Raw genomic sequence first — 249,293 nt, 5'->3', positions numbered from 1 at the left:
CCTGACAAAGTGCGTTCCAGGGTCCTGAGGGAATTGGCTGATGGAGTTGCCAAGCCACTCTCCATCATATTTGAAAAGTCATGGCAGTCAGGCAAAGTCCCCGGTGACTGCAGGAAGGGAAACATCACACCCATTTTAAAAAAGGGTAAAAAGGAGGACCCTGTGAACTAGCAACCAGTCAGCCTCTCCTCTATGCCTGATAAGATCATGGAGCAAATTCTTCTGGAAGACATCAAATATATGGAAGGCATGGAGGTGATGACAGCCAACATAGCTTTGCCAAGGGCAAATTGTGCCTGAATAATCTAGTGACCTACAATGGCATGGCTGCATCAGTGGACAAAGGAAGAGCTATGGATGTCATCTACCTGGACTTCTGTAAGGCCTTTAATACAGTCCCTCACAACATTTTTGCTGTTAAATTGGAGAAATATGTGTGTGATGGGTGGACTGTTAGATGGATAAGGAATTACCTGAATGTCCATGTACAAGTTACAGTCAATTGCTCAGTGTCTGAGTGGAAACCAGTAATGAGTGGTGTCCCTCAAAGGTCCATACTGGGACCAATAATATTTATATCTTCATCAGTGACATAGACAGTGGGACTGAGTGCACCCTCAGCAAGTTTGCAGTTGACACCAAGCTGAGTGGGGCAGTTGATTCACTAGAGGGAAGAGATGCCTTCCAGAGGGGCCTTGACACACTTGAGGAGTGAGCCCATGTGAACCTCATGAAGTTCCACAAGGCCAAGTGCAAGGTCAAGGTGACCCCCAGTATCAGACTGAGCCATGAATGGACTGAGAGCAGCCCTGTGGAGTAGGACTTGGGGGTACTGGTAGGTGAAAAACTGGACATGAGCCAGCAACAAGCGCTTGCAGCACAGAAAACCAACTGTATCCTGGGTTGCATCAAGAGAAGTGTGGCCAGCAGATCAAGGGAGGTGATTCTCTCCACTCTCGTAAAACCCCACCTGGAGTTCTGCATTCAACTGTAGGAACCCCAGTACAAGAAACACATGGGCCTGTTGGAGCGGGTCCAGAGGAGGGCCAAGAAAATGGTCAGAGTCTTGAGCACCTCCCTTATGAGGACAGGCTGAGAGAGTTGGGGCTGTTCAGCCTGGAGAAGAGAAGGCTCTGGGGAGACCTTATTTTGGCCTTTTATTACTTAAAGGGGGCTTATAAGAAAGATGTATAGAGATTTTTTACCAGGGCCTGCACAAGGCTGTGGATATGGGGGTGACACAAGCTGGTACAGGGGTTGATGCATGATCTGCATCCTGCTTCCTTCAGGGTGCTAGGAAGGTGGAGGAAGTTGAGGGCATGAGTTGACAGGCACTGGAGTCCTCAGATGGAGAAGGAGGTAAACTGTCTATGAAGGAGGAAGAGTGCTGCCTTTTATTTCACTTGATTTTCCCAGGTTGACCTTTGTGAATCCATTCATATCCATTGACTTGGACTGATAAACATGTTATTGTATCAGCTCAGAAACTTGCTGCCCTGACTCTGGGCAGGAATAAAATGCTAAATGGTGATTTATCCTTGCTCTGGAGAAACTTGCTGGCTCCTGACAAGGTAAAAGACAGCGCAGTTCTTCTTAGTCACCAGAGTGATTACTAGTCTGAGCCAGCCACTGGGACTTTCACGGTCTTGATTTTCAGTGAGGACATCTGGGATCCCAGTCTTGCAGGGAAGCGGAGGGGTGGACAGCATGATGTGAACCCGTGCAGTGTTGATCCAGCAGCAGGAGGAGGACTTTAATTTGTCCTGTTAAACACAGTGGCATATTTGCAGTTTGTGACATTATTCAACTAGTATTTGATCTTTAACCTCAGCCAGTCCTGTGTTTGTGGATATACATAGTTCCTTTAAAAGAGAGTTCACAGCATGAGGTGGTTGGAGAAGAACCACCTCACTAAATGCATGGATGTATGATTTTTAGATATAGGTTAAGTATGAATCCTGCCACTCACAACTGGAGATGACAACGCTGCAGGGACTCTACTTTTTATGAATTTGAAGCTTGAACAGAGCTTCCTCCCTGGTTTGTTTTTTTGAGGCTTCTCCGGGTTACTAGTGATAACAAAAGCGAGGAAAGACCCCATTTAAAATATAATCTTTTGTCCTCTTTTTTATGACGATATTCCCAGGACCTCCACCAGAATCTGGCATTTTTTACAATTTACATTAATTGTCCCAGCTCTTGTTGTGAGTGGACTGAGTGGGCAATAAGCATGGTAAGTGTTCAACAGCTGTTTGTTCTGCAGGTTCAGGAGTCAGTAGAGTGTAAGGACACAAAGCAAATATGATGAAGTTCAGCCCCTGAAGAAGCTTTTGTATTATGTGACAACATTTTCCAGTGAGAAGTAATTGTGAGTACCTGGCATTAGTATTCATATTCTGACAGGAGTGCCATTGGTCTGTCAGCTTATGGGTACAAACCACAGTGCTAACACAAATTATTAAAGGGGTGTTTCTGACCAAAGGGCTCACAATCTCATAGGAAGTGATACAGACCACTGAGAGAAAAATCTTTTCAGTTCCCATTGACACTGATAGGAGTCCTATTTGACAACATAAATGTGTCAAATTCAAGCAGAAAATCTCATGGTGATAATTCAGGCTGTACTCCACTGTGCACAGAGAAGCTTGTTAGCAGAGAAGGCTCTTTGCACTAGATTCAGCAGGGGAACTTAAAATGTTTTTATTTTCTGACCTGTTTTGAGGAGCTCACAGCTTCCAAGAGAGGCACACTGGAAAGCACACTGAGCTGCATCTGGGGGAGCCCAGAAGTCCCATGGTACTCGGTCCCGTGCGCTCACCGCAGCACCCACCCACTGCAGGACATCCTGCGGTCCCGTTTCAGTACCTGTGGGCAGAATTGATGTGAGCTGGCATTTTGACAAATGAGCTGCCCAGATTAGGTTGTGGGAGAAGTGGAGGACAGTGGAAATCCCTTCCTTCTTGGAGCCCTGTGTTAAATTAAACTTGAGCCAGCTGCCACTCTTTTCAAATACAGCACCAGACATGGTCTCTTCTTCTAGAGCAATGACCCCGATGGTGATGGCAATACCCTTCATGCAATGACTCTCTGCTCTGAGTACAACTTGCATATATTACAGCATGCAGTCGCAGTATAAGATGCATAAGCCACCCTCAGACAGGTTCCTGAGTGAGCACAGGACTCCCCTCCCCCTGACGAAAGCCCTAGACCTGCAGAGATGCATCTGTTGTCTCTTTCCCTCTGAAGAAATCTTGCTCCCTGCCTCCGAGGTTTGCATATCATGTGCTGGAGAAAACTTCCACAGCCAACCAAAGCAATCTAGATATAAACTGTGGGTGAAATGTCATGTGCCTCTCCTACTTCTTAGTGTGGACCTACTGAACTTAATAGCTCTTGAAGAAGCACAGATGCACAGGGTACAACCTGAGCTCTGACATTTTAATTTATGAGCCAGCTTAGTTTGACATATCTTGAGTTCTGGAAATGCATCAGCAACCTGAATTTTTCAGAAGGCTCTTAGAATAAAGATAACCTTAATATTTGTTTTATTCTGTCATTTATGCTGTCTGATGGGATCAAGTTTAGTTTTGAGGTACCCCTTTGCTGGCAGACTTTCTAACCTATGGCAATCCTTTAACTTAAAGGTGCCACAAAGCTCAGCTTTTACTTAAGTGCACAGCTAAGTAGTGACACTTATAAATAGAGAAAATGTTCTAAGCTAATCTATTTTCAAGAGCCATTTTAATCTGAAAATTGACTATTAAAATACCACCTTCTTATTCATCATGTCTGCACTTGGTATGTGTTCAATCTTGTCTGCTGTCATATGACTGCAATTTAACTGCCTTTTACTCCCACTTACCTGAAAGACTCAGCAGAGGGGAGAGCATCTGCAATGGATCCTGAAGTAGAACAGCTCACAGGCTTCCAAGGAGTTTCACCTGTGCAAGGGGACTGAAGACAGCTCTCCTCTGAAAGAGTGACTAATGAGTTATTGGAGAAACATGTGTTGTATATATGTAACCAAAGAGCTGATTGTATGCACGCTCTTTGTAACTGGCAATGACACACAACTGCATGGTCTTGCTTCACTTTAGATTCCACCATTGAAGGTGTCTAGTAAGTGAAGTGGTCTTACTAGAAGTATGGTTAGCTACAGAGTTGTTCCAGAAGTAACAGAGTGCAGAGGAAGATGACAGCTTAGGCTGCTATATTTTTCAGTCAAAATTGATTCAAATCAAATCAAACCCAAAAAAGATCAAAACTAAAATAGGGCTGTGCCTTGAAAGGTGTTCCATATTCCGTCAGAGCAGAGCCACTCTGGTAGAATATATTTGAATTTTTACTGTGACTGCAAAAACTGACGTTTCCCAGCACTTGAGGTCAGTAATGAAACTTATGCCTCTTGCTGGTTTTACACTCTATGAATTTTTAGAGAAGGAACAATTTCACACAAACTTTCTGGAAAAAAAAGTCTGTCTTGCAGCTGAACTCAATGTTAATGTTAATTTCAAACAGAAAGCTTTCGTTTCAGAAAGAAGTGTGCCTTTGAATACTGAAAGATAGAAGGGGACCTGGAACATGACCTTAATTACAGAGAACATGCCATAATTATAGGCTTTGGTTTGTTCCTTGATAGTAAAAAATTTAACAAGCGTAGTCCTAGACACTGTATGATGTGTGAGTGGTCATTCATACATATCAGCTAATTTGCCCCAGTAAAAAAACTAAATTCCATAGGCTTAACTGCCATTAGTACGTCTTTTTATCTTTTAATTAAGGAACTAATGGCTGTGGGTAGTGAAACAACAAAATACCTTTGAAGATCTGGGCCTTAGGGTCTTTGTTACAATCTAACCTTTGTTCCCATGCAAGACGAATGAGTCAATGGTTCCAACAAAATCTTATCACTGATGGTGTCACACAAATATCAAATATGATTTGGAAAAATTGAGTCTTTTCTCCAAGAGTTGCATGACATGATTTACTGTACAGTGTGAGTCATCTTCTATCCTAAAATAAAACCCCACCCAAATATAAGTGTCAATTCTTCAGTCTGGCCAAAGAATTTTGAAGAATGTAATTCACAGATGTGTCTTTAACTTCAGTGTAAAGAAAGCCATTCTCAGTTTAAGCCAAATTCCCTAAACCTTCCAAATCCTGAAAAGTGTTGTGAGTTTTAACTGTCTCTGTTTAGCAGAAACCAGAGGATGGGAAAATGTATAGCATTCAGACGTTACTTGGCACTTACCCATGGCAGTTAACTTTTTAATTAAAAGGTAAAAAGACATAATAATTATCAGTTAAAATTTTTCAATCTCTGTACAGACAAAGGAATTAGTGTGGTTAAAAAGATCCACAACAATTATAACTTGCAGTATGGAGAGGAGTTTAAAGTTTACTCCTTCCCTTATTTTACTTCAGTGACTTTGGGAAAATGAAGATTAAAGGTAAATTCTCCATGCTCAGCATCTCTTTCTGTGCCCTTAGGATTAAACAAACAAACAAAGGAGAAATAAAATTATTTCCCCCTAAAATTCTCAGTGGCATCTTATAGAAATAAAGAATTTCTTTCCAGTACAAGCTGAGAGCATTAGATGCTGTATATATATATGTATATATGTATGCTACATATGTCAAGGTGAAATAAGACTTCTAGGAGAGTCTCACCGGCTCTTGACCATTGCAGAAGGGTCAGGGGTCAGGCAGCCTTTTCCCCTTTGTGTACTCCCTAAATCTTTATTCTGCTCAGAGAAAGGATCTAGAAGGCTCACAGCTTCAAAAGGGCTGAAGTGCACTACAAAGGTAACATCACTGCCAGTATTAACCTCTGCATGAAACTCAGAGATCACAGTCCTCTCCGACTCCAGCTGCAGAAAGCTGGTTTGACCAAAAATGAAGGGTAGTGCTACAAGACACCTTCCACTGTGCACCACCCGGTACTGCTGCTGCAACTGCTGGAGCTGCTGGATTTTAATTTTCTTGGTCTCTATAACAGCATAAAGCTGAAGTTTAGAAATGTTTCTGTCCTGTTTGCTTTTCATCTTCAGACAGCAGAGACTTCAAAACAACCTCTGATCTTGGTGTTGTAGCACTCCCAAGTTTTGCCAGACATTTTACAGAAAAAAAGAGAAAGTCAAGATATTCAAACCCTTTCTTTCCACTTACCCTAGAAACCTTTTTAGTGCTGTATTGATGGTAATTACACATAATGTATTCCCGTAAAAGGAAGTTAAAGCTGCCAGGTCAAGTGATCCATAATTAGCAGCTGCCAAAATGGGGATGCATACTTAATCTCTGCTCTTCTCTCACGCAAACACATGCTGAGGTTCTTCACTTTCTCAGAGGACAGGACCCTGCCTCTGCTGTGCAGGGTGGACCAGGTTAGGGCACAGATCAAGACCAAGCAGTTCGCTGGAGAGGTAAAACCCTATCAGTGTTAGGACTCACACACAGGAACGTCAGAAAAAGGAGGATTTATCTCTATTGCTAAATATCTTCTTTAAAATATATTTATGGATTGATATGTGAAGCTTTGGAGTTCTCAACCTCAGCTTCTGGGGCCTTTTGACCCTTACATACTTGTTTTTTAAATGGAACTACTTAGAATTAATATTACATATAATGTTGGCTGGACGTAGGAAGCACGATATGGACTTGATACTTCACGAGGTACCTTCTAGGCCTGTTTCCTACATTTAGTTTATCCATAAAATGAGCTCTCTTCCACTTATCAAGGTGAAGATATTTATGTAACGTTCAGAAATTGAGCTAGTCAAGGAGAATCTAACATCAGCACTTTTTAATTTCTGAGCCGTGAAACGCAACAACAGACTGAGACAGACTGTGCTGGCTTCTAGAAATACCCATTTCGTAATGGGCATGTTCAGAGACCCAAAACCAGGCACTTTAACACAGCCCATTCTGTGCCACTGAGTTAAATCTCTCCTTTTAGTAACGGTTAGTTTGCTGAGAGGAGTGTGAGGCATGGTAAGGAAAAGAGACAAAGTAGGCAAGAAAAGAACAGCTATGTGTGTTCAGCATCTAAAGACCTAAGATGATGAATAGGTATAGCTAATTTGGCTGAATCTTTTTAAATTAAATTATTTGCATTTTTTATGTTAGGAAGTTATAAAATGGAGATGAAAATAAAAGCAACTCCCAGCTGACCCATGGGAATGGATGACCCCTCCCTTTTAACAGAAAGAAACATTTTGTTCTGTTTCCTCCATTTTTCTTCTACAATGTCTGTGTTACCAATAATAACACCTCAATTAGCTATTTCCTATGGGCTAATGGTGACATTTCAGTTTAATGGTTGATGACTTTTCTGAGGGCCCTGTCCACCTTCTATCCTTGCTAGAAAGCACTCTCTCTCTGACCCAGTATCTGTCATTGAGGTGTTATTAAGTAAAGATTCTTGTAAAGGTCAACATAACTCTAAAATAGATTCATGAACGCAAAAGAGATGTGGTTCTCTGTCCTGACTCACTGCAGCACCATTTTATCCAGCACAGAGTTTTCCTTGGTGGTGTTTCCAAAGCACCATCAGAAGGTGAGCTTGGAAGTGCTGGGCCCTTGGGGATCTCGCTGCAGACCATGAAAGGACAAGTTTCCCCTTCGGGAATTTCAGGACAGCCCTGACCACCCTGATTTGTGTCTTGGCATCTCTCTCTCTCCCCACTCCCTCTCCTTTAACTTTCTAGTTAGATGAGGGAAAGGAAAGCACCCAAAGCTATTTTTTAGCCATGGTGTATATATGGCCTAAGGGCTGGCACAGAAACCCTTCTCCTAAAGGGTAAAAGCCTTCTGTGGATGGCAATGGGGGAGAGTGAGAACAAGGCCAAGCCGTGGGATCCCCAACAGGCTATGTGTCTGGCAATGTGAAGCTTCTACAATTTTTTTCTTCTTATCTTCCCTCTTTAAAATGCAAGCTAGGTCACATGTAGCTTGTTTAACAGTTGCTGTTGCACAGAAATTAAAAATAGCTGCATCGCGTTACTTACGACTAGAAAAAAAGCTCAGTTAGATTTAATGCATTCTTGTGTAGTTGGTTTGTCCCTGTGCGGCTCTAGTGCAATGAAGCATAGAGAGGTCTAGCATTTACCCTAGTACTCTATGATTTGACCGAAACAAAAGTCCAATATGTACTCCCTCAAATGATCAGAAAGAAAATAATTTTGAGTCAATTAGCAGCAGTTCAGGCACTACAGTGGACTTGGCAGCATGACAGAGCACTGAGTATGGCCCTAATGGACTAACTAGCTCTGCTTTCAGATGCAAAATTCAGTAGTAGTCCTGGATTTACATTTTTTCAACATTTTGTTTTTATGAATAATAAGTAGGTTCATTTACATAAATTACTCGAAGGAGTTTGTGAAGGTCAGTGGAATCTAATCCCAGGTTCTCTTAAATATTTAGTTTATCATCTCTTTGTATTTAAAGTTTCAGAAGCTGAAACTTTAATGATGTTATGCAACGGTAAACAGATGAGTTCACCTGATATTGAGGAAGGGAAGGGTATTAAATAACATACCTCTTATCCAGAAAAGGCCCAAATCTTGCTAGCTTCTTTTATAGAGGACATTGCAATTTTGTTGAGCATTTATCTACCTTGTTTCATGTTTTCAACAGATTCACAGAATCAAAGAAAAATTTAGCTCAAAAGGGATGTCTGGAGGTTGCCAAGTTCCCCAGCTCAGTGCAGGGCCAGCATTGGTGAGATCCTTATGTTGCCCCAAGAACAGCTATGAAATACAGCCCACATAAGGAAACGTAGTGCAACCGTTTGATATAAATTTCTGGACACCATGTGCAAGGGGTTCTGACCTAGAGCCTATAAATGTTTTGTTTGTGTGTGTGTATTATCTTTGTCAATAATGCATTGTTATGTCACCAGGTGGAGTGGAATTAGTTATGTAAAAATATTTTTATGTGAATATGAGATGAGTAAAGAGGGCTTCCGTGTGTACAACTGTAGTTCCTACCTCTACCACATTTTCTGTATTTGCAGGAATACTCAGCAGTCCTAATACACACCATCAGGGTTCCTGATGCCATGTGGTCACAAGTTGTTCCTTGGGTGGAGAACCGACCTATGTGGCTGCTTGGTTGTGGAGTTATATCAGAACATGGCTGTGCCAGTCTCCCTTTGTACGTGCCTCTTAGTGGTGCATCTCTAGAGACCACAGCACTTCTTGGGCTTTGAGGTATGCCCAGGTTTTCTGGGAGACAGAAAACCTTCAAATCCAGGGCTTGAGGGCAAGGGATGCCTAGTGTTGGACCTCCCTTACCCTGGTGTGGGAGGAAAACCCTGCCAGTCTTGCAGTAGCTTGTACAGGTGACTCAGGATCTTTAATGAATTCTGAAGCTTTACTTCCTAATGGGATTTTCAGTTGTTGTTTGGTCTTGAGAGCATAATTTGATGGGGCACTGATCAGGGCAAGGACTGAAATGTAGGTGAAAGCATATTGTATACATATCCTCAAGCTCTTGGGCGATACTCATTAAGCAGAATGGTTAATTACACTCTCAGTGCTGCATCTGTAAACAGTTTGCTACTTACCTGCTTAGACCACATTTAAATTCAGTATTAAAAAGCAGTGACAAGATACTATTGCTAACATATGCGCCATATATCAGCAATATATGGGGTTCAGTGGGAAAAGGCAATTATGATTAGCATAAAACTGGGAAACAAGTAATGCATGATTTGACTCTCGGGAGAGCTGTTAGCAGAATAGTCCAGTATCTTGTCTCAGTCACTCCAAAGGATCTTCAATGTAGTGTCTTTAAACAAAATTGTTTCAAATGAATGAGGTTTGGTTTACAACAGCAGAGAAGACATGAGAGTCAGCTTTTTTCTGCTTTCTGCTGCTGAAATGTACCTTTCCCTCCCTGTTTATTTTCTCCTTCCTCCCTCACTGCTGTAAAAGAGGGGGAACTATTTTGGACTGTGACTGAGAGGATTGCCAGAATATGTTTCTTGCTAGCTTCAACTAGTATCATGAAAAAAGATATGCAAGCCCATAAACATCCTAACTCAAGTCCATTTCCATATTAGATGTTTATTCTCCTTGTTCCATTATTTACATTTCTAATTTAAAGGAGGATATGACTGATGCCTAGAGAACAAAGTAACCATTATGTCCTTTGAAATTTTTGTGTTATAAATTATCTTGGCCATAAAATACATTAAAAAATGTACCTGGCTATTGCTCTGTGCACTGAAATGCCAATTCTAACCCAGGGGAAGGAATCATTAATTGGGTAATGAAATTGAAAGCGTGATAATAGATTTATTACTTAAATTGTTGATTATGCCAATTGACCTTTTAGTTAGATCTTTAAGCCTTCACACAGTTCTCTTGCTCCTTGACAGGAACAAACTAACAACCCTGTGCTAGCAATTATATTCATTTGACAAGTGTGTTTGCAAAGCAGAAAACACAGCAAAGGGACGAAACCGAGTTCAGTGAACTCTTACCTATGAGGTCTCCAGTATAACATCAACCCAGGCAGTGTGAGCTGAATGCTCTGCACTGTGCTGCTGCAGTAGCAAAACCAATATAGTTGCAGCCTACCACTTACATATAAATAGCTGCAATTACAGGATTTTAGTTGATGTTTTGAATTAACTTGGTCAATGACCCACGAGTGTGTCTGAAGGCAGCGCTTCCCTGGAAGATAAACACACAGAAAATGAAAGATGCGTGCACTGTCACTCACTTGCCCACTGTGAACTTTTATCATTAAGCAGCTACAAAGGGCACAAAGGACATAGGTGTCTGCTAGGCAAATCTTACCCAGTGGCAAAATTAACAAATAGAAGCAAAGGAGTGACAAGTAATGTAACATTGGTAACCATAGCTCGTGTCTCTTCTTACAGTTTCCATTTCAGAGCACCACCAATGACTTCATAATCATTTGACATTAATTGTATCCACCTCTGCCCTATCAAAAGGGATTAGCAGTTGAAATTAAGGAAACCAAGGCTTTGTAACTTATTACCTATGAAGCTGCTGAGTGCAGCAATATAGCAAGAGAAGAAAGAAAACCTCCCTGGTTTGGTGGATGATCTTCCCAATAAGCATTAGAAAGTCTTCATTAATTATTTCTCATTGTGTTCATTGCAACAATTGAATCGCATCTGCAATGCAGGGCAAAATTTGTCAGCAGTCTGCCACTGAGGGCAAAGGGATACAGATTTCTTTCCTTATTATTTCTGCAGTGCCATGCGGCTGTTCGCAGAGCTTCACAGCCAGCTGAAGGGTCAAGGCACCTGCTCTGAGGCACTCGGGTTCCTGATTAAACAAGTAAAGCTATGAAAGGTCACAACAAACTGAGGGCAAAGGGGGAGAAAAGAAGCATCTGCAAAGAAGGGGAAAAAGAAAACTTTTCTGGAGGGAAATAAAGCATTATTTGCAGTAATGCAGTTTGGGTATGCATAATTCAGAGGTGACTTTGTCGCAGCTACTCAGCAGGAAAGCAGTTACTCTGAAAAGTTTCGGACAGAGAAGTAATTTTCTTTAGGCATCTGCTTAGGGGCACTACCATGGTGTGACAGGAGTGAGTGGCCCTGGCCTTCCTATACAGATATGCACATGTTGCTCACTGAACACAGATTAATAAAGAGAAATGGCTTGCCTCCCTCTTCCCTGTGTGACTACTTGGTAGACTATTCATGCTCCCACATCATATAGCAAAGTGACTGGCTGCCTGGCTTCCCTGTTTGGGTAAAGGATGCTCCCACCTGTGTCCTGGGAGTGATGCAGGGCAGCAGCAGTGCTGTGGTCATTACAAAAAGAGCCCCTGTGGCAGGAGCACCCGAGAGCAATGCTGTGCCTCACTGCCTCGTGGCAGGATTGCACTTAAAACTGGAAGTAAGTCTGTTCCTGAATGGGTGGAAGGGGGCTCCTTGTTCTAATGTGCAACCAGTGGGAAACTACAGAAGATGTACTAGCTGCTTAGTTTGTGCTGTCTGTAAAAACAACTTTTAAATCTGCCCCCAAAATGATCTTTCTTACAGCCTGAGGAATCCCTCCAGCTGTTTACCAGGAGACTGAGAACTTCTACATGGCTCAGAAAGGGCCCAGCAGCAGCACACCATGTCAGGAGCAGCAGCATGGGGCTGCTCCACCAGTCAGGGGATGGGTACACACAGCAAGGGGCACAACCCCACGGGACACAGGGAAAAAGAGCAGAGCAGCTCCGGTGACAGTCACCAGGTCAGCCAAAAGCCCGGGTGACCGCAGAGGTCGGTAGTGGCAGGCAGGTTCAAGGTCCACCCAGCAAGCTAAGCCGGGGCAGGGCCAGTGAGGTGCAAGGGCTGGGCAGCGTGCCTGCCCACTGGGTGGGTGCCTGAGCTCCCAAGCCAGGAGCACAGGGTGCACCAGCAGAGGCCTTGGGTGAGGCTTCTCACTGCTCTTTCTCACAGCTTAGCTGTTTGCACAGAACTGTCATGGAAGGTTACACAGCATCACCATGTTAGAGCAGACCTCAAACACAGGCAGCTAAACCCTTAGATGTTGGGGGTGGAAAAGGCTGCAGAGGAGGATTACAGAGAAAGACGGCTACAGAGGCTGTTGGCATACTCAGGGCCCTGACAGGCTTCTTATGAATGCTATCAAAACTGCACATGAAAGCTAAGTCATTTAATTAGATCTCCCAAGACCTCAGCTACCAGGTATCAGCTCAGAGCAGTGCAAATTTATGTGTGCTACCACAGCCTCCTCCTCCTTTACCTTGTACTGTCCAGTCGTTGCAACTCCCAATGTTCCATCCTCTTTAGTACATGCACCTTGTAAACACATTTGATACACACAGCTAATCTTTATATGCTGGAAAAAAAATGTAAAATATGGAAGCCTTAGAAGGAATATGTTTATTTGTAACTCTGGACAGTCCTACCAAATAAGAAAGGTCTTTTAATTATAAAATGGACTTACCCCACTGAAATCAGAAAAGACTTTTCATGAACAAAGGGAACAAAATCTTGACGTGTGATTTAATGCAAAGTTACAACATTTCCTCAAATTTGTTTGCACAATACAATACAGAATGTCACAATTCTTTTCGGGATCTTAAGGTGAAAGGTAATCAATAACTAGGTCTTTTATGTTCATATTGCTGATCTTTCAGTAGATTATACTCAGGTGATGTGACTTCACCAAAGCACTATGGCATTGTGCCACAGGAGCATGGTGCCATACAAAACCCTTGCCTCATGCTTTAAAGCATTGCACAATTCATCTATAGCCCCAGTGTGACAGAATCCGTGATGTAACCATCATATATAATTTATAGGGAAAAAAGCGTTAATTTTATTTTAACCTGTTTTGCAGTTACAGCCATTCTTCAGAGTATATTGCTCCGTTCCACTCGGGGAGCGGGACACTGCCCTGTCACCAGGTGTGAGGACTCCTGGTGATCAGCAGTCCCATCCTTGTCACCCTTCTGTGTTTGTCCCCTGCCCTGGCAATGGATAAAGGGAGTAGGGGAAAGTAACTGCTCCTCTGTCAGCTCAGATGCCTCCCCAGTGAATTTTGATGGCTCAGCATAGACACTGCATCTCTCTTTGTCCTCTTTGAGTTGTTCATTTCGCAAATGGAGATTATGAAGCAGCGATCAAATTTAAAGTCTGTTCTGAGCTCAGGCTGAGGTACTGCCTCCTCACAGGCAGCATCAGAGGGCTTGGCTCATAATGTAGATCTTAATGAGGATGTCTTTAGAGGATCAGGGAGCAGCCTTGCAAATTTCCAAGACGCAGATCTCCACAAAAATGGCTGCTAAATTTGCTTGTATTTTAACAGAACAGTCTCTGTTTTGCATGGTTTGAGTGTGTCTAACTGCTCTTTACCAAAAAATAACACAATCCAGAATACATAAGGCTAATTTTCAAACAGGACTTGCTGATCCACCACTCTTCCGGTGTGGACCAGCAATCATCATGAAGATTACCGGCTTCTGCATAGGTGCTGCAACATGCAAGAGAAGTGCTGAGACAAACCTAAAGGGCACAGTGTTCATTTTAACAAATTGTATGGCTTGTAGTAAAACCAAGTAAATGTATTGCCTCATCAAGGGAGACTCACTGCCTGTCCTTTGGAAGGACAGTTAGGGTAACATCTTAATGAAACTCTCTGTGTCTGAAGAGTGGTACGGAACAGTCCCAGCATCAGTCCTACCATCTCATAGCACCTTGTGAATCCTTACTCCACTGGGAAAGAAAAACACAGTCTGTCACCATCTCTGAATGTCTTTCAGCCATGGCGCAGGAGGTCTGACCCATGAGTCTCCCTTTGTCCTTTCACAGTAAATCTAAAATGGGTGGTAGCAACACTGGTGTTTGCAGCAGAGAGACCCAGGGTGCATGAACATATGGTCCAAGTGAGCGGAGCTGAAACCGCAGCATCAGTATCTTTCCCATTATCATTGGGACTGAGGGGATCAGTAGTACAGATGAGCCAATCCAAGGTCAGAGCAGCCCCTGGGCTTTTTGTGAAGGGAAGCTAATGAGTTGGAGGCCAAGCTGAGATGGATCTGGTCGGCTTCTCTAATAAAAACATCTCAGTATTTTTTTCCCTGGATTTTGGCATTCTTTCCCCAAAACAGAGTGTTTTGCTGTAACATGTTTTTTTTAAAAAAAGCACTTAGTGTAAGCCTCATTTGAGGGAGTGATCATACCACAGTAGAAAATAAACAATATAAATAACGTCTGTGTGACGTGAGTTCTGCTATGGGAGCTAATGCCGAGTAACACTGGAAGCTCCCAGACATTAATTCTCTTAGCTGAAAAGGAATAGCCTATTGCAGTATTCCTCTGAGCCAGCAAATATCCATTTTCATTTAAATAACTATCTGTGGTAACCTAGCACAAATAATTCATGATTTCTAGGATAACGTAAAGGAGTTGTTACCAACCTGCACCTTCCAAAGAATAGAGAGCAGGGTGAGGAACAGGTAAGAGAAAACTGAATTCCCCAGGGCAGAAGGGCAGGAACTTCATTCCGAGCTACAGAATGCAGCAATGCAGAGCATTCCTACCAAATCCCGCCTTCACAACAGCACAGTTCACTCTTCCACTGGCTGAGCAGGTTTGGTGCAGACGTGTTAGTGTAGACCTGTGTAGACCAAGTGAGACTTGGCTTCTCTTTCTTTCTCCAGTTTTTCCCAACAGCAGTTCAGGAAGGTCAGCTGAGATTTGCAACATCCTCCTGAAGCCCCGGCGGGCAAGATGATGGAAATACACGACCATCTGTGCGTGTGCATAGGCTGGACAGAGATTGCAGGTAGAGGTAGTAGTATGTTTTATTGGATCAGCTGGTATTGCTGGAAATATTGGGAGAACTTTCAGGTATGCAAGCCCTTATTCAGGCCTGAAATAGAAGCAGCATTTTCAGAGCTAAATACAAGCTGAGAACAAATGCTCAGATGTTAATTAGGTACGTATCAATTAGGCCTTTTTTTAAAGAAAAGATATTTGGTAGCTGTGGAGAAGAAAGGATGGTAAAGAGGGAGGAAAGTGAGAGACAGAAAGTTAAAGTTAAATGAAGCTGCTTGTCACCTAGGGGGAAGAAGAGACAGGTAGTTTATAGCCTGGGGAACGAGAGTCGATCGTGGTGAGTAGGAGGAGAGTCTAATCATAAAAGTCACATCTACTGAGAGCGTGCTCCTCCATATCAAGCAGCTTTATGAATTTCAATTCTCATCCTCATCTTTAGAAGGAGCTTTTGGAGGCTGTTGTGAAAAAGAGTATTAAGATGCCAAAGGTGTTTTGGAAGAAATGTTCCCCTGTTGGCAGCTAGGGTGTTTTTTTTATTATAGCTTGACCATACGAGACCATATTCATGCATACTGATTGCTTCATTTTAATTACACAGTTACCATGAGGCCACTGGATTAATTTTATTGTATTTCTGGGAATGTGGGTGTGGGATTTAGAGAAATTCAGGGAGGGAGAGTTGGGGGTAGGCCCCATTTTAGACAGGTAAGATCTATTTGAGTGAAGAGGAAAGGTCGTGAGTTATCTGCAACACTTTGAGGGGACCATCCTCTGGTCTTCCAGGAGCTTCTGCTGAGGAAGCTTGTAGGAAGCCATGTCCTTCCTGCCTCATGCAGGATCTTTTTGAGGAAAGAGATGATGAAGACAGTAACGGAAGAGTTCCCATCTCTGTTGCTGGGAGGCCCAAATACTTGATAACACTGTATGTTAGGTTAGCAGCACCACATATTATATATTCTACCAAATAAATATTGAAAATAGAGGTTCTATTAAATCAAATCAGTAAGAAACTAAATGTTTAGTCAATATTGTGAGCAATATTCAGAAAAAGTTCATCTGTTGATTCTGCTAAGCCCACACAAACCTGAGGTGCTTTTTTATTGTAAAAAGAAACCTCTACATGAAACCAGTGTTATTTTTAAGTGGCTTTGTATTAAAGGTAGCTCGAATTTTTCTGTGAAATATAAAACTGGTGAGACAACCTTAGGAAACCTTACTGTAGAATGAAATACTGTTTATCTCCAATGCATTTTTCCCCACATATATATGTATGGAATTCAAATCAGAACATCTTGTAAGGAAATGTGGAAGGATTTTATACTATCAAACTGTGCACAGTCTGTGAGTAGTAAAAAACTAGATACTTCTAGATTACTAAAATGTCCCTCAAGTCATAATTATAAATCAATATGCATGTGTACAAAAGATTGGTGTCTCCCTAAAGTGCCTGAAATTCAATATTTTTAGTCTACTCTGTCTTCTGAAAGTGCCTGCATATTTTATATTCCCTGTGTGCTAAAAATTGTCTCTGTATTTTATGTATTGTTGTTTGTGGAGCTCCATTTGCAAACATAAGTAACAGCTAGTACTGGAGGTGATATACAGGCTGTATAACATGCCTGAAGACAACAAATCTGAAAGCATACAAATGCCCCTAACTATAAATTTCAAGGACACCGTAAGAATTTTTAACCTTGGGCTAATGCTGTTAAGAGTATACCACAGCTGTGTGGGATGCATTCTTGTAGCTGGCAGCAAGGAAAGTAGCTCCAGACTCTGGTTAATGTGCCCGTTTCCATGGTTGTGGTACCTGTTTGTGTGAGAAACCCTCGTTTGTTCGAGTCAGTGGGATGTGCAGTCAGTGGGGTGTAATTGCTATTGCTGCTGTGTGTTGTCTGCTGGCAATCATCTGCTGGCAAGGGGTCTCCGAGGTAAGCATGGCACGCTGGAGCACTTTCCACGCCCCGATGTCTGACCACCACAGCTGGGAGCTGTCAGCAGGGAAGGGGTCTCCCACACGGTTCCCAGATGAGGGCTCCTCACATCAGCTCACTCATTCAACAGCAGTGCCGGGGGGAGCTTTTGCCCAGCCACAGCCTGAAACCCAATGTGGGAAGCACTGCTGGTGTCCTCTGAAGAGCCTCAAGCACCAGGTAGCACAGCGTGGAAATCTTGGTGGGGACTCCCCAACATGGAAGGCACCGTATTGCTGACACAGGAGTCCACCTTTTGGCTCAGAGCATATGTCCTCTTGCCCATGGCCTCAACACAACAATGTTTTTTTCATTAATGTGGAAGGATATAGATTAATTGGAGAAAGGTTTTCTTCAGTTCTAAATTGGCTGCTTTAATATGATACTAAATAATATAGAAGCTAAGCTTGAAATCAGGGGCTTTGAGATAAACAACACAGTATAGTTTGATTCCTTTCCAAAATACATTGTGATGAATCAACATTTTCAGCTGGGAAACTGCTGCCTCCATGGAGTTTTCATATTTATATTTCAGGGTTACTTTTCTGACAACCAGAAGGCTTGCTAACCATGCACGTGCACAGAAAGCCAAAGGTCCATAGTTTTTATCCCCAAGTCACAGGCTGGTGTTACCCTGAGCCTCTTTCTCTCATGCAATGGACATTCCTCTAATAAAGTGGATTTTTGTTTGTGTTTAGGCTGCATTAAACTGCAGTACTAACTAGGAGATGCCAGCAATAGTAATAATTGTATCAGAATAAGGTAGATGTTTCTCTCAGTGCATGGTTATTTCAAGGAAAAAACATAGATACTCCATATGTAAATTGCTTATATTTTCTCTGTATAACACTATAGCTATTTACATACCATGTTGTTGGTACAACTGAATTTTAAAGCTCCTCCTTAACCAAAAAAGACAGAAAGAGTGTAGATGGTCAGAATTGGAAACAGCTTTGTATACAATTGCACATGGCAGACCGTGAATTGGTCTCAGCACTTTTTCTCACAGACGACTGAAAATGCGACTAGCAGTGCAAAATCTGTCACAATTTAATGAGATGCCAAATGCTAAACATGCAAAATAACTTCTTTTTCCTGAGATCAGGTTTCAGATTTCTTATTTTTGTTGTGCAGATTATCACTGAAATTATTTCTATATAGTGGCTTCTTTCGGCACTGAAGGAGCACCTGCATTGGTTCATACAAAAGATTAACATGCAAAACACTGAATAATTCAGAATGCTTTGAGTGGGTAGAAAGACGAGTACACTGAAAATAACATGTTTTTCTGAAAGAAGTTTGCCTTTTTGTAAAAAACTAATAAGCTTGAACTTTTTGTTATGAAATACAAAATTTCAGACAAAACATTTCGGCTAGAAATCATAATTTTTAGATTGGGAAGGCACATACAGGGTCCATGTGCCAGATCTGCTCTACTGACAAGGTTGCCTAGCTAAAGTGCATTTGCCATGGTCATTATCAACTCTATCCCTGATGAAACAACAGGGTTCAGCATGAATACCAGCAACCACCGTTTGCTGTGACCCAAGTCATTTGGCTGTCAAACTCGGCCCACAAGTAGAACAGAGACATAAAGCATTCAGGCAACAACTCAAAAGTCAGGAATTTCAAATCCACACTTTTCAGCTTAAGATTTTTGCATTTCAATCAAAATAGGATTTTTTTTTTGGCACATGGGTGATTGTATTTTATTTAAAACTGAAACATTGGATTTAAGACAAATAACTTCAAGAGAAGAATGTATTGAAATGAAACAAATTCATTTCTGATCCACAGAGAATTTTGTTAGAAATTTTGAAACAGCGCTCATGAAAACTTCCCTTGATTTTATTACAGAACAGAAATTGAAAAATGTTGTTGATCTATAAGCTCAAGATGATCAGTTGTCCATAAAGTACATTTAAAAAGCAGTAGACATTGTATTAACCAGTATTGTTATTAACCAGTTCTTCTGAACTAATAAATCTCTTGCAGCTCCAGTCCTTGATCTTGCTGTGGATAACTTAACATTTCTGTCTGATAGGAGTTTTGCTGATTTCCTTGGGACCCAAAGCACAGATTATTGTTCTTGTAGAGTCCCATCAAACTCATTGTCTCTGAAGTTAAGGCTGTCATTTATGTCTATTATTTTGCTGAGGTATCATATGCTACATTATAAAGGTTGCAATTTTATTTCATTACATGAGAAAAAAAGAAAAATAATTTATAGCTTAAACTGAGAGAACTGGTGTTAACCTTGCTCTGTTGCAGGAAGACATCCAAATGTGTAAAATGTGACTGATTGATAGAGAAGTACATCCTAAACAAGTGTCACATTTCTAATTTTCTTTGGGCTGATCGGATAATCAGTACGTCTTTGAGGTTGCACCTATGGGAGAGTAAAAGCAGTTATAGAACTAAAAAAAATCCTAGAAAAGCAGTCTGCAAGAGTCCTCAGGGGGCTACCTGCCAAACCCTCACCCCAAAGCAGTATACCAAAATGAAATCTATTGTCAGCAACTCACGCAAAATCTAAATACAAAGGAAAGGTTGAACAGCAGAACAAAACATGCCACACACTGATGGCGGTTCTGGGAATTTATTAACTGGTCTTATGCTATCTGAGAATTTCTTGTGGACTCTGCGATCTGTATTCTTTTAAGCAAAACATGCTGTTGGTCATTTCTCCTCTGGTTCTCTTAAAGAAACTACCTGTGAAGCTGTAAGAAAAACTTAACTTCTGACATTGCTTTCCAAATACATTAGAAATTGCAGCAATAAGCATGCCAGTATTTCATGTATCTGCAAGACCGCTCTCAGCATCTCAGTGTTTATTCAAGACAGGTTTTTTTTAAAGTTCCCATGACTGGCAGGATTCCACTTCCACTGACAGCAGCCTGTTTTCAAACTGACCCCAGTGGGATCATTGCAGGGCAAATGCTCAGCAGTTTTGAAAACCCTATCCTCATTTGAAACCAGTGCAGTGAATTTCCAGTCCTAATTACTTATGTGCTTTTACAAAATATCATTGCAGAGGAAAAGACAAATTCATTCTCAAATGCATCCAAGAAACATACACTTTGGATATATAAATGTAGTAGTGAGACCTCACATAGATAATTACAAAGTAGCTCTAAGGAATGAAAATTTCTTCCAAAGTTATAAACATGTATCTTCACATAGCTTCCTAAATGAAACACTACAGTCCAATGGTTTGCTGCGGCCAGCCCCAGTGTTGGTTTTATCTACCTCCAAGTAGATGCTGGCTGCTGTTCCTTGCAACTTCCCCACCTGGTCTCAAACCCTTGGAAATTAATGGAAATTTCACTGTTCTTCCCAGCTGGTTCCTAACTATTGACTGATCTTCTTGTGGTTTGTTTCTGGAGCATTAATCTTGTTCAGTCTGTATTGCCTTGGTATTCTTCCAGTATTAAACATCTTAAATAATGCATTTGGTACATATACATTATTGAATAAGCCATAGAGGAAAACATTAGATAACAAATGTGGACAACATGTCTCTGGTATTTAATGAGTCCCAGCACCTCAAAGAAAACCATGGGATAAATATAACTATCCTAGAAACATTTCATAAGACAGCTGCCTTCTGTTTTAAACACAGCTCTCTCTCTTCCCCCCTCTCCCCATCCCTTTTTGTTGCTAGAACATACTGCTGTTTTCTAAATTTACCCTTCTTTACTGTTTATTTCTGCAGAGAGGAGAGGTGCTCTGGGAAGTAACAGGATTGCCTGTCTGCTCAAGAGACCTTTTCCAAGGTCTCTCTGCGGCACTTAATTTCTTGCTGTTCAGCCCAAAGACCTTACTGGTGCTCAACAGAGACATCACTCATTCATTTCCAGAGCATATCAGAAGTTTCCTCTGGTCTGTGCTACCCTGGGGATTAATATATGATGAGATCTGGTCCATTTAGGGCAAAACAGTTATTTGGCATTTCCTGATCATTCAATTACAGGTCTGTTATGGCAGGCTTTCTCACTAGGACAGAGGTTTTGAGAAGCTCTCTATTACTGCTGCCCCCCAAAATAACAAATTTACAAGTAGAATGGAAAAAAAACAACTGAAAAACGCTGAAGGCAAGCGTTATGGAAAGCAAGTATTCCCAGATGCTGTGGACTGTCCTTTGAGTATAAAGTATACTGAACTAGTTGGCGTACTGAGTAACCAAAAAGTTTCAGAGGGGGTCTTCATTGAACACTGTCTCCAAAACTTCCTGAAATAGGTCATTATTTGCATCCCATGTTTAGCAAAATACTGGGGTGGGAATATTTCCCAGAACTTGTTGCACAAAAATACTGTATTGCACCCAGATTTACTAAGGAAAAAGTACATTAATCAGCAAGTTCATCAAGTAATGTTGCCAAAAGACACAGTGTTTATGGCCAGTAGTAGGTAATACTACAGGAGATTTTGGTTTGCATGTGATTTTGAACAGGAGGGAGCCAGAGGACTTGCACCAGCTGGATCTAGACTGTCCTATTCTTCCTTGACAGCACTGGGGAAAATGCAACCCAAGCATGCCTCTTCTGCTTTCAAAATCTCATCTGCAAGAATGAGCCATTCAGCCCCTGCCTTGTCATGCCATTTCTCCTCGCCACCAAAGGAGGAACGGAGGAGCAAGTTTGCCTCTGGGGCGGGGACTGGGCCCATGACGGTTCACCTCTGCCCTGCTGCATCTTTCATAGTTATTTGCTTTATAGCAAATGTCCTGGGTTACTTATATTTTATTCTTGCTGTGGTCTGATATCAATTAATGAATAGTTTCATGAATTTCAGTCAACTCATGCTGTGTACTGGCCCATTTTCTGTCGAGCTTTCTCTGAAGTAGCATAGCCTCACTGAGGCTGCAGTTCACTGGATATAACTTCACTGAGATGGAGGCTGCTGGCTGCTGATCAGTGACCTAAAACTCATTTTCTGATGCTCTAGAAGATCTCATACAATGCATTAGAAATACAAAATGCAGAGGAGCAGGACCACAACAACCATTTTGTATTTAGACCCTGATATGCTACAGCTGCTAGAGCCTCTGCTTGGTTTTGATTTCAAAGTTGTTTCTTTTAATTCAGTGCTCTACTAGTCTTGTCAGCCCTAGTCTAAGAAAAAATGGTTTCATTATTCATTACATCCTGCACATTGAAGGGAAAAAAGACAGCTCTAGTGGTTCACTGCACAGCCCAACATTACAGGAGAGAGTTTCTAAGGTGGTCCCTTCTATCAGTAAGGATGCAATATCATCAGCATTTCTTTCACATAGTTTTAAATCTCTTTGTACTGTCAGCTTGACATCTGGTTAACCATGGATATTTGACAGTCCCATGTTTCAAAGCCTGCTTGTTGACTTATCACCTGCCCTGGATGCCTTTTTATAGAGATTACTGTAAAGGGACTATTATACTGGGAAAAGCTTTGCATAGTTTGTTGATTTGGTTGGGGAAACAGATGCCCAAATCTTTCCAGCTCTTCCAGCTCTTCAGCAAGACAAAAAGAGAGATAGCAATACATGGATGAATCAGAAGGTAAAATTAGTATGTGTATCAGCTGATTTCAGGGTTGAATCCTTCAGTGATGTTTTGAATACTGATCTTCAGTCAATGAAAGAAGGACTTCTGCTATTACAACCATGTTGTAGTCATTTCTGCAACCCATATGACATCAGTGATATGAATGATGAACACACATCTGGCATTATGAAACAGGGCTCTGATCTTTAAATTGATTTGACAGATGGCAGCTCCTCAAACACTGACGCTGTGGAAATGTGTGATAAACTGAAGGCTTTGCCTGCTATTAGCCAGCCAAAAAAAATCCAAGTCTAACTGCATTAGAACAAATTGCTGAAATTAATGTGGTAGGAGTACTTCCAAATGTGTCTGCATGTGTCTGCACATTTGGCTGTTAGAACAAAAAATCAGGGAGGCACAGCTTTCTGTTTCTGAAGGTTATTTTCCCCCCTGCTCTCAGTTTTTAATTCTCATTCCAAATTCACTTAATTTACAGGAAAACACCCACCCAAGAGTTCCGGATACCCTCAGAATAATCCAGATACACTATTGCTTCAAATAGCAAACCAGTTCCATGCTGTCAACTTTTCATACACTCAAGCACATTTCCCTGTCCATCAACAGACAGGGACAGTCTGGAAATTCCTTCTCATTTCTTCATGGGCTAATCCCACCCACATAACTTCACTCCTCCCCTTCTTCCACAGACACTTGGAAAAATTATACTATAAACTACACCTGCCTTTTCTATGTCTGTATCATCAATATTTATTACTCTCTTAATCAAGATATGCTGACCAATGAATAACGTAACATGACATACTCTATAGCACATTTCATCAGTAGGGGTAAAATTATATTAGTTTATATTTCTATTTTATTGACCTTTTAATTTGATTTTGATAGCTTAATTTTTCTTTTCAAACAATCCTCAGAGTCAGAGCAGTTATATACAGTGGAATAAATGGACCTACAATTCATCATTCATTTCCTTCCCAGTATAAAACCACAACCACAACTAAATAATATTTCCAGTTTATAGAGTGTCATTTGGAGTAGTTAAGAAGAAAAATAGATCCTTCCCCATTAACGAAGCCATGACTCACCCTGGATTGGAGAGGAGGAGTGTGCTGTGGTGGCAAGTGCAAGTCTCCTGTAGCTGTGATAAAGTCAGCTGAATTACACCAGGGATGAATCTGGCCCACTATAAATGAGCACACACTCCCTCTTATGACATCTTCGTCTGATTTATCAGAGATATTTATGGCACATTAAATGGACTAATTATGAGGCTTCTGTAGGAGACTGTCCAGTCCTACAAGATGCTGAGTCCTTAGAGCTCCTTTTGTACCAGAAGGACTTGGAAAACAGCGGTTCCTTGGAGGTGGCACTCAGGACCTGGCAGACCTGGCCCTATGGCTCTTGTTCAGGCTAAACCGTCTGTGAGACTGCCCCAAAATCTGCTAGAGCCAAGGTAAGGGATCGCCCTCATTGCACGTGGGTTTTGGACGGAGCTCTGTGCAATGGGTCAGGGTCTGAGAAATGGCCCCTCAGATGGGACCTTGGTCCCTAACACCCATTTGGCCTGCAGCTCAGCCCTGGGACTAGGAGCAAGGATCACTCTCCTCCCATCGCTGACAGTAACAAAATATGCAATTAAACAGAAGCCTGCAACTCTACTCTCCATTTGACCTTTTCTTGGCTAATGTAATCAGAATGAAGACCTTCCAGCACCCCTGACTGATGGTCCTGGCCTCCTCTTTCAGTGACTAGTAATTTTTTCCTCAGCTCAATAATTTAGTTCGATATTAATAATTTTTGAAATGTCTCACACACCTTTTTTTTCTCCCTTCTTCTTCACTGAGGTATTACTTTTCCCTAAGATGATTTGCCAAATCTTTTGTTCATGTTGTGAATTGATCAGTGCAATTGCTGGGCAACATTTATCTTCTGTGAACATTTTGCATTAGTTCCTGATTCAAAGAATCTGAATGGCCAATAGCTGACCTAAGTGATTTTCTGTTGTCACCTTTTACAATGAGACTCACCAGGTATTTCAGGCTTTGTACCTGGTTGGGTCCATGGGCAAGGACTTCTGAGGAAACAAAACTTATGATACAAAATCTCCCTTAATCTTTCAAATTATTTAAAATTGTAACTTTCTGCATATGCAACACAAGGGATCAAATTTGAAGCTGACACCCTCAGAGACACAGTGAGACTGCCTAATGCCTCTAACCTGTGCTGAAACTTCTCCTGGGAGTAGGAGGAATGGGCTGTGCAGCAGCCTCTGTCCAATCAAAATGCTAACTTGAAAAACCTTCCTTCACTGTGATTGCTCGGCTTTTCATCTTGTCCCCACATCCATGAGCTTCTTTTGATTTGAAAACTCTCTGTTCAAACTTTGCCCACATGGAGCTATTTTCTGGCCTGTTGCTGTGGTTAACCCTGATCCCATAAGGTGACAAGGAAGCCAACCACAGAAATCTTAACCTCGTTCACCTTGCAGAGGTGGAGAGACAAGGCTTTAGGTCTTCAGTGTCTGTGACTCTTTCCATCAGTACATGGGCTCCTTGTTCCTTCCCCACCCTGCTCCTGAGGGAGGACTTGCGTTCTTTGCTTCTTCTTATTGACCTCCATAGAAGCACTGCAAGGACGTTTGCTCATTTTTCTTGATTATCCAAGGAGAGAGAGGCAATTTGCTGGAGTCCACCCCTTTATGACCTCCTTCACTACGGTAAAAATTCTCTGGATAGCTTCTCTTCCTCCTGTTTTTTTACCCACTATTTCTCATTAAAAAGGCAAGAAGAATAAAGATGAAAAACCTTTGGGAATGTTTCCAGTATCCAGGCAGGGAAAGACAACTGAGAAACACAACTTCCTGTGCTTAGAAAATGCAGTGGCAAGAAATTGTTTGATTCAGCACTAATCAGCAAACAGTTAAATGGTTTGCCATCTGATTTCTCCAACTTGACAAGAAATATATTATAACAAAAGAGCACCACAATATTTATTATGGAATACATTGGCAACAGTGGTGATTGAACTTTACTAGAATGCATCCAGTAACACTTTTTGTCAGAAAACCTCTATTATGCAGTTAACAGGGAAGGTTATGAATGTAAAATAAAACCACTTTTTTTGTCTGGGAAATGTTTTACTATGTTTGTATATAATGTCATAAATTCACATCACGGACTGCAAATCCACAATTTAAAGTAAACCTTCATCAACTGCTGCATATACAAGATGGGGCCATCACAATATACTGAGAAGCTCTGTTCAAACTGAGAGATAGTTTATCTTCACAAGCCATTTTTAGATTGCTGAATATTCCTCCAACATATGGAAAACAGTTATAAATAATTTTCACCTCTAGATTATCTCTTCATATTTTTCAAAAATGTATGTGCAGTTACTGATGCAGCTAGAAGCCACCATAACAGACCCGTATCAAATATTGTCCAGGGAAAACTGGTTTAACAGAAATGGTTCAACTTTATGCTGCGTGCCTGTGATGGATTTTTAATGTTTCCCTAGCCACTGGGTTGCAAGGGACCTCCTAGGCCATCTAATCTAGCTTTTGACATGGAGGGCTGCACCTACATTCATGTTCCAGCTTGAATCAGGAGCATGAACCCAATGCTCGTGAACCCAGACTCCTGATGGTCCCCACTCACAACCCTATTGTTCTCACTGTGAAGCTGTCTGAGAGCACCCAAACTGGATACCTTTCTGATGACACCAAATGGCTTAATGCCTCACCAGTGCACAATCAGTGCACACCAACCATCAACGAGCACCCAGTCATTGGGAAATGGCTACAGCTAACTGCAGTTATCGCCTCCCCTGAAATGTGTATAGGGTGGATACAGGGTCCTCAACACAAGCTCTTTTGCTTCTCAGAGCAGACTGTAATGCACCACATGCCTTGTCCATGTAAAGATAGCCAGTGCCTTATAATCCTGTTCATAAGCGTATCAAACACTGTCTGAAACTGTTGCTCAGGGTTATAGATCCACACTGAACCCTCAGCTGTTTTAAACATGCTTTTCAGTTTTGATTTAATAGTATTTTGTTTGACAAGTAATTAATGTCAAACATAATCACTACCAGCCACATATACATCACTATCATTGCTATTATTTTTACTGTTATTATTTTGATCATTATTTTAATCATTGAGTACTTCTAAATTTCATTGTGTGCCAGAAGAACTAGACACACTCTGCTACGATTTATATGCAATGTCATCCCAAGACAGATTTCTGCATTGCACATGTTGAAACACTCTTCAAAAATAAGTGAGTTATCACTGTGTTGAGGAGTGAACTCAGTACCACATCACTGCCACTTTCCAAAGCGAATATTGGCAAAAACTGTTATGGAGGCGCTAAATGTATTTTACAAATATATGGCATAAATTAAGATCCACATTGCTGTTGTGCTAGAAGCTGAGAGAGCCCAGCACCGCCCTTCAGAATGGAGGTAGCTGAGAACAGAACAAGTAGAATAAACACTGAGCTCTACTTCTTTATGTGTTAGCCACTTGGAAAGGGGGCAAAGCTCTAGGGTGGACTGGGTGTTAGTTGCATGCTTTCCCTTCCATCATTTACTGCTGAGGTACTAAATGTCTCTAAGATCAGTGTAAAGTTCCTGACTGAAGCAATTTCTGAAATGTGGAAGTGTAATTGGAAAATACAATCAAGAAATGATCCAGAGAAAATGCACATTTATTTATTGTATCTGCACTGGATTTTGTTTGCAAAGAAACCTCAAACCTCACCTTCAACAGTGCCTCCATCTTATATTCACATCTCCTCCAGTCTGGCAACTGGGGAGAACAATAAAAACATTGCAGACCTCCACTTTGGCAAAGGCACCTACATAACAGCTCTCCAGAATTATCACATGCTCAGAGCAAAGCAAACCTCCACATTATATGGTTTAATGTATAATATACACAGAGGCGAATCCTCAAAAGCCAAGCCAGAGTTACTCTGGCTGGCAAGGCTGAAAGAATTAATTAATGGTAATAAGTGGGCTTGTGGAGAGAGAGGAGGAAACTTTTTAATCCTGGGAATGATGAAAAGACAATTGGCTTTACCTACGGGAAGTCTGTCCCAGACAGGGCTACCCATCATGCTGGCCAGCAGAAAGGCCTAGCTGACATTTGGAGCAGGAAAGATATGAAAAGCAGTGGAAAGGGAAGAGCAGACGCTGACTGAACACCTGTCAGAGTTCAAGGAGCGTCTTGATGATGCTCTTAGTCATATGGTTTAGTTTAAGTAGTCCTGCGAGGAGCAGGGAGTTGGACTCAGTGATCCTTACGGGGCCCTTCCAACTTGAGATATTCTACAATTCTCTCAGGGGAAGTCTGTGACTTCATAACTTTATCCTGGGAGGTGGGGAGGAAGATGTAGCAGGGTGCTGAGGGGAACAGATGTGACAAATGATTTATTAGACATTTCTTCCAAATATGAGTGGTGGTTGTTTCTCCCTCACCTCCCATCAAATCCCTCCCCCCCCCATCAATCTAAATCCGAGGCTAACACCTAGGGCACTTATCCTTACAAATCAAACATTCAGAAATGCTGAAGGGACATTCCACTTACACAGTTGCAGGTGTAATTTACTTATAAATGTCTACCTCCACCCAAAATCTGCTTTTGGATCTAGTATGATACACACTGTGTGAAAAAAAAGAGGTCAAGAAATTAGCATTACAGTTACCTTTGGTACAGAACTGGTATGTAAATCTGCAGCAGAGACAGTGAACTTTGAAGACATCGGGGGAAGAGAGGCAATTCCTGCAACAAGAATATACGAGATTACTGATATTCAGCATCCACTATGGCATGAACCACAAGCCATTCAGGAATAAAGCTAAATATGGTTTAATATTGTGAGCCAAACTCTAGCTAACTTGTTGGGCTAACATAGCAAGGTTTTTGTAGTGAAGGGGATCTTGTCTGTGAGAAGACACCAGGAGCTGCCCCCACGTCAGACAGAGCCAGTTCCAGCTGGCTCCAAGAGAGTCCTGCTGCCGGCCAAATGTGAGCCCATCAGCAGCACTGGTGGCACCTCTGTGATAATGTATTTAAGAAAGGGTAAAAAACACTGCAACAAGAACTGGGAAAGAGGAGTGAGAAAACGTGACAAAGAGCCCTGCAGACACCATGGTCAGTGAAGAAGGAAGGTGAGGACGTGCTCCAAGTGCCAGGGAAGAGATTCCCCCACAGCCCATGGAGACTTGGTGATGCAGGTTGTCACCCTGCAGCCCATGGAGGACCACAGCAGAGCACATACCCACCTGCAGCCCATGGAGGACCCCATGCCACAGCAGGTGGATGTGCCCTGAGGGAAGCTACAGCCTGTGGAGAGCTCACACTCAAGCAGGCTCCTGACAGGAGCTGTGGCCCTATGGAGAGGAGCCCATGCAGGAGCAGATTTTCTGGCAGGAACTGTGGCCCCATAGGGGGCCCACGTTGGAGCACTCCATTCCTGAAGGACTGTACCATGGAAGGGACCCAAGCTGGAGCAGTTCTTGAAGAACTGCAGCCTGTGGGAAGGACCCACATTGGAGAAGTTCATGAAGGACTGCATCATGTGGGAAGAACCCATGCCGAATCAGGGAAAGAGTGTGAGGAGGAGCAAACAGCAGAGACAATGTGTTATGGACTGACCACAACACCCATTCCCCATCCCCCCGTGCTGCTTGGAGGAGGTAGATGAGCTAGGAAGGAAGTTGAGCCTTGGAAGAAGTGGGGGTGGGGGAGGTAGTTTTAGTTTTCTTTTTCTTTCTCACGATCCTACTCTGTTATTAATTGGCAATGAATTACATTAATATTCCCCAAGTGGAGTCTGCTTTGCCTGTGACAGTAATTGGTGAGTGATCTCCCCCTCCTTGTCTTGACTCACGAGCTTTTCTATCTTATTTTCTTCCCCTGCCCTGTTGAGAAGGGGGAGTGATAGAGTGACTTGGTGAGCACTTGGTGACCAGCCAGGGTCAACCCAGCACACTAATGAATATGAAAGGAGCCTATCTAGGACCCAGTAGAATCAATTTGTCCAGGTTTACTTAGTTTTCCTTTTATTTTTATAACAGCTACATTTTACAATACCATATGCTCTTGAAATCTTTTCACTGCACTTATTTCTTCACAATTTATTTGTTAGAGAGAAAAGGATGTATGCCTGGATTATAGACTCTGCACAATAATTTTATGTCATTAAGTGTTTGATTAAATGTTTTTATAATAATGTGGTTATAAATGCAAGTGGTGGGTAATGATTTGGTAGAGATTTACATTTGCTTTTGAAGAGTCTTTGTACTTAAGGACTAGAATTTATAATGCCTTAGTCATTTATCAGTAAAATCATAGTTCACTAACTGCCTTTTTTTCTTTCCTCCTTTCTTTTTTTTTTTTTCTGTTTTTTGGTGGTGGTGGTGATTTTTTTTTTGCTTTTATAGACCAACTGCAAAATATTGTCTAAATTGACTATTGTATGGGAATCCAACACTCCCACCGCTGGCCCCAGAAAATATTTGGAAGAACAAAGGCATTTAAAAAAACAAACCCAGGACTAAAACTAAATTCAGCTGCAAAGAACTTTGATGTTTTCTCCATAGTTTTGAAGAACCATACTCTAGAAAATCAAAAATATTCTGAAGAGGTTCAGGCCAAACACAAGTCCTTCACGAAGTATTGTGAAATCTTGTAATGTAGTTGCTTGACATGTTATCCAAAATGCCTATGTTGAGAAGCAGTTTGACAGTATGTGATTCACCAGCTTAGACTCACTTGGGATTTGTTCTGTGTTCCACAGTTCCTCTGGAATGTATCCCTGGTTTTCACTACCATGCCTTTGCCTGTTTTCCAAATTGCCATCTTTTTTCTTCTCAGTTGAAACTTTTCTAGAAACAAAAAGGCCTGTCATTAGAACTTCATTATGACATGAGAACTCTTGGGTAGTAGGCTACAGAGAAAAAAATATATCTCTTATTTCTGAAAAAATAGCTGAAAAACACATCTGGGCCTTCCAAGTAATTAGCTAGTACAAATCTTATCCCATATAAGTATTACCTGTGAAATTCTGTTCAGAAAGTTTCTATCAGTTGCATTATCAGAATGTAGGAAAACAGTGAGCAATCTTCAAAGAGTGAAGACTCTGTATCAGATCATAGCTTCTGTAGTAAATTAATTTTGACCTCTAATTCTGAATTACAGGATAATCAATGGCCCAATAATGGCACACCAGCTATTTTTGTAGCACACATCATTTTTGTGATTTGAGTTCCCCCAGTTGCAAAAACAAAGCATGTTATCTCACATCACCACAGTTAGCTTCCAAGTGATTCATCTGTACCCTCCAAAGTTAATCTTTCACTTTTAAATTTACTTTACAAGTGAGCATAGCCACAGTGAAGTTGACAGAACTTCCTTGGTTAAAGTTACACTTCTCTGAATTTGCAGAACGGTGACCTGCATAGCTGCACAGAGAGAAAGAAGTGCCTTTTTACTCAAAACTCTTATGCTGGAAGAGATGTTCTATTCATCTATTCCTGCCATGGACTGCTCCCTGGGATAGTCCCAGATCCATCTTTGCCTAGGTTTATGGTGTGGCAAGCACAAATTGATGGCAGGACTATGACAACCCAGGGATTTGTAGGGGAAGGCGAAAATATTATCAGTTAACAATATTTGTGGAAACTGCTGCATTTGCTTTCTTTATGTGTAGTAGGAATTACTTTACAGACCCATAGAGCTTCAGATGAGGATTAATGGCTTTAAATTGCAACAGGGGAGGTTTAGACTGGACATTAGGAAAAAATTTTTCACAGAAAGAGTGGCCAGACAGTGGAATAGGCTGCCCAGGGAGGTGGTGGAGTCACCATCCCTGGATGTGTTTAAGGGTCGTTTGGATGAGATGTTGGGGGATATGGTGTAGGGGAGAACTTTGTAGAGTAGAGCTGATGGTTGGACTCGATGATCCCAAGGGTCTTTTCCAACCTGAGTGATTCTGTGATACCGATACACACATAAATCTGACAAGTCAGCTATGACTACATGGCATTTTTTAGGAGATAAAGATGTTAGATACCACTAAGAAAACTGTCATCATTGTTAGAAGTCAAGAGCAATTGTTTAGGAATACCATCTCCACATGTTACATAATACTGTACTGTCTATTTTATCTGATCCTTAGATCTCAGCAAACTCAGTGTAGTAGCCAAATCAAAAGCAGTTACAAAAAAGTGTGGGAGGTACAGAAAGATAGCCAGCCAAGTTAAAAATAAATGTGGAAAGTAAAACAATATATCTTTGGTCTCACCACTTCTTCGCTACTACACAGCTTCCAAAATCTGGACAATTATCATTCCTTTTACTGCAGGTAGGTTCCCCCCAAGAGAAAAGCTACTGAACCTACAAAATCTGTAAGTAAATAACTCCTGTGATTTCAGTGTCATTGTTTACAGAAGCTAAAACTTTGCAGAACTGTCAACACTGGGTTTCTAAGTCCAAGCTGAGCCATTAGGGCCTGGACTCATCACGGTGCTTAAGTATTTGCTTGAGCATTTGCTCAACTTTCAAAGAGTAAGCAACGTTTATGAAGTCGGTACGACTCATGTTTGAAGTTAATGGGAAAATAGGAACTTTACTGTACCAAGATCTAAAAACACACATCCTGTCACAGAATCATCTAGGTTGGAAAGGACCTTGAAGATCATCTAGTCCAACCGTTAACCTAGCACTGACAGATCCCAACTACACCATATCCCTAAGCACTATGTCGACTCTACTCTTAAACACCTCCAGGGATGGGGACTCCACCACTGCCCTGGGCAGCCCATTCCAACGCCTAACAACCCGTTCTGTAAAGAAATGCTTCCTAATATCTAGTCTAAACCTTCCCTGGCACAGCTTGAGGCCATTACCTCTTGTCCTATCGCTTATTACTTGGTTAAAGAGACTCATCCCCAGCTCTCTGCAACCTCCTTTCAGGCAGCTGTAGAGGGTGATGAGGTCTCCCCTCAGTCTCCTCTTCTCCAGACTAAACAACCCCAGTTCCCTCAGCCGCTCCTCGTACGACATGTGCTCCAGACCCTTCACCAGCTTCGTTGCCCTTCTCTGGACACGCTCGAGTAATTCAATGTCCTTTTTGTAGTGAGGGGCCCAAAACTGAACACAGTCATCGAGGTGCGGCCTCACCGGTGCCGAGTACAGGGGTAAGATCACTTCCCTGTCCCTGCTGGCCACGCTATTTCTGATACAAGCCAGGATGCCATTGGCCTTCTTGGCCACCTGGGCACACTGCTGGCTCATGTTCAGCCGGCTGTCAATCAACACCCCCAGGTCCCTCTCTGACTGGCAGCTCTCCAGCCACTCCTCCCCAAGCCTGTAGCGCTGCTGGGGGTTGTTGTGGCCGAAGTGCAGCACCCTGTCATGAAGACAGAATTTATTTGCCCAGACCAGATTCAAAGACATAGTGGGAATGTGATGTTATGCCCTATTCCAGACCTGTTCATGTTGTCTGAAAGAACGCACTTGTGCAGGCCTGCATCGGCGAGGTAGGGTCCTGGGAAGGACACAGACCCGGCCATATCAGTCCCCACTGCTGGGCAGATGCTTCCCTGCACGTTCAATTGATTTTGCCTTAGCAGGGTTGGCCCTTGCAGAAGGCTTTTGGCAGAACCAAGTCAGAATCCAAGCAAGAAGGCTTTGTAGGACTTTATTCATAGTAGAATCGATATGCAAGTTGTACCTGCTTTTGGCCTCCCATTCCCTGCTGATTTAGTCCTGCCCTATTTGTATGGCTGCACTCGGTAAAATGATCAATTTAGCATCACTAAGAAATCACGTGGATGTTTACTGGTATAGCATGGCATAATTGGTATCATTTCCTCAGGAGAAAATAGTGTTTACCTAATTTTCTTATTTTGTTTCATATCAATAAAATGTTCTATAAATGGAAATCTGTCATAAACAGGTCTTCACAAAATTTCCCAAGAGGCTGTTCATGAACCTAGGTATCACTGAAGTGTGAGGCAACTTGGTGTAACATTTTGTAAACTCAGTAAGAGATGGGGAGATAAAAGCCCCACAAGCATAGGCAGAGTATGAATTTACAATGCTCCCTAGAAGCTCAGAAAAAATAACTGCAAATAACCCCACTGACGCTGCTGTCAGAGCCACACTGGCGCCGACAAATAGCATCTTAATGCTGATAACCATCAGCTCATGATTTCTAAGCTTGTCCAACTCCATGCAATAATTTACCAACAGCTTTGTACTCAAGTGCCTCTGATAATCACTCGATTAAGTGCTGACACTCATCATCGGGGCAGCTTTATTTATTTAGTTACCTTTTCTCAGTCTAACGCTAACGAACCTTAAAGGAGCCGGGGAGGCGGTCTAACGTGCCTGCCAATCTATCCCGATTAGCTGGCGGTACAGCTTCTCCCCGACAGGTCCGGGGGTGCCCGTCCCCCCACGTCCCCCGCCCCGCCGGCGCGGCAGCCCCGGCACCGCTGCCGGGCTCGCAGTGACCTCCTGTGGCGGAACGGTGCAGGCAGCCGGCCCGGCGAGGCAGCGCTCCCCCACCTTCCCCGGGGCACCTGGGGCTACAGCCAACTTTTAAGGATTTGCTTTGCCCAGCAGTTTCACTAGGAGTGTCTTTATAGCTTGTAATTCTGTGCTTGCTGAATCAGAGAGGTCACGTTTGCAGGGTTTCGATTCTTTTCACCCGGTTTGGTGTGGGAACAGCGTTCACAACCTGCTGTGAGCTGTGGCCCTCGCTTTTCACCCCTGAGGTCAGTCCCGTTCCCTGCATACTGCTCCCCATTCCCCTGCTGTGCCTACAGAAATGGGCAAGGTCACCCAGCAGGGCAGCACCCAAGCGTCATGGGCGTGCGGGGCAGTGGGGCATGGAAAAGGGCACAAGCCCCTCACCATCCTGCAGCAGCCCAGAAGAGTTCAGTTAAAAGGAAACATTGTCCAACCTCATCCAGCTTACCTTATTTCATTTTGATATGTAGATCCTGAGAAAGAAGAAAAAAAGAAGTGTTTAAAATGCAGAAAACTAAAATGTGACCTACTACAGAGCTCCTCTTAGAGCGTGCGCTGTGTTCCAGCTACCACAGGGGCATCTCTCCTCCCTGTTTACAAACTTGTGCAACATCCCTGTAGGACAGCTTACAGAGAAATTGGAAATTAGGCACACAGCACTGAAGGTATGCTCCAATGAAGAACCTCAGCATAGGAACTAAAAATCGTTGAAAGTTAACATACTTCTGAAAAACACAGCCCCTCTGTAGTTAATGTGAATGGCTGACACTGATAACTTTGGAACCAATCTGTAAGAGAAACAGCAAGGTGAAGGTAAGGAGCATCTTAACCAGGTCATGGTTAAGAGCAGGATCTGTCTGCTCACGCTTCTGCTTACAGGTCTTTGCACAGCACCAGTGCTGGCACAACTAGGAGATCCATATCTAATTGAAGATACTTTTTAATGTATAGCCCAATTGTGAAGGTCCACTTACCTTTCTTCTTTAGGCAGCAGCAGCGTACAACCACCACAACAATAATGATCAAAAGAATAATGCCAACAAATGAAAGCACAACTGCAAGTACAATAACCCACGTGCTTCTGCTGTCTTCACTGTAATCATTTTCTGTTAAATTAAATGGAGAAACATTGTACTATCAGAGTCTCAAAGCATCCTTTTCAGAAGTTTTACATTTTCTGTGACAAGCTATTAACTGCTTGTTGATTATTTAAACAGGAGTTTGTGTTTTCCAAATGACGGACTGTGTATTTACAGATAGTACCGAAGAATTGAAAATGTTTCCAAATGCAAATTATTTACTGCAATTATGACTTTTCCCACTGCTACTTCTCTTCTGAAAACCACAGGGTTTCAATCTTCCAACCTAAACTTTATTTTGTAGATGAGATAGGCCTCCCAGCATCCTTTGAAGACATCTGGGGTTGGGGAGAGTGGTTAAGACTCAATTTAGATGTCTATACTGCAGATATTAAGCATCTTGCCTAGCTGCTCTTGTCAGTGGAGAGAAAATAGGTATTTTGGGTTACAATTCATTTGGCTAAATGTGTATGTGTTGGATAAGATGAACAGCTCTGAAGAAGTGTCCATTTCTCCCCACAAACCACAGCAATAGTCTTAGGTGACCAGTACAGATGGAGATCTCTAGCCTGTAGATACAGTTTTCTGATTAATTCCATCCCCGAATTTCTCCCACTGATTTCAGCAGGTGTTTGATTTTGGGACATACTTGGCAGGGCATCTGTTACCCACTTAAAGAGCAGCAAAGAGCAAAACCTCTAGAGCATAGCACCATTTGGGAATATGCAGCTACTAACACATCTTCTCTACCAGCATTCTCACAACATTAACTTATTACTTTCTCTTTGCTGTAATCTACAGAGTTAAATTAGGTGATTTAAAGATAATTCTGTGTCTTGCTGAAATCGGTTGCTATGACCAGTCTTCCTACAGAGCTCCCACATGCACAGAATTTTAAAAATACCTCATATTTCTCATGCAGCTGGATGCACAAGGAAGATGTCAGTTCTGACTGTCACATCATCCCGCCCTTCGGTTCTGACCAAATATTTCAGAAGCACCTCTAATTTGGCTACCCTTTGAAAAGCAGCCCCAAAATAATTTTGACAGTTGTTTAGAAACGAGCTTCTGATCCAAATTACAAGTGCGAGACACATCCAAACTTGACAAAACCCATTCTGTTGCATGGGGTTTATGATTGCCATTTCCTCATTAGAGGTCCCAGTCAACACCTGCATGGCCACATTTAGCTGACAGCCTCTGGAAAAGGTACCACAGCAATGTAGGTGACTGGTAGATGCAGTGTCAGGGCTATCCCCCTGATGTATGAACCAGAGTACCTGCTGGTTTACCTATGGCAGGGAATAAAGTAAATTTTCTGTTTACAAATTTGTCTGGACATATGTTTGGGGTTTGGAGGCTTCAGACTGCAGAGATACAGGACCAGAGCCCCTGTTCAGAGTCTACGCTCTCCAAAGCTCATTATGATCAAGAAATTTGTTCGTCTTCTCTAATCCTAATGTTCAATCAGCATATTTTAAATTTTTTCTGACTATTAGAGAAAACAAGCACACAGTGACCTGCAAACTAGTAGTTAATTCTGTAGGCTGTAATCAGTTGTTATTACAATTGATGATAAACTTGTTCATAATATTTTTATCTAGAAGTACTGCAAAAATATCTATATTTTATCATATTTTGTTCCATAAAGCATGCCACAGGGATTTCAAGATGCCTAAAATATGAAAGACAGCTATTTAGCTACAGGGCAAAGCTTAACTTTAGTGTGAAGGGAGGACCTAAACACACCTGCACTGGCCCATGCCTCCAGGCTGGTTGCCACACCAAGGTATTTCACTCCCTGTCAGGTTCAGGTTACCTGCCAAAAGAGTATCTACAGAGCTGAATTGAGAAGGACAGGACACAACACAAACACTCCCAGCACTTCATCATTGGAGGTTACAGAAAGGTTACAGAAAGAAACTGGAGCTGGGACCAGCAGATATGAACACAGGAGCAGCCAGCTCAACATGCAAGTAGAGGTGCAAGAGAGGGGCACTAAGGCTTGAGAGAATCAAACTCCTTTTAGCCCCATTAGTAAATCCACATCAAGTTACATGAGGTGCTTAGCATGGACAAAGCCACTTCCTCATTCTACAGGGCCCATCCTCTGCTGCTATCCCGACCTCTGGCTCCTCCCAAAGCTGCCCAAAAACTCTACTTGGGCTAAGTATCTGCAGAAAAGGGGATCTTCCCTGGCACATGCTGGTGACCAAGGAGAAATGAGAGACTGGGAAAAGCTGCACAGCACTGCTTGGATACTTTGGAGCTTTCTGGCTAACTTAAAAAGCAAAGGAAGATCAGGCTCATGGCAGATTCCCTATCTTCATCTTCTGCAGGTCCACATGAAGTCAACACTGAAGCCAAAGAGAGCTTGGGCCCAGCTAAGGGACTCTGCCATGGACCCCATTTCCCAATAACAGCTCTGTGAATGCATCTGCTGGGATAACTCCCTAGGAGTTTCCAAATTTGGGGCTCAGCCAAACACCACTGTGCATGAGGTAACTCTGGAGGAGGAGTGACTGACATAAAAATGCATCACCTTGTATGGAAAGGTCTGAGATTAAGACTGATCTAGAGGTGCACTAAGGTAGGACAATTCAATGGTGGCTGGCTGAAGATGACTCAGGTTTTTGGTTGCAGTTCTTGTGAATGGATGGGTATTGCTTGTGAGGAACATGAAGGAATTTGATTCCCCAAGCTTTTAAGTGAAGGCTGAAATTGATATTGCAGTCGTTTTGGGAAGAACTCCTTACATGTTTGAAGTTAGTCCTATTCTTTCCTGACAACAGAGAGCTAAGGCTGAGTCTATATATGAAAAGTCAGACAAGCTCTGAGGTTTCAAGTGTGATACATACATTATATATCTTCCTCTGTCACAATGCCATGTCTTTATTTCATTCTAATAATTTAAAGACTTGATATTCTCATATCCTGACAAATTTTAAGTGTCTGCTGCTGCACAATGATTTCTCTGAAGAGAATGAATGATGGTCCTATACAATCATTAATTATACACTAATTGTGCTTCATGACATCTGTTTTTCTCCTCTTCTGATTTACAATGAGTAGCTATAGAAACTGAGGGTGGATACCTCAGTACTTCATAAATGAGTAGGCAGGGGAATTTATTAATTTCCTTGGGATAGTTCTGGTTTGCTTAGTCAGTAATTAGGATCAATGTGACTACAAAAAAGTCAATTAAGAATGGTGAAATGACCTTTTTCAACTGCATTACAAAGCAAGTACTTCTGAAAAAGGCTTGTTAATAATGACTCATACTTAAAATAAAAGGCAGTGTTACTCAACCTCCTCAGTTGTTTATGTCAAACTTCTATGCCAAACCCCTCATCAATCCACTGTAAGAATGTCTTTGTATGTGCCATGTTCACCCATTACAGAAGAAGAATCAGTTCATCAAGAGAAGCTGTCAACATGATTATAGAAGTTCACAATGTTCACCACATTGTAGAAAGAAACATAGATTCCAGGCTCTACTCTGTACAGAAGACATCTGGGGATGCATAGATCCACTGCAAAAAACTCCATATAATCTATGTGTTTCCTGTACCACAGGATAAGGCTAATAAAAGAGATGTCACTGTAGAGTGGACTGTGTCACCATAGGAGACAGCATACCTATAACCAGTAACCCTGAGACGCTTGGCTAGTCCCAACAAAGAAGTGCTCCTAAGGACAGTTTTGTATTGTCTCCCTCCTCTGCATTAAACACTGCTAACCCAAAGGGAGAAGCTTCCTCTTACTTCTTCTTATTGTGTTATGGCTTGGAAAAAAAACAAACACATTTTTCATGGGATTTTGTTAGAGTTTGAGGCAAACCTGTAGCGTTAGTCCCACTTGCTTTGTTCCACACTGGCAGCACAGATCAGATAAAAATCACCTTTTTCATAGGATGAACCTCCTAGTACTGTGAATGTGTTAAATTATGAAATTTAATTTCCACAGGATGTCGGTGAGGCCAAAGATCAGCAGCATTACAGAAAATGCTGACAACCTTAGCAAAAACAGTTAGGGTTATCAAAGGTCTTGCTAACTGTTCTTGAGAGATTTGCCCAACACCCATGCTTGGATTAAAGCCACCTGGAATTTCCTTAAATAAAAGGCAATAAAAAGCAACCAAATTCACCATCCAAAGAATTCCACATCTGTTGCTGCAGGACATTTCTAACCTTCCTCTAGGATGCGAAAGAGACCATCCCAGGAAGAGAAAGCAGGCCCAATGGCTCTTTGATCTAAGAATACTTTGAGGTAAGGCCCAGGAATATGCAGCTTCTCTTGATGACCCGATTCTTGTTCTGTAATGGGTAAATATACCACGTACACAGGCTTTCTTGTAGCAGATTGGTGATAGATATATGGTATAGAAGTTCCTACATATAAATGCTACCATCTGCAATTAGGTGCCAGCCTCACTGCAGCCCTGGGGACGCTACCACCATACTACAACAGCTCCATCGCATCTGGTCACTGCTCATATGGAGAGCTTTCTATTTGCACCTGAAGTGCTAGTACAGAATCTATTCTGGGTTGTGTGCAGAAACTGGGAGTAAAATCTAGGGGTTTTTTCCAAGTCAGTGGTAAAACTGGTATTGAATATTATGGAGAGCATTTCACCTGAGGGTTTGTCTTTGAGTAAATGAGGTCTAACAAATTATGTTAATATAGCAGGCATGGCCTAATCAAGGATATTTAAGATCTGAATTCATTAGATGTTTACTTGGTCAAGGAGCAAAGGCCAGTTTTCTTCGCAGTGAATTCACAGTAGGAGTCAGTGGTAGATGTACTGCTTCATTTGTCTTGCACAGTCCTAAATTGGACTTTGTGGTTCATTAGACTTGTACCAGTCCTCTCACAGATGTGAATTTAACCCTACCTATGTATCAGATTGTGACTACTGGGTCTTATTTCTATCACCTTTGCACATCTCATAGTATTTCATTTTCAAATAAAAGACTTTTCAAAATAAAACAAAAAGCATACTTCTGAGTATAGGCAAAGTACAACAAGCATTCACTTACCTATAGTAGAGGTGACAAAAATAACAGTTACAGTTGCATTCTGAGGGTTAGGGAGTGCTTCTATGTCAGCTAAACAAGTCAAAATCTCAGTGTCCATCGGAGTCAAAGTTAGGATGCTCAGTGCATTGTGCAGGCCATTAGATCCTTGACTTTGCTGGGTAACATACCTCGACTTATCAATGACAGAGTCATTTGTCATCCACGTAATGTCTGGAGATGGAGCCCATCCTAAGGCTTCACAAACAATTTCAATTGTTTTGTTCTCTTTTACTGTTAAGGTGCTATTTTTGATGAATAAAGATCCATTAACTGTAGGAGGGAAAAGATGTTTTGTTCCTTCAGAATATTTGGCTGCATTGCTTTCCTGCTGATAGTTTTAAGTCTTATCTTGCTACCCAGAAATAGCTATGCCTTGAGATACGAAGTGAAAAACAATCATTATTAACACAGATACACCATATGCATGATATAAACATGCAGATATTGCAACTTCGTGGACACATTGTCCAGTATGTCTAAAGCACAAGCCTCATCTTTCAGTAACTTTCCAATAAAAAGCAGGAAATTATACTTTTTAGCTATCCTGATATATTTCCAGCTGAAGGACAACATAACGAAATAACAATGTTTCTCTCTAAGTTTTAAGTATGTTCGGATTTTATCAGGAAAGGTTTATGGGTAGATGATGAGATATTCTCATGGCATGAAGCACATCTTTGACAAATGGATAGCGTCTGGTGGTTAGATTTTGCTTTATTGGCTGCCCACTGTCACTACTGATGCTTCAGAGAGGAGGAAGAGGTCTCAAATGCAGGTGCTTGACACATAGGAACTTTGTTCCTTGGAAATGGTAGCTTGCAGCAGAATCACATGAAGAGTATCACCTTGTGTCTCAAGGGCTTTACTTCTACATGCCATTAAATCAAACTCAAATAAGCTGGATACAGACTGATTCCTGAGTCAGAAAGCAGGAGGGACATCTGCCCTAAAGACAGCAGAAGGTTCAAGTACAAAGATGTGCGTAGGGGTAATCTATACTATTTCTAGCCAAAAAGATAGTTTTTGACTGACTGCTGGTGAATCTGATATAGCCTTTAGGTGCTTTAATAAAATCCAGTAAAGAATAAGAGATGTAACAGGAAAAAACAAGGGCAGCTATAACCTTTGTCAATGGTACTCTGAATGTGACTTTAAAACCTGCTTTGACAGTCAAATTAAGACAAGGAGGACAGGAGGCAAAGAATGGTAAATGAGAGCATGTACTCCTTCACAGGGATAATTTGAGCAATTCATCAGAGGATTCCTTTAAGTGCAGCATAATAAAATAGCTTTCTATTGGTGGCTATACGCACCTTGAACAGAAAGAAACGCAAAGCTGTTCTCACTAGGTTGCTGGGTGCTGCATTCAATTTTTCCAGAGTCACTCAGCTGGGTGTTGCGGATGATCAGCTCTGAGGTAAACCCAATGCTACTGGTATAATTTTGAGAGGTGAAGCGGTCTGATGTTTCAACAGCTCCTTGAGAATTGATGACAGTGAGGACAGGATTTCCATTGGACAGCCAAATGAGAATTACCCATCCTACCGACACAGTACAATTAAACCGGACTTCTGAACCAGCAAGGACTGTTGCATTAGTAGGGCCATTTATAATAGAGTAACAAAAGCCAAGACCTGGAAGGAAGAAAAAAACCACAGTCTATAAATATATGTACAACACCACCATGAAAGGCCTTTGACTTAATTTTCACTGCCAGCAATTTAAGGCTAAAAAGCAAGGTGCCCTGGTTCAGAGAGTATTATTCACTAGGAGCACTGGGGTATTAAGCACTTAGTCATGTATTAGGAAAGGCTGTTGATTCAGCTGAGCTGGCACTTCATCTCTGACAGTCATCAGTACCTGACACTTTCAGGGAAAGATTCTTGTCTCATTTTCTATAATGCCTGTCAGCAAGTAGTTAAAGATATGCATGGTGAATTGAAATTGCAACTGAGTAATGTTAATCCTACAGCAGTACGCAGTGGTCAAATGCTACATCGTTATAATGGATCCTCAAGCCAATCATTACAAACCCAAGAAGTACATGTTTATATAGTTTAAAAGATCTTAACCAGTTCAAAGATGGAGATGCACAATCTAATCTTTCAGCTCCAGTTTAGATTAAATGCTTTTCTTTAAAGATACCTTTGATTTTTTTGTCTCTCCTCCTCCCACTCCAAAATCACCTGTCTCTCTTCAGTGGTTCACTAAAAAGCTGACTTATCATTTTGCTGAAAGAAAAAAAGTTCCACTTTTAAATAATATATGAGTTCCCTAGACTTTAAAGAAATAAATGAGTATGTAACTGGTCCCTTTTCCATACCTCAGATTGCCACTGATTTTTTGCAGCCCCAGCATATATCCTTCTGTGATCCTTCCCCTATTCATCGGTCTCTTCCCTTAATTCTCATGCATGCATCACATACATACTTACCCACCTTCTCAGGCTTTCTGTTAACCAGAGCTGCCGTAATTCAGGAGGTTTTCTTCCTTAAAAGATAGTATGAATTTTGTCTACTATTTTTCAGAACTGAAAGCTCCTTTCTAATGAATGCATTTTGCTTTCCTTTCCTCCTCAACAGACTCGAGGCTTCTCATCGCCCTCAGAGGAATAAAGGTGCAGCTGTTGCCTGAGCAGATGGTGGATCTCCTGCACATGGGCAGAAGCACTCGCTTCTACCAAGCAAAAAGTGAAGGAAGCACGAAGGCAGAGACCTTCTTTATCAAAGCAGCAGCTGTGACCTCAGTCCCTGAAATAGCCAGGGGTTTTGAAGGTTTGCAAATCTTAAAGCACTGCTCAGAGAGAGACCATCATACACCCTACTCTTCATGAGGGACAAACCTTCACGCTGTAAGAACATCCCAGATTATTTGGTTGGTGTCTTAGGGAACAGGCCTTGAGAGAGCAGCTTACCAATGTCTTTCCTGTATTGGGGTCCCCAAAATGGTATGCCCTCATAAGCCAGTCACTTTACTAAGTCACTGCCACCCGCAGCCTTGCCGGCTGCAGGTGGCGTGGAGGCAGAGGGAGAGGACTGCCATTGCAGGCCCTGCTGTCACCGAGGTTCATCTCAGGGGACTGCCCGTGCTCTGCATGCATCCCACTGGGCACAGCTCTTCCTCATCCCCCACAGCTGCTATCATCTCTTCACCTGCCTCTAAGCTCCGGTCTGCTCCCTTTTGGCCTAGTGCTCACCTGCACTGAAAGGGGCATTGAAAGGTTTCAGTGGCAAGGGACTTCAGGAAACCTCTAGCCCAATCCTCTGCTCCAAGCAGAGCTAACTTCACAGTTAGGCCATTTGCACAGGGCCTTGTCAAGCCAAAATCTGAGTATCTCCAAGGATGGAGATTTCACAAGGTCCCTGCAGACCAAGAAGTCCTACCAGTGAGATCTACCTCACCGTGAGTTTTTTGTCACTTACTGGGAAACATTCATGCTGAGGAAGCACCAGGACTGCCAGTGCTACCCCTAACGATTCAGGCTCTAGCCTGCATAATTACAGCAATTAGATACTACAGTCCATAGCAGTCTAATTAAAACTCCATGTCTGCAATTTTGGCCTGAGAATAAGTGTCAATTATTTTCTAGGAGAAAGAAAGTCTGAAAAGGCCATTTCTCCCTTGCTAAGAGTATTCAGGACAATCATGTGATTTTTAAAGTTTCATTCAACCCAGGTTTTGCACATTTTAGGTAGTTTATTAATTAATTATAAATTATTGAAATATTCATTTTTCATTCAGTCAATAGCTAATGCGAGTAAGGGAGAATATGCTGTATTGTTTCCCACAAAAGAGATGTTTGATAGTTGTATAAATGGAACCAGAGCACAATCTCAGTTACAATGTTGCAACCAAAGCCTTGGTGAATGCACCCAGGACATAGGGTCTGTAATCTCATTGCTTCAATGTTAACATTATTTTCTAATTCCCAGCTCACATTTAATCCTAGGCAGTGTATATCTAACCAGGTTTGTGCCAAGAATTGTTCTTTAGTATAAATAGCTCCTCTCTTTCCTCCCACCCGCCGCATGTATTTACAGACAAGAGCCTTTTCATTCTTTGTTTTGCAGGATTATACAAACCTAGCTCTCCCTGGTTCTTTGTGTAATTGACTCTGAGTTCTCTCATGTTTACAAAAACCTTTACAAAAATTTTCCACCTTCCTGGGTTATATTACCTCTGCCATGCACCTCATTCTCCAAAGTACACCTGTGTGTGAGCAAGAAAACATTAAACGAAAAGCAAACTTCACTTCCACTGATAGTTAATAAAGCCAGATAAGATACAATAAAACATATTTATGTTCAACTTAAATGGCTCATTTTTTCCACTAGCATTTATTCAAAGCTCTCTTCAGACTTGTAAAGGTGAGCTTAAATGCTTTAAAACATGGAACAGCTTGAAGACGAACTCAGCAATCAAATCTATGTGCATACCTTAATACGTTGCTTTACAAACAGTTAACCTGGCAAAATGCCTAAAAGCCATTTCCTCTCTTTTCTATTTGTCACTTTCTGAATGTTAGGGATTGGCCACATGTATGTGGCTGGCATCATTTACAGTACAGCTACAGGTTTTCTAATGGACGTGCACTGATGACGTGCATTCTAGTGAGACCGTTTGTCACATAGTATGTCCCTCTTCCCTGATATTCAACATCCAGTTGTCATGAGTTCTATTCATAACTTATATTACCAGGGTTGAGACACTGTCCTAACCTCAAATGTGTCTTTGAATTATCTATTTTTTCTTGATTCATATTGTAGACAGCCTTTACAATACTACCCCCTGTACATCTACGGCATCTGTAACATGTTCATGTGCTGGGTTTTTTTATTTTTACACTTTGAAGTCTTCCTGACTAGTTGAAGTGGACATAACCAGCTACCATGATGACAGCCAAAGCCATGAACAAACTTCCTTAGAGTTAACACCAAAATGCATTTAGTTGCTCATGAAACAGGAGCTGCAGTACTTATCCACACTGCTCCTCTTAATGCAAACTGATCTCTGTGCATTTGTAATTTATTTCCATGCCTGTTCAAACACTTTACTTTAAGAAGCCATGGTTTGCCATGGCTCTGAATAAATGATGTGACTTTCAGTACACTGCTAGCTGTTAATTAATCATTTGCTATGAGATCATGTCTGTGAGTTCCATTATAGTCTTGAAATCTAACCCTAAACATGAATAATCAGTGATCATCTCTAAAAATACATGGCTAATATTGCTTTTGTTTTCTTCAGACAGTCAAGACAGTATAGTCAGGTAGGTATGAGTTACTCCATTTATCTAATAATTTTTTTATCAGTCCATAGGCATGGTAGGTTCTACATCTTCTTCCACCAACCATACCTACTGGAGCAATAGATGGTCTTTGATTTCTGCGAGCCAGGGAGCAGGTCCATAAGCCCTGTATGGGGATCCTATGGGTAGCGGGAGGACTGAGGATTGGGATGTAGCTCAGCCTTGCCTCCATTTAGAACTGAGTAAAGCACAACCAGAAAAGGAACTTGAGGAGCCTTCTCCACATGCTGCCAAAACATTTTTGGTGGTTTTAACTTTGCCTCTTTATCTTCTTGCTTTTATTTTTTATCCTGCAATAGCACGTGGAGTCCTGAACCAACAGTGCGTTCCATTGTCCAACCCACGTACAAACACTGATAAAGTAACTTGTGTAAGGTCAAAGAGGACATTCATGACAGAAATGGGTTCTAAACCCAGTTACCAGTACCTTAAGCCAGTGCTATCAGTCCTGTTGCTGGACCTTGCTTCTTGCACTAAGGAGAAAATTTTAGTGCTAGTTTCATTTACATACTGCTTAAAAGATATCTTGCAGATGGGCGCTTTTAGACAAATTAAGGCCTCAGGCTATATTGTCATTGCAATTTACAGGAATTACATGTTCAGCTCTTAACAGCTGGTTTAACATCTGCTTCCCCACACACAACCAATAAGAATTCCCACCCAGGCAAATACCACCTTTGCAATATGGAAATGTTAGGCTGTTTTCATGATATTGCATTACCCCTTGTCTTTTGAAGAACAAAGCTGAGTTAGGACACCTTCTTTGAGGTACATCACTAAATGTTTATAAAGCAGTCACCAGTGGTGAAAGTTTGCTTAAACTGATAAGTATTTATGGTATTTCAGTTGCTCAGTCCTTCCCAACAGCATTTAGAGTATACACCAACCGCTTCATGAGCTGTTTATTTCCTCCTCTGTCACACAAATTCACTCACATCACTGCGGGTTTTGAACAAAAATGCATCTCGTTCCCTGGATGACACCTGCACTGAGAGAACCTCATTTGCCAAAGAACTGCCCTTGGCCTTCGTCACCAACGTTTTTTCTTCCACACTTGAACTAACTCTGAAGGACCACTTTTTCATACTGAAGGTTTCAGCAACAAGGGCATTGGGACATGGCTACCTTCTCTTCCCTCCCTCCTCTCCTCTGCTGACTCTGTCTTTCCCCTTTTATAAGTGACCTGTTTGGATGCAGCACAGTGAAGAACAGGATGGGTTTCTCCTTTTGCCATAATGATTCCTTTTTTTTCAGCCTCATTATCATTTTCAAAATAATCTCCCCCTCTATATCCATATCTCCCTTCCATCAATACTGCCTTTTATCCTTCTGGTTTTGTGTCTAGTTTCTGTCTTCCTCTCTTCCTTCTCTGCTCTTTCTGTTTGAATTTCTACATTATTTTCCTTCCAGTTTGTTTTAAATTCCTTTTTCTTTTCACTCTATCTTTTGTCTCTTGCTTGCCCCACCTTGTCTTCTGCCCTCCCTGCCTCATTACTGGCCCACTGCTCCAGCAACAGCTCTGCAATAAATTGTTTTGGATTTGGTAAGCTTTTTCTTTAGCACATCTCAAGTTTATTTCAAAAACCAACAGCCCTGCAGCTGAGCTTTTTGAAAACTGAAATAGGTTAGAGCTTGTCAAAGCCTGCAGAAAAGGACTAGCTTATTTGCTTATGTTAACAAGACTTTTTAAATGCTTATAGGATGTTTCTGTCAAGTAACATCAGTCTACTGGTACTCAGCAACACATATTTCCACCCACCTGCACACAAACCTCTCCACAGCCCTCAAGTATGTCTTCCCATCTCTTCTGTTACTCACTGTTTGACAGCTGTCCCTTCCAGCCTCTCCTGGCTCTGCTGCTGACTACTCTTCTCCTCCTGCACTGTCTCCAGTGGTGAGGGGCCCCATTCAGAGAGCACCACAGCAGCACCGCCACCAAAATCCTGGCAGCAGGCTGGGACCCTACTCTGCATGTTGGCCCTGTGGTCTGCAACGCTATTGCTGCCACAGGGCACGCCGTGCCTGCCCAGGGGGATGCTCAGACCAGCTGTGCCACGCAGCCACCTCGGCAGCCTAGACACGCCGCCCAGCCTTGTGACTCCCGACATCCCGAGAGCAGCAATACTTCTTTCAAGAGCAACACTCGTCTCTCCGCAATACACTTTTTCTCTCTGCTTTGGGGTGTGCTCCCGTGGCTGCACCGCACAGTGTAGGCAATGCCTGCTGCCCCAGCATGGCTTGCAGGTGGGGCAATAAAACACCCATTGCAGGCATGCTTGACTAAAAGCATTAGAGAAGGGTTATAGAAATCCTCTAAAACACATAGTACTCTGCTCTGGATGCTTAGGAAGATAATGAGAGAAACAGAACAAATAAAAATTGAGGCTTCTTTGTTATAACTTCTCAGTGTCCAAAAATAAGAGATCTAGGGACTTCCCGAGACAATGATTGCATCTGCACCTGTGGATCTACCCTCCATGATATTTGTTTCTAGCCTTTTTCAGCCTATTTATGATTTGGTTTCCCCCCATATCCAGTGACCATGAGATTTACTATTTAACTACATACTGTGAGGAAAAGTGTATTCTTTGACTTGCCTTAAATCTTCTTTCTGGTAGTTTTACTGGTTGCCACTAGTTCTCTTTGTTATGAGAAATTGTGAATAACCACTTCATCATTTGCCTCCATATAATTATTTTAATACATTTTTACTATTTCTTCTTTTTCACAAGCAGAAAAATATCCCAGTCTAATGAAGGCCTCCTCATACCTTTGATCATCTCTGTCACACTTTATGCCTTTCTCAGACCTAATATGCCCTTTTTGAAATGGAAAGGCTAACAAAACATCCAGTACTCAAGATACACGCTTTCTATGGATTTATATAGTGCCAGGTTTCCTGTATTTCTCTTACTGAAGACACTAAGCAGTAAAATTTTCTCTTTTTCAGCAATTTATTCTCTTTCCAAGATATCCACTCTTTTCCCCCACTAGACATTTTCAGTTAAGTGCTGCTTTGCATTGAATGTTTTCTGCTCTTTTATTACTTACTCACTTGGCATCATGACATTTTCTGGCAAATCTTCCTAGTCTCTTTTTGGATTTGGCTGCCCTAAGTAATTCAGCACCACCTGCAAAGTCTGCCACCTCACAGTTCACTCCTCTTCACTAGGTTGTTTAAGAGCTTGTTGAATACCACACATCCCTGTGCAACTCCACTGGGAACACCACTCTGCTCAGAACAAACTCAGTGTTTATTCCTGCATCGTGTTTCCTTTCACCAATTATGAAGCCATGACAATACCTTTCCTCTCATCCCACTGCAGCACCCTCCTTTCAGAGTCTGTTAAAACTCCAGCTAGGCAATAACAAAACAAAAAACCCCAGCCTTGTCTCTGTTATTCAACTTGGCACTTTATATTCACATTTTCTTTAAAGCTCTGCCACCAAGATACCTTTTATCTGACTTCACTTTGAAACTCAGACATGTGAAATGTAAATTGGAGGCAAACTAGCAAAATTATCATTTGCACATATTTCTGGAAGCAAAACGAGCCGTTGATACTGAGTTCTCTACAGATGGCCCCTTAAAAGCAGTCCCAGACAGGAGGAACATGAACGCAAGGAGGACAAATAAGTGGGACATCCCTGCTCACTGAAAGCGAGAAAGGGCAGCCTCCCCATCTCCCCATGCTATCCACTGCTCACTCCTGCATACTGAAGCCCACTCTAAGCCATCAGATCATTCAGGCTTGAAATGCAAACTTAACCATTTCAAACAGTTTAAATAATCATCTTCTGGGACTGACTCATCCCATATCACTGGTAACTACCATTTACACAGCTTTAAATTAGTTCATACATTTTGTCCACTGTGGTTCATTTCACAGGTTATGAATGTGTCCTACCTGGTAGCAAGGCAGTTAAGATGAGAGGAAGTAAAATGAATTTCTGGAACCTCTCCATTGGAGCATTCTTTCCTGATCCTTAAAGGCAGAAAGCCACCAGCAGTCACTGCATACTTGAGAAGAAGCTGAAGGACGGAACTTATCAAGAAAGTTGGTAATGAGCTGCTGCTTTGCGTCCTGTGATAAAATGTGACTTTATGTGACCTGTGTTACCAACAAGAGGAGAAGAATAAATGAGGGCGGGTTTGGAAGGAGAGCAGTATCTTTTCTCAGAACAACTGTTTCAAAAGTAGTAGAGGAGCTTTCTTCAGCAGAAAAACCTCCCCCTATGGGCCTTGCATCTCTCACACCCTTAGTCTCTCCTGGCTACTGCTTCAGGATTGACTGTATCAGGGGAGCTCCATCTGCATCATTAAAGTTAATCATGAGCAGCTGAGAAAAATAATTCTCTAAGCTGCCTGCAATTGGGTGTGTATTGTGTCGGCAGTGTCCTGGCAGACTAATAAACCCTGTGCTCCACCACTTACTGTCCTGCAGGTTAATGGTGTGGGGTGCTAGCTGCTCCCCTGGGGTCAGAGGGGTACAGACCTCTGATCAGAGGGGTTGTTACCCCACCTCAGGAAACTGATGCCTCCTGCACCAGGCAGCCTTTGGGAGAGGAAGTGGGAATATATCTCAATGCACCACTATACCCAAAAAAGCTTGTTTTGAGTTTTTTTTCTGTGTGCTTTACTCCAAAACTAAGATTCCTATTCATACATTTCCAGGGAGAGCCTGGTACCATCATTGCTGTGGCAGTTCCATCAGGCCCTTGCTGCACAGGGGTCACCATGGCCAGGAGGAATGGTTCCTGCCACCCTGGGCTCTCCAACCCACCTGCCTTGGGGTAAGGATGAGAAACACCGATTCTCCTCCCACCTCCCCTGACTAAGCATTCAGAAGGGCTACTAGTGTAAAGAGGGTCCCCAGAATTATTTCTCTGAACCAGAGAGTGCCTTACACCCCAAAATAAAACACCACCAGTTCTCCACTGTGGTCAGAGATAAGATACAGCACTTGGGTGGGAGCCATCACTTCAGCATTTTCTGCTTTTCCAGTGTTTGTGATTCACTTGTGTGGATATTATTCTCCTCCCCCTCAAAATACGTGGGAGAGAGTTTGACTGCACTGCTTGGTTTACAAACTACTCAGCTGGGAAATTGAAGCTTGTCTTCGTGAAAGGGACATGGGCCAGAGGATGTGGTTTTGTGGCCAGCCCAAATTTCTTGTCAGGAAAGCGGTTTTGATTTCAGGGGTGTTCTTTGTGGCAGCTCTGTGCATGCATAAATAATGGTATCACCACAGAGATACCCTGAGTTTCCTGTAACAACCATACTTTTTTAACCGCCCTTTCGTTAAAACCAAAGTCACACCAAGGCACAAAACACAAAAGCCAGCTGCTTTGCTGCCCTTAAGCAAGCGGTTCATTTCACAGTTTTGTGCGAAGACCCTGCATTAATTCCCAGCAGGGCTTCTATAAAAGCAGCGGTGATGGGATGACACAGGGGTGGGTGGCAGCGTGACACTGTAGGAGGAATGTCCTGCACCCAGAACCTCCCTGCCCGCTGCACCACTGCAACCAACAAAAAACATTTTTGCTGTCTTTCCAAACATGTTCAGCTGCAGCATCAAACTATACTAGAGCTCTGTTCACTGCTTGGTGCTTCAAGCAGCAGGTATCACTGAGTTTACTGCAGCAGTTGCAACCTAACTGGCTCAGCTGGTAGCTTGCTCTTCGTTTTCCCACTTTACAAGCTTTCAGTTTACCTTGCGAACTCAAGGGACAGCCCTGTCAACTAATCAACATTTTATGCCAAACCTGTGGGCTGATTTCTTTGCCTGCATGCTGGGAGGGGGGCTACTTTGTAGGCCAATTTGGGTTTGCCCAGTGCATTTCGAAAGGTTTTTTGCTCACTTCCACGTTTTGTGTGCAGAGGAGTACCCAGCGGGCAGCTGGGGCAGGAGGGTCATCATGCAGGGCTCAGAGGGATTTCTCCTTGCTCTCTCACTGTGATAACTCTCAGCATGTGCACAAGCCAGTTGGTATTTTTTAAGAGTATTATCCGTCATATGAAGTGAAACAGCCCAAGTAAAGAACCAGGAAATAGATTCAACAGACAGTGCTGTGTCCCTTTCCAGGAAGCTGCAATCCCAGGCAAGATCTACAAGTCTGGTGAGGACCCCGCCAGCCCGGGCAGCAGCCTCATGCCTCCACTTACAAATCTGGCTGCTCAAATGCAAGATGAGCTGGGTAAAGTTTCATGGAGAAGAATAAACTTGCTAAAATCTTATGCCCAAATTCAGGCCAAAACCAGTAAATAACTTCAGGTGAAGTAAAGCAAGAAGGGAAATGAAGGGATCTATAACATCTTGTTTTGTTTCATTTCAAAATGGACTTTCAAAGGACCAGGAAATATTACCCGATGCCCAGGTGAAACAGGATAGTTTGGCCAATGATGAATTAAATACCTGTGGTTTGGCCTGAGCTGCTTTATACCTTCTCCACAGGTGCATGCATGGGGTGATTTGCAGCACCAGCGCTGCCGTGCGTGGCTCTGAGCCTACTCCCTCCTGCATCCACGTCCGAGGCAAGGGGATAACATCAATAATATCACCCTAAAGGACCAGCAGCCAGGTCCGGCCCAGCACAGAGCGGGGCCTGGATTCTTTGGGCACCCTGCAATGTGGGGAACAACAGCCCCGACGGCCAGGCAGCACAGCAGGAGATGGGGTCTCCTTACGAATCTGAGTCGCTTGTCTCCCTCATGTGAGCAGGATGTGGCAGGTTAACAAAATGCTCCTGCTCACCCCACTGCCACCAGCCCAGGGCTGGCTTCTCTGCTGCGGCAGGAGCCGGGGAGAGGGTTAAATTAGATTTCAGCCACCAGCTCCTGCTGCTGGGAAGCAAATAATGGCTCGGGAGGGGTTACCTGGATTGCTGCCCCAGGCGCCGAGAGGGTGTCTCCGACCGCTTCCCCTGTGACGACAAGCCCCGCTCGCACCCTCCGCCCGGGGGACGCAGTAGGAGGCCAGCAGCATTCAATGCGAGGAGCCCCAGGCCAGCCCTCGCCTCCTGGCCCCCGGGAAACCTCCCTCAGGCGGCGGGACGGCTGCCCGAGGCTCCGCGGCGCTGCGGGGAAGGAGCGCTGACCTCTGCCGCCTCTCAGCCGCCCAGCCCCGGGGCACACGCCTGCCCTGACATTGTCCCCGCGCCACGGTGAGGTAAGGATTGCCTCTCCCCTTCCCCCCGCCCAAATACGTGTATCGCTGTGTTAATATTTAACCGGTCCTGCAGGAGGAAGTAAGGCACAGCCGATGACACGCACACGGGAACAAACTTCATGCTGTCCCAACCCGAAAGGCTGGATGGGCGCTGCTGCCTGACGTCTCGGCAGAGGACGACCGCGACGCGGGGCATGGCGGGAGGCACAGGATTCATTTTCCCGGGTTTGTAACTGTGCAGGTGAGGGTGTTGGTGCCCCATGCCGGGGCTGGAGCTCATCCCGCCATTACAGAGCTGCAGGCAACATGGCAGAGAGCAGAAGTGCTGCCTGTGGGCTCCGCACCGGCTGTGCCCTCACCAGCGGGCGCTGTCACCCCCAGCCGGGGGTGTCGGGGTCCATCGGCACTCCCTGACAGGGCGAGGGGGTGAGCCAGAGCCAGGGTACCTGCAGGGGGCCAGTCAGGAATGGAAGGAGATGAGGCCTGGGAGAGGGTTGAAGACAAGGCCACGACATGGCACCAAGGGGCCACCCAGGGAACAGGGATGGGGTAGGCTGCAGCGTCACTGGGGCAGGGGTGGCGGGGTGCCCTGGGCAGGGTGGGGGCACCTGGGGTCCCTGCCCACTGGTGCCCTCAGGCCCCACCAAAATGGGCCCTTACTCTGAAGCGCAACTTTCAGCTGGTAAGAAAACTGAATTGGTTTTCCATCTTTCAGTGGAAATGCAGGCCCCAAGCAAAGTTTTATTTTTCCTTTTTTATTTTCATATTCCTTTCTTACTTTCAGTTTTTATTTTGGGGAAATTTTTGTGCTGCGTCAAGAAAATGTTCGTTAAAACATTTCATTTAATTCTGAAATATTTTGTTTGCTCAGTTAAATTACCCCTTTTCCTGACAGTGCTATGGTCATGTGTGTTCACCAAAGCTGCTGTGCTGCCTCATGAGAGATGTTCTTTCAATGGCCACAGCTTTGTCTTCCTCTTAGAGCTGAACTGCATCCTTCACATTACACCATCATTGGTCAGTGAACTGATGTGACACATCAGGAGATTTTTATGATGAGTTCATCTGCCAGGAAGCTTAAATCATAAAGGGACATAGGACTTTCCTGAACTATATTTCCTACTAAGCACAGTAGCAGTTCTAGCAAGTAGAAGTGAATGCCACACTGACTCAAAATGAAAAGGTTTAGTCCAGAAAAGGGAAATTAAACATTTTCTTTGGGGAATTTTGATCTATTTCCAAAGTTAATTTTCAAAAACTTTGCTTTATTAGGAAAAAATATCACCCCAACTTGTTAAAAAAAGAAAAAAGCTATGAAACCTTTAGGAAGATTTTTTGACCAGTTATAATTTTTTCTTTTTGCTTCCTTGTTTTTACAAACATCTCTTAAGTCTAAAATCTCACACTTTTATTGCACCAACAGCCCTACTTTCCTAACAGTATTGTTGAAACACCTTCTGTAGAGTTATGTCCAAATAAAGCTAGAGGAAGCTGGTTGTCCAAGTAGGAAAAGTGCAGAAGGTTAAAATGGTTTGTCTGGATTTTCACATTGAATTAATAAAGATAAGTCTTCGTAAAAATGCTTTGGAAAGGATAATAGCTGCTTTTAAAACTTTTACAAAACTATCATTTGGCACTACTGAGAAGAGATTGGCTCTGTCATCTTTGTAATTGCTCTTCAGGTAGATTTAAGCTCTTATTAGATCACCTCTTAACCTCTTCTCTGCCTGACTAAAGCCTTGCTCCCTCAGCATCTCCTCACCGGTGCTGTGCTCTAGACCCCTGTCCACTTGACGTCCTGTCACTAGACCCAGTCTAGCTTCTCTATATCCCACTTGAACTGAGGGGCACAAAGCCACACATGGATTTCCAGATGTGTCTAGTAGAGGAGAATACTAGTTTCTCTGAATTTGCTGGCAACACTTCTCCAAATGTGACCTAGTGCATGGTTTGCCATATTTGCGGTGAGAGGGCATTGCTGGCTTCTATTTACCCTGGTGTTCTTTTCACCCAGGTCTCCTCATCAAGATTTTTACCCTCTGTCACTTAGGCGGTACCTCTGCAGCCTGTACCTCTAGGCTGTTGCACCTGATGTGCAGAGCTCTGTGCTTCTTCACGCTGTATTTCACGATGATTCTGTTGGCCCAGTGCTCAAGCTTATCAAGGTCCCTTTGGATGTCATGTTGCTGCACCTGTGCTACAGCTGTCATTACCCCACCAGCTAATCACAGGCTGATCAGCTGTCTCTTTACCACACTGAGGTCTGTCGTGGTCAGGAGATTAGCCGTGTCCTTAAACACGTACGCACATAAAGACGCATACACCACTCTGCTGGCCCCCATTGCCGGCAGTTCATTCCCATCCTCTCCATGTAGAGAAGACTGGTTGAAGTCCACAGAGGGAACTGGGTGTGTTGTGGCCTAGAGCATCCACTGTGTTTATGTCCTGCTCTGGATCCGACCCCAGTGGAAGTCATCAGGAGAGCACCTGTCATTTCCACCCACATGCTCGCTGGCTGGGCTTCATCAGATGAAATCCTTCTGGGTGAATCCGGTGCACAGTGACTGGATTCAAATGTCCTTTGTTTTCCCTAGGGCTGCTTAGGCAACCAACACGTATATTAATATTTTATTAATTATTTCTCACTGCCCTTGTTAATTCCTTCTGTACTCTGACTTTCCTAATGAACCATGATATTGTGATGAATGCAACCATTAGCACTGGTTAGGATGTGTGTGGGATAAGACATTACACAGGATGGTAAAGTGTCTGAATCCCCAACCACTGAGAACATCGTGCACTATCCATGTTCAGGAGTGTTCAAAAGATCAGGTCCTAAGTTTGCCAGTCTGATGCAAATGGAAAATCATTTCGTGAATCATCAGCCTGCATACCAGGCAGATTCCTACCTCCCACTCCAGTTTCTCTAGACACTTCTTTCCAATTATCCCTTTTTCTTCTGCCTGTGAGTAGGAGGATTTTTGCCCTTTTTTTTCCCCTCAACCCTTCCGAAGTCTTTTTTGCACACCATATAATTTCTTCTGTATGGTGTGTAGACTGTGTAAACTGCTGGAGCAACCCTCAACATTTTGTGTTTTGAGGTGTGTTAGTCTGAAACGTATGTCTGTACATCTTGCTGTGCAAACCCAGACAAGAAGCTCCAGTGAAATGGACTTTCTGAGAGTCGCTTAGTGAAGTCTTCTGTCATTGTCATTGTGACCGTAAGTGTAATTTTTTTTTCTTACAGGAGAACTGGACAAATTGTCATGATGGAAATGAAGAGCATTTAGACACCTTAATTTGTAAATTACTTCTAATGATCAATAACCCAGCAGGGGAAATCACCAGTCCCTACACTTCCATGCTGTATGTTAGTTTATTCAGCTGAGTCAAAGAAAATATGATCAGAGGGTGTAAGCATTAAAATAGCAGAGAAGAGGCACTTACAAATACAACATTAAAGCTGATTTGGGGTCAGTGCTACAAACAATAAAATTCTTCATTTCCCCATGGAAACTGGCTTGAAAAGGTATTTCAACATTACAAAGACTTTGAGAAATGGCTCCTTATTAAAAAATAAATGTTCTTTTCTCTAGTGAAGAACAGGAGAACTAAAACGTCTAGAAAAGTCTTAAGGTAGGAGACAAGCTGACCCAGTGACTGAATTAGCTGTCTATCTTGACCCCTACAGGATGATTCTCTCTAGTAGCCAGTCAGGCCAGAGAGATGCTAAGCTATAACTTTCCAAATCTGCATCCCTTTTTTTCCCCTCTACGCTCTTACACCTTTCCTCTACTGTTTGCCAAAATATTTGTTGCTCTGTAAGAGGTTTTTCATTCAAAATAGATTTTAATAGTGTTAGCTATAGAAGTCAAGTGAAATACAGATCCCTCTTCTTCTCTCACATGCTTTAGTTTTTAAAATCTTTTCATCTCTCTGTTAATATATCGAAGACTCATTACAGTTTTAAGCTTTGATTCACATTTCTTCTTAATCAGGACCCAAATGCACTAGACAAAAAGCTCTAGAAATAACAGGGCCGTGCCATTTCCTCTCTCTATTACCTATGTGACTGTTGAGATGCATTTTTCCCCATCTTGTTTCCACTTTGTAGGATATGAGAACTCCAGAGACTCATTTCTGCTTTCAACGTTAAACACAGTGGAGACTCAGTGCAAGCTGGAGTGATTGTGGTCCACTATATATATATTTATGTGAAAAATTAGGATACCCCAAATGTCCCTCTGTTGCACAAACAATAGTGTAGTTGTCTCCATATTTAAAAATAAACCCGTTTGTAAAAAATGGTTTGCTGAGTGATCAAAAAAGAATTAGTGGACAGATATATTAATTATCTGCAAGATACTGACTGTATCCTGTGGCATCCCCATTGAATAGCTGACGTGATACAAAATGGGGCTGTGGGGCACTTCCAGAGGAGCTGCAATCCTTATGAATGCCAGAAACCATACACAGCATGCAGGACCCCCTCCTCAGCTACTGCTAGTCAGCTAAGACACGGGCATCTATCCTAAACTATTTATCAAAGATTTTTTCTGTAGTCATTAAAGATATAAAAGCACTACCAGATGAAGCTTCACCTATCCCGATACGAGGGTCTAAGGCAGGCAAGATGTGTCACCCTTTGGTTAGGCCTGCCTCATTATTTTGACTACAGAGTAGTCTGAAAGACTGACTGGGTTAGACTGAATGTGCTGGTTTAGGCTGCAAATTTAGCTGAGACCAATCCCACCAACAGAAGATGTTTCATGTTGATCTGACAAATCCTGTTTTATCTCATTCCTAGGAAGGCAGGTCATCTCGTCTTGACCTAAGGATTCATGAAGCGATGCTACCGTGAATCAAGGTGTGGGTAAATCCTCAAAAACCTCATGACACCAATATAGGTCATCTGATTTTTTTTGTTCAGAGTTTTTTCTTCAGTGTTCTCTTGCTGGTTATTATAAAGTCATAACTGTGAAGAAATGCTGTGGACCCTTAATGAGGAAATCTTTGGATATAATCTTCTTCCAGACTTTCATGCACAGGAGGCCACAGGATTAAACACCTTATTTGCATTAATATCCTTGCAGTTTTTATTTGGCATTAATAAATCTTCAAAACTGGAATGTAGTTCTCCAGTACTTTCCTGCCAGCACTCCTTCTGAACTGCATTCCATGTTTTCCCGTTGGCAGGTGCATTCCTCCTCTCCTGCACTGAACTCAGGGATGAGTTGTAGCTGGTAAAATGAAAATGTCATAATTCAGGGAAGTCCATGGAGTCCAGGCAACAATAAGTAAGTAAGAAAGTTTATCACATAATGAAAGAAGATGCAGCTTTGGTGCTGTTAGGAGGAGTGTACATCTAAGAAGGAAATTTTTAGTGTTCTCTAATATATCAGTTCCCCTGGCAACATTTTCTTTAGCTTTAGAAATGTTTTGTCTCTGGTCCAAACAGTTAGCTTAATTGCTCTGGTTATCGTTCAGTTTATTCTAAGAAACTTTTCAGTGTATGATAGTGTGCCAAGAAAATGTAAACATCATTCTCTACACTCACTATAATCACTATTACATTTTTCACTATTGCTTAGGGTCATGATTTTAGGCTCCCTCCTGAGCTTTGTATGCGCAGCCTGATTCTTCAAGGAGTTCAGGCAAAGTGCAAGTCTATCCGGAGCTCCTTTAAAACTGGTGCATTCAACACCTATCAGCCAGTGCATGGTAAGTCCAGCTCTGGACATGTCAGAAGAATAGTCCACAAGCCTTGTTGATGATACGCACAAACAAGCACTGTGCCCAGGGCTCCAAATCCCACAGGATTTCCCTCATAGTGCCAGGAAAACTACCATGGGAGTATGAAATTATATCCCTTTTCTTTCTTTCCTGATGATTTTGCAAGGTTGCCAGTTATGAGAAATGTTAATACTTACACCTCTGAAAATAGAATATTAATGAATATTCCCTAAGTGACCTGCAGGCGTGATCCAAACTGACACTGCAATGATGAGAGAGCAGATTATCACCATAAAAGTAGGCATTATAGGGGAAGAGCTGCGTCTTTTTTGCATTTTCATGAAATACATCCTCATGACTGACATCTTACAGCTCCCTTTGGGCATTCAGTTAAGATCACCGGGTAGAAATGTTAAGGGTTTTTTCTTAGAAGTAAATGTCTCCTATGCACTCTATCTGTGATACCAAGTCTGACTGAAAGCTGCCCTTTTGCAGTAAGAGAACATAAGTTCCTGGCAGAGATGGTTTCAGATATTCAATTTCTCTTTATTTGCCAGAGTAATGGAAGTGCTCATGATCACTGCTGTGTTTTGGCTTTCTCTTATAGAGGAGCAGTAAATTTTATTTCGATATTAGTCCATTTCCTTTGCAACACTTGTATACAAAATAAGATTTCCTAAAAGCTTAGGGAACTGGTGAATACCAAAAGATCTCAAGAATATAGTAAGGACTGATATGTTTATAGGGTAAAGTTTCCCATCCCCTCTTCTCCCCTATCCCGTGCAGCACTTTCTTCAGCAAAGTTGGAGAAGGCAGTACCACACAGTTACAGTGGCCTCTGGCAGCAACCCTCCTGCTACTTGAGTTACACCTGCAAGGCATGTAGGAATTGGCCTCAACATAAGGGGATGGGATCCCTAAATGGGGTGGGGGGGCGGGTGAGCACAGAGGTACATCGCGCACCCTCACCCTCAGCACAGAGCTCTCCCTGCCAGAAACAAGCGCTGCTATTCTGCCGCCTCCTCACCCCTGGCAGGAGCAAGCTGCATTACTCACACACACCGCAGCTCACTCCCACTCCTGCCTCATGGTTCAGTTCACTCTTCTTTTTAATTCCCTCACTGAACCTTTACTAGCAGAAGCACATGTAAAAGCTACAGGTCCCTTTATGTACTGGAGTCAAACATTTACTTACAACTGCTGTTCCAGCAATAACAATTAAATTAAACATGAGGGGAATAGAGCTGCCTGGAAGATCTACAAGCTGGAGGTGTAAATCACACCACATAACTAATTTATGACATTCTGCGCCTACAGCTGTACACTGACAGTTAGTAAGTGTAAGGGCGGCTGTGATTTGTAAGGGCTTTTAGTGACAGAAGAATAGGAAGCTGATTACACAGACCTCTATCCCTGAACCCAAAGTCATAAATTAAATAAGGTCAGGTTAGGTCAGTAGCTGAATTCAAGGGATATTGTGTACACGGTTCAATTGGAGAGATTCTAAGAAGGGACTTGGTTTTTTTTTCCCCCCACAAAAATAATGTATTTTTGAATTTGTGAAACATAAGGCAACCACAAGGTTATTTCTCAACTATTGAAATTGTCTAATTACATTTTTCAGTGAAAATGTACTTGAGTGAACTTTTTAGAAGGATAGCCTTAAAACCACTGTATTACTAGGCTTTGAAAAAATCTCTGTTTTGCTCAGCCAGAACATGTTCAAGTTCAAGTCTGTTTTTTCCGACTGGTTCTCCTATGTACGGCGTATATCTAAGTCCTGTGACTCAGATGTTTTCCACTATCCAGTGTGATAATACTTGAAGATACTTCTGGAAATATATTGGTGGAATGAACTAATTAATTTAAGTCCAGCTGCAAACAAACAAGAAAAATACACCAGAAAGCTAAGCGAGGAAAAAAGATAAAACAGAAGATAAACGTGGTAAGGGAGACCTTTTCTAGTTATGTTGTTTCGTTCATAACTGCTTGTGCTTGGCAGACAATCTGATGGCCTTCAGTTATTTGACATTTCCTTTTTAAGTGATAGGGGAACAGTGCTGTGCTTCCGGGTCCCAAGGAGCATGCCAGTCAGCCACAGTCAAACAGTGCTGGCTATGGTGACACAGGCAAAACCATTTCAGGTTGGATCTTGATCTTCCAAAAGGTATCAACTGTGGTTAAAATTGTCTTTTATCAATTCCCCTGCTATGGTTTTAACAATCTTGCACTTGACACTCTTGTCATTTGGAAAAAAATGTTCTGAATTCAGATCACACCCTGTTTATAAGGTGTTGTTTTAAGGTGCCTTTGACTTAAAGGTGTACCATGGGTAGACTGTAAACGGCAGGAGTGGCTAATGTGGCAGGACTGCATGCTTAATGCTTGGGAAAGCACTCCCATTCTTGGTCTCTTTCTCTTTTATGGGAATTATGTATTCCCCTTAGGAAGAGGAACCAAACAGTCATTTTACAATGTACATGCTAAGGCATTTTAGAGAAGGGGAGCAAATTCAACAGATTCAGATTCCACAAGGCTAAGTGCCAGGTCCTGCACTTGAGTCACAACAACCTCATGCAATGCTACAGGCTTGGGGAAGAGTGGTTGGAAAGCTGCCTGGTGGAAAAGGACCTGGGGGTGTTGGTCGACAGCCGGCTGAATATGAGCCGACAGTGTGCCCAGGTGGCCAAGAAGGCCAATAGCATCCTAGCTTGTATCAGGAGTAGTGTGGCCAGCAGGACTAGGGAAGTGATCGTCCCCCTGTGCTCAGCACTGGTGAGGTTGCAACTTAAATACTGTGTTCAGTATTGGAAGACATTGAGATGCTGAGCTTGTCCAAAGAAGGGCAACGAAGCTGGTGAAGGGTCTAGAGCACAAGTCTTAATGAGGAGTGGCTGAGGGAACTGGGGTTGTTTAACCTGGAGAAAAGAAGGCTCAGGGGAGACCTTGTCACTCTCTACAACTACCTGAAAGGAGGCTGTAGCGAGGTGGGTGTTCGTCTCTTATCCCAACTAACAACTGATAGGACAAGAGGAAACAGCCTCAAGTTGCTCCAGGGGAGGTTTAAGTTGGATATTAGGAAAAATTTCTTCACCCAAAGGGTTATCAAGCATTGGAACAGGCTGCCCAGGGAAGTGGTTGAGTCACCATCCCTGGAGGCATTTAAAAGACATGTGGATGTGGCACTCAAGGACATAGTTTAGTGGTGGACTTGGCAGTGTCAGGTTTACGGTTGGACTCGATGATCTTAAAGGTCTTTTCCAACCTAAATGATTCTGTGATTCTATTCTTTTTAACTGGAAAAAGAGCAAGCCTCCTCGCTTGACTACATCCCAAAATGTTAATACATTCGCAACCAAAAAGATAAGAGAACACACAAAACTGTGGTAACAAAATGCTTTACTAAAATATCATACATTGAATAGTTAGCTCAACATTCTCATGTTCTATGCAAATAATGCAAACATTGTCACGCATTTTATATTAACAGTATATAGTAACCCGCACAAATCCAAGAAAAGCAGCATTCCTGTCAGATCCATTACAGACAGTTAGCCCTTGTGTTCCATTCAGCTTTTACGTAAGGCAAATATTTCATTACAAAAATCTATTCTGTATTCTCAAAAGTGCCTAGAAGGGTTATACGTCCTCGATAATACTGAATCAGATGAGATGCGTGTCCAAATCCTTCGCGGACATTTTTGAAAATCCTAACCTAAACTCAGAATGTTAGTTGATGAGTTAGAGTTGTGAAAAATGTATTCATTTTTCTGCAGTCAAGAACTGATCTTGTGTTGGAAGAAATGGAGTATGCTGAAATACACAACTGTAATCAACTCTAAGATACTATCAGCTCTGCTGATTTTTAAACTCCTTCCTACTAAATAAAAAGCAGTGGATTAACTTTTTAGAGTAACTTTTCAAAGCTATTCATAAAAATCTGATTTAATGATCATTTGACCTAGAAAGCATAAAAATATTAGGGTAATACACTACTTCTACAGATAAACTGCCCCAAAATTGCCTAAATCCTTTTATTAGCCTATACAAAATTTTAAAAATAAGTATATGTACACCGCAGTATTATGTTTACAGTTCTAGTTATACTTCCGATCTTTTTGTGATGTCTTTCATAGGAAAATACACATAATTTGGCAACTAATACTGTTTTGATTGTGTTAAAAGTCATGATCTGAGGCCTAAGCTGCAAAAACTAATTTCATTTAGCTGATACACATAAACTGACTAGCACAGTGGCTTTGTTTAAGTAAATGAATTTGACTTACATGCAATCATCTACTTTTCTTAAATCACCTTTTCCAGCAGGATAACCTTGTATTTTAAGTAATTAATTATTCATTTACTATATTCTTGTTCAAAGCAGCCCACTGAATGGAGAGAATTATGAAATCAATTTCAAATTTATGTGAGCACAAAGAAAATCATATGTTGAGAAAAATAATGTGCAGCAACATAAAGCATACACTTGGGAAGATAATTTGCAAAAAGGAGAGGAACAGGTTATCTGAATCCATAACATTTCAACCTGTACTCATTTGCACCTCATCAGAGATTTAGCAGTGATAACCCAAATGCCTCAGCTAGATAGGCAGGCCATTAGATGCTTAACAACATGGGGACAAAATATTTTGAATGCAGTAATAAAGAGAGGCATCTTGCACGGATCACCTGAAATTACAAATAGACTCCCTGGAAACGGTATCCAGAATGGGGTGATTTCTTAAAACATGCCTGAGAACCTCATTCCTAATGGCATAGTGGCTATGAATTTAGCCCCAAAAATATAGTGGTAGCATCTGCAAATGTGATTAACAGAGAATAGCACCATCTTCTCAGTTAGTAGCTATATTCAAGTAGTTAGGAACAGTCCTGAACTAAAATAAAAGCCACAGTCAAGAAGTCTAGCAGAACTTGGCCTTCAAGGGTAGCTTTTTTTATGATGATACAAAGCCACAAACTGCTCAGGTAAGACATATTTTAATGCCACTCACAAGCAGCCGTCATTCAGGGAAGCAACCCAAAATCCTGTCTCCTTAATGGGAGACTTTACCCTTTGGCCATGAACTCAGCCTAACAGAAGAAGAGCAGCTGCACCATCCCAGGAGCCAGGTGCCACCAAACATCTTGGATGTCAACACCTAGTGGAGATGAACAAGTCAACATATCCATATGTAAATTAATAGCTAATTCTGCCAAGATACAGGCTCCCTGGGACTGTGCGGTTGGACTGGTCCTGCCAGCTGGGATAAAGTTGGCACCAGGCACAGAGGTGGAAGTGAGACCCACAAAAGACTGCAGAATTATTTCTCTAAGAACAAGAAGAGGCCAGGATGAACATTAGGCTGCATTACGCTGTCCAAGCTCACAGACCCTCTAGCCCACAAGAGAGGGAGCTAGGAGAGGCCAGGAAGCATTCCTTTATGCGCAACATTTTTCCATAAATTAAAGCAATAGCCAGCTTGCACCTTGGGTACAATAGCAGTGAATGGCAAAAAGACATTTCTGCAGGTTACATGGAAAGAATAGAGATTAAAATGCTGTTGCTAGGCTTTAGCAGTCTGACCCATCGCACTTAGTGAAGGCAACTGCAAAAGTAAGTGTGCTACAGCAGGGCTTTGAGTCCAAGGGCAGATACACCCATAAAGTTGGGATGGGAGAGGGAGAGATGCTGTTCAACCTGGAGCTGGGCTGCCTACCCCCTAGCACAGGGTACGCACTAGGGAAAGGCAAGCACCTCCTTGGCCACCCACCCAACCACCTGGATAGCCATATCCCTGAAAACACCATATACATAGCCATTTTCTGAATGGGAGACTTAAAATAAAGAAGATTGTTCTACCAAACAAATAAACACTATTTCTTTCATCATCAGTTGTCAAAAATAAGTGCATGACAGGTTACTCTACATCAGAAGAAAATAAATAATATCTTATTACCATTATTAAACACTTCTCAGGATGGGGAATATTCCTGCCAAAAATATCCTGTCCTTCAGACACAGGCAAGTAGAAAGAGACACTTGGACAGTCCTCATAAACTTCAATAAAAAAAAAAGAAAAACTAAAAATAAATAACCCCAAAGCAGTAAAATATCTTTCACTGTCTTTCCGTCATGTTTTTTACCACATTTAGCATACATCCCCATCCCCAGGGCCTTGCCCTGCCATCCCAGAGCAATGGTTCCCTGGGCCCTGGTTCCCCTCACTGGGCCAGATCCTGACCCCCACCTGTCATCACCAGGGCCCAGCCATCACTGTCTTGGCCTAAGACCTACCTCATCACCATGATACTGACTTATGATTGGGACACTTGGTTGGACCTGGCCACCATCGGTGGGTCTGTCCTGCTCCCTCATGTGGGTGTGTGGGCTGGGCCCTGCTGGCTGTCGGATCCCCTCAGCTCCCGGCTCATCTTCCCGTGGGAGCAGCCCCACTTTTACTGCTCTCTGAAAAAAACATTTCACACATAGTATAGGTATTCAGTACTTCTTTTCTGGTAAAACTGACCTTTTCTTTGTGTGAAAGTAAATCAAATAGGAGTATTGCATAAGGCATGATTTTATGAATGTCTTTCTCCCCCTCCATAGCCCAAATGTATTTTTTGTAGCATCTACTGTAAAGACTCAATTCCTTATCTCTGAAATTTATAAACATCCTAGCGATTTCATGAGTCTTTGCTTGGTAATGAAATAAGAAATGAGGCTCATAGCCTGTATGATTACTTGGGCACCTTTTCCCTCTAGGTCTTGGTTAAAAGAGAAAAATCCTCCTGTCTTCTCCCTTACACACTCAGTTCCTCACAGCGAAAAATGTCTAAATCAGATGTACTGTTTAGCTCACTGTAAGTGGCTCTAGTTTAGCTTTGGCAAGCCATTTACAGTAGCTTTCAAGCTATCAAAGTGAGACACAAATGCAAAAGACGTCTCCGGGGTCTATTTAATAGAAAGACCAGGACACTCTCCACTGAGTGTGGATCCGGCTCTACCACATATCATTTTCAGCAGGAGGCACATATAGGGAAACAGATGCAGTAGCCTTACACATTTACCAGGTGATGTGCAGTACCTAAGGTTGTCCCAGGAGTGCTGCATGGGCAAATTCTTCCATCTCTGTAAGAAAATGTGTGTAGACTGAAGGAGGGATCTGTGCCAGTGCACAGGTCTGCCCACACAGAGCTGACTGCAGGGGCAGGGCTGCAGTTCCCTCTGCCAGGAGGGGAACGTCCTGACAGCTACAAACACCTTTTCTTAAATGCCTGCACAGATGGGTGCAAAAGCAGTAATCTATCAAGGGGGACCAGGAAGAAGGTGTAAATTTTCTTCTCTGAACAAAAATACTTTGACTTTTAGTTTGGCACTGCAGAAATGTTCCCAGTCCTGTAGCAGCAAGATTTGGAGGTCAGGTTTGCAGACCTGCATCTTTCAGAAAAAAATAATAATTCTAACTTGTGTAGAGAAGGGATGCAAAGAGGTGGAAGTGAGTGGGAGAGAAAGAGGTTTGCCTGTTCTTGGACAGAAATGGAGATTAAAATAACTATTTAAAAAGTCTTCAATGTGATGGATCTAGAGTTAATTGGGAGTTTTGCTGGAGTCAAGAGCAGCCCTGTAAATGTAAAGCATTTCAGTTTGTTAATTCAAGCAGGGAAGGTGCTAGAGCACTCCTCCGTGATTTTCTGTCACTAAGTGATTCCAGTAGCTCAGCTGCTCAGATGGTTCTACTTCATGGCACATCACAATTTTCTTAAAGCGAGAAACAGAGAACCTAATCCTTTCTGGAAAAAACGTCTGCTCTGAATGAAGCTCCTCCAGACGAATTTTTAATTTGGCAAGGCACAGTCCTATGAATACATCCTCCAGTTTAATGAACGAAACTCTCTCTGAAATGTTATAGATCTGACTAGCAACATCAGTGGATAAAACATAGCCAGTCCCAGAACAAAACGGCGGGTAGGTCTTTCCCGGATACTCTTCTCTACTCACGTACCACTTACTCCCTCTTCTCCGTATGGGGTACTCGTGCAGCTTTAAAAAGCCTGTGAAGAATCTAGTGGTCCTCTTTTTCCTTAGAAGAAGCTCAGTGAGATAAAAAACATTGACAAACACATCTGTGTCAGTTTTCATCACAAAGCTGGACTGGTAACAAAATCTGTGAATCCACTCCATTCCCATCATGGTCTTCAAAGTCAAATTGTAATAAGTGTCGGTAAAATTCTTTTGAATAATGTCTTTGTACTTTTGGCTTTCAGCAGCGATATCAGCCTGCTGGCTGAGATTCACAGTGCTTCCCAGGAGGAAATATGTCACCAGGCGCTTGCCGGCAACTGTTCTCTCCTTCCCCCAGGTTTGCCGGATGGCCATCCTGGCATCTACATGGTGGTATGAGGATGTCACGAGCAGGACGAGAAAAGGTGGGTTCTTATGGCAGTCTATATCCGGGAGCTGCGAGAAGTTGCCTCCAATTCTCCTAAAAGTCTCTATGGGGAATATATAATCATGGCTGTTTTCACAGAATATACAGAATTCAGTCAAATTGTTGTAAAAAACCCAGAAGCTAGCACAGCTGAGTCCTACAAGGCAAACAAACAGCCTGAATTTTCTGAAATCCATCTGAAAGAAACAAGAAGGAACAGCACATTAAAAAAAATAATATCTAGTTCCTTTCAGTGCTGTATACCAAACTCACTGCATAGGGATTTAAAGCCAGGTCATCTCTAATTGAAAGCTACCTATTTCAGGGCACACACCCACACGTATTTCTCTTAGTATCATTCCCACAAAATGTTCTGCTGGCAATCAAATTCACACTCGTGCTTACTTGAACCTGCTCCCCAAGTCATCATATCCTCAGAAATCCACACAGGCTTGTCCACTGATACCAAGTTACCCTGACTGATGCCTCCTCCCCATTTTCAGTGTCTTACAAACCATGACTTAGACCCACCAGGGCTTTCACAAGCCAGAGAGTGCAGAAGCAGCAGATATGTGCCCATGCCAGATGAGAGAGAATAACAGTAATAGGTATTTTTAAATACCATGTTTCTCCATTTGTTTGAAAAGTGCCTGTGTTCCAGAGCCAGCAAGTGCTGTCCAACTGGCAGACGCAGCCAGGTTCCTCCCATCTTCATCTTCTTTTCATCCTGTGGGACTCTTGCACTGACCCAGATATTGCTCCCAATCTTTTTGCTGGAGGAGCCATGAATTATGTATTTGACGTTGGGTCAACTGCTCAGAAAAAAAAAACAACAGTGGGTCAGATTATTTGGATGTTTCACCTTTTGTTGAGTTTAAGCAGCTCACTAGGGCATGCTAAGGTGAGAAGGGGGTTGTCCATACCCCTATCTTCTTTTTAGGTGACAAAGATCCAAACAATAACAATGTTAATTCATTCATCCTTGTAACAGATTAATGTGCTGCATACCTGGTTAAAAATTAGTGTAAATTTTGAGAGAAGAATTATCAAAGTAGACCCATACCAAAAAAATTACTCATCTGCACAAATTATCCTGGTGAGAAGAGTATAATGCTTCAGATACTTATTCCACTAACCCACAGGCCCACCAACTACTAGTTTAGAGCACTAGGATGGGGAAATTTTTACCGGGGGGAAGGGCATTCCCTTCTGCTTCCTCCCTTCTTAACAAAGAATTGGATCTGGCTTCCCATCTAAAAATACAGCAAACTAAATTTACAATCCCCAGAGCTGTAGATTTGATCTCTGCCTTCCGACCAGGAGCGTTCTGCACAGACTCCCCAAAACCATGTCAGTGCCCTCCTTTTGCTCAAATTCCCCTTTCCAAGCAATGAAAAGGTTTTGCGTTGCAGGCTTAAGTTCATTTTAAAGTCCAGCTAGGTGTTCCTGGGACCAAATTCAGCTCATTTTACCCATAAGAGTAGTCCCATTAATTTCAGATGGTATTCTCACAAACATGAAACAAGCAGAACTGGAGTCCTGGTTTACTGAAATTCCTCCCACAGTGAAATGCATTTTTGCAATGATTCACTAATGAATTTTGAAAATATTTCAAAAGTTCACATTTCTTCTGCCATTTATATTTAAATTAACTTTATCTTTAAATAGAGTATTCCTCAGATCTGCTTTTTCTTGTATGTATAGCTCACGGTAGTCTTGCAATTAATGTAAAAATTGCTTTAATTAAATATAAATGTAAAATTGTGTGAGAATATACATATGCATACATATATATATACACACACACACAGAGGCACACACGCAAAAGATTATACAAAAATCTGCTCTGCATCTGTTCTCATGTTCTTCAGTGGCCTGGGAGGAAGCACATGAATATCCTGAAAATAGAGTTTTCAGGAAAGGATGACGTTCTGAGGTTGACAACAGAGCTGCAGAAGTTTGCTCCTGTCGCCAGCTCTCACGAGGCTGTTTGAGGGTCTGATATCTCTCTGTCACAAGAATTCCGGAACATGTACAAACAGAAGTCCTTCAAAGGCTGAACTAAGAAAGTAATTGAGAGCAATTTTCTATTAAAACCCATTAAAACCTTTTCAGAAATACTCAAGAACAAGAAACCATAACGTAACATACTCACTTTACCAGATTTCAGTAGAATTAGACTATTGTGACTTGACCATATTTACTTCTTACTTGTTTCCAGGTTTGGACACTGGTAACAAATCTCAAAAAAAATTTTAAAAGTCCCTGTTCTGGATGTCTGGGAGAGCAGCCTCCCAAACGTAAGTTTGGGCATGTATTTACCATACTGCCTATCCAGAGACAGAATGTCTTCCTTTTTCAGTCCATGTATAAAGCAGCATACCTTATACAGATATATAAACACACACACACACACACACACACACACGCAATGCAAACATTTTTAAATTTATGTAAATTGTAAAACATATTTTATAAATTTTGCAAATCACACATATGTACATGTACCATTTCACAGCAGGTCCCTCCCTACTGCCAATGCATAGGCAGTGGCCTTGATAAGAAATGCACACTTCCTGGAGCAAAGTCTCATTTGTTCTGACTGTGTGAAATACTAGCTTTTGTCATCAGCTTAATCACCAAAAGCAAGTTCAAGCTTATCTGGAACTGGTAGGAAAGGTGTTCTTTTTTTCTCAAACTAAACATTTGCAATTACCCATAGAGGTATTTGCAGAGGGGATTATGAAGAGGGCTTGCAGGGACCAAGATCACACCAGTAGCAGCTTGGGTGTTCCCAGTTTGGTGTCTCAGCTCTCTCTGCCTCCCCAGCCATGTGTAGGAGGGAGCCATCCAGATAACATGCTGCACCCCACTCTGGGGACTCACCCCAGCTGCAGCTCCTCACTGTGACCCCCAGCCCTGCAGAGCCACGCAAGCCCCCGAACCAGGTGCAGTGGAGGAGTCTCAGCCTCCCTATCTGTACAGGACTGTGCCCCATCTTCTGCTGCAATCCCGTTTCTTCCCTGTTTCATTCTTGCAATAGTCTTTCCCCAGGATAGCACCAGTTCCCCAAACTCCCCGCTGCAGGTAAACTCAACAAACACATGGGAGTGCACACAGGTGTCTCACCTGATGGCCCTGCCTTTAATTTTCCCCCTTGGAGCTCAAGAAGGGAAGTTGCCCCAGATGCCCCCGAGGCCAGCAGTAGCCTGTGGTGCAATGGGGAGGGGGCTGTTGGAAAAGATTCATTTGCACAAGTACAGCCTTGGTGTCCCAAGGACCCAAGCTTGGCAATACGTTACGAGGTTGGCATTTACTGAAAGAACACCAAGGGAAAGGGTGACAGAGAGATGACCAGCTTCCTCTCGCTGAGGCCATTTATCTTTTAAAACCATAATATTCATTCTTGTTTTCAGGTGAATAAGGAAAATTTTTGAAGTTAAAAAAGTTTTATATTAACACAGGCAGGTCGGTTCCTTGGACCGCTTAAGTTGCTGTATCAGGGAATTAAATCACCCTGGTATTGGCTCCTTATCCCTGGGATCCTGAGCCCCATCCCATCCGTCACCCCACCTGCAAAGAGCAGGTTTAGATTCGTGGGTGAAGCAAATGCTCTGTCTCCCCCACTGCCCGGGAGAACTGCTGTATACGGCGAACATATGGAGAACAACTGCTTCTGTTATGTTTCAACAGGACAACATGGCTGTGACTGCATTCAAAAACCTGTCACCATCCAACCTAATGTATCTTGCTCTACAGCAGAGATACAAGCATCGGTTAGGTGTGACAAGACCTGTGGTTTCTAAATTATCTGTCACTGTATCTTTCCTCCTTTGCCTGCATCTGACAAAAAATACAGTCTGTGATTCAAGATTTCCAGCCTGCATCACATATCTCCATGAAACAGTCCTGGAGGTGTTAAAAAGAAGGGAACAATAAATCTACAGGAGGTGGTCCAGAAAGCAATGGAGACTTAAAAGGAACCGTTTCTGGAGGTCATTTTGAACAGCATCTAGTATTTTTGCATCAAAACAAATCTTTCCAGTTTTATAGAAAATCCTTTTGCATGACATTATACCTGATTTGTTCTCTCTGATCTGAGTCACAAATTACAGCTTGTAATTATCTCAAAGCTTTTTCCATCTCCTATCGTTCCAACTGCAAAATATTTTATGTAGGGCAATGCCCAAAACTTACCTGCTTCGTGTCCTAGAGAGCTGTTTGTTTAAACTGACCGGTGCAGTGTTCCCTGGCTCTGCACAGATCCAAAGGAGGTTTGTACAAAAGCCTGAGACCCAAGCAGCATGGGCTACAGGAGCCTGCAGTCCAGCACTCCTCTCACACACGCCTGAAATGAACACGTGAAGAAAAGCAGAAGATAGTCAAGGTCTGTGGTCCAAATCAGTCAAACTGCAGCCCTCTACTTTGCAAGTATCTATTTCCACCAGCTACATGAACTTGCTTCTGTGTTCTGCCATGGTAGCAGATTGGTTCTAAGGTCTCTTTGTTCACACCACTGACCCTTGTGTAACTCCTTCGTGTTGCACAGTGACAGGGCCATGATAACTCCTGTGACAAAGCCTAGTTATTCCATCAAAATTAAACTGACACCTCCTTTAGGTCTGTTAATGAGTACAATTATCTAAACGGCACCAAGAGATCAAGGCTATATGCCATATAGATCAGGAAAAGCAATCTGGCCCAAGGCAGAGAGAGGAAAGTAGGTCTAGAGTCCTCCTGAGAAACAGATTCAAAATATCAATTTAAAGAAATAAAGTTTTCTTAATTTTTCTGGGGCAAAGCTACAGTCATGCCACTGAGTTCAATGAATGATCGGCATTGGCTTTGCTCTGAGGCCACACACATCAGCCAGGGAATGACCCCAACTGCAAACAAGCAAAGTGCTTTTGACCATTTGCAAGAATCCCCACTTCGTAAACAGAGACACAAGCATCTGTGACAGGGCAGACCCAAAAGCAGAGACATGATTTAAGTGTGTAAACAGGAGTTACAACCTCAAACACTGCACAGGTAAAGTTGTCAGCAATATTCCCATTTTCCTCTCCTAATAATCAAAAGTAACATGTGCCCTGGTATAAGTACTAATAATACCTGTTAACTTTTGATTTTCCTCAGAATAAAGCCTCTAAATTGTTTTCTCAGAAGCTCAGCAGGACATGAAGAGGGATTAAACACACATAGATAATAAGAAAATGACAAGTACAGCAGGAAACATTTATTTTTTCCTAAATGCAAGCATTTCAGAGGAGCAGAGGGCAGCTTGGAGCTCTCAGAGATGATGTCTCTGGCAAGGCAGTGGGTTCAGCAGTGGCCAGGCCACTGTTTTTACAGGGATACATGTGGGCAGCTGGGTTTCCCCCTTAGCCCAAGCTCAGAAGTCAGGGAGGGATGACCAGGTGCCTCTGGCCCAGCAGTTTTCGGCTGTCCCCCCACTCCCGGAGCAGGATGCTGCCCGGTGCCTACCAGACCTTGTCAGGAACAGGCAGCGCCTGCTCAGGTGCCATGCAGGACTATGATGGTGGTGGTGAACCTCTACTCGAAGTAAAAGATTGCATGGGGACAGACTACCCTGCCTCGTCCCCTGGGAGCACTGGCTGTCTCCTCCTGCCCTGTGCACTCAGTGGCAGCATCCTGCAGAGCCTCCCAAGCCGGTGGTGCCATTTCCAGCTGAAAGAACTACGCACAAACAGTCACCGAGGTGATGAGGCTAAATGTTTCCTTCCTGGCACCTTAAAATGTCACTTTTCGGAGGGAGGTTTTTACAGCAACATGTATTAAAAGTGTCCTCACCTAAACCAAATGTCAAGATTGGCAGGCAGGAAGGATGGAAACCTGAAAAGGATACAGGACAAGGGAAAAACTTTTTCTGCCGCCCTCACTGCCAGAAACCCTTTTTCCCTCTGCTGCCTCTCACCTGCCTCTGCTATCAGGATTGTCTCTCCTTGTCAGTCCATCAGCAAGTCAAAGCAAGACGTTGTAGCTCTGCTTCACACATGCCAGTTTCTGTCATTTAAACACTGAGTTGCTAGGCACTTTATTTACAGCCAAATACTCTCTTTTTTTTCTTTCTTTTGTCTCTTTATTTTTGTCATTTTTTGTCTCTGGGGTTTTTTGTCTTTTTTTTTTTTTTTTTTGCAATGCTGCTGCGGAGGGGTGAGCTTTCCCAGTTCCTCTCCAGGCACCTCCACCCTACCCCTGGCCTGCCATGATGGGGTGTGCATGGGGAGAGAAGGTCTGAGGCGTGGGTGCTTTTGATGCTTAAAATAAGCCTCTGGCTCTCTTTTATGGCCGGGAGCTGACTCTAGGGAGCGGGTGAGCCATTCGCCCACAGTCACAGAACCCGGGCAGAATCCCCATCTCCAAACCCTAAGCAATCAATTAGACAACAGATAGAAAAGGAGCATTATTGTTACTGATTTGCAAATGCTACTATGTTGCCTGGCTTATGCTCTGTCATTATGTTACTAATACCCATTTAGCTGATTGACCACCCAACTTTAACAGCAGATTGAATCTTCTTTGCAGAAGATTGGGCTGCTTTTATTCACCACTTAGGATTTTAATAAGAAAAAAAATAAAAGGAAAAAATAGTTACCAAAAAAAAAAAAAAAAAAAAAGATGAAGAGTAGAAACAAGTCGTGAATTTAATTTTTTTTCTAGGGAAAAAAACATATTAGGGTGATATGTTAAATTCTAGATTAATATTAATCCCAATGAAATACCATGCATATATACATAACACAGATGTATACAGATATATGCTCATAACTCAATTGTTTTTAGCAGCATGACCAACACAGCCTAAACACTGGTATAGTTATAATCAGCAAAGAAACTTTTTTCCCAGCAATCAAAGAAAAACCATGACCAAAAAAAAGAGACTTTAAAATATAAATTGGTTAAAATTCAGTAACTGAGTAAGAGCCCCTGAAAGTTTCACCCCCATGCGCCAGATCTCCTCCCATCGAGCTATGATAGAGTTTCAGAAGAGCCAGCTGACATACTGTAACTCCTTAACCTTATCTCTTCAAAGAAAAATTTCCGCCATTTCCTCCTCCAAATCATGTTTTCTGTATTATAGAGGGTAATGTACTGGTGGTTAAACACAGTACCAGCATATGCATATAAACATACGGTGAACATGGCAGCTTTCTCAGAGGCAAGGCACAGGCATAGGAGCTTTGCATGCAACATTCACCCATTAAAAAGGGGCATCTTTATTATTACAAGGGAAGGAACCAACATTTCTAGGTCCCATCCACAAAAACAGAATCTTTCCAGTTCAGATACAGAAGTATCAGTCCGGGTGTGGAGATTTTGATTACTGTAATAGTTGCAATGGCCCAGACCAGAGGTCCATGTGGTCTCCGGATTCTGCCTCTGAGACTACCGAGGTGGCCGATGCCTAAAGGAGAATAAAGATCATGGTGAGAAGGCATTTGTGACACAGCGATCTTCTGAATAAGAGGCTGCATCTTCCTCTTTATTAAAAAATCATCAAGAGACATTAGTTCTTGATGCACCTTGATCTCATCTACCCAGCCATGACCACTTGTTCATGACATTCATTTGGAAAAGCCAAACAGCACCCTCAGACCAAAATGCAGTTTTGCTCTCAAAACCAGCAAAAAGTCTGGCAGGAGGTGGAGCTGCTCCCATAATGTCACAAGAAAGAAGTGCTGCATCTGAAGAGTCAAAGAGAAATGTATTTCCAGGGACTTTAGCCAAGTCAAGAAAGCTTACTTTTATTTTAAAATATCATTTTGTTTTTCCAAGCTGCCTGTAAAATTCTCTTGATGAATCCTGGCCCTAAAAAGCCCACCAAAATGTCAGCTTGGATATTTGTTAAGGTCAGATCCCTTTGCCAGGAAGGAGAAAAATGTTGCAGTGGAGGCTGTTAGGCACCCTGTTGCAAAGTTCATACTACCAAGAAAGAGAAACTGTACAGGACAGCCATTACAGTCCAGCCCCTGGAACAGGTGCTTTTTGTCCTTTTTAGGACCATATTTGGATGGTTTTAACTTAATCCACTTCCACAGGCAATCCAAACACAGCTGGAAGGCAAAAAGCAAAGAGGCATCCTCTCTCACAGGCAAAGAAAACAGCAGTGCCTCTGGGGCGCTCCCTCCTTGTTCTCCCAGAAGGACCTTTTCTCATCTTAGTATTTTTTTCCAAACATTCAGCCTAAAAGTCTTCTCTTTCTGTTTCTGTCTTCCCTTCACCTGCTGTGTACCAAACGTCACTTTCCGGGTTTCTCTTAAATTCTAATCAACTTGCTTCTTCTAATGCTCCCTCTATTCTTACAATACCCTCATCTTCCATTTATCACTGATGCTAATGACCATATTTAATATTTTTAAAGAATTGCCTCATGAATCAGCAATTTTACTACAATTACTATTTTACTTGCTATATACCAAACTCCAGATCTCACCAAACATTAGCAATCGTCCATGATGGAATGAATCAGAGCAACCTTCTCACTCTGTATAAAACTCTGTGGTTCACTGTGCTGAATAGAAACAAAATCCAGCTCACATCCACCCTCTTATCCTCATAAACAAATAAAGCAATGAGGAAACTTCTTCTTTAAGCTCTTGCTGTCAATGCTAGGACTCCAAAAGCCTCGTTCTCCAACCTATAGAAGCACCGTTCTTCAAAAATTGTATGTATGTTTCTGTGTCCCCCAAAACAAATTATTTATTGCACCTCCATTTACAAGTAGTGCTACACATTGCATTTTTCATCTTAATGAAAAAGAAAAATAAACCTGAAAATGGATTGAGACAGCAATCTCAAGATACATGAAGTAAGAAGTAAAAGAGCACTGCAGAGAAGAGATAGCTATACAGATTGTACAAAAAATGTTCAAAGCAGGAAAAATTACCAATAAAGACATTCCAATGTCACTCTTAAATCTTTCACAAACACAGTGCTGCTCAGCCCTGCCAATATCACTGTAGGATGAGGGCTGGTCAGGATGGTACCTTTCAGATGTTTTATTCCCCGACTTTAATCTGCGGCAGCACTTGCTCAGAGTAGGTGAGCCTGGTGCTCGTGCTGTTCTGTGCCCTTTCATTTCATGATGCCTCTTGGCACAGTTGGTTTTTAGTGTTCGGAGCTTTATTCTTCCCCTGTCAATACAACAGTTGAACTAAGTCTTTGCATTTACATGTCTATTAAAGAAGCAACCTGGTACTTTTGGAGGATAATGTTCCTGGCTATCATATAGGTTCCACCCAGGGCTGAGACAGCCCAGGGACAGCCACTCAGGCTCCCTTCACCGCCCCAGCCCTGTGCCAAATGCTAAATGGGAGGGACAATGTCCAGCTCCTCTTTTGATTAGCAGGGCGAAGGCAGAAAGCAGAGGAACAGAAGTCCCACTGTGGGGTCCTCATGCTGGCAAACGCTTTGTAAATAACTACTTGGCTTTAAAAGTGCTGATTATACACAGTAATGTTTGCAGGATCAGGCCCAACGGCTGCTTTTTTAATAACTTAGCTGTACTTCACGGATCTTTTTCTTTTTAACCGTTTTATCCAAGGCCTCAGCAAACACTCAGGACAGTGAAGAAAACATTGCCCTGTATTTGTCCTAACTGATCCTGCTCTTTATTGGGGGACAGGTTCACAGGCTTCCAAAATGTTTCCCCATGTTAAAACACACACTAAATCCTCTGACAAACAAGATTACTTATTACTACCTTCTTATCATGAAATCAGTCTACCCCTCATGCCAATTAGCACGATGTACCTCATCGCCTGTTTTACCAGAAGATGGGCATTGCAGTCCAGAGCCCTCAGCCAAACTCCTCGTGCCATGGAGCTACACGCTGCTTGTCTTGGGCAAGCGACTTCCCTGGTGTAATGGTTTAATCTTAGCCAGCAACTAAGCACCAAACAGCCACTCACTCACTCACTCCTCTCACAGTGGGATGGGAGAGAGAATCAGAAGAGTAAAAGTGAGAAAGCTTCGTGTCGAGATAAAGACAGTTTAATAGGTAAAGCAAAAGCCACACACACAAGCAAAGCAAAACATGGAATTCATTCACCAGTTCCCATGGGCAGGCAGGTGCTCAGCCATCTCCAGGGAAGCAGGGCTCCGTCATGTGTAACAGTCACTTGAGAAGACAAACGCCCCTGAATATCCCCCCCACTTCCTTCTTCTTCCACAGCTTTATACGCTGAGCATGACATCACATGGTACGGAATATCCCTTTGGTCATCTGGGGTCAGCTGTCCCAGCTGTGTCCTCTCCCAGCTTCTTGTGCACCCCCAGCCTACTCACTGGTGGGGCAGGATGAGAAGCTGAAGAGTCCTTGACTTAATGTAAACACTGCTTAGCAACAACTAAAACATCAGTGCATTACTAACATTATCCTCATCCTAAATCCAAAATACAGCACTATACCAGCTCCTAGGAAGAAAATTAACTCTATCCCAGCTGAAACCAGGAGACATGGATGGGGAGATCTGGACTTTGATCCTGGTCTTCGAAGCTGGGTCACACCTGCTGCCCCCTCTTATCTTACCCTCCTAACCCAGCCACGGCAGTCAGCGAGTTTTGGAAAGTCGGTGACGCAGGTCCAGGGGCACATCCATGGGCAAACGGACTCCCCTGCCCACGGTCATACCTGCAGTTGGAGTTACGGAAAGAAACGGGCACCTCCTCACCTCAGACGCCTGCAATGCATCCTCGGGCGGCTCTGGCCATGTTGCGCGGGAGCTGCAGCGAGCGGGAGGGCTGCCCTTCTTACCGGCGGGGTGACGGCTACAGTTTGTGAAGTCTCCGTGATCCCCCTGCAGCCCAGCCATCCCGAGCGAGGCGGTGCATCATCCTCTGTGTCTCCGGAGCGAGAAGCGAGGGAAGGCAGCGATGCGGCAGCGGTAACCTGAGCTCCCTGCCTGTCTCTTCCCTCTCTCCCTCCTCCCTCCCTCCCTCTCTCCCTCCCTCTCCCTGCCTCCCTCCTTCTCTCCCGTAGCTAACAGACCAACTGTACCGCGGCAGTTCCATTGGCAGGGAAGGGAAAGTTAGGAACGGTCTACAAATGTTTTTAGTTTGGATATTTTGGATGGACAGGGGGAGGCAATGACCTCCCCGGCACAGAGGCAGTGCTCACAGAGCTGGAAATCATGTCAGAGCAGAGCCAGCCCTTCCCAGAGCTGGGAAAGTTTGGCTCTGCGCCCCCAATTATAAGCGATACTGCCTTGATTTGCACAGTGGGAAAGAAATCTCCCTCTGCTAAAAAGGCTGCATTGAGGCACCCTCGGAGTCATGGCATTTTCCCTGATGAGGAGTGACAACCAGTTGAAAAGGGCAAAGGGGAGCAAACACCACCCTGCGCACGCCCCCGGGCAGCAGCATCGTCAGGGTGGCAGCACCCATCTCCCAGTCCTCTGACTGCGCTCTCTGCCCGGTCACTTCATCACCCTTCTCCTCGGATCCCTGTGTTTGCTTGACCCCTGACACTTCACTGTTTGGGCATCAGCTCGGATTCAGGACAGTGCTCGGCCCTGAGCATAGTCAAGCCTTTGCTTTAGGGCTGGTCCAAGTCCATGGGAGACATCCGACCCCCTTCCAGGGCCACTTTCAATACTTCTTGGTGCAAGTGGAGAAGTGAAGCGTTTCTACCTTTGTATATATGCAAACTGTCCCCTGGTGATAGAAATCAATGACAATTTCACATGACAACAATTATTGAAGCAAATGGCTTCGAGGAAATACATTTCTTTCATAAGGGCTGCAAGCTCAAGGAGAAAAGAGTACTTCATGGATAAAGCAGACCATCTAATAGCAAAATACCCACTAACAATTTGGGCAGTTCGAATTTTTAGCAAGAAATATTTGCTTTGATTTGTCATTGTCATTTTTGAAACAGGTTGTTCTAGCACAGCATAAAAAACAAGAGACGAATCAATCACTACGGGCTGCTGGCAGCTCCCTTTCTCCTCCCCCTCCACTCCAGGGCTAGAGATGGATAGATGTAGTAAAGGAGACATACAAAACACTGTTTGCTTGTTGTAGTTTGCAGGAGAAATACAAGTAAGAAGAGAGGTTCAGATCCACTTCCAGATTTGCTGCAGAGAGGACTGCTCCAAAAAGCATGGGGGTTTGCCTTTTTTTTTTTAAGGCAAAAAGCCAAACCCAGGTAGCTTTAGTTTCCTCCGAAGAGGAAGCATTAGATAAGGCACATAGAATGTCTGTGCCTCCCTCTGCATGCATAACTATCTTTTGTGTTCCAAGTTCCTAAAAAACCTTTCCTTTAGTTTTGGGAAACTGCTAACACTCTTTGTCACAGCCTGACCTACAAAGTCCAAGAGATACTGGACACACAAAAGTTTCTGAAAGCAAATTTCCTGCCCTCCACCTGGACATGGGACATTTTCCTATGGAAAATGGGAAACCAACGGAGGGCTGGGGCTCACACCTCTGCCCGCACAGCTGCTGCACATCACAGCGCTCACCGGCTGCCCTCAGGACAGTCCTAGCCAAGGAGCGCACTGAAACAGAAATGCGCCGCTGTTTCATATAAAACCTGTGTCCACTCCCTTCAGCTGTGCCAGTGAAAGGTTACTGCTCCCAGCTTGCTATGTGAGTTTTAGCGGTTTGCTTCTCCGCAGCTCTTAGTCTGCCCAGCTGTAATTAAAGCCAGGGAGACTTGAGGGCGTTCGGTCTCTGGCAGGACTGCACACTGAAAAGCACACATTGCCCTCGCTCGGAGATCACACAGCTTAATGACTGGGAGGAGCACAAGGGGAATCAAAAAAACCCTCTGAAATATCTAGCCCTTGTGCTGGAAAAAACAACCACAAGCAAAATCTACTTCTCTATACCTCCGATTCAGGACTGTGCTTCCTGTGTAAGTCCCCCCCTACACCAACAAAGCATTTAAGCAGAGTAATGTAAACATATGCCTATATTTCATTAGCAGTAAATTTAAGTCAACATATGTCTACATGAAGTCAGGCCTCAAAGAGTGAGTCAGGGACTCAATCAGTGTTGTAATTGAACTAAAATAATCTAAGCCTTCTCTAAATGCACATAGCTTTAACCTGTCACATCAAATGAAAATTATATACTTAAACTATAATCTTCCTGTTCCCTTAGTCATCAAAAGAGGCTAGATCAAATTAAAAAAAGAGAGTGTGGATGCTGCTCAGCTGGCTGAGGAGGAGGTGGGGCTCACAGAGCAAGATATTCAGCTTGAACGAAGGGCTATTTCTGCCTTCCAAACTGGAGTCACCCCCAAAATCAGCTCCTCCAGCACCCCCATCCACATCGCTCCTTTCTCCTTCAAGCAGGAAACTGACAGCTTGAAACACCGATTGCACTGGTGGTGGCTCTATATTGTCATCTCCCCTGACAAATAACATCGGTTGGACGTGGCCTTGCTAAGTGACAGTTAATATTTCCACATATGAGCTTGTTCAAGCATAAGGCAGGCAGAGATAAGGTCAGACTGCAAACACCCATCAAAAGATGCCATTGTTTGGTTTGGGTTTAGGTTTGCTGCATTTTGTTTTGTAGCACTATGAAAAATGTGAATAGGAGCTCTGTCCTTGGGTTTTTCTGAATGTGTGTGCTGATAAGACAGCTGTGGGGGAAGACAGAGAAGCACTTGCAGGTGAGGAGGGTAAGGGATTTACAAGCTGCATACTTGGTGTAGATATGGGATGTTTAAACCGCTTCATTACCTGACTGCATTGGAAGTATCAAGGCTATTCACTTTAATGCAAAATTAAATCCAATTTTCATATAGAAGTTTTCAAAATTTTTCTACAATGAATCTGCACAGATTTATTTTGGTCAGGAGGAGGACTTTCGTTGAAATAACATCATCATCCCTTCAACGGGCAAGGTTTATGTTATAAAAGCATTAATAGCAGTGCAGATTAATCTAATATGAGGAAAATCATGACCAATAAAACCTACTTGTATAATAGCAAAATGGTCACTACCCTCAGATTTACAGTATTATAATTCTACTCCTGCAAAACCATATATTTGGCAGACAGTGCAAGCTCTGTTGGTAAACTAGGCATACCAGATACCTCACTACGCATGAAGATTTATCTATATAGCTTTATCTATATATCACACACACACCCCCACTAGGGGGAAGGTGAGACTAGTGCTCACTTAATTATATCAAAATATGTAAAGTTCTACAATAACTTGTACAAACAAGGCTTAAATACCTCTCAGCATCAGCAGCTAACAAAATAAGTGGGTGACCAGTGCTGTGTACTATTCCCCGCAGCTGACTCCTGTACCGGTCAATGCTCCTGGGGCTGCGTCGTGCCCTACTTTAATCCCTTGGAGCACAGAAAGGTTTCTCCTGCTGACCTGCACCCACCCTGCATCCTGTGTTCCCTCCTTACCTTACTCTACCCACTTCTCTGTTGTGCTTAAATGAATCAGCAGGTGGGGATTTAAGCTGTGTGTAAGTAAACACTAATGTTTTTTTAATCTAGTTATGCTTGTCTAACCACTGCCTAAAGAACAAGAGAAGCTGAATTTGCCTGTCTTCATATGCCATTTCCGCTTACTGCCGCATCACGCTGATGGGTTCAGCTGCTCCTGGGTGCAGTTGTGTGTGGTGGCACAGGCAGACGGTTGGGACAGGGACAGGGATGGGGTCAGGGAGGGAGGAGACTGTATCCTCCCTTTGCAGGGTTGGGTTCAGTGCTACAGCAACATCAGCACTACCAGTCTACACCACTGAAAAGAAAAAGTATTAAGTGCATTTTAAAGGGAGTTTGCGGAAAGCAGTGCTCCTGTTCAAAAAAAGCATGCACACTGTTAATAGGACTCCAGGTGTTACACTCATTCAGTTGCTTTGTGTTCTTGACAGCAGATTGCACCTGGTTGGTGAACCTCATCTGTGGCACACTACAGCCCAACAAGAAGCCACTTAGGAAAATGCTGAAGACCAAACAGTCATGCAAAAAACTCTTTGACAAATAGTTTCCCATAAGAATTTCATGTGGAGGGAAAAATCTTAAGCTTCCCATAGCCATTCACACCCTAAATTTGCATACCTGAATAAAGCTAATCAGTAAAAGGATATTAAAAAACAGTTAATGGAACTGCTTAAATAAATGGATGGGGCTTTAAAAACTTCTTTAATTGATCTTCACAAAGGATATGGTGTTCTTAATATCAGTTTTGTTTATGCATGCCTAGTACCAGCTTCTACTCTTTATTTGTAAGCAAGCATGCTAGTAGTACATGAATAAAATTTTATTCAGATGTATGACGTGTTCTGATTTTCTTTAACGTGCATTGCTAATAGTATTTTGCTAGCTAAGCCAAACTCTTACAATTTAATTATTTCTGTATGGGGCTACAAACAGGCCTTGCAAACTGAGAAGGAGAACTTCAGTGAGTCCAGGAGTGTCTCCACCTCCTGCTGAAGCTGTGAATTTATTCCTTAACCAATTTGTAATCAGTTAACTAACTCAGTGCAAGACCTGAGACGTGTCGGCTGCAACTCTTCATTTCATCCTGTGTAAAACCTTCAATCTACCCTCAGCCTTTTGGCATTCCGGTTGTTATTATTTCCAGTGCTAATCACCAGTGGAGCCTAGAGCAATCTATCTGCTGAGATAGAGGACCACAGTGTGGTCTCCTAAGGATGAGAGCAGAAACGTGCTCATAGCAACAGGCTCTTGGTTTGCTTCTTGCTCAGCTAGTTGACCCTGCAGGCTGGGTGGATGCTGGCTGTGCCCAGTGGAGGGTAGAGCTGGTATGAACCCACGGCCCCAGTCGTGGCTGGTACCTGCAGGAAGAATGCAGCCGTGCCCTGGTTAGGGGCACCCCTCCACAGCGTATGTTTCGTTGGGGGAACGCAGAGCTGCAGCCAGCAGGGCCAACAGGCTGCCAGCTCCGGCCATCATCCATCTCCTGGATGGATCTCGCCTGCGCTTGCTGGGGTTTGGCTGAACGACAGACTATCTCTCAAAAAGGAACCCCAGCTTGACTTAAGGCCTGTGAACAACACAAAAATCTTTTGCTTCTACTGATAAGCTGCCCGAATAGCTAACCATCCAAACTGTAGGGGTGTTTTGCCTTATTTCTTGCTATGTTTATGTTGTCTGGGGTTTGCATACTGCCCAGGGGAACTGCTTTGTCCCTCTGTCAGCAGACACGCACTGCCATCGAGCTGCCTTTAGAGTTTCTTCTGAATAAGCTGCCCAAAAATTTCACTGCAGTTATCTTAAACTGTGAGCAGCTGAAGACAAGGACCTCACGTCTTCTGTATTGGCACAGCACATGAAGCTTCCTGATGCTGATCATGGTGTGGGGGCTTTGGGCACTGGAAGTTTCCTTGCCACTGTCACAAGGACTCATTAGCCATAACCTCCATTAGCACAGTGCTGCATTTTCTCCTGTGCTCTTTCCAACTGACCCAGGTTTCTTCCTGAAGACACTGAAGCTGTCTCGCCACCACAAGCACAAGGTGAGCCCTCCAAGGCGGCTCTCAGCCCTCCCTGCCCTCCAAGGATGGACCCAGCACTGCCAGCCACGGCACTGTGGGTTTTGGCCACCAGTCATCCGCATCCCCTCCAGCTTCACGGTTGGCCAGGGCTCAAATGTTTGGCCTACAAAGGTGACCTACATAGAGCAGCCAGCTCGCTCCTTGGTCCCTCTCTTGCTAGGCTGAGCGATCTGAGCTGATTACATCCCCTGTTTGTCAGGCAATCTTCCAGGGTCTTGGTCCCATTAACTCGTCCCATTACCTTCACGTCCCTCCTTGAGCATGAGACCAGCATCCAACAGAGTACCCTCGACAAAAGTGTACCACTGGTGCTCTTAAGTGCCACCAGACCTTTCCCTATCCCTCCTGCTACAGCATTTGGAGATTGGGCTTTGAGCTGTATAGGCGTTAAGACACGTGGCTTATTTAAATAAATAGCGCAGGTTATGAAACACCGAAGTCATCAGAAAGGTACAACACGGCCTCCCCCTCGCTGCCTGTGGCATTTCAGATCTCTCCTGGAAGGAGCCTTTGGCACATCTCCATAAGGAGTCTGGAGGGACAGAAGCTGGATATGACCAGGGGTCACCATGTCTTCCCTGGGAACCAGTGACCCCCTGAGCCCCACCCTGAAATGTCCTCTCTCACAGCAGGCACTGAGCACTGACTTACAACAATGATGATAATCAAATCACATGCTCCAGGGCTTTGGGATAAGGAAAAACAGGAGATTTTGGCCCCTGCCCACTGCACAATTAACTGGAAGTTCATGGAGGTTTTTCATTTGTTTGTAGATCTTTGCCTTGTCTCCCGTTTTGAAGAAAAAAAAAAGAAAAAGAAAAACCACTTGTAATTGGGTACAGGACCATGGGCCACAATGGCTGCAAAGCCATAAAACATGTGCCCTGCTCATATGCCCTCATTTCCCTTCAGGAAGGGGTTTCTGTCCCACAACCCAACGACCTGACCTGGGGACAGGGAATGGATGGGGCAGACACAAAGCGTTTGTTTTCAGCCTGCACCAAGAGTTATGGCTCAGCCACCTGCCTTCTGGCTCCATCCTCAGTGGTCCCATCCTGAGTCTCTTGTTATTCCCCTCTTGCACAAGAAACCAAATGATGGCTTGCAGGGCACGTCCATTCTGCGGGAAAATGCAGAGCCTCACAGAAAGTCACGAACACAGGCTGGATGTCTAACATCAATCTTTTTTCTTCTCCCTTCTCAGCACCGTGTTTTCTACCTGTCAGTAGTGAGACCAGTCATGAAAAGCCTAGGAGATGGGCAAGAGCAACCACGGAACTGTGCAGGTCAGGGGGATGGAGCCCAGCAACTGGGATGCTGGTTGTAGGCTTAGCATGGGGCAGCTGGTTCCCGGGAGCCCTCGCAGGATGGAGATCACCTGCAGCCTCCCCGCAGGGACATGCTACAGACAAGGCGAGTCAGGGCAGAGCTCAGGTCTCCTTGACTCCTGAAGGAATGGTGCCGTCCAAACAAGAATGTGATCCCTGGGAAATAGTGATTGAAAACCAGGTTTAATATAACTCCCACTCCTTCCCTTTCAGCCTTATCTGCCTGCAAATGTTTTCTCAGCACTGATTGATCTGAGTGCCGTTATCTGGTACATAGCTTGAGATGAAGGTTTTGATGGAGCTTGATTGAAGTGCCAGAAAACCGTTCGCTCAGTTATGGCTCTGACAAATGGATCCCTCTGAGCTGCTGAGCTTAATGTGGGGTTTTTTAATTTATTATCAGCATGTTCTTGTTCTGGGCTGGTGAGAGAGCAAAAGCCAAGGGGAAGGTACCCAAATAGCGTATTTTTGATCTGGCTCAAAACATAGACTGTCAACAGGAAAGTTTCAGGCCATTTGGGTTAAAACCAAGTACAACAAAGCATCCAAATTTAAAAAACAAAGTACTGTATTCTCCTCTTTTTGTCTCTTCTCTGCATTTTAAAGAAACACCAGTATTTCTCAGAGGAAGAATAGTTCCCGAAACACTTCCAACAAGTTTCTAGACAGCTTGCAGGATGCTTTTCCCCAAAGCATCATCAAAGGAGAGATCTGGAGACACCTACCCAAATTTGCCAGCGAGCACTCAGCCCAGGGGCCACCTCCGCATGGCCGGTGAGGACCAGGGGAAGGAATGGCAACATGACACCCTTGGCAGGACCTGGGCTGACAGGTGCACGATTGGGAGCAATGGGAGGTCCATCTTGCAAAAACAGTCCTTGGCGGCAGCCTGGGAGGTGAGATGAGCCTATCTCTATGCCCACTCTGCCCTGCACATATCCTGTGGAGTCCTATATAGACCCAAAAAAGGCATATAAAGTTGTTAGACAAGTTTAAAGTTCACCAATACATCAGCTGCATTGTTAAACGCTCATCCTGGTGGGTAAAGCGTGCCTTAGCAGACAGCTTTGACTTAAGCCTGGAGTTGCTCTTTGCTGTTACAATGGATGGCCTGATTTCACCAGCCTACCTGAGACTACACCTGCCAGCAGACCTGCACCAACACAACAGAAATTAAAACCAAGCCCAGGTTAAGTCTTGAGACTTGTCACCTGCTTTTCAGCTGGTGCTGAAGGCAACAGAATTGCATCATTACAAGCATATCATGGTTGATACAGGCTGTGGCGCTAGCCCATACCCATGATTTTTAAAGAAAGATTTGGGGCAATGTGACACCATCAGGATGGCTCCTACACCGTTTTGTCCTGGAGCAGAAGGCTCCAAATCCAGCTGAACACAGCAAGCTAATCTGCTGTCAGGCATGGCATTGGTATAAAATGGGACACAAGGGAAATCTGATGCAATATTACCATCAAGATTCAAAATTCAAAAAAAGTTCTCCTAGAAGCTCAACAGAAATGAAATAATTTTTGATATCATTCCTCTTTGAAATGTTTGCACTTTGTTTCAAGATTAATTCCAAGAAGTGAAACATGTCTTTCACAAAAGGGAAAAAGGCCATTCAGTGAACATTTATTTCTTTAAAAACTTGGAACTGACCTATAATGCATTGCCATTTCAGCATCTGAAATAAAAAGATGACTATTATACCTTTTTTTTCAGGGAAACCTCGTTTATCAGTACAGTACTCCATCCACCTGCCTGCAACCCTGCTCTACTACATACTTTCTGTTACCTAAGAGTATTATTTGCAGTGATTTAGTAAATTAAGCAAAACCATCTGCTCCACAAATATTTATCAATGCCTTTTAAATATTTATACTTTAAAAAATGTACAGGTTTTTTTCCTGTTGAGAAAAAATGTTGGATTTTTGGGTGGGTTTTTTTTAAGTGAATGACAGTGAATATTAGTAGACAGATGTCCACCTTCCCCATGATTTCCCAGGTATCTGATTCACACTTGACATCTCCTATATGGACAGCTTACAACTGTTTTCTTTGTTGCTTGAGGGCTTGTCCTCACAGCTGGTGGTCGTAGCACTCACCTTTAATAAGAGCAGCCTGAGAGTATTTAAGAGTCACTAAATAAAATAAGTAGCCAGTGGGACAGGGAGCAGGCCCTGCTCAAATCCAAACTGAAAAGCCTGAATTCTTGTCGTCTGCCCCCTTGGCAGCTGTGGCTCAGCTCTGCCCAATAGCAGCCACAGAGTTCAGGTCTCTCCACAGCCAGGATTGTCACAACTTGCATATGTAGCTTTAGCCCTCTTCCACTCTGCCCCATGAAAGATGAGATTGAAGATGTGGACATTGTGGGAGTGTACATGTCCAGCTGAGTATTTATATATTTATTTCTGACTGATTGCTTGCCAGGTGACTTTTTATGAATGGCATTTTTTAATCATGAAAAAGATATTTAAAAAAAATGCAGATATTTGCAACTTGCTTTGTTTATAAGTGTTTTATTTTATCTCTAGTTTATATTCCCCCCTCAGCCCTCCTTTTTCCAAGAGAATGAAACCATGATCTGCCCTGGATCGGGATGTGTTGTGTGCAGCCAGACATGGGGGTGTCAGCACCTCCAACAAGTTCCTCTTTTTCATGAGTCAGGCCAGGAAAACTGGCTGCCCACAAGTTCAAAGCTTATTAATCTTTCATACAGCGCAGTAAAACATAGATGAGCAATAAATGTACCTGTCCTTGTTTCTTCTTGCCCATTAAATCAAGTGCCTGCTTTTTGGGATTCAGGAAATGGAATTGTAATTAAGAAAGGAAAAATTCTTAATATCTGGAAGCAGTCCTTGCACTAACCACTGCAAAACATATCCCATAGCATTTTACTGAGAAAAAAACCCAACCAATCAGTTGGTTCAGCCCACAGCTAAACAAAACGTTGCTCTGCCCAACGAAGGCATTCGCCTGCACAGTCACAAAGGACACAGACCCCTTCTGCTGGTATTATTTAAAACTCTGAGCATAATTAAGTATGTCAAACTCACATTTTCCTCTTCTGGTACCCAAGATCAAAAACCGTGCCAGCCCTAGGATTGCCACCAGCCTCCTTTCCAGCACCCACTTGAGCATGGAAAAGCTGTGGTTGGGCAGATGAACCCACACTTCTGCCATGAGGTACCCACAGCAGCCTCGCTGCCTCCATGCCCCAGGGTCTGTGCAGTCATCACAGGGAAATGAAAAACTAATAAAATGCAACAACATACAACAGAATAGCAGTGCATGATGAATGCCTGACAGAAATGTGTACGTCTGAATCATCAATATTGAGCTTCAAATATTAAACCATCAAACCTTTAAGCGATCAGAGACTGCAGTATCTCTAGTTTGGTTAGCGTAAGGTTTCCACTTAAAGCATTGGACTGGGATCTCTGAATTTTCATCCTCCCCCACATATCTAAGTACATAGAGTTGCACTTCTTGTGCTCCTGGAGGTAATCATGAAGTCAGGCTGCTTGTTAATATAGAAAAAGACACCTGGGGTAAAAAAGAAAAAAAAAAAAAAGCACTGATGCACTTTCTTAGATGTCTTAGAAGATTTTTAATGACCAAACATTTCAAAAATAGATAGCTCAGCAGCTTTAAATAGGTACATGCTGCACTTTTCTGCTATATTTTGAACATTAACCCATACCCTCTGCAATGTACTTAGTATACAGCACATTAATAGGAAGTGACTTTTTAGGACCATCTATCACTTTCCACCCCACTCTGCAAGTCAGCTGCTTCACCATCCACACCTACCCTGTGTGAAACAACAACCATCCATCTACTTTCTTATTTCTCTTGGTGCCCCCAAAATTTCACACATTAGGCAGCAAGCTTTCATAGCGTTATGGTCAGCCACAAAATCAAGACAGACTGAACAAGGACTCAGGGCAGCCCCAACGAGTTATGGGATCAGGGTACAGCAACAGGCAACAGACAAACAGTTTCAGAGACAATCTATCTCTACATAATGGTAACATGACAAATACAGATCAGTAGCGCTATCGCCCAGGCTGAAACCACAGCAAACACAGTAATTCACCAATGCCGGGCTACACTTTGCATCCAGGAGAACAAAGACTTATGTGGGGTGACAGTCAGGCAGCAGGCAGGCAGCAAGGCAGGGCAGGGCAGGGCAGGGCATCTCCTCCGGATGGGTGGCTTGGAGCAGCCAATGAGCTCAGGGAATCCTGGATTCCCCATCAGATGGTCCTCTTCCACTGCTGAGCTGCAGAAGTGCCATGGGGCCACATTTGGCAGCTCTCACAGCCCACCTCTGCTCCCTGCACTGTCCCAGCTGCACAGGGAGCCCAAAATACCCCACAAGGCAAAACTCACCCCACACCTCTTTTGGGGTTAGATGTTCCCTTTTCGGTGCTGTCTTGCCCCAGAGGGTGTCTCTGGGCCCCTACACACAAAGTAAAGAGAAGAAACAGTTCCTTTTAACAAAATTTCAGGCAAAATTTGAGGAGGCCATTGAGTTTTGTTTTTGTGAAACCTTTATTTTAATCAAACTTCTTTAGAGGAAATGACTCGTACAAAACAATTCATCCAACTCATGGAAAAAATTTGCTGGAGTCATTTTTGCCTAAAAGGCAGCTGTTTTGGTTTCTTTCTGCAAGTGAGCCACATTACTGAGAGACAAAAGCCTCCCTCTGTTCCCTTGGGTATGCCATTTGCAGACAATTTCTTCTGCCGGGCTCTTGCCCTCTGGTGCCTTGCCATCTTTGATCGCTACATGATTGGCACATCAGTGGGGTGGGGTTTTTAATAAGTCAACAATTGTGGCATCTTATTGAACTTTTATCTTTACTAGTCTCACTGAGGTTAGGAAGAATCTGTCAGGTGACACACAGTTTATGAGTGATTTTCCATAGCCCAATTGAGGCATTACCCTCAGTGGCGGTGTCTGATGAGGGCTTGGTGAGTATAACCCTCCCCTGCCACCTTTGAGGTCAGGCAGCGTCTTGTGGAAACAAGTGGTCATGAGCCCCTGCCCTCACCGTGCAAAATTTGCTTGGCAAAGGCTTAACCAAACATAAGGGACAAGTCACTATTCAAGAGTGAAGCCATCTGTCTGATAAATCTGTTAATGCCACATTGCACCAGTATTTCCAAGGCTGCTTCCTTCCATGCACACATCTGCAACAGCACCTAATTTCAACAGGCAGCAAAGGAGCCGGTTTCCTTCCCATTACACCCCACGACCCTTCAATGGGTAAAATATGGAAAAACAAGTGTAAAATCCTGGTTTATAGCAGGAACCATTGACTTCTTGCTAGTGAGCAGAAGACGGCTTTACACTCACAGAGGCACTCATTGTTTTGGTGCAGGAGGCTGAGAAAGGGACACGGCAGCTATTGCCCCTGGAGCTGCTTCTCCCCTTCCTGGGGCAGGACCTGATGCCCAGGTGCCACCCCACTGGGTGATGGCACCAAGAGAGGAAGAAGCACTTGCTGAGTTTCTGCCGTCAGCTTCACATCTAATTTAGAAACAAAAATTACAGCCTGACAGGCCACCCTTTAGAAGTCTCTGACCTTCATCTATGGCATGTCAATAAGCCCTGCTGCCAGCTTTTGGAACTCGGACTCACCCTGTGGGTGACTATGGGGTGGGCCTGTCTGTAACCCAAAGAGGCTTTGTCACCTCCCAGGGGATTATCTCAGCACACATTTCTGAATCCTTCCTGCTGACACCAACGGGGATCAAGTGTCTGCCAGGCTCTTGTGATGTTTGAATAGTAGTGGACAAGACTTCAACATGGACTCTTAAGACACCATGCGCCAAAATACTTGTGCTTTTAGCATGAGTCACTTAAGATGTTGATGCTGACATTAGGAATAGGAACAGTCAGGCAAAGATGACTACAGGTTAAAAATGTACTGCTAAGAAAAGGAATGCAGAATACTTTGCTAAGGATATATAGAACTGGTTGAATTCACTCTCTTCAGCTACCACTAATACACTGCAGGCATCCCTAGGTAGAAGATTTCTATCAGTGAAACCCTGGTTGCTAACAGCAGCCAGTTTCTCAGGGAAAGTTCCCAGCTTCCTTGCAAAGTCCTGCAAAGTCTTGGCTGTGTCACCACAGGGAAAAGCCACACAGCAGTGTGAAGGGGACCTGCCATTCCCTGGCTCACCAGCTGCTTCCTCGCTTCAGGTGAGAGACGTTAACAGATCCTGGTAATATTCCTGCTGTGATCCTGTTTCTCAGTGTGCCAGGCAGCCTGTGCTGTACATTCAGTATATGCTGTGGTGCAGTCATACTCTCTCCTTGCTTTATTTTTCATGCAGTTCCTCATGACATGTAATGTACAATCTGCAGCATGCATCTGCTGAAGAGACATTATTTCCCCTTCCTCTGGAGTAAGTTCCTTCTCCAGCTTTATGTTTTCTTTATTCCTGAGTACAAAACAACTTTCGATACTCACCATTTTTGGAGATTCCAAATTTGGAAATTTGGAAATTTTTTTAGACTACAGCAACCAAGGTCATGTCACCTCCTCTCATACATTGGACAGTGCAAGACCTTTATACCTGGAATAGCTTTTCGCCAATCTCTCCATGTGAATTTATCCTTTTTGACCAGGGGTTCAAACATGACACAGTACCTGCCCCAAAGGAGGTGCCACTGCAGTGCTTTGCAATGTTACTCAGTATTCCCTTCACTTCTGAAAATAGCTCCTTAGCGCATCTACTCATCACATTTCTCTTTGCCACCACTGCATCGCATTACAGCTCCCCGTGGCTTGGAGACGAACCTGTGCACATAAGCCTTTCTCCTCCTGTGCCAGTTCTAGGAGGGCGGGCTTCCAGCTTGAAGCAGAAATTCTTCTTTGCCCCCAAAGCACATGATGCTGGTACTCCATACTGCCAAATTTTTCCTCATTTCTGTACTTCAGCGTCTTTTGCTTCTTTCTGGGTCACCATCCTGTTCTCCTCCACACTGGCAATGCTCCCCAACTGCTCACCAGTGCCAAACTTCCTCAGCACATGCATCTTGTGCTGGGGCCACTAGTTAAACACAGTCCCCAGGACCCATCCTTGGAGGTCTTTGCTACCTTGAGCATGTCCCTGCCAGCCCACGGGCAGCTGCCCTGCCCCTCCTTCCCCACTGTCTTCTCCTGTCCCCATACTGGGAATCAGGCAGAGGCATCCTCACCACCTCCAGCAATAGCCTGGCAATACATCACCCACCCTGCCACCGTTGGCATGGCGGGGTGACTCCCTGTCAAGATTTTGGCCACTTGGGCCCCCTAGGTCCTGCCAGAGACACTTCCTCTGGCTCCTGCATTTGTCTGTGATGGACCACATCAGCAGCTGCCCTGAAACCAGCCAAATGCTGGCCAGAAGCTAAATATAATTTTCTTTTACTGCCTCTAGCTTTCATCAAAATCTGATTAGGAGCACATGGACGCCAGTATCAAACCCATTTAAGTTGGATGTAGCCAGTATTAATGCAGCCTACCACATCATTAAAATCCAGCAATGCTATAATCCTTATGGAAAAGTACTGGAGCACACAGAAAGCCAAAACTACTCTAACACACCATGGTCTATCATTGACTGCTGGGAATCGCTCACGTGCAATGAACAAAAGATGCTTCCTAGCCCAAAGGGGATTTTTGCCCCCATTTTCTTTCTTACTTTCTTACTTTCTTACTTGCTTTTCCTTCCCTCCACCTCAGACTGGATAGGAAACATCACTGAGTTGCTGCCAAGCTTTCACACCCAAGATGCTGCTGCTAAGTTAGCTGTAAGGGCTGGAACAACACCCCTTTTTTGGGAGCCCAAAAGAAGCACCCACCAGCAGCCCAGCGCTTTCCAGCTGCCACCCCACAGCCCTACACACAGCCCTGCTACCTGCTATTTGCTGTGCCCAGCACATCAGCCGGGGCTGCCGCTGCCAGGATTATCATCTCCCCAGCCAGAGGGATGCTGGAAGAGGATGCATCACTTTATTTATTTCTTTGGAGCTTATTGTGGACCCAATTCACTTCTGTTAAAATAAAATATAAAAAAAAAAAACGGAAAGAAATAAAAATCCCCATGGTAGGGGGAAGGGAAATACAGTCTGGGCAGCAAGAAAGAAGGCAGTTCATGTGCTTTGTGCTGCCTGGCAAGCCCTGGGATTGCTAACTTTATCAGCGTAATGCAATTTTGAAGGCTAAGGCCAGCAATAGCAGGCTCCACCATTGTTCAGCATGCAGCTCAGGGTCTGCATTGACCTGCAGCCTCTGCTCTGCCCCACCAAGAGCTGGTGGGGGGTGGATTTTATCACACACTTGTACACAAATGCTCCTCCGGCATGGTAAGCCACTATTAAGAAAAACTACATAAAGTGTCTTCTAGCCTTACTGCTCATACATTGCAAAGCTTGAAAGTCAAAAAAAAAAAAAAAAAAATTTGCCCAGAAAGCTGGAAATTGGAACTGACAGAAAAATCGCATCCATCCAGGATCCTGTCCTTAAAGTCAGCGGAGCAGAAACCACCGTGCTTTGCTACCAGCCCCACAGCCATCACTCCCCATGGGCAGTCAGCTGGGAGTCAGGTGCTCTGGCTTTGGCAGCTGCCCTCACCCCTACCTTTGTGCACTCCCAGCCCCACTGTGTCCCCATCTCTATCTTGAAGCCATCTCCTGGGCTCACTGGTGCTCCCCTGTCGCAACGGTCCCTCCCAGGCTGCTTTTGCAGGACAGGCAGCACATGATTGCAGCAGGAGAGATAAAGTCCTCTCAGCCCAAAGAAGAGAAAACACCTGTGGCAACATGCAGCTATGGGGCTTCTGCACAGGGTGTACGAGAGTGTGAGGGGGTTCAACAATGGGCCCACCCTCCCAGGTAAGGTTTCTCTTCAGTCTTTCATCTGCCAAGCCCCACTCATGTGCTATGCAGTTAAGAAAACAAAAATAAAAGTTCTTCTAGGTTCTTGCATTGTTTTCTGCCTCCAAGCTTCCTTTTCTGGGGTTACATTTTCCTGAAGGATTACACTGCTGAAAAAGTAGAGATGATAACGGCTTTTTTCCAGACGTGTCAGCAAAATCACAGCTAGCTAACAGGAAGGCACTCTGTGTGACATCCTTTTCTACATACATAAAGAAGTTACTTCTGCAATTTCAGAAGTATGTTTTAAACCTTTCCAATGAAGTAGAAAACCCAAATAAGTTTTTTTCTGCTTCAAAATATATTGCTTAGTAAATGTGTAAGCCATATGAATCTGACTTTGATCAAACGACTATAAACATATATGTATTTTGGAGGACAGTTTGTGACATAGGTGTGTATAGATACATGTTTGTTAAATTATGAGAGAATGGGAACACTGACACAGCTGGTATTTCTAAGAGGAATCCCCAAAGAGCCTTTCTGCAAATGCAATCCTGATCTAGGCCAGTGAGCAACAAAGAGGGAAGGGTGACCATTTTTTTCAGCCATTTCTTCTGTAGGCTGCTTAATAGTAGAGTTAGGTGAGAAAGAAGTGAAGATAGAACGTAAAGCGGAAGGTTGTTTTGAAAGCTGTCAGATATCAATATGATGGGGAAAAAAAGTAGAAACTAGCATTTTTAATGTGGAATGGACAACTCAGAAGCAAATGCCTTATCAAAGGAAGAAGATGCGGTTATACTGTCATCTTTCAATTAGTGCATTGATATGTTGGTTTTGTTCCCATAAATTTTCTGCAAGTATTTTCTCACTTTCATAGGGAAAGTAAGGTGCAAGGAAGCTAACTAAACAGCCTCTGGTCAAAAATGGTTTTGGATGAGTTGGTATCAAAACTCAACTTCTCTTAAACCTGGTGACAACTTTATTCCTCACAAATGAAACAGCCTGAAAGAGAAAGGTACTGTTCCTCAAAGAAACTTTGGTCACTGTAAATCAGTTCCAGGTGTTCTCAGAGATTCATCCTTCATCCCTCTGAGATAAGGACTCCACAGCTCATTCTTATTTTTATCCTTGAAGGTATTTAAAAGACATGTAGACATGACACTTAGGGACGTGGTTTAGTGGTGGAGTTGGCAGTGTTAGGTTTACGGTTGGACTCATGATCTTAGGGTCTTTTCCAACCTAGATCATAGAATCACAGAATCATAGAATCATTCAGGTTGGAAAAGACCCTTGGGATCATCGAGTCCAACCATCAGCTCTACTCTACAAAGTTCTCCCCTACACCATATCCCCCAACATCTCTTCTAAATGACCCTTAAACACATCCAGGGATGGTGACTCCACCACCTCCCTAGGCAGCCTATTCCACTGTCTGACCACTCTTTCTGTGAAAAATTTTTTCCTAATGTCCAGTCTAAACCTCCCCTGTTGCAGTTTAAAGCCATTCCCTCTTGTTCTATCACTAATTACCTGTGAGAAGAGACCAGCACCAACCTCTCTACAATGTCCTTTCAGGTAGCTGTAGAGAGTGATGAGGTCTCCCCTCAGCCTCCTCTTCCTCAAACTGAACAGTCCCAGCTCCTTCAGTCACTCCTCATAGGATTTGTTCTCCAGGCCCTTCACCAGCTTCGTTGCCCTCCTCTGCACTCGCTCCAGCACCTCCATATCTCTCTCGTATTGAGGTGCCCAAAACTGGACACAATACTCAAGGTGTGGCCTCACCAGTGCAGGGGGACTATCACCTCCCTACTTCTGCTGGTCACACTATTCCTAATACAAGCCAGGATGCCACTGGCTTTCTTGGCCACCTGGGCACACTGCTGGCTCATGTTCAGCTGCTTGTCAGTTAGAACCCCCAGATCCTTCTCTTCCAGACAGTTCTCCAGCCACATCTCCCCAAGCCTGCAGCAATGCATGGGGTTGTTGTGGCCCAAGTGCAGGACCTAGCACTTGGCCTGGTTGAAGCTCATCCTGTTGATGTTGGCCCACTGATCCGATCTATCCAAGTCTCTCTGTAGTGCCTCCCTATCTTCATGCAGATCAACACTCCCGCTTAACTTGGTGTCATCTGCGAACTTACTGATGATACACTCTATGTCCTTATCAAGATCATCAATAAAGATGTTAAACAGAAATGGTCCCAACACCAAGCCCTGAGGAACACCACTTGTGACCGTCCGCCAGCTGGATTTAGCTCTGTTGACCACCAGATGATTCAAAATATTTAGTGACAGAAAGTCCTCACCACATGCAAAACCATGGCTGTTATGTTCTGAAGCAGGGGAATGCACAACAGGTAGTCCACATCTAATTTGGACTCCACTGCCCTTGATTTGTGATATTGTGATATTGTGTATGTCATCCCACCTCTGCACCTTACTTCCCCATGAACAAAATGGAGACAGTAACTCATTAAGAATGAGTCTCAGCTGAGAATTGTTGTTTTCTCTGATTGCTTTATGCATGGCAACGACCTTGCAACTGGAGGAAGCATTCTTCAAGATTTTTTACATCAAACCACAAACTTCCAATCTGCCTTCTGAAGAAATTACTACCTTGAATTTTCAGCTTCCCAGCTTGTTTGTCAAGTGTATTTCCAGCCTTCTGAAGTTGTCAAAGGATGCAGATAAATAGTCTAATCTCCTTTAACACTGATATCCTCCCGGTAAAGAGAAGACTATTAAAAAGTCATTATTTAGAAAGCAGGTGAACAGATGCAGTGGCTGGAAAGGTGACCAGAAACACTGACTGGGGGCTAGTGCTGTAGTGGCAAAACTACCAAACAATTTCATTTCTCTCCAATGAATTTCCCTTAGAGTTTTCTTAGGAGAAAACCTCTTACATGATTGTTGGCTCAGAAACAGCATAGCCCAGATTTCCTTCCGGACTTGTTATACAAAACCCTTTATTACTAGCAACAGAATGAAGCTCATATTATTTGTTTTCCCAGAAAACAAACCATTGACTAGCCCTATCTACTTAGCTGCTTTGCGATGATACTTGTAGTCGCTTCTTTTACACTTCAGCAGTCTGTTAAACTTGATAATCAATAGTTTTACAGGGCAAACAGCCACCACCCTATGACTTATATGGATCTGTAGGAAGCATAGCTTGAAGCCTCTCTAATTTTAGCTTGTTTTAGTATACTAGAAGTTTCTAAAATCAATCACCCAAGGAAAATACTTTACATCCCAAAGCATCACAAAAAGCAGCATGGTGTTTTCTGCTTAAGTGGGGTGCACTGGAATGATTTTGCACCCACAGTTTCCTGAAGCATGTTAAACACCACATACAGGGCACGCCCTGTTAACCAACTGCAGTTGCTTTCTCCTGGTAAAATATAAATGATCTAAAATTGCTGACAGTATGTCTTAAATGCATTTAAGTCAATAGCTCACATATTTGTACTACTGATTTTCATTCAGCTGTAGTTAGAAAAGACTTAATTCTTTGCCTAGTTGCACTAAATTACTGCAGAAAGTATTAAGCTTATGTAAGCAGAATTAATGTTATGGCTAAAATCACTGAGCAGCAGTCAGCTTTCAGTTTATCCTTTGCATACTCACAACGTCCTTTTCATCTGGCAGTAAAGATGATCAGCACATGCTGAAGAGCATTATCCCAAGGAACACACCAAAGACCTGTGTTGTGCTTGCGACCATCCACTATCCCCTTTGCTTTTTGACTACACTGAGCATAACCTCAGTCACCAGCTGAAGACCAGGGGAGTGCGTCACTCCTGTACGGGAGGCTTAGCATTCCTCACATTCCTTGACAGGCTTTCCAGATTATGCCCTCTCAAGAAGGTGGTTGCCATATTTCTGCCTTAACAAGTGATACCTGAATATGCAAGGTGTGGTGGTTTTGTTTCAAGCTCAAAGCCTGTGGTCCTGCCTGCTGTACCAAGTACACTCAGGATCTTTGTTCTGCATATCAGTAGGGGGAAAAGTGGAGTCCAGCGTTCATCAGTCGTGCGAAGTTCAGGCAGCCCAGGGATACGTCAAGGCTACCATGAGCACGCCGGCTGTTGCACAGCACACTCTCACTGCATTGGATTTACTACATTTGTCTACCATACCCCCAAAAGTCCAGCCTTTTGTTCAAAACTACTGCAGCAATGACTGGGACCCCAATTTGGCTGGCAGGGAGATGGGGTACACTTTCCCCAGGAAGAGTAATCACCTGCAGGACTTAATAAGAAACAGATCAGTGGCTCGCCTAACCTGCTACTCAATCTTTGAATGTGGAAATGGGCAATGCTATTTAGGGACAGCAAGTCCACTGTATTCAATTTCTTCTGCCCTCAGACCCCAGCATCCACAATTCATTGGATTAGGGATATCGATGGACACATCCCAGGCTGTAGTACCCACTTCAGAGACTCCTGTTCCTGACATTACCCAATACATTCGTGGGCCTGTTGACATTGTCAGTCTCCATAACATCCCGTGACAAATTCCAGAAGTTCCCGACCCACTGTATAAAAAAGTGTTCTCTTTTATCTCTTTTAAGCTGATCTACTAATTTTACTGTCTATTCTAACTGTGTATACTATTTTTCATTATACTATTGCAGGATTTTTTGACTAACAGTTCTGCATTCATCTTATTCACTGCCTTTATGAGTTTTGTAAATGCCTTGGCTTCCTCTCCAAATTGAAGAGTCTTTTCAGTCTCCTCCTGGAGCAGCTGTTTCATCCTCTCCAATTGCTGTTTTCTCCACACCTCTTCTTATGCCAGTACATCTTCCCTGAGATGCAGAAACCAGACTGCACAAAGTGCTCAAGATGTCAGCTCAGCAAGGCTTTATATGGCAGCAAAGGCAGGCCGTCCTGATGGTGCCCAAAGTTTTCCTGGGTCTTGGCCACTGCTGCATGTTGAGCTGATGATTTTGGTGAGCTGTAAGTGACGACACCAAGGTCTTTCCCTCAGCTGGACCTGTCAGCTCTGAGCTCAGCATCACCTATGAGTGTAAGAACAGAGCAGACAGCACTGCTTCCCCATCCATCCCCTCCCAACAATTGCAACTTTAGATGTATCCTGAATGAAAAAATGTACCCACTCAGGACATTCAGGAAACCTCCACACATTTTTTTGTCCACTTTATTTGTTGAGTCATTGTTCAAGCATTCACAGTATACATCTCAGCTTGAAAAGCCAGCCTCTTCTTGATCAGAGTTAAACTTGTGGTTCCTTTGGAGACTGTTTTGTCTATGAAGCTATGGGCTACTTTGGCAATAAGCATTTCTCATCCCCTCCCTTCCTCTATAAGCAGTTTTTATAAATCTCATAAAAAGTAATTGAACAAGGGACTGAAATCCAAGCTCCTTCCTACTCAGTGAACTTCTAACCAACAATTACAGCGTGAACATGGATTAATTTTCTCTGTCTCCCTGGCCCAGTGAATACAGATGTATCCATGAAGATGGACAACGCTTCCGTAGAAGGGACTGGGACATCTCTTTCCTTCAATGAAGATTGTGTATCCTCGTGGTTGGGGTCTTATACACAACACCAGAAACATCAACAGCAACGTAAGGCAAGGTGAAGGACTTTGCATAGCCTACAAACATAATGATGGAGAAAACTTAACTTTACAGATCTTAGCACAGTTTGCTAGGGTTAAATTAATGTTTTTGCAGACAAAGAACAGATATGACAGAAAACACATTTATTTAAACGGCTGTACAATGGAAATCTCAATCATTTTCAAAAGCCAGCTGAGAGAGAAGTGACTCACATAGCTTGTACACAGGAAGCCTCTTTGCAGTTTTCAGTGCTGAATTTCTTTTTCTTTGAATACGTCACTTGTGTGAGTGCAGTTATCTGCTGAGTGGCAGCAATGTGTTTGGCAGTATATAAACATGGAGAAAGACATGGTTCCTGCCCTGAGGAGCTTACAATCTAAAACATGACATGGACAATACTATTCCAACATATAACAATAATCAACTGAAATATAATCTGTCAGCTATAAGAAGACCCATTTTAACAAGAAATTGGAATACCAAATATATATATAAAGGCCACAAGTAGAACAGAATGGTGTCTTTGTTCTGTTATGTATTTATATGTTCATAAGTCTACAGGCATGAAAGGTAGTGATGGTTTGCTTGAGAGAGTGATTTTATTTTCTTTGGCAGGGTTGCTCCAGTTTGTGCTTCCTGAAGAAAAATAAGGAAAACTAGATTAGAATTTAGCACTCCTGTGATTTTACATGTCTGAGCACTGGACAACACTGGGATGAATTAATTCCCATGCAACAAAGGAACCCAGATCTGGGAGAGGTAGCATGAAAGAAGTGATGGATTTTCTGTCCTGTTGAGGAACTGGGTCTCCACATCAGCATACAGTTGGCGAAACTTATGGCAATACCTCAGAGGCAGAGGTAGCTGGGAAGCCCACTAGTTCTAGAAAGAGCATATCATCACACTCAGGAGAGACCCCCACCACCCAAAGGAAAATCTGATGGAAATTCCAACTTTCTTGTAGGCTAACAGCTTTTCCCTAGTAAGTGATTGTCTGATCTTTATTTCTGTGCAGAGGAGAAGAGACAGTAAGAGGAAAAAGAAAACGTGATAATTAAATTTGAAACCACATCCTGACAAAACTTGAGCAATGCTGGATGCTCTTACATCTATACAGGCACAAGTTCTGCCTCTCAGATGCTTCCTGTTTAGAGGTTTTAAAGTCACATTTGGTCTAGTTTCTAAGGCAATTAGAGTAATTTTATAGTGTGTCATATTTCTGGTCAGGCTCCTCTCCCTTCACCAGTAATTTTTTTAACATTTCAACTAAATTTGAGATAGGACTTCATCTGAGACATGAAGCTCCTAAAAGTTTCAGTGAAATCAGTAGCTGAGTAAGAGGGGAGAGGGATGAATTCTTATCCCAGATGAAAGAGAAGCAGCAATGAGTCTAACAGTTAAGTGTACATTTGGTCCATCAGTTGGGCACTTTGTGCATCTATACTGAATCTATACTGACCACTCCCACAGTACACATGTAGCACGCTGCCCTTTCTTAGGGGACACAGCTAGGGGAGAGCTATGGGGTTTCATAGGAAGATGTGAGGGAATATGCCCAAAGCAGATCTCAGAAGCCTGTTAGGGAGGTGAAAGTTGTGAGAGCAATGGGGAATGGATTGAAGGGCCTGTAGTATTTGGTGGATATCACAAAATACTGTGGTCACAGAGACAGCTGTGTAGGAAAAGCAGATTCATTGGTGCCATGGAAATGGGCAAAACTAACAGACTCATTAAGGACAATAGTTCTGACTAACCATTATGTGTCAAATGCGTAATATCTTTCCTGGTTTTGGTACATTCTTTCCATTCTTGCCATTGCATATTACAACAACATGTGCAAAATTTTCAAGTTTTTGTTACTTTAAGAACTTTTAGAAACTGAGCTGGATCTTAATAGTTACCTGAAAACCTGTTCAAGAAAGAATGTGTCATATGGAAGTGTACTAAGACTCTTCTTGCTCCTCCACCTCTTCCTGCTTTTCTTCTCCCTCTTCCTGCTTTTCTTCTTCCTTTTTTATAGAAAATAATTGCAGTTATCATGTAGGAATGGAAGGAAAAATAAACAGTCTTGAAATGCAGAGATCTGCTTTTGCAGCTGTCTAGTAAATACAGTATTATATAAGCTTAAAAAATAGAGAAGTAATGTATAGAGCTTTTAATCTTAACATGCCAGGGCTCTAGCTTTGTGGAGTTAATAGGTACGTGCTGGAATATAAGAATCCTCTTCTTAGAGAGGTTCGAACACAGTATGTGGTTAAGCTGTAAATAGATGTTCAAGATCAAAATGCGAAAATGAAATACATGTAAATGTGACAAAAAGTTCATCATTTTTAATTATAAGCTTTCTTGGAACAGTAAATAAGTCAAGATTTGTGGCACAAGAACTAGATTCCTAAATAATCTAAAAATCATTCGGAGTCAGATAATATAACTTTGTTTCTGTTTCAAAAGTTCTTATTTCTCTCTTTTATAAAGGAGAAATGGCACAATTTAAAGGCCCTTTTCTTCAGTCAACCAAATGAATAGTTATCTGAAAGTTGCCATTTGTGTTACATAGGCAACAATCTGTTTGTTGTCTTTTAAGAGCTAGTAAATGAAGTTTTAAAGTATAGTCCTACTCTGAAAAACAGCTGAAAATTGCATTGTCAGCTTCTCTGCTCCTCTTCCAGCAAACTCTTGTTCAAAGGCACTCCTGTGTGTATTAACAAGCTTTATCCCAAAATGTTGTATCTTCATATACTATCTAGACTATAAAAATTATGGGCATTTCTTCCTGACATACTAATCAATCAGAGAATACATAATTAATTTTTCAGTCAGAACTGCAGGTAGTACATAAGTAGCACAGGCCTTAGGTTTTCCTCTCAGACACATACTGTCATACAAGAGTCACATCTGAGTTGCCAAAATAAAATCCTGTTTAAATATGTGCTTGGGAATGGACCTGTTATAATTAGATTCCTGGTTTGAATCGTTGTTTTTCAGGGAAAACCATTGCACTAAGGGATCATCCCTGCAAAAGCAGAAACGTAGCATGAACATCCGCAAAGGTCAGCTGCATTAGAAGTTCTCGTGCCAGAGAAATATTGCCTCTTTTGGCATCTTCCCCCAGGAAAGCTGCCTTTCATTAGCACTCTTGGAAACACGGCCAGGTAAGCCCACAGGCAAGCAACATCTTTCAGATATTAACAACTTCAGTTCAAAATTCAAGCAGATTACCTTTTACAGAAAAAATGGGTATTTTTCTTGCTTGACGCATTAGTTAGTGGTGCCAAGGTGCCTTAATGGCCCTTGCCAGCCTCACCAGGAGACCCCACACTTTGTCTATGGGCCCAGGAGCTGCACTTCAGCTGCCAGGTCCACAATGATAACTCTGACAGCAGGAATGTGTATGTATACACATGTATACTGCATGTATTGCAGTTTGGAAATGGGAAGACATGAATGTGTCTTCTTAATTGCAGGTTTGTAATGGAAAACAGCCTAAAGTAATCATCAGTGTTACTGGGAACACTGAAGAAATATTGAAGGCATAAACTTGCAATGTTGGGCAAAGCAGAAAAGTATATAAAGTTTTGCACCTGGGTCTTACAATTTCTGGCAAGGAAAATATTTCCTTTATAGGCAGAGCTGCTCATTTGTCAGAATGACTCTTTCACACTATCAACACTGAAAATTTAACCAGCATGGTGTCAGTTAGCAATTGCCAAAGATATAGTTTTCTTGGGAGTCCTTGGCAAATTTTATTAAAGAATCCATGAAAGACAATTTCTCTTTCATTTACAGTTTTTAATGATTAAAAGCCTATCTTTATTCCCAAACAATAAGACTATGATATGACCAATAACTATCTCTGGCAGAATATAATACTAGTATATTTAGTTTCATGAATAAGAATTCACTAACTTTTGAGTGAAAGAACAAGATTGAAAAGGAATTAAATGCACACAAACAAAAGATGAAAGCAAAATGTCCAAATATACTATACCCCTGTTGCTGCATGTTCTTCCTTGCTTTCCTAGGTGAGAGATACAAAAGAAAATGTTTAAAAGGTAGATCAAAGAAAGAAGGTCATACAGGCAAAACACAGCAGAAATTAAACAATGAATTTAGGAAAATTATGTGGAATTCAGTGGATTTATTTTGAGATAATGTCCTCCAGATTAACTCACAAAGCACATTTAAGCTAAGCTTTTACTTTGAAAAAGGGCTATAAAATCATTAAATACCGCTCCCTTTTTCTCAGTTACTTCCAATCAAATCTGCTTTATTGACAAGCAAAGCATTAGAGCTGGGGTTTTGTTTGCTTTTTCAGTTGGTTGTTGGGTTTTTTTGGTAATCAGCTGGTCTGCAAAACGAAAGTTAAATCAGATTTATACAGAGCCTTATCTATGTTATATATCATCACTCAGAATCTGGCTTGCAATTCTGTTAACTGTTGTAGGCTGGAACAGATGCCTTGGCTCAACAGTACTGGGGAATAAGAAATAATACACGCTGGTTTTAGACTGTATATTGAGCAAAAGTGATGAAGGGAAGAGAGATAAAAGAGAAAAAAATATAAGTGTAAAGTGAAGAGAATTTAATGTTAGATTCCAAGCTGGTTATTGGAGAGAAGAGCTAATCTTACACAAAATCCCAAAGAGAGAGGGCAAATGGAATAGTAGCATGCAGAAGGCATAAGCGATTGATATGAGTTTGCATAGAATGAGTTGAGATAAGGAAGTGAGCTGCAGTGCTAGGGTTTATATGGCCTGGGGAAATGCTGAGATAGGATACAGACTTGCATTATAATATGTTTTTTGAACATGTTTCTAAAATAATTCTGCCCTGAAGTGAGCCTAATCTGTACTGCAAACTGATTTAACTGTGACACTGCTTGAAAATTACTGTAACCCTCAAGCTAAAATCTAAAGTTAAAATCAGATAGTAAAAACAAGGTAAAATTATTACCACCACATCTAGTGACCGGCTGTGCCATGTGCATAGGAGGTCACAGTCTTTTCCTCAAAAAATGCAAAAATAAAGGAACAGACAAAGGAAGAAAAAGGGACACTATATCCAAATAAAATGGTTCCTCAACCTTCTCCATCAGAGGATGGGGATTAGGAACGAAAAAAAGATTAGGAAGAAGTCAAGGATAAGCTTGATGAAGTGATTAGAGAAGGAAAGTATGCAACAGGTTTAAGGTGAAAAAAAATTCCATAATCTAAACAAATCTTAGTGCAGCTGTCCCTTGGTGACCCAGGCTGAAAGCTGTTCCTGTTACTTACTACTGGATCTGTGTAAGGGACTTTCTATTTTGACATCTGCTCTGGGCTTTTTTGGATGCTTGTGTGAATGAGGGGCTAGAGCTGCTGAAGCCCAGGCAACTTAATGCGAGCTGTGTGAAGAACAACCTGCCGCACTGTGCACCTATGCCTGCCACTTCCAGGAGGCAGCTGCTGACTTAAGAGTTCTGTTTTTCAGAGGGTTGGGGTCTCTCGCTGGTTTCCTCATGGTCCTACCAGCCTGAGACAAAAAGCTGGAACTTCCAGACTCCTGCATCTCCCAGCAAGGGCAGCAGAAGTGGTAGGGGAGGGCTGCAGCTTCCACATGTACCCACATAGACCTTCAGCTGCCATTCCTGCTACTGAGGCATTGGAGGAGCCTTCTGAAATCTGGGACCCTCCATGCAGCTCCACAATTGAGACAGTCACAGTTTATTTTGTTATCTGTCTTATGCTCATTGCCAAAGACTGAGATATCTTTACCTCACCAAGACTCTTCTAGAATTGGCATTTCTCCTGCAAAGTCACTGGAGAAAAGCTGGCTGGGTTACACTCACATGAGAGACTCAGTTTTAAGCTGGTTTGAAATTGAGTGCTAAATAAAGCCAAAATGCCAGTACTAGATTCCCACTTGTATATTAATTCAGAAGTAGAACATAAAACTGCAATGTTTAAATCAGGGCATTTTGATTTGAGGGCTTGTCAAAAGAGTAAGTTGACACTCCAAAAGGGACCTGACTACTGTTCAAAAGATGCAACTGTTTGGCTTCAAAACAGAGTAGACTGCTGATAAAAAGGTCGCCCTTTCAGAACTCAGTATACAAAGGTCAGCTCTTAACAAGCTAGAAGGAAAAAAGACACGGTTCGGGAGAGCACATGGAAAACATCTATCAGTGTGGTCAAGCAGTCAAATAAGATGTGCTGGGCTGCAGAATGAGAGGGATATACTGAAAATACTGTGTTGATACTATATGTAACCTTTATGACCTAACATCCAGTGGAGATACTCCAATGGCAATCTGACAATCTTTAAATGTATTTAACTTCATAAAACCCTGTCCAGGTTACAAAATGTTATTCTAGCTTTCTTTTATAAGGGTAAAATGAGATACAGCATCAAAAGGTGGAATTCATCTCACTGTAGCTGCCTCAAAGTTGTTCTCATCAAAACTCATCTTTTGTGTGCTGCCTGTAGTGAACAAGAATACCAGAATTTCTACAGAACAATTCATGCCATCCCAACAGAAGTGATAATTGGGATGAACTGTGGCAAGGCAGACAGATGCCACATTACTGAAGTGATTTGTCCTAGGTGACATGGGAAGTGGGTGGTGGAACAGGGTTAAAAATGGGATTTTAACACAGGGGCAGGAGCCCCTGGTACCTTGCTGACCACAGTGGTGAGTACCCTCTCTGCAAATGAGTGAGACAGGAACAGAAACAGTGGTTTTTGTTCTTCCCCAAGGAGCTAATATACACCTGTCATGATGAAGGTGGGTATCAGAGTTGGATGATTTCAGGAAGACTTTTCCTCCTCCTTATCTAAGACCATGTAAGGACATTTCAACACTGCCAAGACTGTGCAGGTGAAAGGGGAGTATTTGTAAGACTAACCATATTTTATGCCCTCATAACCACAGAAAGATCTTTTCAAACACACTATCTTGCCTGGTGCTCTCTCCTCTGCCACTCCCCTCCCTGTAAAAGGAAAGGAGAATTTATTTTCCAGTTACAGCTCCAATCCATTCTGTGAGAAATGGAGCAAGGTGCTTGTTGTATAGGAGTGGTATTGCATTATGTCATTACAAAACCTCTCATACACAGCTGCTTGACACATTCACAGACATGTTCCAGCATTCTGTTCTCATTTGAAAAACATTAGAGTAGACTGCCAGCCAGAATGGCAAGTAACCTAATCCAACCAGGGGATGCACTGCAGTTTTATGCTGGGCTTCTCTTAAGAGCCAAGGAAAAAGGTATTTGATGGCACTCACATGACAGATGAAATTCATAGAGACATGAGAAGTGCTTGGATATAATTTAAGGAGAAATTCCAGTTCCCACTGAGGACTGTCTCTCCTCATCACCATTTTGAAATTTTAAATGGGACTTCCCAGTGCCTGAGACTTGCATGAGACTGTGTAAAAGGGTGCTTTCCAGCCTAACGATGACTGGTTCTCTCATTGTTAAAAACGTTAATGGGGAAAGGCTTACAGAGAGGTATTTCCTCTGGAAAAACATTGCAGCTAAATTGAAAAAAAAAAAACAAAAAAAACCAAAACACAAACCACAATTGGTTTGTTCTTTAGTGAAAGAGATGATGCATTAGTGATGGATATTCTACTGGGACCATCTGATCTCCAAACCACAAAAGACCCGACAAATGTAAGTGCTTGATCCAGCAGTAGGCCTGCCTCTTTGGGAAGAGAGTCACCTGACACTGCAACATCAAAATAAATCCATCCTTAAATGTCAAACTGTCAGAGCAGCAGGAGAAATAAAGCAGCTGGATCCCTATCTAGACACAGGATCCATTTGTGCTTAGTCTCTCCTGGGTATAGAACCTGGCCAGTAATATAAACATTCCACTGAGGAAGACACTGGCACACGAGAAGATGGTCCCTTTTTGCAGGATCCATCTACATTTCAACCACAAGTACTTCACTGATGTTAGCTAATTACAGGATATTATACTAGGGAACTGAAGGAACTCAGATGGTTTCTTCCACAAACCTTTAGCACTGCAGTTTGAGATCTGCCCTTGTGACTAATATCAGACCATGATGTAGGCAGAAAGGATAGCAATGGTCTCCATTTCTGCATTGCCCAGGGTTTTCTGCATTGCCTGGAGAAGACACTGTCAGATCTGGCTTGCTGCAACAGCAGTCAATGCTGGTACATGACAACAAACATTAACAACTAAATTTATGAGCTCTGCAGATGCTGGACATTGATAGCAGCAAATTTTTTCACACAGAAGGACTCAGATGTCTAGTTCTAAATTATTCTCCTTAACTAGGGTCTGGTTCCAAATGAGTGTTTAAAAAAAAGCTTATGGTAAGAAGTTGCAAAAGGAAACTGTTAAATAAAGACAAACGCTGTTATTCAAGATTCAGAGCAAAGTTCTCTGGAGTTTTATCTATGTGTCACATCACCATGATGTCAAAGAAAATGCATCCAAAAGACAAGCAGGACCACTCTGCAATCAGTCTTCCCACCCTGAGGCATACTAGGAGGGCCTGTGGGTTTGTTTCATGCACTTAGCACAGGTAAAACCCTCATATCACAAATGGAAAGTGGAAAAATTACCTGTTGATCTTCTGATGGTGACTGAGCAGACTGAGCCTCTTCATGAGCCCCTTCATCTGCCTTGTCTTCCATGTGTGCCTCAGTTTCGTCTGTGGCATCAGACTTTTCTGTCTCCTGGCAACAAAGGAGAAGTCATTGTTACCTTCAGGGCACAAACCCAACAATCCATTTCTATAAAACTCTTGATTTTACAGTTTTAGGAGGGATTTTTCTAATTTTGCTTCAGTATTCAAATGAAAATATAAGCTTTTGGACACTTTTCTGTGAAAGGAACCCTTGTTGGCGTGTTGATTTGTTGGTAAAGACACAGGGTTTGTGTAGGGAAAAAATGAATTCAAGCACTTCTTCCTCTTCAGAGCATAGTAGATTCTTTAACTTTTCTGTGGAAAGTTTAATAGAAATCAATGCTCACCCTGATGGCACATTACAGCTTCCAGGAAAAAAAGCCTTTTTCACCAGCATGCACTCCAGTTAAACTTCATCAAGAAGCTACAGAAAAACAGAAGTATTGAAGGATTTCATGTACAGTCTCTTAACTTTCTTGTTTAAAATAATCAGGAAACTGTTCCTCAATTCACACACCAATCTATCAAATCTACTATTTATTCCAGCACTGAGAACAAGCACCTCCTAGAAGACTGTATTTTAAGTCCTGTTGTATTTTCAGCTAGGTAGCTGTGAAAGGTCACACTGGATCACACACTGTGTCAGATAAAAGGAGACCTGTATGGCCTCAAGTGGAACAACAGAAATAGGATAAAATACAATAGCATGAAGTGCAAAGTCACATTATTTGGGACAGATAATTCTGGGACAGAGTTTAGAAACGGAACAGATGTTTCTACTGCACTTTGGGAGCTTGTTAGCTGATGATCATCAAAGAAGAAAAGGATGGATGTATTTAAATAATCACAGAATTGTTGAGCCATGAATGTGATGCGATAGTGAAAGAGGTAATAAATGTGATCCTCAGATGTATGAGGTGAGGTCTAGCTGGTGGAGCTGATAGCAAATATTAATGTCATTGTATAAGGCCAAAGCGAAACCTCCTCTGGATCGCTCTGTACCATTCCAGTCACTCAGGCTCAAGAAAGAGAAATTCAAACTGGAACAGGTGCAGAGGGGGATTACAGGAATATTTGAGGGAGTGGAGAGCCTGTCTTATGAAAGGGTGACAAAAAAAAGCTTCATTAATTTAATCTATTGAAAGTAATGCTGTGAGGGTATATGATGGCTCTCTAAAAATAGGTCAGAGTAAACAACAGGGAGGGATAGGATAAGGAAGAGCATAGAGGTAGATGCAAAATGGGTACCAAGCAGCTGTAAATAAAAATTCTAATCATCAGCACTGTGAAATTTGGAAGAGCGTTCTAGTAGAGAAGCAGAGGCAAAGGACCTAATTCATTAATAGGGAATTTGACCACTTCTGAGAGGTGTTATCTAGTGTGGTTGCCTCCAGCAACAGAGAATTGGGCTCAGGGGAGGCCCTGTCCTGTGTCATCCTAAGTCACAGAATCACAGAATCATCTAAGCTGGAAAAGACCTTGAAGATCATCCAGTCCAACCATTAACGTAACACTGACAGTTCCCAACTACACCATATCCCTCAGCGCTAAGTCAACCTTACTCTTAAACACCTCCAGGGATGGGGACTCCACCACCTCCCTGGGCAGCCCATTCCAACGCCTAACAACCTGTTCTGTAAAGAAATGCTTCCTAATAACCAGTCTAAACCTTCCCTGGTGCAATTTGAGGCCATTCCCTCTTGTCCTATCGCTTGTTACTTGGTTAAAGAGACTCATCCCCAGCTCTCTGCAACCTCCTTTCAGGTAGCTGTAGAGGGCGATGAGGTCTCCCCTCAGCCTCCTCTTCTCCAGACTAAACAACACCAGTTCCTTCAGCCGCTCCTTGTATGACATGTGCCCCAGCATGCTTCAAGCAGAGCAACATGTCCCTGATAGAGGACAAGCTCCTTTCTCATCCTTGTGATCAAGCCCTTACAACTCATTCACCTGGTCAGTTTGAGGTTTTCTGCTTTTCTATAATTTCATTGGTCTCCACAGATAAACAAAAGTCCCCAGTCATGATTCCCTGTCTTTTAAGCTTCACAAGTCCTCATCATATATGATTTGTTCAGCCAGTGTACTTAGCCTGCAGAAGCACGACACTAGCATAGCTATCTGGCTTTTATCCCCAGAGCAGACTTGGGTGAGTGCTGACTTAGGGATCTTTATCCCATGATGTGGTGTGCAGTATAAAGACATGGCCTCCTGCTGACATGCTCTGCTGGATGGGGACAAAAATGGTAGAAAGGAGGTTAGAAATGTTTGGAAGCAGATATCATGACAGAGTGAAAATGGACAAAATATTTCTGCAGTTTTATTTTTTTTCCTGAAACTTTACCGTCTGTAATATTTGGTGCCCTTTTAGCAATTTTCTCCTGAATCATGGAAAATATGTTTTATATGTAAGGAGCTTGCAATGAAAAGAGAGTAGGTAGATAGGCTCTTAAGTTCCCTTTCCTCTCTGCAGAGAAAAACAGCAAAAAAATCTATCAGCAGCAAGCATGGCCCTGCTTGCAGTCCTTCCCAGCACTGCACTGCCCCTGCCCTCCTGGCAGCAAAAGCATTTCCAGGGCTGCATGGTGAACTGAAGCAGGAGGCTAATCAAGATTAAAGCTCTAGAAAGAAAAACATTTCTATCATCTCACACAATTTGCACACTCCGTTACACAGCTGCATGAACGTTTTTGCCAGCATGTGGGGGATGCTTGGTGAGAGGAATGAGCAGCTGGGAGCAAGCAGAAGGAGCCAGAGGAAGGAGGAGGGAGAAAAGACTACTTTTTCTGCCAAGATCAGCTCATTTCAAGTACACGTAAAACTGTGGGCTCACTGCACTTTGATGCTGGTGGCATTGTTTTTAATAACAGACCTACAGAGACATTTGTTTGGCTTAATTTATCTTTTACTTTTCCCCCACAAGCTAACAAAATATTTTAAGATTCAAATATGTACTAACACAGACATATATTGGAATTCTCTTGTGCAACATTGTGTTCATACATTGTTTTCTTAAGCAAATGATAACTTCCTTACAGATACTTTCTTTGCAACACTTCCTAAAATGAAAAGGATAGTGTTAATGAAAACTAAATTGGTTAGATATTTATTTTCAGCATGTACGTTAACATTTCATTTTAAAATCTATGTATTCAATATTTTTTGGCAGATAAATAAAATACATAAAGATTGAAGATAGCATTCTAATTAAAATGAACCTATGGTGTAAAACTATCCATCTCAGATGAATCATGTACTTACTCAGAGCATAAAGCAAAACAAAGTTGTAGCTGAAAGAACTAAACTCTAGAAGCAGCATGTTATCGGCCAGAACATATGCACATGCACACACACATATACAGAGTTCATGTTAATTATATGGAGAACTGTGATGTTTGGAATATGATCATTATACTAGCTCTCCATAGAAACACAGAATTTAATTTTTAACTAATTTAAAATGAAGTACCATTTATAAAGATTGGCTGACAGATCATTTTCTCTTTAAATAAAATGTACATACTGTAAATTTAGAATTCAAAGCAGTCTTAGTAGAAGTCTTTTTCAGCTAAAACACTAAAGCTCAAGTATCTAGGGATTTTGGGATATCAAGATTATGGATATTAAGACCAAGGATACAAAGATTAAGGATTTAAGTATATACAAGATTTGAAAACAGACCCTCAGCTCAAGTAAATCAGCTTCACTGAGTTCACACGCAATTGCAAACCTAAATGGTCTTGCTACAAGCTACTGGCTCTCTGGGCTTCTTGGAAACAGAAGCGGTATTCTAGGGCAGTTAATAAAGTTCTCAAAAACCCTGATTGTCCCTGAAAACAAAAATCAATTAATTACATTCAAGCCTCACTAAGATGTTCAGAAGGTGTAGAAATACAGCATACTGTTTGTCATCTTAGTTTAAGTATTTGGCATCTCATTGACAAAACAATTCACCTGTGCCGTTTAGAAAACAAGCGGTACAGTTGGAGCTTTTAATGGGCTGTTCACACATTACCAATATTTCAGAGCATTTTCAAGAATACTGAGAACAGTCTCAATCTTAGCATAAAAGTGATGAGGGCTTTAAAAAGAAATGTAACCAACTTCGGGGGCAGCTGAGACTGACGCACCTGACCTTAGACATATAAGTTACATCAATTATAGCTCGAATGTACACACATATACTATTGGCATATCACTGTTCAGGCCACTAATCCAAGATTAAATGGAATCATTCAGAAATATATCACTAACTTGGGTGATCTTTGGGTCAGGCATAAAGCACAGCTGTCCTCTAAATCCCAGCCTGCCATGAAACATGTTTAGAAGTTAAAAGTATTCTAGACCAGGTATTCCTTCAAGTGAGAAGACATTTCATATTAATAGACTAAAGAACTTATTAACACAAACACTATGTCTGCTGCTTCTTTTAGGCACAAAATACTGTGCTACTGATCCCTGTTAAATGATGTTTTTGAAAATGTGGTAACCAGCATGGGGAGGCAGCAGGAGAGAGAGGATGATGTGAGCTAGTTGACCCTTTCTGAAATACCAAAAATATGTATTGATTTCCTGTACTGTCACTGAGTTTTATGGCCACATAGCACCCTTTAGGGATAAAAACATACTTGGTATATAGGAAAAAAAAGTGTGAAGATCTTTGCCTGACTCCCACAGTGATCTAAGCAAATAGCATTTAGAGCTTTGGCCTTTCCACCGAGATCTGCAGAAGTATTCATATGCCATTCAGGCATCTACATACTTAATTGTATTGGATCCAGAAACACAGTGATGGATGCAGCAACTGGCCATTTGTACAGTGGTACCTGACCAGAACCCTTAGCAGAGGTCCAAACATGGCTGGCTGCAGGGAGGGGTAGGTGACTACTTAGGGACCTGCCCCCAAGCCTGTTTTCCAGCCAGCGTGGTTAACTTTGATGTTGATTTGCTATTTTCTACTGAAATAATTACAGCTTTATTGTAAGTAAGAGAATACTTAGATAAATGTGTGTAAAGACTGCTTTGCATGTGTGCTGCAGATCTGAGCAGGATCTCCTTTATATCTGTGTGTATTTGGAGCTTCTTTACATGTGTCTTGGAGTCAATCTGCACCTTGGTGACAACCTTGATGTGTCCTAGACATATCAGACTCACCCTGTAAGTATAGATCAGCTTGCACGTTAGACTCTGGCACCATCAGAGCCCCAACACCTAGCAGTAACAGTTCAATGTAAACACTGGACAAGTAGGTGTGGTGACAAGTTGTAGCCACCTAACCCAGAGAGAAGCCAGGGCTACAAAAATGAGAATCTGCAGAACTGAAACATGTATTTTGCACTCAGCAGGTGGATGTGGCAATGAATTTAACTACAAGTATTTTGTTGGGAAGCTATAATTTGTTGAGGGAGTAGCAGAAGGTTCCTCTGCTTGCCTAGAAAATAGGCTCAAAACAGTCCTGGGTCAGGGTCCCAGTGGACTGTTCTGTGACACAGCATCATGGTCATTAAAGAGCTTCTCTACTGCCTGTGCAACATAAGACAAAAAATGAATGCAAAAGGAAAGAGACTGTTTTGAGGCAACAGTATAAAACATGTATCAGCTTCATATTAATCTTTGTAATGTCTCAGTGAGGTAAAAACCCCTAGAAGGCAAATTCTTACTGACTGTTTTGTGGTGTTACCATGCTTTATAGTTTGCTTCTTTTATAAATTATCACCATATTCTAAAAAACAAAAACAAAAACAAACAAACAAAAAACCCAAAACCCACAAACAAACAAAAAACAAAAACAAACAAAAAAAACCCACAAAAACCCCCCACCCAACCCCAAAGAACCCACACAATTATTTAAGAAGGGATTAGTAGAAAACCCTGTCATATGTGTCATCAGCACCATCTCTTCCACACCTGACTTATTATTCCAGTTTCATGCTGCTGGAAATCAATGCCACAAGCCATCCACTGTACTTCATGCTAAGGTTGAATTGACAGCTTAATGAAAGGAAAGCAGAAGCAGTGCAGCAAGGTTATTTGTATGACAAAGCACAGCCAGACTGTCATGCAGTGAAGATGCTGAGAAACACCTCTGCAATAAATGCTAAAAAACTTGTACATATCTCTTTCAGATTCAGGAACAGATTCTAAAAGGGACAGAATGTAAATATACTTCCAGTCTTTACATGGATTTTTTTAAAAAACCCTCTCACTTATTTCCACTTTCTGGACCACCACCACCAATGCAGCAGTTACTCAGCATAAACCATACTTGCTTGCTACCAATAGCACTAACACTATTCTGCCCAGCAGAATGTACCGAACATATTATTTGCAACATTTACAAAGTTGTCACAAAATAGAAACTGTAACAGACTCTGCTGACAGCTGGGAATGAATGAATTCTAAAAATTTGTTACTTTGCTTCATAGACACGCTATCTAACAGAACCTTGCATGAAGGAGCAGATAATATATGAAGTGGGAAGATGGAAAAATGCAATTTTCTTTATCTCATTGATTCTCCACGTATCTTTTATAATTATTATAATATGTAATACCTGCAGTCCTTTAAGCCTTTCATGGCTTTGTGGATGTTAATTAAATGAATTCTCACAAGACCCTTGTGAGGTAGGCGAGTAATTTTTATTTCCCTTGGTAGGAGATGGTACAGCTAAAGGAGAAAGTTTAAATCACTTGCTCCTTCTCACACAGGGACTCGGTGTCAAAGACATTTATAGCAACTGTGGCTCTCCTCTGGGTATCTCTTCATCTGTAGCTCTCAAAGCACTTAGCGAAGGCTCCATTTTTCTCTCTGCTTTTACAGAAGAGGAAAACCAGAGACATTTACAACAGTGTTTCGCTCAAAGTTGCTACACAGTTGGCAGCAGAGTTGGACCAGAAAGCAGATCTCATGCTCCAGGGCAGTTCTTCAGCCAGGTCACCACAATGTATCAGAGTTCTCCTATCCCTCTGGCTCATCACTCTCTTGATTAATTTCTTTTGTTGAATCACCCACGCTAAAGAGGTCAACATTTGATTATCATCTAACGTGATCTCAGGGTAAGAGAGCTGTAATGCTCTCAGTTATAAAACTTCTAATTAGAAGACTCTGTTAAAAATAAAACACATTGCTTTCTGTAAAAAGAAGAAAAAGAAAAAGAAAAAGAAAAAGAAAAAGAAAAAGAAAAAGAAAAAGAAAAAGAAAAAGAAAAAGAAAAAGAAAAAGAAAAAGAAAAAGAAAAAGAAAAAGAAAAAGAAAAAGAAAAAGAAAAAGAAAAAGAAAAAGAAAAAGAAAAAGAAACCAACAAAGAAAATATATTTTTCTTTTGCCAGAAATATATTAGAACATTTTCAAAATACAGTGGATGGAGAACAATGGGTAGACTTGCCAAAGGAACTTCATGAAGTCCTGGGTGAGACTTTAAGTTACCTCCTCAAGGCAGAAGGAGTGAACCCCACAGTGCCAGCCTGCGTGTACACCCAGAGGATGGAACAGGTCTGCAGCCCAGCCCCTCTGTTGGTGGCCAGTACAAACCCTGTTTGCTCAAGGTTTGATGCATTTTGGGGGAAGTGAAGTTTTCTTATAATTAACCCAACTTATAAATTGTATTAGGAAATTCTGCATCATTTAAAAGCTGAACGTGATAAAATACTGCTTTGTCTCAACAACAACAAATCATCAGCTGGAGGCATGGCAACAAGCCTGCAGTGAAAGAAGGGATGTGAGAAGTATTTTCTAGTGTTTACTGAACCAGCCACTTTTTTTCTCCTTAAGAACACTTTGCTGCACCAGCACCTAATATAATGCTTGTCACTGCCCCTATTTGACATGCTGAGTCACTGCCTATTTTCATCTTTTATTAAATCAAATAAATGGCCCCCATGGAAGGACAGCAGTGCATACCTTTGTGCCTGGAGGAGGAGCAAGACCCAGGAATGAATAAATAATATTTTCTTCTTTAGCAGAGAAAAAGGATTCAAAATCCTAAAAAAAAAAAAAAAGAGGAGCAAACAAACAACAGAGAATTGGTAACAAAAATCAAACAAAAAGCACAGGAGGAAGAGACTAACCCAGGCAAATCTTTCTTATATTGATGAGAATGACTATGCATTTGTACAAGCACCTGCATTATCTAAGCCCCAGGAAGAAAACTCAGATAAAGGGAGTTTCACAGTGGCTTGCAAAATTAACAAATGGGCAAATCTCTCCAGAGACTTACACTTTAATTATATCACATCTGTGTCAGAATCAGATAAAATTAAGCGTCTCATTTTAATGTGCCTCAGCTGTACACACCAAAGCAAAGCTATTCCCATTTAAATGTTAAAATAAAACTTGCTGTAAGAACACAAAATAGGCCCTCAAAACCCTGGACATCTTTATGGCAAATAAAAGGCAACAGCCCACGTAATTGATAGCACAAGTGAAATGATAACGAGGAAACAGCTTATTTTAAAGAAAGACACTTTGGTGAGAAAATGCAGTTACTTTTCAGACGAACTTAGCAAAAGACTATGTTGTTCCCTCTGACATATATGTACCAGTCAAAATGTCTCATCCTTGTGAACTGAAGTTATAAACCATGACGTTAAATGCCTGTTTTCAGTGCTAATATAAGTGAAACGACGTGAGGAATGGCTCCTATCCTACCATCTAGAACTTGTGTGGTCTTTACTGTTTTCACCTGTACAATTTTCCTATCAATTAAGGAAGCTCTGCTATCTCTAGTTTGTTACTGGGAAGTTCATGACTCGCATCTTACAGAGGTAAAAATCAACATGTATTTAAGAACTCAGCAGAAACTCTGGTTGTAAGTCACTGGCCCACAATCACACAGCAGCGCTGTGTAGGACAGAAGACTGAACACATGTCTGCTAAGTCCTAGACTACTGCCTTGATCATGTTATCATCCTCCCTCTCATCCCAAATAACTCCAAAAATAGAAGCCTGTAAATACTAAGGTGCTGACTCATCCTTGAGACTTGTTTGTAAAGCTGTGTTAGGACCTGAGTTGTTTTATTGGACCATTTTAGTATTTCCAGAGAATAAATTACTGGCCAAGGCTAATCCTAGGGAAAGGCTGGAGTGGATGGTTTATCAGACACCTTAATATCAACAAAACTAGCATCAATGACATTTCAGTCCAGTTTGAAAGAGGTAACATAGCTTAACAGAGAGAATAAATGACAGCCCATTTCACTCACTTATCTAAGGGACAGATTGGCTTTCACACAGACCTAGCTACAGGCAGTGGGAACTGCCCAGTCTGGGAGAAGCCACAGAGCACATTTTGCCCTGACCAGGCAGAATAGCTGCTGCTGCTTCAGACCACCCATTTCTCAAACCATCTCTTCTCTGTTTTCATGTTGCCGTGGGGTTCTCCTTCTTATCTAAGTGTTTAAGAAAGCCAGTGTCTGAAGTCTAACCCATAAACTTAGGAGCAATACAGCAAACAAGAACATGAGGATTTTCTGCAATTCGAAGGGCTGGAATTTGACATGGGCCATTGACAGGACATACAAACACAGGAAACTTGTGTCCTCCTGCATACCACATACTCATAAAACAGCCTAAGCAAACTATGGCAGAACATGTCAATAGCTGGGAAACAAAGAGAAGACTATAACAAGGAAGGGCCATGAAGTGGACTTGATATTTTAAATGTCTTGTTAGTTCCTCCCCAGAGGAAAAGCAGCAGATGGCACATGTACTAATAATCTCCAGAGACACATAGCCTTGTAGATAACCAGACCTGAGGACACAAGCAAGATGTGTAAATGACCAGATGATCTCCTTATCAGAAGAGGACACAACCTTCTATCATATCAGGTACTCCTTGGCAACTGGTAGTGTACAGTGACATCCCACAGTAAATGTGGTATCTCGCAGTAAATGGAAGGTCACTTACCTTACCTACAGTGAGGACCAAGCTATCATGTATTTAGCATGACATAAAAGCATGACTACGGTGATCATGAGGAAGTTTTTGTATTGCATATTTGCACTCTTACTCTCCTAATGGCGACATGTTCACATCTCCATTCACTGAATGACCAAAGATAACAGTTCCCAAGACAGACAGTAAGAAAAATGAGCAGTAATAATTTATTTCAGGTAAGCAATGATATTATATCTGCATGAGAAGACATAAATGGTCAAGGAGGAGGGTAGTGATGTCATTTGTGTTTGGAACTAGTCTTTGAAAAATACAGCGAAACATATTTTAAAAAAAAAAAAAAAAGTACTCCATGAGTTTTTCCTTATGATATGAGTGCATATGCACATATACACTCTACACCATCACCCTTTGTATGACCACCGTGGAAATGCCAGACAGCAAAACAGCAAACTCCAGTTGAACATGTGCAGAAAGTTCTTCCCCATGTGCGTGGTACAGCACCAGGTCAGAGTGCACAGAGAGGGTATGAAAATGCCATCCTTGGAGACTTTTGAAACTCAGGTGGCCAAAGCCCCAGGTAACATAAGCTAACTTTAAAGCTATTTGTTTTGAGCTGCAGGCTGGACTACAGACCTCCAGAGGTCCCTATGATTTCCATATATTTGATTTTAGCAGTTATATGAAGCATCAGATAAAAGTCTTATCTAATAATTCAGTGATTCTTTAAAAAAAAATATGTACATGGGTATTTTATTCTATGGATTTCAGTTTACAAACAAAAGCATAGATTTCAGCTTACAGAGAAAACCAGAAGTTTACATTCCATTTCTTTCCTAGTCTCCTAGGTTTTTTTGTTAAGCAAAAGCAAAGACAAGAGCAACAGAGTGCTCAATATATTTAGAAAGTGCCACAGATGCAGACGTCTGTCTAGACATGAGCAAAGAAGCAGCTTAAGAAAAAGATCAAATAAGAACATAACTGCCAGCACTGATGGATTAGAATGGATACTTGAAATTGGTACTATAGCCAGGCATACAAAATTAATCTATTTCTAATCTGTTTCTTCAAGTGGCAATACCAAAGATCTGAAAGATAAATAAGACTCAAGATATTTGTAAGACAGGCTTAAGCTTCTCTGACCTCATGGAAGCTGGTGTATTTTCATAAATGCATCTGTAAGAAACCGCCATTTTACAGTACAAGTTAGGAGGTGAAGCAGCTCTTCAGGGTCAGCCAGAAGATGCAAGTACTTTTATGTATCAGCAGAAAAGCGGATTAGCAACAGGAGTGCATTTACTTGCTCATTATGTCAGTTCCTTCCAGAAAAGGAAGCCTCTTCACCTGCCTCCATCATTTCCCTCTTTCCTTACTCCCACCCCCAAAATTTCACTGAACTGCAGAAGAGGAGATTGGAGAAGACCTTAAAGGACCGTTTTTCCAAGGTAGGAACCACTACGCTATTCCTGATAGGTGTTTCTCTAATCCATTCATAATGACCTTTAATGAGATGAGACAATCTCCTGAAAACTACATTTTTTTTCCTGATGTCTGATTTAAACTTTCTTTGCTGCATTTTTTGCTCATTACATCTTGTCCCACCTTCAGTGAGTGTGAAGCAGAACATATTTCACAAAATCCTAGAACCACAGGACAATTCAGGTGGGAAGAGATGTCAGGAGACTATCTAGTGCAACCTCTTGCTCAAAGCAGAGTCAATATTGAATTCAGATGAAGAATTAATTCCTTTTTGCTACAGCCCTTAAAATATTTGAAGGTGGTCATGCGTCTCCCCAAATTTCCCTCTTTCTCAAGGTGAGGAAGGAAATCTTGTATCTTGAATTTTCATCTCCCAAGGCCAGTGCTCCCAGGCCAGAATGCTGCTAATGTGTATACACATGCACATGTGTGAATGGGAACCAAACATACACGGCAATCGATAGGAACAGAAATGAGGGAAGAGAGTGATCTCAGAAAGCAGAATGAGCAGAAATTAGATGTAACAAGTTTTACCTAAAAACAAAGGACTACCTGGGAATGAAGAAAGAAAAAAATTAGTGGGAAGGAGAAAGAGAAAAAGAAAATGTCTTACTAAACAACAAAAAAAAAGCATAAAGAGCTTAAAGAGCTTGACTTGTTTAGCATAGCAAAATGAAGATTAATAGAGGATATGATTCCCATTTACAAATACATTGGACTAGAGCTGTTTAAGCTAAAGGGTGATTTTGGCATACCAGGAAATTGTTATAAACTGGCTGCATATACCCAGGCTACAAATTCAAAGGTTTCTAGATGCCACGAGACTGAGGTCCTTGAAGACTGTACTAACAAGAGCAACATATTTTAAAGGGACTTTCATGAATTCAAGATACTGGACTAGAGTCCATGACTCAGACAGACCTTTGCAATTTTCAGCCCTATTTTTAATAAAGTAGCTGAGGACAAAGTAAGTGGGACACAGGGTAAGATAAAAGTTAAGATAAGAATTAAGATCAATTAAACCTTAAACAGCGTAAAACAATTCTGGATTTCACAACGATGGGTCTGCTGGACCTGCACAGGTTATGCAGGGAAGTGGAATGCAAATCCCCAGCTTTATATTGTAGACATGTTGCAGAAGACATCATGTCAGTTGGAGGAATTTTGCACCACTCTGCCAGCCGCTGGCCATGTTCTCAACCAGCCCACATAATCCCACTTCACATTCACTGCGCAGCTCCCTTGAGGCACCTTCCCCTGAGGAGAAGGGTAAGGCTCATGAAGTGATATGGATCTCCTTACCTTATTTATTTGGAAATAATGATGCTATAATCTTTTTCATGCATCCACTGGGATCATTAGCTATGATCTTTGAGACCTGGGTACATTAGAATTCTGGAGACTTTTAGGCTAATTGTAAATTTGATTTAGTTTTTAAATCAGTATCTTCAACTGCTTTCTGGACCCCTTTCCACACGAAGGTGTCTTTGCAAAGGACTCTTTCTTAACTTAAATTTATTTCAAGATGTAGATTATTTGGCTTCCTGAAATAGCTTCAAACATGGAAATAGCTCCAAAACTGTATATTTATCATTTACTGGCAAGGCTGACCAGCTGCAACACTTTGTAAGGCAATTACTCTTTAATTGACTATATAACCTCTCCAGAGAATATCAGAAATATTTATTGCAACATTGGCTGCCACAATATCCAGAGCAAAATATATCAAATTATACTTTTTATTGGTGCAGATTGGATGTTGAAATTCACATGAACTCTAACCTACCAAGTTCTCTTTTAAGATTCCTATGAGAAAATGAGGAAACAATTGCACTCCATTATTCATACTAGCAACTTTTGCTCTGAGAGCACTGAAATTAATTCTCAAAACTTAGTGGCATGTAAATCCCTTCTCTCTCAAAACAACCTTTGCAGTAGTTCGCACTGGATTTGTGGAGTAACTTAAAACTGAGCTCACTATGTGATCTGCGTTTCAGAGTACTTTGCAAGTTCATTTCAGCAATCACATCAGAGTACTTTCCAGACTATGTATTTCCATTCAGACTATGAGAAAAAAACTGTCTCAGATATCTCTTTTGATTCATGATCCTAACACTCATGTTGGTACAGTATTATCTATCATCGATTTGAATAAATTCTCTCAAGAGAAATAACTTGTTACAAGCATATATGAAAATACAAATGTATCTGATGAGTGTTACAATTTCTGTTATGAAGAGTTGGATATTTATTGAATAAGCAATATAATTTCAGTAACTCAATCCATATATTAGAACTACTTCAGTCAACTATAATTCCTAATTATTTGCATAATATAATGGAAAAGAAAGATTCCTGTTCACAGCCCCTGGTGCCTCAGACATTTACTTGACTTCCTAGCAGCCCAGATGAGTCTGTGTCAAACAAACAAAATACCAACATTCACCACACAAAACTAACTGAAAGTTCAAGAAGCAAAGAGCAATACAGCTAGAGACAGCAGATCAGCCTTGCTATGAACCCTACTAGTCTTGAGTATTGTCAAACCACATAACTGAACATTTACTACTCCAAGTGCAGCTGAGCCATCGACATAGCTGGCCTCATAGGTTATCCTGAGATGTCGTGTGAAGAAGCTGTAGTATCACCTAGACAGTAGAGCCTTTGGTCTTCAGGAGCTGAAGTGCGAGTGCAGGCAGAGACCCCAACAGCCAGACAACTTGTGAGTGAGCTACGCAGCAGGAATGTGAGAGGAAAACACAGAGCTCCTCACAGGCAGCAAACTCCACACCTTGCAACAAGCTCTGGGTCCCACATAGGCTCTGGGTCTGCACGGGATAATCTATACAGTCTGTTAAGCAGAGTTTCTCTAGCCAGTTTTCCCTCCATGTGTATTTTTCTCTTAAAAAGGAATAATCTTTCATTTCATTGCTTTTCTGTGCCTAAAATTGCTTTCTAAGAATTGTTCTTTCAAAGTGAATCTCAAATTGTCTTAAGGAGCTTGTTTGACACTTCATACTAATGGAAGAGTCACTTTCTGTGAAAGAAGACTATCTGAAGGTATTTAAATTTCCAAACAGCTTCTTACCCCACAGTACCGCTCCTCATTGAAGATCTGTGGAGGGAGAGGAATTCCATTTTGAGGCTTTTTTTCACCTGGGACATTCTCTCTCATCCATTTCCTGTTGTCTTCATCACCTGCTATGTCCATTTGCTGAAAGTCAATCTTGTTGGCTTCTAAAAAGCCCACTACTTCTTGCTGTTTCTTTTTGATCTGGTTATGAAAGAGGAAAAACAAAATTATTTCTTGAAAAAGAGAACTGATTTCTAAAAGCAATTGCTATTACAAGCAGAACTAATACAAGTATGTCAGGTTGGACCCACTACTTCAGTAGTCCCCAAACTTTATGAAGCTGAGATCCAGCATTGCTTCTCAGCACCCAAAGCACTGCCATTATTTCCCCACCCAACCACCCCCAGCTTCTTTTTTTTCCTCCCTGGAAGCAGTGATACCTCCATCTAAGAAATGAAGCTCAGCAGGAAGCCTCCTACTCTGTTCCCAGATCTGTGAGCGTGGTGTACATATACCTAAGCTAATCCTGCCTAAAGTCAGCACAGGTCTGAGAATGTACATATTCTCCTCAATGTGTAACTGTCCCCTTTTTCCTACTCATTACACATGACATTCAGCTTTCCGTGAGCCACATGTTTCTCTCTATCCCTGTTCTTTAATGCTAGGTGTAATTAAATATGAGTGAAATCTCAATGAAAATCCAGTATAGCTTTAGTCCTGTGCTTGAATATTTCACACATTACAGAATGATGTTCCAGTTGGACCATGAAGAACATACTACATACAAATAAAGCATATTATACACAGTTTCTGTGCCACCTAAAATTCAATCACATCCCTTACTCCCTTTGATGTTAGTTCTGTATAGACCTAGGATTATAACCTACTCCTTTACTTGGGAGATGTATTACTCACTACACTTCTCTACTAAAGGAATGCTACTCCTAAGCAACATTTAAAGAACTTCTCCATTTTGTATATGCCCAACTTGTCTAAGAGCTCAAGGCTAAATTTTAGCCCTACAAGTATTGCAGCATTTGAAACAAGCACTGTTTGGACTGATATGTATAAATTCTCTCAAGCTGCCCTTTGGTCACAGACAACTAAATTATTATCTAGCACAATCACGTTCCAGACATGACTCTCCTCTCCTCCCAGTTATGCTACTCCATGCAGCAAGTTAGTGTCCTATATAGACAGTAGCTAGACTGATGTTTTACATACAAGCCATCATACGATTTGAAGCCATTTCTTCCACAAGTCAGACATCTGAACAACTGAATTTAAAGTGACACCAAGCTAGTGTAAATCAGTCTGAGACAGACAATGAGACAAGAAATAATTCATGGATTATGTATTTCTGCAATCTAATAAACCTGAAAAGCTGAAGTAAAGTGATAGCCTATTATGTTGGAAGAATGAATTTTCATGATTAAGGATAACATTTCTTTTTCTTGTTTAAATAAGGAAGTATCTACCTATATAGCTATGCTTGTTTATAAAAAATAACAAACATAAAATGCTGTACATTGTTATGACATCAACAGAGGTTTATGGTGTGCTAAAAAAAGTACCTCACTTTGAATGGAAACACTAATCCAAAGTGTTCAAAAGCCATGCAGTTGATAGATCTTGAAGGTGTTCATTTATATTCTTATTTTCACTTTTCAAACAGAGGTAATTTTCTTAGTGGCTATTTAGCTGCACAGTTATTTGCAGAACACATTCAGGTGGCAAAAAGGATTGCTTGAGGGACACATCACTGGAGGAAGTGGCAGGATAACGTTTGTATAAATGGTTAATAAAATCTGCATGAGCCAGTACTAAGAATTTCATCACATGCTCTGAAAGCCCGTGTACTCAAGTGCTGTCAGCTGCAGTTCCAGTGACAGCTTGTCTCTTTGGACACAGGCACTGAAGTAGATATGGCTCCTGGAATAGCTAGTGCCCCAGAGGGATAGTGCCTCTGAGGAGATAATGGAAACTGAGATACAGATTCTGTGCTCCCTTGCTTATGGTTGTAGCTGTAACTTTTAGAGTTAAACCTGGATAAACACTTTTTTTTTTTTTTTCAGCTTGAGTTTCCTAATACACAGAAGGCTCAGACAGCACCAGAACTGAAAGCAAAAATTAGGAGAGGGTTGTGTGAGAAATGAATGCTGTGGAAAAATAAAAAGTTACAGGCAATTATGCCTGTGTAAGGAAAAGGCAAGATGTTTCTCATTATGATAACAACTATAAACTATGCCGAAGATGTACTATGTCTTAAGGCTTACAACTATTAGGGTTTAGGCAGAGCAAAAGACTTGGGACACATGCTGAGTATGAAACCATAAAGCAAGCCTCTCCTGTGGCTGGCACTAGGTAGCTGGGCAACCAAAAGAATCTCTCCAGCAAACAGCACTCAGGGAGGGAAATCTTCCAGGACTTAACAACACGGAGGACATGCAAAGGTTTTCCCAGAATGGATGAGATTGCAGGAGCTTGTTTGTGCCCTCACTTGTGTCTGATGGCATGGGAAGAATTCCGGTTACTTGGGCATAGATTACCTGGAAAGTGGTGGTGAGCAGGATATTATTTCATCAATGTCATTTTCCCTTTGAACAAATCTTAAGTTCCACCATCCCTAGCTGCTAGTCCCTTAAAATAAGAAAAAAGCTGCTTTAAATAAATATTATCTAGGTAGCATGTAAAAGCTACAGGTATTAGATTCCCCTGATGCATAATTAAATATTATCATCTATATCCTCACAACCCAGAGTATTGACCAGCTGCCTATGGCAGAAGCAAATGGTACATAGTCAACAACTCACAGAAAGAGGAACATCAATGTTGATAAGCAGAGCTGCTGTAGCTTCTGGTTGTAACACTACGTCAACAACTTATTCCTGATAATTTTTCTTATTTATCACACGCTATCCTCTGATTTTACTTGAAATTTATTTGAAATTTGAGCTCAGACTTATATATGGCTAGATTCACAGTCACGGATTACAAACCCCTACCCTGTATTTTAGAGGACATAATTCAAATAGTCTACATTTTCCTCAGTCTTTTTGAGACCTACAGGTTTGAAGGTGGGCAGGTTCATAAAATGTCACCAAAAACACTGGGAATAAAAGGATTTTAGAGGTGGTCTAACCTCTAACGTTGAGCAGCAGTAAGCAAGACTTCCTCTGTGTAAGACATGGACCCCCTTTGTTCTGTGATTCATGGTACCTTAGAACTTTGCAGGATATTACCCATTCCTAAATAATTCTGTGGCTAGTAACAAAAATAGTTTATTTTTTTACTGCTTGCTTCAAGCCAAGCATTTAGTATTTTTTAGTGCTATAAATAAGTGTCTCCACTTCTGCCTGCCTTAATGAATAGTTCAATATTAGCTAAGTTTGGAGCAGAAAGATAATAAAGCTGAAGTTATTTAAAATAAATTTCTGAATCATTGAGAGGAAAAATACAAACTGCAGATTTGCTCTAGAGCCACAGTGAACTATATCATTCAAGTGTCTGATGTAGAGCACCAGAATGTTACTGGGTTCACTGCATTCACTTTTTAAAAATATTTATTAACATGATAACCAGTTGCAGTTAGTAGTATGGCTGTGTAGTACATAGAATAGAAATGTTTTTCATTCTTTACCAATGATCCTCTGCTGATTTACACCAGAGGAGGCTGGGCCCATCTTATTTTGAAATTCAGAATGAGCAACACACGTTTGATGGAGATCAGACACACTGAAGAGAGCACTGGTGCTAGTAGGACAATTTAGACTTCCAGTTTAAACTCTTTAGGGATTAAATTCATTCTTCTCAGGAAAAGCTGTACAAGGCTGATACAAAATTTGTTTTTAATAGGATTTTAGTGATATATTGGGGGTTGTGCTGGCTCCCTGCATGAGCGAGTTTTATTTTATATACACCAAAACTCATTAAAGGTTCATTGAAAGGATACCTTCCACCCATTTTAATCAGTGAATGTGGGAAACCACGCCCAGATGAACATTGTGTTTACTTGTCATTGCAATTTTGTATCAGTAATTTGAACACATGCTGCTGCCTTCTGAGATTTCTACAGCTATACATAGACCCAACACACCAGCAAGAAGGAAATAGAGGCATATCGTGGTGTAAAGATGCCATACCCTTCCTTCCAGTGTACGTATGGGATCTCACTAACAGCTTTTGTGGGCTGCTAACATGCAGTGGAGATTGGCATTAATAAGCTTAAAACCTATTACAGTTCACTAGCATTAGCTATCTTTCTCAGCAGTAATAAACCACAGTAGCAATGCTTAACAGCTCAAAACGGCTCGATAAAGCTTGCACGTTGCTCAGTGTTCAGTGTAGCATACACATCCCTTCACTGCGGTCCAAGAGGAAAGGAGTTGGTTATAACTGCTAGCTGGGAGGAGATACAAGGTATGTGTTGGTTCAGCTAGTGCTAAATATATGATACACTTAGTTTTAATCGCATAAGTGATCTCTGAATGTCAGTGTTTAATGAAAGCACTCATACAACTGCCTTGCTGAACTACAGCCCCAATCCTATAGCTGGAGTGGCAGCAGTTCGTGCCTGAGGCACACGGGATGATGATGGCCCCAACACACACATACTGAATGTCTGCACTGGGATTTCAGTCACCGTCACAACTTTCCCCAGACAATGCATGAGTGGCAAAGGAGGTAGGGATGACTTTTCTTTGGTCAACCAAAGGAGACCAAAACAGGAGACCAAACCAGAGGAAAAAAGACTGTCAGTGCACAACATATGGCAGTTTATAAAGCTACTTGAGCAGTAATTGCTAGATTACAAATCACCAAACCTGCAGTTTCCAACCCCCTCTTCTTTTTCTCCCTTGCATTGAGGTTTCTTATTAAAAAAGGAATGCTAAAATGTCAATAGTAAATTTAGAGTGTTGAGCTTAGCAATAGGCTGGCGAAACAAGCTGATGAGAGAGAACTACAAACTTCCTCAGCCGTATTCCAATTTAAATTTTAGTGAATGCCCCCCGCCTCATTTTCTAGACATGATGGCCCCATCAACAGGGGGTGTTTTTGGGAGCTTTTCCACTCTCAAAGCTTCTTAAAGACATGGAGCTGGTATCAGAGAGATAGAGATGTAGTTACAGCTACGTGCAAGCACCAGCCAGTTCGTTTAGCCATGTCACCGGGAGTGAGTGACTGCCAAAGGAAAACTGCAATCTGAGCTCATCTGGGAACTGGATATAAAAGGAAACAGTCCTTTCCCGGTTTCCACCTCCCACTGATTTCCAACCTCCCTACTATTCACATGCCCTTCCCTTCAGCTCATACACTATGCTGACAGCTACAGCAGTAGATCTCAATACTAAAAATCATCAGTACAGCATTTCAAGAGACACATACACCAAAAAAACCAAAAAAACCCAAACAAACAAACAAACAAACAAAACCAAAAAACCCCCAGAAAAACAAAACAGAACACCTTCAGAAAGGGAGGGGAGTGGGGAAGAATTTTATTCGGCATAACTTTATACAGCTTACTTTGGCTCCAGGCTCTTTCTTAGGCAGACCTCTCCTTTTGCAGGACCAGAGTCCTAAAGTCTCTTTTGAAAACAAATACATTAATTTCTACTGTAAACAATCTACCTTAGCTTTTGTGCAAATACAATATCCACTTTTTCCTTCTTCAGTGAAAATATATTGCATATACTTTTTCAAACAGAAGTAAATCTATTAAATGACAGATAATTTATATGTAAATGTTATAACTAGTAAAACCTTGCATGCAAGCAAGCCTGCATTAATAGGAACTCTCTACATCTTGAATAGCTTTCAAGAATAAGTTGTTCGGCACAGATTAGAAGAAATCCAGTGATTTTTTGTCCCTGCAAACTCAGGTTTTCCTTGGATTTCCTAGGCTAATTTACCAACCTGATCCCAGCAGAAAGAGGAGTATATTAAATGAGATACCTACCGCTGTAGACCCCGACGATGTGGCTACAAAGACTTTGATCACCATGTTGACAGTGATGGAAATGAATCAGCAGAGCACGCCTGCTATCCCCAAGTCACCACAGTCCCAAGAGGAATCCAAGCGTTCGGCAGCTCCCTGGGTTAACCCGGGTCCTAAATGGATGTCCCCCCACAGCAATTCAGCAGTTTTGGCCTCTCCCTCTCCCCGGGGTCCCAGGTTTCCCCACTCCATTGGCTCTTAGGTATTTTGGGATGAGGGGCCAGTAGAGGATTGGTTAGTAAGAGGAGCCATAGCAAGGGGTTTGCACCTGCCCCTGGCCTTATTGCATTAGATTGACAGGGTGGCAGTCCAAAAAAGGCAAAGGAGAGTAGTGCACCAATGAGACAGGGCTGGAGAAATATTTGGGAGAGGGGGAAGGGACAAGTGAGAAGGGAGAAGGGACAGGGAACAGGCAACTTAGTGCTGGGGGCGATCACAGAGCTGTCTGGTAATGTTTAGTGTTGCATGGGCACTGTCACAGCTACCTCCTGCATAAAAGGGCTTGAGCCCTCTCCCTGACCACAACAAGGAAGCTTCGGAGTTGCAGCTGCACATTTTACATTATAAAAGGGGAAGGAGGAAGGGGAGGGCAAGGGGAGCATAGATGCAGAAGTAATTATAGCAGAGATCATATTGAAATAAGCCTCAGTTACAAACGCTCTCAGCTTTAAAGAATTCAGATCATCATCCACACTGCAGGGCTCAGGGACTTCTCTGAAATAAATATGTGTCAGTATACTTCCTAATACTGAGGAGGGTGATTTGGCTGATTCTATGTATCCAGAACCTATTGTATTTTCTCCTTCTTTTTGCATCACCAGTGAAAATTGACAGGGCACAAGGTGTAAGAGGAGGTCCAGAATACTTGGTAAAAAAATATCCCATTCTACTGTGTTATCCAGGATGCTCTTTTTCCATCTGGTTGTCACCTTCCACCCCAGAGGTGGTCACAGTTCAGTGGCTGCCTGCATGTATTTGCTTAAGGAGGTCTCTAAGCAGGAGAGGTATTTTAAGAATGTTAAATGGTAACAGATTACTTTCAAATTTTAAGGGCCAAGTTTGTTTCTGCTGTAAGTGAGCAACATGCCCCTAAACTCAGTGAAGCTGACCCTATGTCAGAGGTGAAACTAGCCCATGTTTTAGAAAGTGCTTACACACTTTCAAATGTTAAGAATGAATATAGCAATGTCCAATCCTTCATATATTTAAAATGGAATACTTTATTTCCAGGATTGATCAGGTAGGACTGAATGCATAATAGTAAAGATGCACTTGAAAGTAAGTTTTTTGTCTGTGTAAATCATTACATGAAGCTAAAAATGCAGTATTCCATGTATGGAGCAGGATCCTGAAAAACCTCACTGAGAACTAAAAATAACAGTGTGGATAGTTTGCACTGTTTACTGTGTCTCACCATCTGTCAATTCTTTTTTTCTTTTGAGAGGCAATAGGAGGTCCAGCAAAAAGAAAAGCCTGTTAAATCGGGTAGTTTCAGAGTATTTTCCTGTAAAACAAAAAACCCCACCACCTTAGTGCAAAATCATAAATTATTGCCAGATGTTATTACACCTGCTTGTTTCTCAGGAGATTTTGTACGTAAGTAGAGCTTAGTAAATTCAATGGAAACGACTGGCCATTTGGAACATATCATTTCCAAATTAATTTATTTGGTTACTAGTGCTCTGAAGAAGTACAAAGGATGCAGTGGTCATTGGCTTCAAAGCATACTGATAAGCCTTGCAAGTATAGCAATACTAATAATTAATACTCAAAGTGGTAAATATTTGCACTATCAAGCGTCCACAGTCAGGACTGGGACAAAACTGCCAGTCGACGCTCTCTCCTGTTCTACTTCACATCTGAAATGCTCACTGAACAACACCGGGAAAAACCAGGATGCAGCTCAAAGCCTCTGACCACCTGGGGTTCCGGCAGGTGAGGACTTCAGGGCACCACCCCCATTGTGCCCAGCCTTGAAGAAACATACTGCTCCAGCTGCTTTCATTCCTGTTGGACTTTTTCCCCCTTTTATCAGCATAAAAATGTTTTGTGTAAACCCGAACCGTGGGTCTGGAGCCTGTGGGGTTTGGCCTGTGTGCTCTCACGGCGGGCACCACACGACACCACGGCCACCACCGTGAGGCTCCGCGGGCCATGGCGCTGGAGACCCGCTGCCTGCACATCACATTGTCAGATTCCCTCCAAGGCGTCGGTGAGGAGGGGTCCCAGAAGAGGGTGGAAATACGTCGGCAGACATCTCTGGAGGGTGCAGGGCGCGGGAAGAGACCGAGGGGGCGGCGCGGGCGGGCAAGGCCGCCGCTCCGCCTGCGACTACAGCTCCCAGGGTGCCCCGCGGCCGCCGCCTGTCCCCATGGCAACGGCGACGCGCGAGGAGGCCGGTAATGGCGGCGGGGGCGACGGGACACGCCGGAGCAGGGCGGAGGTGGGGAGGGATGGAGGCGATATCTTGAGAGGGCTGAGGGGAAGGTGGGATCCCCTCCTTGGGGGTGCCCAGTGGCGAGGGGCTGCTCTTCCGCTCTGGGCTGGGAGAGCAGAGCAGGGCGGTGTCAGGCTGGGTGGCAGGGTGTGGGGCTGAGTGCCAGGCCCTTGGGGCGGCTGGCAGGCCTGGGGCTGGCCGTTGGCTGTCAGGGTGGGGTGCTGACTGTCAGGGCATCGGGGGGGCTGCCAGGGCATCCCCAGGCAGGGGGGCTGCAGGGCTTCCAGGTCTCTGAGGAGGCTGGGGAGAACAGGGTGGCAGTTGGACCCCACCAGCACCTTGGGGAATCTTGCACTCGTGAGGGTGCTGGGGGAGCTCTGGCTTGTGCAACCCACAACAGGGAGCTGTTTGGGGCCCTTGGGGGAGCCCAGAGGCAGGTCTGAGGGCCTCAGCTATGCCCTCGCCCATCCTGTGTGGGCAGGTGGGCCCTGGCACCCGTCTTGGTTCCCCTGAGGCTCAGGGCTCAGCTGTGAGGGACTGCTGCATCATGCTGGTCTGGGAAATCAGACAGTGTTCTCCCACCAGGTCTCCCCCTTCATTTACTTACTCTTTTTTTTTTTTTTTGCACACAGGCTACAATTAATTCTCCCCATGACAGTTTTTCAGTTTCTGGATACTTGAAATGGCATTTTCATCTTTGACAGATAGATTTGGCCCTAATTACTTTTAGTCCTGCATCTCTTCCTTCAACATACATTCTCCTAGTGTTTGTCCATTTCAGTCTCCCTTCAGCTATTGGGTTTTTTTCATTTCTATAGTAATATCTTTCATTTAATTTCTCTGTTTCTTGTCCTTCACCTTTTGTTTTTCTGTCTTTTTGTCTCCTTTTCCCTTTTATTTACTTCTCAACATCTGCTCTTGAAGCTGGATGGTGAGGTTCAGCCCACACTTCTCGTCAAAACAAATTAAAGCAGTAGTTTTAAGTTTAATTTAAGCTAATTTGATTTAAAGACAATTTGGCCAGAAGATGTTGACAGTGACAAATCAAATTTAAACAGAAATGCAGATCTATGTACCAAGATGACCTTTGCCTAATCCTCATCTTAAAATATGAGTTCTCATCTCTTAAGGGTTATTACACTGGCTCAAATTTAGTGGGACCCTGGGTGCTCCTCAGCCTTCCATAAGGAAGAGTTATTCATGTAAGGGAATGAAGAGTAATGAAACTGTTTTGATTCAACCTAGAACATTTTGTGCAATCCTAAATTACACTTTTTAATTTTCTTTGGGAGTTATGTGATTCCCCTCTCCCCTTTAAGAAATTCAATTTAATCTAACATAAAATGCCACCACGAAGCAAAAATGCCAACAAAGGAGTTAGAATGTTCTAAAAATATCTTTTCATTTTTTCAGTGAAGGCTACTTGTTAAAATCTATCTGAACTAAAATATCATTGTAACCCCCCTCAAATTTCTTTTATATAATTGCTATGCCCTTTTTAGACACACACACACTCAAATATACAACATTCTACTTCTGCGTAGAATTCTGCATCTATAAAACTATGGTCTGAGTAGCCTTCATGTGATACTAAGAAAATGACACAGATTGAACTGTACCCCAAAAAATAATTTTTACCAGAACCAGTGTTTAAATAATACTGCCAGGAGTATGAAGTAATCTGTTCTTCTACTCTCCCGAAGCCTCAGTAGGGAAAAAAATTGAGGTGTAACAGATATCCACAAAGACGTAGAAAATTGGTCAGCATTCTATATTTTATGCTAGATATATATTTTTTAAAAAGCCAAACAATTAGGAAAGTTTGTTTTGTTTGAAAATTGGACTATTGAGAAAAGACAATTCCAGAGGAAACAGCAATGATCAAATAAAATGAGATCATCATCTCATCAGAAAACCATATCCCTGCAATAACAATGCATTACAGGTGGTATTTTCCGAGCTATATGGGTGCGCAGACCTGGAGATAAGTGTCTTGGAGCATTTTCAAAAGCAAACAAATGTGTTAAATACAGTTAGGCTGTGAAGAAATTGTTTTCATTTAAAAAACCCTGAAATTTTCTCTAATGTTTCTTCTGAGATTGTGCAGAAACACTTTTGTTACATTGTGAGGTTATTTAGCAATTGTTTTTACAAACAATTCTGATTTGAAAATAAAATAAACAACATCCCAAAATTTCAAGAAAACCTTTATTTCAGTCTCTAAATCAGATACATTGTTGTGCAGATTTAGGTCCTGCTGTATCCTCTACCTATAACGTTAATATGAGAGCTAAGATTTTTTGTTTTCTGTTTTAATGCTTAAGTTAATTTTGTAATCTGATTTGTGATCTAATTATTGAAAAATATGACTAAACGATATTTTTATGACATTAATGGAAAGCTAAAAATACTGTAAAAACACAGTTAGAAATATCCAGTTTCTAGAGACAAGAACAACTATTTTTTTATTATTGTAAAGCAGTTTGCAGGTATCGAGCATAAATACAATTACACTTCTTTTAAATTACATTAATCATGGAGAAAAGGTATACACTACAGGAAACAAACTATGGTATTTATTCACATTTAAATGGCAGTATTTTGTAAATCTTTAGAAAACATATGCCAGTATTATAGTAAATTCTGAGATAAAAAGTAGTATATTCCCTATCGCAATTCATTCTGGAAACAAACCCACTTACTACAGACCAGGCAATTATTTTAATGGGTTAAAAAGTAATGACTGTTTTTTCTAAAAGGTAACTCAGTATTTCTTGGCATTGCTTAATATAGTTGAACATTTTTTAGTATTGTTCATGTTAACTGTAAACAACTCAATAACATGCTGATTTCTGGTAAGTTATGGAGGTCAACTTTTAAGTCTTCTACCATAACACAGTGGTGAACTCAGATAATTGTTTCCTCCACATTTTAGTGACAGAAGATAAGAACTCAGAACGTGGCACAAAAAGCAGGGATACTAAAGATTCCCCAAAGTATCAGAAGTATCAGAAGCAGCAGCTGTAGCAGCAGAGGTAATGACACAGTACAGAATACAGAAGTGAAAATTTTCACACTGACTATTCTGAGGGCTTTGACAGTGACTTGCTCTGAAACAGCTAGAAGCAGCAAACATTTAGAAATATCAGGAACTGAAGAAGAGAAGAAAACACAGGAAAAGGAAAAAAATAAAAGGGAAAGGAAAAGAAGAAAAAAGGACAGTGTATCTTCCCCCAAAATGATAAAAAAGGTACTTTGTTTTCTGGTAGTAGTAGAAAGAGACTCTTGAGAAATATAGCTGTTCCCTTTCTTTGGCATTTTTTCAGTAATTAGGAAGGCAGAGGAAACAGTTTTTCAGTGAAGAGTTAGGTAAGAGAGAGAGAGATTCCCTACTGTGTTATCGCACAATACGCGGCGATTCAAGAGGCAGGGTAATCACCTGAGATGTGGGAGCGCCTTTGCAATCCTTATTCCTCAGTTTTAATCTGAGTACTTGAAAATGGCTCTCCCGCATGTACTGCAAGTTCTGATTTTGACCACACATCACATGATGAGTCTGAAAAAGCCTTTCCTGAGGAAAGTTACTCAAAAACTGTATCTGCACAAAAGTGTCAGTTTTGACAAAAAACCCCCTATGTTTTGGCTACCTTACTCATGGTGTATCATGTAAGATTAAGTTTGTGCTTCCATGGAATGAACATATAGAACAAATATATTCCCTTTATGTAAATGTTAACAGTGAGGAATCTTTTCATGTCTGCATGTTTTCATATCTAGACCCATAATTTCTCAAATCCCACCATGCCATGTCAAAAAATGACGTAAAACCAATGACCCTTTTCCTCCTGAGCTTCAGAATTTAATCTAGATCTACCAAATCTACAAGATGCAAATCATCCAAAAAAAAGGAGAGAAACCACTGATTATCTCTTCTATTATATGTTATATGCTGCTGTCAAGAAGTCCTACTGGCATGAAACTAGAAGACCAGGAAGAATAACTAAATTTTTAAAATCTATTTAGCAGAAGAATCATTATTGCCTACTAGCTGTGTTGGATATTTTAAGTAGTTATTTTTGCTTGTTCGTGGCTACTTGAAATGATTAGTTTCCCAGGAACACAATTATAACCTGCATTTTCACCCTGTATAGATGTGTATAGATTTTACAGTATTTTTTGGTCAGCTTTTGCAGGAAGGTATTTTCTCATTTCTTTTACACCCTCTCATTCAATTCTGGCAAAATAAAATAGTAATGTAGTGGTTGTTCTCGTTTTGCAAATATTTGTGTGACAACATTTGTGGTCATATTGTAGTCTTCCTGCAGTGGAATCGTATTACAGAGAACATGCAGGTGTGATGCTTGCACACCTTCCATTTGCTTTGGTTTTTACCTCTGGTGAGTTTTTTTCACAGAACCTGTTAATTTTGCTGACTGCAGAAGGTCTTGAACGTGTCTGACCTCAACTGACTGCTATAATTTCTTCTCTGTTTACTTGAACCTCCACGATAGTCCTCCTTAATCCATTTAAAACATATTTTTAAAAAATAACTGCCCTGCCCAAATCACAGGCTCTCCTCCTTTTAATTCCTAATCTCAGATTCTTTCTATCCTTCTGCTATCACACTGAAGTTGATAGCCTATTCTCCCCTTGTGGCTCTGCACCAGTGAGGTCCCACCAGCTTTCTCTCCTCTATCAGCGGAGGATGTCAGAACAAAGACCACTCGGTTTGTATCCTGAAACTGTGGAGTGGATCAAGTATTTCAGGAACGAGAGCAAAGGACAGACAGCAGTGTATAACTGACCCCCTTCACACTTCCCTCTTAAGCTGCTGCCTCGCACACCAGGCCACGTGGGTGTCAGGCCCCTGCCGACTCTAGGCCCTGCCGTGGGAAGGGGAGGAGCAGAGCTGGGCTGAAGCTGTGGAGAACGGGAAGGCTGGTGTGGCTGCTGCCAGCAGGGAAGGAGAAAGAGAGAGAGGTGCTGCTACTGCAAGGAAGAGACCTTTCCCCACTGACGCCACTGCCCCACGCATCTCTGTCTTCCTAGATAACACTCTTTCCGTAGCTTTCCACTGTTCTGGCTTAGGTCATGGAATGAGCGAGGCCATGGTGTGGTGGTGCCCTAGGCAGTGTCTTGCTTTACTTTTCCTACCGCTGTTTTGATGTTGCTTCTCATCTGCAATGGGGTGTTCTGGCTGGGGCCTGCTTCTACAATGGGCTTGTGTGCAGAACACCCATTGGATTCAGCAGAAGTGCTTGAAAAGATCTGTCTTTTTCCTGGGGTGTTCTTTAGGTTAGGACCTAAAAGGACCATAAAATGTTATGTGATCTATAAATTATTACAATAAACTTCTAGCAAAATACTGCCTGAAATGTCTTGAGAGCTATAGTGAAATTGAATATATGCCTGAAAAAGGAGAACACGCTCAGATTTACAGTCCTGACTATTTTCAAATTCTAGTTATGTTTCAGGAAAGGAAAATGACAGTAATTCACTCAGAATGCTGGCCATAAAGGAAGGCAAATGGCAGTAATACACTTAGAATGCTAGCCCATAAAGATTTTTTTCAGCTGCTGTATAGAAACAGTGTATACAACTGCACAACTGTTCTATACTAATAAGCATGCAAGGTTTAAAAATGTAGTTCAATTCAAAGCTGACTTGACAATTCTAGAAATCTGGTTAGAAATCCTAGCTGCAGAGAAATTTAGCCATATGCTATTGTGATCACCTTGGATTTTGAGTTCTTGCAGACCTGCATGTTCTAAAAAAACCTATGTTGTTTTTTCTATCGCACCCCTGTTCAAGGTGTAGGTCCTCCCTCTTGGGAATCTTTCTAGATGGGTTGAATTTGGTTCATCAGTCCCAAATCACACCTACATTACTAAACTGCATGATTTACAGAGAGAAAATTTATTTCCATTGATACTGGAGTAATGTGTTAGCATATACATGCTTTACCAAGTTATTCCCAGAGTATTATTCCTGTTTACCTCAGAAGACAGCCTGTGGGGTTACCTTTATTAAAGGAAAGTGAGCACAATGGCTGTTTTGAGTGTAAATGGCTTCAGAGAATGAAAAGAGGGAACCTTGACCTCCTAGTTAGCAGTGCAGCCACATGAATGCACACACATAGATATAAATATTTAATGGATTTATCTGTGAAATACTTGAACACTGGAGTCATAGTATAGATCTTGGGCATTTTGTCAAATATACCACAGTTAAATAGCTTGGATGAGCAGTACGTGAGCTCATGTGAGCAGTATGTGAGCTCATGTAAGCAGTAAAGACATATAGTGATTTTGCTCTCTCAAATGATTGCTATACATCAATGCCAGTTTGCTTTGGTCCAAATGCAGGAAGAAAAAAATTACCAGCTGAGAAGATACCACATGAGAATTCTTCATTTTTAAGCCTGCAGAGTAGTATGATTTCCCAGAAAAAAAACGCAGTGGCTCAGCGAATATCATCATCAAGACTTCACAAAATTAAAGAGCTGAAGAATGAAATATTTGATTTACAACACCAATTAGAAGCATCTGGGTTAGAAAACCACTTTTTGAAACAGCTTCAGCGTCAACACTTGAAAGTAATAGGTAGATACCAAAATTCAGAACATAACTTGCCGGATCTTTTAACAAGTCATTATAATGAGGTGAGAGCTTTAAGGAAACTCCTGAGGATGTCTCAGGAGGATGAGAGAATTACATCCAGGAAGCTCAGAAAAGTTGAAGCAGAGCTGCTAAAAGCTAAAGATGCTTTGCAGACCTTGCATATGCTTTCAGAAGACAAAGGTCTTGCAGAGAGAGAGGAACTTGATCACAGATTATCAGTCTTGACAGAAAAAATTGAAGCGAATGATCAGAAAATACAGGTAATGTGTGTATATCATTGTATTTGTGGAACAAATAGGAGAGGTTTCTGTGCAAGAATAGTGGAAAGTTTTGAGCTGCTTCTTGTCACGTTAATGATTCTGATACAATCCTGTAACACTGAACATACTTTTTAGTCCAGTGCTGTCCTGAGTGTAAGGAACTAAAAATGGTAGTACTACCCCCTTCCAGTATTTTAAAATCTGTCAGAAATGTATGAGTAGATTAAGTTTGGCAGTCATTTAGGAATTAAGTCATATGCCTTAACCCTGTTAGGCCAGAAGCGTAGCATGTAGTAGGAGAGCAATCTTCAGCAGAGTGTCTACTCTGCTCCCTGCCAGCAGCATGGGGTACCCAGGCTTGTCTGGGCCGTCAAGCCACAATAGCACAGACCCTAATTTCCCTTGGCAAAGCACAGGATTAGTCCTAGTCATACATGGAGACCACCAGGCTGCTGCTGATCTACTTCCTTGAACAACTAAAGCTGGCTTATCTGGAGCTAGCACTGTTATTTTTACATGGCACTGGTGGGCAGTATGGACATACCTATATCTCCTATTCACTAATGACTGCCACTCACTGTAGTCAGCTGTAGGGCAGCTGCTGAATTAAGCAGTAGTCAGGTGTCCTAGATTTTAGGGTTGGTTCTACTGTTGGTTTATTATGCAACTGACGCAAAAGCACGGTGGGAGTCTAAGAGGAGATAATTCAGCTCTTTTAATATTAATATCTCATGCTTCTTTACTCTTGCTGAACCTTTCAAAAAAAGACAGGAATACAATTTTTAATACAAAACTCGAAGAGTGAAATTTCCATTGTCCTCCAGGAATTAATTACAATTTTCTATGGGGTATATTTTGCATGGAATTAAATAAAGAACCAGGTAATCTTAGAGGCATTTCACCATCTGAACAGCTAGGTCTGAAGTACATTTATTCCATGAAAGAAAATGAAAATTTAAACAGCTGAATTCAGACTCCCTTTTGAAAACTTTCTATTTACAGAAGTCCTAGTGAGAAGCTATAAAAAGCATGCAGGGTTGGGTGCCCACCTTACAGTTTTAGTAACTATAATTTCAGTGCATGGCACTGGGTTCTGATGATAAAGTACTCTAAAGTACTCAATAAATTACCTAGTTTTCATTTACACTAAGCCTCCTTATGCTGCTGCAGTTATTAGATCTCAGTGTGAACAGAAATGTTGTCTTAACATTTCTCAAATATGACTGTATTCATTTATCCATCAGAAAGGTAACGTACAACCTTATTTTTTATGTTTGCATGCCAAATTTACTTTTTTAATAGAATTATGTTTTAAACTAGTTTTTGCTCATTTTTAAAGTAATTTTTCAGATACTTCATCATAATTTCATGCATTGTTTACAATAGAATATACTTATCAGAAGCTTACTTTTCATTATATTAGCATGCTTATTTTTTAAACCTGGTAAGAACTGAAATTTTTCAGCAGTCATACTGAGTACATCCATATGGTAAAATATGTAATCTTTTTAAGAGCCTAGAAAAGCAGCTGAAGTTGAACAATAGCACCTTTAGTCGTCAGCTGGCAAATGAGAACAAAAAAGCTGTGGAAGCTGGGATAATTACAAAGAACTTGCAAATGGAAATTAACTTTCTGCACCAAAAAATTAAGGTATTCAAGATTTTAAACAGGTTTCTGTTCCTACAAAAAAAATCAAGTATTAAATGTTATCTATTCCTTTTGCCTCTGTTATATTATTTAGTAATGGAATTTTTGTTTCCTAGTCTACAGTCTACTTAAAAAAAAGTCAAAATATCAAATGATGACATTATTGTAGGGTCTATTTGTCAAAAGTTCAAAGTTGTTCAATAACTAATTGAAACAGGGATTAATGCATCACAATTTGAACAAATAATCCACACCTTGTTACCATTTTGATAGATATAGGTCAGTATATTAATCTATTAACTTTAAGTGAGCTCCCTTGCAGAAACACTTTCAAATCAAAATGAGCCAAATATTACAATCTGCAAAACTAGAGTTTAACAAAAAGACTTACATAAATGTTGCAATAGTTTGTTTAAATTCTAGCTTGGTTTTTAGACAAATATTTTTGGGACAAATATGTCCAGTTCAGCACTTACTTGTAGTATGCTTGTAGACCAAACATACAGGAAAACCTAAAGGTGACACTAAATAGAAATAGAAACAAAACTGCCCTTAATGGTATATCATATAAGTTGTAAACAACAAAACCAGTACATATTCCAGAAAACATGAAAACCCTTGTGGCTTTTTAATAATGTAAACTGTGTTTGTAACATAGTTAAAACATACTTTTTTTATTTCTATGCGAAGTAACCGATCCATCTGTTGATCCCACTTGGGAGCTTTCTCTTTCTCAATGGAATCAAATGTCTGTGAAAGGTGTTATTATGGGGAGTTTTCCCAGACATTGTGAAAGGCAGAATAGGCAATTCCTGAGGATTCATGGAGATTTGCATTTCTGTACAGGATTATTGTTTGTCCCTCTTACCTATGTACCAGGTGCAGAAACTTTCCTCCTGACATTTGGCAGCAGCCAGGCTGCCCAGCTGCAAAAGTCCAGTGAGCTGTTGGGAAAGGAAAAAAGTACAGTGCTCTTCCTGGGCCCCGTATCACAGTCCCCCGAACAACGCTTGCAGTGCTATTTCCCTGCCAGAGCCTGATCTCCTCCTATATGTGCAGATCTGGGAGATGGGAATAATTACAGTCCAAGAAACACTAATGTAAAACTGTTCCAAAATGCAAATTATTCTAAAGTACAGTTCTCACCTTAATGCTTCTCTAAAATACTTCTGTATTTCATGTGTTTTCCACACAGTTTTCTGTGTGTGCCCAGTTCTCGTAATGTTGTATTTAGGTTCCCAAAACCTTCTATTGTTTTACCACAAAGAAGACCAGACGTGCTTATTGACCTTATTTCTGTGGCAGAACAGAGTTTATTCTTACACATTCATAATTTTGGGCACCTGCCTTATTCAGACCATTTGAGGTATGCAGACGCACTTTCAGGACAACGTGTATCTCCAAAGTAAATGCAGCTCCTATTTTTGACACTAAAAACTGATACAGTGAAAGTGTTACTGAAATCTCTCTTCTGTGTTTAAGGTAGATTTCAGTAAGGAAAGAGGACTCTTGCTAAATAAATTTTAAAAGTGTGCCTCTGAAGTTGGACTCTTGCTAAATAAATTTTAAAAGTGTGCCTCTGAAGTTTATGTCATCTCCCAAGCAATAGGTTGTAAAATAGAACTGAGCACGTTGTAACCAAGAGCACTGAGCAAATAAATTTTAAAAAGAAGGAAGTAAAGCCAAAAATTGCTTAGTCTGAAAAAAATAACTTAGAACAACAAATGAAAAAATCATTAGAGAAGACTTCACCTTCTGAACATCGTGTTATGAAAGAGATCATGTAGGTGTACAGATGTGCTCTTAGCCTTAAAAAGGGAGAATTTTGATTTGGCTCATGAAAGAAAATGAAAGATTTCTATTTATGTAAATGACAAAGTCACCACATGACCTGGCTCAAAGCAAAATCACTGACAGTTTTCTCCCAACATGGGAGAACTAAGTTGGTAAAAAGTAATTCTTAAAGCATATTAGAAGTTTAATAGCATTTATTTCTTCTTAGGAAAAGGATCGGCAACTTTATGTAAAAAATATCTATGCAAATCGGATGCCTAAAATCCCAAAAGACAGAAGTGATTCAGTAACTCATGAAAAAAGTACGTGGATATTATTTTCCTTTTTTGTTTATGTGAAGCTTACATTGTTTTATAACTGGGACGTATATTCCAAAATAAAAGCCAATACAGTACTTTTATGTGGACTAAAAATATTCGGTCGCATGTAATTTAAAAGGAATTGCTTGGGTTTTTTGCTCATTTATTTTATGAATACAAATACATGACCCATTTTTAATATTTAACCCAATTTTCATCATGAATAGCATTTAGCATACATAGTTTTAGTATACTAACAGTGACACTGAAGCAGCGCTGCTATTTTAAGTGTCTATTTGCATCCAGAGCTGTTTACCTATTTGTTTTTTAGCAAGGTGAAGCTATCAGTCCACAAAGTTTTTGCAGACTAATTTTTGTTCAGGCCATTCCCTTTGACTTGGCCTGGAGAAGTGGCTACCCTAGACCTAGAATTCCCACATCACATCCTGGGCTGCATCAAAAGAAGCGTGACCAGCAGGTCAAGGGAGGGGATTCTCCCCCTCTACTCTGCTCTGGTGAGACCCCACCTGCAGCCCTGTGTCGAGCTCTGGGGCACCCAACATAAGAAGGACATGGACCTGCTCAAGTGGGTCCAGAGGAGGCCACGAAGATGGTCAGGGGGCTGGAGTACCTCCCTTATGAGGACAGGCTGAGAGAGTTGGGGTTGTTCAGCCTGGAGAAGAGAAGGATCCGGGGAGACCTTATAGCACCTTCCAGTACTTAAAGGAGGCTACAGGGAAGATGGAGAGGGACTCGTTATCAGGGAGTGTAGGGATAGCATGAGGGGTGGCGGTTTTAAACTGTCAGAGGGTAGAGTTGGATTAGATATAAGGAAGAAATTCTTTACCATGAGGGTGGTGAGACACTGGCACAGGTTGCCCAGAGAAGCTGTGGCTGCCCCCTCCCTGGCAGTGTTCAAGGCCAGGTTGGACGGGGCTTTGAGCAACCTGGTCTAGTGGAAGGTGTCCCTGCCCATGGCAGGGGGGTTGGAGCTGGGTGATCTTTAGGGTCCCTTCAAACCCAAACTGTTTATTATCCTATGATTCTATGTCTCTATAGCTAACTCAAGGCACCTCACAAACAACCCTCCTGTAGCAAGTTCCTAGTTTTAGTACAGACTTTCAAAGTGCTTTTATATGAGCAAAAATAATTCATTTAATTGGGTCTTTAAAAACTGTTTTCTCATCTTTAAAATGCTTAGAATCTATAACTTACAAATAGCAGAGATGCTTCAATGTCCATTACTGAAGCTCCGGCAACTTGCATTTTGTTGGGGTAAAAGGAGAGGAGGAGTTTTTAGATACAAGGTTTAGGAAGTTTAAAGGGCAGCCTGATGATCATACTGTCAGCTTATCTGAGAGAAGAGAATGTTTATCCTTAGTAATCCTTTGGTTTTTAGCTTAAGCAAATTTAAATGGGCAACCAGAGATTGTAATAACCCAGTTACTGTATATCCTCTCAATTAATTCTATCCACAGAATTGATGTTATTTAGAATAATATAGTAGAATGATAGAAAAGAACAATAGAAAGTTAACTTTGTCAAGGAATAAAGAGCTTTTTAGTAAAGAGTATTTCCTTAACATGGATTCTCAAACAGATATTGGAGAGAAATATCTATTATATGCAATCTTGTTTATCAAACGTTCCAAGAGCAGCTACCTTGTGTGGGATTCAACTGCCTAATTATAGGCATCCAGTGCCATCTGAGATGTCCTAGCACATTCTGCCTGGCCCTGTAGTTGTTCCAGAAGGGTATGGGTGGCACATCGGTCCCATGTAACATCAACCAGCCTCATGTGGATACCTTGAATGCTCAAGGGCATCTCAAATAGCATGAGGCGCCTGTGTTGAGACAAGTGGATCCCACCCCTTGAACAGAGGGAGCAACAGCTAAAAACAATTACAAATCATACAAGCCAAGAACTGTTATGTTGCCCATGTGCTCACTATATTCATCAGGGATAAAAATGTTGAAGAAAGTAGTTTTCTTATAAAACATAAATTTCTAATTGTCATATGCTTTACATGTAGTATCTAGAATTTAGTAATAAATGTGTTTTATACAGAAACTAGTAAACACATTTCAAGTACTTTCCCCACATTGAAAGTAGTATTTTGCCTCCTACTCAGGATCATAAACATTCTGTCAGGATTGTACAGGAGAGCTTTCTGCACAACAAACTTACACCCCTAATTTTGGATAATGATCTGAACATTGACTTTCCTGGGTAAAGCACCTCTTTAAAATACTGATCAGATATGCCTGCTCCTAAACAGAAGGAGGAATTGGAGCTTTCTTCATATGAGTACAGAAGAGCACTTAAATTTTACATGGTAGCAAACATATCTGCTGGAAATATTGCACATGCCCACAGAATTCTTCAAAATATGGTATCAGTACAAAGTCTTACCCTAGTCAGTTGCTTATTTCTTTCCCCTTCAATGCCTTTGCAAAGCCATTACTCTGCCTTAACTACAAGTGAACTACAGGGAAAAGGTTAGTAATTCAAGCTGTAAAATTAAAACCCACAAATTCCTACTTCTCATTCCAAGCCAGACACGATTTTTTTATGAAGCTCTGAATTCCAGTTTTAGTTATGTCACATAACCACTGTGGTTCTTTAAATTTTACTCACATATGGGCTTGTACAACATTGTTATTTAAATTGCAGTACTTAAATCACTGTTTACTAGTTTTCTTCTTTTCTTTAAGCAAGATAAGGGAGCTTAGTTGGAGAAGAGACCTCATATTTTGTAATGAAAAGGTTCCAAGCAAAGTTGTCTGATCTTTTGGTACTTTTGGCCAATAAAGCTTTCATTCTCTGCCAGTTAATGGAAACAGATGATTTAGAAATCTAGAACTGGAATTACTGACAGTTGTTTTTCCTTTTCACTACTGACTTGAATTTTCCTATAACAGAAAGAGCCACTTCTTCAAGTAGTTATTTTCTATTCTGTGTTTGCAAAAATTTTTACCCAGCAGGAAAGAAAAAAAGAAATGTGGGACTGCATTTTTTGACACTCCTGATAAATAGCTGAAGGTAGGCTTGCTTAGGTTATCAGAAAGCTCTCTGTACAGAAATAAAATTGTTTTATTGAATGAAGCCATGAATTTCGTAAACTCTTCAAGGGAGTAAAGTTTGCTCCGTTGTGGGAAGGTCACACCAGCTCATCTGGAGGTACAGCTCCCCCTAGTTCTGAATCTGAGGAACGCTCTGCTGATTTCTGTGAAAAAACCTGCTGAAGTAGCTACTTGCTGGTTGCCTTTCAAAAGGGAACACTAGGTTCCCCCCCATCATCCTCAATAACGAGTAATCCTCAACTTGGTTATCAGTATCCTTTTTACCACCAAACTGTAAACATTAGAAAAATCACCATTTTTATGGAGAGTCTTCCTTTGATTTCAGAGATCAAAACTGGGAATAAAGTCAAGTTTTGACGTAGGTAAGATCACATTTTTGCTGCTGTGCTAGCAACTTTCTCAGTTACTGTACTCATGTCAAAATTATTCTAAAAATAAATTAAACCAACAATATACTCACCTCCCCCATCCCATCCCATCTGCATTCAGCTATTTCTTTAAATGTCTCATTCAATCACTCCTTTGGAATCTCTTTTCAAAGACTGTAGATATTTCAAACAGTGTTAAGCATTTCCTCTGAAGATTTTGGTTCCATAAAGCCTTACATAAGTGCTTAACTTTGAGAAAGGTGAGTAAGCAAGTCAGAAGGCATAAAAGCAAGCATGTTTATTATACTCTGTAAGATCTGAATTTAGGAACCTGAAAGCTGAGGCCTCATACCAGACCTCTTAAATTTATATCAGGATGTTACCACACAAACTAAGCCCATATGGGCTCTAGGGTATAGACACATTTGTCTGACTTTGTATGTTCTACCTGAACAGGACTTCGTAGTTCTAAAACTTAAGTATATTTATGAGGTACTGATGTACAGATGAAAACACTCCAAAGTCCAGGTAGCTATGTTTGTGTTCCAGTTTCAGCATTTACAGATCAGGCAGAACAAAGAATTTCTTTATTAAAGGGCATTGAGACATGCAGCAAAAAAATGTTTAAATCCTAGGCCACATACCAGTATTATCAGTCATCAACGATATCTTTTGTTTATACCAACAATATAATTCCAGAAACTACTGTATTACTAACAATTGTCCCTCTTCAATAGGTCTTAGTATAAACAGATCAGTACAAGTAGATAAACAGAGTTTTAGATCACTGCTGCTGTCACAGTACCAAACTGAGGAAACAGAAAAAAGTCCAATTCAGCAAACAAAGGTATGAAAAATCTGGATCCAATACCTTGTTTAAACTCTCAGCTAAGTTATATGTTATTCTGTAAGTTTTGGTAATACGCTTGAATAGCCTGATCCGTCATCTTAATTTTCTAGGGTGTGGATTTTGTGTGAATGTAAATATATTACAGAAAATATGTAGGACAAACTTTGTGATACAAAACAAGAATATAGTAGTAACAGAAGTTACTAATCTTTTTATAAGTATTGCACTGACTGTGTACTTTTAAAAGTCACTAAACAAGTATTCCCTCATTATTTTTATCTTTAATTGCCAATTATAGGAGAAGTCTTCAGAAGATAAGAATCAAAAAGCTAAAGCAAATGAAGTATACACAGATGCCCAATGTAGAACAGAAAAGCAATCAACCGAGAAAATACTAAAGCCAGAGAACTTTAATAGAACATGTAGAGGTATATTTTAACATTTTTCTCAGAAACTCATTTGATCATTTCAAAAGTTGAATGAACTGATGGTATTGGTAATTTACATGGGTCTGACACCCATTAGAGCTGGCACCTGACTGACAGGAACTAGTTCAACAAAATAGTGTATGAAGAGTCACTGAAATCCAGCTGCTGGCAGTGCTGTGCTGACAGCAGAGCAGCTCCACAGCATAAGGCATCTTCATACTGCTGTTCTTCCAAAAGCAGTTCCTGGTTATGTTGGTAAAAAGTCAGTGCTTTGTTTGTAAAAGTATACTTTAGTTAGTAGCTTGCTAATTCCACACTAATCAAATACCAATCTCAAATTGCTGGTTGTGAACCTTCATCACAGCTGATGTCAACGTACATTTCTGGCTCAGGATCTGTTCATGAGAAATGAAAAGGACTTCTTCAAGGGCTGGGAGCATCTCCTCATTACAGTGATCACTATAAATAGATTTTATGTAAATCTTAGCCATCAACTGTATCCTCATATAAAAGTTATATGCAAGGGACTCATCTATAAACACCATTATTTTGAAGAAATTCTATAGAACAGAAGACGGAAGGAGCCAGTGCATCTATTCCTTTATCTGAGTTTTTCTTTCTAAAATATTCAAGTTATTTTCATTATAGTAAGGCGTGTAGAAAGAACAAAGATCTAAATGCCACCATGCTAAATACTTCACAAATGGTAGGAAATGTTACATGACCTAAAGGTCACGAATTTACAGAGGTGAAACAGGTTGTTGAGGTCAGAGCTAGTGGAATGCATTAACTCCTGTGTTTTGTACTCTGCCTTTTCAGCCTGCAGCCTTTCCAGACCGCACCAGATAACCAAAGTCACCATTTGTCTTTGAAATCCCCCTTTTAAATTGACAAAAAACACTGGTTTGGAAAAAAAAAAAAAAAAAAAAAAGCTTCTGATTCAGCCTGTGAATCTCTCTCCTTAATGTTTGCCAGACTTTCTTCTGGCTTTCTCATGCTGCTGATATTAGACTTACTGAAGTCTTATTTAGCTATTTTAATTATTGCAACTTCATACTTCTCCTTTAAGCTTGGACTCTGTCTCATTTTGGAGGTATTCTTTGAGCCTCTCCAAAGCACAGAACCTACTACAATTTCTCCCCTGCAGCAGACGAATGTATGTACTGTAGGCATTCAGTATACACATACCTTTTCCTACTGGAAAGTGGAGCCAACTCCTTTATAGGTTAGAGAGTTGCAGTATATTCTGCTCCATGCAACAAACAACTGTGTTGTCAATTAAGGGAAAGAAAATCATATGTATATTTAAGTCCCATTTAAAAGCAAGAAAATTGCAATTAGAGTTCAGATCTCATGTGATTTCTCTGTTGCATTGTACATGACTTCTGTGGCCCTGTATTTAGCCATTACTGATTATATTTGCATGCTAATTCACTTAATAAAATTAAGCATAATGAAAAAGGTAAAAATAAAAACATTACCTGGATTTAATGGCACAATGATCTTGTTTAAATCTTGCCCCATCCTGTTATATTTATGAGTAAATAGTGTTGTTATAACCCTCAAGACTGAAATACCATCGATAACAACTTAAGCAATGAAATAATGGAGTGAAACTTGCTCTTATTAATGCTTCATAACTCTTTATGTTCTTAGGCAATTTAAAAACATTCCTAAAACCCACAATATTTCATTTTTGAGTATTTAAGGAAAGGCCGAATACTGATCGAAGAATATGCTTGTTTGGAATTTATGAGAGAAGAAGAGACAGATTTGCTTAAATGGGAGCTGAAAAAACTGATGAAAACAGAACAAACACTAAATGACAGTGTAAAAGAGAACGATCAAGAGGAAGATGCAGTGGACGAATATGAAAAGGAAGAAAAAAAGCCAGATGAACAGCTAAGTAACAGTGAGAAGGCAGGGAGTAAATGTGTAACTCCAGGTCCGAGAAAAAAAACACCCATTAGGCTGAAAAAAAACCCATATTCTCAGAAGCCACTGAGAAATTGCATCACAGGATTCTTACATTAGGTACAAAATCAAAAAACATCAGTTTTTGCAACCATGGGTGTGCTGGTCGGGACTGCAGTGAAACAGCTGAATCAAAAGTGAAAAATTCCTTTGGGCTATATGAACCATCTTTTGGTAAAGCTACCAAAACAAGGCAGAAGGACAGTTCCACTGAAGCGGAAGGCTGCGCTCATATGACATTTGCTGAAAGGAAAATGTCTTATGAAAGAACTCTTTGGACCAGGCTGTGTTTGAAGAGACAACCATTCAAGTTCTAACATGAGAGGAATGAAAAAAGAGAAGTGCAAGGATGCGGGGTTATACAAGCCAAATTTCAAACCACCACTACTTGTTCATAATGTAAGGCATCTAACACTAATGAAATCATTATAAATAACCTCATGAGAATACATAAACTAATTATTTTATTTGATATTAAGTATGTCAACTTGTCTTTACTCTAAAAATAAGGATAAAACTTTTTTTAAGAAGTTTTTACCTTCATTAAACACATATTAAATCTTACAAGTACTGAGAATTTCTTTCAATGATTTTTCCAAAATGATAGTCAAATCAGTTGTCACAAAAGAACATTCTTCTCTTCTTGGTCCATGTGCGTGCATGTGCAACTTCCTAAGAGCACCTTAACAGTTACAAGATTTTTACCTGTTTTCAGGTGTCCAAGTTAGTCCCTCGTTCTGTAATTTCCTTTTTTTTTTTTTTTGCATTCTCTCTGCAGTTGGAATTTTGAAGCTGATTATTTGTTAGCTAGCTGAAGTGTGCAATCTGCTTTCATAAGGTTCATTATTGGGTTAGTACCAACAATGCAATAAAAGAAAATAACTTTTTATTTTCTTCACTCCTGAAATAGCTTCCAGAATTCACACATAATAAAAATAATTTGCTATTACATTGTTTTCACTAGCATTATAAAGCTCTAAAGCTTCATTCTTTTCCACTGTTAGAATTTATCAAAGCAGTTTGCCTGGTAACTTCCACAGCTGACATCCAAAGATGAATGTGCAAGAGTAAACTATTGTTTTGGAGAAGTCAGGCATATCCAGTTCTCAAAAAGCCTTTAAAAATCCTGTGTTTAAGGTTATGTAAGCAGGGGTAGGAAGATTATGTTTTGTTCCTCATAGTAATTCATGAAACACTTGCTAAAATGATGCGAAGTTAGGGAAAATTATGTGTGTCCTATTAATTTTAAAAGGCAGTTGCACTTTAAAAAAAAAAAATTCAAAAAATTGTACTGCAAAAGCTTTTAAAGGTGATTTAAGACTTTAGATTTGAACCTACTTGCAGCATTATTTTCAAAATTTCAAAGGTTTTTCTTGAAGTCGTGCTTAAGCTGTAGGCAGGTTTCAAAGCATGACTTTGTGCCCTTAGAAAAGTAGGTGTTTCTCCTCAATGAACTATTAATACTTCTACAGTGCCTTTACTGCTGTCCCAAAGCTGAGCAAACAAGCATGCACAATCCAGCACCTCCTATTTGTACTGACTAGGTGACCAAAAGCCTTTTTGCCCTTACTCACCCAAATGTTTGACTAGAGCAGCCAATAAACTGCGTATCTGACGACCCCATGCTAAGTGTGGGTAAACAGCAAACGCCACTGTGAAGATTTTAAGTGATGCTGCTTTTCTTGATTTCACTGTGTTGAGTAACTCCGTGACAAGCTAAGTAGAAATATCATTAGCCACCTTTTTAGATTCAGAAATATGTCAATGTCATAGTTAAATAATCTGTCCCTAATACTTTAGAAAAATAATAAAAAAATAAATTAGCCCTGTTGATTCCAACAGTATCTCCTTATGCAAGAACATGGGGCTGGGGGGGTTGTTGCATTGTGTTTTGGTTTTATTGTTTGGGGTTTTTTTAGGAAAACTGTAATTAACATTGAAAAATGGATTAGAAAACCTGAGATGGGCTGAAAAGCTTTATTTTGTTAATAAAAACACAATTATACATAACATTCAATCCCAACAGTTTTTCTTGATGATATTTAATGCATCTATTTTCATGGTGACTAAATGTAATCCCTAAATATAAACCAATTTTTTTTTTAAATTAACATTAAAAAAAACCAGCCCACATTTCATGCATATATACACACAATGTGTCAGGAACTTTTGAACTGATTTCTAAATGCAGTGCTAATTATGGAGGGGCCCTAGACCCCTTCCATCCTGCAGGAAGGCAAAGGACCTGAAATAACAAAACAGATGCATTCCAGGGTACAGAGTGGGAAGCTGAACCAGAATCGCCAAAGCCCAGCACAAGTGGGGAAGGTGTCCCCTAGCGCTTTGTTCAGGCTTATGTCAAAAAAAACCCAAAAAGGTGTGGAACAAGAACTTTATAAACCCACCCATTTGTCTTGTGGGGCAGCAACGATGGGGTTGCAGGTTACTGTAGTTTGGAAGATAACACAACTTTGTCACTGTTCTACAGGCACAGTACTAGGAAGAATTTTGTCCTCCTTTAATTTGAAAATATTGAGGCTGTTTCCTGGACCTAAATGTGGCAAGAAGCATTTACTCCAAAACAGAAAATTGTTTTCCTTCCTCCTCCTGCTTGCTACCTTACTACTTTAGACATTTAAATCACTAATTTGACTTTTTACATGTTTCAGGTTCTCCTGGACTATCATTAATGTATGCTAAAGCCCTTAGAAATGCAGTCCTCTGAAGGAACAGCACTGTCTTCTACCTTCTCTCTAATAACCTTTCCTCCCAAAACATGGAAGGAAATAGTTGCAGTGATCCCTACTCAGTTTGGGAAGCAGAAAAAAATATCAAGGAAGGAAAGGGCAGTTATCAATAAAAGTAGAAAAAAATTCAAGTGTTCAATCAATTTTAAAAGTCAGGGAGAAAGAAGTATCCAGACATCCTGTATTTGGCAATGGAGCAAGTCTCTTAAGAGATAAAAAGTTGCGTATATATAAATAATACATTTTCTAAGACAGCCCAAGAATACACCAATTCTAGTGTAAAAAATAATATGGAGGAAACTGATTCTGTTTTACCCTAAGCCAACCAAACCACCTACCTTTATCCTCTAGTACCAGTTGTCACCAAATATAATCCCACCTTTGGGTGAAACTACCATTATTATACAGCAAAGAAACAGCAAAGCTCCCAAACTAGTTCCTAATGCCAGGGCATTTCCAACTTAAAAATACAAATCCAACACTTTTAGATTTTGATGAATACATGCCATGACAAAGTCTTACAGTTTTGTCATGAATCATTCTTGTTGAAATAGACCCAAAATGAGGTTCTACAAACAGCAATGCTATTCTTTGAAAACCGACCACCACACTGAAAAATAGACTAAGGAAAGATAAAATAAATCAAAAGGAATACCGGCTGATACCCAAACGAAATAACAAAGATTATCTCAGACCTAATGTCATGAAAGACAACTGTTCCTTCTTTTTTTTTTTATTCATTTAAAACAGTGATAATGAAAATGTAGTTGAGGACTCCGGGGATTACTGGGATTCCTTCAGCTGAAAGGGTGTAGCATGATAGCTACAACTTTATTGCAAACCACAAGCCAACATGTAATTCCAACACCACCTGAAAGAGATATAAACCATGATTTAAGTCATTGCATCAATAACCCTGAAGCACACATGCGTCTGAAAACAACTTCAGAAGTGTAAAAAAATGAAACTCAGAGAGTTATGAGGTGAACTCGGAACAAAACATCTTTCTTTTATGTACAAATGTCTCTCTTCAAGGGATGGCAGCTAACTCCATGCTGGTCCTGAGAAAACCTGAAGACTGTCTGGGGAAAAGGGGACCAAATACACGTCGAAATGTGGTATATACAACCCAACAGCTAAAAACATCTGCTGTGTACCTAACAGAAAATGTCTAAGGTGCTGAAGTTAAAGGCTTGGCAAATAACAGAATACTTTGCTAGAACCTAAATTCAAGATTTGAGAAAGATAAAAAGTAAATTTCCTTCGAAATTTAAATCAGTCTTTTTAAAAGTATTAAACCCATACTTCTCTCCTTTCCCCTTGCTCCCCATACAGCTCTACAGCAAACTGCTACCGAGACCCTCGCTGCTGACCCAGATGCCCTGCAGCGCTGTTTTAAAGGGTCCTGGCATTCCAACTAGCAGCCCAGAGGTCTGTGGTGGTATGATGGAATAGAGGGTATGCCTTGACTGTAATACACAGCACATCCATATTGCAGACTACATAGTGTCACGGAATACATAGCTATTTGTAGCACACAGGTGAAGAAACAACCTTTTTGGTGATTTTTAGACATTTTTGTGTTTATCACCTAGAATTCAAAAGCGATCTCTTTACTGTGATTATCAGCCAAGATAAAAAAGGAGACTTGAAGGCAGACATGGATGTGAACCTCTTTAAGTCCCTTCAAATGCTATTTAAATAAATGTCTTCCAAGGACTGTTCTCCCACCCTGCACAGAAACAGACTCTTCTCTTGTCCAGTAAGCATGCTGGATACAAATCATTCTCTAGACAGCTATTAAAGATACAACAGCACACAATTCCAACAACATATTTTGGAATTCCTTCTAAGGCAGTTAGGACTTACAAACCTAAATGCAGATTCAGCAGCAGCATTTTAGCTTGAAGGCAAATTTCCACACTCAGTTGTCTTGTCATTCTGCCTGTCCACTTATCCCATTATCATAGAGCCAGCACACTTTTCACTCAGAAACAGGGGTCTACAACCTGTGATACCGTTCTGATCATTAATTCCTTAAACTGCCCAAAAGAAAAGGATTTAAGTAGGTAAAAATGCAACAGAAGTGTAATGGGAAAAAGAGTGGGATCAGACAAGACAAAGCGCCAAGAGAGAGCATACCTAAATCACTCTGGAGTTACGCTGCTGTGAAACCCCAACTGTTTATAAGAAGCACATCTAAGTGATACAGCCCTATGAAGTATCTGCCCATTTTTAAACCCAATTCTACTATTTCAGTGGACTCAATATTTGATTTGAAATCTTCTCCAGGGTCTATTCCATACAGATAAAGCTGCTCTGTTTGAGAAGAAATAAAAATGACAAATAGCCCATTTCATTGTCAGTTAAATAAAGAATTGAATACACAGGAAACAGCTAATGTCTGAAACTCCTCCCTGTATTAAGGGAGTCAGAAGAAACGTACAGAATCAGCGCTTTTAATCTACATATGCTCTTTATCACCCCACTGTTAACATCCGCATGGGCAATGTACTTTTTCGAGCGTGCAGTCCTTACCTGCCACCCCCGTAGGAAAGGCTACCAGGCGTTCCAGCGGAGCAAGCCATTTGCTTGGAAGCACTGTAACTGGCTCAGAATAGTACTTCCAAATCAGAGAGATCATCAAGGCAGCCTAGAATTGAAATTTTTGTTAGCTTGGACAATAATACACATCAAAGTACACTTCTACCGCTATTTTGAAACAGTAAATAGCAAATCCTAATTAAAGGGAATAGTTTGTTATTTTACATTTTCTTAAGCAAGTTCAAAATATTTTTAAACTCAGTGTGACCTTAAATTTATCTACAATATTAAGAGGCAGCAGCAAATCCTGCTTTCTTTTGAGATCCTGGTTCCAATCTAGCATAGACAAACATAGTAATAGTAATTATTACATTCTGTTGACTATTTTTAGCCATTATCCTTGCCTGCTAGGAATCCAACTTGCTCTAACATCACCCTAGGGACATCTTCAGGTTGACCACTGTGATCCTTATTAGCAGATAATTCTTTGGCATCAAGTCTGAACTACAGAGACAATCTGATGAGGCACCAGGGGGAAATGTGTAGCAGCTGTAAGTGGAGATTTGCATCCTCAGCAAAAGCATATTTTGTTTTCAAAAACATAAGTAAAATATATTTGCATGCATCGGAGCTTTCCTGGGTTCAGTGCCACACATAAATGAAGAAACCCCCACAGCTGAGACAAACTCCTATCTTGTCATCTCAAAACCAGAAACATGGGGCTAAAATAAAATTCAAAACTTCTTCCATCCACAACCACCAGACCTTACCAGGAACATCTCTCCCTTCTATTTCAAGAAACTCTTTCGGTTTGGCATGTGCTCTGTCTTTGGAATGTCAAACACCCATGTAACTAATCATCAGCCAATAAATGCAGGAGAGAATTGTAATTCTACTGAGGATTTGGTTTAGTAATTTGTATTCATAATAAAATATTTACTTACTTGTAAGATGTAGAATACAATATTTATGACCCACTTTATTTTGGCTAATTGGGCAGTTCGTGCTTTCACTGTTAAAAGAAAAGAATATTACTCTGCATTATTTTTAATAGTGAATTACACTTACATAAAACTAGCAATTTATTAATATTTTACTCTTCAAATCAGGACATTACACTGTCTAAAATCTCTTTTGAAATGACTCAGCTATATTGAAAGTACCCTTCTGCAAGAAAGCGCTAGGTCCATATCACGCCGTAGTTTCTTATTAATGCTACTACGAAAAGTTGCAAAACACTAATATCCTAGACAGAGAAATGGCACACGTAATCAAAAACCACTATTCCCAAATGAAAACAGGCACTGCGGTTACTAATTGGAGAGCCTGCTTTAGATGAAGCTCAAAGTAATTTTTTCCCTTTCCTAAAAGGGGAGAATGATGGCTTTAGCAGATGCACTTTTTGCCTTAAGACTATTCCTTCACTGAATGAATCTTGGTCGGGTTCAGTATTAAAACTTCTCGTGCCTATTTTTCCTGTTACAGTACCTCAGACTACTATAAAAAAGCCCCGTGAAGACAGCACATCTTCAAACGTAACAGTGGCCTAAAGTTTTCTAAAGCAACATTGCTGGTTGCTAAGTAAACTATTCAAATCTAGCTTAACTGAAATTATTAGGTTAAGAATTATACTAGTGAAAGCAATCCAAACCTTCCAGTTGTAAATATTGTCCTTTCTCTAAGCAAGGAGCCTACAAACATCCATGCATTCTGCACAGAGGAGGCAGGCAAAGCAAGCAATCTCCTGTTCTGTTAGGATCAGTTACTGAGTTTGGGCAAAGGCAAGAGCCAAAGCTCTGGTGCCAAAGGTTTACGTGTACTTTCTACCACGAGACGATGGACTATACTACTATAAAATCCTAACTGAGGCAAAGCACTACAGCTTTATCACAAAAGCTGCTGCATAAAATCAAACAGGATTGCAAAATGACAGGAAAGATCTCATCTGGTTACCTTATAGATCAAAGCTTTCTCACTAACATTTTGTAGTGCACCAACCAAATAGCCCCAACCAAGCAGCACGTCCTATTGCAGTGAAGATACGCAGCAGAGGACTTCCTTGACTTAATCAAAACATGATTCAGTGATAAGTATCACTGAGAAAGGGTAAATAATTACACAGTGAAGACCAGGATATTCTTTGGAAGAAAAAATTTATATCTAAATCATTCCCTTATCAGTGTATGCAGAACTATGCACAACTGAAAGACAAAAGCAAGCTCTCCAAAAAGTTTACAGGAAAAAAAAAAAAAAGAATAAAAGAAGGGAACACTGCAAATGGATAAGAGGGGGAGGAAAAAGGTTGAAGAAGAAATATACTTAAAATTGAAAACACTCTTGACAAAATGTTTTTCAGAAACTAGAAAAGGGAGTAAACATTGCACTCTACCATGAGTTTTAAGCTTGTCAGTCATTTTGTTAATCTTTCTTTCCAGACGGGCGTATCTAGCAAACTCATCCATCATACTAATAGTTGAGAGTTCTTGCTTCATGTTCTGAATTTCAGCTCTCATTTGGGATTCCTGCTCTGCATCCTTTTGTAACAATTTGGATATCTAAGAAGTAAAGAAACAGTATCAGTTATTTATCCAGAACTCCGTTGATTTTCTTTAATAAGTATAAAGTATGATCTCCTGTTTACATACTCAAAAGCCTCCCATAAAATAAGGCCCTTTCATCAAGACACAGGAAAAACTTGGCTTAACATCTGCAACGTGTTCTGACTGAAGCAAACCAAAAAAGGTTTTACCATCCCTGCAGGGCAGTGAATTTCAACTTTTCTAACTACGGTTAACTGCCTTTTCCTTCTCTATTTCTGCTTTCACCTCTTCATCTCCCCCCTCTCGATGCTGCTGCTTTCCGAGACCTTCCAAACCTCCCAGGCCCCGCCTGTCGCTGCAACCTGAGCTGAAGTGCTGTCCTCCCTCCTTGCAATTCTCATCATGCACCGCTTGGACGACAAGCACCTGGTATGTGCAGGAGAGGAAGGACCGGCAAAGCACTCCTTTTCATCACTACCCTTCCAGCTCCACAAATGCTCCTTACTCATTCATCATTCCCATCTCCAGTTCCAGCAGTCTCAGCAAGGGTCTAAACTAATTAACGTGGAAACTTTATTCACTGAAGCCAAATTTCAGACCTCATCAATAATGCACAGCTCACCAATCGGGAATCACTCCCATAGATTACAGATTGCCTAGGCCGGGCTGTTAGAAACACACGAAGTGCCGTACTGGCTGAGAGTTGTAATCCATCTAGTGCAGTACCTGACCACTGCCTCAACAACAGAAACACAAATTTGCCTTACTTATTTTTCTTACATCTCAGCCATGACTTTAGATGCAGTTTTCTTACAACATTTTATTGGTTTCTTGGCTAGAATTATCTCCTACTGACAGAAATGTAAAAAGGTAATCACACCTTGTGTTAGCAAACATTTTCTCCCCTTCTTCTACTCTCCTACTTTCTTTCCATGAGGCACTACCTGCTTGTTGGTTCATGAACTCCTTTTACTACAGAAATGAAGACACAAAGAACATCTTTTTCTTGCTGTTCCTTAGCAAATCTTTCTCGCTTTCTCAAGACACATGCAATTTTTTTCCCCACAAATGATGCTCTCAGTACTGCAGTCAACAAGAACATTACACTACTTTGTCACAAACCACAGCAGAAAGTTGAGCTGAGATTTTCATTAGTCATCTGAGGTAACACTGACTTCAGGTTCCCAAATTGCTAGGAGTAATTTAAGTTTTAAAGGATTTTTATCCATTATTGAACAGTGTGCACCAATCTGTGTGACAGTAAAGTTATTGCCGTGAAAGAGCAGAACAAGAGGTATTTTAGCTTGCTTGCTCACATGTAAGGTTATTTGGCAGTCACAGAGTTTATTGGTCTGTAATTCTATTATCCACACTTCCACAGAAATGCTTAAGATCAGACCAGGGGGCATCCTGATTAGTGACTGCGACTTGTGGTTTTCTCCTGTGATGCCTAACTCCTTAATCTCTGCATCCACTGATCTCCCTTCTCAACAACAGAGACGTCCATCTGTTGCTGGAAGAGGGAGCAAAGCTGTCCTTTGTATTCCCTACAGTGTCCCAGGGGCTAGAGCTTCAGGAGCATCATTTAAGACGCTGGTAACTCATTACCCAGGGCTCTGCTTCAAAGACCTGCTCAATGGCGGCTACCGCAGCCTCCCACCCTCGCGGGGTGAGGCCCCACGGTCTCCAGTCCGTCCCGCTATCAGCCTCTCCAGCTTCTCCTCTCCTGAGGCGTGGAGCAGGACTAGGCCCCGCTCGTCACAGCTGGGGATGCGTCACCGGTACCGCCGGGCACCCCTTCCCCCGCTTCACCTCCCCCTCAGCCCGCAGGCAGGGGTGACGCCACCTCCCCCGAAACACTCACCGGGCGCTCTGCCCCGCGGCCTCACCCCCTCCTCACCCACCCGAGGGACCGGCACCCCCCGCACCCCGTCCCCTCTTTGTCTCGGCGGGCGGCGGCAGAGCCCGGGCGGGCTGAGACGAAGGCCCGCCCACAGCCCCGCTACCAGCGGGGAGAGAGAGCAGAGCGGCGGGACTCGGCTGCCGCCCCGGTTTAGTAACGGCCGCCACCGCCCCCCTCCCCCGGCCGGCACGGGGCGGGGCGGGCGCGGTGACGTCACTTACGATGGAGGAGCAGGAGGGCAGGAGGATCTTGAGAGCGTTGCAGAGGAAGACGGAGCCCAGCACCAGCAGCCAGGCGCCGCTCTCCGCCATGCCGCCGCCTCCGGGCACGCCCCGCCCCTCCCTCCGCCCGGCCCCCGGCACTAACGAGCCTCCCGGGCGGGCGGCATCGCGCCGGGACGGCTGCTCCGCGCACGTGGGGCCGCAGGCGTGAGGGGAAACGGGGACAGGGGCGGCCACGTGACGGGGGCTGGCCAATCACAGCCCGCCGCCCTCCCCTTCCCCGGCAGGGGCAGACGGCGGCGGTCCGCTGGGGGATCCCGCCTCGCGCGCGCCGTGGGGCCGCCGCCGGCCCCGCCCCGTGGAGGCACCTCCCGGGCGGGCGGAGGGGGCGGGGCCAGCGGCCGCCGGAGAGCGGGGAGCGTCCCCCCGCCGCCGCCCCCTCCCACTCCCCCCCCTTCCCCTCCCCTTCCAATCCGGCTGGATCCTGTTGCGGTGCCGCTGGCGCTGCTGGGATGGGGGGGGGGGGCGGTTTCCCTGCGCAGCGAGGCTGGCTCGCAGGCAGCCGCAGCGGCTCGCCGTGAGGCACCCAGCGCGCGCAGCAGCCGGGCGGGAGCCGCCGCCGCCGCAGCTCCGGGGGTCGCGGCCGAGAGCCGCCGCCGCGCAGGCTCGCCATGCCGAAGAGAAAGGTGAAGCGGGCGGGAGCGAGCGAGAACCGCTGACGGGGACCCGCGCTGCCCGGGGGCGGACGGCCCCGCGCCACCGCCGCAGGGACGGGTGGGGGCGGGCGGTGTGACCGCGCGGGGACGGGACTCGACGGGAAGCGACTGCCCCGGTGGCACCGGTGCGGCGGCCGCCAGCGCTCGCTGACTGCGGCCGGCTCCATCCCCCCCGGCGGGGGCTCCGCTGGGGCGGTGGAGGGTGTCTGGAAGGTTCGGCGGGGGCTCGTCGCGCGCCTCGTCTCTGCGGGACGGGAAATCCGAAAGCGGCGGCGGGAAGGGGCGGGCGGGGGGGCGGGCGAGCGGCAGCGTCACGTGCCCGCCCGCCATCCCGCGCCCGCCGCCGGCCCGAGGCGCCTGCGCCGCCTGACGCGCGGTGTTTGTGTTGGCAGGTGACGGTGGCGGACGGGGAGGCCCCCGAGGAGGTAAGTGCCGCGGGCAGGGCCGGGCCGGGCCGGGGCGGGGCGGGCTGGGCGGGGCCCGCCCCGGGCCGCCCCTCACGCCTTTTTTCTCTCTTTGCTCTGCCTGTAGCCGAAGAGGCGATCGGCGCGGCTGTCCGCGGTGAGTACAGGAGCGACGGGGGGGTGTCTGTGCCTGTCTGTGTGTGTCTTCCTGTACCGAAACGGGGGTTGCCGAGGGCTGAATCTCTCCCTTACGTGTTCTCTCTTCTTAGAAACCTGCTCCTGCCAAAGCAGAGCCGAAGCCAAAAAAGTTAGCGGCAAAGGTGAGAGCTACTGGGGAGAGGGGAGGGAGAGGAGGTAGTCGAGTTCGTTGTGCAGGTGCTTGGTGGCGTCCCGTTTCGTGTCGTCGATGCACGGTGTCTGAATGTTTTTACTCGTCTTCGTGTGTTCTTTGTGTGAACGCTCATTTAGCAGATCTTTCATTATGGCTTTCAGATGCTTCTGCCAGTATCTACAGGTACATACATTCCACCACAGTTTCAGTAGATCCTTGTTAAGCACTCAAAGTATTGCCTAGAAATGTGGGCACTGATTTGTGAGTTTTAGATGGTAGTTTGCTACTGAGCAGAACTACTTGAATGTCGAAGCAACTGTACATAGGATTGTATTTCATCACTGTAACAAAAGGGAATAAAATATATTCACAGTTTAAAGCAGTGTGTTAGGACAGGAAAATAATAATTGAATTACTTAGCCACTGAAAAAGATCTGAGTTTTCATTCATGTAGTCTAGCTTTCAGATCTTTATGTGTATATGTAAGTAAGCATGATTTAGCATGATTTTTTCAGTATAGCCTTCACAATGCCAGGAACTGAGCTGTGTATAATTCTTAGTTTCTTGGGAGAAATAAAAGAGGTTGTCTATCTGTTGCCTTGTTGGTATATGTGGTTTTAAGTGTTCCTTTGTGATTACAAGCTTCTCTTCTTAATGTGTGGATGAAGAGCATTTCAAATACACTCTGCTTTGCAGACTTGATGTTTTCATTTTATTAATCCTACTGCACAGTTACTTGGTAGTAACGAACCTTCATTCCAATGGTTTGAATATCAGTACACTCCCATTTTTGAAGTTGTAAGCCTAAAGAATTTTGGGAAGCTTTCCAATTTTATTTCAGTTCTGATTCTCTTTTTTCAGTGTCTTTGTGTGGTGCATCTAATTCTTAATGCTGCTAGTTGATGCTGGCTGATACACGTGGTACTGACTTGCTGCCTGTAACTACTTCTAGAAAGAAATGTTTCCACAGTTCGTAGCTGGGAACATACTCCTGTAAACCAAGTGCATCACAATTCTGTTCATCTCAGAATGTTAAGTAGAACGCCTTGCACGACACCCCCATGGAATGCTGCTGTAATGTGAATATGTGAACAATCTTTTTTTTTTCAATTGCTATTGACAATTCAAATAAATGTATAACTTGTTTCACATTTGATCATCTTTGTTCTAAAATTGATGCCGTCACTAAAATCTTTTGTCATTTGGAAACTTTGTGAATATAAAAATCTCTTGTTCTGATGGCATTTTACTTCTCCAGCTTCACTACTTTCTCTCATATTAACTATCTCTGGACTTCCTTTAAATGGGTTGCAGAAGTATTTCACTGTTATATACCAGCCAAATGATAGATTTTATTTTTTTTTTAATTGTGTTTTTCTGTATTTGATGCATCAAAATATGCTTCTTTGCATCAACCTTGTAACTTTCTAAAACTTTCCTGACGGTATTTTTTCTGTTTGAGAGAAGTTTGCCCCTAATGGTGTTACTTGGTGGGTTTTTTAAAAATAAATATTAATGAAGGAAAAGATACTCTTGACAATCAAAACACAAAAGTCTATGTGTTGTAAAATTGTGTTAACTGAATTTGTAATACTGAGTTTAGCCTTCGTAACTTTTTTAAAGGAATTTTTTTCCAATAGCATGTTTCAACTGTTCTCTCGAGGATTTAAAAACTTATATTTTCTAAAAATAGGAGCAAAGAATTTCCAAAGTTTTGTGGACGTTGACAATTTACTTACCTGGCATAAGATGCTTCAGCATTGATTATTTTTTTTTTTACCTTACATCTCTTGTATTTGTAATGTAACTTACTGCATGTTTGTATCCAGTGGTGTAAAACACCTAGAACTTTTGTTCAATAATTGCAGTTGGTTGACAAAACCATATTTTCGTGAAGACAGTGTTTTGCATTCACGTAAAATAGGTGTCCTGGTTTCAGCCATGCACACAAAACCAGCACGTTAAAAAATGTACTCAGGTATTAAAAAGTTGCATGTGTGAAGTAAGGAAGAATGCTTAGAGTGGGGATAGTCTGGAATGCTTCTGACCAAATGGTTTCTAATAGTAATCCAAGATATGCATTTCTATAGTACTTAAAATAGGCAAAAATGAGAACTTTATTTCCTGGAGTGAAAGAGACAACACATTAGGACATAATTTGAAGAACATAATTATGAAATGCATACAATATTTTAATGAGATTAGACGTGTTTTAAGGTAGATCTGTGTAGTGGTCTTCTGCTCAGAGCTATAAATGTATTATGTTCTCTTGCCACTTATTCACATTGTACCTGCCCAGAAAAAGTATTACAGTTTGTCATTTATTGAAAATTTTCATTAGTATCATGAAGTAACATTTGACAGATGCTGTCAAACCTGTGCATTTATGCAATTCTGAATTGATAGAAATATTTTGTAAGTAGGGGGACCAGCTGGAGGACAGGTGAACTTTGTAGCATTTGTTTGCTGTTAGGAATGTCTGGGAGGATGTATTACATATATGAAAGTAGCTGTTGAACAAATCCTCCTTCCCTACCCATTTAACAACAGTCTTGCAGGTACAGAGGATGTGACTGAGATACTAACAAAGTATTTACTTAGGGTACTGAAATTGCCACCTATCAGTATAAGAGGAAAAAGAGTGTTCAAAGTGCTTTGTATTTACAAAGTGGAAGGGCTGCATTGCTATTTTTTTCTGCTCGGTCTAGTCACTAGAACCTGGTTATCTTTTCATCCCAATTTCATTCTCTCATTTTCTATCTGAAACTGTGGTTGTTTGTCTATATATAGTTTGGAAAACTTCTGGCAGTTGAACTGTGTATTAGCTCATTGGTTGTTGGTAGTAGCTCTTGCTGTTTAGTGAGTCCATCTTTGTTTTGTGTGGTTTTTATTATTTTCAGAGTTTACCTAGTAGGTCATTGGAATTTACTTACTGGAAATTTATTTCATTGTAGGATAAATCTGAGGACAAGAAAGCTCAATCAAAGGGGAAAAAGGGGCCTAAAGGAAAACAGACAGAAGAGACAAACCAAGAACAGACAAAGGACAACTTGCCTGCAGAAAATGGGGAAGCTAAAAGTGAGGAGGTAAAGTTGTCTGTAGTTGGTGCAAAGCAGCCGGATAACTTACTGTACTGGTTTATCCAGACATCTATCAAAAACATACACCGTTCTTATAATAGAAATCTATTTCTGCCAAAAGAAAGATGTAGGCTATTGAAACATTAGTAGATACACCTGGAAAAAACTAGTTGATCCAAAAAGAGTTGCAGTGACGTGATAACAGTCCCTGAAATTAAGGAAAAGGGTGAGAATTTTACCAAAGTTCCAATACAGGATAATGTCCTTCAAAGAGGGGCCATTTTCCCCACGGGTAGGTCTTAGCAAAAAAATACATACATGGTGTAGAGAGGGCATATTGCTTGGTGTGTGGGGGTGGGGTGTCTGTCCTCAGAGGGTTTGGTTTGAGTTTTAATCTGCCTTTGCTGTTACTGGAAGAGAGGTTCCAAGGCCACAAAAGTTTTTTGATAAATGCAATATTCATTTTCTTGGGACTGGAAACAGTTTTCACTGAAAACCCAAAGTGGAAATGATTTACCCAAAGTTGAGATAACATAGGAGCCATAGATACATACACTGCTGGTAGAAGGGACAGGTTGGTGCAGGGATGGAAGAGAAAGTGCGAGAACTACTAATGGTTGTTGCTGAAGAAATGAACATGCCAAATTAGTCTTGGCTTTAATACTGTGCTAAAATGGCCGTGTTGCTGAAGTTTTTGGAGTTGCTGATCATCTAACTTAAAACATCCTCCACACTCCATTCTTTTTCTGGAATGTGGAGATAATTTAGTTTAAAATTTAGGACAAGATCTGAGGGGAGAAGCAGTGCTTCTTACTAGGGCTGCTGTTAACAACTGGATGAAACACAAGTTTTCATGTGGTAACAGGCCTAGAATTAGTCTCAGGATTCTGCAGTATTGAATGCCTCACTTGTTTTAATTAGTTCAGTGAAGTTTGCTGATCAGATAGTCAGATGATTTTTTAATTTAAATGTGGGATTCACGCTTCCTGTATGGTTGTTGCATTGAAAAGTAATTTTTTTCAGATGGAAAAAAAGTCAGTTCTATCCCACTGATCTATCAGTGTGCAGATAGATCTTCAAGTAGAGGGAAAGAGTTTGGTTTTTAGGTGGGTGAGGAAGGTACAGGATGGCACTTGAGTGTACTAGACAACTTCCTTTGGGGTAACAGTTTTTCATTTGCAAGCTTACAGTGTGATCTTTGTGAAAAAGTTGTGCTACAAGTAGGAATTCTTTACGTGGCTTAACTTATTATGTAGCTCTGGCTCTGTATTACTGTCACATAATTTGGTCTTTTAATCTGTGCATTTAGTATTTCAGCAATACCAGCAAAAGTTAAATTTGGCAGTATTTCTCAGCTGGGGTCTGTGTAGTACACTTGTGCAGAGATGATGTAAATTTACAAGGAATGGATGATGACTTCTGAGGCACGTCTTTGTGCTGGTCTCACGTTGGTCACGCCAGCCAAAATTGCAGGTTTAATATAATACCTAAGTCTAGAAGAGGCAGAGGTACAGTCTGTCCTGTTGGACATTACTGTTTGCAATCAGGGCAACAATGTCAGCAATGCCATTGTTCATCCATGACCTGGTGAAAGGCCAGCAACAACTTCTGGTGGCACTGGCGGAGACTAAGGCCTGCAGAGGGAAATGGCTCCAGTACTTCATCCTTCCGAAGCTTCCCCCAGGTGGCAGTGAAGACTGCACGGGTGTTAGGGTTCCTGTTCGGGTACTGCTGTGATTAAACAGTCTGTTCTGCTGGGGCTGCAAAGCTTTGGAATAATTAAGTGTAATTTTTATGTTAATACATACATTACGTTCCTTTTTTTAATCTACATTGCAAATGCAGCGAGTTTTCTGACCTAAATGAGTTGTAATTTTAATCAGTTAAGTTTGTATGAACTTGTTCTGAAGTTGAGGTACAGCATATAGAGAGTTGACTTGAAAACGGTATAGCTCTGCTGCTACAGTTCAGTTTCACTGAATGTATTTTTACGAAATTATGTTTTAATTTGATGCAGTCCTATTTCGAAGTCTTAGCTACTTGAAAACGTGGTAAGATTTGAGAATATGTTAACAGTGCTGCACTGAAATGTAAGTGCATGAAGCATATCTATAGTGTCTTTTCTAAACACCCATATGCAGGTTAAAAAGCCCCTTTTCCTGTCATAATGGCAGTGATTATTGAAACGGGCTTTGTTCTTTAAAAAAACTAAAAATCCTTTGCAGTGTGTATTGAGTAGTAACAATAGCAACATTCTGAAATGCATACTGATGCATCTGAGGAGATGGAAGCCTTTTCAAGACAGCTTGGTTTTAGTAGGTTGTTATCCAGGAGAAATAAGCAGACTGTGACACCAATTTATTAAGACTGTAAAGCATGGTATGTAGAAACAAGTCATGGTTGTTCTGTATGTCAAGTCAGCTGGCTTGTACATCAGAAATACTACAAACTAAAAGGCTGAGTCACTTAGAAACTTTCTGCATTGAAGTGTTCTGGTTTTTTGTCTTTTCAGACCCCAGCATCTGATGCAGCAGTAGAGAAAGAAGCTAAATCTGAGTAACATCTGGTACCAAGTCTTTAATTGGTGGTCCTTATACCTTTCTTCTTGTACAATTCAGAGGAATATTTTTATCAACTATTTTGTAAATGCAAGTTTTTTAGTAGTTCTAGAAAACACATTTTTAAAAAGGAGAGAATCCCAACTCAACCCATTTTTTTACATATTTAGATAAGTGTAAATGCTTTTTTTAAGTGGTAAAATCATGTACTGGTTGTCTGTTTTCTATGAAACCAGAAATTAATGGCATGTTACATTGAGGAGAGGGCTTTGAAGCCTTGATCAGGCTTCACGTTCTATAGACTGTGAGGGACAGTTTTTCTATTAAATGAAGCATAACACAGATCAGACTTTGGAATTCATAATGATATGTTGAGAATGTCTTAACATTTTAGTTATTTATCTATGGTTGTACCATCAGTAGAATTGCTTATCTAATAAAACTGCTCCCTAGTGTTGGATTTCTTGCTGAGTGATGTATATCTGTGACAAAGTTATTTTTGGTAGTTGCAGCTTTATTTTTTCCAACAACTTTATAGCTGTGATACAAAAGATTGGAAGCTTTTATTATATCTTTAAATACTGACTTAGTAAAAGTTTCTCCTTGGCAGACGTAACTTGTGATGTCAGTATCTGAGTTACTGGAACTTCACATCCAGTTTTAGAGGACAGCTTGTTTGCAAAGATCAAAGGAAAAATGTTTGAAATAGACTTAGAAAAAAAAATATATAGTTTTTAGATCTAAAAAACTATGTGAATAAAAACAGTTGTAAAATTGTTCATAGTGTCTGTGATTACCAACCAAAAGCCAAATAAATCTTGATTATGAAAGGATGTTTCTGTAGCTCCTGCATTGACTATGACAACTCACAAGCTAAGCGGTGTAGTTTCTGATTCTTAACCATGTTCTTAATAGTTAAAAACTTACTTTTCAAGAGATATAGGTGGTAATGCAGGGAGTGAGTAGCAAGTAGAAAACTGTAGTTGCAGTCTTAATCTGGACTTTCAGTTTGAAAGTTGATAGCCTAGTGCTTACAAAAAAGTCAATAATTAGCATCAGATGTTTTCATCTGTTTGGCATCTAAGAGTTTGCGTATGCATTCTTGTGTAAATGACTGCTACAGGGAAGATGCACAAAGCAATCCTCTTGACTGTTAACCCGCCAGATGGTGTTGCTGTTGTGTTGGAACCATACTGGAATTTCCCCAAATCCTACCTTAAAATCAATAAAGTTTCAGATGTCTGGAGAAAAATGAACCTAGGTGTGCACTTCCCCAGGTAGCTGAGTTTGTGTAATGGAACCCACAGAGGGTGAGCCGTGGAACAGCCCAGGCAGGAGCAGGGAGGGAAGCACAAGGGAATTTCCCTTTTGGTGCTGGTGAGCTGTTGGGTGAGCTTACTATGCTGTGAGCAAGCGTACCTGCTATAGAAGGCTGCAGGTTGACAAGGGTGTCTTTTTAAATAAAACATACCTGTGCTGAGAGAGCATTCATGTAGTACAAAACTGTCCTGATTCTTCCTTGCTGTATTTGAGAAAATTGAATCAACCTCGTTGAAGATTTAACAGCCTTTCATCAGATGGGGCGTATTAAGTATGTATTACTTAACCTTCAAATAAAAAAAAGATCTAGTACATCATTACTTCACTTCTCCCACAGAGTGCGGGGCTGTTTTGTTTTGGGGGTTTTTTCCCCCATTTCACATTACTTTGCTGAATCGCAGCAGGTAGTAGTATGGTTTTATCTTAACAGTCTATTTGATGCCACTGTCAACCTTGTCTTGGGAGCAGTTAAGATCAAAAAGTAACGTTAGTTCTTTGTTTGTTTGGGTTTTTTTCCCCTTGACTGAGAACTTATTTATGCTCGAGTAACACCTGCAAGCACAGTATCTGCTTCCTGTACATTTTTTGTGCCTTTTTCAAACTGTTACTCAGCTATTTCTATAAAAAACACTTTAGTTTCACCTCTAACTTATTTTATTAAACAATGTTTCCATTTGAGAAAGCATTTTACCATTTTTACCTCTTCAATATTTAAGCAATGTTTAACTTTTACCGTATTTGTAGGATGCCCTCCAGCACTAGACCACAATATGCTTCTGGTCTGTTTCCACCACAGCAGTGTTCCTAGCAGAGCACACCAGGCTTTGGCGGTGGCTTTGGCTTCAAGTTCTCGGATATTCCAAAACTGTAAATCCATGACAATTTTTCTAAACCCTCCCCGCCCTCTCCCCCAACCCCTCCTCCAGTTACCTTATTTGTTGGTTTAAATTAGTAGTAGCATGACATAGCTACATGACATTCTTTACTGGTTTTAGCAAGTCAAAAACACCAGTTAAACGATGAATAATCTTGCAGGTAAATACCCCGAAATAACCTCTCTTACCTTCTTTTACTGAATGCGTACTTTTCGTGTGTTTTGAGTCTCTGATGTTGAGATTCTGTTGACTTTCAACACCTCTCTAACATCTATTATGCACTGTTCAATTTATGGTAACTGCTCCCTAATATTTACTACTCAGCAGCAGCTTCTCTCTCACAGGATAGGGAAATTTTCCTCCTGGAAGAAGGAGAAGACAGAGGTAGTTGCGTCAGAAGCCCTAGATCGGTTTAATGCAGTAAAGAATGAAATAGGCTTTCCTAACTACATAAAGTATGCCTAGTAAATATGTAGGTGGATCAGCTGTGAATTTTGATTCTGCAGTAGAGAGATCCTATTGCCCTTCTCTACATAGCATGAAATGCCAACATGTACCATACAAACACACCAGTTTGGCTATGGGGAAAATGAGGAATTGTCTATATTGGCACTAGATGTCATTTCTGCCTGTGGAGAATTGGAATGGAAGGCATTTAAATTTGTCTGACAAGAATTTCCATGGGCATGCTTCGGGAAAAGCATTCTTTCCTCTGTGATACCAGGTACATTTGCTCTGGGCAACTAAGGAATGGAGCGACAGCTAATGCAGACTGGCACTACATATGTAACACAACTATCCACTTCAAAATACAACATGAAGAGAACAAAACGTGTTTCTTTGAAGTTACTCAGTCATATTCGTCCGCTGCTACTAGTTGCTCTGGTTAAGAGAGTGCTGTTTCATACGTGATCATGCTGCACCATTCTGGAGTTCATTTTCTAGTGTCAACTAGATCACAGCTCTAAAACGTGAGCACGGCCAGGATGCTGAAGTGCATCCAAGTTTAGCTGATGAATGCTGATTTGTTCGGCAATGAGATCTAGATGAATGCAGGTGGCCTTTAAGAATGATGCGGCAGAAGCTCGCAACTATACAGAAAGCAGAAAACCGTGGATCTCTTTTTAAAGAGAGATTTTTAACGGACAGGATACCTATGTTTTTTCTTGTACCTGAACTGCGCTGCAGGAGCAGTAACCAGGCAGGAGGTGGTGAAGAGCAGGAAGCAGAAGTCTGCCTTCCAGGACGCGTCTGGGAAATGGCCTGCAGCCGGGCCTGCACCTCGGGTCTACAAAACAGCTCTTTGTCAGAAGCTGAAAGCACATCTGAGGTAGCGAGATTAATAAAATACACACATATTTCTACAGTGATACGTAAAAATATTTTACTTCAGAAGTTCTAAAAATGCATACCAAGCCACCACAGGTGAGAATGGAAAAAGGAAGGAACAGCTCACCAGTATTGCCATTGCTCTATTTGCATTAGAATTCATGCAGGGCAGAGGTGAGAAACGCCTGTAGGAAGGGAAAAAAAATCCTCCATAAACAGTCTCCCAGCGCCCGGGGTGGGGCAGAGGTGGTGCTGGCACCCGTTGGCCGAGAGGTAGCACCGGGCACCGGGGCAGAGCTGCTGGTTTTGGGAAGGTGATGCCGGTGAACCGATGCCTTCCTGGGGAGGGGAGATGCCAGTCCCCAAACCGAGGTTTAGGACAGCCGAGGCACCCCCAAGCATCGCGCCCACGGGCCTCGGTGGCTCAGGAGGCAACCTCTCCGCCCGGGGCGCGAGGACATCTGCCTCGTGTGGCAAGCTGGAGCCAAAAGGCGACCGATCGTGTGTGAAAACACTGGTGACGCGGTGGTTGCAAACGCACTTGAGGAGCTGCTGCCCGAGCCGCGCGCGGCGTCCGCTCCCTCCCGCCCGGCCCCGCAGCCGCCCCTTGGCGCCTGACCGCGGACTGCAGCGCGTCCCCGCCGGGCCCCGGCCCGGCGGCGCTGAGGGCCGCGGAAGGCCTGGCCGGGGCGGCGGCCCCCGGGGCGACCGGCGGCAGCTGCGGGACTCGCATCTCCGGCCCGGCGGGCCCGCGCGCTCCCGGCCCTCAACGGCCACCCGGCCGCGCCGCGCGCCCCGGAACGCGCCGCCAGCACCGCCCCCCCGCCCTCACGGAGTAGCCCCGCCCACCAGCGCCGTCACCTCTCGCCTTCCGCGCGCGATCCTTCCGCGCCGGGGCCTCTCGTTCCGCCACGGCGCGTCTTCTCCCCTCCCTGCCCCCGTCTGCCCCCCCTTTCCCCCCACTCCGCACGTTTCCCGGGGCCACACGCGCACCCTCTCCCGCCGGTCCCCGGACGCCCGGGACGGGGACTACTTTTTCCCTCCGCCCTCCCCCGGGCGTGCCCGGCGCAGGTGGCAGCAGCGGCGGCGCCGTGGCCGGTGGCGCGACGGCGATGGCGGCGGCGCCGACGAGGCTGCGCTAGAGCCAGCGCGGGGGGGGGGGAGGGGAGGGGAGGGGAGGGGAGGGGAGCCGGAGCGCGAGCGCGAGCCAGGCGTCCGGCGGGGGGCGGGGGCGGCTCGCGCCCGCGCGCGGAGGAGAGGGGAGGGGAGGAGGGAGGAGGGAGGAGGGGGAGGGGGGGGCGGCGGGCCGGCGGCGGGGGGGGGGGGCGGCGCTGACAGGGCTATGCCGAGCCGGGCCCTGCCCGCGCCAGGCGCTGCCTGAGCCCTAATCCCTGCCCGGGCAGCAACGGCCGCCGCCAGCAGCGACTGTGCCGAGCGAGCGAGCGAGTGAGCGAGCGGCAGCCGCCGGGCTGGGGCCGCCATGGCTGAGCCCCCGGCCTCCTCCAACTCCGGCGGCGGCGTGTCCCTGCCGCTCATTGAATCAGGTAAAACCGCCGGGGCGCGAGCGGCCGCGGGCCAGGGCGAGAGCTACCGCCGGTGCCGCCGCCGCTCCCTGCCGCCATCTTCCTGAGCGTGATTATGAATTACAGTCACTCCGGGGGCTCCCCCCCCCCGCCCCAGCCAGCCCCGGACTCATCCCCCGTCTCTCCCCGTGTCTCTTGCAGAGCTCTACTTCCTCATAGCCCGGTTCCTGACCACCGGGCCCTGCAGGAGGGCGCTGAAGGTGAGTACGGGGGCGCCGCACACTCACCTGGGCGCACAGGCTCCGACCCCCTGGCCGGTGGCTGCCGCAAGGAGGATTGAAGGGGAGGTGTGAACAGCCGGTCCCCCCATTCCTCCTCCCCCTCCCGAGCCCGTTTGCGGCAGCAGCCGCTTGAGAAGCGGGAGGCGTGCTCGTCCCTAACTCTGTATTTTTTTTCCCTTTTCTCTGCAGGTGCTGGTGCAGGAGCTGGAGCAGCACCAGGTCTGTGTAGGCTCGGATGAAATCATCTCTCTTGCTGTAGTCGAAAGTTTACTTTACAAGTCATTCAAGTTTCTTCCACTCCCATGTCTCAACTTTTTCCCCTCAACACACATTGTTTTGGATGTGATCTATCCTTCCTTCCCCTTTAACCACTTTTTTTTTTTTTTTTTTCCCCTCCACTTAGTTGCTTCCTAAAAGGTTGGATTGGCAAGGAAATGAGCATTATAGAAGTTACGAAGAATTGGTGAGACTTGTTTTTTTTAAAAAACTTCTAATTAGGATGATAACACTGATGTTAGGCACTTCACCCTTAGAAGTAGGCCCAAAGCTTTACCTTGCAGTTTCATTCCGGCTCTATTAAGGCATTGGAGTTATTTTGGAAAAGGCCTTTAATTTCTTTACATTAGACTAACAAAAACACAAGTGGTGTTTTAAATTGAGGATATTGTTTACATAGCAGAGGTGGAGCTTGGCGTTGTGCATTGGTACATGCCACTGCCTACATATAGGAAAGAACCAATCTGAAGCAAGGTTTCATTTCAGAGGTTCATGAGCAGGCTTGTTAAGCGCGTTTTGATTTGACGGTATTTATTTTCTGGTTGGCTTCCTTCATCAGTCCCCTTCAACAGATTAGGAAATGAAATCGCCGTTCAGAAATCAAGGGTTGGCAGTTCTGGTGCCTAGGAGTATGCTTTTTATCTCTGGCTACTCACTGATCATAGCTTTGTTTTCTAAATATGAGACAGGAGTGATCTCTCGATAGCACGTACTTTATGCCTTCCACAGCTGATGTTGTTTGCTCTAAATGTTTGAACTTATATCCATTTTGGAATGGAAAGCTGCCTTGGTGTTTTATTTTACTGCTTCTTAAATGGCAAAGTATATTTGGCAGTTGAATCTTGTGAAGTGATGGCCTGGTGGCATCTGCTCGGTGTGGTTTTATCCTGCTTTATTGTAGTTGATCTTGTTTTCTTTAAACAGATGTTTATTCTTGCTTTTTTCCCCCTAAGATTCAGGCTTTCTAGGTTAATTGAATTCTCCCTTACCCATAGGTTTGTGTATTGTTATAGTTAAATCCCCTTGTCCAACACTTGAAGATCTCAGAATGATATTTGCATAGAAAAGGAACGAAATTTTCTTAATTATTTAAGTGCTGCTTAAAATGATAAACTGGATTCCATTTCTTCTACTTGGCAGTGTGGTCAGTTGAGCAAATGAGGTTTTAAATTAATGTTTTAAGTCACTAAAAAGCATAGTCTTGCTAAACAGGAATACTTTCAAGCTCTGACTTGAATTCAGCAAACATGAAAGTAGCATTAAGTTTAAAAAGGAGTGTTTGGGGTTTTTTTCTGACCCCAGTTCTTCTGGCAAAAAGTGGCAGTGTTGGGAGATGTCACATGTCCATTCTTCAGACTTCAGTACAGTTTTTTTTAACTGTGTTTATTATGCATATATAGTTGTCAGATTAATTCTTTAGTATGTGCTGCTGCTTCTTTTTCCTACACAATTTAAAAGAAATCTCTCCATAGGGTAATAGTGTTTCAGAATATCCAGATTAATCTTCTGAAGGTTTTAGTTTCTGCTTTTGAGGGGCTTTGGGAACCTCTTGTCCCGCTGGTCTAACTCTGAATTTGCAGAGATCACAGACAAATCCAGTCATGTGGTGCAATTCTTTCTCTTTGTTCATCATGGAATTGGAGCAAGACTTTAAAATAACTGTTCCTTCCAAAATCTGAGTAAAACTACATAAAAAGGAAATGAATAGCAAGGTTTTGTATGCATGCTTCTATTGCAGATTGCATTTGGGATATATACTTTCTGATGATGGCATGCAAACAAAATGGTTTATAATGCTTGGCATAAAGTATGCTGAGCTTTCTGTCCTAAATGTTGTGGCTGGTACTGCTCTATACTGACTCAAGAGACAAAATTTATAAAGAAGTGATGGAAAAGTGCATTTTATAATCTTTGGACTGCCAAATATATTTCTCATAATCAACCTGAAGCATCTGATGAGCTGATTTGCTTGAATATATTTGGCTGTGTGGTGATGTTAACTGTTTTACTGATATTACCACCTCCCCACCTGCCCAGGAATACCACCTATGCCCCTGCAAGCTTTATACATTACTTTGGTTTTTATTATTAAAACAAGTATTAGGCTATGGCTTAAATCGTGTGTTCGCAATACTCAGTGTGTGTTTGGGCAACTTTTTGTTGAACAGATCTTACATGACAGCATGTGGTATTTTTATTCCCACTGTTCTGATGATGAGATCAGCCTTGCCAGGACTTTCCTTATCTAAGTTCAGTCAGCTAAGGGAATGCAGGCTAAGGGAATAGCATCATAAGCGTGAGCTAGTTCTGCCTACATTCTGAGCGACGTGGGCAAGAGGCCACATACCTGTGTTGGTGTGGCCCTCTGCCTCTCCTGGATGTCTTGGCTGGGAATAGTCTGGCTGCTGAAGTAGCAGTGTGGCTTCTGGGTCTAACTGGTTTTTACGTGGCCAGATCAGAGAGTGGAGTAAGCATGGGGCTGTTTGTGCCTGCTGATTCAGACCTCCCCAATAGTTCAAATTTATGATTCTGATGGTTTGCTTTACTCGAGTCTGTGGAAACTCTGCTTTGCATATTTAACTTCTGCATTATTGTGATTTGCTTTATAGTTAGATAAGGATTTTTTTTCATTGAATTCCCAGAAAGAAGAGGGGGAGCAAAATAATCAAAAACCACACACATCTGTTCTTGACTGAAAGATCTGAGTGTATGTGTGGGTGTATTTTTTTTAGATTGTTAGATGTAGATAGTATGAGATCCTTCCTGAATGGACTATGACTGTTTTGATCCTTTTGGTTTAAGGAAGTAGGGCAGCCTTATGCTATGTAGTACTGGTTCTTCAAGGAAACTATTTCCACAGAGATTGTACTCAAACCTACTAGTTTGAAGTTTACTGAACAAGAACTGTGCGACTGAAGTACTAGTCGCATAAATTCCTGTGCTTGATTACAACAAAATTCTCCGTGATCTTGTTATGAGCATTTGAATTTTATTTTTTCTTTTCAATAAAAATAGTTGGGTGAATGGGGCGAAGACACTCATTGTAGGGTGCCACACAAATGGGTGCCATACGTGTCAATATTGCAGGCTTTCAGTAGTAAAATACTGATGTGCAGTAAGTAATTTTACTGCAGTTATTTTTACTACAGCTCTCCTGTTCTTGGAGAGTACTCGCTGAATTTACTAGATCAGAGCTTAACAGAATTGGTTTTGTTTAGTGACTTGAATTTAAAAATATTTAAACGGTGTTTAGGACATCTATGAATATTGATGCTTTTAGATTCATCTGTTCTGGATGTACCATATATATTTTTAAAACTTACATTTCTGTCAGGTGCTGTCCAACAAACATGTGGCTCCAGACCATTTGTTACAAATTTGCAAGCGTATTGGCCCTATACTGGACAAGGAGATACCACCCAGCATTTCGAGAGTGAATTCCTTACTTGGTGCAGGGAGACAGTCATTGTTACGTACAGCAAAAGGTATGGTTTGTTCATTATTTGAAATGGGTATGATACATTTTCATAAGTACATGGTGAAGACTTTTGGAATACTTAGAAGTGGTGAGCTTTCACCAGAGTTGGCACCCACTACTTCTGTGCTGTGTTTAATCAACCAAAACACCAGTGATCTGCATATTAAGGGTACAGCTATAGATTGATTGTTATGAGGAGAAGATTTTAAGTTGCATCACAAGAATTACTGTTACTCTTGAGTGCTGAGGCTGGTGAACATGGCCAGTTTTTAGTGTTACTGCAATATAATGAATCATCAGGACACAGGTGCTACTTCTCTAACATCTCCGGACACTCCCAGTAGTATATTGGCCCATGCTGGTTTTGAATGCAGTAGCTCTTGTGCTTGGTTGAGTGCAAATGTGAGGCCAGTTTTCTGAAAGTTTTCTTGGTTAATGCAAATAGCATCAAAATAAGTACTTGTGAGTTCTGTAGATACGCAGGAAGAAAGTCCTTGCACGTAACTTAAAGGGAATGGTTGGCAATGCATAAGCACATACTTTATTTGATAGAGTCGACTTTAGTTTTAGACTTGATCTCTTTGAATGTTTCTGGGAGGGAGGTGTTCACGTGTTTGTATGAAGTTCTGTTGGATAGGTAGATGCTGTGATGTGGGACTGGTTTGTGGGATGCCATTGTGCTTTCAGTTATCTGTCCTAACTGCTTTAAAGGATGCACACTGGATGACAGTGACGGTTCTATCCTGAAAATTAGGATTGCAATTATTTCAGAATGCATGTGTCAAAATAACTGTCAGCGTGGTAATTTTTTTTTTTTTTAAGAATCACAGAATTGTCAGGTTGGGACCTCTTGAGATCATCTAGCTAAATAATTTTATACTAATAAATATTCAATAAATATTTCTAATACTCATGAATAAATACTTATGAAAATGTTAAAAATCTTAAATGCTTTACATTAAGAGTGAATAGGAAAAATTCAGTCGAAAAGTTCGCTTTTGTGTTATGTGAACTGCAGGGGCATCATCATTTAGAAGGAATTTCAAAGTTTGGTGGTTGGTTTTGCTGGGTTTTTTTCCTCCTTTTCTTACTATATTAAATGGATTTTTCTCTCCTCTGATGCTACACTGTTTGTGAAAAGTACTGGGGCATTTGTTCCTGTTTTTTTCAATAGGAACAATTGTTTGAATACTGTGTTTGAGACCACTTATAGATACGTTCTTTACTGTGTTTTGGAACTGCAGCTCTCTTGGTGTTTTTAACATATAGTTGCATACTTACATAACTTCAACCATTTGGTTTTAAAGATTGCAGGAACACTGTTTGGAAGGGCTCTGCGTTTGCTGCTCTTCATAGAGGAAGACCTCCTGAAATGCCTGTGAACTATGGCACACCACCGAATCTTGGTAAGCTCTTCTCAACACTAATCACTGCTGCTGTGAGCACACGATGTGTATCTTGATACTGGAACGCTGAAAACTGCACCTCAGAACTGGGTCTGGAGGCTTACCTGGAGAACGCCGTATGACTTGACTGGAGTTATGTACTGGGTACAGAAGTCTGCTCACAGCACTAGAGAGACAGTAGCCTCTAGACGACATCTTTTTCTTTTATAAAGCCCCTGTATCAGGTAGATAAACGTGCAGAAAATACAAATCATTCTGCTTTGGATAGAACTCTTGTATGATTTAAGGTATAGAAAGCCAAGGGAAAATAAAGATAACATTTACCACTTCTATTTAGAGACTGAAGTTTTGATTGGATCAAGTTTAAAATACTGTCTTGGTTTTATACATAGAAAAAATTGGAAATACAAAAAAACCTGACTTCATGATATCTGAAAGTCACTTTTATTAAGTCCTTAAGTAACATATTTATGAAAGTTAAACAAAATAATGTTTTAGAATAGACCTGTTTTAAACATCAGTATGTTCAATCTTTGATTTCTTTGTGTTCTAGTGGAAGTACATCGAGCAAAACAATTAACTGGATATGCAAAGTTCAGTACTTCATTTCCAGGAAGTATGTATCAGCATGTCAAGATGCACAGACGGATTCTTGGCCATCTTTCTTCTGTATATTGTGTTGCATTCGATAGGACTGGACATAGAATATTTACTGTGAGTTGATGAAATAGATCCAAATCTGAATATTCTAGATTGATGGAAGGAAAAGAACTTGAAATACATGTTATGCTAAAACTTCTGGAGGTAGATATCAGTAGTGTTAAAATGTAGCTGATTAGCTCCGTTGCTGTGCTCAAGTAGAATACTTTGACCTAACTAAAGGTTGGAACCATGCAAGAAATTGTTGTACTTAGTATCTGGTCAGGTGTTGACACTGACGTGGGTGTTTTATGCAGTGATGTAGTTGGATGTTAAGCATGTTTCATACTCTTTATGAAGTGGCAGAGGAGAGATTGCTTTTACAGAACAGTACTTTCATTGACCCTTGCCATTGCTGTAAGGAATCCCCTCAAACTTATTCCAGACTGTTTGCATTCTGTGGTACAGATCTGTGGTGATTGCAGTGTAATCCTGAACCGTAAGTTAACATTTTGGTTTTTTTAATGTTGGTCAAATGACTTTATTTCTTTCAGTTTAAGTAGCATGTACAGTTTTAAATAGAAGTGTAATTTACCAAGCTGTGGAAAAACATAGTTAGGTTCTTTAAAGGAATGTCTTTGAAAATCCTTGCTGAGCGTAATAAATATTTCTTTCTAGGGCTCAGATGACTGTTTGGTAAAGATTTGGTCAACTCATAATGGCAGATTATTTGCCACATTACGAGGACATTCAGCAGAGATTTCTGACATGGCTGTCAATTATGAAAACACTATGATTGCAGCTGGAAGCTGTGATAAAATGATCAGAGTGTGGTGTCTGAGAACTTGTGCACCAGTTGCGGTCCTCCATGGACACACAGGGTCCATTACCTCATTACAGGTATTTTTTTTTTTAATTGTTTCTTTATATTGAAGAATGAAGAATATAGGTGGATTATAAGGAGCAGCCAGCCCACGAAACTCAAAGATAAGTTTCGGTGGACAGTGTGGTATGGAAAGTTTGAAGGTGTTTTAATCGAATAGTAGAAAACAAGAAATAATTTGGGCAAAAAAAAGATGCTGTGGTACCTAATTTGAAAAGTTAAGATTCTGCTTTAGTAGTAGGATTTAGATTGAGGGGACACCCTAAGATTAGCTAGTTATCATATTGGTAAGAAGTAACCAGTTTTCTTGGTTGCTTATTGAAATTGCAAAACACAGTTACATGAATGCTCTACACCAGTAGAGCCTTCTGTCTTTGCGTTACAACTTCTTGAAAAGGAAGATTAGTGCCTTATTTTCTGTTTGTGAAGAAAAGTACTTTGTGGTTGCTGTTAGTAGGTTAAGAAGTAACTTGCCAAGTGTACATCTTACTTTTTCATGTCCAGGTGCAAGGACCTGATGTTGCATGGACCACAGTAATATATCTCATATACCATAGGGCATAGGAGATACTATTTTGTAAACATTAAAAGTGACAGCTATCAAGAACTGCTTTAGGAGTTTTAATTGAAAAATCCAAAATAAATCAAGGTTTTAGTTAACACTTTTAGAAGTTCATAAAACAGTTTTTAAATATCTCTTCTTGTACGTGTCTGATCTTACTTTCTTCTCTTCAGTTTAGTCCAATGGTGAAAGGGTCCATGCGATACATGGTCTCTACTGGTGCAGATGGAACTGTTTGTTTCTGGCAATGGGACACAGAGTCCATGAAATTCAAGTATGTAAATGAGTTGCTGATTAACTCCATGCCATACTATGCTTGATTAAAAATAAGTCAAGTGCTTTTAGCACTTTGATTTTTTTGTGATAATGAAAGTGTTGTGGAAATAATCTATTATGTAATTATTTTAAAGCACCATCACTAACTATATCCTTTACAAATATATGTTATTCCGTTGTCCTGGGAGATTAATTGGGAAATATATTAACTCTTTACTACACTAAAAGTAGAAATATAGGACAGCTAGAACTGCTGCAAATATAAATACGTTGGAACAGTATGACAAAGCTCTTTGTTTGTGTTGAGTTTTCAACAGTCCTGTAGTTTTAGGATGTCTCTTAAAGAGCTTGCGTGCAGCGCATGTTCAGGATAGTTTTTAAATGTTCTGTATGTGATTGCTGTTTATCTGTACAAAAAAACCAGATTATTACTGGGAAGAAGAGATCTGAGGTGATCAGTCTGTATCTAGTATTGTGCCATGTAATGGTAGTTGGTATAAAACAATCCATTTTACATTACAGCAGCTAGTTAAAAAAAATCAGTACTTAAAGCAGATGATGATTTTGCTTTTTAATTCAAACTTGTGATCTTAAGGTAGTAAAATTGCAGCAAAAACTATCGAAGGCGTAGATTCATCTGAAGAATCTTTTAGGGCTGTAAATTACAGGAGGAGAGTGTTTAAACTGGATCCTTAATTATTCTCCTAAAATTAATTTAGAGGACTGTATGAGATGTAACTATTGTTTAAAATAGTTTAAGCATGGACTTAAATTGGTTTAAGCATTGGTAGGTCTCAAAGCATTCTTAGGATTTGAATCTCTGTACTGTGTATCATATAAACATGAGACATATTCTTAGATTCAAAGTGTCAACATTCCTTTGATAAACAGAAAAGCAGTAGAATAATAAGCTTTGTAGGTTTCCACTCAGAAATGGCACAGTTTGCTGCATTTCTCCATAATGTAGTTCTCAACAGCAACTTTCTGTGAGGTTATGGCCATGTCAGCTGCAAGAGCATGTACATGACTTGCAGAACAGGAAACCAGTCTTAAATCACTGTGTGCACAGTGTTGCAAAACTTTTACTTCTATAAAATTTTATGATTTTGCACAGCATTCTGTAGTAATGGTATTTGGTAGGCCTTATTTCATGTACTGTTGGTGGTTTGTAATGTGAGGGCAAGAGTTCAGTGCTTCGTGGATATGTTAAAGAGGGGGTTAATCATACTTCCCGAAGGATGAGAGAGAATAAACAATCTTTGACATGTCATGTTATCCTTGCTAGGTAACAGCATCTTACAGAAAAAGTCATAAGCTCTGTGGGCTTCAAATATCATTTGTGTATGTGTGATTAGTAATTTTGAAAAGTAAACCTTATTGCTCATCCTCCTGCACAAGACTTACAGATGTTACTCGATGTATTTAAGAAGTACCTGCTATGTAGATGTTTGAAGAAACATACTTCTATGTTTTGAAATGTTGATAAAAGCGAAGTTTTGCGTGGTGTGTCCTGTTTCAAGCATCTTTTCTTTTTAAGCAATCGGCCGGTGAAATTCACAGAGAAACCTCGGCCAGGGGTTCAGATGCTTTGTTCCTCGTTCAGTGTAGGTAAGTCATGTACAGATTGAGTTTAGCATTGTAATTTCTCTTCTTTACTCATAAGTAGTTATTGAAATACTCTGGTTGTGATGGCTTTGAAATACACAAAAACAGCAGCTGTGTAGTAAATAATTGTATATACGTGTATTGTTAGCCTATGACATAAGTAATAAGACTTGCCTTAGCTAACAGTGCAAGACTGTGTGATACTGTTTTCCTTTTGCCATTGGTGAGTTTACAGAAGTAAAAGTCACCTGATGCTTGTTTACTTTTTATCCAACTTTACTGTTTTTTTGTTTAATCCCTTAGTATAATGTCAGGGACTTGCAAAATTATGTCAACAGCAGTCGAAGTGGTTACTGCCAATAGTAGAAGCTCCTCATTCTGTGCCAGTTGTATGTAGGGATAGCCATAAAGATTCCTTCTTTCTTAAGAATGCACAAATGTATCTATAAACGTGCTTCACTTCTGCCTTGTAGTCTTCTTTCATTCTGAACATGTGGGTGACTTCTGGGAAGGCTTACTGGTACCAGATAGCATGAATATTAGAAGAAACCTGGGAATTTCAGAAATAAAATACAAATCAAAGTGTATCTTGTTAACATTGTTAGGATATAGCCCTGGGTTGTTTTGGGGTTTGGGGTTTTTTGAGGTTTTGTTTGGTTGTTGGTTTTTTGTTTTTTTTTTTTTTCTTTTTTTTGACAGGTGCCAAGAGGCAGGTCTTAGTATTGCTGCCACCACAGCTAAATACTGGTGTACTTACACTGGTTTACTTATGCTTCTGCCTAGTTCTGAAGTAATTCATGTGCCACAAATGAAACATGCTACAGTGAAAGTCTATTGACAATTCTGATGATGAGTAGCCATATTCCCAATAATCGGAGGCTTCTGCGCACAATTAGTTCCTGTTAGATGTTTCAGCATTCCCTTAGTTACATATTTTAAAAACTTTGTGGCACTGAGTATGACTATTAATTTTTACTGTGGCTGAGAGCTCTCTGAAGCAAGAGGGAGATTTCCTTCCACATCTGTATATCAGTGGAAGAGCATAAAAACCGTGACACTCTTCAGATTATTTTTTTTAAACTAGGCATCTGAGAAATGTTGGTGATCTGTTTTAATTTCTTATGCAACAGCTTAATTATTGCTTGATTTTTACAGGAGGTATGTTTTTAGCAACTGGCAGCACTGACCATGTCATCAGGATGTATTTTTTTGGCTCTGAAACACCTGAGAAAATAGCTGAGTTGGAAAGTCATGCTGTAAGTAAGATTGTTAAATTTAATAATTAGTCACTTCAGGCACTATTGAAGTTACAAGTTAATGTTAGTGGGTTTGTAGCAATGTTCTTTTATTGAATATTTTTAGAACTTCTGCAGAATTTCAGCCAGTCATCTCAATGTGAGTTGACCATTTTAAAGGCTGGAATGTATTAAGATGATACTTAGAATTCTGTCTTTTCAGCTGGATGTCATACATTTCTCTAATTTTAAAGCATGTGGTTTATTCAGTTGCTTCTCTCCGATGCAAGTGTGCCTAGCCACCCACATATTATGTGCTGTATACAGGAAGTACATGGGCTGAGCATGTGGATTTCATTACTCAAGTTATTTACCATTTTGACACCTCTTGTGTTAAATCTTTAAATACGACTGAGTTTCCAGAATTTTACTTCTGTTCATCTTAACCATTATTCATGTCTTCAGGGCAAGCTGTTTTATACTTCCTAAGTAGTAAGTCAGTTTGCTAGTTCAGTGTTGTTTTGCCATGTGCTTTATGTAATGTGTGCTCTCTGTGATTTACTTGCTTTCTTGATGTAACTGATACCTGTTAGGAAAAGAACTTCTTAGATAAAATACTCTAACTTTTTATTTGCGTACCTTGGTCTAGCAGACTGTTGTCTTCTAAGGAATCTAAGGGAAATTTGGCTTACATTCATGTGCTGAAGGTTGAGTCACTTTTTTCAGCACTCAATGCACAAAGAATCTGCAGTTTTGAGAAATTAGATTTGGTTGAACCCTTAAAGCTCTTTCAGGGACAGCTCTTAAAATAGTCATCTTCATTTTCTTTGCCTTAATATGTTTTCTTTAATACCGAATCTGACTTTAACCATTTGTGTTAGTGATAAGCCTTGATCAATAAGTATTTTCTATGTAGAGAAGACTTTCAGCTCTGAAGATAAACTGAGTGTGCTATCTGCTTTTCCTGTAGTTTTTATTGTGATAAAAATGAAAATTGTGTATTTCTTTAAGGAATGTGTAAGTAGGAGTGGGAACAACATTCCTCTCAGTGGTAGCTGGCTTAGGATATTGGAAATATATATTCAAACATGAGTTAATTGGCTGCCAAATTATTAATGGGCAGTTATTTCATCTGTCAATCCTTCAAATTTAATTTGGACTTTTTTTTGGAAAACTTGCATTTTAAATGCATTAATGGTTAGTGAATTCTGGTAAGTATTTGTTGGACTTGGTTCACCTTGCAGTTAAAACTGCTAGAAACTATGCAGTTTTTCCTTTGTTTCAGATTTTACGAAGCTCAGAGTTGTCAAAATTGTACTTCTGTTTAAAAATGTAATTTCTAACAAACTGCGCTTTTTCTTACAGGACAAAGTTGACAGCATTCAGTTTTCTAACAGTGGTGATAGGTATGTTGAAAGATGCTCAAATGTGAACAAATAATACATTATTTTGGCGCTAAGAACGTATCATTGTTCTCACCTGGGGGTTTCCAGTAAGGAAATTTTACTTATTTAGAACTCAAGGGGAAATTTGGCCTAATCCAGGAGAGCTTTTCGAACAGTCTTTGGACTGGCTGGGTTTTTATTTGCCTGAAGGAATGTTACCACTTTTTAACGTACCCAATGTATTCATGGCTTTGTAAATGTCCTCTTGCCCCTCCTTTCCTTTCAGTTTCAGGCAGTATTGTTTCAAAATAGGAAATGGGAAGATGCAATGCAAATGGTCAAAAATAAGTTTTAATATTTTTCATTTTCTTCTAGCCTACTGTTATTTTTTTAAGGAAATGGATTTGACAGAATCTTACAGCTGATTTGTGGGGGAGGGGAAGCGTTGTGTAAACTCCATTTGTAAAATTTTACCCATACTTTCAGTACAGAATGGAGTCAAAAATTGATCTCTGATTGGCCCATCACTAATGAAGATGGGAATTTTACCCTTCAGGGTAGACTTACATCTGCAACCATAAGTTGCAGCTTTATTTTTATTGTGTTTTTTCTCTTGAAAGCCAGATAACTGTGACTAAGAACACTAATAATCTACATTCAGTTTGGAAGTTGTAGTTGTCTTCCCTTTAAATGTGTTTTTCTACAATTACACTTGTATTTGGGGCCATCACATTGCACTGGTCCATCCATGTTGCCTGCATGGATCACTTTTCAATGCAGTACCAGAAAACAAAAAGGCAAAACTTCTGCTCTTTTTCTTGGTGACACTTTCTGTGGAAGATGTTTAAGATTTGTAATTATTACTAAAATGAATCATAGCGAATTAAAGCACAGTCATGATATACCTAGCATGCAAATTTTTTCTTTGGGCGGTGCGTCAACTGTCTTTCTCAGGATTGTGATTTGTGGACTAGGGATATCATCTTTCGATGTCTTAGTGTTTCAATTCCTCTCTTTAGGAATTTCCGTTCTGCTTCATTGATAGTTCAGCAGTTCGTGAAATAGAAGCCTGAACTGCTGTGGTTTACACCTTGATATCTTAACGTAAACCACTGGTGGCCTTTTCTTCTATGCACAGTAGTGGGTGGGAACATCTCAGGTTTTGCTGTGCTGATCTGTTCTTGCCTTCAGTATCTGATACTCTACAGTTTCAGAATGGATTACTTAAAATACTTCATTCAAGTATTGTAATTGAGAAGGAGTTGAGGATGAAGTTACGAATTAAGTTTAACTTTGGAACTTGCTTCTCTGTTCTATGTATTTTGACAACTTTATTCAGTTTCTTGGTTCACAAAAACTCTTTCCTGGGCTTCTGGAAACAGAGTTAATGGACATGTAACTAAAGAATTCCCTTGCTCACAAATTGAAGATTTCACTTCTATCAGTCTTCCATTGTAATGTTTTAAATTGTGGTGGTGTGTAACTCTGAATATACTTTAAAGCAAATTGTTTTGAAGATGGATTAACTATCTTTTAAAACTTCTTCAAGGTTCATAAGTGGCAGTAGAGATGGAACAGCTCGAATCTGGCGTTTTGAGCAAGCAGAATGGAGGAGTATTTTGTTGGATATGTCAGATCGATTACCAGGGTATGCAAAGCGTTGTCTTTTCAATCTGTTGTGTAAAGTCAAAGTTCGAAAAACTCATCAAGCACGCTTACTTACAGTCAAACCAGAGCAAGCCTTAGCAATACTGTGATCAAGCGGTGTGATCTTTGGGGGGCAGGGGTGAATGAGTGTTCTGGTGATGTAATAACTTGCTAAATTGTAGTCTGTGCTTGAAAAAATGTATTTAATTTGGCACAGTGAACATTTGAAAGCTATATAAATATACATCTCCTTCGTTAAGGAAAAAAGTTAACAGAAAGTGCAGTAGATCTTCTCTATTTGGATTTCAGTCAGACAGCTGACATGTCACAGGAAAAACACTTCTGGATTAGTAAAAATAAGGTAGATGGTAACCTCCTTCCAGGAGAGGTCGTGACAGGCAATAGGTGGGTTTCATCAAGGACTGATTTTGCTGTTTTCATATATTCTTTTGTACTTGTTAGAAGTGTATTAATGAAATGTGCTAGTGGCGCACAGTTTGAATAATGTCATGACAGGTGAAGATCAGGATATTACATGGCACTAGACAAACCTGGAGCGTGGATGATTTACAGTAGTACAGAATGCTTAGTCAACTTTTGTAGACACTAAGCAGAAATTAATTTGTAGGTGATCGAATGGGGGGGGAACAAACACAAAAAACAAACCTTGGGTATACTAGTTGATTGGATGATGATTGCAAGCTCTTCTTGTGATGCAGCCATGGCAAAAAAAAAAAATTGGTTTTACTAGGAAAGGAGGAGGTATTAATATTTGAGATTTGACTGTGGCATCTTTCTGCGTTAATATGTACAATTGTAGCTGTGTATAACTGAGAGAGTCTTTGTAAGAGAGGCTACTAGTTGATGTGGAATATAGATATTACTGTGTATGTTTCAAAGAAAGCTTGTTTCTTCAGTTGATTGAGATGCTGAGGGGGAGTGTTACAGTATCCTATAACTGTATTTTAGGGAGAGAAATGAGGAAATAATATTTTGTATTAAACTCAATCTATCTTTAATATGTTTATGTTGGGAATCAGAAAAAAATGCTTAGTTAATGTAGAGGTTAGCTTCTGAAACAGCTGGAAAGCTGTTGACTGTAAAAAGTTCAAATTTTTAAAGGAATTATCTTATGCCTAATTGTAGAAGAGACAAGACTCCATGAGAAAGGAAAGCCTTTTTGCCTTGCATCTCAAATAAGAAGGAGGTTATCATGTCCTGGGAAATAAGTATGCTGGAAATCCAGATTTGCTTTATAGTTGGTTGCTCCAAAAAGAGTTAAGATTATGGACAAAAGTTTCAAACAAATTTAATTCTTAACTTCCCTTTCGTTGTCTGATTATTAACACGGGAAAACAGGTTATTTTTCTGTATTTTGAGATTGAAATGGGCTAATTAAAAATATCTCATGCCTGTTCAACTCTTGAAAATAGTGATGCATGTTCAGAAGAAGACAAATTTATGAAGCCTAAAGTAACCATGATAGCTTGGAACCAGAATGATAACTATGTCGTTACGGCTGTGAATAATCACCTGCTCAAAGTTTGGAATTCCTGTACAGGGCAGTTGCTTCATGACTTGGTGGTATGTAATTTCACTTGCTTTTTGAAGTAGATGGTCTTCCTAGAGTTGCAGTGACTTGTGCATGCTGAGTTCATAGTTAGATCTGATTTGTCTTGAAAGCTCTATATGAATGATAAAGCAAGTGTAGTGTTTCTTGGGTTTTTTTTAACCAAAGCTAGCTGCTTCCTCCTGCATTTGAACAATCCTTTCCCTAGCTGCTGTGTAGAAGTTGCCTCTCCTGTAGAATAAATAAAACTTTGTCAGTAACATACTTCCCATTGAGTAGTTCACTGTCCTTTGGCAAAAGCTCCGTATTTCTAGAGTTCTTGCTTGAATCTAGAAAATTATTAAATTTAGAATGATAAAGTCTTTCTGGCTGCCTGGGGTTTTCCCCTATTTATGTGCCACAGGTACCAGTCCAGATATGGAATCTGTAAATACGTGGAATTTATAAAAGTCCTTGTATTTTTGGAGGCAGCTTGTAGGGGTCTAATTTTCCAGAAGTCTGAGTGTGAGGAAAGGATAGTGCAGTGCTTTAGGCTCTACTGTAAATACCCTATTGATGTGGATTTATGTCCTCTTGTTTGCACATCACGTGCAATTTTAAATTCTAGGGGCATGCGGATGAAGTATTTGTCTTGGAGACCCATCCTTTTGATTCCAGGATAATGTTGTCTGCAGGTCATGATGGCAACATCTTTATATGGGACATTACCAAAGGCACGAAAACAAAGCATTATTTTAACATGGTAAGACTTTTTTAAACTCCATTTTTTTTCTCAACACACAGCAGTGTGTTCACGTACTAGCTGAAGGGATTTTCACCAACATGCACACCCCCTGCACCTTTTTGGGGAAAAAAAAAAAAACCTCAAACTACCCCAAACCAGCAAAATTTATGAGTTTGTTTTTTCTCTAGAGTTTTTACCTTTTAATTTCTTGGTTATTGTAACTGTAGGTGCAAAGTGACCAGGAGACAGTTTTAACAGTTTAATGTGGCAGAAAAGGTGGGCTGGGATTACCTCCCTTGTGTGCTTCCAGCTGCCCACTTCCATTCTCTGCCTTGAATCAGATGCCTCTCACTGGACCTTTTACTAAGCTGAGTCAGTTCACTGATCATCTGCAAAAGTATTCCTGACTTCCATCCACGGCTGCTTCCCTGTAGGGCTTCCGAGTTGAATTCGGTCAGGGAGGTCTTGATAAGCTTCTGAGACAAGGAAGGTTGATTGAGAATTTGCAGTCGGGTGTGAGGAAAGCGAGGTGTGGGGGAGCAGAGCAAGACTTTACTTTCATTGTAGTCATTGTCTGAGCTCTTCAGACTTCACCTGTTGATCAGGACTTCTTGGTCTGTGAGGTGTTGTGAATAGCTGACACCGGGGTTTTTCTGCTTTTTTTTACTAAAGATCTTCTTGCACCTCATTCGTAGTAACTGTTTTCCTTAATTGTGATGAGGTGCCATCTAAAAGACTGAAAGGGTCCTGTTTTAAACCATCATTTCAAGAGACTTATGGACAAATATTTGTATTCACAACTGGCTTAAAAATGATGATATTACCATAAGCGTTAGTGGATTGGCGCAGTTCTTGAGAGCTGCCATGACATTTGCTCCATTTGACAGCTTATGATTAACACTTTAAAATAGATTATTTTCACCAAGACTTAAGTTATGATGCAATGTTCATGCTAATTTTTTAAATTTTTCTTTCTGGTTACAGTCAAAAGTGGGGATTTTTAATTTAGCTTTAAGATTCCCTATGCTTTTCTTGAAAGTGGTTTAACAAAATCAGTATATATTAGCTGCAATTTACTTTTAAGCAGTATACTAACAGCTAAAAAGCCTCAAAAAGCTTTTGTTTCCTTAACAGTAAGTTTCTGTATCCTTTAGTGCACCTTTGAAATTGAGCAAAATGAAATTAAATTCACATGTCAAGGGGAAAGTAAATAAACTGAAGTAACAAGATTATTTGTGCTTTAATGGCAGTATTTAAGAGGTGCATGAGTGCTTTTAACAGAGTAATTAATTTTTGATGCTGTATTATTGTTTGCTCAAAAAAAATTTTGTCAGATAGTCTTTTGTTTCTTTCGTTCAATCTAGATTGAAGGCCAAGGGCACGGTGCTGTTTTTGACTGTAAATTTTCACCTGATGGGCAGCATTTTGCATGTACAGATTCTCATGGGCATCTGCTGATATTTGGTTTTGGCTGTAGCAGGTCTTATGAAAAGGTAAGTTCAGCTTTTTACTAGAACTGTTTATTAAAGCTTCTAAATGGAATTGGATGAGTTACATTTGCTCCTCTAAAACGTCATATGTAAGAAAGAGTTTTGTATGGGTACAGGATCTAAATATAACGGGTTCCTTGAGGTCTGTGAGTTTTCTTGTATGTATGGTCCTGGCACAGCAAAAACAACCAGTGTCTTAACATTCCTTTGGGAGTAGCTCCCAAGAACTTTTCTGGAATACATTTTCATCTTCCAGCCAGCTAATTTGCATGTTAATTGCTCAACCTCAGAATTACTTTAATTTCTGAAAAGAGCTTAATGTTTAAAGATTGGAATGTAGCACAGAGTTTATTGCACTACTACCTAATTAACAAAAAAACAGACTGTTTGTATGTTAAGAATAATTTGCTGGTTTATTTCAGTTATTAGGACTTGCAGTTCTTTAGGCCTTTCCTTAGTGAAACTCAAATTCAGTGTAGTAGCTTGATTAAAATAAACAAAAGTAAATATTCATCCAACACTATGGATTTTGAAATATTAGAAAAACGTGCATGGGATAGATTCCAAAAAGCAAAACATTTATCAGCCTGTTTCTTTTTTGTTTTGATAAATACATGTTTTTCAAAATACATCTCAGAAGTGCAGTTCTGGCCTATGCTTTTCGTCACTTCTCCCTCAATTTTTTTTAAAGTTGCAACGATAATTCCATGTTTGTCATTTTAAAGAACTATCTTTTTTTCTTGTTTTATGTTCTTAGCTGAAATTGAAACTTTTTGTCTTCATCTTGCTCATCGTTCCTAGAAGCAAGGATTCTGACTGTGATCTAATACTTGTGTAACTGTTTTCCTTCAGCTGCATGGATTTAACAGACTGTTTCAGTTGCAGAAAAAAATTCTGGTGGAGGCTGCATGATTAAGAAAGAACTTTGAGAGCTTATGTTGAAGTTCAGACAATCATTTCCTTGCATGGAAACCAAGGAAACTTCTTAATTATGTGGAAAAAATTAGAATGAGATGTAAAATATTTTTAATTCTAAGTGTAAACCAGTGTTTCTGCTTTAAGTTACCTCGGTTTATTTTTTTCTAAAAGCATTTTGTTGCCTGCAAAAGCACTATCAAAAATGAGAGTACTGCAACACCCATATAGGTTAATTGTAGCTATGCATAACTCTTCTTATTGGGAACTTGCCCTTTCTTTTACCTTCAAGGAGATTTTTAGATATTTCAGTGTCATTTGTTCTTCTCTGTTCTTTAGCATATTCTTTTTTTCAAATCGATAACATAAAAACTTCATTTCTTTCTAGATTCCTGATCAAATGTTCTTCCACACTGACTATCGGCCACTTATTCGAGACTCTAACAATTACGTCCTAGATGAGCAAACTCAACAGGCTCCACATCTCATGCCCCCTCCCTTCTTAGTAGATGTGGATGGAAACCCTCATCCAACAAAATATCAAAGATTGGTGCCAGGAAGAGAGAACTGTGCAGATGAACATTTGATTCCTCAACTTGGATATGTAGCAACAAGTAAGAACAGTATCGATAAAGACCTACATCCAGAAGTTAGAGATACTGTAGTAATTCTGAATGGGAACAGAGTAGATACGACATAGGTGATATTTTAAAATACCTTTGTTTTCTCACACGGTAACTATTGGGTATTTATGTTCAGTAAAGATGCTGCAAGGTCCCACAGTGAACACAATTTTAAACAAGAAAAAAAAAATCGGATGTTCAAATGGATGTTGTCTTTTATTTTCTACAGGCACCAACGTGCACAAGCTGTGTTTGGATTGTAGACTTCTTAAATGTCTTATTTGGAATAAGCAATTGGAATCATTTCAAGAATGGTTCTCATTGTGTTTAGTTGTAGAATGTATCTCACTATGATTTGAAGGATGAGATTAAAGAATATGCTATAGTTAACTGAACCCATTCATTTTATTTGTATTACACTTGCAAGGTGATGGAGAAGTGGTTGAACAAGTTATAGGCCAACAGACAGTTGATCAGGATGAACAAGGCTTGGAGCCCAGCATTCTTGATGGCATGATTAGACAATTACAACTACAACAAGATCAAAGAACTGCAGCCGATCAAGAATCTGCTTCAAGTGGTCCACAAAATGGGGAAGGAACACCTAGAAGAGGTTAGTACTTGCTGATAAATTCTCAGGTAATTGTTCTATCTCCATTTTTATTACGCTGTGTGAAATATTTCAACGAGATTTTTGGAGACGAAGACTCCCTTAACATTGATATCTGGTTACAATCTTTTTATTCATTAAAATACTGCTACTACTGTGATTAAATTGCAAAACAAAGCCTTTCGCTTTTCCTTTTGAAGAACATTAATTGTATTTCTTGTAGAGTGCTACATATTTAATAATATTTGTACAGTACTCAACATTTACAGGAGCTACGTTTCTTCTTCTTTCAAGTTTGCAAAATAAGTATTTTGCCATTATTCAAACTGGGTTTCCTTCTTCATAGATTTAAAGCAAACACTCTTCTGATCTATGTCCTTGTAGTTTTAATTATGTAAGCTCAGCTCCAGGGAAAGTGCTTTTTAGAACCTTGCTAAGCCTTGGAGCTGCCTGAAATAGTTCAGAAAAACACCTCTGTCACATTATACTTCCTTTCACTGTATTAAAATAGTAGTAGTAGTATGAAAATAGTAGTAGAAATAACGATTTAAAAAATATATATGTAATCTCACTGTATTTTCTACAAGACACATAATTTCCTGAAGGTGATAATTAGTCATATACTTACAATCATGGAGATAAAAATATGTAAAGTGTTAATTTTTTATCTTGTAGTAAAAAAACCCCAGGGTTTCAATTCTGTGTAGTCTGGAAATGTTTTTGTTTGTATATTTTAGCTTTTAGAAGACCGAGTTTTGACATCCAGTCTCCTCCCAACATTGGTCTGCGACGTAGTGGGCAAGTTGAAGGTGTGCGTCAGATGCATCAGAATGCTCCACGAAGTCAGATGGCTACTGAGCGAGACCTCCAGGCTTGGAGACGAAGAGTTGTTGTACCAGAAATACCACCAAGCTTACTCAGGTCTGTAGACAGCGTACTGGGCTGCTGCAGATATGACTAGAGAGAACATATAGTGTTGTTTTTTTCTAAATCTAGTGCTATTAGACCTAAGCTAAAATAGATAGGTGGCACAGATTGAAATAGTTGAGTGTTATGGTCAGCTGTGCTTAAAAACCTTTAATTGTAAAGTCCCATTCAACAAAAATAAATGGAAGTTTCTCTAGTTTAATAGAGAATGATTCTCCCATACTTCAATATTTTAACCCATCTTAAAGGACAGCTAGATTGCCTAGATTCTTGCTTTTTCCAAAATAAAGGGGTATAGGTTAAATTCATTTACATGAAAGAGTTTGGAGAGATTGTACTTTTGTGAGACTCCATGGGGGTAATCCTGTTATGACCATAAGCAGCACTGAGCACTTGAAAGGCTAAAACAGCTGCTTTCAAAAGTACTATTAGTGTGCATCTGTGAAAAGGAGAATTAATATCAATAGCTATGTGGGTTTTTTTAATGGTAGAGCTGTATGTGCTGCCACATCTCTGAAGTTTTTAAAGAGCTTTTCTGGTGTTGGGAGGTAGAATGATTGCAAAGGGAAAAATGTGGCTTAAAAATATGAAAAATTGTATTCTGATATTTGCAAGGAAGATTTTCTTAATATCCATCTTCTTTATCTGGAAATGAGAGGACATATGTTATAGGTGTTTGAGCAATAATAACATCTGAAATTAATAATGTAATGGAATTAGGTGTTAGGGTTTTTTAGATAGATCCTTTAAAGAGAAGGGATCATTTAACTTTTCATCATTGTCAGATACAGAATTAGCTTTTCATTACTTTCTTGTAGGAAGCAGGAAGAGTATCGAGTTGCAAAAGGGGAAGAAGAGAGAGATCTTTATGCAACAGAGAAGAAAAAGTCATTCGAGCAATTGGAAAAGGTATGCAGCAGCTTCTAAAGGAAAATGGGCATTCTGTGACCAGGGGCAAGTCATGGTTTCAAAAATGAAAGCAGACATTTCTGAAGGTAGGGTCTTCAAAGGTTCCTGGTGATTCAGCTTCCACTTACTGCTGGACAAGGTTTGATTTATTTTTGTGAATACCTAGAATTCTTTTTTCTTTCAGTCTTTCCTCAGGTATTTGGTAGTAATTTTTAAAGGCAAGCTTGATTTCAGGCCATTCTGGTTTTACTATAGTTAAAGTTTCAAAGGCAGCTGTTAGAAGACGACGCTAAAGCACTGAGGTGCAAGTGAGAATGTTCAAGGTCCTGTATTTGAAGAATTAGAAGCTATGTTGCTATTCCCTTACCAATTTACTTTAGATAACAATGTTTTGTTTATGGGTCAACCTTTTCAGACTTGCTCAGTTTTGAATGATTTTTTTCACTCTCTATTTTTTGGAAGAGATCAGTAAGAAGGAAAAAATGGTTATTGTCCTGTTTTTATGAGATAGTGGCCTGATTCGCTGTTTCTGGCAGTACAAAACAATGCAATGCAAGATTTCTACTGCATATTCCCCTTGACTGGGGAAAGTTGAGGATTCCTGGTCCTCTCAGAATTGCATGTTGTAGGCAGTTAATGTCTTGATTCTGTGAATATATTTATCAGGTAGTGTGAATGGACTTGTTACAGTAGTTTATGAAGAGCAATTTCTTAGAACAACCACTAAATCTTAAATTGGGAACAGCAAATTTAAAACTATTGGCTTATAGGAAAACTATATCTTGTGAAAAGGAGTTTGACATGATCAAGCTGTGATGTGATAAGACTATATCAGTTTTTACATTCAGCAGTGCTCTTAGCCACCCTTTCACCCCCATAAAAGTTTGCAACATATATACCTTCATGTAACTTCTTTTCTTCACTTCCTATATAAATTAGAGTGACTCTGAGTCTTCATTAATACAATCGAAGCGTAGACTGTATAGACGGAAATATCCCAATTACCGAACACGGAATAACATTGAACAACTGGAGTCTTCTGATGAGGAAAGAGATAACTGCTTTGGCTTGATAGAGCAGGTAAGTTCTCTTCTGAGTTCTGTATTTAGAACTTGAGTTCCTTAATAATGAAGTTTCATGTAAATGTGCCTTTTCTCTCTTAAAACAAACAAGCAAACAAAAACCCCATCTCTTTTACCAGGGAAAGTATTTCTGTAAGCGTTATTATTGCTAGCACTTCTCAAACCTAGTTATCTGTTGCTTTAATACTGGCAGTCTTTCCTGTCATTTTATAAATGGCTGAATTATTTTTGCTGAGAATCTTCTAAACCAAATCCATGGCCCAAGACAAAAAACTGAGGTACAATACTGAGATTGGCTTAAAGGGAAGTTTGGATTTTAGATATGTTTTGTTGTTTCTCTGTGAAAACCCTCAAAATTTGTACACACACCTAAAACTGGAAATTTTGAAGATTCTTGATAAAGCATTGTTACGACCTGGTAATGTGATTCTTTCACAGAGTCTGTTTATCTTGGCTGAGTCCTGGCTTGGGGTGAAACAGGATTTTGCTGTGGGTAGCAGCAGCTTTTGGCTCTTGTGTTATCAAATGCTGTAAATCAGTGGTAGGACTGCCTGGACTACAGTTGTTTTGCTTTGCACACAAGGATAGTCTCAAACTGGGAAAGGGGAAAGGATTGGAAGGAGTAGAAAAGGTTGGATTTGTTGGACTAGTCACTTCCTTTGCTAAGGAAGAATGGCGAACAAAATGGGGGACATTCAGGAGAAGATAATTTTGTAAGTAAGATGAAGAACGGTGTTCTGTGGAAATGGACTCTCTTACCCTAGCCTCTTAATAAAGAATTCCTATGTGTTTAAAAACAATAAATCACGTAAATTTAGTGAAAAGTTCAGGTTTTTGTAATTTTGGGAATAGGGTGGAAGGGGAGTTCACAGGAGACTTTTGGCACCTGAACAATTCAAAGTGCACAAAGGTCGAATAGGAGTTAGGTGCACCATCCTGTAAATACTACATGTACTTAAATATTTTTGAAGAATTGATGTTATTTATGTATTTAATAATACTAAAACTAATAAGAAGCTGAACTTAGATGTAAATGTTGGGGGTTTTTTGTTTTAATCCTACAAGTGGTAGGATGAAAGAGAAGAACTGAGTATTGTCCATCCTGTACACTGTATGAACAGGTCTTAGGGGAAAGACTGTTACTCTGAAAATGACAAACAAATAATCAGTTGGATTCATTCAAACAGTATTGAACTTCAAGTTGCAAGTTAAATCTTGTTTTGTTTTGTTGTTTTTTTTGCTTGATAACATATAACTTGAGACATGAGCAATGCATTATTTCAGTTATGGGAAACACATTTAAAACATTAAGTAAATGAAAATAAATTGTTGAACAACAATCAGGAAATGATTTAGATTTTAATATATTTTGATGTATCTGGCTATTTAGTTTGGCATTTAAATACATACATGAATACACCCAGTAGTACTTGGTCAATCAGTTGATGCTAAAATCAGAAAAATCACTCGATTCTAAGTTGCAAAACTAATGAAAAAAAAAATCATAGAAGTACTACTCCTGTAACAGAATATACGCATGTTGTGTGTGGATGGGAGATTTGATAGTTTTTCCTTGATTTGTACCTTTTGCAGTCTTTATATTCTTCCTTTGCATTCCAGTGAGCTAGATTTTATTGTGTACTTTACATGACCTAATTACAGCGTCATGAATTGGGAATTTGAAGGAATCAAAATCACTTTGTTCTGATAAATGATGTGAACTTAGACTGGAAAAAAATAGAACTGTCTTATGGTAGGAGGATAGAAGTGTTGCTTTGTGAAGGTGGCTACAGCAGGTGGATCCATGTGTGGCTAATAAAATGTGAGTGAATATACAGATGTTAATCATTAATAGCGCACGCCTGAGGTTAATAGAGTAAGTTGAAATCAGCTACAAAAAAGAACTACTTTCATTTCCATTTTAACAACTCTTTTTACCAAATTTCTTCCTAACTTGATAATATGCAGCCATGAATGGGAAATGTGTTTTATGTTTCAAACCCATAAAACACGTACTGTGGGAAAGTTTTGGATTGACCCTGCATATTTTTAAATTCAGGAGGCAGAAGAAAGTGAGGGCTCTGGCTCATCTGATGAAGAGGAAGAGTGGAGAAGTGACAAGAAAAGCAACAGTAATAGTTCTAGGTAAGAGCAAAGAAGCAAATCCCAACTTTTACTGTAATGAGTTTTACTTGAGTTTTGGCAAGTTAAAATTTGTATGGAAGTTCTATTGTGCTTTGTAATAATATTTTGTAGGGTACTGTACTGACACATTGCATTGTTGTTTAGTGTTCCATTTCATCAAAACACTTCTGTCTTTTAATGTAGTTTCAAATCCTTTTGCTTTTTTGCTAGATGGCAAGTAGAAAGATGGTAGTCTTGCACATTTATTTTTTTTTATAGTTTGTTTTGTTCTGCTGGGTTTTTGAGGGTTGGGCATTTTTGGTTTTGGGGTTTTTTGTTTGGGTTTTTTAATAATGCAGCAATGGTCAGTCGCTCTTACAAAAATGGTTGGAAAAAATCGCAACTTTTGTAAGGGTTTGTTGGTTTTTTTTTTTTGGAACTGAAGTTATCTATAACTTTTTAATCACTTTGTGGCTTTTTTATGATTTTTTTTTTTTTATGGAGTTCCTAGAACTCTATAGTAGTAGAACTAAAAAATGCTGCGAGAGAGATAAAAAAAGTAAATGTGTGCCTGTGAGATTTGTATAACTATCTTTAAAGAATTTAACTGGCGTTTGGCTAGTGTGTTCTTTAGAGAGGGCTCTTAACTAGTCCAGAATGTAATTGCACAACTTTCTTGAATAAAATTACTATTACTATTTTAGAATTAACCAGACTTTTTTTAAAACACATGCTTTGGATTACTGTGTTCCCAAAAAATTATGTTAAACGTCAAATGAAGTAATTGTTACAACAGGTCAAAGTAATTTCAATTCTTCTGATAGTGCTTTCAGCAGCAATCTATACCTGCAGATATTTGTCTAAAAGGTTTTAACATTCTGAAATATTGATAACTTGGTTCTATGTTTGTATTTTCCCTGACCCCATCCACTACGGACAGTGATTCTTCAAGTAGATATTCTGACTGGATCGCTGATGCAGGGATTAATCTACAACCTCCCGTACGGACTTCTCGACGGAAAGCTATCAGATACTGCAGTACTTCAGAAGATGAAGTATCAGCAGAGAAATCATCTCCTCCGAAGAGAAGAAGAAGGAAAAGGAGAAAAAAGCCCAAACCAAAAAAGCAGGAGGAGGTATACAGTTAATTTCTTCTACTCACTCTTTGGGTTTTTAGACCTCTTCATTGGAAACTGTTAAAGTAATTGTTATTGCCATTGGACAAGGTTATTGGTATCATTACATACAGTTTACCCTTAATTAATGTGAGACCATTCCAAATGCAAGGTGTCTGCTGATTTGTATGGAAGATTCTGCATTCCAAGTGAAAAAATTTTCACTGTTCAAATAAAAAGGGTTTTCAAGGTTGCTGGTATCAAGGGGGAAATTTGATTATTAAATAACTACACAGAATATTAGACTAAAACCCTGTAAAACTGTCTGGTTTTAACATATCTTTTTGAAAACTTATGGGATATAGTCACAGTATTTATGGTGGCCATTTAAACTTGGGTTGAATTTTTAACTTTTTATAAGTTACAGTAATTACTCTTGGTTAAGTTACCAAAATTTTTAAGTTAGTTATCCTTTTTTAAGTTACAATAGTTATTATTTGCTGTTTCCTACCATAAAGGGGCAAACAGATTTTTTTTTTTTTTTTAACACTTGGGGTAATTTTGCCATGTTTTTCTCTCCATCCTTTTACATTCTTCCAAGTATTCTCAAAATTATATTTTTGGAACTGTTTTAATATGGGTATTTACTGTGCAAGATCTCCCATAATTTTCCGTCTTCAAATAGTTTCTTGCAGCTTGATAGATTTTTTTAATTGGGCACTGAGACTGCCATATAAATTATAAAACGTTGTTTCTCTTAAGACCTTCATAACAGTAATCTTGCTCACTCAGATCTTCATACAGGAAAGGAATGCTTAGTATTAGTACTACAAATGCAATTACAACTCAAGCAAAGCCTTAGAGGAATTTTGCTAATATGTTTTGGAAATGTATATCAGTCTTTTATAAGTTAAGCTTTTGTCTGCCAAATTAAAATGGAATGAGTTGTTTTCATGTCATGTCAGCAATATGTTCATTATGTCTAATTTTGCTCTCTATTAAATGTGAAGGCTAGTTCTCCAACACAACCAGTAAACTTGGAATTGTCATATGATTGGCATCCTCCTGTTTGGATAACAGACACAGCTCTTCGAAGATCCCCTTTTGTTCCTCAGATGGGCGATGAGGTAGGAATATGGATTAAAGTCTTTAAATGCTTGTGTTAACATTATTATAGTTACTAAATATAGGAAAACATTTACTGTTTGGGGGGTTTTTGGGGTGTTTTTTAGGTAATATATTTTCGGCAAGGACATGAAGCTTACATTGAAGCAGTTAGAAGAAATAACATTTATGAACTGAATCCTCACAAGGAGCCATGGAGAAAAGTAGTCCTTAGGGTAAGTCTGCATTGAAGGTACTGTGGGTTCAGTACTAGTAGTCTGTGAATGAAGTTGTATTACACTGTTTGCAAAACATTGATTTGTGAGTTTATGCCATTTCCCATAATGTTTCCCTGTGGAAACAACAGGGTAGTGTCTTCAGTTACCAGAGTATCTTCAGAGTTACCTGTGGGAAGCCTGAATACAAATAGCTGTGTTAAGATTGCCAAGTCTGACAGACTGTCTTCCACTGAAATCTCAAATACAGTTTCGGTATTTCTGGCTTTTTGATGTGGGTACAATTCATGTGCTTGGTTAACTAATGTTAAATTAATAGTTCTGTACATAGTCCAGAAGGTAATACTTGCTGAAACTGTTTGTTCTTACCTGTAGGATCAGGAATTGGTAAAAATTGTTGGAATTAGATATGAAGTTGGTCCTCCCACATTGTGTTGCCTCAAGCTTGCCTTTATAGATCATGCCACTGGAAAGCATACAGACAAATCATTTTCCATCAGGTATGTGCCTCTTTGTTTTTCTGGAAAGTACTTAAAAATATGTTTCTTTCTAGGCTTCTTCCTAAAGCCCGAAGGCACACATGTGAAAGGGTTTTGTTTTTTTTTATCTAGATACCATGATATGCCAGATGTTATCGACTTCCTTATATTACGCCAGTTCTATGATGAAGCACGGCAAAGGAACTGGCAAGCTTGTAAGTGTGTTTTCTAAGTATTCAACTAAACAATTTGGAAATTAAAAATTTGTCCTTGGCTAATTGCTGAATATGCTAGATGCTACTTGTAACTTCAGGGAGCGTTCTGGTAGGTAAGGTTCCTTTGCCCATTAGAAATGTGAGCCTACTAACTGCTGTAGTAAGCATTTTGGAGGTGTTACCATAGATCTAAGATACAGTCTTCAAAGCAGACTGACATTCATTCACTTGTATGTTTTTGACGTAGTAAGTTATCTCATCTTTTATTAAATATCAGTGGGTTTAGAACTTTAAAGTGAAATACATTGGTCAGTTTTTCTAATTGCATGTAGAAGAAGCATAGTTAAATAACTTTTCTTAGTAGCGTATCTAAGCAGCCTTTTTTTGCTCTAGCTGATAGGTTCCGATCCATTATTGATGATGCATGGTGGTTTGGAACAGTGTTGGGTCAAGAACCGTATCAGTCTCAATATCCAGATAGTCACTTTCAGTGTTACAGTGTTAAGTAAGTATAAAAAGATTTTACACTTCTAATGTTAGTAGGTTGCCCCTTACATAGCTGACTTATTGGTATGAGAATATATAAATTGTTCAAATTATTTTACTGGTTGTATTATCGCTTCCTAATGGTTTCAAGTAGCTAATGTAGCACAATGTGAATATGTAATGACTTGCAGCAATTTTTTAGTGAATAGTAGTGTGGTAAAACGTTGTTGACATCTTTCACATTTACAAATCATTTTTTGTAATGACTAGTGCTGAATCGCTTCCATGAAGCAAGCAATGCAATTTCCAGTGTACATTAATTATTATTCTTCATTGATAATTGATTTTGGATGTGGCATGCTGAATATCTTCTGTTGTTGCTGACATCATGATCCTTATGTATCAAGTTCTCACACTTCTGTCTCTCACATTATAATCTACAGGAGCAAATACACGTATAAGATGATCTCATGCTATCGCTTGAGACCCCTGTAGAGGATGTTTCCGAATGTTGCTCTGTCTTCATGCTTGACACATGAATGTGAAGACAGAACTTGAGTCTTCACTGCCTAGTGGTGTTCTGCCATATTCCCTGTTGTGTAGATCCCACTTGCAATTTCACCTTTTGATTTCCTCTTTGGGTGATACTTAGCTAGATAATTGGCAGATAATGTAGCCCTGTGTTACCTGTAATACACACTCTACTTGTCAGGAGATAATACTGCCTAGATGAAGGCATATAATATCAAGTGCATTGTTCAAAACATGGCAAACTGGTCAAATCAAGGGTATTAAATGTAGGGAAAAAAACCCCCGAAACGACTTAAAACAGGAAGGGCCATGAACACCCAAGTCAAACTGGTAACAAGATAGTTGGACCTATACCTTCTTTGTCAAGGTGTGTTCTGAAAAATTACTCCCTACTATGCCCCCATGACAGTTTGACATTAGTGGTGTTCCTGTGCACCTTCTTTCATATTGACAAAGAGGTCCTTCACACAAAGGAGAAGAAAGGTGAACAAAGTTAACTCTGGACCTCAGTGCTCAGAAGCAGCGTATTGTCCTTGTCCTGCCTGTCCAAGTTGTCTGAAATGGTTCTGGGATCTTGCTTGCTTTGGATTCCCTCAGCAAGGGAGGACTGTAAGGAACAGTGAACATAAAATATCAGTAAATGCATGATATTCCTATTTCTATCATGACCAGAGACTCTTCCCATGTCTTTTACAGTATATTTGATATTCAGAGATTTATTGTAGAGGGCTTTTTTTTTTTTTCCCCTCAGAGGATTTAGAACCTGTCACTCATCCCGAAGAAAGGAAGTACTTGTAGCTAATAGACAATTCTGAGACTGCCAAGACTGTGTTAGATATTTTGGTTCCTTGTCTCATCTACTTTACTTGTCATCCCTCCCATTCATTTTTCCTTAGTGGGAAGGTGTAAGTAACTTCCAGATTGAAGTTCTTGCCTGTATGGTTTTGGCAAGTGAATTTTCACTTTTGCTTCTACAGCTACAGTTAGCAAATTGGCACTCTCGATGTGCCATAAATAAAAGTGGTATCAACATTAAGTCTCTACAACAGATCATCTGACCATAAAGGACTTCTTCATGTTCCTGACAGTGATAAAGCTAAGACTGCTGCATATATAAAGGATCTGCCAGTATGTGCGAATACTTGGTTTTTCTTTGACAGCTGCTTTATCACCCACAATGAGAAAGTACATACAGATGAAAAACTGGAATCCAGACTATCTGTACATTGATTTCTTGCCCTCATTTCATTCTCCTTCAGACTCTTCTCTTACCTAAAGAGAGGATCTTGACAAACTAAAATTGTGGTGGATCTTACTCATGTCCCAGGCATGAGGGACAGTACACTTGGAGCATATCTCTTGCAAGGTGATGTAGGGGTAAAAATATTCAAGTTATTGGCTAGTATATTTTTCCTTGTTTTGTAAAATGATGTACAGAGTAAAAATCCACTGAATCCAGATGCCAGTATGAAAATACAACTAAATCTTATTTCAGAGTACTAAATTTTATCTGTTAGATAGCTCAAACACTTTGATGTGCTACCATGGGGAATATGTTATATCTTTCATATGTTTTGTTGTTACCACAGTGTTCCTTAAGAGTAAGTTAAAATGGGGTTTTTGGTTGTTTTCTTGGCCAGTTCAAAACTGAGTTTCCAGTTATGAAAAAGAGCCTGTAGCCAGTTTCCTAGACTCCTTTTCTCTGTGAATGCTGAAGGACATTTCAATATTTTAATGTACCAGCCTTTAACAGAGAAAAGTCTAGAGCTGCTTTGAAGTTAGCTGAATAATTGAATAGGTAAGGAATGCAGTGCTCTTTAAAGACCACTTTCAAAAGAGAGCTCTTTAAAGATTTATGCTGCTTTTGTAGAGAGTGTGACTCTGTTCTATCTTGACTCACAAACAGGTCTTCTAGAGAAGATTCCTAAGAGATAGATATATATAGAGAGATTGATTATATAGATATAGTATACATACGAAAATGGCTGGAGTGTTTTGCAGATATAGCTTGGTTTTGTGACTTGGCTGGGTCCTTAGCTCTTTTTGTAAATACAGTCCTCTGTTCAAGAATCTTCTCTCCCCAAGAAATCTGCATGTGGTTCAGCAGCAGTAGCTTCCTAATTTGCATTCATATGCTTTATACATTGGATGCAAAAAGATTTTTAAATGCACTTCATTTTACATCTGTTTAAATGGGAAAAATCAACCTAAACACAAGTGGTTGTGGCTCTGTCTTGGAGAAACAGCATATTGCATTTTTTCCACTCAGGATTTGGGTTATGATGCTTTTTTAGATGGTAGAATTCTGCTAGTCCAACTGAGTTTGAGTATTTGCAGTTGTGTTTTGCCACTTCTGAGACAAAGAGCTTTATTGGGGTAAAAGTGCTTTCTATTTTATACCAGGAACAACCTCTGAAAGTTGGCTTCAAAAACACTCAGTGATGGAGAGTGTGGGAAACCACATTTGAATGAGGTGAAGGGGAGTAATTGCCACGTAACGTAACTGAAAGTCTTACTGCTGGTAACCAGGTTGTCACACACTTAGGAATCATCACAAATTATCACCGTCACTGTTGTATAGATAATAAATAAATTGAAGATGTACAAATGGAATGTTATTTTATTGGCCAGATAAAAATAGGTATTTGTGTAGAAGCAGCTTTGTATGTTGTTAAGTTGTGTCACCTGGATGAATGGAGCTTAAGTGGAACTAAATGGGGCTTAAGCTGTACTAAACTGTATTGATAAAGTCTTTCATGCAATATTATGAAGTAGTATATACATTTATAGTTACCAACAACTTCTGAAGTATTGTACGTTAACTGGGGAGGAGAACCAAACAGATGAAACTTCAGAGCCTTCAGTCTCTGTTAGTTCCATAAACATCAAACAGATCCAGGTTTTCTTAAGTCGATGGGTGTCTATTTATATGGAGATATAAAAGGAAAATAATGGAGAGGTGCTCTTGCCTGAGCAGTTTTAGTTATAAAATATTATGAGGATGATCACTTCAGTTTTCAGTTTGTTGGAAATAAATACACAGTAGGTATTAGACCAAATACCTGTTTATTAAGTTATAAGAAGTAGATGGCATTCACATTGGCAGTGAGAGAACTCTGATAGGAAACTCCTGGCAAAGTTGCAAACTGTCCTACAGTTGGACCCTGTATGGGCAGATTGCTGTTGTAACTCCTGCCAACAGAAGAGGCTCTGGAGGGAAATTGGTGAACTTTAGACTGATATATTTGACTTCAAGTTTCTGGTACGTACCTATAATAAAGAATAATACTACTGAGCATAAGGATAAACCCAGCTGTAGGAAAGAGCCAGCACTGCATCTGTACAGGGAAGTTCTGCCTCTCTACCCCTTTTAAAGTTCTGTGACTTTGTTAGTAAGCGTATGAATAAAGTGAACAGTGGACAGCATATATTTGGGATTTTTTTAAGAAGCCTGTGACAGGATTTCTCTTCCAAGAGATGTTAAAGAAACTAAGATGACACAGGATTGGAGGAAATACTTTGTGTTGAAAATTGGTTAAAGGATAGGGTGCAAAAGAGTTGTTCTTAACAATTATATTTCAGGCTGGAGTAGTGAGGTCCCCCTGGAATTGGTGCTGGAACCACTTTACTCTGTGTCCTTTTAAGCCTCTTGGAAGGCGTGCACAGTGAAATATCCAAGGTCTGTAAATATCGCAAGTCATTTCAGGTAGTAGTCAATTACCACCCTAAAGGTCAGGACTTCCAGAAGGATGTCATAAAACTGACTGGGTAAAAAAGTGCCAGGTAATTTTCAGTGTGGATGTATGTTAAGTGTGACACCTGAGGGAACAATGGTCTTATTTATGCTTATATGACAATGAGCTCGTTAGTACATTCAGCTGAAGACAGAAATGCTGAGGTAGTCATTGAGAGTTTTCAATGTCGGCTGTGTGTGCAGTGGCAGCTACAAAAACTTTGGCCACCATCAGAAAGGATATCAAAGACAAAACAGTATTGTTCACTGCTTTCCAGCATTGTGGTGTACTGATGTCTTGATGCATTTTGGGTAATAGCATCTAAAGGAAGGTATAGAGAAGGGCAACTAAAATGATTAAGAGTATGAAGCAGATGTGGGTTAAGACTTAAAAAACATGACTCTCCAGATGGAAGAGAAGGGTGAAAGGGGTATGTTGATAGTTCACAAAATCATAAAGGTGATAGGCAAGGTGAATAGAGAATTGTTCACCAAATTCTGTAATGACAGAACTAGAGGTGCGTGTTGAAATCTGTAGAGGATTTGTTTAGATAGGTTTGATTTTTTTAACATTGCAAGTAGTGAAGTTGGGAAATACATTTACACAGGAGGCTATGGAAACAGTATTAGCAGGTTCAAAAAGGTATTAGACAAAAATAAACAGACACTAAAGGGAATAGGTTGGGGTGTATTCACAAACATGCCTAGAGGAATACAGTGATCATGAGTATTGGAAGTACGAGTAGAATGGACTTTGTACCAGAATCATATGGTCTCCATAAATAGCATCTCCCAATAATAGTTTCAAAGACAGTAATTACTGGTCTAGCTGGACCAGTAGGACATTAAGCTGATCCAGTCAGGCATTTCTTATGTCTGAAATACCAGAATTCATTGACTTTTTTTTTTGTTGTTGTTGTTAAAAACATGTAAAAATCTGTCCAAATCTGGTAGGATCTGGAGAGATCTCAAAATGATATTCATACCTAATAGTCAAGTATCAGAGTGAATATACAGATACAATATCGATATTAACTGCGTTTGCCTTTGCCTCCTCTTGGTCCTTACTTTAGTTTCTTCATTTTAGACATACTCTTTTCTTTGTCTTAATGTAGTATGCCTAATAAAATGGAATGTTAATGTACCAAATACCTCACTTACTGTTCTTCCGTTCTCTGAAACTTTCCATGGACTTGCACAACTACTGTTGGGGTTAGCAAAAAAAATCCTCTCCTCTGTGTGTTTTTTCTTATATCTTACCCTTGGTGTTGTTACTTCGTTTTTCCAAGTGTATGACTTATTTTTCTTCTGCAACTTCTTGATACAGGCTTTATAAAATTGATTTTTATATTGGGTAAGTTGCATATAGCCAAAATCAGGAGCACAATTTTAATTTGAAATTCATTACGAAGAATGTTTCCTTTTTGCACCAAGACAAGCTAGCTAATGCTTTTGTTTATATGCATGTTTATAGAGTATATTCTATTAATACCTAAAAATAGCTGTGATTTCAATATGCTTGGAGGGAATACTTCTTAGTCAAGATAACTTTATTATTATTCTTTTAACTTGATGACTCAGATGGGACAACGGTGAAATTGAAAAGCTTAGCCCGTGGGACATGGAACCAGTTCCTGATAATGGTAGGTAGAAACTCACTTAATAAAACAGTTTAATGTGCTTCTCCCTCTTTCCAGTTCCTTCATTTCGTGCATGTAGTGGACCTTAGGTGATTCTTATCTTGCTTGCAACTTTTGCCACTAAGTTATCTGAATACCATATCCATTGTGCATATCTAATTAACAGGTGGAACTGATATGGTAATATTTATCCTTTAAATTATAGAGAATGTCAGCAGGGTGTTTTTGTGCATTTAGGCAAGAAAGTTCTTAAAGACAGTCCTGCTTCAGATTGGGTGAAATACCTGAATATACATGTATTTTTCCCTTTGCATCATCCAGAGCGGTTCTGAAGGAAATACTTCAAATGTGTAGCTCCGGCTTATGCAGTTAAGCCTGCTACTTCCAAATGTCAAGCTTCAAAAACATGTCAAGTTTCAAAAAAATAGTTTGCTGTAATACATTATAGTATAAGGCAGTGGGGGAAGAATATGTATAAAATAATTTCCAGTCAAGAAATCCTTACTGCATATAGTTTAAAACCAGCAATTTATAAAGTTTGCTGGTCAAATCTAAATTAACTGTAAACAAAACACTTGGATTCCTGGTTTGTCTTATTCAGTTAAGTTTTCCAGTGCTTGTCAGTACCAGCTGGGTGGAGGGAGGAAAGATTGTGAAATACTGAGAGAGTAGTTACTGAATAAGCTGTCACAAAGATACTAATTTTCTTACTAACCTTTGCTAGGAGTTAACTTGTTTCCCAGACACCAGAAAGGCTTAAGCTATATTTTTTTTCTTAAATATGAATATATTGTACACATGTGGATGTTCTCAGTAGCCACCTGACTGTTTAATCTTTGAAATGTTAGCTGGCTGCTGCTTCAGTCATATGTTGTGATGACAAATTCTGCAAAACAGTCTGAAATCAATTTGAAATTGAAATCTTTATATATTTTAGTTTATAGAAAACAAGTAATGAGCAGGATTTTGGCTTTGCACACAGAGATTTAATTGAAACATTCCGTTTTCTCATCACCAGCTTCTGTCTCCTTCTAACACACAGGAGCTTTTCTTACCCATCATGAACTGGTTAATGCTTCCCATATATGTCACTGAGAGGCAGTCATATTATTGTTAGAGGCTCACAAGCCTTATGTGACCTTAAGTCTGGATTTATTTTGTTACAGGACAAACTGTATCAATTTCTTCTGAATGCTATATACTGTAGTTTAAGTTGCTGTGGATATCAGTGTATTAGTTACCACTTCTTCCTCCTGTGTGTTGAAATATAAGGAGTAGTGTTCTCAACCACTTAAGTTTGATCGCATAAAGGAACTAGAATTTTTGAAATTGCTACACTGGCTATGTAATGACAGAGACATCCTACAGACACTAATCTAAATCTGGGCAGTGTTACATCTGTAAGTCATCATTTACTGGCTATATCAGAAGCAAATTGTAACTTCTTTCTTTGATCTAATAAGTTGTTACTTTGCCATGTTAAGAGCTTAAGGTTTGATTGATCCAAGGAGCTATGACTTTAACATAGGAAAACTGGGAAGGGACACAAAAAAATCCCTAAAAGCTAGTATGTCTTTTGTGGACAAGGTCAAAGAGTTGAGAAGAACATCCTCTGAACAGGTCAAGGGTACGTACCACAGCAGACACTAGGCTAGAGGAAGAACAAAAATTGTCTGAAGACAATCCAGAACTCCTTATTTTCTACCTTTCTTTCCAGGCAGAAAATGGCACTCTGTAGGGAAGTAAAGCTCTTACAGAAACGTTTTGTGCATTTATAGAAAGCATTATTATGTTAACAATATAGTATAAAACAGGGCTAAACCCCTTCTCCTCTGCTTTCTTGTCCTTTCTTCAATTGAATGTCTTACAGATCAAATTGAAATTGTACCTCACATTGCCGCTCTTCTCTCAAAATACTACTTCTTCATTCAGTTTGCTAAGATAGGTGTATGGGAGAAGAACAGCACTGAAGTTGGACTAACTAGCAGGTCACAACTTTAATTAGCTACATTTTGTGTCCTGCAAGTTTAAGTTTTGTCTCATGATTATCAAGATACAGTATCAGGTGTCAAACTCTTGTCTAGTCAGGGACAATGCTGTCAAGACCAGGAAAAGGTGATGCGTATGGACCTGAAAGTTCAGTTTTCAGCAGTCTGCTTATTAAACCACTATTGGTGTGGACTGGCTGTTGTATATATTAACTGTCTTTACTTGTAGTGTAAGCACTACAACCCTCCTCCTGGGGGTTCATCTCTCTGTGACCCATTTACTCCTGAAGATTAGACCATATGGTCATGTTACTTATATATTTATATATATATATATAAAAAAAAACATGCCAGGAGTTATGACAAGTATTCTAAGTCATATGTACCAGAGTGTTGCAAAGAACAAAGCAGAGAGATCTTTACGTGCTTGTTGAGGACAGTTTTGTTTGGTTTAGTCTGTCATTCTGCTTTAGTTGTTACTCCTGCAGGAGAAAATTCCACTTGAGCACTTATGTAATGGAGTACCAGATACCATGTTGAGTTCTTATAGTCCTATGTAAGTATAGAAGCATTATTTGCTGTGTTCTCTTAGAGTTGTCTCCAGGAAGTTTGGTTACAGGGTTTATTTCAGCTCGAAGATGAGGTAGAATGATAATTTAAGTGAGTCAGCTCTGCCCCTTCAGCTTTTCCTAGTACCTTTTGTATTTCATCCATTTGTTTCTTGAAGAACTGCTTCATCTTTATTATTGTTTCAGTGGATAACAAATACTGTTAGGGCTCCATCAGTGCAAAAATGAACAGAGAGCTAGAAATTACTTTAGGTTATTAAGACTAACCCTGTTCAGCTGAAGGAAAAAAAAATAAGTCTTTTTTGTAAACTTAGAAGATCCCCCACTAAAAGCTTGGGTCTTTTTCTCTCAGTAGTTGTAGCTGAAATATATTTTAGAATTTGTATGCAGCATATTCACGGATTACAGTTATTGTAATGCTGACAAGGATCCTATCTTCTTTCTTGCTTTCATCTTTAATGGACGGACTCTTAGATGCTAATGGAAGTTCTTACTGTTAGTTTCTAGCTATAAGCCTACAGACTTTATAGTGTTGAATTTATCTGCTAATAAAAAAATTAATTTATCTGCTATTTCCAGTTGTCCTAATCAGTACAAAGAAGTGATCTTGCCTGCCCACAGTGTCTGATCAGGAACCTTGACATGCTGCTTCTTTTTCAAGTGCTCAAATGAAATGAGGAACTTAGCTTTTCAAAAACTATCAAAGTGCAGAAACTGCAGATGTACTAAAAACAATATGTGGAGTTGAGGGGGATAATACATTATCCACTCAATCACTGCATTGGTCAGATTGCATTAGTCTTTGGAAGCATGACTCTTTCCGCAGAACTGTACCTCACAGCTTTATATTTCTAGTAGTTCGTATTGCTTTGAAATGATTAATCTGCCATGTTCAAAACAAATATTTTTAAAACATCTGAAAGATCAGTTGTCAATACCAGGAAGGATGTCACAAAGTATATTGCCAACCTTGCACGTGTTTAAAGGTTGGGGGCACAAATTGACTCAAACTAAGTTATGATCCTGTAAAGTTTAGAGCGTGCATTTAAAACAAAAGCGTATAAACAACTCTTCTGAGTTTAAGTCCTGTTTTTAAGTCTAGTGCTTAGATGAAGATAGGAAAGAGTCTTCTGGAAATTAAGAATTGCATAAAAGGCAAATAAAGGATATCTTTGCTATTTTATGCATTTTGTGTACTTCTTTTCCCTGTAGTCTTATCATCAAACTCTGCTTTAAGGCAAGAATTTTCTTGTCAGTTATGAGCATATGAGTATTTAGTAAGCGTGAGTTGAGTACTTAACAATTTATCTTGTTTTGTGTTCTCACTTCTTACTCTTTCCTATTTGCTATCACTCTTCAGTTGATCAGCCTGAAGAATTAGGAGCTAGTGTTTCCGTGACTTTTGAAGAGGTGGAGAAGCTACTATACAAACCCCAAGAAGGAGAGTGGGGGATGAGATCTCGTGATGAAGCATGTGAACGGATTATCAGTGGTATTGATCAGCTTCTGACTCTTGGTGAGCATGTAATCTAAGCTTTAGGTAGTTTTCTCCTAACACTACATTTATAAACAGGTCCCTGCAGTATCTGTTGCATCCTTTAAAAATTCCCTATGATAAAAGTACTGTAAATGTTCATACATTTTTATGTGCAGTTCTTTGTCCCTACTGAGATTTTTCTATTTTTTATACATCATTGGTTTTATCAAGAATAATTATACATGGTAATTGAACACCTGGCTCGATTGTCATATGCATATAAGCCTTGAAATAGTTTCATTAATCTGGCTGTCTCTTAACAGATATTTCAGCAGCTTTTGCCGGTCCCGTTGACCTGTGTACATATCCCAAGTACTGTACAGTGATTGCTTACCCAACAGACCTGAACACTATTCGGACAAGACTGGCTAACCGATTTTACAGGTTAGTACTAGCAGTAGAAACAAGGAAGAATGTGGCCTTGAGTTTGTCCGTTGTGAGAAGATCTAAACTTTTTTTAGTAAGAAGAGCAATTACTCTTTTTACAAACATTCTGCAAACCAGTAGTCCAGTGCCTGAATTCAGCATGACTAGTGTTTCATAGCAGGACTCTGATGCTTCATAACTGCAACATTATAATCATTTTTATTACGTTTCTTAGTTCTTAAGCTATTGATTTCAGCCTGTATCGGCACTGTTTTCAGACTGACATTCATACACACTGACATTCTTTCTTTGAGAAATATGCTATTTAAAATTAGTAAATATTAAAAAAAAATTGAAGTTATTTCAGTGCTGAAGACTTAATTCAGATTTTGAAGTGCTGTACTTAATTTACTTTGAAGAGGGTTAAGCTCTTAAGCACTTACTACTTCCAGAAATGGGCTTAAAGAGACGTGAAATGTTAAATATTAGCACCAGCATTTTAAATTATTAAAAACTTAGAGTAGAGAAGGAGGGAAGAAACTGAAGTGTAGTGATGATAATGTTCTGATTTGCTAGGTGTGCTTGCGTGTCCATAGATCTGAAAGAAATTTAAGGGTGTTCTTTATCTGGACTTGCATTCAGTGTGTCTGTAAATACAGTGAAGAGACATTAATAGTTGTTTTCCTCCTACATAAGACTGAAATAATGTCTTGGGAAATAGCTTGAAATTCTGTAGGAGAAATCTGCAAACATGGGGTATCTCTGCTTCACAATTAGAAGGAAAAATGAATTACAAAAATGAAATTACATAGTTGTGCTAGCTCATTTCTATCAACCGACAATTTTAATTTGTAGCAGTTTCTACAAATCTGTCATTTTACAGAGGGCACTGCTTTGGTCAGTTGGCCTCAAGACAAGGTGTTTGAGGGAAGAGAGAAGAACATCATAGCTGAGATGTCTTTAAAAACATAATTAGACTAAGCTTCTTGTCGCTCTCTTTTTTACTTGCTTGTGCCTTGTGTTCATTAGTTAAGAATTACCAAGATACTACACAACTCGTGTTCCATTTGATAGGGCATTGCAACAAGCAACTTCTGATGTTTCCAGAATAAATGTTACAATTTACAGTGATGGTTAAACAGCGCTTTTTTTCCCTCCTTTTTGAATAAGGTCAAATACAAGCTTTTTAAAAATGCATGCGTTTTTAAAGAATGCAGGGAATCCACAATCCTCAGTATTATTTCAGTGATATTTTTTAATTTAGTGGTAACAAATGCTAGTGCTTACTTGGCTAGTTGTATTAACTGAATTTTATGAATGAAACCAAAGTGTGCTAAAATTTCACAAACTTTCTGAAGATGAATTATCAATAATGAGTTGGAAAATGAGTGAGCAAAGATGTGCATTGTTGGTTTTGCTTCCTCTAGCGTGTGTGTCTGTATATATACATATGCACATATTTCAGTTTTTCATGTGAAGGAAAAGTTTGAGACTGGTCTAAGGAGACCTAAAGGAATATATCTTAATCTAATGTGGACAGAAAATTACTAAAATATAATTTTTGCAGTTTTTAAGCTTTCCAGCGTAGTTCTAAAGGTGCAATATTTTTTAATTTTAAGGAGAATCTCTGCATTGGTTTGGGAAGTAAGATATATTGAAAGCAATGCTAGGACCTTCAATGAACCTGGGAGTGCTATTGCTAGAGCTGCAAAAAAGATCACTACCCAGCTCTTAAAGTTTATCAAGTAAGTGGCATTTTAATCTAAATAGTGCTTAAATACTAATGCTCTTAAATGGTAGGAGAGTATAAGCATCTTAATATGCCTTTGTTGTGAATTCTGCTTCTTTTCATTTCTTACTATTTTTTAATGCACTGCAGGGCAGTTGCATAATTCATTTTGAGTATTATCTTAACAGGGGAAATACTTAAATGTTCATCATAGAGACATTTTAACTTTTTCCCTTAATAGCATTCACTGGTATTTATAGTCACTTGATGTGAAAGTAGCTCAACCTCTCAAGTAAGTTCTGTGCTGCCTAGCACATGTCTAGAAGTTCCTGTTGCAGCTTCCTTGGCTTAGTTCAGTTGAGAGGTTTATTTTGAAAGAAGTTAGTGTAGGCAGTTTTCCTGCAGGTAGATCAGGTGTGAAGGTCTTTTTCAAATCCCTCGTGCTAATTTCACCCTCCTCCCCTCGCTTCTGAATGCACAGTATAGCAGATTTTCAGGCATAACATTACTTTGTTAATACTGTAATCATCTTACAATTTTTATATTTCATTTAATTCTTAGTTACCATTTTCCAGTTTATGTGTAGCTTTTGGTTGTGACGGTTTAATCTAGGAAATGATAGATAAATTTTTGCTATTCCAGTAACAGAGATTTAATTGCATTACAGTGATCAGGACTGTACAAACATATTTGAACTATGTAGCACAACAGATGATGAACAAGATTGTCTTGATGCTGATCTGGTAAGCTTTTTTTGTGGATAATTCCAATAATGTATGGTGGTAAGAAAATACCACCAGCCTTCAAATCTTTTTGGTAAAATTGCTCAATTATCTTTATAGAGGTGTTTGCGTGTGTTTATACATTTACATAGCTAATATAAACATGGAATATATTACGAATGTGGGGAATGATGTAAAGAGATGCTTTATTAAGATAATTGAGTTGTCAATATTAAGTATACAAATACGCATTTTGTACTATAACAGAGTGCCATCAACTAGAAAAATTCATGTTTTGTGAGTGGCGCTATTTCTGAAGCATATTAATGTGAAGTAATGTAATAGAAATATTTCAAGAGTGTGAATAGCTATCTTTCATTGTATTTTTAATTATATGCATCTGATTATTTCTAAGGTCAAAATTGTCATTGATATAGTCACAAACGCTAAAAGCTGACAAGTTGTATAACTATTGCAGTAATGCTTGGGCTCTCAGTTTCTCTGTATACCACAATATGAATCATGCATCAGATTTGCATGCCTCACTGAGAATTTAATAAAGTGCATTTATCTTAAATCTGATAGAGGTAAATATGCATTGTTGTTATGTAGCAAATGCTATCTGCAGTGCTGTACGTTTATTAGTAGTGTACCCAAAGCTGTCCAAACTGATGTTTCTTTCACACTGTGATTTCTAATTTGGCATTTACTAACAAGGCTTCATAACGTTGCAGAGTAGCTGTTCTCCCTTGCAGGTTAATATGTAGGGAAAAAATTACATTGAGTCGTTTTGGTTCTTTATCTTGCTATTTCAGCATCACCTTACTACATCCACATTGTTAAGTTTTTCTTTTCACCAAAAGTAACTTGATCACAGGATGTATTTTCCTAAACTCAAGACAAACAAAAATCAGAAAGTTCTATAATCTTTATTATCAGTAATTCAATTCACTGATAAGCTTTAGTCATTGAGGTTCAAAGCTGATGTGTATCTTCTCATTCCAGTTTCTGGTGGTGGTTTTTCCTTTGTATTAAGGACAAGAGTTGGAGTCAGGAATCTTCAGTGGTGGTATCTAGGATCTTGCTTTCCAAGTCTCTCAAATGCTGTGTTGTATTTTTTTATACGCTCATCTTCTGTCTCATTGAGACAAATTAGAATAAAAATCTATTTTTACCACAGTATCAAATTTAGTGACACTTTGAGCACCTATTATCTATTCTTTCATCTGTAATTTTTAAGATGATTTTATTTTATTTTGTTCAGGATGATGAAAAATGTCTTCCAAGAACAACATATAGAAGAAGAAAAGTGAGTTTACTAATCTTTACTGTATATACCCAAATGAGGTCTGGCAGGAAAAATTGGTTACGAGACTGTATTGAAATTCTGTGGTAGTGATGCTAGGTTTTATAACTATCATAGAACAGAAATTTTCCAGTGGTATTAAGGAAGTAAAAACTTTGCTTAAGTAGGTCTTTGTTGTTTTAATCCTTCTATACTTGTTCTATTTAGTTTTCTAGGAAAATCTTAACTTACAAGTTGAATACCAGTCCTATTCAGCATAACAGTTTTCAGTTATTTGTATGATATTGAAAGAAAAGCATTATTCAGCTGAGATGCTTGGAAAAAATATTTTTGAGTGATGGATATTATTCAAACCTTTTGAGAATAGTTTGGTATCAGAGGGTATATTTTTGTGTGCCTTAGTTACTTAGAATAAAAGAACCCTTGAAAGATACTAAAAGAGAGTTGTATAGTTTGTCAGTTTATTAATAAGTATTAGGAAAAAATCTGCTAGTAGTGTAGTGCCCTTTTTGTTATAAAACAATATGTTTGGAAGTGCACTTTTCTGCTACAGAAGTAATTCCGGACAGATTATCAGGTTTAGTTTTTCTTGCTATATTTCAGTAATGCTTTTTTCTAATTTTTTCCAAGGGCCGGGGCTTAAAAAAAGGAAGAAGCATGAAAACTGGCTATGATGAAAACTGTTGGAAGAAGCAGTGTATGGAACTGGTGAATTTAATCTTCCAGTGTGAAGATTCTGAACCTTTCAGGCAGCCGGTTGATTTGGATCAGTACCCTGTAAGTTGTTCTTACTAACCTTACAAGATATAAAAATTATTTGTTTTTTTCTTTTAGCATTTGGTACTGTAATAAAATCTCCATATTGCTCTTGGAGCATTTGTTCTCTTTATGGCTTTAGTCCCAAACCATTGAAAGAAATTTGCTTTGCTCTGTGCTTAGAACTGAGAGCTGTATGCTCTATTGCATCAAGATAACATCCATCAAAATATTGACACAAAACACTTGTAGAACAGTGGTGGTGTCTACAAATATCTTGATACCTTAAATATGGTTTGAAACCACTCACAGTCTTTTTCTGCTTGCTTTTTTTACTGTCTCTTGTAGGGAAATAATTTTAGATAAATCTGTATGTTCTTAATTAAAACTAGTTTCTTGAGGGACGGTCTACAAAACCTGTTTACTGAGCCTGAACTATGAACTTGATTTGTTCCTTTTCTTTCTCTTAGCTGTTCGTGGTAATCTTGCTAATTCATTTGTCTCTTTTTGTCTAAAAACCCAACAAACTTTCAAGGAAAATAAATTCATAACAAGCATGCAACTGTGTTCCTGGGGACTTCATATCTTGAGTCTGTATCTCACTTGAGGTTTTAAAAACATCTTGAGGTTCTCTAAAATTCATTAACAGGAGAGAAAGATAGTGGTGTTTTGATTTGTGGTGGTTTAGTTGTGGTTTTTTTTAACCAGATCAGTTTGTTTCCCATAGTAAAATGCATCAGGGAAAGGATTACATGATGATTTGCAACAGTCTCATTTCTCATTTTAACAATAAAAACATTGACTTGCATGTTGTTGTTACTGGGTAGTTTTTATTGAGGACCCTCAGGAGAATTGAAACTGGAAATCTGCATGTGCAAGCTTGTGATATTGTATCAAATCATGATTCTTCAGAAATTCTGAAGATGACCTTGAAAATGAGCAAGAGTTTGTATGGGATAATGTAATGGAGACTTTAAATCAACTAGTCTCAGCAAAAGCATTGCTGTCTGCTGTGGTAGGTGCTTCTGTTTTCAGCTGATGGTTAAAATAATCTGTGGTCATCTTAGCTACCCTTAAATTATGGAAATAAAATTCAACAGGTTTTTTTTTTTTCTTCATACCTTGAATTTTTTTTTTCATGTGTTTTATCTAGGATTACAGACATATTATAGACACTCCAATGGACTTTGGTACGGTGAAAGAAACCCTGGAAGCTGGAAATTATGACACTCCAATGGAACTGTGCAAAGATATAAGACTAATATTTAGTAATGCAAAATCTTATACTCCAAACAAAAAGTCAAAGGTAGCTGTTAATATTGGGGTGTTTATGCTTGTCTTAATGAAATTAGGTATTTTGGAATTAGTTTATCAGTACTTTTGATAAAGCTGCTGGTTGGAGAGATGGTGGGGCATGACAAAAAATATATGGGTATGACAAAAATATTTAATATGTTCATTTCTTGTTTATCCAGTGTTACATAGGATTGTGTGCCATGCTTTTTCTGTACAGTTTTTAATTTTAGAAATGTTATTCTTGGATTAAAAGTTTTTTAATATAAGACACTTCCTTACCTAGATTTATAGTATGACCTTGAGATTGTCAGCACTATTTGAAGAGAAAATAAGAAGAATTGTTTCCGATTTCAAAAATGGTCAGAAACAGAATGAAAAACTACGAAGAAACCAGAGGTATACTAGAAGATTTCATACTCAAAGCTCAGTGCAGCATCCTACCAAAATGCTCAGGTAACCAAACTATCAAGATGTAGAGATATATCATAGCTGACTAATATTCATACTGACTGTCATATTCAGTCTATGAAGAAGAGAACAATTGATTTATTAAATGGTTAGCTAACTTCAGTGAGACTTTTTATAATTACTTCTCTTGCAGTAGGAAAGACACGCAAAAAAAAAAGCGGGCTTTTTGTATAAAACTGGTTGTGAAACAGCAAAGGGACTGAAGAGTAGAAGAAGTTGGGGTTTTTGCTTTTTTTAAAACATTTCAGTTAGGAAATCAATAATCGGACTGAAATAATGAATGAAACAAAGATTTACTTGCTCTATATATGACAACAATTACTGCGTGTAGCAGTCTAGCATCTATAGCAAGGAAGAATCAAATCAGTAAGTTCCCTATAAACATGCATTTTATTTTAGACAGTAAACTTTCTCTAAAGATACACCTTCTTTGTGTCCTTGGAACTCAGTTTATTGTGGAATAACGCTAGTATGCGTAGTGCTTAGTTTGAGTTTATGTGCAATTAACAAGAGACTGAGAATTCAACAGAAATTGAGGCTGCTGTTGCAGTTTCCTGGTAAACAATAAGAGGACATTGCTGTCTAGAAGGCATTCGGTATTAACTTCTTTGTTTCTCAGAGCAGAGAAGAATGTTTCCTCTTGTGTAACTTCACTAGGAGTATAGACTATTATTTTAATGAAATTACTTAATGCTTATCCTTGTCAAAGTTAAAATTGTCCTACACCATGTTAGCTCACAAATCTAACTAACCTTCCAAAAATCTGAAATTGTACGTATTGTTAAAACACGTAACGGTCATCATTTCTCATAGTTTTACAACCTGCGTTGCTTTTACTTCTTTCCCCTTTCACTAGAAATTTGAAGCAGAAACCATTAAAGTCTCAGGCAAAAATTGAATCTGAGCAGGAAGATTCTTTTACTCAACCTACCTCAAGCAGAGCCGCCTGTGTTGCAAGCCATAAAACGAATGCTAGCAATTACAACCATAGTTCCTCCGGTGAATCCTCTGATTCTGCATGCATGGCATCCTTTGAAAGGAATGGAAAAGCTAGATCCACAACACTAACAAATTGTTCTGCATTATCATCAGGTCAGAAATGGAATCTGTTTCAGATAAGGATTTTCATCTTGGTCTTACCTATGAATTGTCCACTAATGTTTCCTTTCCTTTATAATTGCCATAATTTCCAATTGCATTCTAAATTGTTAAATGAGGTTTACATTTTTAATGTGAATTTTTTTAGACGAGATTTCTATGCAGCTTGGGTTTTGTCTAATACAGAATTTTGTGTATTTTAGTGAATTTAGGACACTTACTACATTATTGAATGTTATAAAAAGATCTGTGCACTAAACAGCAATTTCTGCTTTTAAATCCCATAGAATGCAGTGCGTTTACTTAACTTTTATTAATGAAAAAGATTTCCCCTTTATGTGCAAGCTATCAGTAGGATAGTTTGCTCCTTAGAGGCAGAACTGTCTTGGTTGTATATCCATTTTGCAGTCAAGTGGATGGGGTGGGGGTTTTGCAGCTTTTATATGGGGATTCACGACAACACTGAATTGCGTAAGACTGATAAGAAAAAGTTGACCTGCTAACTGTATCATTACTTGATGCTCTTAAGTCTTACCAAATTGAATAATAGAATTTCTTCATTTCAGGTAGGTGTTCTAGGAAAATGATTGTAGTGAATGGATGTCTCTTATTTGAGTGGAAAATGTAGTGTATTTGATAAATGGTACTCTAAAATACAGTTATACACCTATGTATGTTACATTAAAATTGCCATCCAAAATTAGCAAATAACAGAAGTTCCCCAAGATGTAAAAAGTTTCCTGTCTTTTCCTTCTTCCCCTACACCTCACCTTGACAAAAATTCAGCTTCTTTCAAAGAATAAGAATGTAGGTCCTAATAAGAGATCTGTCAGAATATGTTTTGTGTTGATTTTTAACATGCTTTTCTCTTAATTCTCTTACTTGAAAACAGTTGCGTTATTTTACTTGAATCTTAAATGCAGGTTAAAGAAGCTTCCTGTCACTGAATACTGTATAAATATGGAGTGGTATATTTTGTATAGCTATCGTTTTCATACATGTAAGACATTTAAGGCATGACAGTGTATTGTAAGATAATATTGCGAGGAAATTTTGAAGATTTTCTGGATGTGGCTCTTAAGCATACAGTTAGCTTCCAGTTACAATTCTAATTGACTACTTTTTTTTTTTAAGCAGAAAGTGAAATAGAAGGTTCTTTGGTTTCTTCATCTACTTCCTCTTCATCTTCTACAAGTAGCTCAGAAGACAGCAAAGAAAGCTCTGGGGCTCTTGTGTCACCTCCACTACACAATGGTGTATGTAGAAGAAAGAACAACAATTGTAGGATAACTAGAAATCGAGCTGCTCAGAGAAAACAAATAGGTAAGATTTGAATAGTTTTTTTGTGAACGGCAAATAACACAAATGTGTATATATATAACTAAATGTAATTAGTATTTTTAAAATTGTTGAATATGTAGGATACTAACTTTTTTGATTGGTGGTAGTTCTGAAGCTCTCAAAATACACTCAACTTTTAAAAGATTTTTTTTTTTTCAGTACGTAGGGGAGGAGGGCAGAAACCGAGATCCTAGTGAGAGGGAATGTCTTGCAGCATGTTATATCTTAATGAAAGTAAAAGCAGTAATTTGTAAAGAAGTTCTAATTTTCACAAAACTGGAATTAATCTGAAATTTATGACACAGCTAAATAATTTCTCTTGGCAGACAACAAAAGCACATAACTATTACTAGGAGTATATTTAATTTGTTATGCTTGTGGGTTGAACCTGTTCCAGATTTGACAAGACGTAAGCTGCTATTTTTATATTTAAGATACTAATCTCTCTTTACCTTTACAGGAACACTTCTTCAAGAGAATGGGAATACAAGAAAAACTGTCAGGAAAAAGTTATATGGAAGCGACTCTGAAAATACTTCAGTGGTGACATCTGAGTCGCTCAGTAATAGTACTGGTCGACATAGAAAAACTCCACGCAGAAGTGCTGCTGTGGCTGCTAATAAGTTAAGGCTCATGAGTGATGTGGAGGAAGAGGTTTCAAGCTCAGAAAGTATTGGCATTGGGTGCAAGAACAGAAAACTGCCTCACCGAAATGCCTCAGCTGCAGCCAGGCGAATGTTACTGGAGGGTTCTGAGGATGATGTAGGTTTAAAGTCTGAAAGTGAAAAAGAAATAGAAGAGCAGCTTATCAAGAGGAAGATTCTTTCTCAACCTGGTTCATCTGCTGCACGAAGAAAATTTGTTAGTGAATCTGAAAATGGAACTTCAGATTCTGAGACAGACACACAGATGAAGCAGAAAAACTGGCAAAGCAATGGTCATAAACAGTTACGTGGGATAGTCCGTTCTGTATCTCCCAAAATGAAAAGTCCCACCCTAGACTTTTCAGAGGAGGACTCCAAAAGCCATAATTCAGAGGATGGGAGCAGTCAAAAAGTTTCTGACCAGTCAACATCTGCATGTAATAAGCCTGCAGTGAGCAACTCCGAGGATGAAGTGGATTCTGAATCGGATAGATGGAATGGCAGAAAAGCAACTGGTCTGCAGCTTGCTGCTCCTTTAAAAAAAGCAAAAGTTTTGAGTGATTTAGAGGACACGGCAGAATCTGAAACAGAAGACAGAGAGAATGGGAGAAGTTTTCTCTCGGAGAGTTTGGTGCCAACTAGAATTGCTAGGAGTTCAAAATCTGGACCTGGTGCCAGCTTCAATCACTCTTCTGATACAGAATCTGAGACATATTCCAATAACAGTAACTATTGTGAAACTTCTTCAAAAATAAAAAAGAGGAAGAGAAAAGGAAAAACAAAAATCGTTAGAAAAGGTAAAATTTTTAAAGTTAATTCATTTAATTCTTGATACTGACTAGATGGAGACAATGTAAGATTAATGACTGGATAATGACTGAGAGGATTTGGACTATACAGAGTGTGTAATAGTTTTCCTTGTTCTGAAATAACTATAAATGGGGGAAGGAGAACTCTTAAGTGTCTAGAGGTCTAGACAGGTTTGGAACTGGGAGGTTACCAAACACAGCAGAGAGAAAACTATTACAGTTTGGTGTAGTTCTATGGGGTTTAGAATTCAGACTGAACGCTGGCCGTTCTTGTGAAATTCAGGCAATACCTTTCTCTGTGAAAGACTTGCCATTAAATCATAATTGTTCTTTCCATGTTTAACTCTCACTTGCTTATCTATGTAGTAGTACATAGTAACTAATGCTAAAATACCTATTCTGAAGTAAGATTGCTGTGCGTGGATGTTGTGACAGTTAAATTTGAGAGATGATGGCCATCAGGTCATTGGCACAGAACTAAGCAATATTCTAAAGGGTGCTGAGAATAAGGTCTATGGTATGCAGCTCAAGATAGCAGAAAGGAGCAGTGCATTCTCCTCCTTTGGCCTGCTCCTTGTTTTGAGAATTTCAGTAATAACAACCTTCTGGTTTGTAGTCCTGTTAGTTTGAGTTTGTGGGTAACGTAATAGTTCTTACTTCAGATTATCTTAATTTTCTGTTGAAATTTCTGTGCTAAAGCAGGTTTACAACCATTATTTTCAGTTGAAGTAACTTTATTTATAGTCTTTCAAAATGAATTTGAAAGGTGTTTTAATTATTCTTTCTTCCATGATGTACACTGAAACCTGTAACTTGATTTGACTTTCAGATTTTATTTTGTCAGTGATGTGTAGTGTCCTTAAGACAGAGAGGCACTTTGATGCTGCATTGGTAGTGTTCTGATGCATGTCTGACTTTTCCCAGATTTAACATACAGGGGTTTGGGTGGCTTTGGAAGGGAGGTTGTGTGTGTGGGGAGGGGTGCTGTTACCGATACAGTGGTGACCCTCCTATTCCTTGCTTAGTTTAGTTTCATAGGTTCATGGGTGTCTTAAGCAATGTTGAATCTAATTGAAGCATCATGTCACTGCTCTAACTGCATTATCAGACTGATAAGACATTAGATGAGAAGATCTCTGTAAAGCATTAAACAGCCAAATGAAGGGCAGAAATTCCAGATAGTTGCAGAAGCAAGATTTACCATTCCACTTGTTTCAAAAAGTTTAGTTCTTTGCTTTATGTTTTTTTAATATAATTTTGTCTGTCACTCAAATGTTTGTGCTGGCTGACACATTATGATTTGAAGATACAGTTTTTAGGGGTTTTTTAAGCTTATCAGAATGATGCTAAGATTTATTAAAACAGGTTCTGTGCTTTATGTGTCTTCACAATTTATGGGGATTGATCCTGATTCGGAATTTGAAAGACTGTTCAGAGGTTGGTGTTTGGTCTAATCCTTCTAAACCGGTCACTGAATCACAGAGGCCAGAATATGAACCTCTAAGAACTCTTTAGGAATTTTAACTGTGGTTGGGTTTGTAACTTTCTTCAAGTGCAAGTTGTCAGTATGCTTTACAGTGAGTAAAGGAAATTTTTCAGGCTTTGAGAGCTCTCATGACTTGCAGTTATCCTAAAAAGGAAAATTAATATGTTCAATGTACAGGATTGTATTGTGTGAACTGCTGCACACACATTTACATAGCATTTCTTTTTATTTTCAAGGCTTCATTATATAGCTTTTGGTTTATTATTATGGTGCAAAGACTAATCTTTCCCTGCGGTCTTCTTCAACCACCTCCCTCAAAGCAGTCTGCATTGTTTAGGCTTAACATGTGGGGTTACAGGAATTTAGTGCCCCACAAATAGTTATCAAAAGACTTTAAGGGAATTAAAGAAAAAAAGGTACTCAAGCTCAAGGGGGTTGGTTGGTTGTCTCCATACCAAGCATACAAAACAAAACTAAACTTTCTGGTTCACGTAACATTCCATCAGAGTTGAAGACTGTCATGTTTTGGAGCAAAAATTCCTATCAGTGTTTTCAGTTACTTCCTGCATCACTTAATTTGGCAATTCATGAAAGAAAGAGCCATTTTCAGTACTGCAGTATAAAAGAGTAAAAGCTTTGTGTCCAAGTTGCTTCCTTTCCAGTGTTCAGTGTCAACTGAATGCTGCCTTGCCAAAAAATAAGGTGGGGGAAAGGATTATTTTTGGCAGCATATATTTTTTTTCTTCCAGACTGAGTAAATTTTTAACAGCCTTGTAAATTAGATTGTTGCAGATTTTTGTGCACTCCCAGGTAGTGGCTTTGCTGCACGTTTGTAATGCAGTGGTTTAAGGATCTTGAGAAGAAAATTACTATCTCTCAAGATGAAAATGATTGTCTCTTAAGATGAATCTGGCTTGACAGTTTTCCACAACTTACTTCTTTTGTACTAAAAAGATCTTAGTATTCATAGCTGCTAAACGTACTGAAAACGTTTCTTAATGTTTTAACATCAGGAATGTGAAAGGATGCCAGATGGACCTGAGAAGCAGCAATAAAGACCTGCAGAGTTCTGTAATTGGCTACTGAACTCCAGACTTGTCAAGAGCTACGTTGCCATAGTCACTTTCTAAAACTTAATTGGGGGAAAAAAATCTTTATAGAATTGAAAATCTTACTTGAATATGCTTCTTATGTCAAAATTCCTGAGTCAAATATAAAACACTTTTGGGGGTTTTTTTGGAGACTTGTTACCATTATTTTGAGAAGATTTGAAGAGACTTTTAATATGGCAAAAAGGGAAGGTATTTGTACAAATACTTTATCTAATGGAAATTTGTAGCTTTTGGAGCAGGCAATTGGTAACATCTCCCTTCTCAAGCTTGTCTAACACCTCATTTTTAAGGGGAAAACAAGACTGGAAGACTTTCCTTACGCTTTTTGTGTAAACATTTCCCGTGAAATACGTAGAACCTGTCACACTGGGTAGCCAACACCGAGCTTTTGGTCTCTTTAGCTTGTCCTTTTAATGTAATGTGGATGTTTTAACTAGTTACATTGTCATGTTTTAAAACTTGATGAAAATCTGGTTTCTCTCCTTGCCAGTTCTTTTAACACTGTGGTTAAACTGTAGCTTCTGCTGTATTGCACCTTTTGTACCTGTGGGGGTGAAATGTTAATTTATCTTCAGCTCTAACTTTGAGCAAAACTCCCCTTACTCACATTTTGTCTCTTAAACTTTTTGGATTACTTTTTTGTTTTTGTTAATTCTCATCCTTTTACCTTGGCCATAGCTTCTTTAGTAATCAATGTTCATCCACTAGGTAAAACTGCCAATCGTAAAAGCAAATTCAGCAGTGGTTTCCATGTGCAGTTGGTGCCAAACATTAGCAAGTATCAATATGTATTATCAGTTAGTTGCCAGGGGCTGCATTTGCTTAATGATCATAATAACATTACCAAATATTTTAATGAGAATCACTAAGAAAATAAACGGGTTGTGTTTTTTGTTTGTTGGGTTTTTTTTTTTTTTTTTACTTTAATATCTTACCTTTTTGCTTTAAGGGGGGCTCATTTATTATGGAACAGTCTTACTTCACACAAACTGTTTAACATCCCCTGCCCTGTATAACCACCCAAATGTTGAGGTGCACCCATAGCAGAATGTCAGTTTTTGCTTTTACCAAAATTTTTAAGTTGATGTCCTTTTAAAACTTAAACTAAGAGACCCCATCTGAAGGAAATCCTTAAGGTTAAGTATGGGGCAAGAGCGAGTGTCACTAAATTTCTACAAGGCCATGAAATACGCTTTTTAAAAGTCCGTAAGGATAAAAACCGGTAACGAATACTTGCATTGTTTGAGTCTCATTGCACAGTCATCTGCCAAGAGGGCTCAGCATACTGTTAAGTTAGTAAAAAACTATTTTCAGTACATACTGAAATAGGTTGGTTAAAGACATAGGGCCAAGTTTGAGACTTCTTTCATGTGAAAGGGGAATATATTATTGTCATATACAGTGTTCCTTATAGGCAGGTGACTTTCAGGCATTTAGTTTTCTTTATGTTGTGAGTTATTCCCCCTTTTGTTTTGTTGAAACATTAGTTGTCCTGTATATGAACTGATAGCTAGCTTTGGACAATGTTTACTGTAAAGCACAATATTTATTTTTCATTTCAGTTTGTGTAATCTTTAATCTAATTTGCAATACTACCACAGGTAGTCATGTAATTATTTTGAAATTAGCAGATGCCCTTTCTAGCTCATTTTTCTCCTCAACAGTCAATAGATGCAACAACAGATGTGCTGTTAGCACAGCCTAGTTTACTGTGCTTTGCCAAACTGATGCATGTATTGCTCTTTTCTGAAGTGGCTGATAGTTAACTGTAAATAGGAAACTAAAATGTTTGTACTTCTGAAAGTGATTGTTAGGTACTGCTTGGAGTATATGCATGCTTTTATTTAAATACATACATATAGGCACATATGTATTTATATAATAACTATTTTTAAATACATACATATTCTCTCTATATATAACTATATATATACTATGCAATTAACCAGCTAAGCAATTTATGTGAACATTTTGGTTATTTTTTAAATATATATAATATATGCATACTACATATAAAATATACTATAATATCTAAAACATAGTAGGTATAGTACTGTAATGTATATTATACTTTATATAATATACTTTGTACTTTTTATGCAATATATTTTATATAATTACTTTTATATAACATAGAGATATATAAAAAACATGGTTTTGCATAAATTTAAAAAAAAAAAACTAAAGCAAAGTTTTCATGTAAATTGTGTAGCTGGTCAACAGGGCTTGGGAAATACTTCGTGAACTGTAGCACACCCTGCAGGTTAGCTGACTGGAGGTATGGGTGGATATTCCTACCCAGTATTGCAGCCTGGACTTTAGAGTTTGATGACATGAACTCAAGGGCAGCTTGTCACAATGGTAAACTTGATGGACAAGGCCTTGGTGCCTTTCTTTTAAGTGCTCTCCTAGTTTTTGTGGGTAGTGGAGCTTAGTCCTCCCTCTTCTGTCTGTGCAATCTGTTTGTACCGTTGGAGCATTTAATTCGGGATGTGCATTGTGTAGTTTCATTAAGATTTAATTAAAAAAATAAGATGAGCTTTATACAAAATTTGCTCTCAACTTAAGGTTTTGTATACGAAGTATAGATGTAATAATTTCGTAGTGTGTTGCAGAAACACTGGACTCCTTTATCCTTTAGTCTTGCATTCCGTCTTCTGAATTAGCTTCTGAAACTTTGAAAATATGCATAATATGTTTATTATGATAAAGGCTTTTTTTCCTCAAAACATGCATCTATAAACACCTAAACCCTGTTGCTTTGAAAAACTGGCTAAAATTATTGTGTGCGTTCTTCTTGGGGTTTTTTTAGCTGCCTTTCTTGGAATAGTTTCTTTTAAGTTTTAAACGTTTATTTCTTCAAATGGCCGAAGGGGATTAAGTTAGCATTTAGCATTAAGGTTGGGCAGTCTTTTCCGCCTTTCCAAATAGCCCTTCTAGAATGCAAGTGTAGCTCAAGGCAGATGTAGAGGAATCTTAATCCTAGGGGTTGGGTTATTACACATTTCTACACTTACTAACTGGTCACAATGTCTCTTTGTACCGGTAACCTGTGTGCTGTTGTTTGCTACCACTCGTATGTTATGATGTCTCATTACATTTCCTGACAGTATTTTCCTGTTTCAAGTGTAATTTACCATGTTAAAACTCTTTGCTCCATGTGTTGGATACATGTCTCCTTGTGATAGTATTGGAGGACAGCGTGTGATTTAAGCTTCAGCTCTTCATTTTTTTAATCTGTGAATTAGTTCACCTTTTCTACAGCATTATGCAGTATTCAGCAGAACTGTGTTATGTTTTTGCCATAAAATCACACAGTACAACTATAGTAATGTTCATGTATAATTTCTGGAAACTGTTAGAAAAGACAATAAATCCTTTGGGAACATCAAAACAGAAATATACTTGAGTAGTAAGTACATAAAAGGATTTACATTGAAGTAATGACCAGATTCAGTATTTGAAGAGATTTTTAATATTGGTACTCAAGCTGGACATTTGAATTTGTGTCCTATACCTTTTTTTTTTTTTTTTACTTTCTATAATACATATTCATTGCATTTATTCTTGTTGGAATTTAGGGGAAAATGTTGTGCTGTCCTTACTCACAGGTGAGGAATTGGGGAACAAGAGACTACAAATGGCTTGCAGTGTTAAGCTGGCCAGAAGGAGCAAGGAACTCCACCTTACTCGGTTTTAAGTCTCAGGCTGGTATTCCGGTGGCTGGGTGGCTACCCATTCTTAGAAGACATTCAGCCATTAGCAGTTCAGACAGTTGAAACAAAGTTAGCCAGACAAGCTTGTTTCATCCTTCTGTAAAGGAAGATGAGAGAGCATGCCCCCTATAAACTCCTCTTGTTTCCCTAAACTTTCACTTGAGAAAATACTTAGCTGCCTAGCTTCTGCAAATATACAGCAGCTGCCATGATTTTTCACTCGGTTTCCTGAGTACAGGTAGAGAATCATCAAAAGTAATGAGTTTAAGCTAGAACAAAATGTACTATTATCAGGAGATAATAGGCTAATATAATATTAGGGGCTTTAATGGAGCACATTTATCCATTTCACTCAGAACAGCTACAAAGAAGTATGAGATGGACAACAATCTCAGGAAAACTTTGCAAAACACATTTCTGCTAAAACAGTGACATTGTGTTGGTTTTTTATGAAGTCTATGCAAATAAATTTACTTCAGGAACTTCTGCTTTTAATTTTTACTGATACCTAGGAGTAATTCTGTTTTATTTAGAAGGTAAAAGTTTAAACCACTGATCTTCGTAGCATTGTTCACATTACTTAAAGATTGAATATTTGTTTTAAAACACAACATAAGAAGCAAGTGCTATATTAAAAATACTGAATGGAAGATTCACTGTTAGAAGCAATCTTACACTTTAAGGTGCTAAGGAACTCAATGGTTTAAATGTTCTCTATGTATGTGAAAATTCTAAAATTGTGAAATCCACCTGGAGCTTGTGTCTACATAAAATACAATCTGATTTTTAGAATAAAAAGGTCTAAAGTGTAATAATTGATTCTGAAGTTCATTCTGGTAAGAAGATGATAGCTTCTAATGATAGAAGTATTAGTAATATGAAAGCATTTGTTTGCTAAATTAGGTAATTTGTAATTTCTAAGACAATTACTCTAGTGATGCTAATGAAAGGGTTTAAAAGTAACATTCTTTATCTCAAAGCAAGAGAGTAATCCTGAGAGTTAAAAGTGTGGCTGGGACTGGCTGACTGTATTTTTAGTAAAGGCTTAAGGTAAATTGCATATAACAGTTGAAATTGTAAAAAAAATGCTTTTGTGTATTTTATTAAAGGTGGTAGTGTTTGTGCTTAATAAACTGATTATTTCAGAAATGTAAGTATTGAAAACTTTTAAATCTTTATTTTGTAGAATCAACATCTGAGGAGACTGGACAAAGTGCAAAAGTGCTCAGGAGCAGGACGTGTATCATTAACTACAAGAAACACATAAAGCTGTCTAATGTGACTGAGAAGAAAAATCCACGCAGATGTGCCACTTTGGCAGCTAATAAGATTAAGATAATGAGCGATACAAAGGAAGAATTATCAAGCTCAGAAAGTGTTTATACAGTAAAAAAGAACAGAAGGCAGCTTCATGGCAATGTGTCTGCAGCATCGAGGAAGAGACTGATCAGCAGCTCGGAGGTAGATGCTTGCTTCAAGTTTGAAAATGAGAAAGAACAGCTTTCTGGCAGAAAAAAACTTTCGTGCCCTGAATCATCTGCTCCTAAAAGAAAATACATTAGTGAGTCTGAGAATGAAAAAACAGAATCTGAGGCAGAGATAAAAGTGACTCAAAAGCAGAATGATAACCACAAGCAGGCACAGAAAATGGTCTGTGCTGTAGCTCTTAGAAATCTCAAATATGACACAAACCACAAGATGGAAAATGGGAGAAACTGGGGAAGTTCTAGTCAGTCAACTTCAGCCCACAACCATCGTACAAGCAACTCTGAAGAGGAGGTAGATTCTGACTTACCTAAACATGAAACTAAAAATATAAGAGAAGTATCAAATAAAAAATCCAGAGCCTCTTTCAGAAGATCAAAACTATTGGATGACTTCAAAGAAACAGCAGAATCAGAAACAGGGGGGAAGAAAGATGAAAAAACCTCAGTATCAGAGAATGTGGGAACACCTGGGACTGCAGGAAGTTCAAAAGCCAGTTTCAATTGTTCTTCTGATTCAGACTCTGGAACTGATAACAGTATCTATAGTGATGCCACAGAAACAAGAAAGAGGAAAAGGAAATCAGAAATTGTTAGAAAAGAAATTACCAATTCCAACCCTCCTAAGCCTTCCAGAAGACCCCAGCGAAGGAAACGTTGGAAACCTAACCAAGAAAATGACTCTGAAGATTTGGATTACACCAAATACAGAAGAGCTAATCGGCGTTCTAAGATAAGAACTCGGAATGGCGGTAGACGGACTGTGAGATATGACGATTGTGACGATGACGACGATGACAGAGGTTTAGATGATGTAGACTGCGAAACGTAACCTTAAAAGGAAAAGCCAGCTCACTTTTTTTTATGGTAATAGCACTAGAACTCATGATGGATGCTGGCTCTTCTTTGTCCTACATTTCAGGGAATATATTTATATTTTTCTATGAAAAAGTTATGAATGTGATTAGATGATGACTTTCTCCTTTTCATATTTTGACTTGCACTTGCCTGCCCATGTAGCAGCATTTAGCACAGATGCCAAAATGTGCCTCATTATAGGGGCAATTTTTTGTCTTTACTGGTATTTTATTACATATAACAAGAGTTAAAAAAAACGTTAAAACACTGCGCAACAGGTTACTAGCAGTATGTTGAGTATTATTGTTATGGGTGCTGCAATGGAATACTACCTAGGTCATACAACATTCAAGAACAGATTTCAAACATCTCTAATGCTGTATGAAATCATATACAATAGTAACAGGCTTATAAATAATCCTATACACTATAAAAATCTGGCAGATGCTAGCATTGCATCAGAAGAGTAATGAATGGTCAGTAGGCTAATAACTTTACAACTTGTATTAGTACAGATGTTAAATGTTCTGTACTTCCATTATTGATAACATGCAACTAGAACCAGTTACCAGTGAAAAAGCGTATTTGCCAATTACGAAGGCATATTGGTGCTGGTGAAGAGAGGGTTTATGCTGACAGGTAGTACTATCATCATTAATGTGACTTCTATACTGTAAACTTAAGAATATGAAATGCAGGTGAACTCTTGGGCCTAAGGGTTTTTGTGTGTTTTCTTTATAAAATAGAAAAACAAACAAAACACTTGTTCTGTTTTCTTTACGCGTGAAAAGCTTGAGGTGCAGGATTCTTACATTCCAGACCTTTTTGCTACATTTCTGTGGTTCTTCCATATTTAAAATTTTGAGTACTTTAATGTTAGACTTCTCATTGATTAAACCTTATCAGTTTCTGATTATTGCAGTACATCTCCTGTTTTCGAAATGTTTGAGGTGGCTGTTGTTGATAAGAAATAATTCTTGCATAGAAGACAGGAGAAAATTTCTCCAGGAAAAATGTGTAAATTCTTGGTTGGCCATGTATCAAGTATGAGAATGCATAGCACCTCTAACCTTGCTTTTCCCTGGAGCTGTGCTGGCAGAAGCCCCATAGTTGCTGCCTCCGGTCCAACGTCAGGCACTTGGTGATCTCCGCTCCTTTCCCACTCTCCATTACAGGTTTCCTCCCTCTGCTCTGCTGGTTCCATTTCCTACACTTAGTAAGAATTCAGTGATTCCTGATCTCATTGCTCAACGGGAGATATGTTAGAATATTAGATTTATCCTAACCCAGCTCATTTTAACTGAAATAGCAAGTTTGTGAATTAGTTTGCCAGCAGATTGGACTGGTAGTAGCATCTGGAAGGGTTTTGGGGGGAAAAAAAAAAAGTTAGTGCAGCTGCATAATCAGTCATTAATGCCAGAACTGCATGTACAAGTGGAACTGAAGTGATGAAAAAGGGAGTCCCACACGCTGCTTACCAGCGGTGAGAAGCACTTCTCCAACAATGTTGCTGACATATGTGCCAAAAGGTGTATTTACTGTCACATCATTTTGGTGTCTAGAATGTTAACTCAGTTTTTCCCCCTTAAAACTTATATATGAAGTCCAGAAGTAACCTAGTTTATATCATTCTTGCCCCAGGAATTTTGTTTAGAGCATAGTCCTCAATATGATACAGTAGACTTTTGTAAATTCAGGATAAATGCTTATCTGAATTCTTTAAGTTGGTTTCTAAAATATGAATGCAGTTGTGTTAGTGATGAAACTTCAAGGTGGCTTTGTGTATCTTACCTTTTAGGGGCAACTTTGTTAAAAGAGAGTAAGTCAACTGGTATTTTTCTATTATCGGTAAGCTGAATGCATTGTTCAGCAGCTGCTTATAATCAGTATTCTATGGAGTATAACCTCCAGTATAGGAATAAATACTGGTATAATAGCTCTTCAGTGAACGTCAGAGTTTTTATTAATCTTAAATTTAAACAGCTAAAATTGGGCTGGTAGGTTTGTATTTCTAATTCAGGCTTAGATTTAAGAAGATGGTTTTCTTTCTCACCCTTTTTCAGATGCTGTGTTCTCTGTCAGACTGGCACTCATGCACTACATGTTCATGGTGATCCCTGAAAGCTGGGAGAAGGTTCTGGCCCCTGTATTTATGTATTTGAGAGGGAATTACTGGCCTAGGGACCGTAACACTTTATTTTCTAAGCTAAGAAAATCCTGTTTTGTATTTCCTGATTTTATACATGCAGACAGGTTCTAAAGAGCCAGTAGGAGGGAAAAGGATTAAACTGGAAAGGGACTTGTACTGGTTTGCCCTGTAAGAGTTGGAATATTATTATTTTTTTTATTATTTCTTTAAATGAGCATGCTTACTCTTAACAGAACTGGCTCTTCTAAGCCTTGCAGAAAGCAGTTCTTTCATCTGGTATTTTTAATCAGTCAGCATTCTTTATTTGTTTTAGCTGTACTCAGGGAAGTAAAGTGATGTAGATGACCTGTAAAAGTAGTATCTTTATTTAAAGCTGCTTGATGCGGTGCATTTGTAAGCTGGGTGGTTTTTTTGGGTGGGTGTGGGTGCGTGTTTTTGTTTTGTTTTAAAGCAGGACCTGAATCTGTGATAGTGAACAGGCTAATGGGCAGAGTGAACACAGGAAAATACTAAAAGTGCAGGGCAGAAGCGTAGGAGAATCAATTTCTTTAATGCTACAGACTTTTATGATGTACATGTAGAAGTGGACCAAAGTAAAGCTCTGCATAAACCTGTAACGTCACTGTGCTCTTCTTTGCCCATGTCTGGTATGCTTAACCCTGCGGTATTGGGGCTGCCCGAGGCGCGGGGCCGGGCCGCGGCCGTCCCCTCTGAAGGCAGTAGAAGAACTCCCGGGCGCTGCCGAGCCGCCGGGGGCCCCGGGGCAGGCCGCGAGGGGAAGGGCGGGCCGGGCCCTCCCTGCTGGGGGTCCCCGACCTCCGCCCCGCCGCCAGGGCCGGGCGCGGCAACACCGCAGGCTGTGCCCGAGGGACGGGGCCTGCGCTGAGGGCGGGAGCGGGTTGGCGGGGCGAGGCCGGGAGAGGCCGCGCAGCGTTGGGGGGCGCTGCGCGGGGGCGCTCCGCAGGCACCTCGCCGCCGGGCGGGGCCTCTCCGCGGGCCCGGCGGTAGAAGCGGCCGTTCCGGGCGGCTCGCTCTGTGGTTTGCGGGGGCCAGAGCGTCACCAGGCGGAGCGGAACTCGGTGGTGCCGGAGAACCAGAGCGTCTCGGCGCGCAGGCGCGCTGCCCGGCGGGGGAGGGCGGCGGCGCGGCGGCGATGGCGACCTTCTTCGGGGAGGTAGTGGTGGCGCCGTCCCGCGCCGGCGTGGACGAGGAGGAGGAGGCCCGCGAGGAGACGCCCGAGGACCGGGAGATCCGCAGGGAGCTGGAGAAGAAAAGGTAGCGGGGGGGGGGGAGGGGGCACGGCCCCATGGGGCGCCCAGGCCGCTCTCCTCGCTGCTGTGGTGCGGCCTCCCCCACGTACCCCGCGATGGAACCCCAGGGACAGCCGGGCCTGGGCCTGGGCCTGGGCCGGTTAGGGTAGGGTAGGGGGAGCGCTGCTCCACTTCCCTTCGCCTCTTTTACCAGGGAGATCGACGTCCTCTGGACCTTGAAGTCGGGCGCGTCTACGGAAAGCTCTGCCGACGAGCCGTTTGTGTGCTCTAAGTTTATAGTAGCGATAGGACATAACGCTGCAGGTAGGTGATGGAAACTGCAAAAACAAACTGTCCGAGAGGCTGAAACGCTGTTGTTCTTTTGCTGTTGGCAAAATTTGGGAAAGCAGGAGGTTGGAAGAAAGTGTAAGTGTGTCAGCACGCTCACTTTGCCATAAACTGTTTTAACGTTGGTCTCACGTTGGTATAAGAATGGTCCTTAAGAGCGTCCAGCTCTTCATTTAGGGAGTGGAATTTTAACCCTGCGCCAGCTGAGCTGTCCAGAGAAAACCAAAGTTAGTCTGTACAAGTAAAATACAGTTTTTGTTAACAGCTTATTCCTTCTCTCAGGTTGTCATGAAACATATTTTCAGTTGAAGGGCAAAGTATGTCTTGGGTTTGGATTTTAGTTGGCACAACTCCCCTTTTCCTTTTTCTGACTTTTGTTTGATAGACTCTCCTGGATTGTTTGTCAGTTGGCAAAAGTTTCCTTCTAATAGTAGCAAGTTGCTCAGTGCAGTCTAGTGTTTTGAAATAGAGATCTGTCAAAGATGTAAAATTATGGGCCAGTGAGCTGTAATTTCTTTCATTTCTAATGAACTGAATTTTTCCTTTTTTACTTGGTCAGTCCCTTTTTCACATTCTAATTCCCCACTTGTTCAAAATGCCCTGTTCTGAGGTGGATATTTGGCCTAGAGTCTTGAAACATGCTCTCCCCTTCCCACACACATGTACTGAGGTCTTAAGTTTTTTAATAGCCTCTTTCCCTGTGGATATAAAGAAGTTTTAAGTCATTCTTATGTTTAGGTCACATCTAGATGGCATTTAGATGATAATTAAGTTAACTTGCTAACTTTTTTCTTTGTTCAGGTTTTTCCTTGAAAAATAGAGATATTTTAGATCTGTCTTCCATTTAACAGTAACTTTTGACAGGAATTTGATTTATGAACATTGGATTTAGGGGAAGTCATGCATGCTCTTGTCTCTGCTTCCTAGAGCCAGTGTAATAGTTCTGCCTTGCTGGTTCAGTGATTTTTTTTTTTTTTTTTTTGAGAAACCTGTTATATCTGATATGTCAAGAAGTATTAGAGATTTAATATTTACATCCTTAGTGTATACTAAAAGAATCAAAGTTGACCGTAGTGATATAATTTCTAAGAATACATGTTTTGATGTTGGGGATCTCTGTGTGTAGAACTGCTCTTTATCTTGATACAGTGAGGTTACTCACATTCTTGATCTTTGCTGAATTTAGTCAATAAATATATGTCGATAAAAATAAAAATAAGTTACTACTTTAACTTGAGATTGCAAAGAAATAGTGTAATTCAGGTATTTATTTGTCAAACAGAGATTTTTATTCTTTGTAAATTAACAGTATTTTTTGGTTTTTGCAGCTTTCCTGTCTTCCTTTATTCTGGATTCTGTATGTTGGGAAGTAGTTGGAGTTGTGAAGTTGTGGAATGAGTGGTGTCGAACATCCAACACAACAAATGTCCTCCCGACAGATTCTTTCTGTTTATTCTACCGATTAATATCAGATCCGACAGTAAGTGACCTATGCGTTAATTCTGCTATATTTTAGATTTCTGAAAAAGAGAGCACCCTTCATCCACCCCCTACCCTGCCCAGGGCAAACAAAGCATTAAGGCTGCAGTATTCTGGATTATTCTCATAAAAAATCTGAAGGGTCATTATGCTCACTAAAACTGTTTGAAGTTCTGGCATGTGAAGTTCAGTTACAAGATGATGTATGACAGCCTGATTGCTTCACATCAGTTGTGAATAAAAAATTGTTGTTGAAATAGAGTTGAAGAAGCCCAAGAGAGCGGAACAAGTTGTTGGCTGTAGTCACATTATCCTTACACATGGTTATGAGCTGTTGTGCACTTTAAACCACTTGCTTATGCATCTTTTTGTTGTTTTTTTTTTTAAGGTTTTGTTGTGCCAGTGTAGTTGCTATGTTGCTGAGGATCAACAGTTCCAATGGCTTGAAAAGGTAAAACAATTAACCAATTGATCAATGAAATTTTAGAGGTGGGGATCTTCAATTTAGTGTCAGTGCCTCTTCCTCTCTGATAGTCTAAACGTGACAGCGTTGTAATTGTTTTGCCTGTGGCTTTCTTTTCTTAAATAATCAACAAATGGACAAATTTACTATCTGCAGATTCTGTGAAATTCCTTTGTAGATGTTGCCAGTTGTATCTGTTGTAACTTACCAACTTTGTGCAGTTACTTCTTTTGGAGAGTTTCAATTTTGTTGCTCATAACTACTTTCCAAACCTTTTTCCTGTTTGGCTTAAATTTTCTATTGCTTATTTCAGCTGCCTTTCAGCTCTGGGAGAAAAAACAGTAACATAACTGAATTTGTACCTGTGCCAAAGGATCACCAAACCTGTTGTGAAACTGATGATGGATGGTATCTTTACTAATGGGTGTGTTCTGTTCCTTTCACAAGGAGGAGCTCTGAAGGGAGGTGCCTCCAAAGCAGTATCTGTCCCGTTTGTTCATAGACTTAGTACGCTAAGTGCCTTACCCCAGCGTCATGCAGGTCCCTCCAGATATCATCATGTTGATTTTAATAAGATAAAGCTGGGGTGGGGGGAATGTTCTGCCTGTTGGTTTTCTTTATGGATTTGGGTTCTGCTTAGCCGCGAGGAGGTGTGGCTTATTTTGTCTTGCTGCCTGTCTGCTAACCTACCTTCCTTTAAACCTCTGCTGATACAATCAACAAGCAGAGATTATAAAGCTATTACCTTACACTGAAGTTGTGTAAGGCTGTGGCTAGAGATACAAAGAGTGAGATAAAAAGCGGTGTGTCCACTGAGAGCAAATCCTCAGCTTGAGCTGAGTGATACCTGCTCAGTCTAGCCTGCCAGCTGGCCCAGCCAGCACACGAGAAGGATTACTTGGTTGTGAGAGAGAACCGTACAAGCATCTTGGGGCGAAGGAGCCGGAGAGATTATGGGAAGGCAGAGGATAGAAAACCGGGGTGACTTCACTGAATGATTCAGGGTTTTCAGGCCCAAGTTTGTGAAAAACTAGCCTTTTGTGGTTCCTCGGCTTCTTGAGTTTAATTCATTTTGGCGGGACGTAATGGTTCACTGTGAAGTTTAGAAACCCTGAGACCTAAACCACTTTGGTTTTGTTGTGTTCCACGCATTCTTGCACTTCATTTAAACTGGGATTATAAAAGAAAGGTGATTGTGGTTTTGCTGTCTTCCTCATTTGTATTCTTCCAGCTGTTTGCACATATGTGTTATTTCAAATGTGGGTGTTCATGAGCAGTAGGAGTGTACAGTTTTACCAAGTCAGTGTTCTTGAGTATTTTTAGACAACGGTTATTGGTATTTCTGAATGTACAGCAGAAACATTGTGTTGGTTGGTAATCTTGTGCTTTTAGTGTGAGTTACAGATGTGTTCTTTATGCTTCATAAACTCTGATTCACTGAGCATCTTCAGTCTCCATGAGTCATATTTTTACTTCTGTATGTTTTCTCAGTAAGCGATCACCGACAATGAGAATATACAGACTAAAGTTTTGCAGTAATGCATACCAGCCAGTGTTTCCAACAGATTAAATTGAAAATATGTGTGCTTCTGAAAAGTTATGTATCAATTTTATATTACAGTGGTACAAATATTACTGATGTGAGGGAACAGTCAGCTTCCCTTCTGTGATTGGTACCATATACAAAAATAGGCAAGTTTCTATAATGTGTACCAAATTCCCAATTTCCTTATTGATCATAAATCTGAAGAGGACAGTATAAAGGGAAGGTGCAGGTTTATCATGCTTCTGCTCATTTTGACATATGTTCTTTAAAAACAGTGGAACACTGTGCAGCATGTTGGTGTTTTGGGATGGCATGCAATGGCTCCAAAAGTAGGTTTTGTACAATGTTTTCAAAACTCTCTTCTTTGAATTTGAGAAGGACCATGGAAAAATTGAGGTTCTCTTTCTCAATTCAACTTGAACATAATAAAATCTGAGTATTTAAAATTAATACTCTAGAGAGCACAATTTCAATTTTGAATGTCTTGTAGTTTAGCAAGCTGTTGTCTTGTCATAAGCAGCCTGGTTTTATTTGGAGTCCTTCTTTGTTCTACAATCACCATTAGTAAAAATAGTAAGTCTTAATATATTTGCAGGTGAAAAGAGAGTGCTGAAAACCGAAAGCCTCTCAAGAAAATCAGCAGACTTGATAAATATGTTAGCAGTTCTTTTGGGTTTTTTATCTCCATCCCAAGAGCAGTGCATGTGAAATTTCTACCTGAATGTTGTGATTCAAATTTTAGATAGTCCTGCAAACCTGCATTAAACTGCCGTTTGCCATCTGCACTGAAATGGAAATGAATCTTTGTGGTTTTATGCTGTTACTGTGAAAAGATAAATTTTGCTTATGTGTTAACATTTCTATTCCAGGTTTTTGGCCGTATGCGAAAGGAGGACTTGCAAGTAACCATTCTTTCAACATGTCCTGTAGCTGATTATAAAACTCAGGAATCCACTTTAACACTTCCATCTCCATTTCTGAAAGCCTTGAAGACAAAAGAATTCAAAGAACAGGTCTGCTGCCCACTGCTGGAACAACCAAACATTGTGCGAGATCTTCCTGCTGCTGGTATTTTGCAATTCCAGTTATTTACAAGTCTGCTGGTGGCAACACAGAATTCACTTTGAAGGGCTTCCCATTGCAATTAGAATTTTTACTTAATCGTGTGAACTGACTAACAAGTTAGCTTTTTGAAAATTAATTCCTAACAGCTTGACATCTTACATGTTGTTTCGTAAAATGGGGACAAATTTCAAAACCACCCACAAATCCTTTTACCCTTATGTGTGGGACATAAGTACTAGCAAATTTTTCAGTATAGCCTTACAAAGTATGTTGTATATGGGGAGTTTTGGGACATTTTACTTATGAGCTAAGTATGTTTTATTGAGAGTTCTTTTCATCTGGGCATCCAGACTGAGGTTTAGAAAGTCCTTTTTGCATATTACAGGTAAAGTAGGTTTCACAGTGCTGCTGATAAATCTCGTGTAAGAGTTAGATTCAGTTTTATTACGTAATGCAATAAAACCCCCGAGGCTTTTAATTATAGAGTACCAAATTAGTGGTAGCATCATGAGGAAAAACTTGTCTGGCAGGAGCTAAAAGTGTGATCTTTCTAGAAAAAGTTTATCTTGTTCACAGTTTGTTTTGAGTTTTTATGTTTGGTTGTTTTTTGTTGGTTGTTATTTTTGTTTACCAAGATTATACAGTTTCCAGTGAAGATACTTGCCAGGAAAAAATACTAACTGCATTTTACTAATTTTTGGTGGTTTATTTTCTAGTGTACCTGGGAAATGAGGGATGGCTGGTCTAGCATTCAGAATCCCAAGTAGACAATTTATAAACTTTCATACTTTTGAAGTTCTGGCCAGAACAAATGTGATTATATACACAGAACTGAGATTCCTTCTCTGCTGAATGTAACACATGTTTTCTTTTGACTTGTATTTAGTTTTGAGTTATTGTCAAGTACGGCAGATTCCTGCAGTGTTGTATCAGTGTTACACTGATGTCATCAAACTGGACACGGTTACAATTGAAGCGTTCAAGCCTCTGCTTTCTTCTAAAATCCTGAAGAGTTTAGTCAAGGTAAAATTCCGTATTTAAAAATTAATGATAGGTTTGGTCTATTTTTGTCTGTCTTTCATCTCTTGCATTCTGGTGTTGATGTGCCACTATGAGGATTCCACCTGAAAAGGCAGAAAAATACAGACTTTAATGACAGGACAATGATTTCTGGTACAGTACCTGCTGTAACATCTGTTTGTAAGTTGCTTAGAAATAATGAATCTACAGCTTCTCTCAAAACTTCATTTTGACTTTTCAGGCTCTTGGAGTGGTACTAGTATATCAGGTTGTGATTTCTTGTGGTTGTTTAAGCTGCAGTTTCCTTTGGAGGTGTCTCATGTTAAAACCTTTTAAGTATATATATATTTTTTTTTACATTCATGTGGAAGACGGCTCTGTATCTGCCTGTCGTGTGCCATACATGGAAGCTTGTTAAGAAATTTATTTTGACCTATAACTTCTTTCTGGAATTAAAAGACAGAATTTCTAAAGATGATTCTTAGCTGTTTGATTAGTGCAAAACTGTTGTGAAATCATGACATTATAGCTACTAAGGTGAATGTTTTGCTTCTTTCTGAAACGTTTTTAATTGAGGTATAGTTGGTTCAAAACACTCCTCAGTTTTGCCAATTGAACTTACATTTAAATGGCAGAAGAGGTTTGTGTGTATTGAAGTATTTATTTCAGCTTTAAATGTGGGAATTGCAAGTTAGTTTTTGTTACAGCTTATACTGGTCTGCTAAATAAGTGTAACAGACTACTCTGTAGATGTTTAAACTCTGATGGAAGGCAACAGCAACTATGCAGGCTCTTCCTCTCATATACAAGCAAGGAGGAATGAAGTTAACAAATCCCATTCTGTGGTTGAACTGCAAATTCATTTGGAGCCCTTAGCAGGTCTCTGGACCTGAGTTTTGCTCACAGTTAACATTTTCATCAAACTGATACTTAGAGTAATAAAAATTGGAATAGAGGACAGTGAAGCTTTTTTGGTTTGTTTTGTAACCAGCAGTGTAGCTAATGCTGATAATCTCTTCCTTTTCCTAGGATGTATCTGAAAGCACAAAGATTTTGAAGAAGTTACTGACAACCAACGAGACTCACAATAATATCTATATCTAAAGAGGACATTTATGACACAGACTGCACTTTCGTAAACTCCAGTTTCTTCTGTTAAAGGACACTTTGGAATTGTAGTTGTTTCCTTAAAAGTGGAATAAATTCCAGTAGATTTTTACTTCTGCACTCATTTTTGTTACTTTCAAATTCATCACTACAAACACATATATTTCTTCTGCATGGCTTGGGAGACTGACTGTCTTCTTGAGTGATTTTAGGAAGGATATCTTGAATATGAAAAGCAACTTCTTTTTCTCCTCCTGAAGGGATTGTTTTATCTAAATGTATACTTTTTATATGTAAAACAGGAAATGCAGTTAAGGAATTCTGTCTGTATCTTATGAGAACACCTATTTTTTACTTTATTTTGAGACAAATGTTTTCCTAATATTTGATCCTCTTTAAAGATGTGTCTGTGATGGAGAAAATATGCTCTGCACCTTTTTACATACAGATATACAATTTGTGTGTGTGTATGAATGATACATATGTATGTGTGCATATACATTTTTTTATATATGTGTTGATACGAAATATGGTAAGTAAGGTTTGGTAAATTCCTTTAAAAGACTTACTGGTGGAAAATAAGCTTGTTTTACTGATTAGTAGGAAGCAGGAATGTGGAGCTGTTTTGAACTGCATGGAGGGGCTGTGACTTGCATTCACTGAGTAGATCATCACAGGTGTTCAGGATGCTGCTGCCTGCAGATCTGGCAGGAAGAGAGAGGTGCCCAGTTCTGGTGCTGCAGCTCCCATTCGAAGTGCCTTGCTGAGAGCTCGCCTTTGTGGCAGTTTCAGCTTCAGACCTTGAGCAGGAGCCACAGAGGCGCAGGAGCATTCCCTGCTGTCAGATCTCTGACAGTGGTGGGAACCTCTCCCAGTGAAACGGGTGTGCTAGGCTCACAAGCTGCTTCAGATGGATTTGCCAGGGCAAACTGATTTAATCTATCCACTTTAAAACTCCAAATTGCTGGTAACAGTAGGAATAGTAAAAGACCTCTTATGCAGAGTATGTGATTTTTAGAGGAAAGTAAAAGTTCGAGTTTTAAAGTGTCTCAAAAAATGACCTGAAAGTTGGTAACAATTTCAGCGGTGTATTTAAAATATTAATTCTTTCATATATCCTCTGTTTAATTTAACATTTTGTTTAAGAATGCTGTTAAAGATAGTATTTCTTTTGCTACCAGGTAATTTGCTGGTGGTGTCACTGCACAGAGATGTTTTAAAGTGCCTGTAGCTGCTTATCCTTTTGGAACAAAAGAGTAACAGCTTCAAAATTCTCTACCAGGTTTAGCTTTGACTTGCACTGGATGCCCAGTGGACATTTTTGAACAGTGTATTCCTTTCACAGAACTGTCATCCCTTCAGGTTTGAAAGTGATTAGCTTAGTCAACATCCACTGAAGCAAGTATTGCCCCTGGCTTCAGCAGGCCCACTACAGCTTCTGATTTTGGAAGTTAACTGCACAGTACGTTGCAGTTTCAATGGTAGTAGAATATTCCTGTCGTGGATATCAAGTTGCGTGTCAGTTAAGATATTGATTTAAATTGCTTTAAGTGGTAGTGTATTTTGGAACAAACTCTGAAGCATGAAGTGCAGGACATGGTTCCTTCTGGGCTTTTTGTCTGTTTCTCTGCAGCATTTTAATTAAAACCTGTTTGTGTGTGTGATCTGAGCTGAGAATTCTGTTTCCCTGAAAAAGTCGCACATTGGCTACACCATTTTCTTGCATACTGAACATGTTTGATTCGTAATAAAGTATATAACAAGAAATATCTTTAATAGTAAATATGCAGGCTCTTACAGGAACTGTAAACAAACTTCTAGTATTGGTTTTATCTCCCATGCAGTTTCCAACCTGGGTGTATGATGAAGTGTGAGAATACTCTTAAACACCTTGAATAAAAGTGGCAAACAAAACACTGTAGCAACTTGAAAGATGAAATTAGAAAGACTGAAAGCTGGTGCATTGGCAGAATGCTCCAAAGGCTAATTATTCTTGCTCCAAAGGGTGTGATAGCTCTCCGTAGCTGGAAATGTTTAGGTAGGATGGTGGTGCTTCTCTGTTGGATACTACTGAGCTACTAGTTTCACCCTGTGCGTTCAGGTATATTTCTGTGATCCACATTACAGATGAGGTCAAGCTTTGTGCAGTAGTAGCTCTCTGGTGTGAAACTGTATAGGCCAGGGCATGTGCACACTGTATAGTCAGTAAGACGACTCCTTACTAGTGTCAGCTGGGTTGTGCTGTATAAATTTGAAATGTCAACCTCTTCCAGTACATAGTAAGTACTATAGGGCAGTGAAAGAAGATATTTTAATTTAAAATTCCTTCTATCTTTTTCCATAATTTGATAAATGAAATAGCTCATATTCCCCTCCTTAAAATAGTTCTGGAAGCATCAGAAATAATGGTGCCTGAGTATCTCATAAGATGTGAGCGTTGGATGAAGATTTTTTCGTATTTGGACATTGCTAAGTTGTTTGTTTTCTTCTATGCTCTCCAGTATCTAGTAAGAGCCTGCAATAAGGTTTTCTTTGTTTCTAACATCTGCTGGTTTTTGTAATACTTGTAGGAGTGTATAAACTTAAAACTTGTCAAATGTGGCAGATGGCTTCAAAAGCTTTGGGGAAAGAAGTGCATTCTTGCCTGCATGTCTGAAATGTGATTGTATAAGACTTGTTAAGGTATTAGGCTAAATGCAAATAATGAAACCAGATAGAGTAAACTATTAGACTGGAAGAGTTTTTTCGGTTTTCAAATCATCTAAGCCACTTGCTACCCATTTTTTTTCAGATAACACCAAGCTGTCTTCCGTTGAAGAATGTTGCCTTCCAAACCAAGGACACAGTGTCATGGATGAAAGAATTGACACGGTAATGATTTAGTAAGAAATCTAGGTTTATTAGTAACTAACAGCAATTTATTATTACAAAATAATTCAGAAATGCTGAAAGAAAGAAAAGCGACTTATTCACAGATTCTAAAATGACAAGATTCACACTAACTTACTTGACGGTACCTTAATTTATACATACATACATGCGCATACACAAAACGGGCAAACACACAGAAACAAAGGTGTTTGAATTCAGTAGAATGAACACAAAACAGACAAACACACAGAAACAAGGGTACGTACCCACCCCCACACACACACACCCCAATAAACAGAGAAAGAACGGGTGAAAGAGAAGCTAGCTCAAAGAAAATTTCCCTCTCGAGTTTAGAGCAAATACAATGCCTTGGCATTCCTCGACGGGCCATAATTGAGACTCCAGTGGGTGGACTTTGCCCTGGCCTTCAGTCTGGAGCAGACGACACCTTAAGGGTTTGGTACCTGAGAGGCATCACAGCTCAGGGGAGTTGCAGGTCACAGGCCCGCTGAGATCCAGAGGAGCTCAGAGGGTCTCCCTCGTGGTCACAGTTTCTAGGGTCCAAGATAATTGACTTTTGTCAGATACCTTCTGGTGCCTTCCAGCAGTTACACAAGAATTTGATGAATGTGCAACTCTGTTATTGTTCCCATTTAACCACATCCCAGGCACAGGTGTGCCAGGCCATTAGGAGATGATGGGCCATTATAACTGTTTCTGAGCAAGGGAAGGGGCAGGAGCCAGGCTTATCTCCACAGACTGGTGCATAGCTGGGGGGTGGGGGGGCAGCCCAACAAGGAGGGGTAGGGAGGGGTGAGAATTGCACCAGCACACACAGCCTCTTCTCAAGTCTAATCTGCTTTATCATGCTGCAGAATGTATTTGGTAGGCAGACATCTTCTCTCTTTCCTTGAAGGCTCTGACTCAAAGATGATGTGCCTGACCCCCATCTTAATGAGCTCTTTAGTGAGGCTCCTTAGATTTTGGCTTGTAACACGTTGGTGTCTGTGCAGTTCAGGTCACAGGTATATGAATACAGGACTATACAGCCATAGTTAGAAAGTAATGTCCAAGCCAGGAAATCTGGGATTTATTTGAATTCATTACAAAACCTTCACATTTGAATGCCCAAAACAGCAATATACCTGCTATTCTGCTTTCATTTTCCCTGTTATTATTGTGATCACATAGAGTGCAATGACTCTCCAGTAATAAAATTCTTGCAGTCTTTTGAAAATCCATCATGAAAACATGCTCAGCTCTGCTTCTTGAACACTTCTCTATCCCATTATGTTCCTTCTGGATTTGACATGATGTAACAGTCCTTCCTGTACAATTTCTCCTTGCTGTGTGCCATCAGTAGAAACACTGGTACCGTGCACAAAAGCATGAGCCTGAATGTTCCTGTTGGAGCCCAAGCCTTTTGTGGCCCTAAAGCAGTTGGAGCTCACATCTGAAGGTACCTTTCAGTGACTGCCTGCCTCCTGTCCAGTAATGTGCTCCCTGAACCTTGTTCATCTACCTCTGTGTTCCTCATGTATGTGGAAGAAAGTTAAAGGTTAAATAGCAGGTTATAGTCTCAAATTTTTTACTTTCAAATAATTGTATAACTAAATGTTTAAATGTTCTTTGTATGGTATGTTATGTACTTGCCTGAGTAATTGCTTTGAAGCAGAAAATGTTTTGCAGGAATAGTGATGTACCTTCAAAGGCACTTTCTTAACATAAGCATTTACTGAACAGACCATGCGTTCTTCCCCTGTGTTGTAATCAGAGGATTACAGCGTGCTTTCATACGCTAAAACCACTATACTTCTTACGTTCAGGACTGATATTTGAATTCTTCTGTTAGATCTGATTTGGACTTTGATCTCTTTTCATGGTGTACTGAAATGAAAGCCATCTTTTCTCCATCAGCTCTATAGACTTTAAAGCCAATCTGCTGCTTCAGAGGGAATTAACAAAAGGGGGAATGGCCGAAATAGTCACAATCACTAAAAACTGCAATTTGATTACTGAACAGATGAATGGTGAATGTACAGCCTTGCTTAAAAATAATAAAACCTGTGGGTAGAAAGGTTGTAGCTGGAAGGTTATATGAGAACAGAGGCACCCAGTATGGAAAGGTGCACAGTGCTACTGTGCTCTTACAACCTTAGCACTGACCATCCTATAAAATTAGGGTTTGAGATGGTTGTGAAATAAAAGTAGGTTTTAAGGTGGGTTAGCTATTCCCTGCTGGCCTGAGTAACATTCTTGCAGGTCACAAAGAATGCCTTTGTGCTGCTCCGTTTAAGTTGCTTCCAAATTGGATTGAAAAACATATTTTTTGCGCAGAATAATAACCACAGTGAGCAAGTACAAAATACTGTGCCTGGCTCTTTCCACCCTTAAACCCTGGAGGACACTTTCAAGAAACCCTGCGGATGCTGTCAGAAACAAGCAGTTCTTTTGTTCATTACTTAGAAAGTGCTGGTGCAAAACTCTTCAACCTGAAGCCAGAATGTCAGGTTGTTGGGGTTTTTTTCCAAATGGTAGAAAGCAAGCACATTTGAGATAACCTTTTAGTGCAATGTGTGAGGTAATGCCCTGCAATAGTGGATTCCGTAGCACCTGCCATTATAGTTTTTATTTTATGTTCTTCCACTTCTCTATGAGCTCTATGAGAGTGTATGTGAAGAATATTTACTTTTAACAACTATTGAAATCTAGTAGCTTTTTTTTAACAAAAAATAGTTCAATCTGTGGGATTTTTATAAATAGCCTTGTACCCAGGTGTTGTGGTAAGCCCATTTTTTATCTTTATGGATGTGAACTTTGTCTCCTACAAGGCTTGTTGTAAAGATCTTATGAGTAAAACCAAGTATGAATCCCCATAGTTCCCAGCTGACACCCTGTCTGGCAAGTAAAGAAATTCTAGATTGTGCAGGTTTGTCTAGCATAATTTTCAGTGAAGATTTTGTTGATTCTGACTGCGAATGCTCTGTTTGGTGTCCTACTGGACAATGATCCTATTGTTTACTTTTCTGAGCATCCCAATACAGAGGTGACTGAGAGGTCAGATGATCAGAATTGTGATCTGGTTTGTTCTGTGGTGCTCGTTTGTGTGACACTGCTTTCTAAGGCTCATGTAAATTTTAGTTTTTCACTGACTTTTTCAATTAATTGTCTTTTTAAAAAAATCTGGACAGAAATATTTCCCCAAGTGAGTGCTGGAGATCAGATTCTGTATCGGCTCAGTTCTGAGATGTTTTTTGACTCTGATCTGATTCATGCTCAGCTGTGTCTGATGTTACTCTAGCTAAAGCAGTAAGAGTCCCGTACTTGATGTGGTTACCCTGAACATGCTCAAAAATTTATGTATTGAAAAATAAAACATTTGTGAATGGGATGGCTTACAGCAGGTGGGCTGCAGCATGAGGCTCCCCCTTCACCGGGTATCATCCCAGCTCCCCTTCCCACGTGTGCTATTCCCTTTCCCGATTGTGGATTGTGGCTTCGCAGGGATCGCCTGGAAGCACAAAGACATACGCTGGCTCTTAGGAACTAAAACAGCAGATGTGCTAGCTGAGCTCTCAGACCCAAGGAGCTCAGGTGGTGCTGTAGGGTGCTTCTTGAGGTAATGGCATCCACTTGTAACCATGAGACAGAGGGAAGTGAGCACAGCAATTCTTCTCCCTCGCAACATCATAGCTAGTGCTTCCCCCAAAGAAGGTGCAAAAGTTCCTGTTTTACCGGTCTTCAGAGCAGCCCGGTAAAACCACAGGCAGCAGAAGTGGGTTTTCATGTTGCACATGCTGGTGTGAATCATTTACTTCCTTCCAGCTGGGACCCAAACTCCCCAGCCAGGTCCCCAGAGCTCTGCACCACGTGAGTGCAACAGGCAAGAGGTTCCTGTTCATTCATTAAGGAGCAACTCACTCAAAATAGGAATAAATACTGAGTCTTACTCAGTAAGAGTAAGTAGGGCTCTTTAATACCACATTTATTTAGCTTTATTTAGCTTTCATGGTATTTCATGAACAACGAAAGAGAATCAAAAGCAGTTGTTTGTATGCCTCAGTTTTCACTCTGCATTGCACTTGCAGTGTGCACTTAGATATTAAAATTCAGATCAGTTGGTAAAGGTCTTGACTTAATCAGTATGGGGTAGAGAAAGTAATGCTGTAATGCTCATGGAAACGCTCACTTGTCTGAAAGGAAAGTAGCTTGCCTTAACTTTTTACAAAATCACCTCTACCTAGGGGGTGCTGCTAAGTGTTCCTGCAGGGCAGCCTGCTGCCACAGCTGCGGTGCTGCAAAGCAAGTCTGTAATGTTTTGAAAGTGGCCTTTAATGTTTGAACTGCCAGCAAGCCGGCCTTGTCATTTCTAGTGTTGACATGTGGCTTCCAGACTTTAAAATCCAATACATGTTATGAAAATGCATGAGTGTTGAATTTAAACCATATTTTAATAATTTGGCCACCTGTACAATATCCTAATAATCTTAAAATAGAGAACTTGAGATCCTCTGTAAAATTATTTGTAGCAGATGTTAAATCTTTGGTGTATTCTATGCATTTACACGCTGGGGGACAGATATTAAACATTACCCTTACAAAAATAACCCAAAACATATTTATTTCAAAGAATTAGAATGGTTCATAGCAGGAAGTGGATGCAGGAAGCTTTATCCATTGTTGTGGTTGGTTTTAAAGGTGTGCTCAAAATGAGATGAAAAAAAGTTTCAATCGTTACTGCAGTTGGACAGAATTGAGTGTTTAAAAGATAAAAAGCCTTTTTTAATATTTTGTTCCAGCAACATTCTCAACTGTTAGTTTTCTAGCCCTATTCTGTTGTGGTTTTTTAGTACACTTCAACTCTCTGACCTTAAAGACATAATTATGGGGCACTAAATCCTAAGTGTCAAACCCATTCTCTGATGATTGAAAAATTACCCTTTTGGTCAGAACTTGAGAGACAGAATTGAAAAACTTGCTGTCAAGAGGCAAATGTTGTATAGTCTGACGTGACTGGGTAACAAGTCTGTTTAGTAGCAAAGTGAAGTGTTGCTTTTAAAGATAAAGATGATGTTGACAAGCAAATATATATATGTAGTCTCCGTTGATGTAGTTAGCTCCAAGTGTGCAAACTGAATCAGCTTTAGAAACCATGACAATTAAAAAATCTGTACGTTTTGGGGCGGTTTTATTTGCCTCCTGAGGTTTTGAGTTTACCCTATAACTATGAGGGCTGGACTTTTCCTTTCTTTCTTTGTGATGAAAGTTAAGGTTATGGCAAAGTCACGTGTTTCCAGGAGCTAGGACTTCAGGAAAATCAGTAAATGTGTCTAACACAGCAATAAAGGGAGGTCAAGCCCCTGCCCACTCCCTCAACTACTTCGTAGGAAACATAATCTCTGGCTTCTTCAGTTTAGGATAAATATCACTTTATACACTTACCCCACTCTTCCATGTTCCCTTCTCCAGTTGTGTCTCTCATCCACCTCCCACCCTGCCCACTCTCTGCTGGCATCTTCCTCCTTCTCCTCCCTCCCTTGCATTTCAGTTGTTTTCCAGCCTCAGTCATAGGGGCAACTTCTAGACTGTTATTCTGTGGGAAGACTCCCAGCCTTTCCCGTGGTGCTGCCAAGTTTATTTGTGTTGGCAGCAATGGCAGTAAGTGCAAATTCTGGAAAGAAAAAGTTGATGGAGGGCTGTTAAATGCAAAGAACAAATGCTAGATTGCCAGCGACTGGTAGGGCAGACCCAGGGGGTGTTGTTGCAGACTTTCTCGCTGTATCTGCTCTTTCCTTCATCATCTGCCATGGGCTGATGTAAGACAGGGTGCTCACTGGGACCTTGCTTTGACCGGCTTCAGCTCCTTTGATGTTCCCAGTGGTGCGGAGCCAGAGGAGCAAGCAGTGGGCACCACCTCTGAACTGGGAGCCGAGCAGAGCCATCCCTGCCCTGCTGCAGCCTGTTACTAGTATTTCCTGCAGTAGGAAAGTGTGTTACAGTCACAGAAATGACGTGGTGGCTGTGAGCTTGAAATCCCAGCAGGGTTAGGAAAAAAGATTGACTTTTCAAGAGACCACTGGTTGTAGGGGCTTGAGCTTTGTGTTTATTTGTTCAAAGACAATTTGGCCATAACTTTTGGAAGAGCCAGAGCATGCACAGGTCAAACTGGGTTGTCTCACCTGCTTCAACCTCAAGGAACTAATCCAGGATGAGGAATGAAAAGGCAGGTGCTCAGCCTTGGGCCAGAGTTGATGTGTTTTGCTTAAAGAGCGGAGTGGAATACTCTAGAGGCTGTTGATTAATTAAAACTAGGAGTTTTGCTACATTTTCTGAGTTCACAGAGAAAGTAAGAGCATCAGTCAGTGAACTATGCTGACTGGTGTGTTTAGGGGTTGCCATTGAAAATCTGGCTTAGGGAATGAAAAGTACGAGTGCCGCTGCTGCTGGGGCTCATAAAGATACATCTGGTTGGCTTTTCCTGCAGCAGGTGTAGTGTCAACCTGGATGTGACCTTTCTGTTTCTGGAGGAGAACAGATCATGGGTGTCACACAGGCAAAAAACATTTGCAACTGGAGACGGGGATGGGGCAAACTTTTCCTTTTTTATCATAAATCAGTGCAATACTTCTTTCATTATTAGAATAAAAATGCATCATTCTGTAGCTTTGTGGTGCATGAGGTGATGTTGAAATATGTGATAACCTGTTTTATACTGAAATAAGCTAAAACTCATCCCAAAGGTTTCTTTTTTGTTCCAAATTATAGTAAGTGTAAACATACATGTGTATATATGGACTTACATAATAACTTACAGGCTTTTGACATGTAAACATTAATTTACAGTGGCTGAAATTGTACTGCGGGGCCTTTGGACACTTACAGCTTCTGATCTTTTGCATGAAGTGTGTTATTTTTCTTTTGAAGGCTGGTTTATTTAACCAGGTAGATCATCACAAGCAATGACTGAGATCTCTATTTTGATTTCTTGGCTATAGAGTTTAGCATTAAAGATGCCTGTGAGGACTTGATGAATAGGAGCTATAATGGCAACTGATGAGCTTCAAGTCACTACTGTGCATAACCCACTCGGCTCCAGAGCACCAGCTAACCTACCTAAACAGCAATTATAAAGGAAAAAAAAAAAAAGGTCCGAGGAAATGGCATGCAGACAAGGCCAGTAAATGAGTGGTACTATTACTCATTTGAAATGAAAGCACAAAAAAGGGAATCTGGGTGATTGGAGCACCAATTCCTGTCCTGACCAAGAACTGCCTGGCTTCTGCCTGGTTCAGTCAGGATTCGGGAGTTACTCCACGTCTGATGGGTGCGTGACATGTTTGGATTTCTCTGGACATCTCTCTTATCCCCTCTACCTTTGATGTTTCTTGAACGTTTTGGATTTGGCACTCATGCTCAAACCCTCTGATCAGGTTACTCACAGGCACCTATATCCAGACAATCATGGACCCAAAAAGTCAGGGCCCAAAGTTCGCCAACAGTACATCATGGGGTTAGGACGGTGTTGTTAGGGGCTTCGTATTTCAAGTAGCTCCAGCTCTGGTATTAGCAGTAAGAAGGTGTGCAGGACAAGTAAACGTAGCGTTAGGGGCTAGTCAAAGCTGTAATGAAATATATTATTTTCCCGAGAGGGGTTTTTCTCAGAGTCAGTGTAAATGCCATTGTTCCAAAGCCCCAAGAAATCAATCTACCTTGTGCGTAAATCATACATGAATTTAATAAACACAGAATCACTGCTTTGGTCTGAATATTATTGAAGATGTGAACTGAATATGTAGAAATACACAGAACTGGTGAAGCAGTTCCTGAACTGTCACCAGCAAAAAGGAAAGCTGTAAATCTTGAAGCGTTAATGTGGAAAAGTTAATGCCTTTTCCACAGATAAAGGTTTAAAAAAATCTGTTCCTAATGTCTTTAAAATCATAAAGTTGAGAAATGAAAAATCAGTTAGTCGCTCATGAGATGAGACAACAGGGGATCTTATTCCTGAAAGACCATAGTGGCATGAACCTATTTACAGTCCTGTGCTTTAGCTCTCTGGATACTGAGTTTGCATAGAATGCTTCTGTCCTGGAAACATTTCAGCAGAACGCGGTGTGGCCTGAGGACTGTCA

At 40.6% G+C, this 249,293-nt stretch overlaps 8 protein-coding genes and 2 long non-coding RNA genes across 20 annotated transcripts; 6 read left to right on the top strand and 4 right to left on the bottom strand.

Annotated features, from left to right (window-relative positions):
- Positions 1-18,999: 18,999 nt before the first annotated feature.
- Positions 19,000-52,952, bottom strand: IGSF5 (immunoglobulin superfamily member 5). 2 transcript variants are annotated; one of them, XM_074814383.1, is made up of 9 exons: positions 52,691-52,919; positions 49,722-49,925; positions 41,819-42,139; positions 40,467-40,775; positions 35,323-35,454; positions 34,797-34,821; positions 30,584-30,696; positions 28,512-28,588; positions 19,000-19,645 (listed from the first exon to the last, which is right to left on the bottom strand). In XM_074814383.1, exons 2-9 carry the CDS (start codon positions 49,777-49,779, stop codon positions 19,577-19,579), a joined length of 1,104 nt encoding a protein of 367 aa, XP_074670484.1. In that variant the 5' UTR covers positions 49,780-49,925; positions 52,691-52,919; the 3' UTR covers positions 19,000-19,576. The 2 variants fall into 2 exon arrangements, with proteins under 2 accessions (XP_074670484.1, XP_074670485.1); XM_074814384.1 differs by lacking the exon at positions 35,323-35,454 and having other exon boundaries at positions 52,691-52,952.
- LOC141919237 (uncharacterized) lies at positions 52,902-58,042 on the top strand. The gene is made up of 3 exons (XR_012621904.1): positions 52,902-52,982; positions 53,056-53,223; positions 57,790-58,042. It is a non-coding gene; the product is annotated as an uncharacterized LOC141919237 (long non-coding RNA).
- A 2,385-nt stretch (positions 58,043-60,427) lies between these two features.
- On the top strand, positions 60,428-71,051 carry LOC141919239 (uncharacterized). Its single transcript, XR_012621905.1, has 3 exons — positions 60,428-60,660; positions 66,981-67,142; positions 70,838-71,051. It is a non-coding gene; the product is annotated as an uncharacterized LOC141919239 (long non-coding RNA).
- B3GALT5 (beta-1,3-galactosyltransferase 5) lies at positions 62,098-97,592 on the bottom strand. Of its 8 annotated transcripts, XM_074814388.1 has the most exons (5): positions 77,186-77,286; positions 74,515-74,570; positions 71,342-71,492; positions 67,767-67,956; positions 62,098-67,341 (listed from the first exon to the last, which is right to left on the bottom strand). In XM_074814388.1, the coding sequence occupies exons 4-5, from the start codon at positions 67,857-67,859 to the stop codon at positions 66,385-66,387; spliced, it is 1,050 nt and encodes a 349-aa protein (XP_074670489.1). In that variant the 5' UTR covers positions 67,860-67,956; positions 71,342-71,492; positions 74,515-74,570; positions 77,186-77,286; the 3' UTR covers positions 62,098-66,384. The 8 variants fall into 8 exon arrangements, with proteins under 8 accessions (XP_074670489.1, XP_074670490.1, XP_074670487.1 ...); XM_074814389.1 differs by lacking the exons at positions 74,515-74,570; positions 77,186-77,286 and adding an exon at positions 97,502-97,592; XM_074814386.1 differs by lacking the exons at positions 74,515-74,570; positions 77,186-77,286 and adding an exon at positions 77,839-78,015.
- Positions 97,593-99,590: 1,998 nt separating this feature from the next.
- On the bottom strand, positions 99,591-128,771 carry SH3BGR (SH3 domain binding glutamate rich protein). Of its 2 annotated transcripts, XM_074814378.1 has the most exons (7): positions 128,501-128,771; positions 122,560-122,745; positions 116,000-116,080; positions 108,042-108,155; positions 103,451-103,480; positions 101,364-101,471; positions 99,591-100,098 (listed from the first exon to the last, which is right to left on the bottom strand). In XM_074814378.1, the coding sequence occupies exons 1-6, from the start codon at positions 128,543-128,545 to the stop codon at positions 101,406-101,408; spliced, it is 522 nt and encodes a 173-aa protein (XP_074670479.1). In that variant the 5' UTR covers positions 128,546-128,771; the 3' UTR covers positions 99,591-100,098; positions 101,364-101,405. The 2 variants fall into 2 exon arrangements, with proteins under 2 accessions (XP_074670479.1, XP_074670480.1); XM_074814379.1 differs by lacking the exon at positions 116,000-116,080.
- An 8,623-nt stretch (positions 128,772-137,394) lies between these two features.
- On the top strand, positions 137,395-148,727 carry LCA5L (lebercilin LCA5 like). The gene is given in 8 exon segments (XM_074816710.1): positions 137,395-137,856; positions 139,370-139,507; positions 141,507-141,600; positions 145,787-145,896; positions 146,198-146,327; positions 147,731-147,789; positions 148,029-148,305; positions 148,308-148,727. Coding segments are annotated over 8 exon segments (1,566 nt in total). The 5' UTR covers positions 137,395-137,409; the 3' UTR covers positions 148,619-148,727.
- Positions 148,728-150,264: 1,537 nt separating this feature from the next.
- GET1 (guided entry of tail-anchored proteins factor 1) lies at positions 150,265-158,504 on the bottom strand. Its single transcript, XM_074814380.1, has 5 exons — positions 158,257-158,504; positions 155,982-156,147; positions 154,537-154,604; positions 153,587-153,701; positions 150,265-151,919 (listed from the first exon to the last, which is right to left on the bottom strand). Exons 1-5 carry the CDS (start codon positions 158,344-158,346, stop codon positions 151,846-151,848), a joined length of 513 nt encoding a protein of 170 aa, XP_074670481.1. The 5' UTR covers positions 158,347-158,504; the 3' UTR covers positions 150,265-151,845.
- A 127-nt stretch (positions 158,505-158,631) lies between these two features.
- Positions 158,632-168,843, top strand: HMGN1 (high mobility group nucleosome binding domain 1). Of its 2 annotated transcripts, none has more exons than XM_074814382.1 (6): positions 158,632-158,942; positions 159,365-159,397; positions 159,504-159,533; positions 159,646-159,696; positions 162,662-162,793; positions 168,729-168,843. In XM_074814382.1, the coding sequence occupies exons 1-6, from the start codon at positions 158,928-158,930 to the stop codon at positions 168,735-168,737; spliced, it is 270 nt and encodes an 89-aa protein (XP_074670483.1). In that variant the 5' UTR covers positions 158,632-158,927; the 3' UTR covers positions 168,738-168,843. The 2 variants fall into 2 exon arrangements, with proteins under 2 accessions (XP_074670483.1, XP_074670482.1); XM_074814381.1 differs by lacking the exon at positions 168,729-168,843 and adding an exon at positions 165,300-166,178 and having other exon boundaries at positions 158,643-158,942.
- Positions 168,844-170,182: 1,339 nt separating this feature from the next.
- Positions 170,183-230,629, top strand: BRWD1 (bromodomain and WD repeat domain containing 1). The gene is made up of 41 exons (XM_074814377.1): positions 170,183-170,413; positions 170,594-170,652; positions 170,863-170,892; positions 171,077-171,136; positions 174,284-174,434; positions 175,735-175,833; positions 176,387-176,547; positions 177,151-177,372; positions 178,091-178,191; positions 179,731-179,801; positions 180,954-181,054; positions 182,399-182,439; positions 183,968-184,066; positions 185,499-185,649; positions 186,243-186,377; positions 187,724-187,852; positions 189,153-189,378; positions 189,815-190,000; positions 190,735-190,918; positions 191,743-191,833; positions 192,773-192,913; positions 194,975-195,060; positions 195,980-196,175; positions 197,165-197,281; positions 197,387-197,494; positions 197,870-197,994; positions 198,106-198,188; positions 198,582-198,693; positions 204,520-204,581; positions 208,496-208,651; positions 208,936-209,056; positions 210,658-210,783; positions 211,435-211,510; positions 212,754-212,798; positions 213,426-213,572; positions 214,705-214,857; positions 215,131-215,300; positions 216,172-216,407; positions 217,551-217,736; positions 218,215-219,195; positions 226,708-230,629. The coding sequence occupies exons 1-41, from the start codon at positions 170,350-170,352 to the stop codon at positions 227,835-227,837; spliced, it is 6,918 nt and encodes a 2,305-aa protein (XP_074670478.1). The 5' UTR covers positions 170,183-170,349; the 3' UTR covers positions 227,838-230,629.
- A 468-nt stretch (positions 230,630-231,097) lies between these two features.
- On the top strand, positions 231,098-239,959 carry PSMG1 (proteasome assembly chaperone 1). Its single transcript, XM_074814375.1, has 7 exons — positions 231,098-231,287; positions 231,477-231,586; positions 232,939-233,090; positions 233,478-233,540; positions 235,968-236,166; positions 237,050-237,186; positions 238,213-239,959. Exons 1-7 carry the CDS (start codon positions 231,166-231,168, stop codon positions 238,285-238,287), a joined length of 858 nt encoding a protein of 285 aa, XP_074670476.1. The 5' UTR covers positions 231,098-231,165; the 3' UTR covers positions 238,288-239,959.
- Positions 239,960-249,293: the final 9,334 nt, after the last annotated feature.

Source organism: Strix aluco, chromosome 2 (assembly GCF_031877795.1).
Source record: "Strix aluco isolate bStrAlu1 chromosome 2, bStrAlu1.hap1, whole genome shotgun sequence".
In the NCBI taxonomy this organism is placed as follows: Eukaryota; Metazoa; Chordata; class Aves; order Strigiformes; family Strigidae; genus Strix; species Strix aluco.
Note: the sequence above shows the minus strand (reverse complement) of the source record. Positions and strands in the feature narration are given on the sequence as shown.

Excerpts from the sequence above, each read along its gene's own strand:
- IGSF5 (XM_074814383.1), bottom strand. The coding sequence starts at position 49,779 with ATGGAGAGGTTCCAGAAATTCATTTTACTTCCTCTCATCTTAACTGCC. Across the intron at positions 42,140-49,721 it reads CTTAACTGCCTTGCTACCAG|GTCTTGGCTTTTGTTACTCT; the intron begins GTAGGACACATT and ends TCTTCCTTCCAG. Across the intron at positions 40,776-41,818 it reads TGCGTTTCTTTCTGTTCAAG|TTAATGGATCTTTATTCATC; the intron begins GTGCGTATAGCC and ends TCCCTCCTACAG.
- B3GALT5 (XM_074814389.1), bottom strand. The coding sequence starts at position 67,859 with ATGAAGATGGGAGGAACCTGGCTGCGTCTGCCAGTTGGACAGCACTTG. Across the intron at positions 67,342-67,766 it reads CAAACAAATGGAGAAACATG|ATGGATTTCAGAAAATTCAG; the intron begins GTATTTAAAAAT and ends TGTTTCTTTCAG.
- SH3BGR (XM_074814378.1), bottom strand. The coding sequence starts at position 128,545 with ATGGTGATCAAAGTCTTTGTAGCCACATCGTCGGGGTCTACAGCG. Across the intron at positions 103,481-108,041 it reads CACCATCAGAAGATCAACAG|GAAAGCAAGGAAGAACATGC; the intron begins GTAATTTTTCCA and ends TCTCTCACCTAG. Across the intron at positions 101,472-103,450 it reads AAGAACATGCAGCAACAGGG|GAAGAAGAAAAGCAGGAAGA; the intron begins GTATAGTATATT and ends TCTATAAAAAAG.
- GET1 (XM_074814380.1), bottom strand. The coding sequence starts at position 158,346 with ATGGCGGAGAGCGGCGCCTGGCTGCTGGTGCTGGGCTCCGTCTTCCTC. Across the intron at positions 156,148-158,256 it reads TGCCCTCCTGCTCCTCCATC|ATATCCAAATTGTTACAAAA; the intron begins GTAAGTGACGTC and ends TTTACTTCTTAG. Across the intron at positions 153,702-154,536 it reads TTGTATTCTACATCTTACAA|GCTGCCTTGATGATCTCTCT; the intron begins GTAAGTAAATAT and ends TTTCAATTCTAG.
- HMGN1 (XM_074814381.1), top strand. Across the intron at positions 159,534-159,645 it reads GATCGGCGCGGCTGTCCGCG|AAACCTGCTCCTGCCAAAGC; the intron begins GTGAGTACAGGA and ends CTCTCTTCTTAG. Across the intron at positions 162,794-165,299 it reads GGGAAGCTAAAAGTGAGGAG|ACCCCAGCATCTGATGCAGC; the intron begins GTAAAGTTGTCT and ends TTGTCTTTTCAG.
- BRWD1 (XM_074814377.1), top strand. The coding sequence starts at position 170,350 with ATGGCTGAGCCCCCGGCCTCCTCCAACTCCGGCGGCGGCGTGTCCCTG. Across the intron at positions 174,435-175,734 it reads ATTGTTACGTACAGCAAAAG|ATTGCAGGAACACTGTTTGG; the intron begins GTATGGTTTGTT and ends TTGGTTTTAAAG. Across the intron at positions 190,919-191,742 it reads ATACCACCAAGCTTACTCAG|GAAGCAGGAAGAGTATCGAG; the intron begins GTCTGTAGACAG and ends ACTTTCTTGTAG.
- PSMG1 (XM_074814375.1), top strand. The coding sequence starts at position 231,166 with ATGGCGACCTTCTTCGGGGAGGTAGTGGTGGCGCCGTCCCGCGCCGGC. Across the intron at positions 231,288-231,476 it reads AGGGAGCTGGAGAAGAAAAG|GGAGATCGACGTCCTCTGGA; the intron begins GTAGCGGGGGGG and ends CTCTTTTACCAG. Across the intron at positions 237,187-238,212 it reads TCCTGAAGAGTTTAGTCAAG|GATGTATCTGAAAGCACAAA; the intron begins GTAAAATTCCGT and ends TCCTTTTCCTAG.